This window comes from Hypanus sabinus, chromosome 17 (genome assembly GCF_030144855.1).
Source record: "Hypanus sabinus isolate sHypSab1 chromosome 17, sHypSab1.hap1, whole genome shotgun sequence".
Lineage (NCBI taxonomy): Eukaryota > Metazoa > Chordata > Chondrichthyes > Myliobatiformes > Dasyatidae > Hypanus > Hypanus sabinus.
In genome coordinates, this window is record NC_082722.1 from 63,628,352 (window position 1) to 63,916,709 (window position 288,358).

The following is a 288,358-nucleotide window of genomic DNA, read 5'->3' on the forward strand; positions in this document are numbered from 1 at the left end:
CATGGAAATTGGATAAATGCCGATTGGTCCTCTTTTGTTAATGGGTGGGCAATTGAATTGTAAACCTGACAGTAAATTACATGCGGAAATCATTTTATTGAGTTTAATCATTTTAAAATGACCACTCCAATGATAGTTAATATGTTTGCACTTAGTTAAACAAATTAAATGATATATTGGCCAAAAACTACTTATTCAAAGTTCAAACAAATGCCAGTACTTTAAAGCATTCTCCTTCCCTTGTATGAATAACCTCTAACTCTGAATGGGAGGTCAGGGCTGTGTTTTTTTTATGCTTATCTCCCAAGTTCTTCAGAATGGGTCTTTAAATATATATGCACATTTCCTGTCAAGTAATGTACATTCTTGCATTAACTTCCTAACATTCACTTGGAGAAAATAGCAGCAATAATAGATACACTGTTCCCTACTTGTCTTAATCACCTGCTCAGTCATAATCCATTTTTTCATTAACTCTCATTGGGTTTAGTAATGGTATAACTAAATGGTTCTGCTGCATTTAAGACTGTTCATCGATTTTTTTTATCTATCCTGGTACATTCTGTTAAACAAGGTTACTTTGTGATTTAACATAAACCAACTTCTGTGAAGCATTTTTTCTTTTATTGGTTCTGTAATATGATAACTAGATGGATATTATTAATGCAGTAAGTCAATCAAGGCAAGTTGGACCATCCAATTTTTAAGAGTGACATGGAATTTTCAAAAAAATTAGGAGATTTCCTGCAGTCGAAACAGAGATTCATTCTTCACACTGAATCCTAAAGCAGCAGCAGTGCCAGCTCTCCCTTACTGAGGAATGAAGAGACTGCATTCAATAACCTCATGGCTTCCTGCTCTGATTTAATGCTGCAACTTAAGTTATTGCTCAACCAGACATTGCACTTCCTACTGTCGTCAATAAACAGTTTAACTCTGTCGCTGAGCATCTTCAGCATTAAAGGGGTCCTCTTTATACACGCTGAGCTAGCTACAATCTCAACCATGTCTTAATTATCTTTAATGTGTAGTGCATTTGGCGAAAAAATAAGCTTTAATAGAGATTTCTGCACTAATAGAGTTAGCAGTAAATGAATTTCGTTTTCAGTTATCCATGCAGGAAGATATGATTTAGGTGGCATTTTATGGAGATAATAGATTTTTTAAGGCTGCTCTTTTACATTTTCTGAGGCTGCTTCTCTTTAACATTAACCTAAAACTGTTCATTATACTTGACTATATACCCCTTGCTTTAGGTCAATCACAAATTTGGTTGAATTTATGGTAGCTTCATTTGATTTGTTAAATATGTAATTCATTTTTAAGTATTAACACAGAATTATGAAAAACACAAATTTAAACACCAGAGTTAAGCAACTTTGACTCATTAAAATGCCTGCTGTTGGAACCTTAACTTGCTTTTAGAGCTGAAAATGAAAAAAAAACTAGAGCAGATAGTAGAAATTGGAAATAAAAACCAAACAGAAATGTTGGAAAGCTCAGAAGGTCAGACAGCTGAGTTTTCCCAGCATTTTCTGTGCTATATTTTATTTTGCTTTAGAGATATCTGCTTTGTAACTCTGACATTCAAAATTAGGGGATCAATTTTCTTTTTTATTTATTAAAGAGAGTACACGGTCTTGTTAGGGACTGAATAAAATTCAACTTTAAATCCATCTCATGGTCCATGAAAAGGAGTGATTTCTTGTGCAAATAGTCAATCTTCCCGCATCCGGTGGACTGATATCCCTGCAGATGATATTACGAGTGTCAGATGAGCTGTGGTGAACAACGTAAGCTTTGTAAAAATAGTTCTGGAGCAGTATTAAAATACATTCCTACATCTGCCTTTGTAGATGAGGTGGAGAAGTGGGTGGGGGGGGGGGGGGGTCTGGTGTTATAAAATCATAAATAGGCTTCTGAGTAAAAGCAGTAGGATTTCCTAATAGAAACTGATTCATTTGGTTTTTTAACACTGTGGATAAATGTCTTAGCTGTAGTGCTGGAAATAAAACAAGAGAAAACAAAGGTCATTTATTGCATGCTTAAACAGGGTAGGAAAAAATGAATAGACCTAGCTCACCTTTAATTTAATATGTTACTACACATGTACTTAAAATATATATGTAAAAGAGGGAAGTTAGATTTGTCTGGTGCCTTTCATGACCTTGGGGCTTCCCGTAATGCATTAGAATTCTTTACCCTGCAGCTAAGATATTTATTCACAGTTTGATTCAAGGAATTGTTTAGATGTCAGCTTTGAATATACTTTACGGTTAATGAAAGCTTTCTATTTCAGTAGTGGAAATAATCAAACTTTGAACTATGATATTTCTGCATATAATAAAGATATAGATAATTAATTATTAGTTAAAGCTATTTAACAACACAATGAAAATTTGATGAATAAGATCCCACAATGAGAAATGTTGTTTCAAATAAAATTCCATAAAGTCTAATTGTCATTCAACCATATATGAATATCCATGAATACAGCCAAAAGAAACAGCATCACTCTGGGGCCAAGGTGCAAAACACAGTACAGCTTGAGGTCTAGTCCTTGTATATACAAGATAACAAGCACCTATAGAATACCAGTAAAATATTCTATTCTAGTTATGTTGGCTCACGTATACTGTGCATAAACTGTGCTTCTTCATGTATCATCACAAAATGTTTAACATTTTCCTGAGATAGAAGAGTAGAAAAGTAGTTTAAACTTTGCCTGAAGGGCAGCATATTAATAAAAATGTGTCAGCCAACATTATATGAAATATGTCTGGAGCTTAGCTTGAAATCAGAGACAAGGCCAGCTGATCCATAGCTAACAACTATTCAATGGGTGCAGAATCAAAGCAGAATAATGTTCAGTTGTCAGAACTTTATTCTTAATAATACAAATAATACATGAGTTATAAAGCTCTTGTTACATGCACGTGCAGTTCAACTGTTCGGGTGATTATGCAGAAAGTGTTAAGTTAATAATTCAACTTCTTCTACTTTAGGCCACAAATTTATCAATCACCCCTGCTGTGGACCACTTCTGGAGATCCAAGATGCTGACTTCTACAAAGAAGGGATCTGTAAGCTCCACAACCGCTGGACTGTGTGCAAATGTAGGAGGGGACTATGTTGAAAAATAAATGTGCTAGGTTTTCTAAAATTGACGCCTTCTACCTTAGGCCACAAACTTATCAATCACCCTTGTATTTTGTCTTATATCTGGACTCGCTCCTGAAAGTCTCCGCATATGATTGGATGCTGTGAGACTTGTGGCTTCTCTGCTTCGATATGGATTCAAAATACTTGTATGTGATATCCCAATTATACAGAAATCTCATTGATGGAACAGGGCAATTTTAATAACTTTTCATTTACACAGCATTTTCAACATAAAAACTGCCAAAAGTGATTCAAAGTCCAACATATGGAGAAAAGTGTCTGTCCAGGACAAGCTTTCTGAGATCACCCTTGACCTTCACAGTATGTTGAATTTACCCTGCACATTCCTACAAGCAGACACTTTTAGATAGCACAAGCAGAAATCTCTCCTACAGGGACTTCCAATCTTTTTTATTCAACAGACCCCTACCATTAACCAAGGGATTCGTGGACCCCAGGTTTGGTGGAACTATCTCTAGGGGAGGAGATCTTCTGCACTGTAATGGGATCATGTAGATAAAATATGTAAAACTTTTCATTTGTGAAACCATGGCACCTGATTTAACCAGAATTATCAAGGCATTAATACACCCTCCACATTCCTCAGACAGTAATTTCAAATATATTTAAAACCAATTAAATAAATCAAAACAAAAGAAACAGATTAAGACAAAACTGTTAAAATACCAAAGGGTTAATATTTAAACTTCTAAACATATTGAAATATATTCAAGCATTTTCAAATAATTTTTAAAAATCTAATCTAACATTCCAATGGAGAGATTGAAATAAGGTTTACAAAAATTAAGAGTGGTTTAACACTAAGAATCCATTGTCTTTTAAAGTTTATATTACATTGTTTTATAGTACATTAATGTCTTCTGACACTAAAAAATAGTTATCTGAACATCTTAGTCATGCTTTTCCATTTAAATCAAAGGCTAATCACCAGGAATTTAGCCCAAATTCCAACTGCTTTCCTTAACTCTGTTAGGAGTCGAGCATTGGAACTCAGCCTACTGCCCAGCAGTGAGACACTGTCAGCAACTTCCAACCTCTGCATTCACACATAAAAAAAGGCAGGAGTTCCTGTCACTTACATGGGGGTAAAAGCAGCAAACTCTGTCAAATTCCTGGCATTTCCCTGTTAAATCATAGCCAATAATAATGGATTCTGAGTCAGGAAGGAAGTAATTAGGAGGAGCAACCAAAGGTTATGTCAGTGCGGGAGAATTTGATGGACAGTGTTAATGGGGACCAGGGAGATTTGGTAGAAATTCCAAGGCATCAGGAAAAGTCAGTTAATAAAATTCCCAGTCTGACGCAAAAGAGTTCAGAAGAAAGGATGGGAGGTAGAACTCAAGAAACCCTACAGAATGATTTTTTTAAATATAAATATTTTAAAGTTATGGAGTGGGGAATAGAGAAGTCACCATTGAGGAGATGGGGAAAGAGCAGATAGAATTTAGTACTACTTAATATATATGAGATGAGGGCAAAGTGTTGGATCCATTGGAGCTTACCGAGAGTGGGGCATGAGAAGCCTGCCTTGGGACTATTCAAAAAATCACATTTAGAAATAATGACAATCAAACTTTTATTGGATAAGGAGAAATTTGTGTTGCAAAGGTAAATGTAATATAAGGTGTAAAGCACAACATATGGCCACGCAGGGCACCAAGTCTGTGAGTGATCTGCTACACCAAAGGGATGGACAGGAATGGGAGTGGAGTTTACAATATATCTAGCATTTCAATAATTCATGGTTCCATTTAATATCAGAGAATGTATATAGTATATAACCTGAAATTCATGCTCTTCACAGACATCCGCAAAAACAGAAGAACACCAAATAAACCCCCAGTAAAAAGATTAGAATCCCAAAGTCCCCTCTTCCCCCTCCCGTGCACAAGCAGCGGCAAAACATCAACCCTCCCCTCTCCCCACAACGTACCTTCTAATTTGTAACGACCACTATGCGCTAAAATCTTGTGCTGTGCAATTTTTTTACCCAGTGACAACAACCTGTGCGCACTGAATTTTTAAAGTAGATGTAAACCTTAAGCTACTCTAAAGATAATAAACTATGAAGTCCAGTTCATTGTTTAAGATAAAGTAATACATGAAATACATGAATAATATAATTGTGTACGATTATGAAATATACTTAACTTGCCAATGAGGTAGAGAGTGACTGGCGTGCAGTTTAAATTCTTTGCGCATGCACACACACACACACACCAGAGAGGGAACATTGCTCTTCCTCCCTCATTTATTTCAGCGGGAAGCATCTTCTCTTTACAGAGCTAGAGGAAATTGTGATTTATCCAGGTCCTTGTGAAGGGCAAGCAGGTCATCAATGTAAAAGCTGCATTCATATAAAAAAACCATAAATTGAACTTAAATCATATACAAGTGTTACAAGAAATGTCCACCAGTAAACAAAAATATCTTGACATAATATCTCAGGCAGCAGCTATAGATAAAAAAGACAGCAGCAACATTTCAGGTTGGTGACTCATTTGCCTTGATCAAAGGTTGTCTTACTTCTTTGCTGATGCTTCCTGGCTTATTGAAGATTTCCAGCATTGTCTGTTTTACTGAACTTATGTGATCAGAGCCTTAGCACTTTTCCAATGCAAGTGGAAGATTGATTTATCTAACTTCTGGTAATTCCCACTCCCCCCCACCTTCACCATTCCTATTTCTGTCTTCCTCTCTCACCTCATCTCCATACCTGCCCACCAACTCCCTCTAGTGCTCCTCCCCATTCCCTTTCTTCCATGGTCTTCTACCCTCTCCTATTAGATTACTCCTTCTCCAGTCCACTCTGTCAGCTTCCAACTCTTTACTTCCCCCCTCCCCCCTCCAGGTTTCACCTATCACCTACCACCTTGTACTCCTTCCTCCTCTCCCCTCACCTTCTTACTCTAACTTCTCATCTTTATTTCCAGTCTTGATGAAGGGTCTCGGCCCAAAACTTTGACTGCTTAATCATTTCCATAGATGCTGCCTGGCCTGCAGAGCTCCCCCAGCATTTTGTGTGTGTTGCTTGGAAGATTCATTGTTTTATACAAATGAGATGGGGAAGGGTACCACACCATTCACTGGCCTGTACATATGCTAGGAAACAAAACTGTGGAATTGCATTCCTCTTTCTGTATGAATCATGATTTGCACTTTCTGGCAAATTAGACTGTGATAGTGTATGTGACTAGCAAGCTTTGGTATAGTAGCTCCCTATATCTACACCAATCTGACTTTGACATTGCCAATTGGGGCTCCATGACCCAACTGTTACCATGTTACTCATGCAGGTAACCTGCTTATTCATCCAACCAAGCCATCCAAACCACAGTTACTGCTACATAAAGGAATCATCAGTCAGGTGTCTGCCTGTCTGTTGGAAATGGAGCAGGACTTCATGTCATTGGAACCAAGCTGGATGAAGAAACTTTGCCTAAGTTGTAACCTGAGACTTTTACCTCTTCCATTGTGGGCCTCAGTCCTTAAGACCATAAGACATAGGAGCAGAATTAGGTCATTCAGCCTATTGACCCCGCTCTGCCATTCCATTATGGCTGATCCTGGATCCCACTCAACCCCATATATCTGTTTTCTCACCATATTCTTTGATGCCCTGACCAATCAGGAAATAATCAATTTCCACCTTAAATACACCCATGGACCTGGCCTCCTCTGCAGTTTTGGCAGAGTATTCCACAAATTCACTCCTCTCTGGCTGAAATAATTCCTCTTAGATCTGTTCTGGAAGGCCACCCCCTCAATTTTGAGGCTGTGCCCTCTAGTTCTGGATACCCCTATCATAGGAAACATCCTCTCCACATCCAGCCTATCGAGTCCTTTCAACATTCAGTAGGTTTCAATGAGAAAACCATGCATTCTTCTAAATTCCAGTGAGTAAAGGCCCAAAGCTGCCAAAACCCTCTTCATTTTGCTAATCCTTTCATTTGGGGAATCATCCTCATGAACCTCCTCTGTACCCTCTTCAATGAAACACATCCTTTCTGAGACATGGGACCCAAAACAGTTGACAACGCCCCAAGTGCGGACTGAGTAGTGTTTCATAAAGGCTCAGTGTTATCTCCTTGCTTTTATATTCTGTTCTCCTTGAAATAAATGCCAACATTATATTTGCCTTCTTTACCACAGACTCAACCTGTAAATTAACCTTCTGGGAGTCTTGCACAAGGACTCCTAAGTCCCTCTGCATCTCTGATGTTTGAGCCTTCTTCCCATTTAGATAATATTTGTTCCTTTTACAAAATTCATTATACATTTCCCAACACTGTATTCCATCTGCCACTTTTTTGCCCATTCTTCTAATATGTCTAACTCCTGCTCCAATCACATTACTTTCTCAGCTCTACCTACCTCTCCACCTATCTTCATATCATCCGCAAACTTTGCCACAAAGCCAACAATTCCATTATCCAAATCATTGACAAGCAATATGAGAAGTAGCGGTCCCAATACTGACCCCTGAGGAGCACCATTAATCACAGGTTGCCAACCAGAAAAGGCCCCTTTTATTCCCACTCACTACCTCTCGCCCGTCAGCCATGCTAACGTCCTTCCTGTAATGCCATAGGATTATATCTTGTTAAGCAGCCTCACGTTTGGCACTTATCAAATGCCTTCTGAAGATCCAAGTATATGACATCTACTACCTCTCCTTTTTCCAACCTGCTTGTTACTTCCTCAAAGAACTCTAAACAAATTTGTTGGGCAAGATGTCCCTTTACAGAAACCATGCTGACTTTGGCTTATTTTATCATTAGTTTCCAAGCGCTCTGAAACAGTGGAGGCTGTGGTGACCACAAAGGTGATGCTGACAACAGCTCCTACGATCAGGGGATGTAACAGCATTTACAAAACTGGCTCCAACCTACCAAGGTCAAGCAAGTTGGGCAATAATTTCCATCTTCCAAAGGTTTCCTGGATGTTGCTATTTATACACGTAGCATTTCCTAGTATAATATGTGTGGCCGTATCAAGCAGGATTCCAAGTTTCTCCCACACAGGAGAGCCAATCTCTCTTCAAAGGAAAAAGTAGACTGGCACATGTGAGAAACTTTATCATGATTGTGAACTTCTCCTTGGTGCAAAAGACACTAAGTATCAAACAGCAGGGGTTTCAACATTCAAAGTTCTATGTGAATGTATTATCAGAGTACATATATATCACTATATACAACCTCAAGATTTATTTTCTTGCAGCCATTCACAGTAGAGACAAAGACACCCTATATAATCAATGAAAAACTCTACACGAATAGACAAAGACAGACAGACAACCAATGTGCACTAGAAGACAAACTGTAATTGCAAACAAAGTAATAATTATCACAATTAATTCTGAGAACATGAGCTGTAGAATCCCTGAAGGTGAGTCCATAGATTGTGGAGTAGTTCACTGTTGAGGTGAGTGAAGTTATCCATATTGGTTCAGGAGCCTGATGGTTGAGGGGGAATAACTGTTCCTAAACCTGGTGGTGTGAAACCTAAGACTCCTTTACTTCTTTTCCAAGGGCAACAAAACAGCATGGCCTGGATGATGGATCCTGTTTTCTTGCAGCAGCACTCCCTGTAGATGTGCTCAACGATGCGGTGTTTTCTCACCCCCTGTGACGGGCTGGGCATTCTGTTAGCTCACTTAACTAACACGAATCAAGTCACATCAGCCCAGCCAGAAAGTCCTGCAGGTGAGTTCCAGACATGTGGATTGCTCACCTTACCTCAGTGCAACCGTCTATGGTATTGGTTTCTGATCTCCCACGCTGGATAAACAGTAACCAGGTCTATCCTTTAACAATACAGCTAATGACATCCTCCAGGATACTGTTGACCGGAGTTGAGCACCAGCAGAGTAAAATGCATGCAATAGTGCAGAACATTATTGTGTTTACCCGCACTGCCCAGAACCTAATGCTTAGCCTGACAATGCCATTTGGAATACTGATGTCAATAGTGTGACAGACCAATAAGAATATTAAAGACTACTTTTATTTGTCACAAGTACATTGAAACATAAAGTGAAATACATCGTTTGTGTCAATGACCAACACAGTCCGAGCTATTCTAGGGGCAGCCACAAGTGTCACCAACAGAGCAGACCCACAACTTACTATCTTAACTCACACATCTGTGGAATGTGGGTCAAAACCAAACACCCAGAGGAAACCCACAAGGTCATGGGAAGAATGTTCAAGCTCCTTACAGACAACCGCAGGAACTGAACCGCAATCTTACTCCAGGCGCTGTGAAACTTACACTATGCACTATACTACTGTGCTGATTACAAAGCATTGTGAAATTCAGAGAAAGTTCAATAATTAAGGTGGTGGGGGGGTAATAAGCACAGGATTTAACAATGTATTCCAGTGCTACTGCACAAAGTGCTGACTTGCTACTCTCACATCCTGTAGTCCAGGGAGAGAAGGGAGAGATTACTCCATAGTAACAAGCTTACAGTTTCACTGGCTTTTGAGCTTCAGATGATGAAGGAATGTTCGAACTGAGGAGAGTTTTGTAGCCAAGAAATGAGAGGGGGAGACGGCACTTTCCATTTTAACTAACAGGAGAAGATTAGGGAGACTACAGAAACTAGGTGGTCTGTCAGCTCTTGGGACAAATGCTATCATGTCCCTGGCAATGACCCATACTCACTGTGCTGGCCAGAGTGCAGTTCTGGGACGTCACAGTATTGAGAAGTTCCACACTCGCCAGAGTCTGCCCACCACCAAACCTCATAGGCAACCTCTCCACGTGGGGCCAGGGGTGAATCATCGATGCATCTTTCCAGCTCTTACCATTATGTTGAATGAAAGAGCCATTATACTGTTTTCTTCTTGTGCGCCAAAACAAAGAATGCCATATCGTTCAGTCATTGAGTGCTCAGGAAAAACCCATTGGCATAAATCCCTGCCCTCTGCTGACACCCACTCAACAGAAAAAGAGAGGGCGAGCTGGAGGCACTGTGGCACAGCTTGTAGAGTGATTTACAGTAGGTTCAATCCTGTGCTGACTGTGTGGAGTTTGCATGTTCTCCTAACAACTTTGTTTGTTTCTCTGGGTGCTTCACTTTCACAAAACAAAATGTGCAGGTTGGTAGGTTAACTGACCACTGTAAATTAAAGATGAGTCTTGGAATCCTGAGGGGTGGGGGAGATGATGGGAATGTGGGGACAGTAAAATGGTCTTCTTAACCAGAAGACCACAATCTGAGAGGATGGGTGATAACATCTCCTCCTCGCTGACGATCAACACTGATGCACCTCAGGGGTGTGTGCTTAGCCCATTGCTCTACTCCCTCCATACCCATGACCGTGTGGCTAGGCATAGCTCAAATACCATCTATAAATTTGCTGACGATACAACCATTGTTGGTAGAATCTCAGGTAGTGATGAGAGGGCATACAGGAGCGAGATATGTCAACTAGTGATGTGGTGTGGCAGCAACAACCTGGCGCTCAATGTCAGAGATGATTGTAGACTTCAGGGAGGGTAAAATGAAGGAACACATACCATTCCTCATAGAGGGATCAGAAGTGGAGAGAGTGAGCAGTTTCAAGTTCCTGGGTGTCAAGATCTCTGGTCCCAACATATCAATGTAGTTATAAAGAAGGCAAGACAGTGACTATAATTCATTAGGAGTTTGAAGAGATTCAATATGTCAACAAAACCACTCAAAAATGTCTACAGTTGTACCGTGGAGAGCATTCTGGCAGACTTCATCACTATCTGGTGGGGTGTGGGGTGGGGGGGGGGGAGCTACTGCACAGAACCAAAAGAAGCTGCAGAGGGCTGTAAATCTAGTCAGCTCCATCTTGGGTACTAGCCTACAAAGTACCCAGGACATCTTCATTTATACAAGGCAGCATCCATTATTAAGTCAAGTCACTTTTTATTGTCATTTCGACATAACTGCTGGTACAGTACACAGTAAAAATGAGACAATGTTTTTCAGGACCATGGTGCTACATGAAACTGTGCAAAAACTAGACTGAACTACGTAAAAACAACACAGAAAAAAACTACACTAGACTCCAGACCTACCCAAGTCTGCATAAAGTGCACAAAACAGTGCAGGCATCAATAATAAACAAGACAATAGGCACAGTAGAGGGCAGTAAGTTGGTGTCAGTCTGGACTCTGGATATTGAGGAGTCTGATAGCTTGGGGTAAGAAACTGTTACATAGTCTGGTCGTGAGAGCCCGAATGCTTCGGTGCCTTTTCCCAGATGGCAGGAGGGAGAAGAGCTTGTATGAGAGGTATGTGGGGTCCTTCATAACGCTGTTTGCTCTGCAGATGCAGCATGTGGTGTAAATGTCTGTAACAATGGGAAGAGAGATCCCAATGATCTTCTCACTATCCGCTGCAGGGTCTTGCGATCCAAGATGGTGCAATTTCCAAACTAGGCAGTGATGCAGCTGCTCAGGATGCTCTCAATACAACGTCTGTAGCATGTGATGAGGATGGGGGTTGGGGGATGGACTTTTCGCAGCCTTCACAGAAAGTAGAGACGTTGCTGGGCTTTCTTTGCTATGGAGCTGGTGTTGAGGGACCAGGTGAAATTCTCCATCATGTGAACACCAAGAAATTTGGTGCTCTTTACGATCTCTACCGAGGAGCGGTCGATGTTCAGCGGGGAGTGGTCTCTCCGTACCCTCCTGAAGTCAACAACCATCCCTTTTGTTTTGTTCACATTCAGAAGCAGGTTGTTGGCTCTGCACCAGTCCGTTAGCTGCTGCATCTCCTCTCTGTAAGCTGACTCATCGTTCTTGCTGATGAGACCCACCACGGTCATGTCATCAGCGAACTTGATGGTATGGTTCGAGCTGTGTGTTGCAGCACACTCATGGGTCAGCAGAGTGAACAGCAGTGGACTGAGCACGCAACCCTGGGGAGCCCTCGTGCTGAGTGGGATGGTATTGGAGATGCTGCTCCCGATCCGGACTGACTGAGGTCTCCCAGTCAGGAAGTCTAGGATCCAGTTGCAGAGGGAGGTGTTTAGGCCCAATAGGGTCAGCTTTCCAATCAGTTTCTGAGGGGTGATTGTGTTGAATGCTGAACTAAAGTCTATGAACAGCATCCGAATGTATGTGTCTTTTTTGTCCAGGTGGGTTAGGACCAGGTGGAGGGTGGTGGCAATGGCGTCATCTGTTGAGTGGTTGGGATGGTATTCCTGAATACACTCAGTGGCCACTTTATTAAGTACACCTGTACACCTGCTTGTTAATGCAAATATCTAATCAGCCAATCATGTGGCAGCAACTCAAGACATGCAAACATGCAGGCATAATCATGAGGTTCACAGCAAACATCAGAATGGTGAAGAAATGTGATCTTAGTGACTTCGACCATGGACTGATTACTGGTGCCAGATGGGGTGGTATCTCAGAAACTGCTGGTCTGCTGGATTTTCATGCACAGCAGTCTCCAGACTTGACAGAAAATTGTTCATAAACAAAAAAAAAAATCCAGTGAACAGCAGGTCTATGGGCAAAAATGCCTTGTTAATGAGGGGGGGCGGTCAGAGGAGAATGGCTAGACTGGTTCAAGCTGACGGGAAAGCAACAGTAACTCAAATAACCGCACGTTACAACAGTGGTGTGCACACAGGATGAGCTACAGCAGCAGAAGACCATGAACATACACTCAGTGGCCACTTTATTAGGTAGAGGAGATATGTAACAAAGTAGCCACTGAGTGTATAAAATGTTAGAGGATCTTAAAATACTCCCCACAGACAACCACTTAAGACCATTGTCACAGTAAGGATGTCTGATCTCTGCCGATGAAAGAAGTGTTCACTTGACCAGCTGCTCGCCTATTTGGCTGATTGCTGCTTACAATTTGACAACAAAAATACATTGTGTTGACAGACAAATGAATCGGCATGTGACAGAATGGAGTAAAAACAAAACATTCGATGTCGGTCTCCAAGTGGTAGGCCAAGCATTGCAAAGCTAGAAGCTGAGGGCATTGTGCTCACGCTCAAAAATAAGATTGGGAATGAGATAACATACCTAAATAGTGATAAAACATTCAACAGCAGATATTTTAAATGTCCAATTGATCATTCTAAGCATTAGTGAGTTGATAAGAACAGCTCAAAACAATTAGCCTGCATTTTGCAAAGACTTACAGGGGCTATCAGAATTTATAAAGTCCATAAGTGAGTCCCTGAATCCTCGAATATTGTGTTTAAAATTACCAAGTCAAGCAAACTGAACAATAAAAAGATGCAGAGAATTGGTGTAAAAGATATTATGTCATTTAGCCTGGAGAAGGATTCAGTTCTCCCGCTCCATTCTGTACTAAATGGCCTGTAAAGCAAGCTTAAAGGAGGAATGGAATCTGCGAGTCTCTGTGAATTTTTAGCACCACAGGTAGATTCCACAGGAGTTTCACTTGGTGATAGAGAGACAGCAAGAAGTTACACAGGACTTGATGTTTGTCACAACCTCACTTCCTGTTAAAAAACATAATAGTAACCCCATAAACATTGTTGTTCACCACAGTTAATCAAATGTGCATTAGTAAATTAACTGCAATAGTTATTATTAAGCTTAGACAAATCAGCATATTCAAGTTTTATGAAAATTCCAGTAACTTAAAAATATTTGTGATTTGTTATGACTTTTTGATCAGAGAAATGAATTTATGAATGTGCTTAATAGTTTCTCTTTCAAGTTTGAATGGGTAATGTTTTTACCTTCTCTCAGGCGAGGTTGAAATTCTGGACCAGACTACAATCAACAAGGGATGCTTGACAGCTGTGGCAGGGTTTGATTGTAGACTTCAGGCAAGGGAAACCAGAGGTCTATGAGCCAGTAATCATAGAAGGGTCAGAGGTGGAGAGGGTCAAGAACTTTAAATTCCTGGGTGTCACTATTTCAGAGGGCCTATCATATAAATGTCATTGCAAAGAAAGCACAACAGCACCTCTGCTTCCTCGGGAGTCTGCAGAGGTTCAGCATGTCACCAAGCACCTTGGCAAGCTTCTATAGATGTGTGGTGGAAAGTGTGCTGACTGGCTGCGTTATGGCCTGGTATGGGAACACCAATACCTTTGAGTGGAAAATCCTACAAGGGTAGTGGATTTGACCTAGTTCATCAAGAGTAAAGCCCTCCCGACCACTGAGCGCATCTACATGAAATGTCACCATAGAAAATCAGCATCCATTATCAAAAATCCTCGCAGTGGTGTATCTAAGGTATGGCACATGCCCTGGGTGCCACTTGAAATGGGTGCCACTGAGCAGTTTCTATTAAAGTCAGACAAGTCATCCTCGGATAGTGAAAAAAAAATTCTTCAGATGTATGATCTGTCTTTGATCATCATGGGTGAGAAGCACTGTGATGGCTTTATTTCAGAGCATGGTGTAAGAAGACCATGAAACATTTCTTCATGAAGGAGAAGGAAAGTGGAGCTGAAGGACGGAAGAGATGAAAGTTGGAAACTGAGGAAGCCAAAAAGTCGAGTAAGTTCTTCAAAGCCCTTTTTTGAAAAGCCCGGAACAAGTAGTTTGACGCTTTCCATGGAGTCGCCTGCACCTGCTAAGAGTTTGTTAGAATCTGAAGGTGGATAAAGTACAAATGCATCACAAGCTGAGGAGGAAGTCAAGTCAGACAAATCTGAGTATGACGAGATTAAGAGGGAGGCTGCCACACAGAACGTGGACGTGACAGGAGGGGAAGACGATGGTGGTGATGGTGATGATATTGAGTTTATTGATGAGATTGAACCTGACGACACTGAACCTGGTGAACTGGATGGTGTCAAAGAGCCTCGAACTGTCATACCAGAGGTGATTGAACAGCGTGACATTGGACTCCTGAAGTTCGACATGGATACTGGAAAAACGATTCTGCCTGATGTATTGAGAACAGAAATAATAAAGCTGGGTTCGAAGTATTTCCAGAACAGTGAGGGGCCTTTCCTACCAACAAGTAACCACTCAATGAACAAAACAAAAAATTTAGCTGGAAACAGAGGAGTTATTGACGTGGTATTTCAGTCACAGATTGAGAAGGAAAAGCAGAAGTGGCATGATATCTTTATGAGAATGCTTCACTGCATAAAATTCTTTGCAACTCAGAACCTGGCTTTGCAAGGACACAGCGAGTCACTTCAGCTAGACGATGACTCCAATGTGGGAAATTTCCTTGGCTTACTGAAACTACTGGCCATTTTCGACCCTGTCATAAGAGAACACCTCACTCATTTGAAAAGTCTTCCTGGATCTACGTCTTATTTTTCAGCGGGTGTCCAGAATGAATTCATCCACATGATGGCATCCACTGTTCGCCAGAGTTTGCTGAGAAGCATTCGTAAAGCCAACTACTATGATCTCATGTTCCACTCGACTCCTGATCAGGTACAACGTGAGCAGATGTCAGAAGTAGTGAGGTATGTGAAAGTTGATTTTGAGAGGAAAACAGTCCGTGTTAGAGAGTCCTTCCTGGGTTTTATCCAGATAAGCCAGAAGGATATAGAACATAGAATAGTACAGCACAGTACAGGCCCTTCGGCCCACAATGTTCTGCCGACCCTTAAACCCTGCCTCCCGTATAACCCCCCACCTTAATTTCCTCCATATACCTGCCTAGTAGTCTCTTAAATTTCACTAGTGTATCTGCCTCCACCACTGACCCAGACTGTGTATTCCATGCACCAACCACTCTCTGAGTGAAAAACCTTCCTCTAATATCCCCCTTGAACATCCCACCCCTCACCTTAAAGCCATGTCCTCTTGTATTGAGTAGTGATGCCCTGGGGAAGAGGTGCCGGCTGTCCACCCTATCTATTCCTTTTAATATCTTGTATACCTCTATCATGTCTCCTCCCATCCTCCTTCTCTCCAGAGAGTAAAGCCCTAGCTCCCTTAATCTCTGATCATAATGCATATTCTCTAAACCAGGTAGCAACCTGGTTAATCTCCTCTGTACCCTTTCCAATGCTTCCACATCCTTCCTATAGTGAGGTGACCAGAACTGGACACAGTACTCCGTGTGGCCTAACTGGAGTTTTATAGAGCTGCTTCATTACCTCGCAACTCTTAAGCTCTATCCCTCGATTTATGAAAACAAACACCCCATAAGCTTTCTTAACTAACCTATCTACCTGTGAGGCAACTTTCAGGGATCTGTGGACATGTAGTCCCATATCCCTCTGCTTCTCCACACTACCAAGTATCCTACCATTGATTGGATTTAGCCATTCCAAAGTGTACCACCTCAAACTTCTCCAGGTTGAACTCTATCTGCCACTTCTCAGCCCACTTCTGCACCCTATCAATGTCTCTCTGCAATCTTCGACAATCCTCTACACTATCCACAACACCACCAACTTTTGTGTCATCTGCAAACTTGCCAACCCACCCTTCTACCTCCACATCCAGGTCATTAATAAAAATCACAATAAGTAGAGGTCCCAGAACCGATCCTTGTGGGACACCACTAGTCACAACCCTCCAAACTGAATGCACTCCCTCCACCATGACCCTCTGCCTTCTGCAGGCAAGCCAGTTCTGAATTCACCTGGCCAAACTTCCCTGGATCCCATGCCTTCTGACTTACTAAGCCTAGCATGTGGAAACTTGTCAAATGCCTTACTAAAATCCATGTAGATCACATCCACTGCACTACTCTCATCTATATGCCTGGTCACCTCCTCAAAGAACTCTAACAGGCTTGTTAGACATGATCTGCCCTTTACAAAGCCATGCTGACTGTTCCTGATCAGACCATGATTCTCTAAATGCCCTTAGTTCCTATCTCTAAGGATCTTCTCCAACAGCTTTCCCACCACAGACGTAAGGCTCACTGTTTATAATTACCTGGTCTATCCCTACTAGCTTTTTTGAACAAGGCGACAACATTTGCCTCCCTCCAATCCTCCGGTACCATTCCCATGGACAATGAGGACATAAGGATCCTAGCCAGAGGCTCAGCTATCTCTTCCCTTGCCTCGTGGAGCAGCCTGGGGAATATTCCGTCAGGCCCTGGGGACTTATCCATCCTAATGTATTTTAACAACTCCAACACCTCTTCTCCCTTAATATCAACATGCTCCAGAACATCAACCTCACTCATATTGTCCTCACCGTCATCAAGTTCCCTCTCATTGGTGAATACCAAAGAGAAGAATTCATTGAGGACCTCACTCACTTCCACAGCCTCCAGGCACATCTTCCCACCTTTATCTCTAATCGGGCCTATCTTCACTCCTGTTATCCTTTTGTTCTTTACATAATTGAAGAATGCCTTGGGGTTTTCCTTTACCCTACTTGTCAAGGCCTTCTCAAGCCCTCTTCTTGCTCTACTCAACCCCTTCTTAAGCTTCTTTCTTGCTACCCTATATTCCTCAATAGACCATCTGATCCTTGTTTCCTAAACCTCATGTATGCTACCTTCTTCCACCTGACTAGATTTTCCACCTCACTTGTCACTCATGGTTCCTTCACCCTACTATTCTTTATCTTCTTCACCGGGACAAATTTATCCCTAACATACTGCAAGAGATCCCTGAACATCGACCACATGTCCATAGTACATTTCCCTGCAAAAACATCATCCCAATTCACAGCCACAAGTTCTAGCCTTATAGCCTCATAATTTGCCCTTCCTCAATTAAAAATTTTCCTGTCCTCTCTGATTCTATCCTTTTCCATGATAATGCTAAAGGCCAGGGAGCAGTGGTCACTGTCCTCCAGATGCTCACCCACTGAGAGATCTGTGACCTGAGCCAGTTTGTTATCTAATACTAGATCTAGTATGGCATTCCCCCCAGGAATCCATCCTGGACACACTCTGAGATTGAAGACATCTTGAAACAGCTAGAGAAAGATGAAATGGAGCTATAAGATTGTCGGTCACAGTGCTATGACAACGCTGCTGTGATGGCTGGACACAGAAGTGGTGTTCATCAAAGAATAAGTGAGAAAAACAACCTGGCAGAGTTTGGGGATTGTGAAACTCACTCACTCACTCACTCACTCAACTTGGTGGGTGTACATGCAGCCAAGCAGGATACAATGACGGTCACATTTTTTGGAACCATTGAATCTCTCTACTTGTTTTTCTCTTGTTCAACACAGCGCTGGAAAAATCTCAAAAATGCCATGCCTGTGGTTACTAAGTCAGAGTCCGAAACCAGGTGGAGTTCAAGGACAGAAGCAGTGAAGCCTGTCAACAAGTACCTTGAGGAGATACTTCAAGTTCTCCAGGACATGAAAACAAGTTCAATGAAACAAGAAGTGATGCAGGGCAGCTTTACAACCGCATGTTGAGTTACAATTTTCTGATTTTGTTAGGATTTTGGAACAAAGTACTCATTCACATTGACTACCGGTATATTCAAAAGATGCTGCAGGATCCTAGCATGAACTTCCATGATTCTGCCCTGGATTTGAAAACCCTCCGAGATCATTTTCATGATGTAAGAGAAGTGTTGGTCAGTGAGTCACTTGAAGAAGAAGTTGGTCTCTGTCAAGAATGAAATACTGAAGTTGAAAGATGTCAGAGATGAAAGAAACGAATGGCTGATGAGAATTTGAGAGACGCTGGGTTAACAGCTAAGGAGGAAATGGAGAAAGTCATGTCAGGAGCACTCAACCATTTTCACAGATAAATGAACAAAAGGTTTGCTCGTTTGCTTGACACTGACACCAAGTTTGGGTTCCTTCTCGATGTCGAGGGACTATGGTATGGCACCAACAGTAACAACCTAAAGAAGAAGTGCAAAAATTTGGGTGAATTGTACAGCTCTGATGTTGACAGACAGCAGCTATAAGAAGAAATTTTGGATTGCAGAACGTTGCGATCAAGGCGGGTCAACATGAAAATATCAAGACCTGAAGAGCTTCTTGAATTTATTTTTAAGTATGGAGATGAGAGCGTCTTCCCCAATCTTCGCATTGCTATTCAGATAATGCTAACCATCGCAGTTTCCATCGCCAGCTGTGAGAGATCATTCAGCAAGTTAAAACTAATACTTTCGTATTTGAGAGCCTCCATGGGTCAAGGCAGACTCTGTGATCTTGCTCTGCTGAGCGTAGAAAGAGAAGAAACTGAAAAAACTGACCTTGATCACATCAGGGACCAATTTGTATCAGTGAAAGCAAGGAAGGTGCAGTTATATTTTCATGTAGTACCATAATTTGTTAATTAAAAGATTAATGAGCTTGACTTGTATTTTTGAGCTGATATTATGGTGAAGTTATCTAAAAGATGGGTGTCAGATGTTTGGACAGTGGCGAAATTTCAGTGCTTGCCATAGGCACTGCTTTCCATAGATATGCCCCTGCCACCCAGGCCATGGTCTTCTCTCACTACTGCCATCAGGTAGAAGATACAGGTACCTCAGACTTTGCACTTCCAATAACAGTTACTACCCCTCAACCATCATGCTCTTGAAAAAAAGGGGATAGCTACACTCAGTAAAGAATTCATTTAAGGAGTCTATTTAATTGTTATATTGATGAATGTTATATTGCTATTTCATGCTCGATATTTATTGCTATTTATTTATATCTTCATTTGTACAGTCTGTTTACAGTCTACAGTTCCTGATGTTTATGGTTTACAGTTACAGTTCTGTGGAATTGCCAAGTATGCCTGCAGAAAAAGAGTCACTGGGTTGTATGTGGTGGCGTGTATGTATTCTGGTAATATATTTTAATTTGATCTTTGAACTTTATATGTCTTCTGAACTTTTACTGTGAAATTTGAATGCATTGTTTTTCACCCTCAACTTCATCCCTGTGTGTACATGCAAAGCAAAAACAAACAAAAGAGAAAAGAGGAAAGGTGCTGACATCAGACACTTGCTTTGATGAGATCTGTTAACTCAGAAAATGTGTAGCTGGATTCTCTTATCTATTCTCCACAAAAAAAGATTAGGTATTGCCTGAGGGATTTAGTATCTAAACTAAAACAAATTTTCACCGATGCAGGTTCTACAACAGTATATTGAATTAAAGAATGCCAGGAAGAATCTCTGTATAATCTGTTTGATCAAAAATATTTTAATATTTATATGGCAGAGGATTTACTTTTAAATTCTTTCACTTGTGGCTTTTAATTTGTGCTTTAGAAGACTGTGGTCTCTAAATTTGTTGAGATATAACTGTGGTCCAAAAATCTAGTTCCAGCAGGGGTCACTAAACAGTGATCAAGAACAGTAGGCACAGAACGCTTTCTCTTCCCAGCACCGGAGCCTAAGGTCTCAGGGAAAAAATTAAAATCTGGGGAGAATTAAAGTGAATATGGGAAGCTTAAAATGGGATTAACATAATGGGTGCTTGATGACCAACAAGAATTCTTGGGTCTGAAGGTCCTGTTCCCATGTTCTATGACTCCATGTCCTCTAAATTGGCTGCAATTAATTCCAAGAAAGCAATATCAAACAGGTCAAATTTAGAACTTTCCTGGTTTGGAAGGGAAAGATTTAGAACCTTCTTGCTGGCAATATAGAATATTTCTTGCATTTGGTCTCCCATAAAAAATAAAATTTGTATTTTTTACTTCATGGAGTCCTGAGTAGTATCTTTAAACTTTACATCCTTAAACTGCAGTACTCTGCAGAAGTCTTAGACACATTCATATAGCTAGAGTGCCAAAGACTTTTGCATAGTACTGTCATAATTTTATGTATCGCACTGTACTGCCTTCAGCCTGTGATATTGTTTGGGATACTCGGATGCTGCAAGTGGCAACAAATCTTCCACAACTTTGTGCAATATTTCAAATGGTTGAAATTGATATCTCTGATTCAATGCAAGGTGCCCCAGTGTAACATAAAGTGTGTACCCCTTCCTCAGTTGTGACCAACTAGTCACTGTATGTTATTACATTTCTTCAGTGGAGATCTAGACAGAACTGACCTATCCGTGTGGAAGTAAGCTGCAGCAAAATATTTCCCAGTAACCAGCTATTTTAATTCCTTTCTCCATTCCATTCTGACATGTCATCCACGGTCTCCTTCTCTGCCAGCTCTCAGGTTGGAGGAGCAACACCTTATATTCCAGTTAGGTAGCCTCCAGTCTGATGGCATGATCATTGATTTTTGCTACCAGTAAATTTTTTCTCTATTTTTCTTTTCTCCTCTTCCTTCAGTCTTTGTCTATTCTCCACTCTGGTATCTTGCTTCTTCTCCTCCTCTGCCTACCACCTCCCACTGGTGCCCCTCTTTTGTTCCCTTCTCACATGGTCCACTCTCCTCTCCTATTAGATTCCTTCTTATCTAGCCCTTCACCTTTCCCATTTACCTGAATCCACCTATCACCTTCTAACTTGTCCTCCTTCCCCTCCCCTCTCATTTTTATTCCAACATTTTCTCCCTTCATTTCCAGTCCTGATAAAGGGTTTTCAGCATGAAATATCAACGTTTATTCATTTTCATAGAAGCGTCCTGACCTGCTGAGTTTCTCCAGCATTTTCTGTGTTTTTGCTCTGGATTTCCAATGTCCGCAGAAACTCTTGTGCTTAAGATTAGCAAGTTACCTGTCCCTCACTGTGAAGTTTCTTTTGTTCATTGAAATATCCTGGTGACTAATTTCAGTCACTAATGCTTTTCCCACAGAGAGAAACCGGGGCTCATTGCTGGAATTGCCTCGTCTGATGTTGAATGCCAAGATTGTTTGCATGGTTCCTCCCATAAATGATAGCACATAGATGTGTGCCTGGAGGCTGGGAGTTGCATGATTTAATTGAGAAAGTACATACTGTAACAAATTAAAATGCCTAGCATGCTGCATTTCCAAGTTAAGAATCTGTGTAAAGAATAGAAGCAATAGATGGGAACACTTCCACTCTGTGTTGGGCTGGCTTTGGTAGAGAAACAGGAGCAGTGGAAGCATCAGATTTTACTTTATCGCATTGGTCACAAAGGGGGAAACCTGTGCCCTAAGATGAGTCCCCGAAGAATGCATTAGGTGTATTACAAGCACATTGCAACCCGCCTAGTAATGAAGCAGCTGATCATTACCGGTTCTTTACACGCAAGCAAGGAGACTCCTTTGATACTTTCTGAAGAGAATTAAGACTCCTAGCAGATAATTGCAAATTCTGCAGATTTGAAGGAGTGACTCCTTGGAGATGGGATTGTTTGCGGAATTCAGGAGACCAGCCTGAGGGAACAGCCATCACAGGGGACTCTGTTAACTCCAGAAAAGGGCCTGCAGACATACAAAGCTGCTGAGCTATCCAAAGGCAGGCTCAAAGTGTTGAATAGGCCAACGCAAGAAGTACTTGCAGTGAAGCTTGAGGCAAAAGGCAGAAGAGAGAAAAGAAGAGAGTGTAGCAAAGGTTGCTTAAAACTTGCAAACATTGTGAATGACAATGGGAGAAGCTGAACAGTTATGCCCTGTTTACCGGTAAAAGGGTATATGATAGGCATTGAAAAATTATTTGAGCAGGTAATACAATATAGAGACAATACACAGAGTGGATGAGATGAGCCATGCAGGAGCAGAGTCACACCCAGAGTACCAGATAATCACAAGGTACTTATACTAAATGTGGAGGCGTATCTAGTTGGTATCTTTGCATCACGACTTTCGTGCAAGGGCGGCTGACAGCATCAGAACCGAATTCAATTCCTGCCAGTGTCTGTGAGGAGTTAGTGCATTCTCCACGTGACCACCTGGGTTTCTGCCCACAGTCCAAAGACGTACGGGTAAGTAAGTTAATTGGTCACGTGCGTAATTGAGTGGCGCGGTTTGTTGGGCTGGAAGGGCCTGCTTCCATGCCATATCACTATATAAAATATAAAATAAAATAAATAAAATGTCTCACAGCAAGAAGTAAGGGCCTCTCGAAACAATCATGAATCTTGAGGTGGTGCATTTGATAATAATAATTCAAATACAAAACAATTATTACAAAGTAATTAAAATACTCTATTGAGGATAAGTATTTTGAATATACCACTAAGTACTGAACTAGAGGTAGTTCAGTACGTAAGTTTAAGTTTATGGACATAAGTCTAACCTGAGAGAGGAAATATTTAATAGGAATCTGAGGGGCAACATTTTCACTCAGAGTGGTTAGGATAGAGAATGGGCTCTCAGAGGAAGTAGTTGAAACAGCTACATTTACATTTAAAAGCTACTTGGGCAGGTACATTGAATAAGAAAGGTTTAGAACTGAGATTCCCAACCTTTTTTATGCCATGGAGCCTTACTGTTAACCAAGGGGTCTGTGGACCCCAGGGTGGGAACGCCTGGTTTAGAGGGATATATGGCAAACACAGATAAATGGGACGAATTTAGATGGGAACCTTAACTGGCAAGATGCATTCTCTCCCCCATAACTAACATTTGTACAAAGGACTAAGTAAATTTATTATCAAAGTACATAGTAGGTCTCTATATACAACCTTGAGATTTGTTTTCTTGCGAGCATACATAGTGATGCACCATCAATAACTCACTCTGAGACGTAAAGGCAAGATATCGGCTTTTATTGACTGGAAGAAGGAACAAGCAGTGGTTGACCACCATACTACATCCTGGAGACTGAGAGGCCGGGCTCAGGCCTCAATCACCTTTATACAGGGGTCTGTGGGAGGAGCCAGAGGAGCAGTCAGCAGGGGGCATGTCCAGACAGGTATATGTAGTTCACCACACATAGTAAATCCAAGAAACACAATAGAATCAATAAAAGATCACACCCAGGAAGAAAGACAAACAACCAGCAACAAACTGTGCAAAGACACAAGAAAATAAATAATTAAAAATATCGAGAACATGAAATGAAAAGTCCTTGAATGTGAGTACATAGATTGTGGAATAGTACAGTGATGGGATAAGTGTAGAGATCCTCTCTGGTCCAAGATCCTGATGGTTGAGGGGTATTAACTGTTGCTGAACCTGGTGGTGCAAGTCCTCAGGTTCTTCGTACCTTCCACTTGATGGCAGCACTGAGAAGAGAGCATGGTCTGGGTGGTGGGGGTCCTTGATGATGGATGCTGCTTTCCTATGAGTCAGCTTACAGAGAGGAGGTGCAGCAGCTAACGGACTGGTGCAGAACCAACAACCTGTCTCTGAATGTGAACAAAACAAAAGAGATGGTTGTTGACTTCAGGAGGGCACGGAGTAACCACTCCCCGCTGAACATTGACAGCTGCTTGGTAGAGATCATTAAGAGCACCAAATTTCTTGGTGTTCACCTGCCGGAGAATCTCACCTGGTCCCTCAACACCAGCTCCATAGCAAAGAAAGCCCAGCAGCGTCTCTATTTTCTGCGAAGGCTGAGGAAAGTCCAACTCCCACCTCCCCCCCCCCCCCCCACATCCTCATCACATGCCACAGACGTTGTATCGTGAGCATCCTAAGCAGCTGCATCACTGCCTGGTTTGGAAATTGCACCATCTTGGATCGCAAGACCCTGCAGCCGATAGTGAGGTCAGCTGAGAAGATCATCGGGATCTCTTTTCCCACCATTACAGACATTTACACCGCATGCTGCATCCGCAAAGCAAACAGCATAATGAAGGACCCCATACACCCCTCATAGAAACTCTTCTCCCTCCTGCCATCTGGGAAAAGGCACGAAGCACTCGGGCTCTCACGACCAGACTATGTAACAGTTTCTTCCCCAAAGCCATCGGACTCCTCAATACCCAGAGCCTGGACTGACACCAACTTACTGCCCTCTACTGTGCCGGTTGTCTTGTTTATTATTTATTGTAATGCCTGCACTGTTTTCTGCACTTTATGCAGTCCTGCGTAGGTCTGTAGTTTAGTGTAGTTTTTGTGTTGTGTCACATAATTCAATGTAGTTTTTGTATTGATTCACGTAGCACCAATGTTCTGAAAAACGTTGTCTCATTTTTACTGTGCACTGTACCAGCAGTTATGGTCGAAATGACAATAAAAAGTGACTTGACTTGATTTGACTTGACTGTGACAGCACTTCATGTAGATGTGCTCACTGGTTACATTTAAAAATACCCTCTACCTGATGGCATGAAAATTTAAAGGACAAAGCTGGGTAAAACCTGCAAACAACTTTCCAATAGATTTTGGCATATGTAGTAGAATTAACTTGATTGTTTGTAATGGAATGTGTGAAAATGTTACATACTCAATTGCAAAACTTATCTTCTGGATGTACATTCATCAGTCCTTTCAATCAAGCTAACAACAGCAGATTACAGAATAAAATTTGATTCTATATTTAATGATCATTTTGTATTCTTAAACTCCTGCATTTCAAACTAATTTATAAATGCAATTAACCCTCCAGAGACTTAACATGTTTTCAATCTCCCTATCATTTTCCCTGGCACATACCTCAGGGATTAAACATTGACCTGTGCTGGAGCCAAAAGGTTAAATGATCAGCAAAGTGCTTCCATGCTGATGAAAACAGTTGTTCTGTGCATCTTTGTAGCATATACGAATCATGATTGTGCATGATTCAAATTGCATTTTGTAGAAAATATAAGTGAATGTTTGAGGTTGTGTGGTGTTAGGAGGTAAAATTATCGTGACGTGTTTTTACACTAAGACAATGTTTTGGAGAACAAAGGAAGTTTTAAGAGAAAAATATCAACAATGTCTGATGATAATTTGCTAAGAATATGAATATATTATCACTGCAATTATGTTAGAGTACTTTATCTGGAGAAGTATACCATTGAATGAGAGACACGGATTTATACTTTACTGCTATAGCTATGAGAGGTAAATTCAAATAGATGAATAAATATAGAATCTAAAGCTAGTATTAGGAGCAATGAAACTTTGTTCAAAACTATCAATGTCCTTCAAAGAAAGAAATCTGCAATTCCTAGCTTACTTGGTCTACATGTGAGTCCAGATCTACCAAGTAATTGACTAATAACTGTTTCCTCAGCTCAGTTACAATTAGGGATGGATGATAAATACTGCCTTTGCCTGTAACATCCACCTTGGGTGGGCTGTCTTTTACTGCATGGTGTCCAGCTCCTTGTACGTTAGCTGGAGCTGTACTCATCCTGATCAGGGAAGTCATACAGTGACATATCTCACTTATACTTATAGATGATAGAAAAGCTTTGCTAGTTCGGTCATTGAATCAGAACACATTGCCTTCTTGAGGATATTTCATCTATTTGGCAGGTTCAGTTAATTTAGCTAATCCCATGATATTGATAGTTGAAGATTTGATGATATAATTGAGACTCTCTTCTCTTTTGCAAATAATTTCTTAGAACACAGAGGAGATCGCTTGGGCCATCAAATTGATTGTGGCTCTCGGAATCATTCTCCCACTTATTTCCCTGTAATCTATTCACTCCGAGATGCCCATCAGACTCCCCCCCCCAACCCCCTCCTGATTCTCTTGCCACCTACCAGCACTAGTGACCATAAAACCAACAGACCATAAGATATAGGAGCAGAGGTGGGCCATTCGGCCTATCGAGTCTGCTCCACCATTCAATTATGGGCTGATTCAATTCTCCAGTCATCCCCACTCTCCTGCCTTCTCCCCATAACTCTTGATGCCCTGGCTAACCAAGAACCTAGCTATCTCTGTCTTAAAAGTACTCAATGACTTGGCCTCCACAGCCACTCATGGCAGCAAATTCCACAGATTCACCACCCTCTGACTAAAGTTATTTCTCCGCATCTCTGTTCTATATGGACGTCCTCCAGTCCTGAAGTCGTGTCCTCTAGTCCTGGACTCCCCTACCATGGGAAATAACTTTGCCATATCCAATCTGTTTGGGCCTTTTAACTTTTGGAATGTTTTTATGAGATCCCCACTCACTCTCCTGAACTCCAGGGAATACAGTCCAAGAGCTGCCAGACGTTCCACATATGGTAGCCCTTTCATTCCTGGAGACATTCTCATGAATCTTCTCTGAACCCTCTCCAACGTCAGTTTATCCTTTCTAAAATAAGGAGTCGAAAACGGCACACAATACTCTAAATGTGGTCTTACGAGTGCCTTATAGAGCCTCAACATCATATCCCTGCTCATATTCTATACCTCTAGAAATGAATGCCAACATTGCATTTGCCTTCTTCAACCTGTTGACCATCTCTCCATTTTGAATTCTCTCCCCATCTAAATAATAGGCTGTCTGTTTATTTCTTCCACCAAAGTGCACGACCATACACTTCCAAACACTGTATTTCATTTGCCACTTCTTTTCCCATTCCCCTGAACTATCTAAGTCTCTCTGCAGGCTGTCTGTTTTCTCAACACTACCCGCTCCTCCACCAATCTTTGTACCATCAGCAAATTTGGCCACAAACCCATTAATCCTATAGTCGAAATCATTGACATACATCATAAAAAGCAGTGGTCCCAACACCGACCCCTGTGGTACTGCACTGGTAACCAGCAGCCAGCCAGAATTGGATCCCTTTATTCCCATTCTCTGTTTTCTGCCAATCAGCCAATGCTTCACCCATGTTAGTAACACCCCTGTAATTCCATGGGATCCTATCTTGCTAAGCAGCCTCATGTGTGGCAACTTGTCAAAGGCCTTCTGAAAATCGAAGTTGACCACACCTACTGGATCTCCTTTGCCTACCCTGTTTGTAATTTCCTTGAAAAACTGCAGTAAATTAGTCAGGCATGATTTTTCTTTCAGGAAACCATGCTGGCTTTGGCCTATCTTGTCACTTGTGTCCAGATACTCCGTAATCTCATTCCTAACAATCGATTCCAACAACTTCCCAACCACTGATGTCAGGATAACAGGTCTATAATTTCCTTTCTGCTGCCTCCCACCCTTCTTAAATAGGGGAGTCACATTTGCAGTTTCCCAGTCATCTGGTCCAGTCATCTATCGATTCTTAAAAGATCATTGTTATTGCCTCTGCAATCTCTCCAGCTGCTTCCTTCAGAACCTGAGGGTGCATTCCATCAGGACCAGGAGATTTATCCATCCTCAGACCATTAAGTTTCCTGAGCAGCTTGTCAGTCGTAATTTTCACTGCACAAACTTCACAACTCTGACACTCTTGAATGTCCAGCATAGCAGATGTCTTCCACTCTGAAGACTGATGCAAAATATGCATTCAGTTCCTTTGCCATCTTTGTGTCTCTCATTACAATATCTCCAGCGTCATTTTCTATTGGTCCTCTAGCTACTCTCAACTCTCTTTTATCCTTTATATACTTAAAAAACCTTTTAGTATCTTCTTTGATATTAGTCACCAGCTTCCTTTCATAATTCACCTTTTCCTTCCTAATGACCTTCTTAGATTCCTTCTGCAAGTTCTTATGAGCTTCCCAATCTCTATCTTCCCACTGGCTTTGTCTTCCTTGTATGACCTCTCTTTTGCTTTTACTTTGGCTCTGACTTCACTTGTCAGCCATGGTGGTGTCCTTCTTGAATTCAAAAATTTCTTCTTATCTGTCTTGCACTTCCCTCATTTTTCACTGAAACTCCAGCCATTTCTGCTGTGCTGTCCTATCTGCTAGTGTTTCTTTCCAGTCAACCTTGGCCAGTTCCCCTCTCATGCCATTGTAATTTCCTTTATTCCACTAAAATACTGACACATTGCAATTTAGTGTCTCCTTCTCATACTTCAAAGCGAACTCGATCATATTGTGATCTCTGTTCCCTCAGGGTTCCTTAACCTTAAGCTCTCTTATCACCTCTGGATCATTTCACAATGGTCCCCTAGTGGGCTCAACAACAAACTGTTCCAAAAAGCCATCCCTTAGACATTCTACAAATTCTCTCTCTTGAGGTCCAGTACTGGCCTGGTTTTCCCAATCCACTTTCATTTTAAAATCCCCAACGATCATCATGACATTGCCCTTCTGACACGCCTTTTCTATCTCCTGCTGTAATTTGTAATCCACATCCCGGCTGTTGTTTGTGGGCCTGTATATTTAGTGGTAATTAACCTACAAACACAACTTTGTGATGTTCATGTAACTTAAATGATCAATTACCATGATTCAATATCGAGTTCACCGAAGTATCCTGAACAACAGTTTTTCCTTCAAGTTGATCTGATCATTTATGGTAATTAGTATGGTAAATTAGGTGTCATAACTTTAGATTCAAAGTACATTTATTATCAATGTGTGTCTGTAGTATACAACCCTGTGATTCATTTTCCCACAGGCAGCCACAAAACAAAGAAACACCATAGAACCCATTCAAAGAAAACATCAAACATCTTACTTGCAAAAAAAAACTCGTGCAAAAGGCAAGAAATGAGTGAAAAGCACAGAATATAAAACATAAAACCACAGAGTGTTGAAACAGTCTTGGAACGTTTGGTTTAGTTCAGTTCAGTTCAATTTTGCGCTGTGTTGTCTGTTGACACATCAATAACATGAACTACCGATTCCAATCGACAAACCGCACCTATTACACCTTGCACAAAATCCAACACTCCAGCACTATCTTCCAGCAGCTAAACATTACAATTTTAGAAATAATTCTTCAATTCTGAAGTGTTTGAGGAGAATCTGAGATTGAGAAAGGTGATATATTGATGTAAGTTTGTCCTTGTTATTTCTAGAGTTGGATGTGAGACAACAGGAGATTGAGAATCTCTACTCCAGGCACTACACATTGCTTTGGTTCCCTGTTATTTCAGGGCTTGATTCCTGCATCTGCAGATCAATATAAAATTGCAATGTAACCTTAAGTTTTAATTGGATAATGCTTGTTGTTTGAAAGGACTTGGGAGTTTCCATGCTAGGAAGCATGGAAAATATTTGCATGCAAAATCTTGCACTGTTATCCAAATATTTTAGAATTAAACCTTCTAAGTCTCAGACAATCATTTAACATTCTATTTATATGGTACACATGCATTTAGAAAAATTCTTGATCATTTCATTACCAAGAAGTAGAAAATTCCTTTGTCATCTTGTGAGGTCAGATATTGTAAGCTGGTGGCTATTCAATACAGTGACAGAGCCTATAAAGTCTACATCAAGTAAGTTTTTTTCTGAACAATTATACTTTGTTTTTACAGCATATCTAACTGCATGTGGAGCCCTCACCGTCAGTTTTGATCAAGGTCAAGTACTGTTTTTACAAGTATAGATGCTATCTCAGTGAATCTCTAATTCAACAGCAGTCGAAAGTTATAGTTGCTTGGATCAGACAGAGTTCTACGGGGGACCTGCATCAAGTTCACATTACTAGGTCTGGCTTTCCCTTTAGACATCATTTCATCTCTTCACATTAATTTATCCAACTTCCGATGCAGTTCTGCTGATAAGGCCAGAGATGGTAGTAAATAAAGGCATTTTATGTTTCCAAAAAACTTCTTTCAGAATCCTGAACATGGACTTAATAAAGATGGAAAGTAGAATGTTAACTGCTCATGTTTATTCTTTCTCTCTTAATCCCTGTCATTGACTTCTTATGTTTGACTAATTGATGATAAACAGTTTACTTCACTTTTCTAAAAAAAATCCTTTCAGACTGTTCTCATGCCTTGTCTAATGGTAGTGTTGTTGCTGATTAACTGGACTCTGAAAAATCACACTCATTTGTCACTTGCACTTTATTTACCTGTGTGCAAGGAGAATAGTTCAGTTCCCGTCACTAAGCTGTTCTCTGAGTGCACAAGTAAATAAAGTGGGATTGAAGAACAGTGCAAGCTGTCAGAGTCCAGATAATTGGTGATGACAGTAGCATAACCCTCTGTTTTTCTTGGATAGTCAATAAAATTTCATTCCAAGAATCCTGAACATCCCAGATAACTATTATAAGGAAATTTGGATATTTCAGGGCACATTTGTAAACAAGGTACTGATTAGTGAATTGAACTACTTTTTGTATCACATTTCTTTACTGTTTCATTATTGGCTGCATGGTTTTCATCTCCCCAGGATCTAAGCTCAGCAGTTTTCTTCTTCAGTTTCCTCACCTTTCTGCTTATTCCATCTTTAAAACACTCTCAAGAATCAGCTCTCTATCAAAATCTCCTGTGAACTTTGAATTCTCTAGCAGCAGGTAACCTGCTCCCCTTCTGTCCCTTTCTCTCTGCTCTCAGACTTGCTAGTTCCTCACTCTTCACTCCCTGTCTCCCGGACACTTCTCCCCCATCACCCAGTTTCTTTCCTTTCCACCATCTTCTCTTCCTGTTAGCCATCCACTTTTCCCACTGGATTTCTACCCTCTGTTCTTATTGGCACATCCCAGTTTCTTTATTGGGTCCACGTTCTATCTCCTTTTCCTTTCAGATTCCATCATCTGCATCCCTTTGTTGCCTCCACCATGGAGTCTCCATTGCTATTTCTTCAGGGTGACCATGCAGCCAAGGAGTATGTTGTACTGTAACACTATGTTAAAGAGTTAAAGTTACTTTATAAGTGTATGCCATTGCTTTTAATTAGGGCTACTTACAACTAATAGGTTGGACTTAGATAGCACTGCGTTATTTCTCTAGCCAGAGAAACCAGAGCACTACATATGGGGTGAGCATTTTGCTCATATTAAAGAGCTATAAGATCATGTTTAATAGTTTATTTTGTACAACTTGCAGAATCATTACATTATGATTACCCAAAATAATGTTGAATGTCTTGTCTTGCTTGCTTAATTTTAATTCAGGTCATTTCAATACTTTGTTAGATCTTGTCAACCCCAAACCATATTGAATAGATAGATAGGAAAGTAAACAGATTTTCATTGTCATAAATTCTGTATTTCATAAAGTTGCTTCACCTCATGAAGATCTGCAGAATATTCAATATTGCAATAAAGGAAACTTGGCAGCTTACACTCCAAGCTCCCAGAAGTAGTGGTAACATAAACGGCACTATCACCTATTGGTGAGCAAAAGCATTCATGTCAAAATGTTGTTGCTCTTCTTCAAGATAGTGCCAGAAGATCCTGTATGTCAACTTCAGAGGACACTTAGATCATTGCTTTAACATTTTATCTAAAGAAAGCCAGCGAGGTGTTGAAACTTGCCTCCAAAGGTGCTTTAAACAGTTTGTAGGCTGATGAGCAGTTTGCTTGAAGGCCTATCACTGGGATAGTCAGTACAACACACACCCATGGTGCAATGGGCTCTGGATTATATTTTGCACAGCGATAGCTCTTTTCAGCAGCACAGTTCACATTTCCAGAACAGCCTTTTCCACTCTGCCAACAGATTTCTGAATGGACAATGAACACTACTTCACAACTCTTCCTCTTTATTTGCACTAATTATTTCTTATTGTTAATTTATAGCATTTTCTATGTATTGCACTGTGTTGCTGCTGTAAAACAATACATTTTATGATGTATGTCAGTGATAAGATAGTGTAGTGGTTAGCACAATGCTTTATAGTACCAGTGATCTGAGTACAATTCCTACCGCTGCCTTTATGGAGTTTATACATTCTCACTGTGACTACCTGTGTTTTCTCTGGTGCTCCAGTTTCCTCCCACAGTCCAAAGACGTACCAGTTGATAGGTTAATTGGGCATTGTAAATTGTCCAATGATTAGGCTAGGGTTAAATCAGGGGACTGCTGGGTGAGATGGCTCGAAGGGCCAGAAGGGCTTATTCCACACTGTATCTCAATAAATAAGTAATAAACCTGATTCTGATTCTGATTCTTTCCTTTGCAGGCTCTGCTATTGAGGAGTGAACAAGTAAACTATTAAACCCAATGCAGGACATGACTCCATAAGAAGCCTCAATGAAAGAAAGCCCAAGATTAGCAGGGCTAGGCCAGAGATCAGAAGGATAGTTTGGCCATGCAGTAGACTGGTGAATGATCATGAGAAAGATTGGTTGAAGCTCATTTCATGGTCTGCTGCAAGATACCATGAAGGGATTGGGCATTACCATTAGTGGACTTCAAACTCAAAATGAAGTCCCTTTAATGTCATGGTAAAGCAGGTCTCATAAACACTTCAAACTACCACTTCCACGTGAAATTTTAATTTCTCCATTACCTGACTTTTCATTGAAAAGACCTTGAGTAATCTGATTTAAAGGTAAGTATATTAACAGTAGCTCTGCCTGACACCAAACATTTTAAGTAACAAAGGTCATAAACCTACAATGAAGTTTTAGAGAAAATTGAATGTTATATTATGCATCGACATGGATTAAATTTAAGATTAAGTAGTGTCTGAATATATTTATTTCAGCTTGACGTAATAAAGAAGAGATTGGTATCTACTCTCAACCAATCTACTCATGTTGAGCATAATGTACTCTGGAAATTGTGGGCATACTCAGAACAGATGGAAGAATTATCAAAAAAGTTGCGCTTGTCCCTTACTTAAAATCACACGGGATCCTTTTTCTCTTTTCCCCCTTTATCCACAGTCCAATGTACTACATTTTGACAGGAGTTATGTTGCGTGAGATCTGACTTCAACCTCTGACCCTCTTGTTCACTCCTCTATGACACAAAAACCTCACACTCATATTACCTCAAGCAACACACACAAATTTCTGGTGGAACGCAGCAGGCCAGGCAGCATCTATAGGGAGAAGCACTGTCGATGTTTCGGGCCAAGAGGGTCTCTGTTGCGTTGCTCCTGGCCTGCTGCATTCCACCAGCATTTTGTGCGTGTTGCTTGAATTTCCAGCATCTGCAGATTTTCTCGTGATTACTCATATTACCTGTTCAGCAATCTATTCAATGGTCTGAGGTAGAAGGTAGAACATTGAAGTGCCTTAATGAGGTATGTTAATGATCTCAATGGGCAGATTGACATGATTTAAAGTGCTTTCTTGACACTTGTAAATAGGAATGTTGGCGTCACCCACAATTTCAAAGTTCAAAGTAAATTTTATTTTCGAATTGCGTATATGTATATTAATCCTGAGATTAATGTTCTTGTGGGCATATTCTGCAAATCTATAGAATAGTAGCTATAGTAGGATCAATGAAAGATCAACCAGCGTGTAAAAGACAATGAACCATAAAAAGGCAAATATTAGAAAATATTAATAAATAATGAGAATAAGAGATAATGAGATAAAGAGTCCTAGAAAGTGAGATTATTGATTGTGGGAACATTTCAATGATGAGATAAGTGAAGTTGTGTGTAGTTACCCCTGTTTATTCAAAACCCTGACAGTTGAGAGGTAGAAACTGTTCTTGAACCTGGTTGTGCGAATCCTGAGGCTCTTGTACCTTCTACCTGATGGCAGCAGCAAGAAGAGAGCATGGCAAGGGTGGTGAGGATCTCTGATGATGGACGCTGCTTACCTAAGACAACATTTCATATAGCTATGCTCAGTGGTTGGCGGGGAGCTTTACTCATGATGTACAGGGTCAAATCCACTACTTTTTATAGGATTTTCTACAATTTTAGACTCATAGGGTCATACAGCACAGAATTAAGTCCTTCAGCGCACTCTGTGCAGAAATCATCAATCCTACCCATACAAATCTCATTGACTAGTAATTGGCCTGCAGTCTACAATGCCTTAGCAATTCATCTGATTACTTCTTAAATGTTGCGAGAGTATCCACTTTTGTCACATTTACAGGCAGTGTGCTCTAAATTTATGGTGGATTTTGGTACCACAGAAAACAGCAATGTAGTTCTTCAACTAAAGTAGACTTAAGGGACAACCTCAGTGTATCTACATCTGGCATGGTCTATCTGGATGATAAAGGCAAAGCTTTCCACTATATCTCTGTATATGTGACAATAGTTAACCAATATGCAATCAATATCCAGTCCAAGTGCACATAAAGACACTTTAGCTGCATGTTTGTGGTTTGGTGGCTACAGGAGAGTAGTGACCATAAGGCTAAAAAAAAATTGCCACACAATATCAAGGTGGGAAAAATTGTTCATTGCACTTCGACACAACAGTGTGGCATGCTGATTAATGAAAGTGATTAACTGCAAAGGAATACAGAAATCATCTGGCTGTCTTCCAGGAACTTCAGACATCATGAGTAAATTCCTGAAGTGAGATGAACTTGCAAAGATTAGGATCTACTGTGAGGGAAGGTAAAATGGAATATGGTTACCCAGATTGTTACCAAATGTTCCTCAGAAGTGTCTCAGGCCATGAAGCTCTTATAAATGCAAAAGGACACAAATAAAAATTTCTTGACAGAAGCAGGCTGTCTTTTTAGACAGATGGTTATTTTTAACATCAATACAAAACAGAGTTGATATATTCTATTGTTATTATAGTAACTGGTGCTATTTTGGCTGCATTTAAAGTTGGCTTGAATTAGATTTTAAATAGACTGATTCTAACACAGAGTCTGATGAGGGGGAGACTAAGAGACACAACTAGGCACTGTCACTCAGGATAAGGGATTAGGCATTAGGGTAAAGATGAGGATAATTATATTTATATAAGAGGATTGGAAATCTTTGGAATTTTCTGTCACACAGCAATACCACTGCTTAGTTCAGTGCATGACAGCAGAGACAGCGAGATCTTTGTATTCTAAGGGAATCAGGAGGCATGTCCACCATAAGGAAAGGTGAATGAAGCTTTGGATCACTGTGATCCATCTAGATGATGCAGGAGGCTTATGTGCTTGTATAGATTACAGTAGCTCCTACTTTTTAAGGTTTCTTTTAGGTTTTTAGGACTTGAAAAGGACTGAATGCACTCAAAGTATGCATGAGGTTTTTCAAACATGCAAGTTGGAATCCAATGCCAATTGTAGGCTGCAAAATTACACAGTTAAAGAACACTTTACAAGGATCAAATGCAGCTTGTTTGCAGGACTAGAGCTGGAACTGAAAAACCTGAATCACTGTGTGATTAATATCTGACTTGAAATTAACCAGCAGACTGCACGGAGCTAATTGGCTCCCACCATGGCTGTTCATCCTTCTTGGTTCTTCCTGGCTGTTGCTTATAGCCAGATGTGGTTGATGGAAGGGGAAAATTCCTAAACAGGAGATTCTGAAGATGTTGAACATCTTGAGCAATGCTCACCATATGATGGAGAAACGCAACAAGACAGGCAACAATTATGGAGGGGAGGAAACTGTCGTTGTTTTGGGCCAAAACTCTTCATCAGCTCAGGGAAGTTTCTGGCAGGTCTCTGGGACAACAGTTAGGCCACTGAAGTCTAGCAGAACTTGCAAATGTGCACCAATTTCTTTGAGTGTCAAAGAATCCCACACTCCTTTCTTCTTCTTCTTCTTCTTTTAGTAAAGTTTACTGAAGATGACAGACCAACATAAACTACATTACCACCAACTACTGAATATGGAGCAAAGAAGCAGGAAGTATGCACTTTCAATTCTGCCTGTGAGATATGCCAACTAGTGGAGTGGTGCCACAGCAACAACCTGGCATTCAACGTCAGTAAGATGAAAGAGCTGATTGTGGACTTCAGGAAGGGTAAGACAAAGGAGAACATACCAATCCTCATAGAGGGATCAGAAGTTTTGAGAAGAGATGGGGCTCATTTGCTTGTTATTATCATTTCAGTTAATTGATAGATTTCCGCCACCATCTAAATGTAATTTTTTTTTGATATATCTTTTTTACTTGTTGGTGGTTTGATGTTTATTTTTAGAAGCTTTTTTTATGATGCATGGCTCCGGGGTTGTACCTCCAATGAGTTTCTTTTTTTTCCTCACTTTTTTTGCTTAGTAGGGGTTTTTTTATTCACAAAATTTTTCAATCCTTATGATAATTTCTTCTTTTTTGAGGCAATCTAAGAGTTGTTACTTCAATGTACTTGTACTATTTTTGAATAATAATAATAATAATAATAATAATAATAATAATAATAATAAAGATTTGAAAAGAAAAAAGAAAGGGATCAGAAGTGGAGAGAATGAGCAGCTTCAAGTTCCTGGGTGTCAGGATCTCTGAGGACCTAATCTAGTCCCAATATATCGATGCAGTTATAAAGAAAGCAAGACAGTGGCTATACTTCACTAGAAGTTTGAAGAGATTTGGCATGTCAACAAATACACTCGAAAACTCTATAGTTGTTCTGTGGAGAGTATTCTGACAGGCTGCATCACTGTCTGGTATGGAGGGCTACTGCACAGGACTGAAAGAAGCTGCAGTAGGTTGGAAATTTAGTCAGTTCCATCTTGAGTACTAGCTTACAAAGTACCCAGGAGCGGTGTCTCAGAAAGGCAGCGTCATTATTAAGGAACTCCCGCACCCACGGTATGCCTTATTCTCACTGTTAGCATCAGGTAGGAGGTATAGAAGCCTGAAGGTGCATACAGAGTGATTCAGGAACAGCATCTTCCCCTCCGCCATCCGATTCCTAAATAGACATTGAATCTTTGGACAATATCTCACTTTTTTTTAATATACAGTATTTCTGTTTTTGCACATTAAAAAAAATCTATTCAATATACATAATTGATTCACTTGTTTACTTATTATTATTATTTTTATTTTATTTATTATTTTTTTTTCTCTGTGAGGTTATTTATTGCATTGAACTGCTGCTGCTAAGTTAACAAATTTCACGTCACATGCCAGTGATAATAAACCCGATTCTGGTTCTGATTCAAGGAAAACTCAAATAATATCAAGAAGTCTGTTTTTCAGAAAGCCAAATACAATGGTAGTGATATCAGAATAAACCATTCGTGTTAATCTGAGCCTTTCTAAAGATCTCAATTCTGCAACTAGATATTTCCTTTGCATGTCATAGGATCTACATTTAAACAATATATGGTGCTCCTTTTTCTTAGGAAGTGTACTCTCAGCAATACTCTGAATTTTATATAAATGCCATCCTTTCTTTTCCTTATCCTAACTTTATCGCTACAGTGATTGAATAGATGTTTTAATTACAACTTTCATCTCCCCTTTATGTCAAGACACACCAGATGTACATCCTTCATCTTTAGTAATAGCTAGGCTAAAAGATCTGCCTGTTTCCTTCAACCCCAACATGGGCAGGGACCCAAAAGAATGGATACGTTAACCTGGAATGTCTGGAAGAAAGCCTGGCCTCCAATTTGAAGTTGCTGTTTTAATAGATATCACAGCTGAGAACGAAGCAGAACACAAGTACTGTACATAATACTGTATATAAGAGCATAACTCTTCAACTACTTCCAACACTAAACGGATAGCAGCCATCTCAGATGTGAATACTGGTACTTTGTCTGATACATTTTCTTACTAGTCACCTGAACATCTGGACCATAAACAGACACATCAGAATGACCTGCCACTGGATCTTTTGAACCATCTGTATAAATATGTAAGAAACCATACTATCTCCCTTTGTCCCCAAACTCCATCCTTAATGGAATTCCACCCATTCCCAAACCAATCATTCCATCCATCAGCTCAACAGGTTCTTTCCCAGACATTTTTGATCTTTTGATCAACATCATCATTATGTGCCATGTAGTGTGATGCAAGCAGACATGGTCGTTCACCATGATTGTTCCTGGCAATTTTCTCTACAGAAGTGGTTTGCTATTGTCTTCTCCTGGGCAGCGTCTTTACAAGATGGTTGATCCCAGTCATCATCAATGCTCTTCAGAGGAGGGGTGGGGGGAAGGGTGTCTAAGCAAGTACTACTCTTTGCCCAAGAGTTACCTGCAGGTTAACAAAGGAAGGCAGCACCTTACACCTCCTTTGGTAGAGATGTATCTCCACACTGCCACCCTTTTAATAGGCTATTCAAAATGCAATTCCAAATTTTGCAACATCTAGGAACAGCTGTTTTGCATAGTTAATTAACCAGTCTGTTTGGGTGTTGCTAAAAATTGAAAGATCTTTTCAAAACCTGGTTCTGGTGGCCCTTGGGCATTGCTGTAACCACAACATTTGCAAAAATAATAACAGCAGCCCATTATTGTTGTAATTTAGTTTCTGTGGAGAACTATATGTCCCACTGGACTTTGTGGCAGTGAGGCAAAACACTTGGAATCCTACTCTTTTTAAGGTCAAAGTAAAAGTTAAAAGGGAATATTTTCTTATCTGAGTTCTCCATGCGAAGAATGAGGTTTATGTTTAAATTCAAACTGAATGTCAGCAGAAGAATAAGAAGAAAAACATACTGAGTTGATTCTCCTGCATGAAGTGATGGGTTAGTGACGAGTCCTTAACAAATAATACACTGGTCTTAAACTGGCAGTCTGGGTCCCAGAGTGTTATGGAGATAGTGGTGGTATGGAGGGTCACTATCAGGTTAGAGGGAGGTGAGGAAACCAAGGCAGAGGTGCGGCAGTCAGCAAGGAGTTTGTACGTTCTCCGTGTCCATGTGGGTTTCCTTCGGGTGATCTGGTTTCCCCTGCAGTCCAAGATGTACCAGTTGGTAGGTTAATTTGCCATTATAAATTGTTCTGTGATTAGGCTAGGGTTAAGCTGGGTGATTGCAGGGTGGTGTGACTCAAAGAACTAGAAGGGTCAATTCTGCATTGTACTCCAATAATTAAATAAAGATACCTTTATATATATCATATATCAGTTTACAATAAAGATCAGTATATATTGCCCAACAAAATTATCCCTGAGAACATAATGATGACCTACCTTCTTGAAAAGTTGCAGTTTTTCTGGAATACAATGCATTACTCTTGCAGTGCTAATGGGGTATTCCACGATTTAAATCTAGTGACGATGAAGGAATGGTAATATATTTCAGTACCACACTGATGTGTGACTTTGAAGGGCCTCACCATACACCTGCTGTTCCTGTCTCCCTTTGTGATCAAGGTCTTGTATTTAAGAGCTCTTTTCACAGTAGCCATAGAATCCAATCAGAGTTTTTTATAGACGGTATCCAGTGCAGACACAGTGTATCAGAGTGCAGAGGCCGTGAATATGTAGGGGTACGTGGGCACCAATGAAAAGGATTGTTTTACTGAGCATCAAACATTATTGGATCTGCATTCATTGAGCCAACTGGTGCAGCTTCCATCACACTGCCGCCTTTAGCCTTTTAGATGCTGAAAATGCTTTTTGGGAGTTACTGTATTTTCTCTAATCAGACCCATTGTAGCCATAGATCAGGGGTCCCCGACTTTTTTAGTGCCATGGACCCCTACCATTAACTGAGGGTCCATCGATCCCAGGTTAGGAACCCCTGTGATAGATAGTTTAGCTAAATATCTGGTCAATGGTAACTCGCAGGGTGTTGATGATGAAGAAATGGTAATAAGTAAGTGCATTGATTCTCTTTGGCTTGAGATGATCACCGTCTGCCATTTATTTCAAATTTCAAAACAAGCATTATTCATAAAAATTTCGGAAGCATATAACTGCAAAATTTTCACATCTAAATTTCCAAACAAGTAATATTCCATTCTTTAACCTTAGCACATTATCAATTATCACCATTAATAAACTTAAAGTAAATGGCTTCTGGTTTGCAACACAATTTTAATTATTTTGTGTGTAATGGCAAGAGAAACTATGACCCTTCTCCTCAGAGTCTTTGCTGCTTTCTTTGAAGTAATAGCAATAATTATAATGGGCTGCACAGTAGCATGGCATAACCTTCACAGCACCAGCAACCTGGGTTCAATTCCGGCCACTGCCTCTAAGGAATTTGTACTTTTTCCCTGTGACTGGGTGGGTTTCCTTTGGGTGCTCTGGTTTTGTCCCATATTGCAAGGATGTACTGGCTAGGGTTAGTAAGTTGTGACTAATGTATGCTGCCACTGAAAGCAGGGTGACACTTCTGGGCTGCCCCCAACACATATTTTGACTGTGTTGGTCGTTGATGCAAATGACGCTTTCAATGCATGTTTCAATGTTTCATTGTACATGTGACAAATAAAGTCAATATTTATCTTTATTAATTTTATCGCAGATTTTTATCTTACTTATTTACAATGCTGATAATTTTAGATTGAAATGCTGTGCTCACTGTCCAAGATGTAAACCATCTCCTGTGGTGCTCATTGAACATGGAAGGCCCTCAATAAGCCAGTGGAGATAGAAGAGAGCAAGCAGTTAGCTCCAATGGATCCCTCAATGGCCCACTGCATGCAAATGTTCCAATTTCTAATCATTTGTGAATGGGGGTGAACGTTCCCATTTCTGATTGGAAGAAAGCTATTGAGGAAACAGCTGAAGAATATTTAATATCTGTTAATGTCCTGATGAAAGCTTTCAATGTCATTTTGAGCTGAGATCATTGACTTCCAGCAGGCACAGTCGTCTTCTTTTGTTCAGGGTACACAATTAAATCTGTTCCTATTGATTTCTATTGTCTTTGGTTTTATCAGGGGCTGTTTGATATCATTCAGTGAAATGCTGGCTTGTCATTACTCTTACATTGTCTCAGAAACTTAGCTCTGTTCTTCATACTTGTACAGAGATATAATGATATTTGAATCTGTATTAGCAAACCTGTGTTGGCATGTGGCCAAGTGGTTAAGCCGTTGGTCTAGTGATCTGAAGGTCTCTAGTTCGAGCCTCAGCTAAGGCAGCGTGTTGTGTCCTTGAGCAAGGCACTTAACCACACATTGCTCTGTGACGACACACGTGCCAAGTTGTATTGGCCCTTGGCCTTTCCCTTGGACAACATCAGTGGCATGGAGAGGGGATACTTGCAGCATGGGCAACTGCCGGTCTCCCATACAGCCCTGCCCAGGTCTGCACCCTGGAAACTTTCCAAGGCACAAATCCATAGTCCCTGAAGACTATAAATTAACAAACCTGAAAATGAGAACTGAAGTTATCATGTAAACCAGTCATCAAAAAATTCATAGCTGTGTTTTTTAAATGGTGCCTTTTAAATGGTGATAATATACTTGCTTCAACCACTTCCTCTAGCAACTCACAAATATCTACAGAGGTACTGTTGAGAGCATTCTAACTAACTGTATTTCCACCTGGTAGGTGGTGGGGGGGGGGCACTCAGGACTGAAATAAGCTGTAGAAAGGCATGAACTCAGCTCCACAATGTGCACTCGCCTCCTCAGCATCCAGGACAACTTCAATGAGCAGTACCTCAAAAAGGTTGCAAAGAGGTACAGGTGGCCGAAGGAACACACTCAGTGATTCAGGAATAGCTTCTTCCCTCTGCCATCTGATTGGACAAGGAACCCATGAAAACAACCTCACCATTATCTTTTTCTGTTTTTGCACTACTTATTTAATCTATTTTTTTAAATATATACAGTATATACTTCTTGCTGTAATCTTATGTATTGCAATTACTCCTGCCACATACAAGAAATTTCACTATCGTGCCAGTTGTATTAAACTTAATTCCGATTCTGACTCAGTCCATACACGAACTACCTTCCCAATGAGAAAGTTACTCCTCAGTCTCCTATTAAATCTCTCTTCTCCCACTGTCAGTCTTTGTCTTCTAGTTTTTGATTCCCATTCTTGGAGAAAAGACAGTACACATTCACCCTACCTATTTTATACAGTCTCAGTGAAGAGCCTTAACCTGGAATGTCAACTGTTCATTTTCCTCCACAGGTGCAGCCTGACCTGGCATTTTGTGTGGGTTACTCTATAATATTAACTCTCATTTTCCTCTGCTCCAGGAAATAAAGTCCCAGCCCGCTCAGCCCTCCCTCCACAACTCTGTCCCTTGAGTCATTTTGTTGGTGATTGGTAATCTGATATGTAATTAGCCAGATTAGATTGGTGCTTCTTTTTGAGAAACTCAGCATAGGGTCACGAGGTTCAGATCAAGCTCATATCTATTGTCTTACAGAGCAAGAAGACTGTTCTACATCACACTAGATGAAGAGAAAATGGTGCAGCTGGGGTTGAAGGCAACAGGATTATGGATTAGACAAGGAAATCAGTTTGATGCTAGTGAAGAATCAGATTCAATGATCACACTTACATCAAAACATGATATGCCTTGTTTGCATTAACATCCAACACAACCCAAGGATGTGCTGAGGGCAGCACATATTAGTTATTAGAATAGTGGATAGGTAGATCAGATTGGATCTGAAGTAACAGGATCACAATTGGGGTGCCACGGATGGTAGCGTAGCAGTTAGGCTGATGCTATACAGCTCAGGCCTTGGAGTTCAGAGTTGAATCCTGATCCCCTCTCTCGGGAGTTTGTACATCCTCGTGGTGGAATGCATGTGTTTCCGCCAAGTGCTCCTGCTTCCTCCCACATTCCAAAGACGTACAGGTTAGCAGGTTAATTGGTCATTGTAAGTTTTCCCTTGATTAGGCGGGAGTTAAATCTGGGTTTGCTGGCTCAAAGGGCCACAAGAGGCTGTTCCACGCTTTAGTTCTAAGTAAATAAAATGGGCTGCAGAGAGGGAAGGGCTTGTTATCCCAGTGATGATCAGCAATAACATAGGCAGCATGTCAGATTCAGAATCAGGTTTATTATCATTGAATATGTTGTGAAATTTGTTTCGCAGCAGCAGTAGAGTGCAAAACAAAATATGCTGTAAATTATAATAAGAAATATATATAAAAATTAAATAAGTAATGCAAAAAGAGAGCCAAATTAGTGAAGTATTGTTCATTGTCCATTCAGAAATCTGACAGCAGAGGAGAAAAAACTGATCCTAAAACATTGAGTATGTGTCTTCAGGTTCCTGTACTTCCTCCCCAATGGTAGTACTGAGAAGAGGGCATGTGCTGGGTGTTAGGGGTCCTTAATGATGGCATCCACCTTTTTGAAGTATTGCCTTTTAAAGAGGTCCTTGATGCTATGGATCCACCAAAATCAAACTGCAAAGAGGGGAGTTTTATGCCGATATGAACATGGAATCTGCACATTTGCATATCAAATTTGATTGTAATCTGCATTTCTGCTGGCCCTGTTTCAAGGCTACTGTAGCAAATGATTCCGATCTCAGTTCAGTGGCTAGACAACTTTATCTGTAACAAAATTCCCTCCTTTTTTGTCTCAAAGTCAAAGAATATTGACGTCCGTACCCATTATCGTAAAAGAAATTCTTTAACATGGACAGGAAAGAGTGAATTTGGAGGAAATTTAACAGTGAGCCTTTATGTGAGCATCATGAATATCTAGGTTGCAACTTTTAACCCTGTTTCACATCAGTCATTATACATCTTTAAATGTCAAATTGCTTTTTCTGACGTGGCAGTATATTTTTTATGGCAAAACAGCTAGAAGGCACAATTATGAATGCCTCACAAGGAGAAGTAGGATATTTACTTAAGAGAAACCTCTTAGTTCACTAATAAGGTTAACATTGTCATATTTGATGAATGGGGGGAGAAAAGTTAACTTCAAAGTTCAGCAGATTTGGTTACTCTGTAAGCAAGGTAGTGCTCTCCCTCTACAGCTCCCAACTCCCTTTTTATAATCCTCCACTTTTGTTCAGTCAAAATAAAAGTGCTTTGGATAGTGGCCAAATCACTGCTTTTCCTTGGGCATCCTATCCAATTTATGTGTTTACCAAGGAGACTGGAATCCCTTTCCCAAGAGGAGGTGGTGCTTTCATGTGGAAAGTCTGGTACTAGCAAACAAGGTCCAGTTCCCTCCTCCTCTTATCTGAAAGTGCTGAGTTGCGTGCAAACTTTGTACTCATTCATTGATCTGACTTGATCAAACCGCCTTCCAGTATCCAAGGTAAAACCCAAAAGTCTATTAAAAAGGCCACAAAACTCATTAGACTATTGTTTTTGCAATTCTCAAAGCTGAGCCACAATGGGAAATCTTCAAAGCAATGCTTTGATGTTCACATTAGTTTTTATCTCATAAGACTGGCTCCAAAAAGAAGGGGATAAAAAAGTTTTTATCTGCGAACATAATTTCACAATTAATGTCTTGCATGTGAATTACTTGAGATGAGATTTTGTTACTAATAATTAAATGTGATTAAAGGCATTTACCCTCCATGACTGCTGAGAAGGAATAGTCAGTAAAGTATTTCAGAAATTTTACATCCTTACTCATCCGGAATGTATGAAAGTCAAGAAGTTATTTTAAATCTGGTGGCCCAAAATGATTCAGATTTGATACTTGGAAGGAATTAAACTGAACATAGCCAAGGGCAGTGACAGATCATGAAAAATATCTTTCTCCTCACTTCAGGGGAGAGGAAAACTAACAGGGTATGGAAGATCATCCAATTTCTAATGGCTATCATAGTAAGTTAATAATATCTGACGTGCTTCTAAAAACATGAAAGAAACCAAAGTGTGAAGCTTTAATCTGAAGGAGATAGCTCAAAGTGAGAAATGTTATAAAGCAAAATGAAACATATGCTTATAATTGACGCTTTGCTTCCTTGTAACTGGAAATGGGCCAATAAAGGCATGGCTGGGGAAATTTTTCTTCACGTGACTTTCAAAGATTTGCATGAAAGATTAGGTGCTGAATATCACTTTTGTTAAATACCCTTATTTTGAGGGTCCAGTTAAAGTCATGGAGAGAGAACAGAGATCCACAATCTAAAATATATGTTTTTCATATCGTTAATACTGACCAATAAAATTCTATTTTTTCTGCACGGGATGACTTGTTATCATTGATTAAAGTTGCATTCTATGTTTAGTAGTAGCTCCAAAATACTGGAATAAGAATCTTGAAACTATTGCGTAACCTCACAGTTACAGTGAACAAATCATATTTTTATTCTGGTCCTGTTGTCTCTGTTGTTGAACACACTTGAGAATTATATCTTGCAAACGATTTCCTGAGCATGAGACTCTTTTTGTTTCTCCAGACTAATTTTGAAGCTATGATGCTAGTCCAGCAAAATAAAATTTTGGCAAAGAATATTCCAGGTTACATCGTACAACAGGTCAAAGATTTTAGCTGCAAACTTAGCAACATCTCAAACAGAGCAAAGAAAATTGAGAGGAATTGGTAGAAGATTTTATTGTAAAACGAATGCAGGAAAGAAAAGGTGACTCCTGTCAAAACTGTACACGTTTGTTGAGATCACATATGAGGTATTTGGAGTAGTTTTGGTCTCCTTGTTTAAACTAGTGTATGCTTGCCTTGAATGTAAGATATTGAAAGGCCTAGCTAGAGTGGATAAGGAGAGAATGTTTCCTAAAGTAGGGAAGTTTAGGACCGGAGGGCATAGCCTCAGGATAGAAGGACATCCCTTTAGAACAGAGATGAGGAGGAATTCTTTGGCCAGAGAAGGGTGGAATTCCTTGGTACAGATGGTTGTGGAGGCCAATCATTGGGTTTATTTAAAGCAAAAGTTGATAGGTTCTTTATTAGTAAAGGTTATGTGAAGTAGGCGGGAGAATGAGGTTGAGTGTGATAATAAATCAGCCATGATGGAATGGCAAAGCTAATTCAATGCGCTGAATGGCCTGAATAAGCTCCTCCGTCTTATGCTCTTATGGTCTAAGATAGCACAGAGAAGGTTCCCTAGGTTGGTCCTGTGACGGAGGAGTTGAGCAATTGAAAAAACTAGAGTGGCACAGTGGCTAAATTACTTGCCGTAATCCAAAGGCCAGGATTACCATTCCAATGACCTCCATTTAAATCCTATCATGGAGATGTGCCAATTGCCAATTTAAATTCAGTTTAACAATCCTAAAACATATTAGTGGTGGAACAGCCTTACAGCTCCAATTACCCAGATTCGACCAGTGCTTCCTATGTGGAGTTTGAGAGAGAATAATTTACAGGAAAATACAAAGAAGAATGGGAATGATGGAATTATTCTTTTGGGAACAGCCTTTGGTATAATGGGCCAAATAACCTTCCTCCTGATAAGTAAGTTAATTATGACAAAAGATTGAATAGACTTGGCTGGTAACTTCTGGAGTTTAGCGGAACATGAAACAAACATAATGGATTCTGAGAACGTTTGTCAGAATGACTCTGTGAAATTCCTGAGGGGAATGTCTCAAGATAAAGCATTGATGATTTTAGATTGGGAAGAGGAGGGGTTTCTTCACTTTGAAGGATGTAAATCTAATGTTCTTACTTAAAAGGCCAAGGTGGATTTCAAAAGGTTTAGTTGTGTGTTGCAATACTCAAAGCCCCTGCAAAAAAATGAAGAATCAAAGACCTTCCTCTTGTACCTTCTTTCCAAAATTCTAACTCTCTGCCTCCTATTCAGGGACTACTGTATACAAACTCAAACTGATGAGCATAAAGGTATAGGATGGTTGTAAGGAAAAGGGCTTTGCACAGAGAGATCATGGTCTGGAACTCATTTATTGAGAGGGTAGCAGAAACAGAGACAGTGAAAGATTTTGAAATGGAAATTGGAAAGGCGCAAAGCAAAGATTGTTTGCAGGGAAAGGGTCAGGAAATGAAGCTGAAGGTAATTCCCTACAAGGGCTTCACAAGGTATATTTACACAATAGTGCCACGATAGCCTAGCATTTAATGTGACGGTGTTACAGCTTGGTGCATCAGAGCTCAGAGTTCAATTCTGACATATTCTGTAGGGAGTCTGTATGTCCTTCATGTGGAATTTGTGGATTTTCTGTGGGTGCTCCAATTTCCTTCCACAGTCCAAAGACGTACCGATTCGTAGGTTAATTGCTTGATGTAACTTGTCCTATGATTAGGCTAGGGTTAAATCGGGGGTTGCTGGGCAGTGTGGCTTGAAAGGCCAGAAGGCCATAATACGTGCTGTATCTCTAAATAAACTTACCTTGGGAGGATCATCATCTTCAGCTATTCCAACTCAAATATTGCCTCCTCATAAGGCAGCTGAGACAAAACATTCTCAGAAGCATTCCTCCAATATTCTGAATTCAATGAATGCAGGGTAATTACATCATAGTCCATCATGCAGTCATATAGGTACTATTGGAATAGACAGTATCTATAAAGATGGTGGGGGTCAAAGCTTTGTTTTCCTATTTATACATAATTTTTCTTTCTCTGTGAGAGGGTATGAGAAGCATTAATGAGATTCCTATGGGAATCTCAACAGTTTATGACTCAATTTTAGATCTGATGACTATGCCCACCACAGAGCTGTAGCAATCATAGGACAGCTGTAGTGGTTTCTGTAAATAATAATTGCGTAGGAATGATTCACTGTTCATCTTTACTCCATTACTGAAGTTATATACTCACCATGCACACCTCATAGTCAGCACTCACCTTTGCATAAAGAACATGGAAGTTAGAACAGAACAGGAAAAAGCACTTTGCACCATCAAGCCTTTACCAACCTAAATTAAACAAATCCCATCTGTCTTCACATGGCCTGTATTGCTTTGCTCCTTGTCTGTTCATATGTCTTGCCTAAATACCTCTTAAACATTATATTCATATTTGCTTGCACCATTTCCTGTGGCATCATATTTCAGACACTTACCATTGTCTATATAATAAGCATGTCTTCCTCATCTCCTAAACTTTCCATGTCTTGCCTCAAACCTAGTAATATCTTTCTACTCAGAGAAAAAGATGAACTACTTCATTTTATTCTGAGATTTGGTTAGGTAACAGGCCCTTCCAGCTGAATGAGTTCGTGCTACCCAATTGGGACCCATTAACCTACTAACCCATATGACTTCAGCATGTAGGAGGAAACTGGAACATCTAGAGGAAGCCCACATGGACATGGGAAGAACATACAAACTCCTTAGTGATAGTGGTGAAATTTAATCCAAGTGGCTGACCCTGTAATAGCATTACTTTAAAAGATCACCACAGTGTGCCCATAGACTACCTACCCTATCTAGGCAGCTTGCAATTTTATATACTACAAGTTTACCACTCAGCCTCAGTTGCTCCCGTGAAATCAATGCAAATTTGTTCAACCTCCCCTTTGCTAATACACCTCAATCCAAGCTGCATCCCAGCGAACCTCTTCTGTGCCCTCTCCAAAGCCTCCATATCCTTACTATAGGGTAGTGACTGGGACGCCACACATTATTCCAAATATGGCCTAATTATAGATTTATATACCTGAAGCATGACATCCTGTGTTTTGTATACCCAATCCCCACGGTAAAATGTCCCTTGGTTGTGGTTGCGTGGTGCCATCTGGAAAGAGGAGTATGTGGGGAGACTGAAAAAACTGTGGAACTTGTGTAGGTTTGGTGTAGTGCGTGTTTGATAGTTCATGTGGACTTGGTGGCCGAAGGTCTGTTTCTACATTGCATACTTCTATGGCTTCTTTGAAATAAAAGTTAATTCGATCTACTATGGCCTTCAAATTTCCCTACAGAGGCTTCCATTATTTTTTTCAGTTCAGAAGCCCAAATGAAAAACAATGGCCATCTTAAATACAACAGTGTTGTGAAATTTCTTAACTTAGCAGCAGCAGTACAATGCAATACATGATAGTATAGAAATAAATAAATAAATCGATTACAGTAAGTATATTAAATGGATTAAAAATATTGAAAAACAGAAATGTTATTTTTAAAAAAGTGAGGTAGTGTTCATGGATTCACCGTCCATTTAGGAATTGTATGAAAGAAGGGAAGAAGCTGCTCCTGAATTGCTGAGTATGTGATTCACTCAGTTGTACATTGTGGCTCTGTAACCATAAGACCATAATATATAGGAGCAGAATCAGGCTGTTTGGCTCATTGAGTCTGCTCTGCCATTCAATCATGACTGATTTACTTTCCCTCTCAGCCCATTCTCCTGCCTTCTTCCCGTAACTTTTGACCCCAAAGGATGTCTGGTTCATTGCCGTAACCACTCGGCCACAACTACTGCCTTAGTAACTTGAAGAATATTTGCCTTAACAACAAGTGGTCCTGTTTAGTCCCTGTGGCACTGACAATGTCTACCTGGTTCATGTAAGCCCTGAGATTCTTTGCTGAACTTTGTCCATCGTGGACTAAACAATCTAACTCTATGTGGTAACCCCTTTTGCTATTAATGCTTGACCGGCTCTAACTTCCTATCTCCATTTTATGTGGCTAAGAAATATGTAGGTCAAACTCACTGAAACATCATGAAGCTACTAATTCAGTTAATAAACTTTACAAGTTGGTCGATGGAAACTGCTCATTGTCAATGGTTTAGTTCAGAATAACTTTGAAATGCCCATATAAATGTTTAGCACTTTCTGCCTTAGGGACCTCTACCAATGATGATGCCCAATCACACTGGTGAACCATCATCAACATTCCACTGATTTCCAATAGGCAGCTCCTTCTCCACTTGTAGCTTAAGTGCATGGAAAGCTGATCTCAGTGAACAATAACAGGCATACTGATTCTTTGTGCTTTTTGGGATCTACAGGGGTTGTATTGAGAGCATCCTGAGCAGCTGCATCACTGCCTGGTTTGGAATTTGCACCATCTCGGATCGCAAGACCCTGCAGCGGATAGTGAGGTCAGCTGAAAAGATCATCAGGGTCCCTCTTCCCGCTATCATGGACATTTACACTACACGCTGCATCCGCAAAGGAAACAGCATTATGAAGGACCCCATGCACTCCTCATACAATCTCTTCTCCCTCCTGCCGTCTGGGAAAAGGCTCAAAAGCATTCGGGCTCTCACGACCAGACTATATAACAGTTTCTTCCCCCAAGCTATCAGACTCCTCAATACCCGAAGCCTGGACTGACACCTTGCCCTACTGTCCTGTTTATTATTTATTGTAATGCCTGCACTGTTTTTGTGCACTTTATGCAGTCCAGTGTAGGTCTGTAGTCTAGTGTAGCTTTCTCTGTGTTTTTTTTATTACGTAGTTCAATCTAGTTTTTTGTACTGTGTCATGTAAACCATGGTCCTGAAAAACGTTGTCTCATTTTTACTATGCACGGTACCAGCAGTTATGGCCAAAATGGCAATAAAAGTTGACTTGACTTGACTTAGGACTTAATAGTTTCCTTCTGACATCACAAAACACATGTCACTATGATCAATAAGGGTGTCTACTACATAGGAGTAATCCTGGGCCTGACACACACATTTCTGAATGACACCTCAAGTGAATCTGACTTGCACACTTAACCACCATTCCCATAGAGGAAGCCACTCTTCATATTCCCCTCAAGTTCACATCCTTCATATCAAGCAACTTCACCTGAGTTGTTTCATCAACCATTCTAAAAAACAAACTCAAACCTTGGTGCCCAAGCGAAGGAAATGATGAAGTTAAACCTCTTTGACCATGTCTTTAACCTGGATATAAGCTGACCAGCCTTTTGCTCTGGCCTCTGGTTGGAAATGCCAAACTTGCAGCTCTAGAAAATTTTTGAAAGCGTTGTGTTAGCATCCGGTTGAATATCTCTATCATGTCCTCATCAGCACCCTTCTCACACTAACATCTCATCTACCTCTGGCTCTCCCATCACCAACAATATTGCCTTCTTCTTTTCATTCTTTGCACTTTTCACTGTTCTGTCCCCTCTCTTCGGATTCCGATGATGAGAATATTATCACTTTGAGAATATTCCCACTCATGCCACACACAGATCAAATAGCTGAGACCTTTTGTATATATCATCAATATATTTGCCACAGCCACTGTCTATTGTCACTACAAACTTACTTGCCAAATCTTGTTCTTTATTACCTCACAATAATTATTGCCTCCTTTTCTATCAGGCACTAACATCCCAACTATCACTTTAATGTCCATTACTGTCCTCTGGCAAAGATAGAGCCAATGAAAAGCATCCTTTATAGAAAGTATTCATCACTTATCTAACAGCAGTCATATTAGATGGTAAGCATAATTTTTAAAAGTATACTCAAACCTATATGGATCTATATAATATATCCTTAACAAAACTGTTTCCAGTAACAAAGATTTAAGGAGCAAAGGCACACAGATGTAAAATAATAGGCAGAAGATCAAAAAATCTATGGGTTAGGTGAGGATAAACTATTATATATATATAGATACATACATGAAAATCTGCAGATGCTAGAAATTCAAAATACCATGCACCAGATGCTGGAGGAACTCAGCAGGTTAGGCAGCGTCTATGGAAATGAATAAGCAGTTAACTTTTCAGGCCAAGACCCCTCTTCAGGACTGAGAAGGAGGTGGGAAGAAGCCTGACTAAAGAGATGGGGGTAGGGGAAGGAGGCTAGCTGGAAGGTGATAGGTGATGCCAATACATTCAAGGATATGACAACATATTATTTTATATGTGCCCAGAAATGCAGATTTAGCTGTGTTTTTCTAAAAGATTTTATTCAAATATTTGAGGGCAATGAATATAGAGGACCACAGGGAAAGAACAGGGGAATAGAACTGAATCTGACTTCTTCACAAAGAGCCAGCACAGATACAATGGTGCAAATAGCCTTCTACTGCACAGCAACTGTTTGTATATTTTTTGATCTGGGTCCATTGTTCTTTTGGTGCTATTGTGCAGTAGGTGGAAAACAGCTGCTATCATGCTGGTAAAATATTAAATATCTGCAGTATTTCCATTTTGCCTCCACCCTCCATCCAAAACTACCCCCTAAGCACATGCAGCAACTGACTAAGTCTGACGCTAAAGCAGAAGCTGATTGGATACCATCAATGTGTGGATATAAATGTTGATCTATAACAGCTACACCCTTGCTGTGAGAATTACATCTAAATGACATGGATGAACTATCATCCACACAAACATTTCATCATAGCCAAATTCATGCAGATGGTAAAGTGAAACCTTGAAGATATACAGTACAATTCAAGAAATGTGCATGATGAACTTGGGTAATTAAGGGTTATTCAAGTCTTGGAAATACAGAAGGTATCCCATGAGGAACTGCAGTATATTGGTTTACTTATAAAGAAGAAACTTGCATTCATAACTTCAGGATGTTGCAAAATAGATCTGAGGCATTGTAAAAGCTATAATGTAAGGCTGCCAAGTCACAGGAGTTGGAGTTAACCCCTTTACTCCCAGCGTCAAAAACAAGTGAGCTGAGCCACAGTTAATACAATCCCTTCTAAGGTTTGTGCAGAGGGAAGGCACCATAATGTTGAGGACAGTTAGGGGCATGTTTTACAAGTGGTTTCATATTTGTGTGTGTGTGTGTGTGTGTGTGTGTGTGTGTGTGTGTGTGTGTGTGTGTGTGTGTGTGCGTGCGTGTGTGTGTGTGTGTGTGTGTCCCCTAATGTTCTGGCAGTGCTGTGAAGACCTTTTACCGTCGCACAAAACAAAATGGCTATGGAGCACTTATGCTGTGCGCATAAATATTCCATAAGCAATCAATCATTTCTGTTTCACAGAAAAGCAATGCACACAGGGAAGGGGAGAAGACTGCATGAGTGTCGCTGCGTGCAGAACATAGTGGTCAGTGTCAAGATGATTGATAAAGCATGCACAAGCATGCTCATCAGGACTGTGCAAAGTGCTTTAATACACGGTAATTTGAAGGTTGAACAAGTCCACGGTGAGGCTTTGAGTTAAAAATATCTCTTGGCAGTAAAAGCTTTTACTCAGTATTAGTCATCCACTGTCAAAGCCTTACCTACTGAAGATGGTAACTGGAGAATGTGAGAGACTGAGAAGGGGAGGGTTGGGGATGTGCTCACAGTCGATACAGTAAGTAAAAATTCTGTGCCCTGATTCAATAAAATGTAAGTCTTTGGATTTACCCTTAAATAATCACTGAGTGAAAAGTTCACCGAGTGTGTTTTGCTTGCTTAACCAGCAACGGACACTCATTTGCCTTCCAGGATGAAGAGGCATGCAGAAATCGGTCCCATAAACGTTGGTGTGCAACTTCTCATTGCGTTCATCTGGAATTCATCTCTCTGGCATTTCAGCTGAGGTGTTAACACTTAAAGTAAACACCTCCATTAAAGTAATAGCGAGGCAAACTTCAGATGAGACTGTGAAGCACAGGCATGTGAATATCCCACACATAGGAGGCTCCATGAAGTTACTGCACAGTGCAGAAGGAAAAATACAAAAGCAAGAGAAAGGTCTGGAATTGTGCAGTAGCTCAGCTTCAGGAACAGGGAAAAGGAGGTCAATGTTTTAAGTGGAATCCCATCTTCAGATCAGCACTGTGGGGTCTGTGGGATGCCATCTTTTTTGTACTAGGCAAAATAAAAAGGAGGAATGGAAGAATGGAGAAAAGGTCAGGAGTTCAAACAGGCTGGCCGTTTTTCCACAGAAAGGCAGCTGTTTTGCTCATGTCCATTGAGCAGCAGCTCAGGAACGGTGATGCCAGTTCTGATAAGGGGTCTCAGCTGAAATGCTGATCTATCTTCCGCCTTACAATTATTGACTGGTCTGTTGTATTATGACAGTTCCTTCTGTTTCTTTAATAATCCAAACTCATCTTTGTCTCTCCATTACAAATGTTCCACCAAAAATTATGTTTACAGTATAATGTTAAATTAGAGTTGAGTCGAGTCTGCTTAACCATGAAGTAGTGCATGTGGTCTGAGATCTTTAAAATGATGTATATTACTTCAGAGTTAAGCTGAGCTCAGAGCTAACCACTTCAGAGACCTCAATGAACTTGTTTCTTTAACATGAGAAAATCTGCAGATGCTGGAAATCCAAAGCAGCACACACAAAATGCTTGAGGAGCTCAGCAGGTCAGGCAGCATCGATGGAAAGGAGTAAACAGCTGATGTTTCATGCCAAGACCTTTAAAGGGTGGCGGCCTGAAATGCAGACTGTTTACTCTTTTCCGTAGATGCTGCCTGACCAGCTGAGTTATTCCAGCATTTTGTGTGTGCTGCTATGAACATGTTTCTTTCATCATGCAGGACCATATAAATGCATTTAAGCACCAATCGACACAGGAAAGCAAAACAAAACAACATAAATTTAAATGGATTGATAGCAGGTGATGGAATCATTCTAGACAAACTCTGTGTTGTTGGCATACAGATAAGGAACATACAATAATTGTCCTGAAAGGCAATTTTGAATAGATTCAGGAACAATTTTTTTTTAATTCTAGCGTAACATTTTAGTGCAGAGGACCAAGGCAGCGCTACTATGTTGGATAAAGTTGAAAATCAAGATACAATTTATCCTCTCAGCAGAAGGAAAAGATTCTTTGAAAGTATTTTGAAGAAGAGAAATACAATATTCATCCCACAATCCATAATTTACACTGTTAATATGATCATTACCTTCCAATTGATACTTAAGTTATGGAGAATTTTCTCCATAGATGCTGCCTGACCTGCTGAGTTCCTTAACATTTCATGTGCTGCTTTGCAGAATCTCTTGTATAAGTGATATTCTCTCAGATGACATACACATCTGATGACATTATTCCAACAAATAGCCAAATAATCTTACCCCATATCCTGCAACATATTAATTTGTCAGGTCACATTTTTTAAAATCTATTATCCAATTGTTACCATTTTGATGCTTTAGAAAGTTTACTGTATGCAAATTTGCTGTTTTACTTTCTCCATTATAGCCAAAATTACACATCTTTTCAGTAGATTTAAGGTCAAGAAAATATATTTTAAATGTGAATACCTGAGGTCTTTCTGATATGATTTCAGTAAAAACCGAGAGAAGGCTCCAGAGGAGTCCACCATCAATTGATTGCTCCCACTGTCTTTCTTAAACAAATTTACATCAAGAAATCTAGGTGGAGTGACCAGCTCTTGAAGCACAGAATGATGACCAAGGTTGAAATGGAGATTCAGAGAGATGCCAGTTTGATAGTAAAAGCTGAATGATTGCACGGGGCAAGTGAACTTGGGTGTTGGAGACTCCACAGTTTTGAAGTCTAAGCAATGGAAGAGTAAGAAGAGGAGGCTGATTAACATATGTTTCAAACCACCCAGAAACACACTCTGTTTATACAGTATATGATAGAAACAATCTTTAAAATTACTGCTGACAGATTTTTGGTACCGTCACATGTTATTAGATGAAATTAATGTTTCTCCTAACAGTTCCCCTACCTTGCTCCTCTGACTTCAGTGGCCAAACATGTAGTCTCCCAAGAGCACCAGGTGTTCGACGTCAGTGATTTGTGCTCACTTAGTAATTCTGTCTCTCCTGGGTCACCCTTTGATTTAGCTTGGAGGATTCGTGGGTTGAGAGGTCACTGAAACAGAATAACTGGTGTTTTTTGTCATGATGTAGCTTTTAATGCCAGCTCTGTAGAAGTGGATTTTAAGTGTTAAGAACTTTATTGGTTTAGGTTTTAGAAATCTTTCTTATTTCTCAGAAAGTACCTGAATTTTTCTTTAAGGTTTCTCTTTCCATCATAGCAACATAGCAGACAGCTTCCTTGTCATCTGTAAAACTTCAGTGAATTCTGGCAAAAACAGATTACACCTAGAAATATAAATGTAGTTTATACTTCTGAATTCACCACTTATTTGGGTGGTTTATTCAAATTTGAGGCTTAATCCACTGAAGTACCATTTCTTGACACATGCCTTGAGTAAAACATCTCACTGACACCTAACACCCTAAGATCAAACAGTAAGTTGAAACATTGTCTTGCATTTCAGAAGTTGTTCAACACCATTGTAACCAATTCTCCTAACAATGCACTGAATTAAATAATCCACAGCCAATTGGTCTTTAGCTGCTTTTTTTGTGAATTAATCTTCACTGAGGGTATCATTTCTTTGGATTCAAAAACATGTACAAAAGTTGCAAAGTTTTCATTGTGGTTAAAGTACAAGAATTTAGAAGCCTGGCTTACAAGTTTTACTGTGTAATATAAAGTTGAACTTTGGAACTTATATTCATGCCTTAACTGATTCATCCGAGTTCTACCTCATCCTAATTGTCAGCGATAATTTATTTTCTACTAGAACCCTCATTATTGCCTTTGTTACCTCTGGTCTCAACTTTGCCTAAATGCAAATTACTGTGCAAGTAATTTGAAATAAAACCGAAAATAAAGGATCACTTTCAGTTGAGTCATGCAAACCTGATAATAAATTGTTTTCAATCTCCACAGACCAATTTGACTTGCTGAATATTTCTGACATTTCCTCTTTTTATTTTGATTCACCGAGGCTGCTTCACTCAAAGCTCATAAAATAATACAGCAGGGAAACAGGACCTTCGGCTCAACTCATGTGTGCTGATCAGGTTGCCCATCTAAGATAGTCCCATTTGCCTTTGTTTGGCTCTTATAATCCTTTCCTATCCATCTACAGTACTGTAGATGGCTTAGGTGCATTCATAGAGCTAGGGTTCCTAAGACTTTTGTACAGTACTGTATATATTGCATTTCCATTCACCAAATAACATATAATACCACTGAGCTAATATAAAGCAAAGTACTCTTATGTGTGTTTCCCAACCACCTTCCTATTTTAATCAATATACGTATTGTACAAAAGTCAGGCACCCTAGTTATATAAATGAAAAAAACTGCAGATCGTGGAAATCCAAGCAACACAAAATGCTGGAGGAACTCAGCTGGCCAGGCAGCATCTATGGAAAGGAGTAAACAGTCAAACTTTCGGGCTGAGACCCTTCATCGGCACTGGGTAAAAAGGTGAGAAGTTAGATTAAGGTGGATGGGAGGGGAGGAAGTGGCAGGTGACAGGTGAAGTGAGGAGAGGGGGAGGACTGAAGTAAAGAGCTTGGTATTTAATAGGTGAAAGAGACAAAGGGCTGGAGAAGGGAGATACTGATAGGAGAGAGTAGAAGATCATGGAAGAAAGGAAAGGGGAGGGGCATCAAAGGGAGGATATGGGCAGGTGAGGAGATTAGGTGAGAGAGGGAAATGCAAATGCAGGAATGGTGAAGGGAGAGGCGCAATTACCAGAAGTTCGAGAAATCGATGTTCCTTCCATTAGATTGGAGGCTACCCAGACCTAATAAAATGTGTTGCTCCTCCAACCTGAGTGTGGCCTAGCTATGTATATATGCCTAAGAACTTTGCCCAGTGCTGTACATGTCCAGCTGTCCTTTAAATGTGGTAATTGTATCTGTGATACAATACATTCATTCCACTCTCTGTAATCAAGAGTTCATTAAATATTTTGCTACTCTAGTCCTAAACTTGATACACGTTCCATTACTTGTCAACCCTGTGCTTGTTGCCTTTCACTGGCTTCCAGATAAGCAAGCCCAATGCTAAAATATTCATCTTCTATTTTCAAAACCCTCATGGTTTTGTCTCTATCTATAACGGTATCTCCTTTCAACATTGTGATTAGAAGTCTATTTTCTGTTTAATAATACACGTGAAATATCTTGAGTTGTTTTTGCTTCATTAATGGAATTACAGTATGTAAAGTTTTTTTTTGCTATTGTTGTGATGCACCTTCTGATCCAAAATGGATTCATTAAAAGTTCCAAAGGAAGTGTGCTCTATCCATCCTTAAATTCACTTTTTTTCTATTGGGCGACACAAGCATTCAATAACAACCATTTGAGAAATAACTTCCCTGGATGATGCAAAGAAATCACTTCTCTATAGAATTAAAATATCACCAACACCACTACTGGAACTCAGCAGGATGATGGAAAGAAAGAAACATGACATAAGGCATTATGGTAAAGCTTTGACAATTAAATCTGCTAGTGGTGTTGTGGAGGCAGAGTCTGCATAGGTCTTGGAAAATAGCACTGTGTCCACTGCTATTGAATGGCTTGGGTTTGTTAAATATTGGGGGAAGGGAAAGTAATGCAAAATAAAAGGTGTGCACATGCCTTAAGGAACATTGAGTACTCAGTGTTATGCCTTGTATTGCATTGTTGTATCAATCACTACTGTTAGTTATTATTTTTCATGATTTTTATAAGTGACTTGGATGAGGAAGTGGAGGGATGGGTTAGTAAATTTGCTGATGACACAAAGGTTAGAGGTGTTGTGAATAGTGTGGAGGGCTGTCAGAGGTTACAGCGGGACATTAAAAGGATGCAAAACTGGGCTGAGAAGTGGCAGATGGAGTTTAACCCAGGTAACTGTGAGATGGTTCATTTTGGTAGGTCAAATATGTTGGAAGAATATAGTATTAATGGTAAGACTCTTGGCAGTGTGGAGGATCAGAGGGATCTTGAGGTCCGAGTCCATAGGACACTTAAAGCTGCTGCACAGGTTGACTCTGTGGTTAAGAAAGCATACGGAGCATTAGCCTTAATCAATTGTGGGATTGAGTTTAGGAGCTGAGAGTTAATATTGCAGCTAAATAGGATCCTGGTCAGACCCCACTTGGAGTACGGTGCTCAGTTCTGGTCGCCACACTATAGGAAGGATGTGGAAACCCTAGAAAGGGTGCAGAGGAGATTTACAAGGATGTTGCCTGGATTGGGGAGGATGCCTTGTGAGAATTGATTGAGTGAACTTGGCCTTTTCTCCTTGGAACGACAGAGGATGAGTGGTGACCTGATAGATGTGTATAAGATGATAAGAGGCATTGATCATGTGGATAGTCAGAAGCTTTTTCCCAGGGCTGAAATGGATAGCATGAGAGGGCACAGGTTTAAGCTGCTTGGAAGTAGGTATAGAGGAGATGTCAGGGGTACGTTTTTTTACGCAGAGAGTGGTGAGTGAATGGAATAGGCTGTCGGTGACGGTGGTGGAGGCAGATACAATAGGGTCTTTTAAGAGACTGCTGGACAGTTACATGGAGCTCAGAAAATAGAGGGCTATGGGTAACCCTAGTTAATTTCTGAGGTAAGGATATGTTCGGCACAGCTTTGTGGGTCAAAGGGCCTGTATTGTGCTATAGGTTTTCTATTTTTCTATATTAGTCATTAATAAAGATTTGGCTATTTATTATACCCCTTAGTAAACAGGAATAACAGGAGCATTTGCCATATACACATTAATAAACTTTAGCCTGATATCAGTCCATTGAGCACATAAAAATCCATGAAAATGAAATTTCATTAGCCAATAATATTGCAAACACATTTACCTACTTGGGCTGGTGGTTAAAGGAATGTAGTTTCACTGTAATGGTAAAATATATCATAATCTAATTTTGAGCCATTCATTTACAACAAACAGAAACTTCTCCAGCATGATCACTCGAGTCAAGTGTGATGTTTTCCTAAGGTGTCATCCATTGATAAATCCTCAGGTGGCTGCAGGGGCCAATCTGGAATCCACATATTCTGGTGCAAAGTAAGTGGCGGCTGTGGTTAATGGGCGGGTCTTTTGGTTCCTCAGTTTCTCCTTTCACAGCTACTGCCTGTTCTCTGTGGCACCACAGAGGTGGCTCACATTCAGCACAGCTTCATCTTGAACAGATTTCCTCCAGGTGCATCTATTGAGTACAATGTCTTCCCAGTTTTCAGATGTAATGCTGAATTTCCTCAGGCTGATTTTCATGCTATCTTTGAAGTGTTTCCTCTGGCCAGCAGGGGCTCACTGATGTTCCTTCAACTGGAAACAAAGGATCTGATTGGGGAGATGTGAAAAACATGACCTATCCATTGGAGTTGGTGTTGCTTTATCATGATGGATACGCTGTTCATGTTGGCCTCCTCCAGAACACTGGCGTTAGAGCATCTGCCCTTCCTGCTGATCCTCAAAATCATTTGTGAGGATCTTTGGTGATATTATTCTAGGGCTTTCAGGTACCTTCTGTAGGTTACTTTACTATATGATTAACACCATATAGTAATGTACGAAGGATGATTATTCTATAAACCAAAAATTTTGCTTGGACCTTCAGATCACGGTTTTCAAAGATACTTTTCCTCATGCTTGCATAAGCTCCATAGCACTACTCAGGCAGCGATTGATCTGTCAGCTTCACAAGTATCTGTGAACAGAAATATCTTAATACGCTGGGTATACGCTGGGTGCAACACTTCATCAGTATTGGGCAATCACAACCTTACATGTGTGAAAGAAGATGAATTTCAAGGTTGTACATGTATATACTGTACATACTTTGATATTAAGTCTACTCTGAACATTGAAATTTTATATACAGTATGCAATATATTATCCTACCCCCTCCCTTCATTGGTTACTAGGGCACCATTCCTGTGATTCAGGCATCATTCGAACTCCCCTATATGTTTGAGTTAGGTGTTGTCAGTAGCTTCAAAGTTCAATGGGCAATATAAATTTATCATCAAGCCTTGAGATTTATATACAACCTTGAGATCCATTTTCTTGCAGTCACTTTCAGGACAATGAAAAGTCCATGAAAAACCATCCATAAAAAAGGCCAGCAAACACCCAACGTGCTCAAAGACAAATCATGCAAATAATTAAAAAAAGTTTAAAAAATTACTGAGAACATTAACTGTAGGGTTCCTGAAAGTGAGTCTATGGGCTGTGGAGCCAGCTCAGCACTGAGGTGAGTGAAACCACCCACCCTGGTCCAGGAGTCCACTGGCTATAGGGCAACAGCTGTTGCTGAGCCCGGAGGCGTGAACCCAAAACTCCTGAACCACCCGCCCAATGGTAATACTGAGAAGGGAGTGAGGTGTGTCAAACACAACCTGGAGGTGTTATGTTTTGTAACTCCAAGACAAAAAATTAATTGAAAGCAGAAAGGCGGGAGTTCAGGAGAATGTGTCGTAGTTTCATTTTTACCTTAAGCAAGCCCTTCATGTACGATGTATGTCATTCTCATACTTTTAACATACTTTTAATGCTTAATTAAACAATATATTTACAATATTACTCAAATACTATTGAAATATTAAATACACAACTTTCCTCCCTGGGGGCTTTAGTACTCCTGTGGGATTATGTCTTCCTGACAAGGAAGATCACTCTGCTTGAAACTTGTGGCTTTCTAGGGACTCCTCCATGGTGATTGTAGAAGTTGACTCTGGGATTGCAGGAAGTGGTTCTGACAGCCTCTAGCAACCTTTCTTCTCTAACAATTGGCTCTTCTCTCCTCAACTGATCAAAGTGTTGTCTCCAGAAAATATCAGACTCCCTGAGATACACTCGCATGTCAGGAGTTGTGCATAGCCTACTACTCTACTCCCTCTATACCCATGATTGTGTGGCTAGATTAGCTCAAATGCCATCTATAAATTTGCTGATGATACAACCATTCTTGATAGAAACTCAGATAGAGATGAGAGGGCGTACAGGAGCGAGATATAACAGCTGCTTGAGCGGTTTCACAGTAACAAACTTGCACTCAACATCAGTAAGACGAAAAACCTGATTGTGGACTTCAGGAAGGATAAGACGAGGGAACATGAACCAATCATTATAGATGCAAAATGCATCACCTCACACTTATCCGGATTGAACTCCATCTGCCATTTTTCTGCCCAACTCTGCAGCCTGTCTATATCCTCTCGTAACCTTCGACAACCTACAGCTCCATCCACAACTCCTCCAATCTTCGTGTCATCCACAAACTTGCTCACCCATCCTTCTGCCTCTACATCCAGGTCATTTATAAAAATCACAAATAGCAGGGGCCCAGGACGGATCCCTGTGGCACTCCACCAGTCACTGACCTCCAGGCAGAATACTTTCCTTCCACAACTACCCTCTGCTTTCTTCCTTTAAGCCAATTTTTTATCCAAACAGCCAAGTTTCCAGCACACAGGCCTGTTCTATTTCTACCTCACCCTGATCAAGATCCTCTTCACTTGTGAATACTGAAGCAAAGTATTCATTTAGGACCTCCCCAACCTCCTCCGCCTCCAGACACATGTTGCCCTCTTTATCCTTTAGTGGTTCCACCTTCATTCTCGTCATCCTCCTGTTCTTCACATATGCATAGAACACCTTGGGGTTCTCCTTAATCCTACATGCCAAGGCCTTCTCTTGCCCCCTTTGAGCTCTCTTAAGTCCTTCCTTTAGCTCCTTGCGGCTACCCTATATTTCTCATGTGCCCCTCCTACTTCCTGCTTCTTATATCTAACATATGCTTCCTTTTTCCTCTTGACGAGTTGCCTCACGTGTTTCATCAGCCACGGTTCCCTTTTCCTACCATTTTTTCCTTGCCTCAGTGGGACAAACCTATCCTGAACCCAGCTCAAGTGGTCCCTAAATGTCTCCCACATTACTTCTGTGCTTTCCCCTTTGAACATCTGTTTCCAATTTACTCTTGCTAGTTCCTGCCTCATCCCTTCCCCAGTTAAGCACTTTACCTTTTCGTCTGATTTTATCCCTTTCCATAGCTATGCTGAAGCTAAGGGAGTTGTGGTCACTCTCACCAAAATGCTCCCCCACCAAGAGGTCTGTCACCTGACCAGGTTCATTACCCAGAACTAGATCCAGTATGGCCTCTCTTCTCATCGGCTGGTCCACATACTGTGTCAGGAATCCTTCTTGAACACACCTGACAAATTCAGCCCTATCAATCCCCCTTAAACTCAGGAGGTGCCAGTCAATATGAGGGAAGTTGAAATCACCCATAACTACTGCCCTGTATTTTGTGCACCATTCTAAAATCTGCCTACTTATCTGCTCCTCGGTGTCTCGAGGGCTATTTGTGGGCCTATAGACTACTCTCAGCACAGTGATTGATCCCTTCCTATTTCATTTTGACCATGCCTAAATGAGCAGTATGCAGCTGTTCCAACACTTCAGCTTTCAGCTTGGATGCCACAACAAATCTCAATCCCTATATAAGGCAACACCCGTCAAGGGCAACTTTATCCCCGCATTGGTAAAATGCACAATCCAGACATTTTGGGTGGCCGTTTAGAGCTGAGACAGTGAGGGGTCTTTTTTGATTTCCCTTTAGATCATTTCTGCCATAATAGGGAGACTTTTGATTTGCATTAGGAAGTGAACTCTTTTGTAAATATTTCAGGTACTTCCTTTCAAAGGGTAAATGGGACAATCCATTCAGCATTTCAATGATACTTTGTCCTCTTGAATTCAATCCTGTAATTGTGCCCTCCAAAAAACAGAGCCCATCTCCAAAAATCAGAAAAAACTGAAGTAATGTTCATACAGTCAATGTCCATTTAGGAACTGGATGACAGAGAGGAAGAAGCTATTCCTGAATCACTGAGTGCGTGCCTTCTGTCTTCCGAACCTCCACGATCCTGTGCTGTAGAAACCCCCGCATCCCCTCCCCCATACCAGAATGCTCTCCACAGTACATCTGCAGAAGTTTTCAAGTGTTTTAGGTGACAAACCAAAATCTCCTCAAACTCCTAATGAAATCGAACTGCTGTCTTGCCTTCTTTATAGCTGGATCGACATGTTGAGACCAGGTCAGATCCTCAGAGATCTTGACACCCAGGAACTTTAAGTTGCTCACACTCTCTTCTTCTGATCCCTCTATGAGGATTGGGTTGTGTTCCCTTGACTTACCCCTTCCTGATGTCCACAATTAGTTCTTGCATCTTACTGACATTGAGTGCAAGGTTGTTGCTGTAACACCACTCAACTAGCAGGTATATCATGCTCCTGTACATCCTCTCATCTGAGATTCTTCCAACAACAGTTCTATCATCAACAAATGTATAGGTGGCATTTGAGCTATACCTAACCACACTTTCATGGGTATAAAAGGAGTAGAGCAATGGGCTAAGCACACACCCTTGAGGTGCACCAGTGTTGATCATTAGCAAGGAGGAGATATTATCACCAATCTGCACAGATTGTGATCTTCCAATTGATGATTAGTACCGAGGGAAAACTCTCTCCCATATAAGTACTGATTGAAACATTTTACACCCAATCTAGACTCAAGGTCTCTCTGTCAATCTGTGCATAATTTTTGTCTTCAGCAGTAAAGGATCATGATATAAAGGTGATGAAGCATTCACTTCCATCACTCATGTGACATGACTGCACCTATATCATAAGGTGACACGTCACAGGCAAGCTTCACTGTGTGAGTGCAGTGTCTGATATCAGCATTTGCTTAACCTTTTTGAAAGCCACCTCACATTGCTTTGTTCATTGCCATTTTTTTCCCAATCTGCAGTAATGAATTCAAGGGGTGGAACACAGTAGTCAGGTTGGTAGGAACCTGTTATAGTAATTGACAAATCCCAAGAAGGACCACAATTGCGACAAATCCTTTGGCCTTGGGGCATCCACCACTGTTAGAATTTTCTTAGCACAGGAGAATATGTCTTAGTTTCAATTTTACTGTTACACGGGTGTGGCATGGAGTCAGAGTCAGGAGGCGTTACTAATGTAGCAAGCGTGGAGTCGATATCCAGGAGTGATGCTTGACCTAGAACTGGTAGTCCTAAGAATCTTGGAACAATTTTACTCACAACAGAGTCAACCAACGAGCTGGCAGCTCCTTGTTGTGATCACAAGGTCTTTATCCTGCATTTGCTGATGGAAAGCAGGTGTTTGTAGTTAGTGGAACCTGGGAATGATTGGAACTAAACAAGATGATTGAGGCCCAATTCCTGAGGTAAATAGCCAGCTGGGTGATTGGCAGAAAAGACCATGACATTTACTTTAAGCAAGGCATGCATGTATGACATATTGGCATGATGATGTTTGCCATTCATGTACTTTTACATAAAATCCATAATAGATTATTTAATAAACAAGAGTGCTTAATCAAACAGTATATTTACAATATTACTGGAACATTAAATACTAAAAGAAGGGATTGGTTCATGAGGGAGGCCTTGGCTGGCACAGAGGAGTGGGGCTAAATACAGGTTCATTTTCCACTCTCGAATCTCGATGCCTTAATCTGGTTTTCAACCTGTCAGGGTGATGACCGAACTTCATCTGTTTTAAGGTGCATTCCTGAGAGTCAGATTCAGAATCAGAATCAGTATCAGGTTATATAGTAGTGCAAAAAGAGAAAAAAAAGGAGTAAGGTATGTCCTTTCAGATATCAGAGGAGCAGAGGGTAAGAGGATATTCCTGAGTGTGTGCCTTCAGTCTCCTGTACCTCCTCCCTGATGGTAACAATGAGACGAGATTTCCTTATTGATGGACGCTGACTTTCTGAGTCATCAATCCTTGAAGATGTCCTGGATGCTGGGGAGGCTAGTGCCCATGATGGAGCTGATTGAGTTTACAACCTGCTGCAGCTTCTTTCACTCCTGCGCAGTGCCCCCACCCCCATACCAGACAGTGATGCAGCCAGTTAAAATGATCTCCACGGTACATCTGTAGAAATTTGCGAGTGACTTCACTGAATCCTTCGGGAGATCGTGAAATCATTAGTCTGTTTAGACAGTTCTTAGGTACATATCTTAAAGGGAAATTACAGACTGCGGATACAGCGATCGTAGTTCAAAAGTATACCTAGTAGTTTTGTAAGCTGCCTGCATAACGTTACCAGCACCATCCTGGAATTGTCTTTCTGTCATCACTTTGTCATTCTGTTTACCATAGGAAAAAAGTTATTTGACTAAAGTGCTCTGGAAATGATTTTTAATTTTAAAAAATATGAATTTTAATTAAAAATGTATTGATTTATTAACTATTTTCTCTTAAATTCTGTAAGGGGAAAATATTGTTCTGTGGCTCACATTTGAGAATTCTGTAAGAGTGAATATCTATTACTTAACCAGCCTTAGCACAGGGGTCAACTCTATTAATAATGTTCTAATTCTTTGAAACATTTCCATGATGTTGTTGCTTTTTGTGGTTTAAGACTATTTCTGTAGAACATCAAACAGCAGTCTTTGGATTGAAACTATGTTTCATTCCCAAAACACCACAGTTATCTCAAGTGGTAGAACGTCAGCTTAAAATATCATCAGGAATGACATTGTCAGCATCTTTTTATATAGAAGGAATTTCATAGTATTCTTTCCAGTAATAGTTTCACTAATGAAGCGCTCCTAACTCATTTTTACACTCATTTAGAATTAAAATATGCTGTGTGTGTAGTCTTTTGTTCAAAGATATTTTGAATTAGACTAATTCAAATTATCACATCTTTTCAGATGCTGTCTGACCAATGGAATATTTTAACTTTTAACATCATTTTCCTTTTATACTTGTTGGAGCTTCAAACTGTCATGTTTGTTGTCCTTAAGCGTCATTCTTCTTCAAATGAATGGATTGACATTTGGGGAAGAAGTGCTCCAATTACTGCCTGGTCGGTGAAGTTGTAAAATTTCTCCCAATATTCTTCAAACTCCTCAGAGACACATCATATGAAATCTTTACCTGAAATTTGGCACTCTTTTCAGCTGCGCACAGCTCTGCTCCCTGGGTCCATGTCCATCGATCCCCAAAAGTTGCTGTGTGAATTAATAGGATGGTTAAAAAGGCATATGTTGTGTTAATGCTCATTAGTCAGGTGACAGGGCTCATGAGGTGTGAAGCAATGTTGCAGCTATATAAAACTCTTGGGGTATTGTGTTCATTTCTGGTCGCCTCATTATGAGCAGATTTAGAGAAGGTGCAGAGGAGATTTACCAGCATGTTGCTTGGGTTAGAGATCATGTCTTACCAGGATAGGTTGAGGGTGTGGGACTTCTCCCTTTTGAGATATTTAACGTAATAGAGGTGTCTAAGATTATAAGATGTATAGATAGAGTGAACAGCCCAAAACAATTTTGCCCAGGGCAGCAATGGCTAATGCAAGGCGGCATCATTTAAGGTGATTTGTGGGAGGTATAGGAGGGATATCAGAGGTGTTTTTTTTTGCATGGAGAGTGGCAAATGTGTGGAACACCCTGCCAGGGGAAATAATGGAGCCAAATGCATTACCATTTAGAGACTCTTAGATACGCACATGGATGAAAAAAAAATGGAGGCCTACATGGGAGGGAAGGGTTAGGTTGATCTTAAAGAAGGCTAAAAGATCAGCTCAATATTATGGGCCAAAGGGCCAGTACGGCATTGTTCGAAGTTTTAATTGCCAAGGACAAAGTGCTGGTAAATGTAAATGGGTAATTGATGATCAGCAGGGCTAAAAGATCTGTGTTTGTGCTCCATGACTTTATGCTTGTTCTGTAGGACTAATAGCTAATGAGCCACCCACAGGCATTTGAATGTTTAAAGGAGTGTAGACTGAACGGGAGAGTGAGTTAATTATCCAGAAATGACATTACATAACTCTAGAAATATGCCATTCCAAGCTTTCTTCAGCCACTAACACTGGTGGTGCAAGAGTGGAAGTTTCCAGAACAGACGATCTAATAACCCCAATGTCCTTTCAAGGCTTGCTGCCACGCTAAAGGCATGTTTATACACAGGGAGTCAGTATCATTTGTATGGAATACAGATCAGCATCAAACACCATCTTATGAATAATGGCTGCTAGATGAGAGCCAAACTAATCTTCTCACGACTGCCACTGTGAAAGACTGTCATTTCATGCAGACTAGAAGTATTTGTTTATTACCTGTCTATAAACATTCCATAAATCATCCCAATATTTTAGCATCAGTTTAAGTTGGGATAGAATTCTGTCTTCCTTCCGTCGCAGTTCATCTCACCCTACCTCCCTCCCCCTCCCCCCCACCTGCAGCCATCCTTTTATCAGAAGGAGATCAGCGCACCATAAAAGCATATGAAACTGCTGGAAATTTACTGTAAGTATCATAGTGAAAGATAGACTACTTCTACAGTGTATAGGGAGTCCGATTCCTTTTTGAAACATTAAAGGGTATAGATAGGGTCATCAGCATTATGTGCCATGTTGTTTATGACGTGGGTGATCATGGTCTTTGACATGACTGTCATCAGCAAATTCTACAGAAGTGCTTTATCATTGCCTTCTTCTAGGCAGTGTCTTTACAAGATGACCCCAGGTATTATCATTACTTTACAGACAAGTGAAGTGATGGACATCTTACACCTCCTTTGGTAGAGATGTATCTCCTCCCCACCACTGAAATTCCTTGATTTCACTGTCTGTTCCTTGAGGAGGGGGCATGAGAGCCAGTGATCCCTGGATATGTGAGTCAGGGAGTCCAGAGTTTGAGGCCTGGAGGTCGAGGTCCTGTCATTGGCTTGAACTGGGGCCAATCCAAATATTGAAGCCCGAAAGTTGATCGGAAGTCTGGAAGGCGAAGCCCAGTGGCTGAAGCCCTGGGTCTTTGAATCTGAAGTGCACTAGGGAAGTTACAGGTTTGTTGTCTGTGTGTCCACCGGAGGCCTAGAGATCTCTCTTGGGGTTGGAGGCATGGCTGTGTGGGTGTGTGGGCATGTAGAAGGAAGGGAGGAAAAGGACATGTTTTGCTCTTGTTGTTTTGTTGTGTTCCGTGTTTTTGGTAGGCATGCTATGTTGGCACCGGAATGTGTGGAGACACCTGCGGGCCGCCCCCAAAACATTCTCAGGTTCTGCCGGTTGGTAATGGAAATGATACATTTCACTACATGCTTTGATGTGCATGTGATAAATGAATCTGAATCTTAAAATTTCCCCTATTATAGAAATGTCTAAAATTAGAGAGCTGTGGGTTATGGTAAAGTGTAAGAGGCTTGGAGGGGGTCAGAGGAAGAACTTTTTCACCCATAGGGTGGTTTGAATCGGGATACTGTTCCTTCTTAGCTGTGCGGATGCACGGAGGCGCAGTAACTGAAATGCTCCCACATGTATAACCTGTATTGCAGCCTGGTTGAAATATTCATTTATGTAATGGTTTCTTTAAGTGCTGCACAGTTTTCAGGCCATGTCAAAATTTTCTGCTCAGAACAATGGCTGGTTTGTGCAGCTGCAAAAAAAATTAGAGGGAGCGTTGAATCTGGAGCACATTGCCTGTGGGACAGGCGATGCAAAAACAGTCCGATCATTTAAGATGTATCTAGATAATTGTAAGCTAAGTGCTAATAAATGAATTTAGTGTTGGTGGGTACTTGCTTAATCGTTTACATAAACAAGGTAAGCCAAAAGACCTGGTTCATTGCTCTAAGACTTTGTGACTTTATTTATCTGGACTTTCTTCTTTCTTATAAGCTTAATGACCTGGCATAAATTTGCAGTATTTATGCTGCATGCCCAACATGCCCAGAAAACACTGATATGGGTGTTTGTCATGAGCCCCATGAGACTCTGTGGCTTGCTGGTTCACAGTAGTATTGGCCAAAATAAGTAACAACACTTGCAGCAATATTATATAAACACATTGAATTTGCTGTGGATATGTTAAGTGAAATAGCAAGAGTTCAGGGTCAGCATGTCCTGTATGGGAGTAAGAAACCAAGATGGTAAAGACAGAAACCTTGATTTCATGTAGGTAATTAAGAGTTTGACCAGGAGAAAGAAAGAAGTGTATACCTGGTATAGAAATTGTTATCATGTGAATCCTTTTCTTAGGAGAGATCCTAAGAAAGTGGTTATGAGAATACAAGGGAAACATGAAATGACCCTGACAAACAGAATTAAAAAGAATCCGAAGCCTTTTATAAATATACCAGAAGCAAGAGGGTAGATAGGGAAAGAGTAGGTCACATCAGGAAGAACTTGTGTGGAGCCAGGGGATACATGCAACGCCTTGACTGGATACTTGGCAAAAGTATTCACCAGAGAGGAAGATCAGAAGAATGGAGAGTTAGGGGAGGTGTATGCAGATAGTCTGAAACATGGTGCTTTAGGAAAGAGTTAGAGATATCGGCACATATTAATATGAACAAATTCCCTGGGCCTGATACAGTAATATGAGAAGCAAGGGAAGAGGCAATTAGAGCTCTGACATTTTTCCATTCTTTTTAGCCATGGGTGAAACACCAAAAAAATTGGAGGGTAGCTGTTGTCGCTCTCCAGTTCAAGAATGGACAAGCAAGGAACTGCAGGCTGATGAGCCTTACATCAGTAGCAGGGAAGCTATTAGAAAAAAACTCATAGGGATGAGATTTGTGATCAGTTGAAAAGGCAAGGGGTATTTTAAGCATGGAAATACCGAATTACAAATCTGATTTATTTTTTGAATAGGTTACTAAGAGAATTGAGTAAGGCAAAGCCATATACATGGTACATATGGACTATAGCAAGGCTTCTGACTTGGTCCTGCATGGCAAGCTGGTCCAGAAAGTTAGGGGGAGCAACCTGGAACCAAAATTGATTTGACAATAGAAAGTATAGTGCAGTGATGGCAGGTTGTTTATCTGATCGTAAGTTTTTAACCAATGGTATACCACAGTGTTCAGTGCTGAGACCTTAGTTGTTTGCCACATGTGTAAACGATTCACACAAGAAGGTCTGTAGACTGATAGGAAAGCTTGCTAACAACATGAGGCTTGGTGGAGTTGTAGGTCGCAAGGATCATTGCCTGAGGATACAAAGGAACATAGATCAGCTGGAAAGTTGGCCAGAGTGACATCCAATGAAATTTAATCCAGTCAGTGTGAAATAATGCATTTTGGGTCATCTAATACTGGAAGGATATATAGAGTAAGTGGCAGGAACGTTAAAAATGTTGAAGTACAGAAGCATCTTGGGGTGAGGATCATAGCTTTCTGAAAATTCGGATATGGTGGATAAGGGAGAGAAAGGCAGCATTTAGCTCGGGGAAATGGGCATAAGGAGTGGGACATCAGGTTGCAGCTGTAAAAGGTTTCAGTAAGGACACATTTGAAACATCATTGGTTGAGGATAAGGATAATGGACAATAGACACTTGAGTTGGGGACTGTTCATCTGAACTGGGTGTGTATTCCCCACGGGATATGGCAGAAAGAGTGCTGAAGAGATTCACTGGGGTATTGTCTGTGACAGAGGGATTTAGTTAAAAGAAGAGATTGGATAGACCAGAGCACAAGAGACCAAAGGTTTATAAGATTATGAAGGAATAGACAGGATACTCAGTCAATGCTTTTTCCAAGGTAGGGAAGTCTAAACAGAGGACACAACTTTACAGTTGGTGGATAAGTAGTTGAAGGAGATCCAAAGGACAAGTTTTTCTACACAGAGGGTGTATGGGGCAAGAGAGCAGTGGAAGAGGTTGAAGCAGGTACAATCACAGCATCTGAAAGGCATTTGGACAAGTACACAGACAGGAAAGGAATTGAGGGGTATGAGTGAAGAGCAGGCAATGGAATTAGCATGGACAAATTTTTATGCTGGCAAGGATGAGTTGGGCCAGAAGGGCTGCATCCATGCTACGTGATTCTATAATTCTATCAGGGCAATCTAACTATGTGACGTTTTTGTTCCATAATATACGTGGGCTGTGTTACTGAAACAACTTTATCACATGACAGCTTTACTGTTGCTTCAGATCTTTAGTCAAGCTGCTTTAATTTATAAAAAATAATGTTACAAAAGCAATCCATCTTAATTTTTTATAATAGTTTTAAAATAAATTGCATGTTTTATGTTATGTGGTTTTTCTTTGTGTCTCTGTTCTCCACTGAGTGAACAGTTTAACACTTCTGTATTCCAAGTTTAAATCTAGCTCATCTTAATGGAATGATAGTTTCTTATCTGTTAAATATAGCAATCACTGCTCGAAAGTAATTATTGGTTTGAAAATCTCTGCAATTTGATGATGACAGTTAACAAAATATAAACCTTTTTATATAGTGTTTATTTTTTTAATATGCTGGCTGAGTGTCTTAAGTCAGGTGTTAAATCAGGACCCAACTGCAGGACAGACAGTGGAGTCCCAGAAGCAGGACGAGACAGAACCCAAGGATGGGACAGGATGCAGTCTAGACAAGGGAAGCAGTACCAGGACAAGGGACCGGGAACAAGGAGCCTGGGGTGGACTCCGAGCCCGAGACTGGAAAAGGACCCAGGACCTGGGTCTTGCCTCGGGATCAGACCCTCAAACCCAGGCAAGGACATGACAAGGCTTGGCTAGGGACTTCGGGTTTTGAGGCTCAAGGCTGCAGGCTTGGAGCCTGGGGAACTCAGAGGCTGGAGTTAGGGGCAGACTAGGAACAGTACATCAACATGGAGCCAGGACTTATCCTCCAACAAGCCAGGACTCATCTTTACCAGGACACTGCTATGAGACAGGACAGTACACAGACAGTACACAGTCAGTACATATATCCACTGACAAGCCAGGACTCATCAATAACTCCACACCAAGGTGGGGCAGGACTATCCATCAGGTAACAGCAGAACAGCCTGACCTACCCAACAGAGGCAAAGACAAGACATACCTCCCACAGGGCAACAGCAGAACAGCCTGACTTACCCCACAGAGGCAAGGACAAGGCAAGACAGATTCCCCCCCCCCACCCCCCACCCCACAGGGCAAAAGCAGAACAGCCTGACAGTCAGGAAGAGACAAACACCAAGGAACAACAGACAGTTCTATCTCTGCATCAGGGTAGCTCCAAGTAGCCATTACAGCCAGCAGCCTTGTCTGACTACAGTAGCAACCAGATCTCTACCTAGCTCAGAGAGGCTGACAGCCATCCAGCTGGCCCAGGAAACAGCTGAATCCGTGCAATGACCACTCCAACTACTACCAGCAAGACTCCCAGAAGCCATGGTTCTCCAACACAGCCCCAAAGATGGTAAGAGTCCATTCTAACCTTCCACCAGCCATGAATTACCACAAGACAACCCCCCAACTACACTCAATACCAGGGCCACTTAAATTCTCAGTTCCAATATGACCCTCAGGTGTTTCCAGTTAAGTCCAACTGCAGCAAGGGACCGCCGGAAAACCCAGAGTCTGGAGTCCGCAGACCGGACCACAGACTTCGGACTTCACCACCACACTGAGAGGTTTTGTATAACTCAGTTCCCAATGGATATAAGACCATAAAACAAAGGAGGAGAACTAGGCCATTTGGCCCATTGTGTCTTATCCACCATTGCATCATGGCTGATTTATCATCCCTCTCAACTCCACTCTCCTGCTTACCCCCTGTAACCTTTAACACCCTTACTAATCAAGAATCTATTAACTTCTGCTTTAAATATACCCAGTGTCTTGGCCTCCACAATCATATGAGGCAATGAATTCTACAGTTTGTCCCCCTCTGACTAAAGATAGTCCTCCTCATCTCTGTTCTAAAGGGACATCCCTTTATTCTGAGGCTGTGCTTTCTGGTCCATGACTCCCTCATTATAGGAAGCATTCTTTCCACATCCACCTTCCTGTGAGTAAATTAACTGCAGAAGGTGACTTCTATGATATTACAGGAGAGATTTAACTTCAAAAATAATTCAATAATTTTGAGGTGTCCTTAAGTTATCAGGCACTACACTAATGCAAAATGCTGGAGGGACTCAACAGGTCAGGCAGCTTCTATGGAAAAAAAGCACAGTCAATGTTTCGGGCCAAGACCCAAGGTCTCTCTTTCTCCATAGATGCTGCCTGGCCTGCTGAGTTCCTCCAGAATTTTGTGTGTGTTGCTCAGATTTCCAACATCTGCAGATCTCTCTTGTTTGTGATTTGATCTCTATACTAATGCAAGTTCCTTATCCTTTAACCAGTGAGGCTACAAGAAAACTATTCTGGAAATTGAAAAAAAATCTACTGCACAGATAAATCACCTCTGATTTTCTCCTGGAACACATTGGTGGGTCAAGTAAAGGAAGATTTTACTGTATCCAGCTGTTTTATTTCTGACTTAGATATATTTGATGCTAACACTATGTGCCTGAAATGGAAAAGAGTTTCTTTTCTTAACACTAACATCTCTTATGAATACATATTTTTAACCTGTCATATTTCTTCATGTTCCATATATTTTTATTACATAAACAATAGCATATTATTTTCTTTAAAATCAATATTTCATTAGAGTGTATTATAAAGTTCTCTGTTCTTTCAAAACAATGTGAAAATGACTATTGTTTTATATTTTTTTTTATTTTAGGGTTTCATAACTATCCGTGTATGCTCTAAGCTATAATTGGCACACTGCTTTCCCGCTCCTTAATGTCAAAACAGCAAAGTTTTCATACATGTTATAAAATTGTGTTTAAGCTAAAATCAGCCAACCTGAAGTAAGTTATACCCTGATCTGGTAAATATACAGCCTCTTTTGTCAGAGTGGGAATTTGAGTTAACCTAGTTATTGTATAAACAGAAATCTGCCCCATTAGGTCCACTTTTATGAGGAACGGATTTCAAATTGCAAGCGTAGAAGTCTTATATCACAATATTTGTCTTTGTCATTTTAATTGATTTGTTAGTCTGTAAATGCACTTGCAACTACTTCCTCTTTCAGTTAAGGCGGTCAAGCACAATGATGGGTAGCAGACGTATGAAATCCTCAGGGGACACTCTCATGTTACGCTTTTTATTGCCTGAACAAATGTCCTTATTAGCCTATGGTCCCCAGAAAGTATCTAAAAGTGTAACATGACATTGTTACGTTGTTAAATACCATCTCCTGCTGATTTCACATTGAAGTGAAATGGTTTCAGCTTCGCACCCATGTAACAGAGGTCCTGTAACTTTGATGCCGGGTTTACGGAGCTGATTGCTTTTTCAATTGTTAAGTACTGCGATAAGAGAATCCTTAATCACAATGGCTGCTCAATAACAGTGAAATGCAGCATTTGATACAATATCTAATTGATCACAATGAAAGTATTTAAATTAAATCTTAGTAGAACCATTTACCTTATTACTTTTTAGTTTGGTAGATAGTTAAGAACATCACTCCTTCTGGGACAGAGGCAGCCAAAAGCAGCTTGCCAGAGTTCTCTGGAATCAGAATCAGGTTTAATATCACTGGCATGTATCATGAAATTTGTTGTTATATGACAGCAGTACATTGCAATATTATACATAATAATATAAACCGCGAATGACAGTAAGTATATAAATATATCAATTCAATTCAATAAGTAGTGCGAAAAAAAGTAGTGAGGTTCAATGTCCATTCAGAAATCTGGTGGCAGAGGGAAAGAAGCTGTTCCTGAATCATTGAGTGTGTGCCTTCAGGCTCCTGTACCTCCTCCCTGATGGTAGCAACGAGAAGATGACATGTCCTGGGTTGGGGGTGAGATGCTTAATAATGGATGCCAACTTTTTGAGGCATCGCTCCTTGAAGATGTCCTGGATTCTGGGGAGGCTGTTGCCCATGATGGAGCTGACTGAGTTTACAATTTCCTGCAGCTTCGTGGTAAACCATGTATACCTGTCTGGACATGCCCCTCTGCTGACTGCTCCTGTGGCTCCTCTCGCAGACCCCTGGATAAAGGCGATTGTGTCTCTGCTCCTTCCACAGTTGTCCCACATTCATCCAGCATGGATGTGCTCCATTTTACTGCTAATAAAAGCCTTTCAGTATTTACTCTACTTCCAGTCTTTTGGAGTTATTGATAGTGCATCAAGCTTACTTCGATCCTGCGCAGTGGCCCCTCTGTACCAGACAGATGATAGAGGATTGACCAACCCTGTGGCTTTCATAGTCTTTCAGCTTTCACTGCACAACTTAATATGTCTTCAAGGCAAATATCCTTCCTCTCCCAGGGATGAGGTCTTTGGAGCTTCGGTGGTGTTTCTGTAGCTCTGGGTGTTACAGGATGGAGTTGCTAGCCCCTCCTTCTTATGCGCCCAGGCTTGGAACTGTCCATGGCATAGTATTGTTATTTTTTAATCGATGCCAAAGTGTAGGTGGTACTTGAATGGCAAGGTACAGAGGAGCATTTGTATAAATGTTTAATGCCTAGGACAGCAGAGCAGCATTTTCACTGATGAGAGAGAAACAAAAGTGACACTGTTATTCCAGGTTTATGTCATTCAGTCAATTATAACCGGCCACCTTTATTTTACACCCTTTGGATAATTTTGTTACTCTTCTATGCTTCCAGCACCGAATAGATCCCAATTCACTTAAACAACAATTACTACAGCAAAGGCGTGAAACAATGGAAGTACTGTGTAAATTTAAAATTGCAGTGTAATTGGACTTATGTCACGCTAAATGCAGAAGCTATCTGATCACTCATTCAGAGATACTTAACAGTTTGAAGTAATTTGGTAAAATCCCCATAACATAAATAATTAAGAACATTAAAGGAAAATAATGTTAAACTAATATCTTACTCTTCCCCTTGCCCTACAACCAAATTGCACAGCCCTGAAATCCCCATTGAAATCAAAATGGTCTCAAATTCTGCAGTTTCAAATTTCCCAGATTAATGCATTACTGAGCTCTGCCTGTGCAGACCAGTGGCAATGTGAGCTGACAGATTCAGCTTTCTAAATCTCTCAGTGAGTCTGGGATGTCTGTGTTCAATAGTGCATTCACGTAAGTCCTGGACATAATGTTGCTTAGATGGTTAAATACTATTGATTCCATTTCAAACCACTAGTCACAGCCAAAATCCAGCCTATAATCAATTAAGTGTTTGAATAACAAGAGCTCACAGTGCAGCCTCCAGACCTGAAACATATTCTATCTAAATTAAGTGTATTTTTGCTTTTCTCTGAAAGCTAAAAAATGGGATGCAAACCAATGAAGAATGTTGTCAATATATTCTTTTCATTTTCATTCAACACTTTAATGGGGATTTTTTAATGAGAATCCTGTTATGAAGTCAGTAGACTTTCCCTCATTGACCTCTCTGAAATCATTTGCTGCCCAGATGACAGACAACTGCATCAATTAAGGGCTATTTAGCAAAGGAAAGTTAAAGGTCAAGCTGCTGGGCAAACTGTCTCCTAGCTTTGACCTGGTCAATTATTTAGTGCAGAATTGCAATGACATATTTAAAGGATCTCACTAGAGATTTCAAAATATCTTACCATCAGAGTTGTTACTTAACAAAGATAATAATGGATAGGTCACACTTCAGAAACCATGGAAAGTTTGACAGACATAAAATATACCTAATTTATCCACAATAAAAGAATTAATATACAATATGTGGATGAAACTTTATGAAAGAAACAATTCTTAACTAATACTAAGGCTGGTGCAGTTGTATGATTGATAGTTTATACCTTTATACTTTATTAAGGCGAAAGTTAACTTTGACAGGACCACAGAGCTGGTTGGTCAGGAGTAGAACAGGAAGTTGATATACTGTTTTTCATTTTCCCTACCTGTCAATGTTGAACATCCTCCCAAAGCCAATGCTTGAACCTAAATCAAGGAATTCTGATGTAAAGTATGTGTAAACTTATATTGTGAGTTACCTGATCAAAACTCAAGAAACCATCTCTGTGACACACTCAAAATGTTGCAGGAACTCAGCAGGCCAGGCAGCACCTATGGAAATGAAGGAATGGCTGCCGTTTTGGGCTGGAAAGGAAGGGGGAAGACGCTTGAATAAAAAGGTCAGGGGTGGGGAAGGAGGAGAACTCGAAGGTGACAGGTGAAGCCAGGTGGGTGGGAAAGGTAAAGGGCTAGAGAAGAAGGAACCTGATAGAAAAGGAGCACGGACCATGGAAGAAAAGGAAGGAGGAGGGGATCCAGTGGGGGGGTGATAGGCAGGTGAGAAGAGGTGAGTGGGGAATAGAAGAAGAGGAAGGAGGAAGGTTTCTTTTTCTGAGAGGAGAATTTGATATTCATGCCATCTAGTTGGAGGGTACACAGATGGAAAATAAAGTGTTGCTATTTCTTTCCAACAGTGGCCTCATCTGGGCAGAAGAAAAGGTCATGGACTGACAGGTTGAAACGAGAATTGGAATCGTAATTAAGAAGTTTGGCCACCGGGAAATTCCACTTTTGACAGATGGAGTGGAAGGTGTCAGCCAGCTCAGAGCTCTGATATATTATACCCATTTTGGTCCACCAGTGTGAACACTCACAGGTATTACTCTACTCTGCTTTATATGTACTTGGGCTGTGAGATGCTGTGCCAAGAAGTTGGTGTGAATCCCTGCCCTCCCCAACATTCCCTCAGCAATGAGTTGTCCAAACCTTGTTGCAGAGAGTTGGTCTACGGTGGCTGGTACGGGGCAGGCTGGAGTGATCGGTGTGGCTCCTCAGCACAGTGATGTGGGGCTAGTGTGGCATCGAGGCCAGCTCATTAAGGACAGGTCATACTGGGCACTTGCAGCAATGCTCTTTTGCATCACAGAGCGCTCAGAAACTCTAATCTCTCCCACCACCTTCCATTCTGGGTGGCAGAATATATTGGCCATCCCTCGCTTTGTATGGTTACACTGATCTCCTCAGAACGGGGATTTCTTTGTGATAATAAATATACCTAAGTTATAGGAAAAGATTGAATAGGTTAGCATTTTATTCCCTGAAGCATAGGACAACAAAGAGAAATCCTACAGAGGTACACAAAATTCTGAGGGGTATAGATATTGTGAATGCCTGCAGGACTTTCCCCACAGTTTAGGTGAAAATACAACTGGAGGGTGAAAGGTGAAACACTTAAGGGCAACCTGAGGGGGAGCTTCTTTACTCAGACGGTGGTGTGAATGCAGAACAAGCTGCCAATGCAAGTGGTACATGCAGATTCAATTGTAAAATTTAAGTGAAGTTTGGATAAGTACATGGATGACAGGGGTATAGGGGGCCAGGGTCCACGTGCAGGTAGATGGGATTAGGCAGAAACACGGATCAGCTAAAGGGTCTGTTTCTGTACTGTACCTATAAATCTAAGTTCAATTGTAGTTGCTGGCCATTAAGCTTATTACCACAAAGAAATCTTGGAGAGTTGTACCAGGTTCAGTCAGTACTGCACTTCTCTATATATTAATCTGCCTTGCATCTTTTTGCATACTCATTCCTGGAAACACATCCTAAACTCCAAGCAAGGTAGCAGGGCAGTGTGCCACAATGTTGCAGTAATTCTTGATTAGAAGTCTGTGGCACTCATTAATGCGAGTACAAAAGACTTTCTGGAGAACAGAAACAGAAGTTGGCTTCTAGCATTATTACTTTGTTGTCAAATGCTGCAAGTTCAGGTGGGAATTATTTATATTAGCTCACTAGTATCTTCTTCAACTTTTATTTATGTAATATGATATGTTTTTTTTAATGGTGAGATATGGAAATCCATACAAGAATAAAATGAGCTAAACTCATTTCAAGAAAGATCTTGAAATACTCATCAAATCCACTCCGCCATGGATGGTCCCAAATCCAGATGCGAAAGGAGGAGGGTCTGGCATGGGGCTAGCAACCTCATCACATAAAAACTCACAGCTACAGAAATGCCAACAGTAGCTCCAAAGTCCTCATCCTGAGGAGAGAAAATATCTTGGCCAAAAAGACCCATGAAGTCATGTGGTGAAAGCGAAAGCCACGGGGCTGAACAACATTTGGCCCAGGACAGAAAACTGCTGAAGATGGCTCATGCCACAGTAGGGGCAATGGGCTTAAAAGGAAGAAAAAGAAGAACTCATCAAATCAGGCCACACCAATGGGAAGAGAACACTTCAAGTCAGAGACCCTTTGGATTTAGACTCCAGCATCCATATTGTCTTTTAAAAATGGGTTCTTATTTGACCCTGAATCTGTACAATTAATTATAAACCAGTTAGCACAATGCCTGGTGCTACAAAATAGTTTTCAACTGAAATACCAAAGAAGAGAGACTATTATATATAAACTGAAGCCAACATTGTTAGAACAACAGGAAGCAAGATTGATTAAATGGCAGAAACAGGGTCTTTTCAGACTGGCAGGCAATGGATTGTTAGGGGACCAGTCCTCAGCTGTTCCAAACTTATAAAAATTACAAAAAGACAGAATATAAGACATCTTAGTTAGCCGATGATAAAAGTTAGAGGGAAAATGAGTTCAAGGGATGACAGAAAGGAGAAAGTAAAAAGACCTAGGTTATTTTAGAAGATGGCAGATGGAGTATAATAGGGGAAAATGTGGTGCACATTGGTAAGAAGAATGAAAACAAAATAATTTTTAATATTGAGAAGCTAGTAAATGTTGATGTACAGAGGTCTGAAATAACTTAGTTCAAGAGATGCATAAGGTAAATATATAGGTACATGAAGCAATTAGGAAGATAAATATTATGCTGGCCTTTATTGGTTAGAACGTAAAAGTAAGGTAGCCTTACTGAGGTTGTACAGATCTCTTGAAAGAACTCATTGTGCGCACTTCTTGTCTCCATGCCCAAGGGGAGAGAAATATGACTCTAACCAGTGCTGAACAGATTTACTGGATTGATTCCTGGAATGAGATAGTTTTTTTAAAAGAATGATTGAGGAAGTTTCTTCTCTAGTAAAAGTTTGACAGTCCAGCATACTTGGGACGACTGTGGAGCCAGATTGACAGATTTTCCAATTCGTTGGATGCTGTTCTTATTAATGGCCCAGTACATTTTTAATCCACTTCTTTCAGATGTTAGAGTTTTATCAAAGGATTTTCAGTTAAAATGGAAAGTGGAAAACGAGGCCCAGGTGAAACACTGCAGATAGCCAAACTATTGGGATTTCCAAAATAGTTCAATAGTGAATTATTGAAATTTTACTATAGAGTCTGCTCTCCATATTCGCAGGGGATTGGTTCCAGGACCCCCTACAGATACCAAAGGAACGCAGATGCTCAAGTCTCTTACATAAAATGGCATAGTATTTGCATATAACCTACGCACATCCTCCTGTGTACTTTGAATCATTTCGAAATTGCTTATAATACCTCATACAATGTAAATGCTATGTAAATAGTTGTTATACTGTATTGTTTAGGGAATAATGACAAAATAAAAAGGTCTGTATATGTTCAGTACAGATGCAACCATTGTAGCTCTTCTGGAAACACTGATGCCGCCTCGGCATCAGCCGATCCCGATTCTCCCGTGATCTTTAAGTTCTTGAGGCTGTAGCGCATTAGATAGCTGGCCAGCCATCCCTTACTAGCCTTAAACTCCTTCCTCTTGCTCACAACATAAGTAGCAAATGAACGAGTTGCCAGGCAAACAATGCTCAAACAATGAGTGCTGGAGAGAGAATTTCTGGGTTTTCCCGATCTGCGGTTGGTTAAATCTGCGCATGCAGAACCCGCAGATAACGAGGACCGACTATATTTTATGAAGTTTAGAAGGATGAGAATTATGTCATTGAAATAGTGTCAAAATTCTGAAAAAGATTTAAAGAACTTATGCTGAAATTATTCCTGATGAAGTGTCTCGGCCTGAATTGTCGACTGTTTATTTGACTCCTTGAATGCTGCCTGACCTGCTGTGTTCCTCCAGCATTTTATGCATGTTACTCTGGATTTCCAGAATCTCTTGTGTTTTTTTTCATAATTGTTTCCTTTCAATGGAGAGCATGAACAAATGGGGATTAGTTCTGGGGAAGGAGAAGTCGTTTTGGAATGAAGTTTCTCATGCCAAGTATCATGACTCTGCATTTCTCACTTTCAGAGGGCTGTTGATGATAAACTCACTGCATATATTTAAGGGTATGAATGATACTTTGAACACAACAGGATTGGAAAATGTGGGCATATGGCAGGACAATGGATAGACACAAAGGAAACAGGCAGATGGCTATAGAAAGAAATAAAATCTATTATAAATTTGTAGATAAGTTAATTCCATCTCGGTAAACTTTTGTTAGAGCAGAAATATGGTGTTGGTGTTGGCCTATTTCCATTTTATTCATATTTTGTTGATTTTGCTCACACTTATTCTCTGTTATGTCACACATATCAGAAAGCTACTGTGGAAGGCCAATCTGCCCCCTTACCACCTAGACAAAAAGCTGCTGCCTGAGTCACTGAGCAGGAAACACAGTGCAGGTAATAATCACACCGGACCAACTCCAAGAGAAGTGCAGGGAACAGCACGAGCCACTACATATACTTTTATTCGATCTCACAAAAAACCGACTGCAAGAGCATTCACCTCAAACTTAGCTGTCCAGAGGAACGTGCAGTATCTGTTGACTTTTTATGTATATTTTAATATTACTTATTTAATAAAACACGGGGGATTGTCCAAATCGCTAGGTAGCCAATGTGAAACTTTTGTCCCCAGTAAGAGAATTAATATACAGTATGTGGGTGAAACTATGCAGACAAGATACAATTCTTAACTAATTCTTAGTCTGGTGCAATTCAATGACTGATGGTACATCTATACTTTATTAGGGTGAATTTCAACTTCGACAGGATCACAGAGCTGATTGTCCAGAAGTAGAACAGGAAGTTGATATACTATCATGGTTTTCATCACTACCATGATTACTGCCCTGCATTACATAACGGTCTACTTACATGAACCATGTATCCTCCCTAGGGAAGACAGTCCCACCTTGCAGACCCAAAAGAGCACAGAGAGAGCTTCCTCCAATTAAATCTCGAAAACCAAAGGTAAGATTTGGACGACATCATTTAGACCAATTTTTCCACCACGATAATCATCAGCCAGTGCTAACCCAAATCAAAACAATTTGCTGTTTAAACTCACCTCTTTGTTATCCAATGCTTGATCATTCCAACTGGTTCATGGGTGACCTCCCACATATTATTCCTCATCACCAGTCCTCTTCCAGCGGTCAGCAGTGGAAAGGGTGAGGGGTTTCAAGTCCTTAGGTGTCAATATCAATGAGTATCTGGGCCCACATATTGATGTAATTATGAAGAAGACACACCAATGCTATATTTCATTAGGAGCTTGAGGAGATTTTGTATGTCACCAAAGATTTGGGCAAATCTCTATAGATGTACTGTGAAGAGCATTCTAACTGGTTGCATTAGTGTCTCATATGAAAGGGCCACTGCACAGGATCAGGTAAAGCTGTAGGTGTTTGTTATCTCAACCACCTTACCACTGAGGACATCTTCAAAAGTTGATGTCTCAAAAAGGTGGCATCCAACATTAAGGACCCTATCGCCTAGGACATGCTCTCTTCCTATTGCTACTGTCAGGGAGGAGATACAGGAGCCTGAATACACACACTCAACATTTTATGAACATAGGAATAGCTTTTCCCCTCTACCACAGTAGTATATATGTCAACATGGAGTGCAGAGCAAGTTTGTAAATCTGGTGGGAGAAAAGAATGTTGGGAATGGCAAGGGTAGAGTGCCACAGGAGGGGTGTGGGACAGGTGGCAGAGAAGGTGTGCCGGGGTGGAGAGGTGGCATGGGTGCAGACACACCCAAGCTTGTGACACCAGACAAGGTAATTTGATTCCAAACTATTGATCAATTACTAAATATCTCTCTGGTGCTTCTCACTCCATCCCCTCGCTCTTCCCCTTTTCCCAACCATAATTTCCCTCTCCCTGCACCCTTTCACTCTCAGTCCACAATAGAGATCCATATCAGAATCAGGTTTATCATCACTCACATATATCATGAAATTTGTTTTTCTTTTGCAGTAGCAGCAGTATAGTGCAATACATAAAATTACTGCACAACTGTGCAAAATTCTTAGGCACCCTAGCTATATTTGTGCCTGACCTTTGCACAGTACTATATATAAATAAAAACAATTCATAATGTATGTCAGTGATAATAAACCTGATTCTGATTATGATTCTGATGAAATCACCCAAATCTTGCATCGATCCTTTCATCTCACTGATAGTCATACCAATCTCCAAATTTTTGCAGACTAGTGAAACAACTGTGTTCTTCCAATTCTATCCTCTTGAACTTTCTTCATTGTAATCTCTCCGCCGCTGCTTCTATTTCCAAAATGCTTTTTAGCACTTTACCAAATATTCTGTCATTTGCTCTAATATGTCCTTCTGCGGCTTTTTGTTATATTTTACTTTACAAATGCTTAAAACATTCACCACACTAAAAACATAGCACACATAGTTCTCAGCGCTCTGAGTGATGAATTCCTATCATCCCTGATTGTTCTTTGGCACTTTTGTAAGTGGTGGAAAGGCTTTGGAGAGTTAGAAGGTGAGTTAACTTTCACGAGATACTCAATCTCTGATCTGATCTTGTTACTAGTATTTTGTGACTAGTCTTTTAGATTCCTAATTAATAATAATGCCCACCTTATCTCTACAAGAGACATACAGATCGAGAAAGTTTTTTTTTAGTCTATGGCCATTGTATACCAAGGGAAGACCATTATTAGCTGACTCTTGAGCGGAGGTGAATTTGGAGCATGCCTCGTATCAGCTCAATCCCATATATTGTGTAGATCCTCCTGCGTTGAGTCATGGAGTTCTCTCCTTTCGTAAGGGAAAGTGAATGGAGCCAAACGCTATGTCAACATCAGCAACATAAGCATTGGCACATAAGTGGAAAGGTCTTTCATGAAGCAGCAAAAACTAGTTGAGCCTAGAGCACTTCTCTGAAGAACTCTTTGCCCTTGTGTTGAGATGTATCAAATAGCTGTTTGTGGAAAGGCCTGGTTGTCAATGACAACCTGTAGAAATGCTAGGGTTCAAGGAGAATAATATATGCTACCCATTTTAAAGCCATATTCAACAATCTGATTGTTTTGAATGATTTTAAACAAACTTCTAAAGGCTGCATTTTCTTACTCCAGTTTAAAGTGAATCTTGACAGTGTTTACGTGAGCATGGAAAGTGGAACGCTTGGTCCCTTTTAGCTGCAATATATCCTAGGTTAGATTGAACCAGGCCTTACTTCATGTCCATGAAGCTACAGAAAGTTATAAAATTAGTCAGCTCCATCTTTGGTACTAGCCTCTGTAGTACCCAAGGAAATCTTCAGAAAGGCGGTGTCCATTATTAAGGATCCCCTCCCTCCATCACCCAGAACATGCCCTCTTCTCATTGTTACCATCTGGAAAGAGCTACAGAAGGCTAAAGGCACATACCCAGTGATTCAAGAACAGCTTCTTCCCCTCTGCCATACAATTCCTAAATGGACATTAAAGCCATGAAACCTACCTCACTTTTTAAATATATATTACTTCAGTTTTTGCGCTATTTTAATCTATTTAATATATATATTTATTTATTTATTTATTGTAATCGATTTATTTGTTTGTTTGTTTATTTATTTCTATATTATCGTGTGTTGTACTGTACTGCTAAGTTAACAAATTTTGTGCCACATGCTGATGATAATAAACCAGATTCTGATCTCAAAACTCCTGGCTTTTTCAAGATTCAAGAATCAAGAATATCATTTCCAGTACACAAGTGTAAAGGAGAACAAAATAATTGTTATTCTGCATGCAACACAACACAAACTAAACACAATATTATATAGAATATGATAATAATAGTAATAATAAAACACTAATTATAAATACATAAAATAGCTTATATACACAGATTGAATGTCCATAAGGTGATGATAAACACAGGAGTGACTGTACATAAGGTGAATCTGGCAGGAAATTATAAAGTTATGCCGGTGGGTGTCTGTGGATGGAGGTGCTGATTTGCCTTATGCTTGGGAAAAGTATCTGATTTAGAGTCCGGTTGTCCTGCTGTGGATGCTATGTGGGTGGGATCCTTCATGATATTGCTGGCTGTTTCTGGCACTTTTCTCTATATATGTCCTCGGTTGCTAGTAGGCTGAGACCAGTAATGTATTGGGCAGTTTTAACTGCTCTTTGTAGAGCCTTCCTATCCACTGCAGTGCCGTTTCTATACCACACAGTGATGCAGGTTGTTCAGGTGCACTCTCTACTGTGTATCTGTAAAAGGACAGGAGTATTGATATAGCTCTCTTCAACTTCTCAGAAAGTAGAAGTGCTGGTGATCTTTTTTTATTGTGTAGGATATGTTCTAGGGCCATGAGGGGATGAGCAAGATGGATACCTCCAGGAGCTTGAAAGTGCTCGTAGTTTCTACTGCTGTGCCATCGATATAGAAATGGGTGAGAGTGCTACAATTTCTACCAAAGTCAATAACCATCTCCTTTGTCTTGTTGGTATTGAGGAAGAGGTTATTCCTGCTGCTAGGCATGCAACTAATGAGACCATAGTGCATTTAGCCCTGTTATCTGCATCTGCTAACATAAGTTTTAGCTGAAAGTTGTAGCCTTGGCCTTTTTAGAACATCTTGATGTAACTTATATCTCAACAGGCGTAGGCCCACTTTGGGAGCTAGCCACACCCACTGATCATCATGTTCAGCTCTTGACAGTCTTTAATGCAGCATGTTTGTGGCTATGTTGATTAAAGCCACCCTTTACACACAGTTTGACAACAACACAGCCATTACAACAGATTTCCCTCACTCGCCATCAGGAAAAGGGCAGATCCTGATTTAGTGCATCTTCTAGATGGGAAACCACCATGTGCTGGCTCAAACAAGAGAAAATCTGCAGATGCACGAAATCCAAGCAATACAGATAAACTGCTGGAGGAACTCAGCAGGTCAGGCAGCATCTATGAAAAAAAAGTACAGTTGACATCACTGGCTGAGACCCTTTGGCATAAAAGAAGAGATGAAGAGTAGATTTAAAAGGTGGGGGAGGGGAGAGAGAAACACACGGTGATAGGTGAAACTGGGAGGGGAAGGGATGAAGTAAAGAGCTGGGAAGTTGATTGGTGAAAGAGATACCAGGCTGGAGAAGGGGCTGTCTGATAGGAGAGGGCAGAAGGCTATGGAAGAAAGGAAGGGGTGAAGGAGCACCAGAGGGAGGCAATGGGCAGGCAAGGAAATAAGTTGAGAGAGGGGAAAGGGGATGGGGAATGGTGAAGGGGGGTAGGGGGGCATTACCAAAAGTTTGAGAAACTGATCTTCATGCCATCAGGTTGGAGGCTACCTAGATGGAATATAAGGTGTTCTTCTTCCAGCTTGTTTCAGCTTGTCCCTACTGAACTCATATCTGTATATCTCCACTCTGTATTACTCCTCCCCCCCCCCAATCAGTCTCTTCCTACATACATCCGTAAACACTTCACACACTCTGAATCTTTCCAATAATTTCAAGTTCCCTGGTTCCCATCATCTTATTTTCAATATGGATGTCCAGTCCCTATACACCTCCATCCCCCAACAGAAAGGCTTCAAAGCTCTCTGTTTCTTTCTGGACATCAAACCCAACAAGTTCCCCTCCAGCACCACTCTCCTTCATATAGCAGAACTTGTCCTCACTCTTAATAATTTCTCCTTTGGCTCCTCCCACTTCCTTTAAACAAAAGGGGTAGTCAGGGCGATTGCATGGGTCCCAGCTAAGCCTGCTATGTGGAACTGTCAATGTACCAAACCTACACTAGTGTTCGTCCCCCACTTTTCCTATGCTACATCGACGACTGCATTGGTGCTGCTTCCTAAGCCCATGCGGAGGTCATCAACCCCATCAACTTTGTCTCCAATTTCCACCCTGATCTCAAATTGACCTAGTCCATTTCCAACACCTCCTTCCCTTTTCCCAATCTCTCTGACTCAGTCACTGAAAACAGCTTATCTGCTGATATCAATTACAAACCCATGGACTCTCACAGCTAGCTGGACTATACCTCTTTCCACCCTGTTACTTGTAAAAATGCCATCCCCTTCTCTCAATTCCTCTATCTCTGCTACATCTGCTCTCAGAATGAGGCTTTTCATTCTAGAATGAAGGAGATGTCCTCCTTTTTCAAAGTAAGGGGCTTCCCTTCCTCCACCATCAATGTTGCCTTCAACTGCATCTCTTCCATTTCACGCATATCTGCTCTTACCCCATCCTCCTGCTACTCCACCGGGAGTAGGGTTCCTCTTGTCCTCACCTACCACTCCATCAGCCTTTGTATCCAGCACATAATTCTTCAGAACTTCCACCATTTCCATCAGGATCCCACCACCAAGCACATCTTTCCCTCCATGCACCCTCCTTCCCCACTTTCTGCTTTCCACAGCAATTGGTCCCTACACAACTCTCTTGTCCATTCGTCCCTCCCCACTGATCTCCTTCCTGGCATTTATCCTTGCAAGTGGAACAAGTGCTACACCTGTCCCTACACCTCCTTCCTCACCACCATTCAGAGCCATAGACAGTCCTTCCAGGTGAGGCGACACTTCACCTGTGAGTCTGTAGGGAACATCTACTGTGTCCGGTGCTCCCAGTGTGGCGTCCTGTTTATTGGTGAGACCTAATGTGGATTGGGAGACCGTTTCATCAAGCACCTATGCTCTGTCCGTCAGAAAAAGCAGGATCTCCCAGTGGCCATCCATTTTAATTCCACTCCCCATTCACATTCCTGTATGTCATCCATGGCCTCCTCTACTGTTGTGCTGAGGCCACAGTCAGGTTGGAGGAGCAACACCTTATATTCCGTTTGGGTAGCCTCCTCCAACTTGATGTCATGAACATCAACTTCTTGAACTTCTTGTAATGCCCCTCTCCCCTTCACCATTCCCCATCCCCTTTCCCCCTCTCACCTTATCTCCTAGCCTGCCTATCGCCTTCCTCCTCCCCTCCCCCCTTTTCTTTCTTTCATGGCCTCTGTCCTCTCCTATCAGATTCCCCCTTCTCCAGCCCCGTATTTCTTTTACCAGTCAACTTCCCTGCTCTTTACTTCATCCCTCCCCCTCCTTGTTTCACCTATCACCTTGTGTTTTTCTCTCCACACCACACCCCCATCCCCCACCTTTTAAATCTACTCCTCAGCTTTTTTTCTGCAAAAGGGTCTCAGCCTGAAATGTTAACTGTATTTTTTCCCCACAGATGCTGCTCGGCCTGATGTGCTATCTCAAACCTTATTTTTGCCATTTTCTTAAATTTTTGCAGGATCTAACATTTGGTGTTCATACAGGGTGAGTACCCTTTATCTGAAATGCTTCAGGCTGGAAATATTTCAGATTTTGGAATTTGCTGGATTTTGGAATATATAATGAGATAGCTCAGGATCACCATAATTTCTGACTCTGAATTTAGGTGCTATTGTAAGCAATCTTTGTCTTACGTTTATTTAACTCACGTATGTACTTAATGGTAAAAATTGTTACATGACATCAATGTAATGAAACCATAATGTGTGTAGGGTAACAGAAGCAGCATCAGGAGAACACCTGAATCAGCTGCTGAACAACAACAGGCTTTTGGTCTCCACCTATGGTGCCATGTTTGATTAAAACTTTACAGTACGCTGTATTTGTATTTTACTTTTTTAGGTTTTATATAAGGTATAAAACCCAATCATCATTGTACACTTGATCTCATGTTAGATTTGCATTGGCGATGATCTTCACAAACTCATCAATTAGTTTCTCTGCTGCTTCCCAATCAACAGACACTTCATCTTTAATTTTTTTCAAATCTTTAAAAATTTAATGATGTGCCTTTTCTTAAATTTCTGCAGCCAGCTTGCTGAATATTCACAATTACCTTCAATTTTTAGTTTGTTGCGATAGATCTATGCTTATTTCATCATCAACACATCATTAAGTGGCATGTGTTCACTCCAACACTGATAAATCCATTCTTTCAACATAAGATTGAGATTTTCATTTTTTGCTTTATGCACTGTTTGTCTATTTTACATTAACTTCTGCTCATTACATATATGAGGTCACATCTCAGAACTGTCTGTGATGTGCAGAGACCTGGACATTTCCTGGGAACCTTCCCAGCATCTTGTGGAATTTTCCACTTGTGATGTCATGTCGGCGCTCAAAAAACTATTTGGATTTTGGATGTTTTCGGATTTTGGAATTTTGGGTAAGGGGTACTGAACCTATACTAACAAAATTGCTGGTGAAGTGTCTCAGCCCAAAACATCATCCATGTATTCCTTTCTATAAAATGATTCTGCCTGACTTGCTGGTTCCTGCGGCAGTTTGTGTCTGTTACTCTGGATTTCCAGCATTTGCAGAATCAATGTGTCAGTAATAAGCTCAGTGATAGCTTAGTACACCTAAAATTAGGAAATCCAACATCCAGATAGTGTTTTTTTCCACTCAGCCATAAATTCACAGCAAAGGACCCAATAGTATAAAATTTGTCATCTAATCCAATGTGATGGAAGTGTCTATTTTTTGTGACCTTCAATTAATTGGATGGTGAAAATGTGTTTATCTGATAATCTTGATTTGGAAGTGAAAACTGAAAGTTAAAACATGCCTGGGAATTTGTTGTAAAACTGTTGCATTATCAAATGACTGAAAGCAGTGTTTAAGAAGATAATCATAACTGGAATTGTATTGCTGCGGTCCATAATGCAATCAGAGCCAAATTTCACTGTGAATGATATATACAGTCTTCTGTCTTTTTCCATTATTGAATTTCTTTTCATTCCGCTTCATTACTAATGTCATTTTTCCATTACTCCAGCCAGCTGCCATTAAGGCTGCTGAATTTTCTCTTCATTTTTACATCATTTGACAAGGAGCCTGTTTCTTAAATAGAGGATAACATTGTAAGAAGACAAGAAGAAACTTTTTCTCAATAAGGTTGCATGGTATGATAGGAAACATACACTTCGTGTTAGAAGGTAGAGTGTGATATGTGAAATGACTTTATCAATAAATGTGTCATGTTTTACAAGAGTAGGCTGAAACATAACTTCACAACAACATTGTCTGCCATATTCATCTTACTGCTACAATTTCATTTTGTAATTAAGAGTACAATGTATTTGTTCCATTCCCTAATCTTTTTACTGTAGTAATTTAGATTGTTTTGTACAAAACCAAGCCCATATTAATTCAAACAAACCTGAAAATGAAAACTGGAAAGAAAAGTCTCCTGCATTGTGAAAGGTCACGTGAAGAAGATGGGCAGGGAAGACTTGAGCGTATACAAATTAAGGATTTCTCTACTAAATCTATTGGTAAATTCAGGAGAAACTTCTTTCCCAAGAGGGTAGTCAAAACATGGAATTCACCACTGCAAGGGGTAGAGGTAATATTATTACTGTGTTTATGGAGATCCTCCAACGGGACCACAACTTTGTCATGATTTGGAGGCTTGTGTGCCTCGATGACCCAGAGAGCTATGCTGGCTGGAGTCAGGGCTTTACGCTTTGGCTCTTGGTAGGGTCACCCATGCCAAACACGTCAATGGGTAGAGGCCACTGGTCTTCCAGGTTTGGAGGTTCAGCTCAGGGCAAACAACCCTGACTGGTCAATCAAACTGTTATGAAAACAGCAATGAGGAATCCTTCTGCATCTGAGTGTGATGGTATTCCTGAATCTCTACCCGGGACTTGCATGGCTGACAGTAGTGAAAACCAAGAGGGAGCCTGAGCACCACCAGAGTTCAAGGACTTTAATTGCTGCCTTAAACACCAACAGTGCAATGGGCAGTGGGTAAGTCGGTATTTATGGAGATCAGAATATACACACAAGAGAGTAAAGGACAGTAATGACTGCAAATTAGGCATGCTAAGAGGAGGTTTATCTGGGGCATTAAACAATAAGCCTTATTCCACACTGTACATTCCAAGGAATATATTTTATTTAACATTTCTTCTTACATGATATGAACTCCTATGCATATAAAATATATATACCATTGAAATATAAATGAATAATAAAGAACTTTGGTAACGCTATAGGTCTTGGCTTGAAACCTTAGACCAGGAAGTTGCTTTCTCAACAAAGCAGCAATCCAGCAGTTTTTCACTATAATATTACCTTGAAATGAAAGATAAAAAGGTGAATGCAGATGCTGGAAATTTAAAACAGAGGCAGAAATATACTGGAAATGTTCATCAGATCAGACCATATCTGTAGAAAGCGAAATGGAGTTAACGTTTCAGATTGGATGAAGGTTCTCTGAACGGAAACATTGATTCCTTTTCTCTTCCACAGATGCAACCTGATCTGTTGAGTATTTCCAGCATGTTTACTTCTGTTTTGTTATCTTTTATTTGTGTTCCTGTCTTTGTAACCCTCTGATTCAAAGGGCAAGATTGCAACCACCCAGGTCTAGCAACAAACATCAGGTAAATTCAGAAACAAATGTTTTATGATCTTGCCAGGAATTCTTTCTTCTGATAGAAAAATATTGAAATTCTTGTGTGGATAACATTTTTATCACACTTTTTCAGAGATCCCAAAATTTCAAAAACGCAATGCTTTGGCAGGATAGCTACGGCAGAAATCTGGCAGCAAACTTAAATACATCAATTCCCCTTCAAATGCAATGTGCAAATGGTCAAATGAATTCATGTTCATTGAGAAATGCACTCAGTGGCCACTTTATTAGGTACACCTGTACAGCTGCTCATTAATGCAAATGTCAAATATCTGATACCAGCCAATCATGTGGCAGCAACTCAATGTATAAAAGCATGCAGACATGGTCAAGAGTTTCAGATATGTTCATTCTAAGCATCACAATGGAGAAGAAACACCACTTCGACCTTGAAATGATGTTGATGCCAAGAAGGGTGGTTTCAGTATCTCAGAAACTGCTGATATCCTGGGATTTTCATGCACAACTGTGTCTAGAGTTTACAGACAATGGTGGGAGAACTAACAATCATCCAGTGAGCAACAGTTCTTTTGGCGAAATCGCCTAGTTAATGAGAGAGATCAGAGGAGAATGGCCACACTGGTCCAAGCTGACAGAAAAAGAGCAGTAACTCAAAGAACCATGCACTACAATAATGATGTGCAGAAGAGCAGCTCTGAACAGACATTTCGGAACTTGAAGTGGATTGGCTACAACAGCAGAAGACTATGAATATTTACTCAGTGGCCACTTTATCAGATAGGACGAACCAAATAAAATCGCCTCTGAATGAACATGTTGGGCATGGTTTCAGAAATAACTTCCTTTTTGAAACATAATCTATTAGTAAAAGAGTAGGGAATAGGAAAAATGCATTAACTTCCTGAAACAATGTAATAGGATCATATATATCCATCTCACAGAGATCAGTGGATTTCTTGGACTAATTGCCTCATTTCAGAAATAAAACCTTTGACAGTGCAACATTCCTTCAGTGTCAGATTAGATTTTAGCAGTCAAGTCTCTGGAATGAAATTTGAACCCATAAGCTAGTGATCAGGGGAAATATGCGTGCCAATGGACAGGGAGATGACAACAGGGAGTGGAAGACCTAATGGCATTATGAAGCGAGGTCCTACAGAATTCCATCCAACATTTATCCCTCTGTTGGCACTATTCAACAAATAAAGGTTTGAACCCTAGATGTTAATCATTTCTTGCCCCTCACAGAAGCTACGGTACCCTCTGAGTTCCTCCAGCAGATTGACCATAAGAGCACTGAGTCTGCTCAGACATTCCATCATGACTGATTTATTATGCCATTCAAACCCATTCTTCTTCCCATAACCTTTATCACCTTTACTAATCAAGAACCTGCCAACCTTCACTTTAAATATTCACAATAACTTCTCATCTGCATCTGTCTTTGGCAATGAATTCCACTGATTCGCCACCCTCTGGCCAAAGAAATTCCTCCTCATCCCTAATCTAAAGGAGCATCTTTGTACTCTGAGGCTGTGCCCTATGGTCCTAGTTTCCTCCACTGTAGGAAACATCCTCTCCACATCCATGCCATTTAGCCCTTTCAATATTTAACAGAGTTCAATGAGAACTGTTATTCAGATTTCAGCATCTGGTCTCTTCTGTCTCCTTGATTAAAGCATGCCCTTTTTTTCTCTGCTTTCTTCAATTGGGAAATATGGTCATATAACATGTTATCTGCTGTCATGGTGGATATTGTAGGAATTCAAATTTCCAATTTTTTCTGCACCACATTGCTGCAAGATTGGACAGTCCTCACCCAATCTCATCCAATCTTTTCATTCCAGTGAAAGGCTGATTCCGAGTCATTCAATGTTATTCTTGGCGACTTGGTGAGTGTAGAAAATATCACTTTGCACTGCATTGACTTTGCGTATTAGATTACTTCAGTATGGTCCATCTTGGTTTAACAACCAAACCTGATTTCTTTAGGGCATGCAAGGACAAGCACATACTTACTCTGAAACCAACAATAACAAATTATTCCAAAAGGGCAACGCTGGTGAAATTTACAAGCTCCCAAACATTGCAACAAATTTCATTTCATTGGTTTTAATTGATGCTGATTGAATGTCACCACAAGATAGTACTGTAGTAACTGTGAGTGACAGTTACTGCAAGCGTCCAAGTCTTCGTCGGCAGATATTCTACAGTTTACATTGCGTCAAAATGTACTCATTTTGCTTTTTCTCGCATTAGTATTGATGTCAGAATTGATTTAATATGAATATACTTTAATATGAGACATAGTAGAAACGAATACAGATTTTCTACAAAGTTGGTAAATGCATGGAGCACGTCAATTATCTGACCGGTCAAAACTACATGCTGTCCAATCTGCTGAATTTTCGTTAAAACGCCATCTCGCGGATTACTGACGAATCTCTTAGCGGAGTTAAAATGACATAACATTATTAATGTATTTCTTCCTTTTCTCAGTCTTGACAGTCCCATGGCCTCTTTTTAAAACTCATGCCGCGTACTAAATTCAAGTTCTATCTCCTCAGTTTCAAAGTTGGTCGCTCAGAATGAAGGAAATATCACGTCGTTCGCTGTACAAAATTTCAGGGCGCGCGGGAGCTCGCGGGAATAATTTATATGAAGAGAAAAACACGTTTGTTTTAAATAGAGGTTGAAATGTAAGTTATTCACACAAACGTAGATCCCACTTCCTTTGCAGCGTATGACTCGGCCAAACTTATTTTAAATCTCCGGGATGTTTCAGAGTAACAACGGGGGCAAGATGTAGACTGAATTTGGCAGAGATGGGGTAGTCGCAGTCATGTAATTGTATAAGTGGTAGTTCCGTCCCATAGAAAGGAAAGACAAATATTTACTCTCTAAAAATTTGCAATGAACGCGGAAATATTCCTCAAAATTAAATTCTACATCAATTTTCCAAATGAGATCATTTAAGACAACTGGCATCTTTGTTTTATTTGTCACAATTTAAAATCTATTAGATAGAAATGTTAATATTTTACTTTTGCTCTGGTGTAATAATTAAACTATGAAGTAAACAGTGTAGGGTAATGATAACTGTCGGGAACTTTAGCCCGTTATATACCACAGTAACCTGACTTTGTAGTTTATAGTCCTGAAGTTATTTAAAGTGGATTTAGGATCTGAATATTTTGTCCAGAACGAAAGCTGGTGTTCAATGTCCTGTGTGCCACTGGAAAATGACGATGCAGAAGTATTAACGGGGAACAAAGAAATGGCGGACGAACTGAATTAGTACTGTATTTTGCATGTCATCACTGTGGAATACATTTGCAAGGTCCCAGAAGTGCGAGAGACACAGAGGGCAGAAGTAAATATAGTCGCTATACTATAATATACTGAAATGAAGGTGATTGAGAAGCCGAAAGTTCTGAAGGAAGATACGTCACCCGGACCAGATGTGCTACACTTCAGGGCTCTGAAGAGATTATGGAAGCATTAGCAGTGATCTTGCAAGAATCACTAGAATCTGGAATGGTTCTGTGAGAATGGAAAATCGCAAATGTCACTCAACTCTAAGAAGGGAGGGAGTAAAAAAAACAAGAAATTTTAGCCAGTTAACCTGACTTCAATAAGATGTTAGAGTCCATCATTCAGAATACTTTGACACACATGATAAAATAAGACATGGTTTCCTTAAGGGGAAATCTTGTCTGACAAATCCATTGGAGTTCCTTGAGGGAATAATGGACGGCAGACAAAGGAGAGTCTTATTTACTTGGAGTTTCAGAAGACTTTTGAATGGTGCTGCACATGGGGCTGCTAAACAAGATAGGAGCTCGTGGTATACTGGAAAAGATACTAGCCTAGCCAGGAGATTGGCTGACTAGCAGAGAGCAACAAGTGAGAATAAAGGGGGACTTTCTGCTGTACTGTCTAGTGGTGTTCCATGGGGCTCAGTTTTAGGTCCTCCGGTTTTGACATTGTACTGCATGTTAATGATCAGGATGATGGAATTGATGGCTTTGTGGCCAACTTTGTGGATGTTACAAAGATAGGTGGAGGGGTTGGTAGACGGAAGTAGGGAATCACCAGAAGGACTTGGACAGATAAGGAGAATGGGCAAAGAAATGGCAGATGACAGATGGAATACAGTACAAGGAAGTGGTCATGCACTTTGGTAGAAGGAATAAAGAGCAAGGAAAATTTCTGAAATTGGAGGTGCAAAGGGTATTTGAGAGTCTGGCTGTAGGACTCCCTGAAGGTAACTTGCAGATTGAGTTGGTAGTAAGGAAGGCAAATGCAATGTTACATTCATTTCAAGAGGTTTAGAATGTGAAAGCAAAGATGTAATGTTGATGCTTTATAAGGTGCTGGTCACACCACATTTAGAGAATTGTAGGTAGATTTGGGCCCTTTATACAAGGAAGGATGTGCTGGAATTGGAGAGGGTCCAGAGGAGGCTTACCAAAATGGTCCCAGGAATGAAAGGTTTATAGTATGAGGAACATTTGGTAGCTCTGGGCCTGTACTTGCTTGAGTTTAGGAGAATGACAGGGGATCTCATTGAAACCTACCAAACATTGAAAGGCCTGGATAGTGTGGACATGGAGAGGATGCCTTCTGTACTGGGGAAGCTGGGACCAGAGTGTGTAGCATCAGAATACAAGGATGTATCAGAATTTCTTTCGCCAGAGAGGCCGGTGATTTTGTGGAATGCATTGCCACAGATGGCTGTGGAGGCCAAGTCAGGGGTTAATAGTTTCTTAATTAGTAGGGGTGTGAATAGTTATGGGGAGAAGGCAGGGGTGTGGGATTGTGAGGGAGGATAAATCTGCCACGACAGAATGGTGCAGCAGACTCAATGTGCCAACGGTCTTATTCTGCTCTTCTCTGATTCGCTGCTCTCTCGCTAAAGAGATTATACTCATCTCTTGTACATATGCACACATTCAATATGTCTATATGTATAATAATACGTATATACAAGTGCTCAAAAATCTGCTGGTATTGAATGAGAGGTGGGGAGAGGGAAGTATTCTGGTCACGTGACATTTCGTGACTTGGTCAAGCACAATGGGAGGTCCTTTCATTTTCACACAGTCCCCAGCGGGCGCCTTCCTTGAAATAGATTAAAATGTATGTAATTTTAAGGAAGATTTAAGGAACCTCATTCACACTATGCTCTGATGAAATGGCGAAAGGGTCAAGTGTCAAGGCAGTGTAAAATGTTAGGCGTTCCGGTATTCATGTCTCATTGAAATTCAAACATAACAATCAAAACATAATTTTCGATGCAATGTGGCGGCGTTGCTTCTAACTGTCCCCCGCTTCTGACTTCTTTAACATACTTTGAAAATTCATTCACCTTTACACGCCAGACATAACTATTCAAGGCAGGAAAAATGACTGCTTAAACGATTGTTTCTGTTTGACTTCTGATATACTTAAAAGCTAGTGACACAACAACTGTTTTTAAACAAGACATCAACGTCAAGTTAAGCTGATTCAGAAAGTCATAGTCTCGTTCGTAATTACTTATCCTCAGTGCGCAATGTGAGCTGTCTGATATGAGTAACATTATTTAATCGAAGATGGACACGAAGGGGTTGTGGTGGAAGAGTCTTTATCTCATCACGGTGGGCGCTTGAGAAATGCCCTCCACAGACTCCTGGAACAATGAAAACCCAAAGTGGTGTCAAGTTACTGCGGAATTAATTATCTATTGTTTCGAGAATATTGTTTTTCACATTATTCCGACTGCTGTACTGAAAGTAATCCCTTTCGGAATAAGGTCGATTATTCGCATTTCTATCTGCGCCAAGATATTAACTGTCTATTCTCACACCTTTCTCAAAGCCGAACAACCGAAGTGTGTGGGAGTAGTAAATCTCCAATCGCCAGGCCTCATCAATATGTTGTTTAAATGTCACCGGCAACTTTAAGAGCCCGGCAGTTTGTAACAGCAGTAGTTGTAATTGAAAGAGCTCCGTTCTGTTGGAGGAAAGCCTGGATTCAATCCATTCCTGTTAAGTTATATATGTTACCCAATATCTAATACACAGTACCTGGAGATTGTTAAAGTTCCGAGTAAAGAGTGAAATGTTTAGCTATATTTCTGTACATTAGGGAGAATTATTCTATCATTGTGCAGGGAGCACTGTTTAGTCATTCCATGATATTCAATCTCTGAGTCAAAGAGTTACCTAAACGTTTTGTGCATATACATTTTAGAGCGAACTGCTAATCTACTTAAAGCAGCACCATACCATGCACACTAGCTCACACATGACAAGTACATTTCGCAAAACTATTAAACACACAAAATGCAGGAGGATCTCGGCAGGCCAGTCAGCATCTATGGAAGGGAGTACAGTCCACGCTTCGGGCTGATTTTCTTCCTCAGTTCTTCCAGCATTTTGTGTGTGTTGCTTGGATTTCCAGCATTTGCAGATTTTCTCTTGTTAGCAAAACCATTATTTAATGTATTGTCGCTCCTAATAATCGTAAAAGTAGAATCCTATTATTGACAGTCGGGGTAGTTAACTATTGGACGATGCCGTTGAATGTTAAAAGGGCGTACGTTTCCTTTTAACACTAAAGCATTCTGCCAGAGTTTGGTTCAGATCTTCTTCCCTGGTCCTTTACCGAATAAAGAATCCAAGCAGTTGAATTAGAGATAAGGCACTTCATAATTTAGTTACTTTTTTAAGTCAATATTTAAATAAAATGCGCTTGATAATTTTTGACTGCGTTTTTTTAAAAGAAACAAGCCACATTCGCGATTTTGAGTTTTGTTTATTATTTCTAGATGGTAGTTATGGGGTTTTCGTGGAAGGAAGTTGTCTTCGCCCTTTGAAGAAAACACCACACGGAGAGAGGTCTAAACACAAAAGATTCTGCAGATGCTGGAAATCCAGAGGAAATCATCAGGACTGGCAGCATCTATGGAGAGAGAAAAAAAACAGCCGACGTTTCGGGCAGAGACTCTTCATCAAGACTCAGAGAGACGTGTAACTTTGTAGATTTGCTTGCTCTGCATCAAGTTACATTTTGCCTTAGCCTCCATTTGTAGCTTATAATTTAACACGTTAACCTACAGTTTCAATTTGCTTTAGTTGTAGCAACATTCTTTTATTTTAAAGGAATTAATTGCTGATCATGTCGTTTCTTTCAGTGCATTTCTTTCAGAACATTTGACTCTGGTCCTGAAAGGGTTAATATGCTCAAAGAGTACGATTGAATTAAAAAAAATCTACCGACTGCCTGCGGTATTTTGCTGAGCTGGTAGGTAGTCCTGTCATTGAACCAATTGTTCAGTCGCTTGACGCCCCGCAGGCTTTGAGAGGATCTACATGGAGCTTGTAAATTTGTAGTATTCCAGTTTTTTTCTTCTTCTGGGGATTGAGGCATTACCAAAGCAATAAAGCATTTAACAGAATCGTTCTCAGTCACCCTTGTATTGTACACCACCTGTTAATTAGTTGGTCATCAATCCTTTGCTCGATTGTCAAAACAGTCAATTAACTCCAAAGACCAAATAAAACACACGCGATACAGTGAGTTTTAAGAAGTTGATTGTGACCTATTCTGAATAAAATACCGAGATCTAAACTGGAAACATGATAGTACAACTTCATCCCAATGCAATCATAAACAAATCAATTAACAGGGCAATGAGGTTCGTTGTACACGGATTTCTCTGTCATTGTGTTTTTTAAACATTTTAAAAATAAATCAGTTAAAACATTCCGACATTTTCAGAGGTAGTGGCAAGTAACTGATTCTTTAATATTACTGTATTTCTTATTTTACCACAGTGACTATTCCTCAAAAATAATGCGACACGCCATACAAATCCACAATCTATTCAGCAAGAGTCATTGTCCACTTTTAGTAAATTAGGGGCATTAGGGGTTTTCAGGAAGAGTGCGTATCTTGGAAGGTGATGCATGTTTGTTGATTTTCTAAATGTTAAGTTATTTTAATTCATTGTGATAGAATGCATAATACAGGAGTGAAAAATCAGCATTAAGCTTTACAATTAGAAATAGAGTAAAATGTTGCATAGTAACATGTTACAGGTCCTTTGACTTACACGTTGGTAAGCAATGCGGGGATAATACCCTCAAATGGTTTGCTCGCTTGCTGAGATAATCAGTTTCTCTCCCTGGTTTATGGGAAGGAGCCTTAAGTCTGGCGGTTTCTACGCATCAGATTTATTTTGCTTGTCAAGGGACCTATCTATTGATAATCACTTTATTTTTTTACCATTAAAAGTGATACCACTACCATTAATAATAAGCGGTTACCATTCCAAATAGTATAGCTTACAGGGTCTGTACTTGTTGATAAAATGGATACAATAACTGGCCAATAATGGTAGCATGCTGGATGTAGAAAAGGACATTGTCACGACATTGCTACCGAAGTTTTCCTCAAAATTTAAGAGTTCTTTTGTTGAGGAGGTTCAGATGGGTTCAGTTTGGTGCAATTGTCTTTACCCACCATCCAGTTCAATTTTTGACAAAGCAACTAAGACACCGGAATCAAGAATCAGTTTACAGAACTCCCTATAAATTCTAAAACAAGATTTATGTAATTACTGATTGATCTGGTGTCAGCAAAAGCCAAGTGACAAGTACATTTTCCACAAAATGTACTCCTTTCTTTAATTAATTAAAAGAAAGTTGCATCCCATATTTTACTAGTCTACCTTTAGCAAGAAGTGCTCCCACTCTACCGCCACTTCCATCATAATTTCGGAATCTGTGCTTTACATTTCATGAATATGAATAAAGCGCGATTTTTCATTCATCTTGATGGTAGGAAAGCTGGTCGTAATATACGTGAACATTAGGTTATTTATTTGCAAAGAAACTTTACATTTTCAGTTTCATTTTCTTCCGCGGAAGTTTTTTTTAAAAAAGCTCAAAAAGTAAATAAGTAGATGAAAACATAAATGATGAGAATGACATTTTATATTTATAAATGTATGGTGAAACATATGTTGCAAATAGCCTTTTAATGATCTAGAGTTTTTAGGATACCCTGCATCTGTAAGAGGTTCTAATCACTGGTAAGCTTGCTCGCTCCATCCCCGCCCCCATCTTAAATAAGCATTCTATAAATCTTTGCTCTTTCTTACATGCATGGTATAAATCTTTCGGAGATATTTATTCTCGTGTCACTGGGGTGGACTCTTTAGACTTAAAGGCTCCTCCTGGTCTTGGATCTGCTCTTTCTAGGCTGCCCAGATCTCCAGCCTCTATGAACTACCCACGTTGTTAAATGAGGCATCAAATGGTGAGCAGAGAAATTTGGACAGCGCTTTCCTCAGTAGCCTCCAGCTATTATGCATTCCAGCAGAAACCTAAACTTCTGATAGAAGATTAATGCACAGAGTAGGAAATAGACATTTTCATTCACATGTCGCTTCATGTTTATTCAATGTTCTATAGACTTTAACTCATTGTTCAATTTAAGACATTTTCTTATCATTATTATCATCATCTACATTTTCATGAATAAAGGCAATCTTTTCTGTGTACCCATACCAAGGATGTGGTCGCTTGATTGAACCGTTTAAATGAATCCTCCTGTCTACGAACTAGATATTCAATGGAACAGTTTTCCAAAGTATGTTTGTCACTTAACGGAGAGCTATTAATCTAATTCGTGTTGCTCAGGACTGAATATATAACATTACTAATACGATGTAATTTTAAAAATGTCATTATTTATATGGCAGATAGAGCAACATATCCGATTTTACTCCGCGTCCTTTATAAACTTTGGAAATATCCTCCCCCCCCCCAGCTAAAATAAACCGTTCCGTACCAAGGATGAAGGATATTATCAAAGACTATGCATGTGAAAGTCAGGTGGAGGAAACGCAGGGTGATGTATACGCTGTGTGGAAATAGCTAGAAGGTTCGTGTAGGTTTCTTTAGCTGGGTTGGAATAGTGGAACAAACAGCGTACACTCGTTAATAACCAAGAAATAACGAGGTTTCAAACAACGACTGTCTTATATTTTCCTTTAGCTGAAACATTTTGTTGAAATATTCTGATTTGACACCACATCCGTCAAATCTAAAAACACTGGTTAGATGGTTCCTGTTAACTGAAGCATGCATTCGTCGCATTCCACACGTGGAACTAACCACACGCGGAATGGTTCTCTCCTTTTGCAGAAAATGGAGCATCTGGTTTAATTAGGTGGCCGATTATTTCACTCTTTCCCCGGAATTAAATTACTTGTTTAAAAATTGATATAGGTAGATTAAAATGCGAATTAAATCATCGTTGTCATGAACGCCCTCACTTTTTCCACGTTTTTTATGTAACACATCTTGGCCTTAACACTACTTCCCATTACTTTGGATGTCTTCTGTACTGGGGGGAAAATAGTAAATTGCTGTTGCTTAATTGGGATGACGCAGAGGTCAAAACAAGACAAAGTCTATGATCTGCAAATATCACGCAAACTACATTCACAAATATCTGTGAAGAATAAACAGGGGCTCCTGGAAAGTTGCCCGGGTCACTTTTTATGGCTACAAGTTTAACTGGAAGAGGAAACTGCGATCATTCTTCATTGAGTAAGAAATATATGCCTGGACCAGATTGCGTTGCCCACTTTTCCTGGTGTATTGTGTTTGATTCGGAGTGACTTCCGTGTCGCAGATGGAAGGGGCGGTGTTCCGCTTGGATCTGCTCTCCATGCAATATTGTCAGGTCCCAACCAGCCATTGTGTAGTGCAAATTAACTCACGGGGAAATAACGCTACAACCTGGGAGCTTGCAAAACTAATATTAATATCACAAAAAAGATGCAAATTTCGACTCTGTTGTGTTCGAATAATTCAAACCCCGGGTAAAATAATATTTAACATGAGGCACATTTATTAAATTGCTGGCTTCTTTTGTGTAATGTTTACCAGTAATGACTCTCAATAGTTAAACACTAATTCTTTTTGTACTTGAGCAAGAGTATTTAACTTCTGATGCTATAAAAGTTTTAACAGCACAATATTAAAAAAAATATTTCTAATAAAAATTAAAACATACAATATATCAACAACTTTGATCTGTCGGCTAATGTACTGACACAAATTTAATATTTTGTATATTAGATATCGGTCGTCCTTAATCACTATTTGGAAATTAAACCAATCCATTCAGAACAAACTCTACATAAAATTTGTGCTATATAAACTCTGGTACACTGCATTATGAACCCTCACCCATCCGGAAAATACCCTTTTCTCACTATTATCACCAGGGAGGAGGTACGAGAGACTGAAAACACCCACTCAGCGTTTTAGGAACAGCTTCTTCCCCTCCACCATCAGATTTCTGAACGGTCCATGAATCCACGAACTCCACCTCAGTACTTCGCTCTCTTTTTTTTTTGCACTATTTATTTCATGAAAATATTTCTTATTGTAACTTGGGGGAATTTTATGCATCGCGCTGTTCTGCTGCCGCAAAACCACACACTGCACGACCCCATACACCTGATCCTGTTCCAAATTGAAAATAATAATTTGCCATTTAATCTTTATAGTAAGAACGAAAAAAAAAGGTGGAAATAAAATGAATGTAAAGCCGGGGTGTTCCATGTTTTGTTTCAGTTGCTCCAGATCTTTATTCATTCTGAAAAGACACTTGTAACTTTTGATAATGTAAACCTCTTCAAAGGAAATCTCACAATTATGCTGCATATTTTGGTTTACCCTAATTCAAGTACCCAGGCAGCAAAGCATGTACCAGTGACTTGTAAATTATATGATTTGACTGTCTGCCTGGTTGCCTGCTCACTTGAATAATTAGCTTCTTCTTGTTTCTTAGGCAGTATCCCGGCCAGGATACGGGTAACGTCAGGGCAGCCAGAACGCTCTGGGAGCTGTTCTGTGGTCTGCTGAGCGGTTCAATGCCCTCAAAGGGCATGACCTTCATGTATCTCAGCAGGGATCCAGACAACCGACTGGTCGGTGGGAAAGAAACACCTATGTTATATATTGCTTTATTTTTTTGTGTGTGTCAAAAATAACCAAGGTTCGAAATTATGTTATCTAAGGTCCTACAATTAGCAAACGCTTGGTACCTAAATGACAAGGTGAAAAGTTGGCTCTGTCACTTTATATATAGCACAGTGATAAGGATTTTTGTTATTGCTCTTTGATCTTGTTAGGCATAAAGCGACGTTCATCAATGTACCAAGGAAAAAGATACATGAACGGGTTTGGTAGTGGATATAAGGCATCATCTAACGTTAAACATTCATTTATTAGACTCGTCAAACTCTTCATTTCATATATTTAGAAGTCTGAATATATGATATCGGGAGATTCATGCATTAAAAATAAAAAAAGTTTTTACATGTTCAAAACTCCTAGGTATTGACATGAACTCGGGTAAGTAATTCTAAATGACATATATGACTATAAGTTAATCATAAGCTTCATTCTTTTTCCATATTGTATGTCACAGTTTGAACATTAAGATGAAGGAACTCCGACAGTGGAACGTTTATAGAATTATTACGTTAATTACTTTGAAAATAAAACCACAAAACTCTGTGTCTATTCGCGCGGGATCTGTCGGGCTCAGCCGCGATTATAGGTGTTAACACAACATTTGTCACGTTTTGTAAAACGTTATCTTTGCTTTTTTTTGGTTGGCCTCTAATTGCAAACGGCCACTTTGAATTGGTGAATTTAAAGCCTTCAGAGAGTGGCGTGACGTTAATTTACCGGTGTGAGACTGAACAGCTGGGAGAAGCACATCATTAATTTCACTGCAAGGCCCGTTTGCTTGAGTGATATCTACCGATAGCTGGTAGATTTCAGTCGTAAAAGACTGGTATTACACAACTCAACTAAATTGCGTGAAGACGGCATTTTAATGCATTTCAACAAATGTTTGATTAATTTCATTTACTAAGGCCGGATTCATCTGAGGTGACACATTCAATTTGATAACTTAAAGCGCAGACATGAATTTGATCATTAATGGTGCTTTATATCACGACTAACACTTTGTAGGATAGTGCCAGTCTGTGAAATGTTGCAATATGCAATGCGGTCAAATAGCAGGTTTGGGAAACGTGACTACAAACAAAAATTGCGCATGTTCGAATTAGGCAGGAAAATCCCACTGGCTTTCCCTTCTGTGCCAAGACGGCTAAAGTATTGCTCAAACTAACCGTGCGGTTAAACAAAGGCACTCTACTTTGACGGCATATCATGCAATGAGCCATAACTTAATATATGTATTACATAATCGGAAGTGTATGTTTTCCACATTGAAGTCAATGTATTGCAAGTTAAACCCAATGTCATGAAAAGCACAAAGTGAGATCCATCCTATAAATATAACCCTCAATCTCATTTTGAAAATATAAAACACACTGGTATGTTGTTACTTAAAGTTTCTTTACACGTTAATTGTTAAAACACAAGGTGCTTCCTTGACCTAGTAATTAGATAAATGCTTCTTTGATCCCATCCCACATTCCAGCCAGCTCCCCAGATCTTCTTCCCAAATAATGTAATTATTCGAAAGACCGCCCCCAGAGGCATCGTCCGCACAGGGAAAATGGTCCAAATTACACGCATAAATAATATAAATCTCCACAAAATTGTTGCTGTTTGTTTCGTATATATACACATATACAAATCTAAATAGACAAAAAAACTAGTTAAAAAGGAGATTGCTGGTGATAAGTTATTATATAAGTAAAATGTAATCTTCCTAATCTTATTGGAAATGCAAAATTATTTCGAATGACAAGATAAAAGTTTGTTGAGTTTTTTTCGCGTGGCTGCAGCACGAACATGCGGGCATTAGGACCGCACGGAACAATTTGCCAGAGTGGGAGGAGTATTTCGCGTATGATTGCGTGCAAATGGGGCAGTCTGGTCCTTGTGTGGTCCGGGTGTGTGGTCTCCGGTCCCGATCATCTGTCCAAAGGCTGCTAACTTGGATGTGAATGACCACCTCTGTTTACATTAGCTCTGTCTGCAGTTAGTGAACTCTGCTCAGCGTTTTCCTGGCATGGCAGGTTCCAGCTGGTGCAGATCAGGATTTAGCAAGGGTTCCTCGGGATGGTCTGCAAATGGACTCCCGTGTAAATCAACGTCAGAATTTATGGACCATTTTCCACCTCATCTCGCTTTGCCTAAAATATACGAGTCCCATAAAAAATGACTGCTGAGTGGTGCAGAAACCTTGTAGATGTTCAGAAATTAAGACATTACAGTAATATATACCTGTAAAATTCATTGTAAAGTTACTGCGTCTGTAATCGACAACACAATGGTACATTGTCCCTTGCGTGAACTCTCGTAATTAATTATCTCCTATCATTTTGCTTTTGAAATGTCACTTTCAATTTGGCTTATAGTCTGTGGTATTACATGCTGTTCCACAAAGAAAGGCACCACAGGACCACAAATGCATTAAATAATGAATTACTATTTGTGACATTGAATACCCCGTGTATCTTTATTCGTTTAAGGTAAAAAGGACGGAGCAAAATAGAAGTGACAACCACTAACATCCAAAGTGCAGTCCATGGTTATAATTATTGAACCGCGTGAAAGCAAAAATATGCTAAGATCTTCGGCCAGCAATTTGTTGCAATGTCTCGCATGCCAAATAGGAACAAAGTATTTTCTTAGCAACTTTAGCACAATTAAGAGAAAGGCAAACCATTTAACCAAACTAAAGGAAATTAGCTGGGGGACGATGTCTGCAGTTTAGAGCTCCGGACTGCTGTTCTGGGCGCCAGCATACTTCTCCAGTGCCTGACCTTTCCCCTTTAACCTCATCTGACTTGACTGGAAGCTCGCCCCTAAAATGAGCCGAGTCTACTAGCCTATGATTCCGTTCCCATAAGATTTTGTTTAATAGGCACGATTGACTAATCAGCGAGGTTTAATAGCAGTCATCCCCCCCCCCCATTCAATTTGATCTTCAGAATTGAATTCTGTAGTACCAATATTATTTCACAGATTTGAATTAATTCAAAGTACTTAACCTGTAATGGGTAGATTTTGCGTTTGCAGTTTGATACTCAGTCCAGTAAAGAAAATCAGTATGGTTTTTCAAAACGAAAGCTTCGGCGGTGAATCGGACCGCTTTCACTATCAGCTGGAAGAACCTTTAACATTCCCACGAAATACGCAGGGCTTATTTGTACGTTCAAGTCAATCTACATTTTAAAATATTGCTTCTAATTGCAGAACATATCAGTGAAGGCAAGAGTGGTGCTGACGCTCAGATGCTCGTACACAACAACAAAACAATCTTGCTGCACAAAATGTTGTTTCTTTGTGAAAACAAAGCTGTTCGGACCCTTTAAAAGTTTAAATTAAAAATCAGCTGCAGAAAAGTCTGGAACTTGTAAAATCTGGCTTGGTTTACACGCTTTACTCAATAAAAACAATATAATCTATTTGACATGCGGACAAGCCGTCCTCGATTACTTAATAATTCTTTAGATGTCCACTTACTAAAACTGATATTGAGCCTCAGTGGGTAGTTTTTGTCATTGTTAACGTTTAGTAGAAATAGAAAACAGTAAAAATGCTGCTTTGAACAGGAATGAAAAAACGAGTTTATGTAAAAATCACGAGGCCAGCAATTCTCTAATTAAATAACAAGCACACTGTGTCCCCTGTAAAAAGGTTCAATCTCCTTTTATATTTCTTAAAAATAAAACTGATTACCAATGGAGTTGGATGAACTGGTTTTTCATCAATCAAGACAATTATTTTCCTATCATTGAAGCAGTAGAAACTGAGTTGAACTAAGTACCTGCAACAATTTTTTTATTTTAGTATATTTGAAAATGATTTAGTTTATTATGTTAAATACAATCAGAAAATTGGCATTTGATTCCTATCACTTTTTCTTACCATACTTGGTAAACAAAATTATTTTGAGTCAAATTTCAGCCATAGAACTGATACAACATTAATGTCTTTTATTCCTGATATCCTCAAAATAAAAGCAAACTTTAAGGAGCAATTAACAAAAATGTGCATTATCTAGTTAACTCTTTTCCCCACACAGAATAGACTTAAAACTCCTGAATTGAAATATTTATCCTCATATTCCAATGTTTTATGATTTTTAAATTGGATTAAAATAGTCATTTTCAGTTACATTTTCCATGTTAGATTATATTCAGTCCAGAAAGCAGTTTGGGAGGAAAATTAGCAAATCTACCCTGTAATTAAGGGAAGGCGGCTGTCTCAGTTTCATTTTAATCATACTCCACTTTAATGCTGGCCAGAGCTCCTTCAATCAGCTGAACATTTACTAGTTGCAAAGTTTAAAGCTCCAGATTTTTTTTTAACTTGACGTTTTCAGTCCCAGATTGCCTAAACTGATGAATTATGGAGAATGCCAGATCTGTATACAGATAATTGTGGTTTGTCTACAACTACAAGTGGTATGCTTGTCGTCATTTTGTTATCCTTTGCCACCAGTCTCCAAATCAAATTAAAAATCATGAATGTCTAATAAAATAGCCGTTTCAGAAAAAATTGTAAATAATCTAGCCTTTGGGAAAATACCATTAGACTAAGTCACATTGTTCCACTGCAATATCTGGTAAAATAACTGATCATTTTCACAGTCTGAGGGTGGTTTGACACCTTATATCATTATCCAAACATGGAACGTGCTGGGCTGTGGTCATTTTTGATTTCATAATTACTTTTGGAAGACCTTAGGACACTGATAATAATTTTCTTTATTTCTAAAAATTTATGGGAAGTTTTTGTGTGAAAGCTCTAACTTCCAAGTTTGAAGACTTCTTTCAGTACTTGATTTGAACACTGATCTCAAAGTATAAATTGCTTCACTTTCATTGTTATCATTTATTTAGGCTCCTCCACCTAGCTCCCCTTAAAGAACAATCAATAAACTGAGGTTGTCAGAGACCAGTATTTGAAATGCCAAATTGTTAAATCTGAGTTACAGTTAATATTATATTTTTACATGAAACAATTAACTTTGGATTATGTTCTTATTTTGCTATCTTTTTTTCCAGTTGAGCTTGCTTGATTTGCAAACACACGTACTGTATACGGAGAATGAGAATGCATTGAAACCTATGCTGAACTGCTCTATAAGATGAGTCTATTTTTACTTAACATGCCACATGTAAATGGAACCCTTTAATTAAAGCCATCTGCGAAAATGAGGCAACCTTAACTGTTTTGATCCCAAACATTTTTTTCAATATTAGAATCAATAGAGATCTTTGCATGCTTTGTATGTAATCTTAAACAGATCTTAAAGTGGTGTGTCAACATCTGAATTAACGATTATTTAAACACATTAATAAAACTAATTAGGGCTCTTTCGAAGGACAATTCCATAAACAATCATTTTTCAATGGAAACCAATTAAATATTTTGTTGTAAAATGTAATTCTGATGCCTATTTGGAAAAAAAAAATCCCCTTCTATTTATGTATAAAATACATGCTGATAAAATCTGTGCAGATCAATCACACTTTTACACTGTTCAAATATCTGTTGACAAGACTTTGAGGCAAATGTTTTCATTGGACAATTGTCATATTGAGATCAGATGTCAAAGTTAATCTCAATGAGGTGGTCTATGTTATACATTTTAATGAATCAATATATTTATTATAGGAATATTAAGTAGGGTTATATGAAGAATATAACTAGTAGGGTACAAGTAGGAATGTATATATACAAAATAAAGTAGGAAATATTTAAAGGAATATAAAGATACCAACCCTAATGTTTTTCTCAATTTTGCTGGAAAGTTCCACTAATTTCATGGAAATAATGTTAGTAAAATATTTGAACAGTGTGGGTCAGAGATCAATTACTTTTTTGTCTGGTGTCTCGACTGTTAGTTGTGAAGATCAATATTGGTTGGATGTAATTGGCTTTGATACACTAAATTTGTTAACTGGACCAAGCCTTGAAATGCCTGAAGCATCCAAATTTAATTGTGTATACATTAAGCATTTCATCAAATATAGCATTGTGCTTAGTTTCATGTCTAAGATCAATAAGATTTTGAATAGGGTGGTGGGGAAATGATAAAAATCATTGCCCTCTGTGGCGTAATTTAAGGAAACTGGTATAAAGATAATTAAAATATTGTTCATATGCATTGTAAAATAAATCTTCCAATGAATCACTAAAGGTGTTGTCTGCACACATCTTTTTTTTATTATTGATCACACCAATATAAGAGTAAGAGTGATGGAATAACTTACTCTATTACTTTAGTTTGCTCAGAAGTTCAAGTGACCATCTTTATTATGCAGATTTTCAATCTGACCGAATGCACTCATATTTCGCCAGCACATGATATCATTGAGCAGTGAATAGTCTGGCACAAGATCACACAAAATGCTGGTGGAACGCAGCAGGCCAGGCAGCATCTACAGGGAGAAGCACTGTTGATGTTTCGGGCTGAGACCTTTTGTCAGGACGAAGGATCTTGGCCCAAAACATCGATAGTGAGTCCTGACAAAGGGTCTCGGCCCGAAACGTCGACAGTGCTTCTCCCTGTAGATGCTGCCTGGCCTGCTGCGTTCCACCAGCATTTTGTGTGTGTTGCTTGAATTTCCAGCATCTGCAGATTTCCTCGTATTGGCACAAGATCAGGTCCTTTGGCTCATCATCTATGTGCCGACTGTGAATTGAAATTGGAACTTGGAAGTGGTTTATTATTTTCACATATACCAAGATGCAAGTGAAAACCTTGTCTTGCATACTGAGGTAGAACAAGTTAAAAATAAACAATGCAGAATAAAGTGTAACAACTGTAGAGAAACTGCAATGTAGGTAGACAATAAAGTGTAAGTTCCTAACAGGGTAGAATTTAAGGAGGTGTCCATCAAATTATACTAGGGAACAATTTAGTAGTCTCATAACAGTGTGGTGATAGAAATGTGGTATGAGCATTCAGACTTCTTGTATCTTCTGCCCAATGGAAGAATGGAAAAGAGAGAACATCCGGGTTTGTTGGGGTCTTTGATTATGCTGGCTGCTTTACCAAACCAGCATATAGCATAGACAGATCTCATTCTAAACTAATCCTCAATGCTTACAATGAAATAAGGCCAATTGCAAATTAAATTTGACAATGTTTTAATGGGATACATTGGGAAAGAGATACTGATTTTACAAGCCTAAATAAATGTTTTATCAGGATTACTTTATTGGTGCTAGTTTAATAAGTTTAATAAGTGCACCGGCAATACATGAAGCTGATTGTCGGTGCCCAAGTACTGAATCCTTGTTAGCACTGAGCTGCCTGTCCTATTGTTTTGTTGCAATCAGTTTAAAATTGAAATGAAATGATATAAGCTCAGTGGGCACTTTATTAAGTACACCCGTACACCTGATCATTAATATATAATCAGCCAATCATGTAGCAGTATATAAATGCCGAAAAGCATTCACACATGGTCAAGAGTTTGAGTTGTTGCTCAGGTCAAACATCAGGATTGGGAGGAAATGTAGGTGATTTTGTCTATGGAATGAAAGCTGATGCCATCTTTATACAGCAAAAATGCACACAGCAGAATCGACTACATCTTGGCATTCAATCATATTATCTCCTCAAAACTAATCAATAAGCTTCAAGACCTTGTCCTTCATACCTCCTTGTGCAATTGGATCTTTGATGTCTTCACTAAGGGTGCACCACAAGGTTGTGTGCTTATTGCTCTGCTCTGCTTGCTTTCCACTGTGTGGCTAAGCACAACTCCAAAGCCATATTTAAGTTTGCTGATGACATCATTGACAAAGGCCAAATCAAATGTATTTATAGGAGGGAGACTGTAAATCTGGCTGAGTGGTGCCACAACAACAACCTCTCACTTAATGTCAGCAAGACTGAGGAGCTGATTATTGACTTCAGAGGGAAGAAACCAGAGGTCCATGAACCAGCCCTTATTAGGATCAAAGGTGGAGAGGGCCACCCACTTTAAATTTCTTGGTGTTTTCATTTCAGAGGACCTGGCCTTGGCTCTGCATGCAAGTGCAATTATGAAGAAAACACAACAGCATCTCTACCTCCTTAGAAGTTTGTGAAGATTTAGTATGACATCTAAAACTTTGACAAGTGTCTATAGATGTGTGGTCGACAGGATATTGACTGCTTGCATCACAGCTTTTTATGGAAACCCCCATGCTCTTGAATGGGAAATTTTACAAAAAATAGTGGAGATAGCTAGTCCATTATGCATAAAGTCCTTCGAATCATTGGTCTACATGAGGGTTGTCACAGGAAAGCAGCATCGGTCATTAGTGATCCCCACCACCCAGATCATGCTCTCTTTTTGCTACTGCTATCAGGAAGAAGGTACCAGAGCCTCAGAGCCCACACCACCAGGTTCAGGAACAGTTACTACCTCTCAACCATCAGGCTCTTGAACCAGAGGGGAAAACTTCATTCAACTTCATTTGTCCCATCACTGAATTGTTCCCATGAACTATGAACACACTTTCTACAACACCTCATCTTCTCAATATTTATTGCTTATTTATTTACTTCTAAAATAAATTGTACTTCTGCCGTTCATTGTATTTTGCATATTGGTCATCTGTCTGCCTTACTGGGAGCAGTCTTTCATTGATTCTATAATGGTTCTTGGATTTATTGAGTACTCCCACCAGAAACCCCAGGGTTGTATATGGTGGCATATATGTACTTTGATAATAAATTTACTTTGAATTGCTGATCTTCTGCAATTTTCACACACAACAGTCTCTAGAATTTACAGAGGATAATGTGAATATTCAAAAAAAAACATGCAGTGAGGTGTAGTTCTGTGAGCATAAATACCTTGTTGATGAAAGAGGTCAGATGAGATTCAGCAGGCTGGCTCAAGTTGACTGGAAGGTGACAGTAACTCAAACAACCATGTGTTACAACAGCAGTGTCCAGAGGAGCATCTCTGAATGCACAAGACATCAAATCTGGAAGCGGATGAGCTACATGAGCATAAGACCACAAATATAAACTCAGTGGCCACTTTATTAGGTACAGGAAGTACTTAATAAAATGGCCACTGAGTTTAATTCCCTGGTGTTTAGAAAGTTAGTTCCAGATAATCACATTTTTTACAATAGGGATATGGGCAAGGGGAGAACATGTGTGACTATCTCCTGCAAATGCACTATGGCTCAACCCAACATCAATGGCAATGGGCTGCTATAACATGAACCTTTCAGATATTCTAATCAAGTGCTAATCAAAAATAATGTTGGCTTATTGTAAAATATCCTTTAGTCAAAAGTGGTATTTGCTGGTGGCCAACCATCTTGGTTCTTATCCCAATTCTGATCCTGATATGTTAGTCCATGGTCATGATGAAGCCTCACTTGGGATCTAGGAGCAACACCTCTTAATCCATCTAGGTAGCCTTCAACCTGATGACATGAACGTCAGTTTCTCCTTCCAGTAGTTTTCCCCCTTCCCCTTCTCTCTTCTTCTATTCCCTACTCTGGCCTTTTACCTCTTCTCCTCGTCTGCCTATCACATCTCCTGGTTCCCTTCTTTCTTCACTTTTTCCCCCTATAGTCCAGTCTCCTCTCCTATCAGTTTCTTTCCACTCCAGCACTTGGCTTCACCTTCTAGCTTGTCCTTCTTCCCCTCACCCAACCTTTTTATCTGGCTTCTGTCCCATTCCTTTCCAGTCCTGAAGAAAGATATCGGCCTGAACCGCCGACTATTTATTCATTGCCACAGATGTTGCCTGATATACTGAAATCCTCCAGCATTTTGTGAGTGTTGCTCTGAAATTCCAGTACCTCTAGAAATCTCTTGTGCTTCTTAGTTTTAAGCAATAAAGAGAATGCAGATGTAAATTACAAGTGATTTCATTCTTGCCATTTCATTACCTGTCTCATGAAAGTAGCTCATGTTCTCAATAGTTGGCCGTGGGATGCAGGTGGCGTGGCCCATTCTGAGCTCCATCCACCCAGGTTTGATCATGGTCTTCATTGTGTACCGTTTGTACTTTCTTCCTTTAACAGTGTCGTTTTGTCTCGTACACCAAAGACGGCAAGATAGATTTAGTGCCTTTTGTCAGTTTACCTTGGTATAGGAGAACGGCAATAATATCGGGTGCGGGAAATAGGGAGTCGATGCGCCTGCGAATGAGAATAGGTTACGGAGGAATAAGTGTGGGGGTGGGATTGAAGAGAATCTTCTGAGGGATGGCATGGGCTCGATCGGCCGAATGGACTTTCTCAGCTTGGGGAAATTAGATTGTGTAAGTAAAACGCACGTAGCCACCCAAAGGTCAATTGCCTCGGCAGGCTATCATGCGCCATTAAGCGAGTACACTTCAGTGGCTCTATGTTCGAAGTTGATTGACTCCAATATGTCCCCAGCGGCTGAGAGAAACCAATCTCAATAATAGCGAGCAACCATTGCAAAATAGTATTGAACTATGGTCGGATTCGTCTGCAACAACTGCGATCTTGAAGCATTTGGGTAGCGATCTCCTCTTTCAGTTGAATGTCATTCATTTCCGACACTGGCATGACCCTCCCGTTATTCTGAAAGATTTAGTACAGTGAGGCAAAAAGACCCGGTGAGCGACGTCCACACGCACAAGTACACTGAATATAAACATTCTCTGGTGGGGCTGTATATTAGTGTCAACTCAATTTGTTTGACGCGAGCGTTAACGGTAGGAGAAATTGTCACTTGGACCTGCAGACGTCCAGAAATATATCAGACTTACTATTAATGTCTCTCAGCAGACAATTATTTCAATGGTTAGCTTGACATTAGGGTCTGGTTTTGAGCTACAGCCGGACATGGCAAACGCCAATAGTTTGATATGTCAAGCGAGGATCAAGCAGGTCTAATAAACACAATCTTAATTGTTGCTGACGAAGAATAGTTGGCCTGCGGTTTCCGATGTATGGCAAGGTAAACAGATTCTTTAAACATTCAGAAACACAAGACTCTGCAGATGCTAGAATCTGTGAAGGTAAATGGGCGGCACAGATTTTGGATTGAGATCCTTCATCTGGACCAGATAACGGGTCCATGCTCTCTCCGCCCCCCCCCCCCCCACCCCAGAGATGCTGCACCACCCAGTGAGTTCCTCCAGCATCTTGTTATTGCTCTTTGAACATGATCAGAAACAGGTTTAGTACCACTGACACATCTATGTTGTGAAATTGGTTGATTTTCGGCAGAAGTACAGTGCAATACATAAAAAGCTATTAAAACATTATGATATTTTTGATGATCAATGCTTTCCTGCACAATATATAATAAATACATTATTGGGAGAAATCTTTCAGAAAAGGCAGGTGGTTCAGGAATAAATTTAAAAGCCAGAAAGGAATTGCTGATGATTGCTGTATCGGACAATTCTTTAAATGACTATTTTGGTTTTCTATTTTAGATGTGAAAATTATCATGTAAAATAAGTAGATTTTGTCTACATATTATAAAATTCTTTTGTTCTGACCATGTAATTCAGCATTTGTTTCCACTGATATAGTTCACTGCAGGATTGAGGCAAAAAAAATGTCCATACAGAGGCTGGTGGATGTAACACCATGAAAGAATATACAGTAGTTCCTCAGTAAGAGAGTTTATATTAGATTCTCAGTTATTGCAGTGTTTGTGGATTGATTTTACTCCTAATACACATTCAGTAGATAAATACAAATATGTTAACCACTTTCTTGAAAATCTAGTTTTGAAGATAAACTGTTATAGAGTTACCATGCCAAAATTGTCACATAATATTCTGAAGTTTGCCAACTGTTCTGATTAACTTTGTCCTTCAGGATTAATCAATCTGTCCTGTACTTACAAGAGCAAACTTTCCAAAATACTTGCTGTTTGTCACAAACACTAGAAAATCTGCAGGTGCTGGTTGCTGCCTGGCCTGCTGAGTTCGTCTCGTATTTTGTGTGTGTTGCTGTTTTTCATTCAATTTTTGCTGTTGAACTCTATTCTACAATTAATTCATAAGTTCATTCAATGTAAGCATCCCTGTCGGATCATTTTGAACTTTATTTTTCTCTCTGCCTGAAAAAATTCACATTAACTTGGTCTTTTCCTCTTAAGTCACAGGCAAAAGTTATTGATGTGTGAGGTAGAGAACACCAGCATGTAAGAGGATCCTGACATTAACCAGTACAGATAAGGTGGAATTCATATGAGGTGAAGACCTCGGGGTATAATTTACTTGCTACCTATGTAGATAAGGACAAAGACTGCCAAACGGACAAAGGCGTTATTAGAACACTCCAAAGTGGAAAGTATAAAGAGAGGCAAGATGAAGTAATTTTATGAAATTCAGTAATTAAGACAGAAGACATTCTTTGTAAAGTAAACTGAGAGTTCCATATTCCATATTTCTTTATGACAATAAAGAAATCTATTTTGGCCTGTTAAGTTCATGCCAACTTACATGGCAATCCCAAATTCCAAATATCTTTTTCCATGTTATATATTCTTTCCACATTCCCGTCAACTCTCCCACCATCTCCTGATTCTCTTTTGGAGGAATTCAATGGATCAAGCACCATCTGTAGCAAAAAAGAACTTTTGATGTTTTGGGATGAAGCCCTGTTTCAGGATGGAGAATGGAGATCTGAATAATTTGCCAGCGTAAAAGAGGAGTGGCAAGTGAAGATTCTGAGGTGACTGGTGGACTGAGGAGTGGTGTAGGATGACTGACAGATTGTGCCAGATAGGGAAGGAGAGCACGGGTAAAGCTGGGGAACTGGAAAGTGAACAATAGATGGAGCAGACAAAAATAAAAATATGGAGGGATAGATTAAGCAAAGTGAGTGAGGGAGTGTATATTTAAAGGGAAAAAAGGCTGCACTATCAGAGTCAACTGGAAGTTTCAGAATGGAATTGGAGGTAATAGAAATTTGCAGAGCTAGAGGGGAACTGGAGAGAAGCAGGACTATTTTGGTTGTTATAAAGTGGGTCAACGAGAGGCAGATGGACTGAGTTCCTTGTTTTCCATAATTATTCTATGAATCTGTTTAAACATTAAAAAACTAACATGGAGTTAAAAGAGCAACAAGGATTAACAATACAGACAGTGTGAGTTACAAAAAGGGGGCATACAAAGAGATTAACTTCAAGTTAAAATGTTTTTGCAAGGATATTAAGAAAGCAAGAGTGATGAAAGCAGTGCAGAGACCTTGTGAAAAGTAATGATGATTTTGCAAAAAGAAATAGGAGATGGAACTCATGATAAATAATAAATTTGTAGAGGATAAGGAAGGTGTGTTGGGCAGCCCGAAGAAATTAATTTTGAATCTTGAGTAGAAATTCCCCAAAATAAGACTTTTTAAGAAATTAAAATCACAAGAGGTCTGAAGATGCTGGAAATCTTGAGCAGCGCACACAAAGTGCTGGAAGAACTCAGCAAATCGGGCTGCGTTTATGGAGAGGAATAAACAGTCGATGTTGTGGGCCAAGTTTCTTCATGAGGACTGGAAAGGAAAGGGGAAGAAGCCAGAATAAAGGTGGGGGAGGGAAGGAATTACAAGCTGGCAGGTGAGGAAACTTCTGTGACTTCTGAAACGGCCAGTCCAATATCCTTGGAACTAGATGGTTCTATTCAAGGTCTTGAATGTAAAAGATGACGCCATTGCAAATATGCTAACTATAATCTTGTAAAGTTCTCCTAATTCCTAAATGACCCCCTTGGTTTGCAATATTGAGCAGCACTCTGTTCTTCAAGGTATTAAATAGCAGTAAACCGGAAGAGTTTATCATGCTGTATTAGAAGTCCCAATACAGGGTTTGGATTCAAAATGTTGACTTGTTACCTTGCCTCCACAGATGCTACCTGAGCTACTGAGTTCCTTCAGCAATGTGCTGCTGGTTCCATATTCCAATATCTGCTGTCCTTTGTGTCTCCAGAAAATTGTATATGTAACAGTAACATTTAAATAGCTCTAGTTACTTGAATCAATAATTAAAGATAGAGTAAGAGAATACCTTGAAGATTTTAGGTGACCCAAGAGAGCCAGGAAAGATATATAAAGAGCAAATCATGTCTGATGGACTTCCAGGTGGTATTTGATAGCCTCTCTTAAACCAATGGGAGCTACAAAAGCCAATATTGCCCAATTATTGCCTAATCAGTTGCTATCTCTCAACCATCAGGCTCTTGAACCAAATGGGATAATTTCACTCAACTTCACTTGCCCCATCTTTGAAATATTCTCACAACCAATGGATTCACTTTCAAGGACTCTTTATCTCATGTTCCCGATCTTTATTGCTTACTTATTTATATTGTTATTGTGTCTTTTTGCATTTGCAGTTTGTTGTCTTCTGCACTCTGGCTGAACATTGCAGTTGGTCGGTCTTTCATTGATTCTGCCATAGTTGTCATTCTGTAGATTTGTTGAGTGTTTCCAAGAGAAATTGAATCTCAGGGTTGTATAAGTGACATATACGTACTTGATCAAATTTACTTTAGACTTAGAACTTTGAATCTTGAAATCAGGAAATTACTTGAGCAGCAACAGATGAAGAGTAGGGATAATGACCAGGTACTCAGATTGGCAGGAGATGATTAGAGATGTGTACAAGGACCTGTGTCATAACCTCAACTATTCAGTATATTTCTAGAATACTTGGTAATGGGATGAGTGTCATGATGTCCAGCAAAGATTTGGCTGGGGCCACAACTATTCATTGTATTTATGAAGATCCTAAATAATGAAAAAAAAAGAGCTGTTCAAAAAAGTAGCCAATGTTTGTAAGCTTAGTGATATTTTCAATCATATGGATAGTGGAATAAAATTACAAAGAACTATAAGAGATTTGGCAAAAATAGAGCAAAAAAAAGGAAGCAAATGGGATGTTTTAAACTAGTCTGGCAGGAAGTTGAGAACCAGAGCACCAGGTCACAATAGGAGGGATGGAGAGGAAGGTAGATGTCAAGGCCAGTGAAAATAGGCAGGAGCAATGAAATAGATATGATGGGATAGGTAGTTTGAAGTGTCTGTATTTTAATACTATGTGTATTATGGGTAAAAGTGATGAACTTTACCTAATCACAAGGCAATTTACAATGACCAGTTAACCTACTTGTTAATCATGGGACTGTGGCAGGAAATCAGAGCACCCAGGGAAAACCCACACATAGATCAGTACAGGGAACTATGATGCTATGGCCATTACAGATGAATGGTGCTTAATGTCCCTGGGTTTTGATGTTTTAGAAAAGATAGAGCTGGAGGTAAAAGGGTGAGGGGCAATTGCACTACTAATCTGGGACAACATGGCAGCTGCACTCAGTGGAGACATGATGAAGGTCTTGTCCACTGAGTGTCTATGGGTAGAACCGAAAAACAGGAAGTGTAGGATTGTATTACAGATCACCCCAATAGCCAGCCCAACATTGAAAAAGAGCTATGCAGGCAGATTAAGGAAGGGTGTTGTCATGGTGGACTTCAATTTCCCTAGTATAAATTGGGACCCTCTTGGTGCAAGAGTTTAAGAGAGGTTGGACAATGTTGGGTTGTTTTTTTTTTCCTGGAGTGGCAGAGGTTAAGTGGAGATCAAATAGAGGCTTATAAGGTTATGAGATGCATAGAAAGAGTAAACAACCAGTATCTTTTCCCCCCAGGGTTGAAATTTCTAATACCAGAGGGCATGCACTTCAGGTTAGAGGGGAAATTCAAAGGAAATGTGAGGAGCAGGTTTTTGCACAAAGAGTTATGGGTGCCTGGAACATGTTACTTGGGGTGGGGGTAGAGGCAAATACATTAGGGACTTTTAAGAGATGGTTGGATAGGCATATGGATGTGAGGAAATTGTGCAGGCAGAAGAGATTAATTTAGTTGGCCATTTGATGACTAATTTAATTTGTTTGGCACAACATTGCAGTCTGAAGGGTCTGTTCCTATGCTGAACTGTTCTATGCTCTATGATAATGCTGAGTACAGTTCCAAACATGGTAGAGAGCAATCAGTGTAACTGATTTTGCCCATAGCCTGTATTTATAATCCAGAGATGGGGGTTCAAACCTCTTTTCTGTATCGGGAGATTATAAATTTGCTTATTAAAATAATCTGAAATTCAAAGCTGGTGTCAGAAACATTGGTCATTAAACTACTTTAATGAACTCATTCTTTATGAATCTGTGAATTGTTCTGTTTACTGACTTTTTAAAAGAACTCAATCATGCCTTCTCTTCCAAAGGACACGTGCTATGCTTTTTTTAAAACTTTACTGTCTCTGCAAACGTTGGGCTGCTTTTTTTACTCTGCACTTAAATTATAAATAGTCCTTTATGAAAGGAAAATTGCTATTCCCCAGACTGAGCAAAAACTCTAAACTTTCAGAGAGAACATGGATTTAATTAATTCATGCTATACAGTGCAGGATAGGCCCTTCTGGCCTTTTGAACCATGCCATCCCCAGCAACCCTGACAACCCTGATTTAACCCTAACCGAATCATGGGACAATTTACAATGACCAATTAATCAACCTGGTATATCTTTGCCCATGGGAGGAAACCGGATCACCACGGGAAAACCCATGCATTCCACGAGGAAGATGTACAGAGACTCCTTACAGAGGATGTTGGAATTGAACTCTGAACTCTGATGCCCCAAGCTGGAAAGCATTGTGCTAACTGCTGCACTACAGTAGCTATTGGTACCATTAATGCAGATATGCTTGTGTATTTAATATTTTAGTAACGTTTGAGTAATATTGTAAATATATTGGTTGATTAAGCATTCTTATTCATTTAAATAATTCATTATGCATAAATATGCGAATTGTGTATGTCATTAACCATGATATGCATGCACAGTGCTTAAAGTAAAATGAAGTTAGACACATATTCTCTGACTCCTGTGTCTTACTCTGAATTAGTTTCATGTCTTGAAGTTACAAAACATATCATTGGAAACAAAATATTTTTAAAATGAACCCAAGATGGCTATCAACTTGTTGAAGTGAAGCAAGACATTTGAACAAAACACAGCAAGGAACAGGGAGTAAAAAAACCAGTCCAGCACACACTGAGATGGTCAAGTTACAAACAACTAGCAGCACAGCACATGTTCTTTAGAAGAGAAGACAAGATTAAGTTTTTTAAAAAGTTGGAAAACAGAAGAATTCACAGGTTCATAAAAACTGCGTACTGGGTGATAATAATCATAAAAAAATGCAGAAATGACCGGCTACATCAGGAAGATTGACATGTTTGATTCCACAAAAGATAACTGGCTCATGTATTCTGAGCTTTTGTACAGTATTTTGAAGCAAGTGAAATAGACAATGAGAAATGAGTACCAATTTTTTTGAGTGCATTGGGTTTCAAGGCATGCAGTTTGCTTAAAGTTTGACTGCTCTAACCAATCTAGCAGAAATGAGCTTTGTGATACTGTGAGACTAATGCAGGAACATTTAAAACCAAAGCCATTATTGATGGCAGAATGCTTTCTGTTTTGTATGTGGAATCAGAAGGAAGGGGAATCCATTTCAGTGCATGTGGCTGAATTGAAGAGGTATTCTGAGCATTGTTATTTCAGTAATGGACTTAGTGATACACTGAGAGATCATTTCGTTTGTGGAATCTTACAAGAAAGCATTCAAAAATGTCTCCTAGCTGAAAAGCACAGCTCACATTTAAAAGGAAAATTGAAATTACTGTTTCAATAGAAACTGCAGACAGAGACACAATTGAGTTGCGATCAGGAATGAAAATGAGCATGAACAAAATTGCAATGTCTAAACAGAAACCTGCTTGGCTGAAAAAATTCTGTTTCTGTTGTGGCAGGGGCTCACATACACCAGACCAATGCAGATTTTAAAGGCAAAATTTGCAGAAAATGCAACAAAGTAGGACACATACAACAAGCAATTTGGGCAGACAAAAATAAATAGACTGCACAGGGAAGAGAAAAAGTCAAGTTGCAGTTTCAAAAAGAGCACTAAACTGCATGCTTTTAATGAAACATCTGATAATGATGAGAGTGAAATAGGACTGGGTAGCCTTGAAATTTACAATGTGAAAGCTGACAATAGACAAGCAATATTGCTTACACCATATTAATTAAAAAGAAATGAATGGCACATTAATTAACATCGAATTGGACAGTGGTTTGATTGTTCCAATCATTCCACAACATGAGTTTGAACGTCATTTCAAAGTTACCAAACTGAAGCTAGTAAAGATCCAAAAAACTCCTGTGTGAATGACATCTGTAACAATGAATTACAACAACCAACAAGCCACATTGGCTTGTATATTGTAAAAACAGGAGGGCCAGCATTGTGGGGGTATGATTGACTGAGATCACTACAATTTGATTGGAGATCCATCCACTATTTGCATGCCACATCTCCTGCAATGAAGCCAACTGAAAGTGAATTAAGAAAGTAAATTACTGGATGATGCTACAACTGTCTCTATGCCAACCACGCAGAGGATAAATAAGTGATGGTGCCAACCTCTGCCAACTCTGGTTGGATAGTATATTGGACCAAGGAAGGAGAATAATGCACAGGGGACTTGTGAAAGTGATGAATGCAGTGGTTCGACTACAACTATTTTTGTAGGCAACATATCTGAGAAAGCTTCTGATGTGTCAATCTTGCAGTTATTTGTGAAATGTGGCTTGGTTTTTAAGCTGGAAGAAAGTTCAAGAAGCTTCAGGAAAGTTAGAAGAATTTGGCTTTTGTGAGTATAAAGAACCAAAATCTACTCTGCGTGCATTAAGGTTAGTGCATGAACTTCAAGCAGGAGACAAAAAGCAGAGCCCAAAGCCCAGTTGGATGAATGGAAAACAAAAAAGAAAGGAGTCAATGGAGATACAGAAAAAGAGAATTCATCAGATGACGCTGTGGATGAGGACACCGAGAGGACAGATCAGATCATAAAGGGAGCAATAGAAGGGTTATTAAGAAAATGCCCCAGTGAACTAAATGCACCTTCCCACGGTCAGGATGCACAAAATAGAAGAAAGAAAAGGAAGGAGAAGAAAGGTGTCCAGAGCTGTCAGAACCACTACTTGCAGTGTCAGAGTCAATTCCTACAACCATCATGGAGGAGCCCCTAGAACCTGAGACTGTTTTCACAGCCACAAGTCTCAGCTGCCAAGCAGAGTGATCCCCCTTGTCAGGAAAGATATTATTCCACAAGTGTAAGAAAGCTTCTACAGCCATTAAATCCTTAGGCTGAATTGGACTGTTTTAAAATTTACTCTGCCGTGGATGTCTGTATATAGTAGTTGTATTATATATTATACTGTGTATATAGTTGAGATACATTCTCCATTGAGTTGGAGTTTATGGCTAAGCAGGGAGGAGTGTTGTGTATTCAATATTTCAGTAATATTTGAATAATATCATAAATATATTGTTTGATTAAACATTCTTTTTCATTTAAATAATTCATTACAGATTATATGTTTAAATACATGTCATTAAGTACCACATGATATGCATGCACCTTGCTTAAAGTAAACACAAAGTTAGACTCACATTCCCGGACTCCTGTGTCTTCCTTTGAATTACAAGTCAAGTCAAGTCAAGTCAAGTCACTTTTTATTGTCATTTCGACCATAACTGCTGGAACAGTACACAGTAAAAATGAGACAATGTTTTTCAGGACCATGGTGCTACATGAATCAGTACAAAAACTACACTGAACTACGTAAAAACACAGAAAAAAAAAACTACACTAGACTACAGACTTACCCATAAAGTGCACAAAACAGTGCAGGCATTACAGTAAATAATAAACAAGACAATAGGCACAGTAAAGGGCAGTAAATTGGTGTCAGTCCAGGCTTCGGGTATTGAGGAGTCTGATGGCTTGGGGGAAGAAACTGTTACATAGTCATATTCGTGAGAGCCCGAATGCTTCGGTGCATTAGTTGAATGTTTTGAAGTTACAATAGAAGGCAGCAGATCCATACTGCAGTTAGTGCCACTACCTCTCATTTCCAGTGACTTGTATTCAATTCTGGCTTCCTGCAGAGTCTGGATGTTCTCTCCATAACCATACGATTTTCTTCCTGTATCAACAAAAATGACTCAGAGATTAATTATTTACTGTAAACTGACCATTACTTGTTGGTTAGTGTTAAAAAGAATCAAAGGAAAGATGATGGCATGTGTGGGAGAGGAAAAGGTACAGGCCATGCCTGGATAACAATTAGTTGTTTTTACAGATGTCTATAAGTTCATTTTGTCTGTAAGTCACAAAAAATTAAATAATAATAACCACACCTCTGCAGTATTGTAATAAATGGTCTCAAAAGCTCATAAGATTGTTCATAAAGAATTACTAAAGTTGGAGAGTAGGAACAAATGTATGTATGTTGGACTTACAAATCTAAAAATATTTTGGGAACTCATTTGTATATCAGGGTGTCGGCAAGTTAGACATTTATAACCAGGGGATAACATGAACAGGGAAATAGGACTGATGAGATTCCAAATGGCTACTTTCATGTCTTTATGAGAGGGAATGATGAAAGGAGTGATTGCTACAGAAATTTGAATTTTTTATAGCAATTTAACTTTGGGTAGATACATGCTGGTTTGGGGTGAATTCTGAAAGTAAACATTTTAACCTGCAATTGACTAGAATCTCAGAAAAGGTGGTGATTGTTCATCAGTGGAGAGTCTAATTGTATGGTATGGGTAGGAAGAACAGGAGGATAGTGAGATTTGCCCCTCAAACCCCCTACTAGCAAGGAAGGTTTGTTAGAAACGAGGATCAGAGCGTTTGTCTCCAGCCTAAAGAAGTAACAAGTTACAATGGGTGTAGCACTGTGGGTGAAAACTGTAGGTACAGCAGAAAATGTGGAGCCAGATGTTCCAGATGTTGATAAATACCTTCCGAAGGAAATTATCAGCCCCACTTTAATAATGTATTCTATATTATGAATCTAAAGTCATAAAAGCCAGCCTCCCGATTAAACTTTTGGATTATTTTCCACATTTGTCCATGTCATTTTAATAAAATGTGTGCATAGTTCCTCATTTCTCTTAGAATATCACTGGTTCTAGCATTAAAAAATATTCTGTTTATGCTTTTGTCGGGACTGAATTAGATAAATATAGAACATAGACATAGAGCAGTACAGCAAAGGGACATGCCAAGTTTGTCCAAACTATCAAAATAGCATTTGCCCTCTAATCCAGGCAGCATCCTGATGACCAGAATTGTATGCCACATCTCAGATGTGGCCTAACTAGAGTTTTATAAAGCTGGAGCATAAATTCCTGACTGTTGAAGTCAATGCCTCAACTAATAAAGGGAAGCATGTCATATGCTTCTTAACTACCCTATCAGTATATCAGGGGGCTCTGATCTTGGACACAAAGATCTGTCTGCTCAACACTGTTGAGAATCTTGCCCTTAATGATGTCCTGTCTCTTTCTACATGACCTACCGAAATGCAACACCTCACATTTGGCCAAGCTAAACTTTACCTAATGCAGGCATAGTGGGAGCAGTAATTGTGAGAGTGGGCCAGTGTTGGAGTGAAGAGTTGAAGCTTTGGCTCATTGAGGCTTTTTGCAAGAAGAGGCGTAGGCCACAGGTAGTTTTTTTTTTATTATTTATTCTTTTGTTCCTTCTCCTTGCACACTTAGAGCAGTGGGGATGCCAGGCAGGACAGTGGAATGCTCCTCTTGTGGGGTGTGGGAAGGCAGGGAGACCTCCAGGGTCCCTGATGACTACACCTGCAAGATGTACATCTAGCTTCAATTTCTAACAGACCATATTAAGGAGCAGGAGCTGGATCTGGATGAACTCTGGAACATTTGTGAGGTTGAGGGCATGATGGACAGGGCAAACAGGGAGAAAGTTACACCCAATGCGCAGGACACAGGTAATTGGGTAACTGTCAGGAGGGGGAAAGGGGATAGGCAGCCAGTGCAGAGTACCACTGTGGCTGTTCCCCTCAACAATAGGTATACCACCTTGGATACCATTGGTGGGGGATGACCAAGCAAAGGAAAGTGGGAGGGACTCGAGGAGGAGTGGTGGCATTACTAGTCTGGGAAAAGGTCACAGCATGCTCAGTCAGGACAGACTTGAGTGCTTGTCTAATGAGGCTTTGTGGGTGGAACTGAGGAATAGGAAAGTTCTGACCACATTAATGGGGTTATGTTATAGACCAGCCAACAGTCCACAGGATTTAGAGGAGCAAGTTTATAGAGAGATCACAGACATAATGTAAGTTTGTGATACTGGTGATAGTAAATTTCCACATATTGACTGGGACTCCCATACTTTAAAATGGCTAGATGGGCAATACTTGTCAAACGTAAAATTTCCTTAATCTATAGGTACAGTAGAAGTCCCCACTAGAGAGACCATGATACTGGATCTCCTATTAGAGAATGAGACAGGGCAGATGACAGAACTTTGTGTAGGGGAATACTTTGCAACTAGTAATCATAATGACAATAGTCTCAAAGTAATTATGGAAAAGGATAGGTCTGGTCCTCAAGTTGAGATCTGAAACTGCAGAAAGAACAATTTTGATAGTATCAGAAAGGATTTGGCAACTATGGATTGGTATAGGTTATTTTCTGGCAAAGATGTACGTTGGTAGGCGAAAGGCCTTCAAAAGTGAAATTTTGCGAGTACAGAGCTTGTTCATTCCTGTCAGAATAAAAGACAAGGATAACAGGTTTATGGAACCTAGGTTTTTGAGAGATGTTGAGGCCCTGGTTAAGAAAAAGAAGGAGGTGGAGGTACATAGCAAGTATAAGCAGGCAGGACCAAATGAGATACTTGAGGAGTAGAAGAAATACGAGAGAGCACTAGGAAGGAAATCAGGAGGGCTAAAAGAAGGCATGACGTTGCTCTAGCAGACAAGATGAATGAGAATTCTAAGGGTTTCTATAGATATACTAACAGGAAAATGATTTCAAGGGACAAAATTGGTCATCTGGAAGATCAAAGTGACAATCCATGAGTAGACCTGAAAGAGATGGAGGAGCTCTTAAGTGAATCTTTTCCATCAGGAACATTTACTCTACAGACAGGCACCGTGTTTACAGATGTGAGGCAATGCAGCAGCGAGGTCATGAACCCTATACAGATTACAGAGGAGGAGGAAGTGTTTGCTGTTGAGGCAAATTAGGGTATATAAATCCCCAGGGCCTGACAAAGTGTTCCATTTGAACCTGTGGGAGGCAAGTACAGAAATTGTGAAGGCCCCAGTAGAGATATTTAAAAGATCGATAGCCACAGGTGAGTTACTGGAGGATTGACAGATAGCTAATGTTGTTCCATTATTTAAGAGAGACTCCAAGAATAAGCCAGATAAGTGTAGAATGATAAGCCTGACATCAGTAGTGGAAACATTATGGAAAGTATTCTAAGGGACCAGATATATAACTACTTGAATAGACAGGGACTGATTAGTGATAGGCAACATGGCTTTGTGCATGTTACATCGTATAGATACAATCTTATAGAGTTTTTTGAGGAAGTTACCGGGAAAGTTGATGAAGGCAGGGCAATGGATGTTGTGTACATGGACTTTAGCAAAGTTTTTGACAAGGTCCCACAGTCAAGAAGGTTCAGTCGCTTTGCATTCAAGATGAGGTAATAAATTGGATTAGACATTGTCTTCACAGAAGAAGGCAAAGAGTGGTTGTAGATGGTTGCCTTTTTGACTGGAGGAGTGCCGCAGGGATTGGTGCTGAGTCCATTATTGATTGTCATCCATATTGACGATCTAGATGAAAAAATGGTAAACTGGGTCAGCAAATGATGACACCAAGACTGGGAAAGGCTATCAAAGCTTTCAGTGGGATCTGCACCAACTTGTTGCAGATGGAATTTAATGCAGACGAATGTGATGTGCTGCACTTTGGGAAGACCATCCAGGGTATGTCTTATACGGTGAGTGGTAGTGCATTGAGGAGTTCAGTAGAGCAGAGGGATTGGAGAATACAGATTCATAATTGTTTGAAAGTTACATCACAGGTAGAAAGGATCATAAAGAAAGCTTTTGGCACATTTGCGTTCATAAAACAATTTAATGAATACAGGAATTGGGATGTTATGTTGAAATTGTATAAGATGTTGGTGAGACCTATTTTGGAGTATTGGTCACCTACATACAGGAAAGATGTAAATAAGATTGAAAGAATGCAGAGAACATTTACAAGGACATTACCAGGACTTGAGGACCTGAATTATAGAGAAAGGTTGAATAGGTTAAGATTTTATTCCCAAGAATGTAGAAGATTGAGGGGCGATTTAATAGAGGTATACAATATTATGAGGGGTATAGATAAGGTAAATGCAAGCAAGCTTTTTCCACTGAGGTTGGGGGGGGGGAACTAAACCAGAGGTCATGGGATAAGGCTGAAAGGTGAAATGTTTATGGGGAACATGAGGCGCAACTTCTTCATTCAGAGGCTCTGAGAGTGTGGGTTGAGCTGCCAGCACAAGTGGTGGATATGGGATGTGGATAGGTTCATGGATGAGAGTGACATGAAGGGCTATGGTCTGGGTGCAGGTCAATGGGCCGAGGTAGTTTAATATTTCACGCAGACCAGATGGGTCAAAGAGCCTGCTTCTGTGCTGTAGTGTTCTATGACTCTATGAAATGCATCACTGTCTCTAGAATATCAGTTGTAGTTGATTATCTGAGGGGATGTGTTCAAAGATCAAGATATCTAACCCAACAGTGATCCACTTCAGAGAAATTCACTGATGTCTTTCAGGGAAGAAATTCTGCCCTTCAAAGCAGTCTGGTATGTTGACTACAGTTTCACCAATTACATGTTATGCCCTAGCTGCCCTTTGAAATGGTCTTGCAAGGGATAATTAGGAATAAATGTTTATTACTATCTTTATCACTCACTGTATGTCAGATAATTTAAACAAATAAAATAAATCACAAGCTACATTTGTTGCTTTGAATGAAATTGTTTTTTCAGTCTTTATCATGCTTGATAAGTTGAATTGCTAGACTCTCATCCCCTATCTGACAAACATTTTGTCTTTAGTCCTTCTGTACTAGATCAGGGTCACTTATTGTCCTCGTCCATGCTAATCTACATTGAATAAAAATACCATGATACTTCCCTTAAAATTCATATCCCAAAACTTAAATCCTTCAGAACCTCAGAACTCAGCATTCTGTAATTTTTGGTCTCAAGCCTTTAGTGTCCATATCGTCAGTTATCCCTACCTCATATTTCAGAAGGTTTTATCAGGGTCTTTGCATTATTTCTCTGACCAAGTGTTTAACCACCTTTCTCCTAGCATCCATTCATCTGTTCCTTTACTCATTTTATTTCCTCTCCGTTCTTGTTGCCGTAAGAAGTTGTTGGTGATGTTTTAAAGAAGTTGTGTGACCAACTTTAGAATCAGATTTATTATGACTGACTTGGATGACGGGAACTGTATTGTCTTTGCAGCAGCAGTTGCTTACGGAATAACTTATTTTTCCATACCCCATGGTAAATCAGGAGCAAATGGTTGGTGTTGCTCTATTACGGCTTGGGGCATTGGACTCTGGATTTCAATGCTGGCGTCCTCTGGAAGGAGTTTGTGGATCCTCTTCATGGAACTTCATGGGTTTCTTCTTGGTGCTCCGGTTTCCACCAACAGACCAAAGTTCGAAGTAAATTATTTTATCAAAGTACAGAACATATATGTCACCATATACAACCCTGAGATTTATTTTCTTGTGGGCATATTTAATAAATCCATTAAATAATAGCCATATCAATGAAAGACTGCACCTACTTGGGCATTCAACCAGGGTGTAAAAGACAAAAAACTATGCAAATACAAAAATAAAGAAATAGTGATCATATATAAATAAGCAATAATTAGTGAGAATATGAGATGAAGAGTCCTCGAAAGTGAGTCCATAGGTTGTGGGAACAGTTCGGTGATGAGGCAGGTGAAGTTGAGTGAAGTTATCTCCTTTGATTCAAGAGCCTGATGATTGAGCAGTTATAGCTGTTCCTGAACCTGGTGGTGTGAGTACTGAGACTCCTGTACCTTCTTGATGGTAGCAGTGAGAAGAGAGCATGTACTGGGTGGTGAAGGTCCCTGATGTTGGTTGCTGCTTTCCTGTGACAGCATTTCGTGCAGATGTGCTCAACGGTGGAGAGAGCTTTACCCGTGAAGGACTGGGCCATATCCACTGCATTCTGTAGGATTATCCATTCAAGGTCATTGATGTTTCCATACTAGGCTGTGATGCAGTCAGTCAATACACATCTAGTAGGTTAATTGGTCATTGTAAATTGTCCCATGAATAGGCTAGGATTAAATCAGTGGGTTGCTAGCGGCATGACACGAAGGGCTGGTAGGGTCTATTCCACTCTGTATCTCTAAATAAAATAAAATAAATATTAAATAAATCTGAAGTGTATGGTAATAGCAGCTAATTTCATTGCATTTGCAACACCTGGTAACTCAAAGCTATCGTTGACTAGGAATCATTCCTTCCTATCTTTTAATGAAATTACCTTGCTGCATGATGAAGATTATGTGCGATTTGTAAAGAAAGTGTCCCCTTTAAAACAGTAACTCAGTTTTGCATAGGCAGTGATTGATTCCACACGAGACACCTCCAAGAAGAATTTGCACTTTTTACAGCAGGAGCTAGATTATCATTTTTTAGATTAGAAGTTAGATATGGCCCTTGTGGCTAAAGGGATCAGGGGGTATGGAGAGAAAGCAGGTACAGGGTTCTGAGTTGGATGATCAGCCATGATCATACTGAATAGCAGTGCAGGCTCGAAGGGCTGAATGGCCTACTCCTGCAACTATTTTCTATATTTCTATCATTATTGTATACATATACAAACTTTCTCTCATTTTGCAATTTTACACATTGGCATCATATTTCCTAAAATATCCTGCGCAGGGAATCAATAGAACAATAGCTTCAACATGGACTTTTGGAGTTATTATAATTCTTGGTTTGAGAGGATTACAAAGTTCCTTGGCAACATATGAAGGAGACAGGAAAGCAAGCTGTGCTTTTGATTTTGCTGCTTCACACCACATTAGATCAGCCTAATTTTCATGGTTTAAAATGAAAATTAATTTTAGTAAAGATTGCTAATGTAAATTATTATTGTGAAAATAATTTGGTGAATATGATATTTTTAGAACTTTAATAGTTAACAGAATAATATGAGACTTTAAATAGATTTAAACACTTAAATGTGTAATCATATTTTCCATTGTAACCTGTTGATGTCATTCTGGAGGAATCTTGGCTAACCTGATTCGATTTCTTGTGTAACACACTTTATCAGTTGCCAAGCTTCTAGGCTAAGCAGTAAACAAAAAAAAGAACACTTCAATATAACTCATTCATATGTGTGTAACAAAAGGTGCAACTCTTCTGTGGACCTCTTCCAGATCAGGTCCAATTTATTAAGCAGGACTCTGACTGAATTCTTACCATAGCTACAGCCTGCATACTTAGAAAGAAAATGCTTATGTTAATGTCATCATGCAATCAGAAAGCGTAGTCCATGTAGGATGAGAGTTGATGCCAGTCCAAGGAAAAACTACAAGAATTATATGAAATAAATAAATGAATAAATCTAGAATTGCCTTGTTCATGTTTCTCTCTGTTAAAAAATACGCCTTTGGAATGGTGTGGGTGAGGAACGAATACCGCTGCTGCTTCTCAAAGTAACTTAAAAACCTTTGGGTTCTGTTATGATTGAATATAACTTGTGGCTTCTATCAATACAGTGGGGTCTATGATGGAGGCGACATATAGTTTCGGTGTAACTTCCTATGTTTATGAAGTTTTCTGTAAATTGCTACCTCCATTCATGGAGAATAATTAATATAGATAGCAATTAAAACATTTTTGACATAAATATTTTGTCAAAAATATGCTTGTACAATTTTAAAAGCTAAATTACAACCGCAATGTCATATATACTTTTTATTGCAATTATTGGACACATCAACTTGTCGTAGCACTTTGACTTATCAAGGCTCAGTTCCATGGACTTTTTTTGGGTTTTCACCATTTTACCATGAAAGCTAATAGTTCAATTGGTAAAAGAGCAAATACCTGCAAAGTGTGGGTTAATCTTAACTAGATCTCATGCTTTCAGTGTGAAATCTTTTCTTCCAGGGCTTGCATTCTGCCCATGGTTCTTTTCTGCATGTTTGTTTGTCAGCTTGAGACAAACCACAAGCAGCTTCACAAAGAGATCCTGGCATTTCTCATCAAACTCAAAGACACTGGCCTTTGGAAAGAAAGGAATGTGTCAGCTGACATAATTTCCTGAAGTAAGATTCTGGATTTTAAATATACCTCAGGAAACTACCCCAAGTGTGGGATCAATTAATCCATCAGTGAGGACCAGAACCTCCATCAATAGTGTGTCTAGCATTCATCTTTATTTATTCGCTCACAGGATGTGGACATAGCTGGCTGGGCTGGTGTTAATTGTCCATCCCAGAGGAGGCAGTTAAAGATAAACCGTGTTGGTGGATCTGGAGTCACATTTAGGCCAGACTAGGTTTGGATGGCAGATTTCCTTCCCTGAAGGACATTAATGAATCTGATGCGATTTTATTACAAACTAGTGATCTGCAGTTGTTGTGAAATTAAAACTTTTTTAACTAAATTTCAGATTTGTTTAGTTACTTGAATTTAAATTCTCCAGTTGTCTTAGTGAGATTCGAACTTGTGTCCTTGAAGCAATTACTGTTAGTATCCTAACTACTTCTGTTACGCCATTAATTGAGCCATAATATACCATAACCCCATAACTTAATCTGTAAAGGTTTCAATATTATCTACAAAACTATAAAACATCTGAATGAATAAGATATATTCAATTACATTATTAACAACAGCATGAACATTTAGATCTTATATCATATAATTTTTTTAAAAATGCTGGCATTTTGCATTACAGAAATAACATATTTTGAAAGAAGTGCACCTTTTGTTTGGAAGTAATAATTACTTTATTCAGGAATTAAAAGGATAACCTAGTCTCCTGACAGTAAAACTGTCTTGGCTATAAAATTGCTGTAAAATAGTTGGCAAAGCAAAATGCTTTGACATGTGTTTTTTCAAGCGGATGCATCTGGCCCCACCAAGCAACTACATTCAGTCAATGCACAGCCACTCTCTTGTCTAATCTAAGAAATTTGCAGCAAGCTAAGCCGCACTCAGAAACCTCAACACCAATTAATCAATCACTTTAAACACTGCGTGGAACACCGAAAGCTGTTTGCTTTGAAATTTGACTGCATTTCATGAGTGTAGACTACATTGCATTCTGGGAGTTTACACCAAAGTCCTATATTATAGTAATTTTAAGACTGCATTCAGCTGGACTATTTTCTCCTCTCTGTACCAGAATGTAATGCATTTTAAAGAAACTGTAAGATTCACAATGCAATTAAGTAAGCAAACCATTTCAAATTTTCAAATGATTAAAGATAGTTGTGCTTTCATCTTGCAATGTGCATGCTGGGAGAACACACACCAGTTCTCAATGAGATGTCAGTATTGGAACGAGTGAGCAGTTGCAAGTTCCTGGATGTCAACATGTCAGAATGTCTATTCCGTGGTCAGTACATTGTTGAAGTTATGAAGAAGCCCCACCACTGGCTCCAATTTGTGATGAGTGTGTCATGAAAAACTCTTACAGCTTTCTACAGATAGATAATGGAGAGCATTCTGACGGGTTGCACCACAGCCTGGTATGAAGGCTCCAAAGCACAGGACCGCAAGAGGCTGGAGGGCAGTAGGCACAGCCAGATTTTTCATGGGCACAACTCTCCCCACCATTGAGTACATCTTCAAGAGGCAGTGCCTTAAGAAGGGAACGTCCATCACTAAGGATCCTCACCATTGGGACATGCCCTCTTCTTGTTACTACCATTAGGGATGAGGTACTAGAGCCTGAAGACCCACAATCAGAGGTTTAGAAACTGCTTCTTCACCCTGCCTTTAGATTTCAGAACAATCAATAAACCGGTGATCACTCACTATTCCTTTTTTTGTATCATTTATTTAGATTTGTCACTGATTGTAACTTTACATCCTTGCATTGTACTACTGCCACAAAACAGCAAATTTCAAGTGATGAAAATCACGCTGATACATTTCTTGCACAATATTTGTAGTTGGAGTTCCGGTGCCTGTACATATAGCGGGCCCGGGAGCGAGCTTGGATCCCAATGGGCGCCGAAGGAAGAAGGGAAAGCACGACGTTCTCTACAGAATACGGAAAATAGTGCAAGAAACAAAACACATTCAGCGAACGGCAGTTCTGTGGGTGAAAGTTCCCTGTTAATGAGAGAGGTCAGAGGCGAATGCCCAGACTGGTTCAAGCTGACAGGAAGGCAATGGTAACTGAAATAACCACCACTGCAACTTGTGGTGTACGCAACACACTGAAGCTTGAGGTGATGGGTAATAGCAGCAGAAGAGCATGGACATGCATTCAGTGGCTTGTTTATTCATTTATTCAATCATTCACTCATTCATTCAGTTATCCATCTATTGATTGATTGATTGAGATACAGTGTGGGTTAGGCCTTTCCAGCCCTTCAAGCCATGCTGCCCAGCAACTCCTGATTGAACCCAAGCCTAATCACAGGACAATTTACAATGGCCAACTAACCTACCAACCAGTATGCTTTTGGACTTTGGCAGGAAACCAGAGCACTTGGAGCAAACCCACGAGGTCACAGGAAGAATGTACAAACCCCGTACAGGCAGCAGTGGGAAATACACTCCTGTGCCTAATAAAGTAGCCACTGAGTATACATTCCATTACTGAATGGAGATTGTTAATGATAATATCTCCCTTAATTCTGCCAATATTATGCTAATCTGCTGCATCACATGAGAGGATGCACACATGAATAAGTAACCTTCAGTAAAGAATAAATCATGTAACTGTTAGAGAACACTGGTACTTACAAGGAGAAATTTGTAAGTTAAAATTTTCAAACTAAAGTGCCCTTAATTGCTTGAAAGTACAATCTCTTAAGGCCTTAGCTGACAATGAAGGCAGTGATCTGGAGCTGGAGATACAAAAGTCTGCAAGTGCTGGACTCCGGAGGAACTCAAAGGTTACGCAGCATCTGTGGAGGGAGATAAACTTTGCTGTTTCAGATAGAGGCCCTTCACTTGGAATGCTGGATTTTCTACTTTTTTTTACATAATATTACATGTGCAAAACTTAACATTCTGCTAAATTAGTGACACAGTGTGGCATCATTGTTTTGACAGAAGGTCACCAACCTGAAATGCTGAACTTCCTTTCTCTTTTCAGAGATGAACCTGTTGAGTACTTCTAGCATTTTCTGTTTTCACAACAAGTGGCAATAACCTTCCTGTGAGGAAAAATTTATTTAACTGAGTAGGTTGAGCTATATAAGCGGAGTGAAGTTTCAGAATGGAAGCCTTACCCTTTGCTGAAAGAAACTAATATTGCAGCAAAATACCTGAATTGGATGTGATTCCACTTCAGAATGATGCAAAGACAACACAACAGTGCTGCAGAAACCGGACATGAAAGGAAACTATTTTCCAGATATAGTTTGAGAAGGGAACTAGTGTTCTTGCATACAAGATTGAGCCACATGCTAGAGAGGAAAGTAAACTCTTGAATTGACTAATAATTTCAGTTTATTATGGTAAATTGGAGCAAGAACTCCAGAGAGGATATGGATATTAGTACATGCCATCTTTTTGAAGGCAATGTATGCCACTACAATAATAATTTTCAGCTGCACCTTCAAAGAGCTGTGTTGATTTGAACTCCAGTACAAGCATCTGGGCAATGGCCCCAACAAAAAGACGACACCACATAGCAACCCATTCACTAATGGGCAGGTGACATTTTGTTGTTAGTTATCAGCAACCTATAGAGTTTAACAGCACTAAAATGGACTCAAATAACAAACTGGCCTGCTGCAGAATCTGTAACACAATCCTAACAAGGCTGGTTGAACTACAATGGGACTGGGATTCTTCACAGGAAAAGTGGCTCAGGGAAACAGTTCTGCAATATAAATGACCCATGCGTCTCAGATGGGCCCAGTAGTCTGGCTGAAGTACACACTTAAATATAACGCATATGTTCCAATTCAGTGTCTTTCGGTTAAGGTTCTGAGATACTACTGGCCCATTTATTTTCACGGTCCATTTTAATTCGCTTTCAATCATTGATTTCCATTGAATGTAATATCCTCTCCCACCTATTTAATTAACAATAATTTTCAAGAACACTTCCATAAAATTATTATTTAAAAATTAAATTAAATTAATTTTTATTTTTAAATTAGCTTTAATTTTAAAATAAAATTAAATTCACTTCTGTGAAATCACACATTTTCATTTAGAGCTTCCTGAGTACAATAATAAATTCAGACTATTTGCAGATTTGCATTGTATTCAAATATCTCCTCAAGGATTACTGAGGCAATCTGTAGTATGTTACAGTACACAAACAGAATGAAAATTATAGCATGTTAGCGGTCAGCTCAGAATGGAAATTCCCTTTTGTGTCTAATTATCACTTACTGTAGTTGGTGACATGGCTTTCCCATGAGAGGCTGAATTAGCCATATCTGGAAAACAGTTCTTCCTGTTACTGTATCGTCACTGTATTTTTCTTTGAATTCAATGCCAGAAACCTTGCCTGTGACAAACTCAAATGAAATTTAAATGAAGCTCTTTAGTATCTGATGTGAGAAAATGGTCTGCATTCATTTTTTTAATCTCTGAGACATCCACCTCACCGTAGCTCCAGTTTACTTGGGTTCTATGTTTGACGTGTAACTTCTCTTAGCTAACTTTTCTGCTTGCTTTAAAAACAAATATCAAATAATTTACAAATCCCATGTCCTCAGGCATTCAAACATCCATGATTCCAATATGATGATCATCTACAAAGCCTGGATGTGTTCCCACATTTTCCCATCCAGTAAGCTTATTGGATGAGTAAACTTGAGAAGAATGTTCTGCAACTCAAAATATCAGCATAAGAGATTCTTTACTAATGCGCATATTCTTGCACACATCCTCGTTAGTCTTTCCCTTATATCTGCTTGCTTTGCTTTGGATCTTATGATATTGATTAAAAATGTAAAATAGTGTAAATACAAAATGAATTACTGTAATTGAGATATACCCTCAGTGGCCACTTTATCCTGCATCTAATGAAGTGGCCACTAAGCGTACATTCGCTGTCTTCTGCTGCTATAGGCCATCCACTTCAAGGATTGATGTGTTGTATATTCTGAGATACTCTTCTTCACACCACTGTTGTAATCCATGGTTATTTGGGTTATTGCCACTTTCCTGTCAGCTTGAACTTGTCTCACCATACTCCTCTGGCATCTCTCACTAACAAGGAATTTTTGCCGTCGGAATTGTCACTTGCCACTCACGGTATTTTTTTTTTTGATTTTTGCACCATTCTCTGTAAACTCTAGAGACTGCTGTGCACTAAAATCCCAGGAGATCAACAGTTTCTGAGACACCACCCTGCGTGGCACCAACAATCATTCCATAGTCAAAGTCACTTCTTCCACATTCTGATGTTTGGTCTGAACAACAAATGAACCTCTTGATCATGTCTGCATGCTTTTATGAATTGAGTTGCTGGCACATGATTGGCTGATCAGGTGAAGCTAGTAAAGTGGGCATTGAGTGAGTCTGACTCTTGCTCCTTCCTTCTATGGATGCAAGAGAATCTCTTTAAAAAGATTAAAAGGTTTAAAGTACTTAAAATCAATGAGGGACTCTGCATAGTTTATCCTGGTATTGAAAAGTGATATAAAAGGCCAGGAAATGGTTTATGTGCCTGGACAGAGAAGTTTGAAGGATGAATGAGTTTAAGGTACACATGTTTTGTATGATCCTCAGAGAGAAAGTTAGTTTCACAAGTATATGATTATTGTGTTGATTGAGGTGACTGGGTATGTTTCTAGTTCTGTTTCATGAGGCAAAATACAGGTCCTACCAATCTTATAAACACCCAAATTTCAAGTTCAAGTTTAATTGTCATTCAACTATGTAGGAATATAGCCAAATGAAACAGTGTTCATCTGGGGCCACGGTGCAAAAGACAATGCCAGCAGCACACAGCAATTTACACATAGTACATAGCACATATGATTACGATTTCAGTAAAGCATACAGTCACAAAGAACAACAAATATAATATAGCCCAAGTCCCTGAGCGGTGCGACAGTAGAGTTGATGATAATTTGTCCTGGCCCAGTTTGTTCTTCTACCGTGTGAATATTGGAGAGCAGCACTAATGGGTGGAACCAGCCCCCATCCCAACTATGGATTCCAGCCCTCTCCCACTTCCTTGGCATCGCTTCTCCTGGACGGTTGCAACAGGTGACCCCATGGCCTCGGCCTAGACCTCACCACAACCGAAGCAACACAGCTCCCCTATTGTCGGTGTAGCCAATGAACCAGGCTTATGGTATTCCACATTACCAATTGTGATCACAATAAAAACATCCAAGACAATCACTCACACTGCACATCACAAAATGGTCACAACAAGTCCAGCTGCCAACACAATAACAGTACTTGATAAGCCCAACTCCATTGCTATCAAGGGCTAGTACTGCAGTACCTGATGTCTCCAGCAGTGAATTGTGATTTTAAAAAGAGATACAAGATGAAGAAAATCACCTTTGACTGGACCCAGAGTAGCTGCTGCCGGGAGTGCTGCCATCTTACCGGAAGTATACAGTACTACGTAAAAGTCTTAGAGACATATACATATAGCTAAGGTGCCTAAGACTTTTGCACAGTACTGTGTTTTGGTTAAAATACGAAGGCGGTCGGGAAACAGAGATAGGAGTTTGTATTAGCTCAGTAGTGTTAAGTGATACAGTGCCTGGAAAAAGTATTCAACTCCCACAACCATTTCCACATTTTACTGTCTCATTTACTAAATTTAAAATATATTTGAGTTTATCTACAATACCTTGTGCATCATGTCAAATCAAAGAAAAAATCCAAAATCTGGCAACAATTTACTGAAAATTCAAGACCAAAATTGTAAGGCTAAGAAAGTATTCATCCCCTTATGTTAATAGACAATGTTAAATGGCAGGAGTAGGCCATTCAGCCCTTCGAGACAGCACCGCCATTCACTGTGATCATGGCTGATCTGTTACAAGGACGTGGTGTTGGAAGGAACCCATTGCTGAATACGGGCGTGGAGAACGAATAGGGAGGCATTATGGTCATAGTGAGTGTGGAAATGGTGCCAAGGGAGTCTTTACCCGGAGTCTTGGTTTTAGTAGAGAATTCAGGAACGACGCTAGACTAGAGCTGATAGTCCTAAGAACCACGGAACGAGGTTACTCGTACAGGAGTCGAGCAATGAACTGGCAGCTCCTTGGTGTGCTCGCAGGATTTTTATACTGCATTTGCTGATGGAAAGCAGATATTTGTAGTTAGTGGAACCTGGGAATAATTGGAACTAAACGAGGGGATTGAAGCCCAATTCCTGAGGAAAATAGCCAGGTGTGTGATTGCCAGAAGGGACTGTGACATGATCATCCACAATCAGTACCCCGTTCCGGCCTTCTCCCCAAATCCCTTGACTCTGCTATCTTTAAGAGCTCTGTCTAGCTCTTTCTTGAAAGCATCCAGAGAATTGGCCTCCGCTGCCTTCTGAGACAGAGCATTCCACAGATCCACAACTCTCTGGGTGAAAATGTTTTTCCTCAACTCCGTTCTAAATGGCCTACCTCTTATTCTTAAACTGTGGCCTCTGGTTCTGGACTCCCCCAACATAGGGAACATGTTTCCTGCCTCTAGTATGTCCAAACCCTTAATAATCATATGGTTCAATCAGATCCCCTCTCATCCTTCTAAATTCCAGTGTATACAAGCCCAGTCACTCCAATCTTTCAACATATGACAGTCCTGCATTCCAGGAATTAACCCTGTGAACCTATGCTGCACTCCCTCAATAGCAAATATGTCATTCCTCAAGTTTGGAGACCGAAACTGCACACAATACTCCACGTGTGGTCTCACCAGGGCCCTGTACAACTGCAGAAGGACCTCTTTGCTCCTATACTCAACTCCCCTTATTATCAAGGCCAACATGCCATTAGCTTTCTTCACTGCCTGCTGTACCTGCATGCTTCCTTTCAGTGACTGATGAACAAGGACACTTTAACTTTCCTACCTTACTAACTCACCCAATTTGTTGATGTAGAAAATTGAAGGATCATCTGCATAAATACCCCTTCTTTCTGTAAGGTCTAACAGTAGGGTAGATTTTCAACAGACCAAATCAAAATAAAGACAAAAGAGCATTCAGGACAAGTCAGGGAAATAATAGTAGAGAAGCATAAATCAGGGGAAGGGTACAAGACCACCTCAAGGGACTAAACATATTTTGGAGCTCAATGCAGTCCGCTGTGAAAAAGTGGAAAAAATATGAAACCGCAGCCATTCCACCTAGGTCAGACTGCCCCTCCAAACTTAGTTGCTGGAGAAGAATGGCACTTGTAAGAGAGGCTATTATCAAGTCAAGTCAAGTCACTTTTTATTGTTATTTCGACCATAACTGCTGGTACAGTACACAGTAAAAACGAGACAACATTTTTCAGGACCATGGTGTTTCATGAAACAATACAAAAACTGGACTGAACTATGTAAAAAATGACACAGAAAAAAAAAACTACACTAGACTACAGACCTACCTAGGACTGCATAAAGTGCACAAAACAGTGCAGGCATTACAATAAATAATAAACAATAGTCACTCTGAGTGAGCTGTAGAAATCAGAGGATACAACTGGAGGTAATATTCATGACTCCACAATCTCTAAGGCCTTGCACTGAAATGGTATTTATGGAAGAGTAGCAAGGAAGAAGTCCTGGCTAAAAAAAAAAACTTATCCTTGCCCATAAAGACTTTGCAAAGTGTCACTTAGAAGATACTGTAAAGATGTGGAAGAAGGTCTTATGATCAGATGAGACTCAATTGGAACTTTCTGTCCTCAACACTAAATGGTACATGGTGTAAACCTAATATTATGTCTCAGCCATGTAATACCAACCCTACTGTGAGATATGGTGGAGGTTGCATCATGCTGTGGGGAAGCTTTTCAGCAGCAGAGACTAGAAATCTGGTCAGGATTGATGGGAAGATGAATGCTGCTAAATACAGAGAGATCCTGGATAAAATCATGCTAGCCTCTGCCAGCAAGTTTAAACTGGGAAGGACGTTCATCTTTCAGCAGGATAATGACCCAAAGCACACTACCAGAGTAACCAAGAGATGGCTTCAAATGAATAAAATTGATGTACTTGAGTGGCCCAGTCAGAGTCCTGACCTTAAGCGATCAAACGTCTCTGGCAAGACCTCAAAATTGCTGTCCACCACCGCTCCCCAACTACTTGGCACAGCTTGAGCAATTCTGTAAGGAGGAATGGGCAAATCTTTCTCCATCATGTTGTGCAAAGCTAATAGAGACTTATCCAAAAAGACCACTGGCTGTGATAGCTGTGGCAAGTGGTTCATCTAAGTACTGAACGAAGGGGCATAAATACTTTTTGAACTGCTGACATTTCAGTTTTTGAATTTTTACAAACATGAGTAAGTTTACAGATGCTGGAAATCCAAAACAACGCACAAAAAATACTGGAGAAATTCCGATGAAGGGTCTTGGCCTGAGGCATTGACTGTTTACTCTTTTCCACAGATGCTGCCTGGCCAACTGAGTTCCTCCAGCATTTTGTGCGTGTTGCTTTGGATTTTTAGTTTTTCCTTATTTACAATTTTCCTTCTTTTTTTGGGCTCTACTGTGAAAAAAAAGATTATGTGATTCACAAATAAAGATTCTCAGTTAAATTGATCAAAGTCCTTGGTTGTAATACTCATTGATGTGAATAAAGGGTTGGGAGCCCAATACTTTTTCAAGGCACTTTAATTGGTAACTGGAAAAACATAATATACAGTCTGTGCAAAAGTCTTAGGGACCCTAGCTATATATATGTGCCTAAAGACATTTGCACAGTACTGTATGTCCAACTTACTGTATGAGCAGCCTGTATTTATAAATGAGGGTTTGGGAGAAGGGTTGAATGGATTTGTTGGATCCTTGCTGCAATGAGGTTGCAGGCATCTTCTACTGTGTGGGAACGTGTTTTGTGGCTACTGTTCCAAATTGTGAACAGTCTGGGTTATGAACAGTTCACAGGAAAAGCACATTGAAGTGTCCAGTTAGTATGTTTTCAAAGCCTTTAAAGCAACGTAGATAAATTTTAAGTTCCATGAATTATAAACCCTACTGATTGATAGCGATGATTCCTTTGGCATGTATAAATAGCACATTTATATTTATTGCTTCATCTGAAACATTTAACTATTGGCAACACCTGAACATTCCAGCCGAATTGTCAGCAATGTGTCAATGACTGGGGCCAACCATGGATATTGTGTTTTAGCAGTCTACATGATATGCCAGCCAGTATGCAAGCCAGGGTATTACAATATGGAGGACAAGCCCATACAGCAGGCTTCCTCTCTCCATGCAGCTGATGAATCCGAAGGAATGGCAGAGATCTATACAGTTTGGCACCAGTGGCGTCACAGAAGTTGCCAGTCAGAGTTGAACTCAACATAGAACTAGCATAGGGACTCCAGCTCCAGATTTCTCCTCAGGGTATACTCCCGAACACTTCCCCATGGGCGGGTATGGCTACAAGGCAGCGGAGGTTTCAGCTCAGAGACTTCCTTCTCCTAGACAAGCTGCCAACCAAGGCTGATGAGCCCTATTTACCCAAAGCGACTAATTTTAAGGCGTCAGTAATCCACCATTGCCCCTTCTGTCAGTAGAAATGGTTCGGCCAGGCTCAGCAGCTAAGCCACCCGTGAAGGCCAGGAGCTGGACGGTTGTCAGAGATCATTTGAGTCACATGCCATTGGGAGCATTCAGTAGGTAGTGGGAGCATACTCCCACTACCTCCCCTAGCTATGCCAACCTTAAGAAACTGGTTTCAAATCCAGCCATTAAATATAGATACAGAGCATCTTAATCTTGAAATCTGGATATCTGTTGTGAGGGACTGTACTAACAATTACTAAGGTCTCAGCAGTAATTGTGCATTCCTTATGACAGACCATTAGTTAACTTGACAATGGAGGCTAGTTGATTCCTTCATTGACAAAGTATTTTGGAAATACTTTGGTAAATACTTTGGAAATAACTATTGGTAAAATATTCCTAAGTTGCCAGCTGCAGCACATTAGGAGTTCATCAGAGTATTAATCTTAAATTAAGCTGTGTCCTGTGTGAATGAGATGTCCTCCTGTTATGACAAAAAGCTGAGGGAGTGACTTACTTATATGTAGTGGCAGGTTTGTGCTCTGCATGTTAGCATTCTGAGTAGATTCTGTTGCTGTACACCCTGTAAGCAATAAAAATGTCAATAGGACTGGAAAGTTAAAGCAGTTGGAGAAAGGCTCACCACAAATACTTCCATTGATCAATTTCCTTATTTTCTTTTATCTTATTTAAATGCCTATATTGGCATCTTTAAGGAATAACATAAGATGTTCATGCAGTGCCCTCATATGGACCTAGAGGAACTATCTTGAAAAAGACATCAATATTTGAAAGTTTTTTATGTGTTATATTACACAACAGACAGGCATCACATTGTTTGTGCATCGCAGTAATGCCGTGAAATGCAATACCAACTCCGAAAGAAAAACAGCCATGAGTTACTGTATTTTTATCATGAATTTATGATTCCAGATGATAATCCTTGTGTTTTAAAAGGCACAGTAGTCAATTATGTTTATGTAAAAGGTTTCTAAATGACTTTGGAACCTGTGACAATATTGAAGGGTGATTGGGAAGTATGAAAATTTTGAAACTGTACTAATGCAGCAAACATGGTTAGTCATATAAATTTGGCAAGTTTAAAACCAAATTTCATTTGCCAAAAAAATCTGAAATATTATAAGTATTAAATTACTTCAGTTAAGTACTATAGTCCTCTTAGTCTAGAATGCATACCTAAGTGTCTAGCAGACTACAGTCTTATATGAAAAGCAATTATATATAATACTATTTCAGATTAAATGAATGAAACTTTGTGTGGGTGTTTTTATATAAATGGTTTGGTTTATGTGCAGGTTAATAACCATGCATTCATTTAAATTCACTTTTCTGCAAAGTAAGAAAACCCCTGTATTTTTAACACAGCAAATTTGGCTTATAGTCAGTTATCCACATGAGTATTTATTTTAGCATATCAACTTATTCATTCACATATTTTTGTATACACTTCAGTATCATAAATACATGCAAGATGATGGAATGCCTTTGCACTAATGTGATACGTTTTCTTATATAAATTCATAGATCTGAACAAAACAATTCCTGGAAAAACAATGGAATCTCACATCGTGGATTTGGGTCTGAGTTTTATGGGTGAATCTCTTTGATGGTTACCAATGGTCCCAAGTGAAGTGCCAACTGAAAAAAAATGCTGAAAATACTTGCTTGTGTCTGGATATTGGATTTTTCACTTTATTCGGTACCCAAAATATGCACAGCATGCTGTGCAGACGCCCAGTCCTACAGTCAGACCTCCTTGCACAACTTCTCAAGTTTTACAATAACACATTAAGAGTGCAGGATATTTCCATGAAGAATCATGTCTAAAATAGGACTTGTCCAGTTGCATCAGGAGCTCCACAAACAGCTCACGGCTACTTGATCTTTGTGGGCAAAAGTGACCTTAAGTGGCTTTCTCTTGAGGGCTGCCGATTAGCTGCATAAGAAATACAAAGAAGATGAGAAAATATTACATATCAAGTGGCAAGAGAGGGTTCCAGATGTGGAGGTGCTCAAACGTGCTGGGACAGTCAGCGCAGAATCGCTCATCACAGCTTCTCAGCTGTGTTGGACCGGTCATGTCACAAGAATTAACGATGATCATTTACCCTTAGCTGTCTTCTTTGGCGAGCTACATGAAGGAAAGAGGAAGCATGGTGGTCAGAAGCTGCGCTACAAAGATGTGCTCAAGCTCCATATGAAGAACACTGACATGAATGTCAACACCTGGGAGAAAGATGCTTTGGACAGAAGAAGTTGGCGCTGCATTGTCAAGAAGTCAATCCCAGCTATCAAGGAGAAAAGGCAGAAGAAATATAAAGCAGGTCATGAACGCAGACATTTGGTGCTAGACCAGTCAAATCACAAATGCAACAGTACTGGGAGTACTGGGAGACAGTACCGATTCATTGCTGGTCTTCTGGCCCATAAACGTGCCTGCAGAGACTAAACTCTCAGCACAGCCAGCATCAAAATCGATGGACAGCTGAAGAAGAAGATATAGGTAAGGTTTACAATGGTTTTGGCTCAAACCTTGGACTGTTTATTTCTGTCCATAGATGCTGCCTGACCTGCTGAGTTCTTTCAGCATTTTGTGTGACTTTCTCTGGATTTCCAGCATCTGCAGAATCTCCTGTGTTCATGCATGGTGGTCTCTTGTATTTTCTCCATACAGTGCTCTGCCCTATCAAATCAATCCTACAATAACCTTTGCCCCACGTAGGATAAGGCAACAATTACAGCAAACAACTCTCACTGATATTATGCAAAATGACAGTTAACAATGAGGGGACAACCACTGATGCATTTTCAATCATCCTGACCATTGAAAACTGAGGCTGGCAGATGCTGTGTGCAAGATATCAAGGAGACAGTGTCATCTGGTGTGCCTGCATCATGTGCTCTTAATTTGATGATAAACATTCAGTGAGGGTCGGGTTTATTATGATGAATAGTGTATAAAGTCCCTGATCCAATTTTCCATTCAGAGTGATTATTAGAGAAATGATTGCAAGCATTATCTAGTCCAGCTAAAATTAATATAATGCATAGCTTGCACTTGAAATCACACACTAATTCATGTGAATTATAGGCCTCCGGCTGAAAGTAATTGTGCAGTGAGAAACAGAGTTAACATTCCCTATTGCTGACCTTGCAATGGAATTTTGGATAGTTGCAACATATTCCATGTTAATTTCAGATTTCCAACTTCCACAGCTGTTGCAAGTGAAGTGAGTTTTTTCCAGTTGCTCTCTAGATCTTAGTCTAGATCTTGGACTGCATTGCAAAACAGGCCGCCAATTTTGTACAAATGATTGTGCCCCCAGAACACAATTTATTGCATCCAGAAGTCAATGCATTGTTCTGTGAACAGGGTTTCAGCACACTTGTGGACAATTCAGGAGTTCTACCCTTTGTCAGACTGTTGTTTTAATTCATGCGGTTGTTGAAAATAAATAGATAGCTCCAATATAAAAGCATTCAAATGAGAATGAATGAATGATCTGAAACAATCCTTCCATTTGTCTGTGTGTTTTTCTTGTAATTTTATGTCCATCAAGGTGAAAAACGTGATTGGTAAAACTTCCTGCAGCAATATTAACATTCTATAAATGACAGTTTTCACAAAAAAGGTGATTATTCTAAATCCTTGGGTTAAAGGGCATAAATGCTAAATGGTGCTTCACCTAGCTCTTGTTTATAAGTGGACTGGGAATTGATATGCTTCACAAGTGCCATTTATTTGATAGATTTGTTTAACTACTATTCATCCGATAAAAGTACCAGCAAATTTTGAAAATCTTTATTTCATTTACCGTATTTTACCTTATTCATAAATATTTGTATACCGTGTTAGATTTATTTTCCTGCTTTTATAACCAAATAGTACCTGCTAGTACCGTTTGTTTATGGAAACATATCCTGCAGTTAAATCAAAGCATTTACAAGGAATATCTTTCCATATTATTATTATTTTTACACATTTCTCCTCTTCCAATTTTTCTAAAAAAATTATTTGATTTTTACCATGTACAATGGCCCAGTCTTTGATAAAGAAGTATGTGCAGGCAGCTATTCATCACCCTCCACTCTATAAATGATCAGGCTAGTGAAAGGCAAGGGCATGATTTAACTCATCCAAAATTCCAGGGAACAGTGACCAAAACTGCATCTGTTGCCTGAGTGGCTTTGATCGCATTATATTTTGTTTTGGTTCAAAGATAAATGCACAACTATGACACACCTAGGACAAAATGCACAAAAATTCATCTTTCAAAATCTCTTATCCTTTTGAAAAGCGCTGGTACGTTTCCTCCATCCAGGGCATTTTGGAGGGCTTTTAAGGTGAGCCAGATGAGGTGAGTCTGGAGTCACTTTCTAACAAGATCAGATAAAGATGGTAGATTTTCTTCCCTTAGGATATTAGCAAACCAGATTTACCACAATCCAACAGTTTGTGGTCATCATTATCAAAACTAGTTTTTGTTTATTTGTGTAAATCCCAGATATTTCTATTGAATTTAAATTCCACAGCTGCCTTATTGGGATTTGAACTGAGATCTTTGGATTATTAGTCCAGACCTCAGTAACCTCTAGTTATTTGAGTGATGCAAGCTGGATATTTGCAGAATAAATTGCTCTGCTGATCTATCATGAGGGAAAAAGGAACTCTGCAATCTTTAACTTTGGATAGAGGTGACTATTGCAATGTCATTCTGGTAACTGAGGGTGAACTTAATTTAAAACCCTCACATTCCACATTTTTCAATTTATATTGTATTAGTATTAAGTTGAAGTGTAATGTGAAATTTTATTTTAAGGTCTTGCTCCTTTTAATCTTAATGAACTTCAGTTGACTTATAATATACAGTCACAGTTGTGCTGAAAATAGATACTTCACATATGAAAGAAAGGAAGACTTGCATTTATGGAAGAACTTTCATATCGATAAAGGATCTAGTGCTCTCCCAGCGTATATGATGAATAAACTCTTCTTAGTCTTCCAGTCAGATAGAGGTATCAATTTTAACCACCATTTTTATGTCAAACTCTGCCATCAGCATCAGGGATGATGCCTGAGCATGTTTAGTCTGGTGGTATTTATACCCCCATCGTCCATCCCTGACTGGTTAGTCCAATCAGGTTTCCACAATCCCATCTTGTTTACAATCAAATTCTAGTTCTTACTTAGAGTGAGACCAACAGATGAAGCATGTCATTGAAATAAAACTAGAGGAAAAGAATTTTAACAAAGATGAAGGTCTTGCTCTGAGTAAGAACTGGAATTCGATTGTAAACAAGGTGGGACAATGGAAATCTGATTGGATGAGGACTAACCAATCAGAAGTGACAGAAAACAGGGATGTAAATGCCACCAGATGAGACATGCCCAGGCATAATCCCTGATAAAGGTGGCAGATGTTGTCATCGAGATGCCAGTTAAAATTGATGCCCGTACCCGGCTGGAAGCCTGAGTAGAGATTATTCACCCTTCATATGCCTTTCTGATCATCCAAAGTGCTTTAAGGACAACTAGGTGTTCTAGAAATGCAATTGTTATGTCAAATAGAGAATGATATTGGCGCAATTATTCCTCAGAGTAGTATATGATGTTATATATGTACTTTGATAATAACTTTACTTTGAAATTTGAAATTCTATATTTTTTGATTCCAGGTTCCTCCATGCACAGGAAGGAGACCACGTAACGGCATGATAGCATAGTAGTCAGCACAATGCTTTACAGTACCAGCGACCCAGGTTCAATTCCCGCAGCTATCTGTAAGGTGTTTGTACGTTCTCCCCATGACTGAATGGGTTTCCTTTAGGTACTCTGGTTTCCAAAGACGTAAAGATCCTTGGGTTGATTAGTCATTGTAAAATAGGCTGGGGTTAAATCGAGGGGCAGCTCGAAGGGCTGAAAGGGTCCATTCCACGCTACCTCTCAATAAATAAATAAATACAAGTGTGCAATAACATTCTACATGCATCTGTATGCCAATTTCATGGATGTATCAATAGGTTTTGTGGTTTGCAGTTCAAGCCCATTCAGGATTCTAGACTTAACTGGTTTCCCTCACACACCTTGCATGGGGCAGAAGATGAAAGAATGAGCCATTTGCCCCTAACTGCTTGGACTTTGAGTGACAGTGAGTTCCAAGCACTGGGCTCACAACTTAAAAGTTCACTGGTCATCCATCTAACTTTAGGCACCAAGGAAATTCTAGGGCATAAAATACAATTGACAAAATCCAATGACCTGGAATTAGCTGTTAAATAAACTTGATGTTATCAGCACCTCCATTACTAAAACATAAATCAGACTACAAATCAGCAAGCGCAGTTAAATTAGGAAGTTGATGTCAAGGTGTCTGCTCCACCAGAAGCTTGCCATCTCTCCAAAAATTTGCTATTCAAATAGACGGAAGGGTGTGAAGTTGAAATGTTTAATTGAGAGATAGCCAACTAAACACACCAGAAAGTGTTAAAGGCTTTCCAGTCAATTATGAATGATGAGTCTAATTACTGCCCCTCTGGTGCTGAAAAATAAATTCATGAATGTGGAGTTTCATTCCTTCCAAATAAGGTTCATTCTTTTCCAGAAAATGTTGAAGCTCGTCCAATAAAATATAAGTAAACTTTTAAAGATATAACTATGCTGTTACTGCCAAGCCAACTCTAACACAGAAAATTAACTTCTAAAAGTGCACACTTTCATTCCTTCTGACTTCAGACAGTATTACGGATTTTAAATATTTCTGTGGATATGAAGACATCTTCAGCACATGAAATAAACCCTGAAGGTGGAATCCAGACTTGTATTGCAGACATATGTTGCACCATGTGCTTTGATGGACAAAGAAGTTCTTAACAAATATTAACAGAAGAGATTCTGCAGATGCTGGAAATCCAGACAACACATGCAAAATGCTGGAGGAACTTGGCAGATCAGGCAGCGTCTATGGAGTCCTGGATCCTGATGAAGGCTCTTAGCTTGAAATGTAGACTGTTTATTCCCTCATAGATGCCTCCTGACCTGTTTAACAAATATTTACTCCTTAACTAACCTCAGTAAAACATATTATCTGCTATTACCACACTGATTACTGCAGTCAAATTGGTTACTTCATTTTCCACAATATATGTCAAGTGAGCACTTCTTTGACTGTCAAGCATCTGTATAGAATGCCCTGGATTTGGAAAATATACTGCACAAATGTACAACCTTTCTTCCTCTGTTTACATAAATATACCATAATCTTGCTGTACAACCCCACCAAAAACAGAGAATGGAAAATTCCATTGTGCCCTGATCCAGACAGCAGAAGTTTCGCACATCATTTCATTTTGTTGTTGGCTAAAAGAATTGGTAACCATTGCTATATATGTAGAGCTGAACAAATTATAAGCACGAGAGCTTCTGCAGGCACTGGAAGTTCAAAGCAACACACACAAAAGGTCAGAGGAACTCACCACATATGGCAACATCTGAGGATAGGAATAAACAGTTGTTGTTTTGGGCCTTGTTGAAAGGTCTTAGCCCAAAACATCGAGTGTTTATTCCACTCCACAGATGCTGTCTGGCCTGCTGAGTTCCTCCAGCATTTAGTACTTTTTCCATTTGAACAAATTATTGGGAGGTATTGAGCTGCCAACGTTCAACTAATCTCAAATGTCTATGTGCTTCACTCAACAATGAAGTTCAAACCTACTTGGAGAAAAGGTGACAGTGCATCTGATCACACAAAATGCTGGAGGAACCCAACAGGCCAGGCAGAATCTATGGAAAAGAGTAAACTGTTGACGTTTCAGGCTGAGACCCTCCATCAAGATAGGTCTCGGCCCTAAATGTTGACTTTTTACTCTTTTCCTTACATGCTGACTGGCCTGCTGAGTTTCTTCAGCATTTTGTGTGTGCTGCTTGGATTTCCAGCATCTGCAGATTTTCTCTTGATAGAGCATCTGATCTCCTTTTGCACAGCTGAACTCACCCTCTTGGCCAGTGGTGGAATAATTCAGACGTGCTGGGGAGAGTGGTCACATGCACTTCAGACCTAACCCTTCAGCTTTACACCAAGGGCCAGTGTGCTGACGTTCATCCCATGAAGCTTCACTTGCGTCAGCACGAAACTGATTCTGCAGCTGCAGCCTGCAGGCATTGGCCTTCATCCCAGTGCTGAACCTGCTCTGTGCCTTTCAGGGACTCTGCAGTTCATGATCTACATATTATTGCTTTATCTTTTTTTACTGTCTACACAACTTGCTCTTTTCTCGCACGTTGGATGTTTGATGGTCTTTGTGATGTAGCATTTCTCATGAATTAGAACATAGAAATCTACAGCATATTACAGGTTCCTCGGGCCACAATGTTGTGCTGACCCTGTAACCTACTCTAGAAACTGCCTAGAATTACCCTATTGCATAACCAACTACAAACCCCATTTCCAGAAAAGTTGGGATATTTTCCAAAGTATTTTAAAATATTTGGGATATTTTACTAAGCTCCATGTACCTGTCTAAGAGTCTCTTAAAAGACGCTATTGTATATGCTTCCACTGCTGTCACTGGCAGTATATTCCATGTACACACCACTCTCTGTACCTACTTCCAAGCACCTTAAAACAATGACCCCTCGTGTTAGCCATTTCAGCCCCGGGAGAAAGCTTCTGGCTATCCACACAATCAATATTCAATGATTCTATTGTGATTCTTTGTCTTATGGCTGCCTGCGAGAAGATGAATCTCAAGGTTGTATATAGCTTCATACTTTGATAATAAATGTACTTTGAACTTTGAACGTACTTTTAAAATTTAGAGATATGGCACAGTAATAAGCCCTTCTGGGCCAGTGAGTCCACAATTCCAAATTATACGCATGTGACCAATTAATCTGCTCATCTGTAAATCTTTGAAATGTGGGAGAAAACTGATATGGTCATGGGGAGAATGTACAAACTCCTTATAGGTAGTGATGGAATTGAACCTGTGTTATTGGTGCTTTAATAGTGTTATATTTAAACTTATCTGGGCTATGGATAAAGTAAGTTAGAGTAGAAAGTTTATATATTTTACTTTATATCAATATTATTAATTATTTGTGATTATTTTCTGGTGCTTTAAATTATTATTTTTTTAAAACATTATTATATTGTTGATAATTGGGTGTAGTGTAGTGTTTAGTATAAGGTCATTATAGCACAGCACCCAGGTTCAATTCTTCCTCTGTCAGTAAGGAGTTTGTATGATCTCTCCATGATCACATGGGTTTCCTCCTGGTGCTTCAGTTTCCTCCCACATCTGAAAGATGTACTGTTAATTAGGTTGGTAGGTTAATTGTTCGCATGAGTGGAATTGGGTGTTGCAGGCTCATTGAGCCTGAAAGGCCTGTTACCATGCTGTATCTCTAAATAAAACAGAACCTGTTCGCACTGTTTGTAAATTTTAAGCATTGAGAGAAGTGAGCTGTGAGAATCTGTCAGGGATAAGGCCATTAGGTTCATAGCCTGATGCCTACACACCACTAGGAGCACAGTTCTGCTTATGGGACACCCATTGTGCATGGGGAGTGGGGGGGGGGGCACTGCCTGTTCAGCCCTGGACAAGCTACGTGTGTATGCATGGGCTGGATCCAGCCTGCCACCATCAATTGCCTCAAAAACATACCACAAAACCTTTAAATCAATTCAATAATTAACAGAACATTTGAGGTGGAGATTGAAAATGGAGGTTGATAGGTTGGTGATTAGTAAGGGTATCAAAGGTTACGGGTAGGAGGCAGGAGAATGGGGTTGAGAGGTATAGTAAATCAGCCAAGTTGGAATGGCGGAGCAGGCTCGATGGGCTGCACAGCCTAATTCTGCTTCTGTGTCTCATGGTCTTATAAAGTAATAATTACGATGTAGCTCTTCGACACTCTAACTTTGCAGTAGCCCTTCATTTTCAAACCCAAATTGAAACAGTCTATTAATCTCTCTGCAAATATAAGTTACTGAAACACTGACTTAAAGCACTAAAATAACTTGGAAATTCCAAATTGTTAGATATAATACTAGTAGCTTTAAATGATAGTAGGGAGGTTAGTAACACAAACATATGTTGATCAATGGAGCCCTTACAATAAAAAGGTGCACAGGGAGTCCTTGAATTTATGTTCCCAATCTCCATCTGTGAGCACTAATATTTGGTCTGGTGATTCTGAGAGTTCTGTGTCGTATTACTTGATAAATAACATTTTCTGGCATTTACAGTCATGTTGGAATTCTAACTTCCTAAATCAACTATAACTTTACTTCCTCCTCCTGCTCAACCCCTTCCAAATCAGCCTCTTAAAAACTTAACATTATGTCCTTCATATGCCTCTCGCTGAAATCACAGAAAATAAACTACTGATATTACATCCTGAGTTCACTGGTGCTTTGTGTTCTATTTTCTAAAGAGCGCTGAGATTATTTTAATTTCTCTTAAAATGTTGTATAAATGTTGTTAAACTTGCATTAATGGAACAAGTGGAGCCTGTCCCCATTATAAAGCTATCTCGCTGTGATGGAATAGAGAGCTCCACGCTAGTGCAGCACTATTATTGCAGCTTGAGGCATTCTGGGGCTTGGAGTTCAGTTCTGGCACCATCAGTAAGGACTCCGTCTGTCCTCCCCGTACAGTGCGTGGATTTCCCCCAGGTTCTTCAGTTACTTCTCAAAGTCCAAAAACCTACTGGGTAGGTTAACTGGTAATTGAAAATTGTCCCGAGATGAGGTCAGGGTTAATTGGATTTGTCAGGGTGGCATGGCTTAACGGGTCAGAAGGGCCTACTCTAAATAAAATAAATACATAGATTATACTTGCAGTTCACCAGGAAATCAAAACCTGACTCCGTGATCGGATAAAGAGAGCATTTAGCATTCAGAAACGAGAATCAAAACACTCATCACAGCAAGTGCATCTCTCACACCCATCCTTAGAATGCTAGCAGCTTGCCTGGCCATTAACTCGACCAGAAAGGGCGTCTGCAATCGTAGAAGGGAATTAGGATAATAAAACATAAGCCACCAATCGACTGGGATGTCAAAGGTTTTTCAATAATTCTTTTAGTGGTGATCATCACTAATCAGTTCCATTATACAGAAATGTTGAAAGAAACTTTGTCTTTCAAAAATTAAGATTTCAATTGCCAACTAAACGCACTAGAATTCTTCTTTAAACCAGCGGTCTTATTGGTTCTATATTCAGAACTCACGATATTTTTACTCAAATTATGATGTGCAAAAGTCAGACTATTGATTGTTTTGAGAAGCAGCTTGAAGATAAAATGAAAAAAAAGCGCAGTATCGTTTTGTCATCCCCTGAATTCAAGTTCATGGGCGAATTATCGGTATCAATGCTCCAACAATAAGTTTGGTATAAAAGACTAGTATTACAGCAAGATTAAGTTACATTGGCACAAAATTAAATTACATATTAATTTGGAGATGCTAATAGGCTATGTTATGCTAATACATAATTAACCCAGAGGACAAAAGAATGTTACCGGTGCAAGTATTAAGTAAGTTCTAACAGAAGCAACAGGTCTGGCAGACTGGAATTTGTAATCAGCAATGAGCTGGAAGCATTTGCTCCTGAATATAAAGGAAAATGTGGAATTCTTTTTGGTCTCTTTGTCTCTGTGAACACCTGGGCAAAAGCTGGGAGATTTTTTTCAGTAGCATATTCTTACCTGCCTTTCTGTTTCTGAGGCATTTCAAACCACCCACAAAATGAGGAAGTATTTGATAGTAGGTTAAATTCAGCCAGAGACTTATTTCCCTACACTTCCAAAATTCCTTCTGACACAGAAGGAGGTCATTTTGCTGCATCAGATCTGTTCTGGGTCACAGGACAATCACCACGCTGCTGTTCAATTTGCCTCGTAACCAACAGCTGAAACTGGACTTTTAACTCAACCAGAACTGTTGTCAAAACATACACAGAACTTTTCTGAGACACCTCATAGCACTCAAATAACACAGAAGCAAAAATCTTGGAAAACATTAGAGAGCCTTAAAACACTTACTAAAAATTACGTCAATTGATTAAAAGAAGTTTCTTGGATAAGTTTAAAATGGTATCTTTAAATTAATGAACCATGGGTAAGTCTTTGCTAATTTAAAATAAAAAAGGAGCTTTAGCTGGCCCTCTTATACTGACTATTTTCCATTACAATTATTGAAGAAAAATTATGGCTGCTTCCTCAGACCCAGCACAGAATAATGGGGTGTTTTCCATCCATAAACTGGGTAATTTGCTCTCTCTCATTGAATTCTGTTAACATCAACATTGGAGAGCGGTCTGCAGACTGGTGTGAAATAATAGTAGCAGCTTTCAACTTTATTTTCCATTTTCAGGCATGCATATGCAGAAATCTTGAAGTTGCTATCAATTTCACGGACTATTAATTGCAGACATCAGTAATGTTCCCTGTTGTTAGTTTCACAAAATCTAGGCCACGAACTCCAGTGCTGAATGTTAACTTGAACCTGTAAAACACGATGCTCAGTGATATGTGATCACATTAGTTCTGCTGCCTGACAGCACACGGTCTTGTCATCAGGTGAACCATAAGTCCAATGTGATACGTGTGATGCTTGCATTATTGTTAACTAGATGCCTGGATATGCCTGTTATTTGTGTACATATGATGGCTAATTTACACCATCTTTTAGAAAATATCTATTTATTTATTTACTGGCCCTTTTTCACTTCGAGCCACGCTACCCAGCAACCCTTGACTTAACTGTATCCTAATCATGGGACAATTTACAATGACCAATTAACCTCCCAACCAGTACATCTTTGGACTGTAGGAGGAAACCAGAGCACCCAGAGGAAACATACACATTCATGGGAGAACATATAAACTCCTTATAGATAGTGGAAGCAATTTTGTGTTTCTAATTTGTTAGCAAAAGGGATTGAAATAGACTATTTATTTATTACCATATCTAACTGGTAAATGCAAAATTAGTCCAGAAAATGACAGTCTAGAAATTTACTCCAAGCACTGATCTTTTACAAGAAAAAGAAGATTTTCTCTTCTTTCTCTGGTGAGGTGGTTAACAAGATTCAAAACTAGTCAGTGGTAGAAAGAATGATTCATGACAGATATCCTTAATCCATTGTGGTTGCACTAGTTCTTTGGTTAAACTATTTAATCAATCACTTCTCACTACACTATCTTAAAAATGTATTTTTCCCCTTTGTTTACCCACCTCTCCTTAGATCTTTCATGTTGAATCTGTTTCTATTGCCTTTCAGGCAGTACATTCTGGATCACAATATCTAACTCCATTAAGAATATATCTCTTTAATGTACTTGCTCATCATAAGAAATCACTGCCCTCTGTAACCAAGCTTTTGCACAGTATATGTTTTCTTGCTTCTAACCAAATCAATTCATGCCCACATCTGAAGTCCTTTATCCCTCACTCCAATCAATTAACTATCTGTGGCAACCTTTTTTAAGGCCTCAACATCTTTGCTAAAGCGCCTTGTCCAAAATTGGCCAGAAGTGAAGGTCCATCCAGTTTTAAGAACGTAGAACATTATAGTACAGTACAGACCCTTTGGCTCATGATGTTGGGCTTTGTGAAGATATTTTCCTTCATAATTATTTAGAATACCTCCTTTTTATACCACTCTGTTCAGAATCAGAATTAGGTTCATTATTAATGACATATATAATGAAATTAGTCACTTTTTGGCAGCAGTACAGTGCAAAACATGGAAATAATCCCATAAGCAGCAATAAAAATCCATAATTAAACAGTGCAAAAGAGGAAAAGTAATGCAGTGTTCATGGGCTCATGGGCCATTCAGAAATCTGATGGCAGAAGGGAAGAAGCTATTCATAACATGTTGAGTGTGTCCCTTCACCCCTCTGTGCCTCCTCCCTGCGGAGGGAGCATATCCTGGGCAGTGAGGGTCCTGCATGATGAATGCTGCCTTCTTGAGACAATTTTCCTTTGCGGTTTGTCTCAGTGGTGGGAAGGCTTGTGCAGTGATAGAGCTGGCTGAATTGAGACCTTCGGCAGCCTTTTTTGATCCTGTGCATTGGAGTCTTCATACGAGGCAGTTTCTCTATCACTAAAGCGAAGAATCCTATTTGCGTTTACTGTATTTGAACAAGAAATACCTTGCAGACCACTGGTGATTTTGAAAGCATAATGTCCGAATGAACAGGAAGTTGCACCAGACATATTATTGTTGGATGATATAGCCATCTCGGTATCATATATTTTACACATACCAGCAACAAGCAATTTTCTTTTCTGGTTATGCTTCACTCACTGAAGAGGTGATATTCTCTTTCTCTATTACCTTCCCCTTCCCCTCACCCCATCTGACTCTATCTGCCTATTTTTTATTCATTATGTTTCCACCTGACATCCACCTGCTGCCTCTAAATTCTCCCCTCCTGCTCCCCTCCATCTGCCCACCATCCCTCACTTTATGTGCTCCACCTATCATCTATCAGTTCCCACCCCACTCCTCCCTCCCACTTCTATATGCTGGCAGTCAGTCCTGACGCAGGCTCATGATCTGAAATGCTCACCATCTCTTTGCCACCTCAGTGCTGTTTAATCTGTCTTTTGTTGTTTGACTTTGCTTTATTTTTCTGAAGTGTTTCTGGGCAACCAAAGCTTGTGTAAAGCTGCTGCATATATTTCTTTCTTTATTACCAAATTTCTCAGGGAATGTGCCCGAGATTCATTCAGTCTAATAACAGTTTGCTTATTTTAACACAATCATTAGGAAGAATAAGACAAATTATTCTGGTGTAATAATACATTTAATCTTAGTTAGGTTCCATGAGAATTTTAAAGGCTCAGCTTGAATTTTGATCGTGATGTTTGCATCTGTTGTATTTATAACTTAGTCACAGTGTCACTGAGTTATAAAGCATGGAAGGTAGCCCTTTAGCCCCACTCATTCATGCTAATAGAGATGTCTGCTTCACCTAGTCCATTTGCCTGTGCTTGGCTCATATCCCTCCAGGCCTTTCCTATCCATGTACCTGTCTAAGCATATTTTAAATGATGTAGTTGTACCCTACTCTACAGCTACTCTGGTGCCTTATTTCATTTACAGTCTATTCTGGATGGAAAAAGTTCACCTTAGGTCCCCTTAAAGCCTTTCCCCACTCACGTTAAACTAAACCCTCTAGTTTGGAGTGTCTTATTCTGGGAAAATAGACTGTGACAATTCACCTTCTCTATGATCCTCACAAATTTATATACATTACCTCCATAAAGTCACTCATCAGCATCCTACGCTCCAGGGAAACTTAAAGCTGCTTTATGAGGTGGTCTTCCAACACAATGATTATTCAAAGATATAAGAGATTTATTTGCAGAAATAGACAAGATCACTGCCTTTTTTGCGGAATGAGAAGTATTTCTTCATTAATTCATAGGATTATAGTATTTTTGCTATTTTGTATGTTGGCTTAGGCTCCTTGTCTGAGGACACAGTTTCAATTTATAGACAAATACAACTGTAATTACTTAAATTAACTATCATGAATATTTGTTTAATGAGTGTTTAAGATTTAAGGAATTACTTTTGTATATTTATTCCTTAGTAATCTTAAAAATGTAGAATGTTTTGAAATTTGGGATGAACTTTAATCTTAAACTAGATATATGATACTGGAACACACATTAAGTGGGATATTCAATGTTTCCACTTTGTTTCATAATGTGCAGTAATGCTATGTTTCTCATCAAATGTATTACCAATTTGCTCAATCATTAAAAAAAAACGGTTGTATGTCAAACAAAGAACAGTATAGCGCAGTATGGGCCCTTCAGCCTATGATGTTATGCCAACCAACATAAACTTACTCCACAATCAATCTAACTAATCTTCCCTCCTAAGTAGCCCATAACCCTCAATTTTTCTTTCATCCATGTGCCTATCCAAGAATCTTATAAATATCCTTGTTGTAATAGCTTCTACTACCACCGTTGGGTATTCTAGGCACCCATCGCCCTCTGTGCACAAAAATTACCCCTGACATCTCCTTTAAACTTTCCTCCAGTCACTTCCAAAGGATGTCCTCTGATAGTGGCCTTTGCCACCCTGGCATTCTCATTATGCCTTTTTGTTTCATAATTTTGTATTGAAAGAGTGATTATCAAAGCACAATTATTTCATGTTTTCTGATTAGAAAACTAACACATTTATTTTATTATTTATTTACAATTACAGCAAGGAACAGGGTCTTCTAGCCCAATGAACCACTCCACCCAGCAGACACTGCTCTACCAACACAGACTGAAGCAAGACTTTCCAGATGCAGATCCATGGTCTCACGAGACTAACAGATGCCATCAGAGTGTGTGTGTGTGTGTGTGTGTGTGTGTGTGTGTGTGTGTGTGCATGTGCATGTGTGTATACAGTGGCATGCAAAGTTTAGGCACTCCAAGAGTCTTGAGCTGTCAGATAACTTTTACCAAGGTCTCAGACCTTAATTAGCTTGTTAGGGCTATGGCTTGTTCACAGTCATCATTAGGAAAGGCCAGGTGATGCAAATTTCAAAGCTTTACAAATACCCTGACTCCTCAAACCTTGTCCCAACAATCAGCAGTTATAGGCTCATCTAAGCAGCTGCCTAGTACTCTGAAAATTAAAATAGATGATGCCCACAAAGCAGGAGAAGGCTATAAGAAGATAGCAAAGTGTTTTCAGGTAGTCATTTCCTTAGTTTGTAATGTAATTAAGAATCAGTCGTTAACAGAAATGGTGGAGGTTAAGTTGAGGTCTGGAAGACCAAGAAAACTTTCCAAGAAAACTGCTCGTAGGATTGCTAGAAAGGCAAATCAAAACCCCTGTTTGACTGCAAAAGACCTTCAGGAAGATTTAGCAGACTCTGGAGTGGTGATGCAGGGTTCTACTGTGCAGCAACACCAGCACAAATATGACCTTCATGGAAGAGTCATCAGAAGAAAACCTTCCCTTCATCCTCACCACAAAATTCAGCGTCAGAAGTTTGCAAAGGAACATCTAAACAACCCTGATACATTTTGCAAACAAGTCTTGTGGAATGATGAAGTTAAAATAGAACTTTTTGGTCACAATGAGCTAAGGTATGTTTGGAGAAAAAACGGTGCAGAATTTCATGAAAAGAACACCTGTCCAACTGTTCAGCAGGGGGCTGGATCAATGTGGCTTGAATTGCAGCCAGTGGCACGAGGAACATTTCAGTAGTAGAGGGAAGAATGAATTTAATTAAATACCAGCAAATTCTGGAAGCAAACATCACACCATCTGTAAAAAAATGAAATGAGGATGATGATGATGAAAGCTGAAGATGAAAAGAGGATGGCTTCTACAACAGGATAATAATCCTAAACACACCTCAAAATCCACAATAGACTACCTCAAGAGGCACAAGCTGAAGGTTTTGTCATGGCCTTCACAGTCCCCCGACCTAAACGTAATTGAAAATCTGTGGATAGAACTCAAAAGAGCAGTGCATGCAAGACAGCCCAAGAATCTCACAGAACTAGAAGCCTTTTGCAAGGAAGAATGGGTGAAAACTCCCCAAGCAAGAACTGAAAGATTCTTAGCTGGCTAAGGAAGCATTTACAAGCTGTGATACTTGGGGTGTTACTAAGTACTGACCATGCAGGGTGCCCAAACTTTTGCTTCTGGCCCTTTTCCTTTTTTGTTATTTTGAAACTGTAAAATATGGAAATAAAAAAGTAATGTGTCATCTTTAACTTTATGCCTTTTGGAAATCTGGACAGCATTGTGTGTTACATTTATATTGCATTGACAATTGATTTATGTGGTTCTAGAAGTGAGTTGCATTATGTATAATATAATTGCATTGCTTGTCATCTGTTGGCCATTTACGCTCAATGCCTTTGCTATGTATAGCTTTCTCACGTTCTTTTCTCATTTAAAAATATATACTAGAACAGCACTGAAGGTGACTAATTTAAATAAGAATCTAAGGCCACATATACAGGAGCAGAATTAGACCACGTGGCCCATTTCATCATTTGACCCATTTCCTTCTCAGCCCCAACCTCCTGCCTTCTCACAATATCCCTTCCTGCCTAACTATCAACCTCTGCCTTAAATATACTCAATGACTTGGCCTCCACAGCCAACTGTGGCAATGAATTCCACAGATTCACCACTCTCTGGCTACAAGAATTCCTTCCAATCTCTGTTCTAAATGGACGTCCTTCTATTCTGAAGCTGTGTCCTTTGTTCTTAGACTCTCCCACCATAGGAAACATCCTCTACATGTACACTCCATCAATGTCTTTCAACAGTCAATAGGTTTCAATGAGCTTACCCCTCATTCTTCTGAATTCCAGTAAGTACAGTCCCAGAGCCATCAAACGCTGTTCATATGATAAGCCTTTCAATCCCAGAATCATTTCATAAACCTCTTTTGAACCCCCTCTGGTGTCAGCACATCCTTTCTGAAATAAGGGCCCAAACTGTTCACAATATTTGAAGTGAGGCCTCAACAGTGCCTTATAAAGCCTTGCACTCATATTGTAGTCCTCTCGAAATGAATGCTAACATTGCATTTGCCTTTCTGTCCACAGACTCAACCTAACCTTTAGGGAATCCTGGACAAGGACTCCCAAGTCCCTTTGCACCTAGGATTTTAAAATTTTCTGTGCATTTAGAAACCAAAATGCATTCAATGTAATGTGGATTTATATGACAGAGTTTATGTGGTTCCACAATATTTAGCATTTTTACTATGAGTCTCATTTTCATAATAATAAGAAAATGAAATTCATAGCAGAAATGCTAAATATTCCTGAGTGTATTATATATATAAATTTCTTTGCTATTTTAAATGCTTAAATTGAAAACCGCCATGGGCTAAAAAATTGAGAAGATTTTATATATTTGTCGTCATTCATAAACTTTAAAATTCATGCCAATACCCCAGTTTAATTATTTGCCTTAAATTATTTTGAAGTGTGTAAAGTGTCATATTAATAAAGAATATAAAAGTTCTTTGAACTATAGATTAACTTTATCATCATGGTAATAAATAAACTTCACATCTTTCAAGCCCTATTGCATTATTGTTTTATCTTTAACATGACCGTCTTCATATCTGTGAAATAGATTCATGTATAAATTTAATAACATTCTTAAGAGGAATGAATGTTCTTGGGTTTAGCTGTCCTTTTCAACACTTACATGCAAGCAGTGTTATCTTTGCACCCTGTCATTTTGTGTATACATTTTTGGATTAGCATATAATATATTAAAACTCTGAGAATGATGTTTCAATCCAAGAGGAAAAGTGCTTTTGTTCAAAGTCGTAAATGGATGTTATTAATAGAGCTCTTTCACATTGTCTTTAGAAAATACATCCAGAAACCATTTCAGAAGTTATTTATAGAACTGAAAACAATTCTAAGCAAAAATACACTGTAATATAATATTTTGCTGATTTCAAAATAATAGTTTTCAATTAATTCTGCACCTCAGTTAATTATGATAATCTATCCTACTTTCAATATAATTAAGTGTCTCTCTCCATTATCATATCAGTTTATTCATTCATTTCAGAATATGTTTTCCCAAGATTCTCTCCTTTTTAAATAATGCACACGCATTCTATTTTCTGAATTCTACAAAAAGATCACATTGAGCGCAGCAATTTGTCATAAAAAGGTGAAAAGGCAGGATGATGATGCTGACTTTACTGCTCCCAGCTTGGAAAATACCTGAGCTACATTGAGGTATGGCTGTAATCTAGAATTGTTTTCAACATTGCAAATTATTTACTGAACATTTATGAGGGAAGCTCCCCGCTCAGTTTATATTGAACCCCAGGTATTTACCTTAGATTATGAGAGAGAACAAATATGTTTATACTGGAAGAAAACAGATTAAATAGTTATTTCAAACATTCAAAACTTGAATTTCATAGAAGTTCAAACCAATCAGCAGCAATATCCACTATAGCTCATCAGCATTTTCTACTTACGTCTGAATTTTTTTTCTACTTGATGGGATAGCATGCGTATCAATCATTGATGAGTTGCCATACATTTAATTCAAGTTAATCTAGAGATTCAGCAGACTAACAGACCCTTCCTGCCTAACGAGCCCGCACTGCCCAATTAACCTACTAACCCTTAAATCTTTGGAATGTGGGAGAAACCAGAACACCCAGAGGAAACCCATGTGATTACATGAAGAATGGACAATCTCCTTTCCAACAGCAGCAGGAACTGAACCTGGTCACCAGTAATGTAATACCATTACAATAACCACTATGCTACTCTGTTGCCTATTCTACATTACTGTGCACATGTTGGAGATTGTGTATGAAAAGCAAGCCAGGATAATTTAATAAGTTGATGGAAGGAGAAAGTTTTTTAAATTGTGATGATAATCTGCTTGAATTTGAAATTAAGTCTGAGAAGGAGGAGGGAGAAACAGAAACCATTACTATAAATTTCAGAAAGACAAATTATTGAACGGATAAGAAATTAATCAGCAAATCCAAATAAAGAAGCAGTAGTGATCCAATGAATGCATTTCCACATCAGGCAAAGTGATTTGTATTACTTAATGAGGGTAGAAGGTAGCTCTCTGAGACAAAATGGATAAAGAACAGAAGTCCTTTATGAAGATGATGATGAGAAAACAGTGAGAGATAATGGGGTTTCTGACTTTGGAAGGATTTCTTGCAACTCTTTGCAGAAGTTCAGGTAAGTGTCCAGCTCATGTAAGGATTAACTATACTGTGGCATCTCCACAGTTTCCCCTTCCAAGCTACCCAGGACTCTAGTTGGACTTCCTGAGGGTAAATTAAAGCAAAGTATCTCCTTGACTAATTTAGCTTAATTGTACTTAATTGTTTCTAAATTGATTTGAATAAGATTTATAAGTAGAAAATTAATAATTTATTTTTAAAACTATTATTTTTAGATTAAAGTGATTGCCAGATATTTTCAAATTGGTATTAGTAATATTTTTATTATCATCATAAGACAATAAGACCATAAGATAGAGGAGCAGAATTAGGCCATTTGGCCCATTGAGTCTGCTCTGCCATTTCACCATGGCTGATGCAATTTTCCTCTCAGCCCCATCCTGCCTTCTTCCCATATCCCTACATATCCTGAACAATCAAGCATCTATCAACCTCTGCCTTAAATATACACACAGACTTGGCCTCCACAGTTGCTTGTGGCAAATAATTCCACAGATTCACCACTCTCTGTCTAATGAAATTCCTCCTCATCTCCATTCTAAAAGGATGCCCCTCTGTTCTAAGGTTTTGTCTCTGGTCTAGACTATCCCACCATAGGAGATATCCTCTGTGCATCTATTCTATTAATGTCTTTCACCATTCAATAGCTTTCAATTATGTCACCCATCATTCTTCTGAATTCCAATGAATACAGGCTGTCAAGCACTCTTCATGTGACAATCCATTCAATTCTGGAATAATTTTCATGAACTTCCTTTGAACCATCTCCAGGTTCAGCACATCCTTTCGAAGATTAGGGGCCCAAAATTTCTCATAATACTACAAATATCAGCACCAGTGATTTCTAAAGTCTCAACATTACATCCTTCCTTTTATATTCTAGTCCTCTTGAAATGAATGCTAATGTTCCTCATCACAGACTCAACCTGCAAATTAACCTTCAGGGATTCCTGCACAAGGTCTCCCAAGTCCACTTGCACCTCAGCTTTTTGGATTTTCTCTCCATTTAGAAAATTGTCAACCCTTTCATTTCTTCTTCCAAAGTGCATGGCCATATACTTCCCGACTCTGTATTCTATCTGCTTTTTCTTTGTCCATTCTCCTAATCTGTCAAAATCCTTCTGTAGCCTCTCTACTTCCTCAAATCTACCAGCCCCCCACCTATCTTCATATTGTCTGCAAATTTTACAACAAAGCCATCAATTCCATCATCCAAATCATTGACGTAAAACATAAAAATGATCTGTCCCAACACAGACCCCTGTGGAAAACCATTAGTCACTGGCAGCCAATCAGAAAAGGCTCCTTTTATTCCCACTTTTTGTCTCCTGTTAATCAGCCACTGCTTTATCCATGCTAGAATCTTTCCTGTAATGGGCTTGTAGCTTGTTAAGCAGCCTTATGTGTGGCACCTTGTCAGAGGCCTTCTGAAAATCCAAATACACCACTTCAACTGATTCTCCTTTGTCTATCCTGCTTGTTATTTCTTCAAAGAATTCCAACAGATTTGTCAGGCAAGATTTTCCCTTGATGAAACCATATGGAATATGACCTACAATATTTATCATATGTCTCCAAGTACCTGGAGAACTCATCCTTAATAATTGACTCCAACATCTTCCGAACTACTGAGGTTAGTTTTCTTTCTTCTGCCTCTCTTCCTTCTTGAAGAGTGGAGTGACATTTGCAATTTTCCAGTCTTCTGGAACCATTCCAGAATGTAGTGATTCTTGGAAGATCATTACAAATGCCTCCACAATCTCTTCAGCCACTTCTTTCAGAACTTTGGGGTGTACACCATCTGACCCAGGTGACTTATCTACCTCCAGACCTTTCAGTTTCCCAACAGCCTTCTTTCTAGTTATGACAATTTCACACCCTTCATGCTTCCTGACATCTGGAAAATCCACCATGTTGCTACTGTCTTCCACAGTGAAGACTGATGCAAAATATTTATTCAGTTCATCTACCATTTCCTTGTCAGTGGTCTGACTGCCACTCCTGCCTATCTGAAGAAGCTTTTGGTATCCTCTTTAATATCATTGGCTAGCTTACTTTCGTATTCTATCTTTACCTTCTTATTGACTTTTTGAGTTGCCTTCTGTTGGCTTTTAAAAGCTTCTGAATTCTCCAGGTTCATACTAATATTTGTTCTATTTCATGTCCTCCCTTTGGCTTTAATATAGCTTTGACTTCTCTTGTTAGCTACAGTTGTGTCATCTTGCCTTTAGAATACTTCTTCCTCTTTGGGATGTATATTTCCTGTGTCCTCCAAATTGATTACAGAAATTCCAACCTTTGTTGTTTTGCCATCGTCCTTGCCAGTGTTCTTTTCCAATCAATTGGATCAACTCTTCTCTCATGTCTTTGTAATTCCTCTTACTCTACTGTAATACTGATACACCTGACTTCAGCCTCTCAATTATGATTGTTATCACATGTAACAACATACAGTAAAAAGCCTGTCTTGCAAATTGTTAAAACAGATCAAATAATTAGGTACAAGAATAACAGAATAAAGTCTAAGAGCTACTGAAAGAGTGCAGCACAGGTAAGTAACGAAGTGTACAATTATAATGTGTAGATAGTGAGGCCAAGAGTCTACCTTGTTGTAAAAGAGGTTTGTTCAAGTGTCTGACAACAGTGGGATAGAAGCTGTCCTTGAGCCTCATGGCACATTTTCTGTTCAATGGGAGATGGGAGAAGAAAGAATGCTGGCTGCTTTACTGATGCAGCGAGAAGTATAGACAGAGTCCATAGACAGATGGAGTCCATATATTTTGTGATTGTTAAAGAATATCACAACATCCATTTTTAATTCCTGTGGCAGGCTATGGGCCTGGACAGTGACCTACTAGCTGTCAAAGCCATTCTGAATGCAGCCAAGCCCTGTGTGTTGGTAAAGGTTGTTCTGCACCATGGCTAACCAATGAGCGGAGGTGGTCTTGCAGCAGAAGACTGCATCTGGGACCACACAGTAAGAACATTGTTTGGCAAATTAAGAGGTATTACAAATACCTCTATTCCAACTTAGGGGGAAGCAGTTGCAAAGAATTTCATTGCTATAATCCTTTTTGCATCCATTACCAATGCAGTCTATGACTGACCCCTATGGTAGAGTTGTGCCCTTCAATGAGATCTGACAGAGTTTAGTCCAGTGATAGTTATTGAAGTGCAGATGCCTTACACACAGTTTCTTCCTGAGATTTAGGTCTGAAAATTCTCCTTCTATCCTGGTGGATGAGTGCTCTTTCTCAGTTTCTCCTATATTTTTGAGGCATTCTGCAGTCAAAGTGAACTATCTACATACGTAACCATGACTAGAATCAATTGACTGGCATTAGAAGCCTGAGAGACAAAAGAAGTTCCATAGCACCTATTGCTTCATTTCTTGAGCCTTTAGAAACAGCCAAAGGAATCAATCAACAACTACATTTCCAAATAATACCTTTGAGGGGAATTTAATGCTAATGAAAATGAGGTTATATCTCACACTTAGTCAAGAGATGGGTGTTAGCTGGACTATTGAGTGAAGCTTTACAACAATCACCATTGCATACTCGATGACACCACTTCCCACTCCACATCCTCTTCAACCTCATGGGCACTCTCTGTACGTATCATCATAAATGCCCTCTCAGATTTTACATGCCTTTTCTTAGAACTCCGAGAACTAGAAGTCTGCAAAATATTGGATAGTGCCACGCCCAAATTCAAAGCTCAATGTTCAAAGTAAACTTTATTATCATAATACATATATGTCACTATATACAACACTGAGGATCATTTTCTTATGAGAATACTCAACAAAACTACAGAATAGTAACCATATTAAAATGAATGAATGACTGCCAACCAGAGCGCTCAACCAGAGTGGAGAGGCCAACAGACTCTGCAAATGCAAAAAAAAGAAGAAACAGTAATATACATAAATAAATAAATATTGAGAATTTAAGATGAAGAGCCCTTGAAAGAGAAGTCATTAGTTGTGGGAACATTTCAGTAATGGGGTAAATGAAGTTGAGTGAAGTTATCCCCTTTGTTCAGGAGCCGGATGGTTGAGGGGTAGTAGCTGTTTTTAAACCTGGTGGTGTGAATTCTTAGGGTCTTGTCCCTTCTGCCTGATGGCAGCAGTGAGATGGGAGAGTGTTCTGGGTGGTGGGGGCCCCTGATGATGGATGCTGCTTTCCTATGACAGTGTTCATGTAGATGTGCTCAATGGTGGTTAGTTTTACCCGTGATGGCCATTAATTTTTGTAAAATTTTCTGTTCAAGGGCATTGGTATTTCCATACCAGGCTGTGATGCAGCCAGTCAATATACTCTCCACTACACATCTATAGAACATAAGAACACAAGAACATAAGAAAAAGGAGCAGGAGTAGGCCATCCGGCCCATTGAGCCTGCCCCACCATTCAATAAGATTGTTGCTGATCTGTCCGTAAACTTAGCTCCATCTACGTGCCTTTTCTCCATAACCCTTAGTTCCCCTACTATGTAAAAATCTATCTAACTGTATCTTAAATACATTTAAATTCTCTATGCAGAGAATTCCACAGATTCACCGCATCTGGGATAAACAGTTTCTCATCATCTCCGTCCTAAATCTTCTCCCCTGAATCTGGAGGCAATATCCCCTAGTTCTATTCTCACCTACCAATGGAAACAACTTTCCTACTTCCATCTTAACTATCCCTTTCAAAATCATGTATTCTTCTATAAGATCCCCTCTCATTCATCTGAATTCCAGAGAGTATCATCCCAGGTGACTCAATTGCTCCTCATAGGTTAACCCCTTCATCTCTGGAATCAACCTGGTGAACCTCCTCTGCACTGCCTCCAAAGCTAGTATATCCTTCCTCAAGAATGGAGACCAGAACTGCACACAGTACTCCAGGTGCGGCCTCACCAGTACCCTGTATAGATGCAGCATGACCTCCCTGGTATTGAATTCAATCCCTCTGGCAACAAAGGCCAACATTCCATTTGCTTTCTTAATAGCCTGTTGTACCAGCAAGCCAACTTTTTGTGATCCATGAACAAGCACCCCCAAGTCCCTCCACACAACAGCATGATGCAATCTTTCACCATTTACAAACGTTTGTAAATAATAATCTGTTCTTCTATTATTCCTTCCAAAGTAGATGATCTCGCATTAACCAAAGTTATATTCCATCTGCCAGACCTTAGCCCACTCACTTAACCTATCTATATCCCTCTGCAGACTCTCCACCTCCTCTGTACAATTTGCTTTTTCACTCACTTTAGTGTCATCAGCAAATTTTGCTACGCTACACTCAGTCCCCTCTTCCAAATCATCAATGTAAATGGTAAACAGCTGCGGGCCCAGCACCGACCCCTGCGCCACCCCACTCACCACTGACTGCCAACCGGAGAAACACTCATTTGTACCAACTCTCTGCCGTCTATTGGTTAACCAATCCAGTATCCATGCCAATACACTTCCTCCGACTCCATGCATCGAGGAAGTTTGATAACATTTTAGATGTCATGCCAAATCTCTGCAAACTCCTAAAGAAGTGGAGGCACTGCTGTGTCTTCTTCATAATTGCGCTTATGTCTGGGCCCAGGATGCGTCCACTTCTGATCCTATGTGAGGACTGGCTCATTGACTTCTGGTTCCCTTCTCCTAAAGTCCATAGTCCGTTCCTTGGTCTTGCTCACATTCTTGAGAAGGAAACCAGAAGTCCATGATCCAGTCATCATGACAGCTCTCAGCTAGATTATTTTCAATCTATACACTGATTCATCACCACCTTTAATTCAGTCTACAACAATGGTGTCATCAGCAAACTTGAATATGGCATTGGAGCTGTGCTTTGCCACACAGTCATAAGTGCAAAATGAGTAGAGCAGGGAGCTAAGCATACATCGTTGTGGTGCACCTCTGCAACTGGATATCGTGAAGGAGTTGTTGTTGCTAATCCGAACTGACAGGGTTCTGTAAGTGAGGATATCCAGAATCTAATAGCACAAGCAGCTATTGAGGCCAAGGTTTTGGAGCTTATTGATTAAGTTTGAAGGGTTGATGATATTGAATGCTGAGCTGTAATCAATAAAAAGCATGCTGATGTATGCTCCTTAGCTGTCCAGGTGTACCAGGGTTGAGTGAAGAGCCAATGAGATGGCATCTGGTGTGGATCTGTTGCTCTAGTAGGCAAATTGAAGTGGATCAAATTCACTTCCCAGGCAGGAGCTGATATGATTCTTCATCAGCTTCTCAAAACACTTCATCATGGGCAAATGTATGGCAGATGCAGTTTAATGTGGATAAATGTGAGGTAATCCACTTTGGTGGCAAGAACAGGAAGGCAGATTACTATGTAAATGGAGTCAAGTTAGGAAGAGGGGAAGTACAACGAGATCTAGGTGTTCTTGTACATCAGTCAATGAAAGCAAGCATGCAGATACAGCAGGCAGTGAAGAAAGCTAATGGCATGCTTGCTTTTATAACACGAGGAATTGAGTATAGGAGTAAAGAGGTCCTTCTGCAGCTGTACAGGGCCCTGGTGAGACCCCACCTGGAGAATTGTGTGCAGTTTTGGTCTCCAGATTTGAGGAAGGACATTCTTGCTATTGAGGGAGTGCAGCATAGTTTCACAAGGTTAATTCCCGGAATGGCGGGACTGTCATATGTTGAAAGATTGGAGCAACTGGGCTTGTATACACTGGAATTTAGAAGAATGAGAGGGGATCTGATTGAAACATATAAGATTATTAAGGGATTGGACACACTGGAGGCAGGAAGCATGTTCCCGCTGATGGGTGAATGCAGAACTAGAGGCCACAGTTTAAGAATAAGAGGTAGGCCATTTAGAACAGAGATGCAGAAAAACCTTTTCACCTAGAGAGTGGTGGATATGTGGAATGCTCTGCCCCAGAACGCAGTGGAGGCCAAGTCTCTGGATGCATTCAAGAGAGAGTTAGATAGAGCTCTTATAGATAATGGGGTCAAGGGATATGGGGAGAGGGCAGGAACGGGGTACTGATTGTGTATGATCAGCCATGATCACAGTGAATGGTGGTGCTGGCTAGAAGGGCCGGATGGCCTACTCCTGCACCTACTGTCTGTTGTCTATCATTGTTGACGCAAGTGCTACTGGGCGATAGTCATTGAGGCAGGGCACCATGCTTGATACATCCTTTGTGCCTGAGTTAAGAGTGATAAGAATTTGAAAGAAGCACTGCACTAGCAGCAATATTTTGAAAAATTAATACAGCTTGAACCAGATTTGGTTAAATTCTGGTCTTAAGTGCAATTATCAGACCATGAAACTACTAGATTTCTGCAAAAACCCAGCAAGTGCAGCAATGTCTCACAAAGAAGGAAATTTTCCAATCTTTCCACATCTGGCACCAATGAAGCTCCTGATCATAGCAATACAGTTGATTCCTAATGAAAGTGATCGGGTCACTCAGTCCATGTGGCTCTTAGGGATGGATATTAATTGGTTGGCTTTGCTAATGTTGCTAATTACCTAGGTCCCGTGAATTAAATAGATTACAGATTCTTAAAGATTAGCTTTATTTGTCACATGTACATTGAAACATCAAAACATACATTGAAGTATGTTGTTTTGTCAAAACCCAACACAGTCTGAGGATGTACTGGAGGCAAGTGTCAACACAGCAAGCCTACAGAATACTAACCCTTATTAACTCAGACATCTCTAGAGTGTGGGGGGACATCGGAAGAAACACATGCTCTCATAGGGAGAACATACAAACTCCTTACAGATAGCCTGATCCCTGATGCTGTAAAGCATTATGCTAGCCATTCTGTTACCATGCCCTTTTTTTTGAACTTTGAAAAAAATGTCAGACTGTTCAATAAACACCCTAAGGAACAGCAGGAAGAAAGCACATTTGTATATTGGACTGATCACACTGTAGACAGTAATTACTATTTGCTTGCATTCAGGTACTAAGCTTTTCCTTTTACCCAATATGGATTAGTTGGTCAGGCAGCATCTATGGAAATGAATAAATGGTCAACGTTTTGGGCCGAGACCCTTCGCCAGTCCTGTTGAGGGGTCTCAGTCCAAAACACTGACTTTTTATTAATTCTCTTAAATGCTGCCTGACCTGCTAGGTTCCTCCAGCATTTTGTGTGTGTTCTCTGGATTTCCCGCACCTGCAAAATCTCTTCAGTTTATGGAACATTTGTCATTTGTTTGAATTCATATTATCACTATGCTTCCACACATAAGTTATAAAACACAAAACCACAGTAGTTTTTATAACTGTTAACATCAAGAAAAATGTACAGGAAGACAATTAAACATGAAACCACACCTTTTTACCCAATATTTTTCAAACTTTCCTGAATCCGTTTGGATTGTATTGTTTTCTGCTCATTGTAATTTACTTGCAAATGTATGCTATATAAAGGCCAAGCATTCATAGGACACATCACAATCAACAGCACACTGATGATATCCCCTTGCATAGTCAGAATCAAAATCACCGGCATATGTCATGAAATTTGTTAACTTTGTGGCAGCTGTACAATGAAATACCTAAATATGTACTGTAGATTAAACAGTTAAATTAAAATAAGTAGCGCAAAAACATAGATTTAAAAAATAAGTAGTGAGGTAGTGTTCATGCATTCGATGTCCATTTAGGTATCAGATGGCAGAGGTGATGAACGTTTGCAAGTAAATTACCAAAATCAGAGAACCACTCAACTCAGCTAACAACCCCTCCCCCCCAGCTACACATCTTCCAAATCTTTTCAGAGGAGTGTAGTTAGGCCCGTCATTTTTATCATATCAGTCACAAACAACGTGTTTTCCTTTTATGTGTGAAAAAACAATAATGACTTGTTAGTTTTAGAAGAGAATACATTAACTTGTAGCAGTGACAATATAAATGTGCGCCATATCCATATGATAACTTAGAAAAAAAATCAGGTTTTCCTGTCACTGTTGTGATAAGGATAGTGGTGTTTGTTTAACACTGCCCTCCTACACACAGGGTCAAATTGTTGAAAGCTCTACATCGTGAAAAGTGACAGTAATTATAATCTATTAACTTCTCTCCTGTTGATCTGCTTAGTGCTTGAACAGATAAGTCTAGTATGGCATTGAGCCATATAAGTGTGTGTCCAAAATATATTTTTACCTCCTTTTTCTCACAAATTTTATGTCAAACTGTTGCATATTTTCTTGTGGAGAAAAACTTGGAAAAGTATAAAACAAGCATGCTGAAACAATTGTAATGGGACTTGTGCTCCCAGCCCACAATACAAGCTGCACTGTGGATTTCTGATGTGGCCTTTGTTTGCACCTTCTCTGCAAGGAAGCAAAACTCTTGCGCTGTGAATGTTTAAATAATGATTTTCAGCTCCTTGGGGCATGCTGAAGTCATTGAACTTATTAGCAGGGCTTCACAGGCAAGAAATTATGATCCCATGTGATTTATTCTTTGTGAAGTTGAAGTCAGTAATTCTGCTCTTGTTTTTAAAGATGTTCCAAGAATGCTAACTATCCTGTTTCTACACAGCGCTGCATGGTTTATAAGTACAGTCAGATCATTTGCAGCAGGTTGCAGCTTTCCTTCCACTTATGGTACAGAGAGAAACTATTAACATTAGAGTAAGAAGAAGTTTCCATTATGTGCACTATTCCCCAATAAGGAATTTAAAGCAAAACTGTTTTTAAAGGAAGTTATCCATAAGCTGCTCGCTATTAAGCAAAGCAACCTTCATTCTGCACTTTAAACTGATTCCTCTCTTTGAAAGATGCACATCTGTCTGCAAACATCTGTGCCTTTGGGTTTACAATTTGATTTATTCATTCCAGGGGTCATCCAGTTAGATGTGTGGATCCTGTTGTAAAATGATATCTGTCAATTGTTCCGTCTTGAAATGTTTATGTGGACAATGATTAATAACTCACAGGTGCCTACACAGAAACAAAATACATTTTAGTAGATTTATATTTTCAGCGATTTTTAATCTGATTTTTTTTTTGGAATTTACACCAAGAATCTGTGGAGCTCATTCCACTTTTTTGTAAAAGGAATGGAATTGTTTGTTTCATTTCTCATCTTTCTCTGTGTCCTCAAGCAGAATAGGAATAAGTGTCATTAGTTTTTACACAAGATTAACCCACTCTCTGGGAATTATCATTGTTTAATCTATTTTAACAGCTGTAAAAGGCCTTTGCTAGCTGTAAATGCCTAACAGCACAAATAGTAAGGAAATTCTTAATGAACTCTGTCCATCTAGGTAATTTCTATTTTTAAATATTCAAATTAATGTATTTAATCGGCCATTCAGGATTATTTGCCTTTGTTTCTTACTTGCATTGCCTCTGTACTATCCAAGACATCTTCAAGGAGTGACGCCTCAAAAAGGGAGCATCTATCATTAAGCACTCCAGTTATGTATGTTATGCCCTCTTCTCACTGTTACCATCAGGAAGGAGGTACAGAAGCCTGAAGGCACACACTCAACGATTCAGTAACAGGTTCTTCCCCTCTGCCATCCACTTTCTGAATGGACATTGAACCCATGAACACTACCTCACTAATTTTTATTCCCATTTTTCCTACTTACTTAATTTAACTATTTTATATGTATATATATTTACTGTAATTCATAGTTTTTTCTATTATTATGTATTGCATTGTATTATGTATCTGCTGCCACAAAATCATCAAATTTTGTGATATATGCTGGTAATAGTAAACCTGATTCTGATTTCAAAAGCTCTCATAATATATGGACCTCTGTGGAAACGTTGATTCCAGAGGTGCCTGGGTGTTGTTGGTCTGCCATCTATGATCTCATTCAGGGCCTAAGCAATGTAAATTGCTGAATGATTGAAGAACGTAATTTAAAATCGTGTGGAATTCACTGCAAGTATTCTCTAGAAAGACTACCTGACTGGATAAGGAGCAGCTGGATAGTGATCAGGGAATTTCTTTATTGTACCCACCCTGCCATCGATTCGAATGCCTTTTAAAATCATGGCGAGTTGTTTCTCCCACTGCACTGCAGCCATGCCCAGGAGACGTGAAAAACAGTTAAAGAAAATAGTCATGTAACAGAAGACAGCTATTTGTAGAACAAAAAAATTGAAGGCAAGATAATAGTCCTCTCAGCCTATTTTATTCCTTCCCCCTTGTTCTTCTGCTTTGTGCCATTTATTTACTAGCAATGGTAGTCACCTATAGCGATGCATGAAGAATGAGTACCTGAATGAAATGGCAAAGGAGTGGCAGGGTTGAACAACTCCTTTGTTCAGAGAATGGGTTAAAGAATGTTTATTCTTTAATCACTTTTATAGCAAGACCACAAAAACCATAAGATAGAGGAGCAGAATTAGGCCATCTGGTCAACTGAGTCTTCTCCGCCATTTCATCATGTACTATCCAAAGTACAGGGAATCCTACCAGAATGTGAGTTAAAGCATCTCTGAGGAGACCTTTGCAAAAAGACTAGTTTTTATCATCTTGAGATAACTTCTTACAGCTTACTACTGAGCAGGTAGTGTCAGATTTTTTTTAAAGGCACAATTACTAGTTTTGTACGTCAATCTTTACCTTGTTTTTTTCTAAACTTGATTTCTTATTTCAGCCACTGTAGGAGATATTGTTCAAAGTATTAAACACTATCAGTAACAAAATGGAACTATTTCCACAGATTACTATGCTGGTGAAGAATAATTTTGTAACTTATCCTGATGAATTTTATATAAAAATATTGCAAGCTAGTCTTGTTTGTGATCTATTCTTTACCATTGCAATTTCAGTATATTATTAAAGCAATTAGTTCATCCAGCATTTTGTGCGTGTTGTTATACTATAACCTAATGTTAACTACTTCTAAAGATGTATACAATATGAAAAGTGCTTAATTCTAAATTGATTCGACTAGTTTTAACAATCCAGCACAAAATAGCAATGCCATTAACTAACTTTAGAGAGGTCCAATCTTCTATAGTGAAATAGTAACATGTTACAAGTGATTAGAATGGAAAGAAGTTATTGCACTCCTGTAGTAGTTAATATTGTGGGATACACAAGTATTCTTTTGCATCTTTCAACCTATAAATATTCAGTGGCGACTTTCCTTCACAGACCTTAATTGCATACAGTTAACAGAGACTCGTAATGTTACAATGATGTCTGAGAGCCTGTGTGAATGCCTTGATACACTGCAGGCTCTACATATACTGTCCATATACGAATATGTTTACCGAAATGGAAGGCCGGTTTCCATCAGTGAGGGCTGCCCAAAGTAGATCATTCTGACTTATTTGTTGAGCAGTTATTGGGTTCAAAGGAAATCAGATCCTTCTCGTATATAAGATTGCGAGGCACATATCTCAAGCTGAAATTGTATTGAAGGTTCTAACCAACAATAAGCAAGTGCAATATAACAAAATGTTAGCCTGCATTAGCTGAACTGATAACCAGTAGCTATGAAGTCCATATTTAATTAATGGCCAGTCTTGGCTCTTGTGTCATTTTATTCATCTAAAAGCAAGAGCCCTCAATAGCTCTGATACAACTTAAGAAAACTAGTGTGATTCCTAGATATGATGGTACATACTGTATTACTACGACATTTATTTTTCTACTATGTAATTAGTAATGTGTTTATTGTCAGTTATACTGAGATACAGTGAAAGGCTTTTGTTGGCATGCCATTCAGGCAGGTCATATTTGAACTATTTGTTTATTGCTTTATATTTTTTATTATAGCTTATAGTACTTTTAGGTTCCTTAAGGTTGTTATAGCCAAGGTTGGTAATGGGGAAAAGCTCCCACTGCCTATTAAATGCTCCCAAGGGCATGTGCCTCAAATAGCCTCTGACAACCACATCCAACTCCTGGCCTTCAGGTGTGACTGCGAAGCCTGGCAGAACTGTTTCTGCAGATAGGAGAAGGGGCAAAGGCAGGTTACTAGTGCCTTGAAACCAGTCGCTTCAGGCAGATGGGGCTGGTCAGCCGTGGTTGGCAGTCCTTCTAGGAGGAAAACTCTGCTCAAACCTCCATGCCTTGAAGCTATACCCACTCATGGGGGAGGTTTCGGGAGTAAACCCCAAGGGAAAATCCAAAGCTGGTGTCCCTATGGCAGGCCTACATTGAGTTCAATGCTGACTGGCAACTCCTGCAACACTGTTGGTATCGGTCTCTGTCATTGCTCTGGGTTCAGCAGATGCGTTCAGAGGGGGAGTCTGCTGCATGGGTAACATCTTGCTCGCCATATCATCCTGCTCAGACTTGCATACCTAGACAGCTAGGATGCAATATCTATGGTCAACTCTGACCTTGGACAGATAGTATTTTTTTATACATACTTTACATTACACATTTCCCGGCATGCGTCAGTTTATGCATCATAAACCTGATTCTGATTCTGATTAATTCCATTCACAAGTGCAAGACAAGTCAAGTACTGTACCATTGCCATTTCCTTCCTTAGATGCTGCCTGAACCACGGAATTCCTCCAGTGTTTTGTGGTGCTGTAGATTCCAGCACCTACAGTCTGTTGTGTGTCCAAATACTGTACAACGCTGGGCATAACAACATAATGACAAGGTCACTGGAGTAGTGTGCTAGGACTTGGCCTACTGATCTTGAATTTGACTGCTCCAGCTGAGCAAGTTTTAATTCAAGTACTTGCATGAATCTGGAATACGAACCTAGAATAGCCGACCATTTAAAACTGGATCGTTGTGAAAACACATCTGATCCACTTATGGGCTTCAGTGAATGACACTTGCTGTCTTTAATTAGCTTGGTTTTTTATTTTAATTTTAGAGATATGGCATTGTAACAGGCCCTTCTGGCCCAATGAGCCTGCAGTGCCCATTTACATCCTTGTGACTGATTATCCAGCTAAACCGTACGTCTTTTAAATGTGAGAGGAAAGCCGGGCACCTGGAGCAACCCCACACAGCCATGGGAAGAACATACAAACCCTTTACAAACAGCGAGGAGAATTGAACCCAGATCATTGGTGCTGTAGTAGCATTATGCTATTGTGCCACCCCAAAAGAGTCCCTTTTTTGTGACTCTTAATTGCCCTCTGCAATGGATGGGCAATAGAGGATAGAAAGTGATCACCTTTTTGCCAATATCTTTTTTTCTTTCTTTTTAAATTTTTTTATTAGTTTTAAACAAACATAAATGAAACATGAATACAAAATGTTTGAGAGTACATAATTAATAGTTTAAATAGACATTCAGATATGTAATAATAAAAATATATAACCTCTCAAACTCAGAACATTAATGAACAAAGAAGTAAAAAAAGAAAAAAAAGAAAAAAAACCCAAAAAAAAGAGAAAAAAAAGCAAAAAAAAAAACACTAACCAACATGGGCCATTGAATAATGTTAAGTACATATACAGTAGTGCCAATAACTCCGAACCTCCATCCAATTAATTAAGGATAATATAAGTAAGGTTTAGGAAAAGACAATTCAACTCATGTGAAAATGTTGAATAAAAGGACTCCAAGTTTCACCAATGTCTATCTATTTCTCTCTCTCTCCCTATTTATCTATTTATCTATCTATCAATCTATCTATCTAATTTCTAACTAGTGCTAATGTATAACTGCTCCAAAGAGGAATCTGCAGTGATGGAAAACAAATTGCCAAGAGTTCAAAGATGTAATCACAGCTGTTTGATAGTCACCACATCAATGTTGAAATAAATGTAAACTTAAAAAGCACTTATTAAAAAGTTGAGGTAATTTAAATATTTAAATGTCAATTGTAAAATATATGTAGATGTTAATTGTAAAATAGTTTCCACATTTTAGTTGGTTATTGCTTGAAACACTATATATCTCTGATGGTGGTGTCTGAAAAGAGGATGCTGTCCAAGTTGCATGCCATCTTGGACAATATCTCCCATCCACTCCATAAAGTACTGGTTAGACGCAGGAGTACGTTCACCCAGAGACTCATTCCACCGAGATGAAACACTGAGCGTCATAGGAAGTCATTCCTGCCTGTGGCCATCAAACTTTACAACTCCTCCCCCAGAGTGTCAGACACCCTGAGGCAATAGGCTGGTCCTGGACTGGTTTCCACTTGGCAAAATTTATTTATTATTATTTTAATTACTTATGGTCTTATATTGCTATATTTCTGCACTATTCTTGGTTGGTGCGACTGTAACGAAACCCAATTTCCCTCAGGATCAATAAAGTATATCTGTCTGTCTGTCTGGCTGCAAAGTATTAATTGGATTCTTAATTTTAAGTATTATTATTTGCAATAATTTTAAAGGCACCTGCAACATTTACTGGCAGACATCAGGTGAGCGAAGGTGTTTAGAAGTTGAAGTTCCATCCAGGTGAAAGGAACATCTGTAAAATGCTCATCTTTGTTCCTCAGATTGATGGTAACTGACCTTCCCTGTGGGCAACAGATTTTAGTGTGCCTTTAGACATGAGCATGCTGTCTTTTCTGTTGATGTTCAGCTTGTAGTCCTACTAGACGGGCGATTCATGTGGTAGGGATATCAAAGAAGATGAGTGCTTAGGTTAAGGTCAGGAGGGAATTTTCAAAGGGGTCTAAAGAATATTTTTTTAAATTAATGGATTGGTTAGTATATGGAATGCACTACCAGAGGAAGTTGTGGAATCAGATTCAATTGCTTCATTTCAGAGGTATTTAGACCAATAATTACAAAGTATAGAAGGACTCAGCCCTAATGCAGGCAAATTAGCTTAGAGTTGATGGGGGAGAAAAACAGACAGCTACAAGACTAATTTCTGTGTGTATGACTTACTTGGGCAACTTCAGCTAGATACTTCTGTCACATTGAAAACTTAATCTGGTAAGGTTTTACAAATATGTATTTGTAAAATGCATATTTTACAAATGCCCAGCCTAATGTATGAGGTATACAGCTACTCATCATTGAGTATAATTTTAATGAGGCAAGAATTGACTGGGGCAGCTCTGCCTACTTTGGAACAATGCTTTAAGTAATGATGCCTCAAAATCAAATAACTTCTAGCTCAAAGCAGTTCCCAAAATGCGAAAGAATCAAGCTAAGAAAGAATTAGGTAATATTGAACAGGATGGTATGTGTGTGAAATCAACCAGAGTGACTAAGCCGTACCAGAAGTGGTTGTGGCTAAGACAATCAAGCTATGAGGTCACAACAAACCATACTGTAGACTGCAGGCAATATAAATGACCTATTTTGGAATAATTACACATGGAGTTAGCAGTATCAAGGATGCCTCCAAAATTGAGCCTTTCTCACCCATAGTACAAGTAAATGTTGAAAATGGAAGAGGACAGTGTGTGATCAGCAAAACTTACAAAGGGCTCTGCTCATTCACAATGAATTCTAATCTTTGCCCGTGATTTTACAGACCACGAAGGATAAAAGCTTATAAAGAATGGTTCATTGCTTATGAAAGAAAAGTATCTGTTGATTGCCACTGGGCAGAGCAGAATCATCTGATTTTAGTGCAAGTGAAGAATCAAACCAACATGTCTAACAAAGAAACAAAACCTTTGCATTCAAGTGTAGAACAGTTCAAAGTTGATTTGCCACCAGAACTTGGAAGACTTCAAGAAACAGAAATCCAATTACTGGATCAAAACTTTTCACATATTTATTGAATGTGTACATTGATATCTTGTTAGTATCCCTGTTGCTTTTATAATGGAAGCAGGGAACTACCTTTTAGCATAAATTGTTATTCTGTCAATATCAATGTGCCTGAACATGTTACGATTCTATTCAACAGTAGAGTCTTGTTCCTACTTCTCAATAATTTAACAGTTTCAGAATATTTAGTCTATCAGCAAAAATCTGAACATTTTAATAGAAAGCATGCTGTCTTGTAAATAAATCTATTTATTTAACTACATATACCATACTATGTCTTTATGTATTTGTAAATGTATCACACAACATACAAAAAAAAGGTTATATCCATTTTCACTACATCTTACTTAATTTCGTGCATTTAGCAATGAGGCACTTTTTGTGTATAGATTCCATCTTGGAATAATGTGCAGAACCTTTGACTATGAATCTCTTAACTGCTTGAGATCAATTGTATTTGAATTGTTTGCGAATGAAAGTACAATCTTTTTAATATGGTGTGGCTCATGAAATAATTGAAATTGATTAACCAATGGTTGGTTTTCCAATACACATGACCTTCAAAGAAATTTTTTTTAACAGTAGATTCCAAGATAATCATCATCTATGTATTGTAATTAAATGCAGCTGATGCGGCCAGTTACATTCCTCTCATTATAATTAATTCAAATGAATAGTTTAAACAGAAGGTCACTGAACTGAGTTAAAACTCGAAAACAGTATGCATGATGTACGAACATTACAAGAATATGTAGATTTTTTAAAAAATGGTTCACCCTAATAGCTCAGCAGGAAAAGATCATGTTTATATTGAAGGAGTGCTTTGGAAGGAAAGAGAGAAAGACAAGTGTAGGAGAAATCAATGGCTTTTCTTGTTCTTAATTAGTTAGTGAACTCTACTGGAAAATGCAATTAAGGATAAGAGTGTGTCAGAAGTGTCTTTTCCCCGCAAATTAAATAGTGATTGACACCTTTTCAGTTCACTCAAGATTACAAAACTACATTAAAGGCTGCACTACCCTAAAACATGATCTGAAATATCTTGAAGACTCCACAGAAATATTATTTTTAGTGTTAATGCACAGTTCTATTTTATCATAAGCTACATACAGCTCTTAGCTTTAAAACTTATTTTATTCCTCAAAATGTCTCTTCTGAAAATCTTGACTGACTGCTTCCATCACTCTTAGAGTCAACAATTTCTACAGCATAGTTGGTCTGCATGAAGGAAGATTTCTTCCTGAATCCCTGAATCTCTAACAAAATTTGTTTGAGTCTTCTTCATTCAAAGGAGAAACAAAAATCTACTTTCACCAAGAAAAACTTGCATACATGATTCTTGTCATTTTATGAATTGTCTCTATGATCTTCTCAACCTTCCTAAACCATGATGGTCAGAAATCGATGCAGCACCCTCATGAGCAGCTATCATTTTACACAAGTTCAACATAGCTTCCCAGTTATAATATTGTAAATCTTTCTTCTTCTTGATACCCTTTAGTATACATCAATTGGCCTATATTGTATTCCATTGTGCATAATTATTTACCCTGTTGTTCTTGAAAATTAAAAGACAGAAGACCAAAAAGATCATATGAGTGAACACCAAACCCAAGTGACATCATGCTAAAAAAGTGTCTCAATAGCGGAAGAAAGGTCCTATTCATGATATTTTTGTGATGTTTTATAACTATATATTAATTCAAGCAAATTAGTAAAAACATCTCTAATTAAGCAATATATTGAATATGTTTGCCATCCGCTTGCAAAACTATTTGGCCAAATTTCAAGCCAGCTGTGCACATATAGCAAATCTCTGAGGTAAAAACGGTTGCTGCAAACTTTTCAATGTGGCCTTCAAATGAGAAAAAGAACAGCCGAGTATTCTTTGCATATTTTCTTTCACATTAAAGTGCGACAACAGACATTAAGTAATCATCTTAATATAGTTACTAAGTTCTTTGGCATTGTGCAGTGGAAGATCATGGAAAAATAAAAATGATCCCCTTTCTAATCTCTCACTTTTCCCACTTCTCTCAATTAAGCAAAAGACACACAGTTTATATGTTATCCTTTATGTATCACACAGACAGGTAGCTCATGTTACATTTTGTTTGCGAAAGCAGATCACACAATTCAAAAATTAAATGTTTGAGTGAATGGAAATAAAGAACTACTATTTCATTTGATCTCCTGTTGCTATTCATTTCATCAGATGATTCTGAAACAAAGATTGGTTCCAGAAGATCATCTGGAGGGTAGAACAGGAAGACAGGAAAGACAAGTGGCACATATTCTTAGTCCTCTTGGGGAAAAAAGTAGTAAACTTGGAATAACACTTACTAGAACCACAGGAGTTGTTACATTGCTACGCATTGCTGCTATCAGAGAGGAGGTAGAGGAGCATGAAGGCATGAAGGAACACACACTCAATAATTCAGGAACAGCTTCTTCCCCTCTGCCATCAGATTTCTGAATGGACATTGAACCACGAACACTACCTCACTACTTTTTTGCATTACTTACTTAACTGTTTTGTTTACACACACACATATATACATACATATATATTTACTGTGATTCACTGTTCTTATAATTACATATTGCAATGTACTGCTGCCATAAAAAGATTTTGCAACATATGCCAGTGATATTAAACCTGATTTTGATTCTGAATTCTTATAATCTGATGCTTAACTATGGGATATTAGATTTCAGGCTTTATGACAAAGAAGGAAGAAAATTCCCAGTTCAGCATTACTTAGGAGCTGAGGGGAAGGGGTGGAATTGAAGGGAGTTGTAATCCTGGCCACTTGCGGTCCCCTTTGTTAGACTCCAGTTTGAGAGTGAAAAGGGACATCAGGGCAGTTTCCTCACACAAAGGATGGTGCAAATTTGGAATGTGCTGCCAGAAATAGCGGGACAGGGAACATCAGTAATATTTAAAGGCCAACTAGATCAGTAGCATAGCTGAGGTTTAGCAGGTTACGGCCAAGCTGACAGGACTAGCTCACTGGGCAATCAGCATGGATGAGTTGGGCCAAAGGGCTTGTTTCCATGCTGTATGACTGTGACTCTTTAATTCATAACAATCAGTAATTATTAAGTGTAAATAACTAAATATATAAACACAGATTCACTTTTAGTTATTTTGTGAACTGCAAGCTAGTAAGATCTCTAATTCAAGGCAAGGTTAACTGTTTGCCTGTATTTTCTAATGTTACCACAGGATACGTGGTGATGAGAGCAAGCTGTTTCAATTTGAAAATTATTTTTTCAGCTGTTGAGCATCTTAATGATCTATGGTAAATTTGCAGCCTTTTATTCTACAGTTTTGACCCTTAATCACCATTTGTGACTCATGCAGCCATGTCAACAAAAGCATCACCAGCTTTAATATTTTATGAAGTCTTGGTAAGATGCTGGGGTTGCATGTATTAAGTAAGAGCTGAGTTGGAGTTTTGGAATGAATCAATCTACAGAAGCATTTGGTCCGACAATGCAAAGAGGGAATCAAGGCACATAACTTGCTCACATTCACTTGATATGTTCAGAGAGGTGAGAAGTATAATAATGGAAAACCTGTGCTGTGTTTGGAGATGCTTTCATTGCCTGAGATATTTAGTAGTCAAAGTATATTTTAAATAAAAGAAAGGAGAGAATGAAATGATAGGTCATTTACCTTCAACTGGCTGTGTTGTGCTTTGAAGCAAACGTGTTTTCACCCATAACATAATATTAAAATAACCTCCCAATCTCTACTTTGTTTCTCAAATGATCAACAGTAACAATTTGGGAAATATTTTGAAAGCTCCTATCAGCAGCTTGCGTAAGTTCGCATGTTCACATCATCGAGTGAAAGCTTCTGCCGCTATATGCAATAGAACAAAAGATCCCACCCACCCACCCTACTCATGGACTGTTTGTCCCATTCCCATCAGGGAGGAGGCTATATAACATCCACAACAAGACTGCCAGACTCAAAAACTGTTATTTCCCCCAAGCAGGAAGGCTCATCAATATCTTCACCCAATAACCCACCTCTCCACACCAGCATCACCTATACTTTATCATTTCCTGTCAGTCATCTAACATACAGACACCCCTGTGTCTTGCATCACTTTATGGACATTCAATCAATCTATTATATTAGCTATCTTATGCATTTATATTTATTGTATTCTTTATTTTCTTGTGTTTTTTTGTGTGTGTGCTGATTCGTATCCAGGGTATTTAATTCTCCTTTACAAATAAGTACTGAAAATGACATTAAACAATCTTGAATTGAATCCTCACGGCAGGGGTCCCCACAAGAACAGCCTGCATTTAAATAGTGGCTTTAGCACAAAAGAAGATGAAGAAGTCTCAGAGTAAATGGACACAGGACCAAAAAAAGGGAGGAAGGTCAAAAGAGATTTGCTTAATAGGTGGTTTTGTGGATTTCTAAATCTGGAAGCAAAGGAGTTGGACAAAAATCGTTGAAAACTGTCAGAACAAGATTACCAATGTAGGGATTTAATTTGTCATAGAGAACCAAAAGCAATAATTATTTCTCCTTCGATAAGATTAGCTATAAATAATGTTAGTTTTAATTGGCTTTATCAGCTATGTCCTGGTGTCAATGGGCTTTGAATCACAATTCATTTTCAACTTCTTGTGCTGTAGCTTTTGATCTGCATTGACAGGAACACCAGTAATAGAGATTAGTAATGCAGGGGAATCATTGTGATAACATTGCTTACATTTGTCTTATTAAAAAAAAGTCTGAACCAAAGCATTTTTAATGATTTTTAACTCATTGTTTATATAAGAAATAATGATTGAATAAAACTTTAGTTATTTTTAATAGAGCAGCAAGAATATAATAATTGATTAAAACTAGCTATAGGTATATTGAAAACTCAATTCTTTACTTCATTTTCAGTTTTATTCCCTCTCTCAACTTTCTTTTGATCAACTGGAAAAACTGGACTGATCTGTCTGAGTAAAAGTGTATGTTCCCCCCCTCCCTATTTGTATATTGACTTCTTTTAACACCATCGTCCGCATAGGCATAGCACTCTGAATGCAGTGACATACAGATTTTAACTTTGTATTTCATTCTTCCAGTTTCATTCAAAAGTTGTCAAACATCCCGTGAAGCAGAAGAGACAGAATTTTTTTCTTTGATTGATCGAACGCCATTTTATTATTGGAGACACAAGAGACTACAGACGCTGAAATCCGAAGAACATAGAAGATGATGAATAAACAATGGTTCGAGCAGCATCTATGGAGGGAAATGGACAGTTGTTGTTTTGGGTCGAGATACTTCATCTGGACTGAAGAAGTAATAGCCATTTATAATAGTGATTAATAACATTCCCTTGAGAAAATTACTAACCCTGCCTCTAAATACACCCCAGTAGTTACAGCACATATGTCTTTGTTCATTTTATTCCATCCATACTTTAAACTCTAAATTTATTTTTTATATATTTATTTACAATTGTTGGATATTTTTGTTGTATATCACACCAACACACCACAGAAAATTCCAATACATGCAAATGTATATGGCGAATAAAGTTGATGCTTGGCTAAAGTCATGCTTTTCTTCACTGTATGCTACAGCTTAAGCTAGCAATGAGCCTCAATCTTCATATTCTAGTAAGAAGCAAGCGGCACTACTCTTGCACTGACTACAACATTGTTTGCCTCTTCCAGTATAGCAATTGCTAGTAGTCCAATGTAGCCCATGTAAAATCCTACCTAGCCAAAGAGACACAATTCATATTCAGTATTGTTCCTCTATTGCTCCAATTGACATTGGCCTATACTGTGTATCTTAGGACCCAGGAGTCTATCAGGAAATTTATCCATGTCTCTCAACGCATGCACAAATTTAATTGGTAATTTTTCTCCTTCAACATACTGTACCTCAAGCCTTTTCTTAATCCATCTCAAGCCTCAAGCAGTATCCTTCTCCTTCGTCTCTGCTAATCATGGGGGAATGTGACCCTTACCTTTGGAATTCAGTTCCTAATCCCCTGGAACTTTATTTTGAATTTTTGCCTGCCTCCATTGGTATTTCACAATGTTCCAATTTGACCACACTTTTGGGTAGCTCTCCCAATTTCAACATTTTCTCAGCTGTTGACGTTCAGGATTTCAAAAGCAATCAATATAGCAGAGAAAGAGATCACAGAAAATAGAGGTATTTATTTAATAGTGAAGAATCTGCAAACAAAAATACAAGCTTAAAATCATACTGTGTTTGTTGAGATTGTAGATACAAGTTATTTCATATAAATGGTTATAAGAGTATTGGCCCTTAACATAAAATAAAACAGCAGGGGTGTAGATCTTCGAATAAATGTTATTCATTAGTGGATCTATTGTTATTTTTCTAAGGACATAAAATAATATGGATCTAAGGGAAATGAATGGAAAAGAAATGGTTCGATTGTAATCTCACAGTGCCCAACCTCAAAGGCAGAATGACCACCCTGTTCCTATGTTTTCATACTTATTGTTACTATTGTTCTTCAAGGTGAGCTAAGTGGCCTTTCACCAGCACTCCAATCATACTAGACCACACATGATCTGGAATAAATGAAATTACACATATGCAGCATGTTTTAAGATATTTTTAAAGATTAACCTTTCTTTGTCATATGTACCTCGAAACACAATGAAATAACTCTTAGATTATGTTTCAGCAAATCCAGTATTTGTTGCTCATCCCTAATTTCCATTGAGGAGGTGGTGGGAAGATGATTTCTTGAACTACTGTAGTCCTCCTAATGAAAGTGCTCCCAATATATTGTTATGGAGTAGTGGGTTCCAGGATTTAGCACTTGGTATGAAATGGGTTTGGGCTTTTCCTTACTTACTGTCCATTATGCCGCAGGTGTTTAGGGCAGTCATGAATGAAGGTCCTCCATCTCTGTTTAGAAGAATTCTTCACTGCTGTTTCAATAACAATTGTTCTTTGTCTAGCCGGGGTTTTTAGCGTGAGCTGAACCCTTGAGCCCAGAGAACCTGTGGACCACTCTTAGTCTGGCACCTACCCTTTGACCTTTTTAGCACGGGTGACCCTACTAAGAGCCAAAGCACAAGTCCTTGACACCAGCTAACAGAGCTCTCTGGATCATTAAGGCACACAAGCCTCCAAACCCTACTACAAGGTTGTGGTCCTCTTGGAGGGGAGTTCTCATTGGAGTTCTGTTAAATGATGGAACATATACTGCTTTTCAGATAAATTACTGTTTTCCAAAATAGGAACAACTTTAAATCTTCAATTTTCAACATTGATTGGTGTCAATTGTGTTTTTGAGGTTTAAGATTTTTATATTTGCAGATTTGCATAACTTAATATTTTTAATTTACAGTAAAGAAAAACAGTTCTTAAAACAATGGGTGATGGTGTGGCTATATAAATATTACACATTGTATGATGTTATGTGTTTTCCTGGAAGAAATTTCATTCTTGGTTGGAAGCTAAACTGACCACAGCAGTTGTCCTGAATATTTGGTAGTAAGTTCAAAATACCATAAGCGCACATTAAAATTAATAAATCCTAATGGCTGTTTGATGGGGAAATGCTATTAACACAATCCCTTTTCAATACAAACATTTGCAGTCTCTTTCCTGTTAAATGGATGACTTCAGGCGTATTTGATTAACAAATGTGAATTGCACATTATAGTAGGAAAGGAAAAAAAATATGAAGCTATACATGGTGGTCTCTGAAGTTAGAGCACGGGAGGGTAGAATTATAAAAATAAACTATACCTTCTTGCTCTCAGGGTGGGCGATGCCATTCTTGCTTTGGAACTTCAGCTCTGGTGAGTGTTAGCAGACGCAATCCCGGCAGAACTTGCTTTCGCAGGTCAGAATGAAGCATTCTCGGCATTCCTGTACCCACCTCTATCTTGTAAAGAGTCAGACATCTCTGCTCGTGTTGCTCCAGGACCTTGAGATCACAATCCGAACTTTCATGGGAGTGGACGATTGACCAAACAGCATTGATACGTTTAGTTCAGAGATCTTAAAACTGCACTGTGAATATTGCACAGCTGTAACCTGTTCCATTAGCCTACTGTCAGTGAAATTTGGCAGCTTCAAGTAAAGCTGCCTGTCTATCACAGTTTTTTTAAGAGAAAAAAAATATTAGCACATATATTTTACTGCTTTGTTACGAAGCCATATCTGTGCTTAACTAATGGTTGAAATTTAAACTCAGCAGCAAGCATAAGACTACTTATAAAATGATAAAAAGTCACTTTGTCAGAAATTCTGATACATTATGTTGCAAACATCATATGAAAAGACAATTGTTTCAATACCATTTTGGATACTTATAAGGATGGAAATTCTCGGAATGTTGAAGCATATTTTATAAACTAGCAAACAGACATGGGGAAAATTAAGTAAACAAACCATTACCCCAAATAGAGGTAACTTCAATCAGTTTTGCTTGCTAAATTAAACTTTCACCCCTGCCTATAAGTGCAAATTTAATAGTTCCAGTTCCTCTACCTGCCTCCTTTAGGTAGCAACATTATTAAGTGTGAATTATGCAGAGGAATATGGGCTGTATCCCATATTTCTTGAAGCTTCAGAAATTGAGTAGCACTTTGCAGTGCTACTTGAAAAGGAAAATAGCAAATCAGGAACATGAGTTGCTAAACAACAATCTTTCTTTACTCTACAACTATAAGGTGACCTCTGAAACAGAGGAAAGAGTCTCAGAAAGCACAACAACCTGAGGTAAAGAAAATTCAAGATTCAAGACTCAGATTTATCTATCAGGCGTACATTGAAATATAAAGTGAAATGCGGTAACAGCCAGCACACCCGAGTATGTGCTGGGGGCAGGCTACAAGTGTTGCAGATATTCTGGTACCAGCATAGCGTGGCCACAATTGCTCATCAGAACAACACAGAACCACAGCCACAGCAAAACCAGGCCCTGTTCCTCCCTGCTCCCCACGCAGACACGCAGTCATCTAACCCCGAGACAGGCCATCTTCTGCAGCCTCCAGCAGACTCACTCAGACATACAGACATTGGGCCTTTGACTGCCCCAGCAGACATGCAGCGATTCAATGACTCGGCTCCGCCCAACAGATCTCAAATTCCTGACTTCCAACTCTACCCTTGGGCTACCCTGTGTTACATGTTAGCTCAGTCTGTCATATCCACATTAGATCTCCCCATTCCACTGATGACGTCTAGTAGCTTCTGTATACAGACATATTACATGCAGGGAAGCTTACAATTGAATTTCCTTCACAGATTGATATTACATTTTCCACTTAATGATGCAGCACTTGGAAAATAGGCATCACACATTTAAGTTTTCCAGACTGCCGTGCTAGTTGAAGTATTAGTCTGAAACAAAACACGAGAAGTGCAATGCATGGGGAGTTAAACCTCTGAATGAATTAAAGTGATGGCTAACATTTGGCAATAATACAATATGTAAGTAGGCCTGAAGCAACAGAACCAGTTTTGTGCAAGAAGGAGGATCAATACCATTTGAAGAAAATATTTAGATTTTTGCTGTATCATTTTATTGATTTTCCATTGCCGTTCTCAGCCAGGCATTATCCGTAAGATGGTATTCTATATTCCTTCATAGTAACTGATTGTGGAACATTGTAGAAGTCAACTGATATGTTGTAGAAACCCTGCTGAAATCAGAAACCAGGCAATAAACATGCAGGAATAGCGGACACTGTGAACTTACAAAGTTGTCATTCCAAACGTCGATTGGTAAATCAGTTTATAACTGTCACATGTGCAGAGCTACTGTGAAATTCTGTTCTTGTGTATCATTGCTGATTTATGTTATAGATGCAGTTTGCAATTTGATTGCTTCAGGCTGTGACTAAAACTTTACAAGTGCACTATGCTTTTGGCAGTTGTTTCAAAAACGCAGAAGTCCGCAGGAACAGTATGACGGGAGTTGCAAGTCTATTTGTTGAATGGGCTTTTCTGCAAATAGGTGGTTCCAAGTCATGGATGTATTAGCATACAATCCCATGACTAGATGAATGAACACAAGTCAAGCTGATGGGTCGAGTGAAAGAAACTCAGCAGGATACCATATCTTTCCCGAGTGCTCAGGAAGAAATTTCTCAACAAGGAACAATGTATAAATAGTTGTATTTCCTTAGGGCACCTCAACTGAAGTTGCATCATGAAGCAATCATCAACCAACTTGTATATTGCTGATTATTTAAATAGCAATGGTTTTAGTGGGGTCTGGATGGTGAGTGCTGTAGGCAGGAGTTTCTTTCTTGCAGACAAACATTACCTCGTTCAAGAAGTGGGCTGTAGTTGGAGAATTGAGCTCCAGGATGGTAGCTCATTCAAAATCAGCATTACTGTCTGAATTACATTGTGATCTGCTGGATCTATGCTGTCTGTAACATCTCCCCGACCACATGAATTTCATCCTTACCTCACCAGTTTCCTTCCTTGTTCCAAGAAATGTCTGGTTAGAGTTAGTAGTTGTGGGCATGCATAAAAGCTGCCCTGCACATCCATGCTGCTTTGCTTTGACACATACAACACATTTCACTGTATGTTTCAATATACATGTAACAAATAAAACTAATCTGTAATCTTTACATAGTTTTGACAGGTATTTGGTGTGTCTGCACTAACAACCTGATCAAGATTCATGGACTTCTGGTCAAGATGGCGTCAGCATTCAACGCTCCTTTGGTCAACATCTTCTGGGTAGATCATGAAACCATCTTTTTTACTCCTTTTATGTGTTTTACATTTAATTCTCATCTTGAATGTGATTCTGGACATGGTGGAGCCTGGGTTTTGCTGTTTGGAGCTCATTCGCATGCTTCAGTGCTCTGCATTCTCTGAGAAGATTCTGGGAGCAGAGGCATTGTGAGCGAACCTCATGGTCAGATTGCTGCAGGATGGCACACAAAATGTTTGACCCCATTTCACTGATTAAAGCTTCCACTGTTCGCTGATTAAAGCGACAAGGGCAACTGAAACATCAAGGCCAATGTGAAAGTTTGGAGATCGTTTAGGTGTTCCAGCATTCTACAGAATCAGAGAAGATTCCGGTGGCAGAGGCAGGGTGAGTGAACCACATGGCGGGCAGGCTACATGTCAGGGCGCAAGATGATGTTTGGCTCCATTTTGCAGATTAAGCCTCCCATGGTTCACTGATTAAAGCAATGAAAGAGTTGAAACATCGATGCGAGTACAGAGGGTGATCGTTTGTCTTTTGACTGGTTGCTCTGTATCGGAGATGGGGAGAGCCTGTAAGAGAGTATTGCCCAGACTTTTTGTGCATTTTGGATGTGGACTTTGGAGTATACATTCTTTTTTTAAGTCTTATTGTTTTCATATTCTGATGTTTATTCACCTGATCTTCTCATTTTTTTGTGTGGGAGGAGGGATTTAAGGGTTGATGTGCTTGTTCTATTTTTGTTTTTTTTTCGCAAGGAGGTGGGATTTGGGGGTTGGTGATCATGCTGACTTTCTTATCTTTCTTGGTTTCATGGCCACGCAGAGAATTGAAGAATTTCAGAGTTTTATACTTTGCTAATAAATGATCCTTTGAAACTTTGAATAGTTCATCAAGTGCAACTCAGTCACAATGATTCAGGAATGAAAGACTTATCAAATGAGGAATGATTAATAACTCTTGGTCTTTACTTGTTGCAATTTAGAAGAATGAAGGGGGAACTCATTGAAACCCATCGAATGTTGAAAGGCCTAGGTCGGGTGGATGTGGAGAGAATGTTTCCTATGATGGGGAAGTCTGCAACCAGAGGGTACACGCTCAGCATAGAGGGACATACATTTAGAACAGAGATGAGAGGAATTTTTTTAGCCGAAGGATGGTCAATCTGTGGAATTCATTGCTACGGGCAGCTGTGGAGGCCAAGTCATTGGGTGTATTTAAGGTGGACGTTGACGGGTTCTTAATTAGTCACAGCATGAAAGGTTACGGGGAGGAAGGCAGGAGAATGGGGTTGAGAGGGAAATGGATCAGTCAAGATGAAATGGCAGAGCAGACATGATGGGCCAAATGGCCTAATTCTGCACCAATGTCTTATGCTCTTATGGTCACTCCAACATCATACCTATTGTCTTGTAAGTTTCAAGTGAATATCGTAAATAATCAGAAGATACTTTTCTTCAAACAATGTTTCTACCTACATCATTCATGTATTCTAATTTTAATTCTATTTTTTGATATAAAGGTCATATTTACATTTATATGATCACTTTCACATGTCTTTCAGAACATATTTAAATATTTTATAGCCAAAGAAATGCTTTGGAAGTAAAGATCAGTAGCTATTTTATACAAAGAAAGCACAAAGCAGAATATAACATTGGGATAATTTGTTTGCAGTGATATTGGCTCAGGGGTTTACACTGCTCATAATACCAAAGTTATATGCTGTTCTGCAAAATTGTTCTCTGGTATCAGATTTGTGTGTCTTTCGCAGAATGAAGCCTTCAATATACAGGACTCCCTCAGTACTGTACCAGAACACCAGTCTATTTTCTTCTGGCTTCCAATTTCTGGAGTGGGATTTATGTCAACAGTGACTCATTTAGAGGTAAGAATGATGCCAGTATTTGTTCCTTTTCTTGAAACTCATTCATTTCCTCCTTTCCTCCTGTTTGGGCTGTAGACCTGAGTTTTAGTGAGGCTATGATTGAAATGCTGAATGTAGTTGAGAATTAATATTGAGAAAAGATCCAGAAACATTATCAATCTGGCTACACGCCGATGCCTTCTGGGCTTCAGGGAGATGGGTGAAGGTTTAGGTCATTAATTTACAGTACACTCAAGAAGTGAGCTGCTCTTAGCCAATGAACTGAGAAGCACATGAGCTAGGTTTAATCCCAGCAATCAGATCTCCCAGGCTTTAGGAAGCTCAGCAGCTGACGTGAAGCAAGGACAGCTTGGTGTGAAAAGTACCTTCTCAATTTATGGGCCTGGAAAAACATGAACTGTTCTCTCCAGCTTCGCAACACGGACAATAGACATCCTCTGGAGTCAGAGTGCAGTCCTGCCACTTGATCAATAATCAGCCGTCTCTTCAGGGTTCAGTATCAACCTTCCTGAGATCTGATCAATCCCACTTACCAGGTTTACGACTGAAACTAGAGTATTCTCAGACAGATTTGAAGCAAAAGCTGTCAATCCATTTGCTCCTGGATGTAAAACCTATCAGCGCCAAAAGACATGCAGCAGGGAGTTGAAGCTACACAAGGTGCTGGGTAATAAGACATTTAGATATCCTATCCAAAACTCTCAGCCAATCATACCTTTGCAGTGTAAATGGATTTTCCCCAGATGCTTGTATTTCCTGCCCCAACCCAAAGTTTGCTGGTAGATATGTAAAAAAGTTACTCTTAAAAATATCTCAGACAATATCCCAACTGATAGCTTTGGAGACAGGATCTAGTAACTGTTTAATTCTCTGCCACCAACTTCAATCGATCTGTGTTTTATCCCAGCTGAAGACATGTCTTCACACCAATTAGAAAGGTAATCTTTTCTCATCTGGTTCCACAGATCACTTGATAATTCTTGCCACATACCTCCCCCTCACCTGGCCATCTCCTCTCTGTTCATTTGGTATCAGCTGAAGGGTCTCAACATGAAAGGTTCTCTATTCATTACCCTCCATAGATATTGCCTGGCCGTTGAGTTCCTCAGTGGCGAATCTGTGGAATTTGTTGCCACAGGCAGCTGTGGTGGCCAAGTCAAATTCTTGATGAGTCAGGGCATGAAGGCAGAAGACGGTGAGGGAAAATGGATCAGCCATGATGAAATGGTGGAGCAGACTCAATGGGGTAAGTGGCCCAATTCTGCTCCTTTATCTTATGGTCTTATGATCTTTCTCCAGCTATTTGACCTCTGAATTATTTTGATGAATTTTAATATCAAAGTAATTAGAATACCCATAAGTTTATCAAAAATTCTCCATCAAATGCATTTATGATAGTATACAAGCTGAGAAAACATACTATCCTACATCTAAACTGCTCATTATACCCAGTTGTTCTTTTTTTCTCTCTAATAGTTACTATCTTAACATTAAAAATATTCATGTTGCTTTTTGCAACCTTTTCCAACAATCTCACATTTTATCACTAAGTAATAAGGCTTCTCTTGAATTTCTTATTCAAATCATGAGTGACAACCTTATATTTATAAAGCAAACCTAGTGTTTTACCACATCACAAATGAAACATCTCAGCCTATAAAATCCTTTCATCATCTTGTAGACAGAACATAGAATAAAGTACAGCACAGGAACAGGCTTCAGTCCATGATCTCTGCGCCTGACCTGATACTAAATTAAACTAAATCTATTTGGCCTGCACATGATTCACATCTCTGCATATTCTGAATATACATATGTCTGTCTAAAAGCCTCTTAAATGGCACTCTCATCGTGACCTCATAATCTAGGCACAGAATAGATACATCCGATAGAAGATGAAGTGTTCTAAAGGGAGGATGAAGCAACCGCTGCTGACAAGGGAAGACGAAGACTGCATTAAAGCAAAAGAGAGAGCATATAATATAGCAAAAATTAGTGGGAAGTTAAAGGATAGGGAACCACCAGAAGGCAACTGAAAAGCCACAAGGAGAGAAAAGATGAAATATGAAGGTAAGCTAGCCAATAATATAAAACAGGATACCAACAGTGCCTGGCATCCCTATCACAATCCCTTCCACGCCTCCGGGATACCTTTTGACTTCTCTAACTTCTGTTAGTGCCCCTCCTCCCCTTCTTACCCTATCCCTGATATATTTAGCTTTTTTCCTCCCTCCTTTTTCTCTCTCTCTTTCTGCCCATCACTCTGCCTGTTCTCCATCTCTCTCTGGTGCTCCCCTCCCCCTTTCTTTCTCCCTAGACCTCCTGTCCCATGATCCTTTCCCTTCTCCAGCTCTGTATCCCTTTTGCCAATCACCTTTCTGGCTCTCAGCTTCACCCCATCCCCTCCGGTCTTCTCCTATCATTTTGTGATTTCCCTTCCCCCCTCCTACATTCAAATCTCTTACTATCTTTCCTTTCAGTTAGCCCTGACGAAGGGTCGCAGCCCGAACCATCAACAGTGCTTCTCCCTACAGATGCTGCCTGACTCGCTGCATTCCACCAGCATTTTGTGTGTGTTACCAACAGTGATTTTAGATATACAGTATAATGAATAAAAGAGAGGTGACAGTGGATGCCAGATCTCTGAAAAATGACTTTGGTGAGGTAGTGATGGGGAACAAAGAAATGGCAGATGAACTTAATAAGTATTTTTCATCAGTCTTCACTGTGGGCGAGACTAGCATTATGCTAGAAATTCAAGAGTGTCAGGAGGCAGAAGTGAGTATAGTTGTGTTTACTAACCAGAAAGTGCTTAAGAAGCTGAAAGGTCTGAAGGTAGAAAAGTCACCAGGACCAGATGGACTACACCCCAGGGTTCTAAAAGAGGTTGCTGAAATTTGCAAATGCCATTCCACTCTTCAAGAAGGGAGGGAGACAGAAGAAAGGAAATTATAGGTTTGTTTAACTTCAGTGATTGGGAAGGTGCTGGAGGCCACAATAAGGATGTGGTTTTGGAGAACCTGGCATCACAGGCCAAAGTCAGCATAGTTTCCTTAAGGAGAAATTATGCCTGACAAAATCTGTCGCAATTCTTTGAGGAAATAACAAGCAGAAAGGAGAGTCAGTGGATGTTATTTACTCGGATTTTCAGAAAGCTTTTAACAAGGTGCCCCATATGAGGGAGCTAAACAAGACAAGAAAGATGCTAGCATGGACCGAAGATTGACAGACTGGTAGGAGGCAATAATTGGGAATAAAGAAGGACTTTTTTGGTTGACTGCCATTAACATGTGGTTTTCCTCAGGGGTCTATTTGGGAACCACACCTTTTTGTGTTATATGTCAATGATCTGAATGACAACGTTGATGGCTTTTTTTATCCAAGTTTGCAGATGATACAAAGGAGGAGCAGGTAGTGTTGAGGAAGTCTGCAGAAGGATTTAGACAGGTTAGGAGAATGAACAAAGAAGTGGCACATTGAACATGGTGTTGGGAAGCGTATAGTATGTACTCCGGTAGAAGGAATAAAAGGGTAGAATATTTTTAACGGGGAGAAAATTAGAGGTGTAAATAGAGGAATCTGTTGGAATTCTTTGAGGATATAGCAGGCAGGAGAGACAAAGGACAGTCAGTAGATGGCCTTTATTTGGATTTTCCAAACGCCTTTAACAATCTGCACACATGAGGCTGCTTAACATAAGGGCCTATGATATTACAGGAAAGAGTAACTTGGATAGAGGGTTGGCTGACTGGCAGGAGACAGAGAGTTGGAATACAGGGGGCCTTTACTAGTTGACTAGTGGTGTTCCACCGGGATCAATGTTGGGACTCTTCTTTTCATGTTATATATCAATAATTTCAATGAAGGAATTGATGACTTTGTGGCCAAATTTATGAATATGAATATAAGTGGAGAGGCAGGAAGTGTTGAGGAAACAGGGTGTCTGTTGCTGGTCTTAGACAGACTAGGAGAATGGGCAAAGAAGGGTCAGATGGAATATGGTCTTGCACTTTCGTAGAAAGAGTAAGCACATGGTCTATTTTCTAAATGGACAGAAACTTTAAAAATCAGGGGTACAAACTGACTTGGGAGTCCTCATGCAGGATTCTCTAAAGGTTAACTTTCAGGTTGAGTCGTTGGTAAAGAAGGCAATTCTAATGTTAGTATTCATTTAGAGGACTAGAATATAAAAGCTAGGATGTAATGCTGAGGCTGTATAAGGTATTGGTCAGACCTCCCTCGGAGTATTGTGAGCAGGCTTGGACCCCTTATCAAAGAAAGGATGTGCTGGCATTGAAAAGGGTCCAGAGGAGGTTCATGAGAATGATTCCAGGAATGAAAAGGTTATTGTGAGAGGAGTGTTTCATTGCTCTGGGCCTGTCCTCATTGGAATTTAGAAGAAGAAAGGGGTATCTCGTTGAAACCTATCTGATGCACCATCAATAACTCTCTGAGACATGAGGCGAGATATCGGCTTTTATTGACTGGAAGAAAAAACAAGCAGTAGTTGACCACCACACTACATCCTGGAGAATGAGTGCCAGGCTCAGGCCTCAATCGCCTTCATACTGCGGTCTGTGGGAGGAGCCACAGTCAGTGGAAGGGGCCACAGGAGCAGTCAGTGGGGGGGGGGGGGCGTGTCCAGATAGGTATATGTAGTTCACCACACTATCAATGTTGAAAGGCCTAGATAGAGTGGATATGGAGAGGATGTTTCCTATAATAGGGAAGTCTAGGGCCAGAGGGCACAGCTTCAGAATAAAAGATGCTCAAAAGTTCAAAGTTCAAAGTAAATTTATAATCTAAGTATTTATATGTCAATATATACAACACCGATGTTTATTTTCTTGTTGGCATACTCAATAAATCCATGGGGTGGCATGGTAGCATAGTGGTTAGCACAATGCTTTACAGTACCAGCAACCTGGGTACAATTCTTGCTGCTGCCTGTAAGGAGTCTGTATGTGCTTCTTGTGACCATGTGGGTTTTGTCCAGAGGCTCCGGTATCCTCTCACAGTCCCAAAAGCATTTCAGTTGGTAGGTTAATTGGTCATTGTAAATTATCCTGTGATTAGGCTAGGATTAAGACCAGTGTGCAAAAGATACAAACTGTGCAAAAACAAAAATAAAGAAACAACAATCATAATAATAAATAGTAAGCAATAATTATTGAGAACATGAGATGAAGGTTTCTTGAAAGTAAGTCCATAGGTTGTTCAATGATGGAGTAGTGGATACAGCCCCAATTCATCATGTGTAAAGCCCTCCCAACCACTGAGCAGATTTACATGAAATGCTGTCGCAGGAAAGCAGCATCCATCATCAGAGACCCCACCGCCAGCTCTCTTCACACAGGAAGATGGTATAAGAGCTTCAGGTCTCACACCATCAGGCTCTTGAACCAAAGGGAATAACTTCACTTGCCCCATCTTTGACTCTTTGTCTCATGTTCTCAATATTTATTGCATATTTATTTTTGGATTTGCACAGTTTGTTGTCTTCTGCACTCTGGTTAAACGCTGCAGTTTAGCAGTCTTTCATTGATTCTGTTATAGTTATTTTCCTGCAGATTTATTGAGTATGCCTGGAAGAAAATGAATATGGTGACATATATGTACTTTGGAAACAGAAACATAGAAAACCTACAGCACAATAGAGGCCCTTCGGCCCACAATGCTGTGCCAAACACAGCACTGTTCAGGACAGCATTATTACTTTGATAATAATTTTATCTTTAAACTTTGACTTTTGAAGTGAAATTTCTCTTCAATGTCCCTTTAGGACAGAGATGAGGATGATTTTCTTTAGCAAGAGGGTGGTGAATCTGTGGCATTCATTACCACAAATGGCTGTGGAGGTCAAGTCATTGAGTATTTTTCAATTTTTGATGAATAAGGGCAACAAAGTTTACGGGGAGAAGGCAGGAGAATGGGATTGACAGGGATAATAAATCAGCTATGATGGAATGGCAGAGCAGACTCAATAGGCCGAATAGCCTAATTCTACTCCTATGTCTTATGGTCTATCACATTATGACCTAACACAATACTGTCTACTTGCAGAACATTTTCCCTGTAGCTGTAACTGGTTATTCTCTGTTGTTATTCTTTTACCTTGTATTACTTCAGTGCATTGTTGTAATAAATTATCTGCATGAATAGTATGTATGGCAAGTTTTTTGGTACCTTTGACAGGTATAACACAACTTACAAATTTAACAACTTACTCTACACCTGGTAATCTGTTTCAGGCTCCCACTTACCCCACATCTTCATAAAGTTTTCTCCATTTCACCTTAAAAGCTTGTTCTTTATTATGTGATGTTTTTGCACAATGAGAGGATGCCCATTTCTTTCATCTCTTTTCTGGTTGAAAAAAAACATAATATAAAAAAGAGCAAAATAAATTACATTGTGATCTTAGAATTGCCCATAGATATCCACTCTATATAATGTGTTCTTTGGGAATGAAAAGGTTAAAGTATGAAGGAGCACTTAATGGCTCTGGGCCTGCACTCGGTGACATTTAGAAGAATGAGGGTGGGATCTCATTGAGATCTATCGCTTCTTGAATGGACTCAATAGAGTGGATGTGGAGAGGATGTTTCCTGTGGTAGGGGAGTCTCAGAGGAGAAGGCACAGCCTCAGAATATAAGGACGTCCCTGATCAGGAAGAATTCCTTTATCCAGAGGGTGGCAAGTCTGTGAATTCATTGCCACGGATAACCCTGGAAGCCAAGTTACTGTGCACATTTAAAACTGAGATTGATATATCTTTGATTAATAACAGCAACAATGATAAAGTCAGGAGAATTGGGATGAGAGGGATAATAAATCTGGCAAACATGGAAGACTGAAGCAGACTTGATGAGCTAATTGGCCTAATTCTGCTCATATGTCTTATGGTATTATTATTTTATGGATTTGTACTGTTGGTCTGTCATTATAGCGAATCATAAATCTTAATGGACATTGGTCACAATTCAATCATTGACACCAATTGCATATAAATCAAATAATGATGCACAGTCTTAATGAATAAATCTCCTCCAGGGGGACAAAGCTACTAGCTGGAAGAAAAATCTTGTGAAATTACTTGCTGTGCACTTGAAACAACCAAAATATCTTTTTGATAAGTTTTTCAAAAAAAAAATGAAATGCCTGTGGAGCTTAGGAGTTAAGTTCTCTTTCAGTTTGTTTCTCTACTGGGAGGTTCCAGAGAGTTTAACTAGTCCTACAAACAACTGCAGGTCTTCAAACCACTTCATGTATACAACCTCTCAGAATATGATTTTCAGAGAGGGAAAAAGTCTCCTGCTCAGGATATATTTCCTCCTGTGTTTGTCCTCAGCATTTCACACAGCTGTCATGTCTTTACAGAGAGGATGTTATGTTCATGTACAAAGAACAAGAAGTGATATTAAATTAAAGGAGGAGAATAAAACATGGAATGCATGCCAAACTGCAGTTATGTACTGTATTTTACATCCGCCACCAGCAAACTGACTTTAACGTGCACTGTTTCAGCCACTCAAAATGCTGTCAGGTTGAAGTTTCCTTTTGTGGTGAGATCAATAGTCATTCCAAGGGGATTGTAACATCGAAATTTCATCAGCGAGTATGCAAACGTCACAAAGGACAGCACTTGGAGATAAGTTACATTAAAACACGCTGCTTATCAATTTTGGATTTGGCAGTGTTTAATCAATGAAAGCATCCACGTATCAGAAGCTTAATTCCTTATTTGCACCTACAGCGGTGGTCCACAGCAGACAGCGGGGACGAGAAAACTTTGCAATCTGAAACTCTGGACTTGCAGATCTTTATTCAGTTTTAAAGAACACCTTGCATAAGTAGAAACAATTAACTGAAATGTAGCCACTTTAATGCATTTTTGGCTAATGGATTATTTTAACTCTTAGCAAGTCAGTAATTTAGAAGCTCTTAGCAATTTTATATTAAACAGAATATTTTACTGGTTTGAGCTTTCTGCTATATTTCTGGGGTTGCTGTCTTTCAGATTATACTTTGAACCATGACTCCATTTACAAATTTATTATGGAATTATTTAATTTTGTGGTAGGAATGGTGATTAGAACTAGAATCAGAATTAGGTTTAATATCATTGGCACAGGTAAAATGTTGTTGTCTTTGTGGCAGCAGTACAACGCAATACAAGGTAGTGATGTAGTCTTCATGAGTTCAATATCCATTCAGAAATTGGATGGCAGAGGGGGGAGAAGCTGCTCCTGAATCGTTGAGTGTGTGCCTTCAGGCTTCTGTACCTCCTTCCTGATGGTAGCGATGAGAACAAAGGGATGACCTGGGTAATGGGGGTCCTTATTGATGGATGCAGCCTTTCGAGGCTCGAGTCCTTGAGGATGTCCTGGATACCACGGAGTCTGGTGCCCATGATGAAGCTGACTAAATATACAAATCTCTGCAACTCATTTCAATCCTGTGCTGTAGCCATCCATATCAGACAGTGATGCAGCCAGTCAGAAAGCTCTCCACAGTACATCTGCAGAATTTTGTAAGCCTTTAGGAATGTAATATGTTTTGTCCTTGTTGCACTTGGAAGAAGTATTGGGGGGAAAATGGAGAAATTGTTCGGTTAAATGGAGCAAATCCTCTTCTTGACCTATAACATAAAAGAAAAGCCCACAGCTGTTGGTTATTAATTTTATGTCATTTTTTGTACTTTGCTGTATTCAAGTTGGTTGCTGTTTTTGGCTGCTTAAGGTGAATACACAACATCACTCACTGGGTATAGATTGCTTTTAGACATCCAGTGGACATGAAAACTATTGCAATCTCCATGATACACAATATTTAGCACAATACAGCACTTGGTGTCACTTTATTAGGTAGACCTGTACACCAGCTCATCAATACACATATAGTACTGTGCAAAAGTCTTAGGCACATATTGGAATGGCGAGGGTGGAGCACCGTGGGAGGGGTGAGGGACAGGTAGTAGAGAAGGAGTCCAGGTGCAGGCACACCAACCCTGAAACACCAGGAAAAGTCATTTGATTCCAAACAATTGGTTTACCGATCATTAGAGAATGTCTCTCTGCTGCTTCCTGCTCCCTCCCCTCATGCTTCCCCTTTTCACAACCATGATTGCCATCTCCTTCCACCTTCCCACTCTCAGAATATAATAGAGACCCATATCAGAATCTGGTTTATCGTCACTCACATCTGTCATGATTTTATTTTGCAGCAACAGACCAGTGCAATACATAAAATAACAACCATACTGTGCAAAAGTCTTAGGCCCTGTTGCTATATATGTTTGCCTAAGACTTTTGCACAGTACTGTATCTAATCAGCCAATAAAGCAACAATGTATATAAGAGGTTCTGTTATTGTTCAGATCAAATATCAGAATGGGGAAGCAATGCGAATTAAGTGACTTTGATCACAAAATGATTGTTGGTGCCAGACGGGGTGGTTTGAGTATCTCAGAAATTGCTGATCTCCTGGAATTTTCATGCACAACGGTCACTAGGGTCTACAGAGAATGGTACAAAAAAATCCAGTGGGCAGCAGTTCTGTGGGCCAAAATGTCTTGTTAATGAGAGAGGTCAGAGAAGAATGGCCAAACTGGTTCAAGCTGATAGGAATGTGACAATAACCCAAATAAACATGCATCACAACAGAGGTGTGCATAACATCTCTGAAAGTACAACACATTGAATCTTGAAGTGGATAGGGTACAGCGGCAGAGGACCATGAACATGTAATCAGTGGCCCTTTTATTCGTTATAGGAGGTATCTAATAAATTGGGAACTAAGTGCATATCACAGTTATTATCATCATTTTACTTTTAAAATTTTGAAAGTTTGTCTACATTTTTTATAATTTAGAGTTGGATAATGGCAGTTCAGACTATCTTCCATGTTTTGTCCTTTATACATGAGGACGTGTTCTATCTCTGTGCACGGATTGTCCTGGATGACCTGACTGAGGTAAGGAACTCTACAAGGACAGTAACCTAGCATATAAATCATTAGTCTCCCACATGGTAGTTCTGAATGTTGATAAGACAATCCCATGTGCCGGCAGGCCATTCATATTATTTTGCTTGTCATGTGTAATCTGATTACATACGTTACAATCCGAATCCTTTTGGCCAGAAGCACTCATGAATTCTAAATCCGAACGTTGAAAGAAACAATGGCTGGCCTTAGAATCCTGATGTGCGGCTATGGAATTGCAATAGAGTAGTGTCACAAATTTGGAAGATTTGAATGTCCTTATCCTTTGAGTGGGAAAGCTGCTTTTGGTGTCAAGGACTGAAAATAATACCATCTAATACTTCCAATTTATTCAAAAATAAAAGGTCACTATAAAATAAAAACTCCAAAACTTTTGAACACAAGCTTCAGTTATGTTTTTCTAGTGAATAAATTTTAGTTTTTATGGTTAAGTGACCATATTTTCATTATGACATGCTTCTGTAGTCATTCTTTTAGTGGTAAACAGATATTTCCTCAAATATAAGTCAAGTGTTTAAGCAAAATTATAGGAACCTTTAAATTCAATTCTGTGACTAGGTGATTGCTGCTGTAACAGTACATGTTGTAGAAATTGTGTGACCCTCAATTAGAAATGAAAGCCTTCGAATGAAGATGAAAACCTGCTTAATTAAGTTAAAGGACCAGCCCTGACTTGAACCTCTGTTGGAGTCTCTGCTGCTGAAGTCAGCTATGAGGTCCACATCAGGGAAAAAGGTAAGACCTTCCTCTACCTTTGGTGGTGGCTCAACTGATCATTTCTTCTCCTGGGTCTCTTGTATCATCACATTGTGTGCTCATCACTTGGAAGAATTGAGTGCCCTTTCCCATCTCTAACTCACCACTTCATATCCGGACATTCTAATTGAAGTGAACACATACAACAAGCCGGAGGAACTCAGCAGGTCGGGAATCGTTGATTCCTCGTTTCCACGGATGCTGCCCGACCTGCTGAGCTCCTCCGGCTTGTTGTACATGTTGATTTGACCCCAGCATCTGCAGTGTACTTTGTGTTTACTAAATGAAGTGAACTGGTTTCCAAGAAAGATCCAAAATATATGAGCTATTTTGAAAATAGGAAGTATTATCACCAAGGGCACTCAACATTGGGGACATACCCTCTTCTCAATACTCCCATCAGGGAGGAGGAATAGGAAACTGAATAACCACACTCAGCAATTTAAAAACAGAATCTTCCCCTCCACCATCGGATTTCTGAATGGTCCATGAAACCATGAATCCTTGACAACTACTTTATTATTCCTTTTACTTTGACCTATTGACTTATTTTGTCGTTCATAGTAATTTTATGTCTTTGCATTGAACTGCTCCCACTACACAACAAATTACAAGGCTTACAAGTCAATGATAATAAACCTGACTCTGATTCTGATTCTGCACATGGTTGTTCTTTATTGGGTGCATGGCTGATCAGTGAATGATGAAGAATTAAAATATTTAGGAAAGAGGAAAGAAAGATCTATGGTCTGACATAAGAGTGCTAGAGTCCTTCACACACAATTCTTCTTTTTATAACATTACAAGAAGAATCTGCTTCCTAATTATCCATTTGCAAATAACTCCTTATATACCGTTTACTTAAGGTTTCTTTAGTTAACGATCTGAAATTGAAAGGTTAGTGATGCATATTTTTACATCTTTTCTGTCATAATGCAACTAGAATATGAAATTAATTTGTCACTTGCACCAAGTTTCCAGGTTTATGGGTTTGGCCAGTAAATATGCTTCCACATCTTACATATTATCCTCTGCAAACTTCACTATCGCCAAAGGAATCCTACCATTAAACATACCTTTATCTCCCCCCTTCTTCACTTTCTGCAGGGATAACTCCCTTTGCAATTCCCTTGTCCATTCGTCCCTCCACGCTGATCTCCCTCCAGATATTTATCCCTTCAAGTGGCGTCAGTGTTACACCTGCCCAAACACCAACTCCCTCACCTCCATTCAGGGTCCCAAATAGTCTCTCCTGGTGAGGCAGCACTTCACCTGCTGGGGCTGTCTACTGTGTCCAGTGCCCTCGATGTGGCCTGCTCTACACTGGTGAGACCCTTTGTTAACTGGGGGAACCACTTCACTGGGCACCTCTGCACCATCTGCCACAAGCGTGTCTTCCCAGTATTAATTCCCATTCTCATTCCTGTTCCAACATGTCAGTTCATGGCCTCCTCTTACGCCAAGAAGAGACCACCCTCAGGATGGAGGAGTAACACCTTGTGTTCAGTTTGGGTAGCCTCCAACATGATGACACAGAGATTGATTTCTCCTTCCAGTAAGCAAATTCCCCTAACTCCTCCCCACCCCCATTGCCCACTATGGCCTTTCTTGTCTTCTCATCTGCCAATTGCTTCCTCCTGGGTCCCCTCCCCCTTCCCTTTCTCCCACGATCCACTCTCCTCTCCTATCAGATTCTTTTTTCTCCAGCCTGTGACCCTTCCAACCCACCTGGCTTCACCTATCACCTTCCAGCTAGCCTCGTTTCCTTCCCCACAGCTTTTTGTCCTGGCATCTTCCCCCTTCCGTCTCAGTCCTGAAGAAGGGTCTCAGCCTGAAACATTAACTGTTTGTTTATTTGCATAGATGCTGCCTGACCTGCTGAGTTCCTCCAGCATTTTGTGTGTGTTAATAAGACTGTTACTGTCCCAAGCAGAATCTGTTGTTTATATCATATAGTCAGCATGTTCTAGATGACCTTAGTATGGCCAGTACTCAATTACATTTGGAATGGAATTCTATTCCTGTGTATTTCCCAGATGGAAATTACGTTAAAAGGTCCTGATATTACATGACATGGGTAACTAACTTTTTGCCAGATTCTAAGTGGAAATAAGGATGAAAGGAGGTTCAGAAATTTCAAGGCCTTTACAGTCTTGTTTCAAGCTTTCCCTTTTTCACAGGAAATGGCAGTAGGCCAACATTTCTTGCTGGAAGCTTCTATAACCAAGATAACTATCATTTCCACTCCATTTCTATCGTTACCCTTCGAGTTACAGATAAATGCTTTGAATGTAAATTAAATTTAACTCCATGAACTCCACCTGAGAAAGCAGTTTTCCCCTTGCTGGTGAGCCTTGAGTTTCCATTTTAAACCTTCAAAGGCTGGGTCACCAAGGTTATGATACTTGTCAGGGTTCACAAGGAAACGGATTATTGTTTTAGTAATGATACATAGAGGCATAAAAGTATTGAGAGTGCCTCTGGGACACATTTACTGCGCTAAACTATTGTATTCATCTGGCAGCTACTGTACATATGGGATGTCACCTCTAGCAAGGTTAATGTTCATCAGTGCACACATTTTGCACAATGAGAGAAATGAAAAATACCACATGACCTATTTTAGGAAAGTCACCTTGTGCCATTGTTGAAGTTACTGCTGAATTGAACTGTAAAGTCAGTGTATTTTTGATATCATTGTGTGGATCAGAGTAGAATGCACTGAAATGATCTGTACTGTCAGCATTATGTTTTGCAATAGGTTACATGCTGTTTTCAGAATGCTAAATTAATGCTAATTTATTTAATCTCCAGAGACAGGTGAATAACCTGTAGGTAAAATTTTGAAGAAACATCTGGTAAATTTCTGCTTTCAATCCTCCCCTTCCATTTTTCCCCAATTATGTAAAACCTTCATTGATAATAGCTTGTTGTGACAATCCAACTGATTGAACACTGGCGATTGGTGTTCCACTGATGACATTCCCATGATTCCACAGGTCTGGTGTTAGGAGGAAACAGTTCAGCTCTAGATTATAGCAGAACAGCCCAAATCAGATAATCTCAACATGCATCTCCCTGATTTTAACTTTGATAATGATAGGTGCTTAAAGCAAAACTTACCTAATAATATACTCATCAAAAGTTGCAGTTCCACTCATTTAATCTGTTAAATGATCTGTACTTGATTTTATTTAATCATTTGGAGTCCTCTTGGTGTAGAAATAAAGGGATAATTACTGGAAAAGAACCGCTGTTCAGTTTTGCTGGTTGCTTTTCAGGTAAATGCCAGAAGTCAAAATTTTTGTAAAATCGTAAATTTTGTAAAATTCTTACAAAAGAATTGTAAAATGTTAAGCATTGATTATATCCATGGCTGAGCCTTCAGATGCAATTCATCACTAATTAAATCTGAAAATTTTAAACCTCATGTCTGCAGATGGTCAGGAAATTCCTTAAAGTGATAAAAGCAAAATACGTTGGATGCTAGAAGTCCAAAACAAATGGTAAAATTCATTCAAAATACTGAGCAATCAGTTGCAATTTTTTAGAGAGAGAAACGGAGTTAATATTTCAGGTGAATTGTCTTTCTCTAGTTCTGTACTTTGGATCAAAATTATTTCACTATCTGTGGATATAAACACATTAATAGATTGATGAATTACTTGAGTATTTTATTAATCATTAATTAGTAAATTCACATTTATAATCTACTTCATTAAACATATTAATAACTTCAATTAATAAATTAGTTCAGTATTTTTGGACACAAACACATTAAAGGGCATGGTTTAATTCTTAAGTTTTCTTGAATGAACTAATCACTGAACCGAAAATGATTCTGCATATTTTTAGAAAGTGATTTCAATTGTTTAAAATTGGATTAGTCACAAATAGTGAGTTAAAGCCTTACTAAAAGTGCTTATTCTTTGTGACAAACCTATTTAATGCTGTATTGATAAAATTGCACCAAATTAATAATTTTAACTGTTGGTATTTTGGAAAATATTAGTTCTTTTCAAAGACGATTAGAGTTGAAAATCCTCCCAGCTGTGAGCCTCAACCAGGTTTTTCATTTTAACAATGCACAAATAGGTGTGAGAGAAATTTGATTAAGAAAGCATTCATCAAAGCAGAATCAACTCTGGTTGCATTTTTCACCTGTATTGCCAATGTGCCCAGGATAGAAAGTGTAGCCTTCTGTTTTTAAGACACTCCAATCAAAATTCTAAGAAACCTCCAGCCAATATAGGGTGTACATTTTGAGCACTCATGGGCTTACACTGTTTGCATTACCATTTCTGGGAACGTTCCTTATTAATATGTTAATACGAGGAAATCCCAGGTTTAAAGACTAAGCCTTTGCAGTGCCATTAGCAAGCCAGCTGGTACAGAGGTGCTAACTCACAGCTCCCAGTGACTCATATTTAGTTCTAATCTCTGTTGCTGTCTGTGTAGAGTTTGGCATAGTTTCTCTGTGACTGCTTGGGATTCCCCCAATGTAACCCGTTCCTCTCACATCCCAATGTCAGACAGGTTGATGGATCAGTTGGCCACTGCTTATGGTTTTAAATATGTAGATGAGTGATGTAATTTGGAAGGATTTGATGGAAATGTGAGGAGGATTTGCTGTAGAGTTAGTGTAAATGATTTCTTGAGGTGATTAATGTGGATGGTGGATGAAACACTATGATTAGATTAGCAACTTGATAGGTGAACTGATAGGTCAGGTTTTGCTTTACTAATTCTGTCACAAATTTGATTTCAATCTTACCATTTATTCTCACATCCACCATTTAGAGAACCCTCATCCTTAGCCTTGCACACTTCCTCCTTCTCAATTTCATACTGCCATCTTAGTCTATCATCTCTGTCCTTCCATTTGCAGCTTCACTCAGCTCCTTTCCAAATTGCCAAGCAAACTTTCATTCCTATCAAAGAAGACAGAGGTACCAGAGGTGCTTGAAGTTCATAATGATAAACAACCCAATTCACTATAAAATTGCTAGCTGCAACCTCACCATCACCATGACCACAGTGTGGACACACAACACACAGTAAGCCTGTGAAGTGGACAGCTTCATTAACATTGCTTTATTTGTGATTCTATTCTGAAAGGATCCAATTCTTCTTTTCTTATGCTCTCTGTTTCAGGATGTAGACATTAGCTTTTGCTGGCTTAAACATTTATCGGGCAGTTAAGATACCCTAACTCTTAGGTCCAGAGTCATCTAAGAGAAAATTGGGGAAAAATAGAGTAACTGCTTTGCTGAAGGATGTGCTTAAGTTTTATAGTCATCAAAATTACACGAATATTCTTCTCCCTTTCAATCCAAATTTATCCAATTACGTGAATTAAATTTCCTTTACTTCTTCAGTGGAACTTAGAATCGTATACAGCACTAAATTTAGCCTTTTGTCCTAACTTGTCCCAGCTTGAAATAATAAGACCATAAGATATAGGAGCAGAAATACACCATTTGGCCCACCAACGCTGCTCTGCCACTTCATTGTGGCTGATCCATTTTCCCTCTCAGCCCCAATCTCCTGCCTTCTCCCCATATCCCTTCATGCCCAGACCAACCAAGAATCTATCAACCTCTGCCTTAAATATACCCAATTACTTAGCCTCCACAGCTGCCTGTGGCAATGAATTTCACAGATTCACCACTCTCTGACTAAAGAAATTCCTCCTCATTTATTCTGAGGCTGTGTGTCAAATAATGTGCATCAAATAGTAGTTTGGGACTTTAGACTTTGGTCTAATAACCTAACCAGTGTATTGCTGTATAGATATAGAATTAATGTTTTCATTTACAAATTCCAGAAGCTAGAAACATAGAAATCCTACAGCACAATACAGGCCCTTCAGCCCACAATGCTGTACCGAACATGTACTTACTTAGAAATTACCTAAGGTTACGCATAGCTTTCTATTTTTCTAAACTCCATGTACCTATCCAGGAGTCTCTTAAAAGACTCTATCGCATCCACCTCCACTACCGTCGCCGGCAGCCCATTCCACGCACTCACCACTCTCTGCATAAAAAGACTTACCCCTGAATATCTCCTCCGTACCTATTTCCAATCACCTTAAAACTATGCCCTCTCATGTTAACCATTTCATCCCTGGGAAAAAAGCCTCTGACTATCCACACAATCAATGCCTCTCATCATCTTATACACCTCTATCAGGTCACCTCTCATCCTCTGGTTCTCCAAGGAGAAAAGGCCAATTTCACTCAACCTATTCTCATAAGGCATGCTCCCCAAACCAGACAGCATCCTTATAAGTCTCCTCTGCACCATTTCTATAGTTTCCACATCCTTCCTATAGTGAGGTGAGCAGAACCTAGAACCTCCAAGTGGGGTATAACCAGGGTCCTATATAGCTGTAACATTACCTCTTGGCTCTTAAACTGAAACCCATGGTTGATGAAGGCCAGTGCACCGTATGGCTTGCACAGCTTGCACAAACCTGCACAGCTGCTTTGAGTGTCCTCTGTACATCCAAAAGAAAGGGTGTTTTTTCAGAAGTTACAGTAGGACATTGATAGGATGCAAAACTGGGCTGAGAAGTGGCAGCTGGAGTTCAACCCAGAGAAGTGTGAGGGTGCAAAGGAGATTTACAAGGATATTGCCTGGATTGGGGATCTTGCCTTATGAGAATAGGTTGAGTGAATTTGGCCTTTTCTCCTTGGAGTGACGGAGGATGAGAGGTGACCTGATAGAGGTGTATAAGATGATGAGAGGCATTGATCGTGTGGATAGTCAAAGGCTTTTTCCCAGGGCTGAAATGGCCAACATGAGAGGGCACAGTTTTAAGGTACTTGGAAGTAGGTACAGAGGGGATGTCAGGGTTAAGCTTTCTCATGCAAAGAGTGATAAGTTTGTGGAATGGGCTGTTGGTGACGGTGGTGGAGGCGGATACAGTAGGGTCTTCTAAGAGGCTCCTGGATATGTACATGGAGCTTAGAAAAATAGAGGGCTATGGGTAATTTCTAAAGTACGTACATGTGCAGCACAGCATTGTGGGTTGTTTTAAGTTTCTTCATCCTGCAACACAGTCAGCAGTGTGGAAGATAATTTCATCGTCACCTTCATGTTAATGTTAGTAGTGCAAAAAATCAAACTTTCTGCCTCTTTGATTTCTTTCCCCTACAATTGAAGTACTGTTATCACTTAACAAATTTGTTCCAAATGCAAGAGTTCTAAGCACTGATCCCTCTAAGCTGCATAGGTGGGTGGCTGTAAAGTAACTGAAACATTACAGCAAGCAGCATTACTGTAGACCCATCACACCCTGGACATCACCTGTTCCAATTCCTTCCTTCTGGTAGGCGCTTTAGATCACTGTATGCCAGGACAAATAGGTACAAGAACAGTTTCTTTCCGTATGCCATCAGCCTTATGAACACTTGAATTTTAGTCTATTATAAATCAAGTCCACCTGTACATTCAATGAGGTGGACCTCATTGTATATAGTTTATGATTATTTGCACTATTGTTTTTGTTTGCTTTTAATTCTGTACAGAGAGAGCTCAGGGAAATCGGCATCAAATTCCCTGGATGTGTCCTCATACTTGGCGATAATAAAGGATTCTGATTCTGATTCTGATTCTGAAATACTCCTGTGCACTTAACCTTGTTCCTCTCCTCTAAAAGACATCTCAAAACTCCATACAAAATGCTAGTTTGGAATGAAGTACCTAACAGTAGACTTTGCAATGAGAACAAGAACAAGCAGGAATTTTCATTTATATAATATTAATTTAAATTGCCATGCAGTTTTCAAGCTATGTAAAAATCTTCTGCTTTGTGCAGTGATTGGTCCGCGCACAGTAAAAAAAAATGAGAGGGAACATTGTTTCCATGCCAATGTAGGATGGTATTTGGCTCAATAGTCATGAGGTTCTAAAATGTTTGGCAGAACCATTTTTTAATTCTGACACAGAGTGTGCTGGACAACAATATGATGAAAGAATTAGAGAATGCAACTGATGCATGCAGGATGTACCAGCAAATGAGAAGAGTGATCATCATGGAGCATGGACCTGTAGCTGTGCTGTCTTTTGAAGCCCATTCCCCAAAGTACTTCAGAATCAGAATCACGTTTCATATCACCAACATATGTTGTGAATTTTATTGAATTTTCAGTAGTGCAATGCAATCCATGATAATACAGAAACAAAACTGTGTATTCCATGACATATATGTGTATATATATATAAAATGTTCAATATTTTATGTTTTCACGATTTGGTTTGGAAAGGCCTGTAACGGGCTTTATCTCTAAATAAATAAATAAAACTACTAAATCTAATGAGTGAAGTAGCTTGAAACACTACCTTTCATTTGCTTATTTATTAATTATTGAAGGCAGGGTACATCAAATGCATATCATCACAAGTTGTTTATCAATGTAGAAATCTATTTGGCCCATCTTGAGTCACCTATTCAGTAAATGTGCAATCCAACCCTGTGACTTGGAGTCTTTGTTTATGTACATAAGTAAGGCATGGAAGAATATGGTCCTACTGCGGGCAAACAAGACAGTTGGCTTGAACACAATGAGCTGAAGGGTTCTCTTGCATTCTGTGCAAGTTAATGCCTCTATGATTAAAGGTTCCTCTCCTCTAAAAGACATCTCAAAACTCCATACAAAATGCTAGTTTGGAATGAAGTACCTAACAGTAGACTTTGCAATGAGAACAAGAAGAAGAACTCTTTCTTTTGGATTTTACATTAGTACTCAGATGAAATGATTGGTCTTCCTCGAGTTTTTGCAATTCATCATAACTACTCATTATTTAATAGGCTAACCTTTATTAGTCCCTATTTTTACATAAATTCACTAAAGACCTTTTGAAAGTTGCAACTTTCTTAGGTTTTTCACAAACACTAGAAATTCAGCAGACGCCAACCTCCCTTGGTTATTTTAAGGAAGTGGTAACGACAGTTGCCTGTGAAAAACTAAAAAACAAAGTATTGGAGGAATTTGGCAGGTCAGACAACATCTATGTAAGTGAATGAACAGTTGACGTTTCGGGCTGAGATCTTGAAGAACACACTCAGCCCAAAGCATTGACTGTTTATTCATTTCATAGATTGTGTCTGACCTGTTGAGTCCCTCCAGCATTTTGTGTAGGATTTTCCACATCCTCAAAATAACCAAGAGAGGTTGGGCCAGGAATTTTCATCACATGTTAATCCTGAATTAGCTCCCTTTTACTGCTTTGCTGTACAATAATCTTCACATTTCTATTTAGAGCTGAGCTTTTTCTCCCTCTCACTTTTATTTTGTTTGCTGATCCCAGATAATCTGTTAAATCCAGCTAAAACAGCTTTGTGTTTGTTGTAACAATATCAGACACATGTTTGAACAATTTGATCACATTTTGAACTATTTCCTGTTTAATGAATGTGGCAGTTCATAGTCTTCACTGCAGTTTGAGATTAGTTTACTGCCACCTGAAATCAAAGATTGGTTGATGCATTCAGTGAAACAAAATACTCAGATGTTAAGTAAGCAAACATCAGACTGCAGAGAATTGGTTATTGTTAATTTGGTGAAGCTAGTTTTGGCTCCTAGTAATTTATGTATAATTAAAAAGTTCACTGTTAACTTTGAAAAAATCACTTGTGCAGGATGGAAAGAAGTAAACTAATAATTGATAATCATAGATATTATATTTTTACAAATTGTGAGTTTACACATGATGTCGAGTATACATGGATCTTCAGGAGTATTGATGAACTGAGAGACGTTGGGGTACGTCCATTGGACCATAAGACATAAAAGCAGAATTAGGCCATTCAGCCCATCAAGTCTGTTCTGCCACTTCATCATGGCTGATTCATTTCTCTCTCAACCCCATTCTCTTACCTTCTCCCCATAACCTTTCACACCCTAATTGATCAAGAACTTAACAACCTCTGCCTTAAGTGCAGCCAGTGGCTTAGCCTCCACAGCTGCCTGTGGCAATGAATTCCACAGATTCACCACCTTCTAGCTAAAGAGATTCCTATTTGCCTCTATTTTAAATGGACACCCTTTTTTCTTCAGGCTGTGGCCTTGTGTTCTAGACTCCCCCACCAACAGAAACATCCTCTTCGCAACCGCTCTATCTAGGCCTTCATTCTTCTAAATTCTAGCATGTAGAGATTTCAATCACTGGTCATATGTTAATCTTTCATTCAAACATTCTTTTATTAACAAAGTATACGACTCTGAAATTCTTCTTCTCCAGATAGCCATGAAATCAAGAAAGAAAATAATGGCAGCATGATCATCAACTCCCAAATCCTTCCTCCCCACACAAGTAAAACAAAAACAGACCAGGCACTTCGATCCCCCCAAATCCCCCTTCCCCACCACAAAAAAAAATGAGAAAGATTGGGTGAAAAACATAGAAAACAAAAAGAACATAAGACAGAAAAAGTCCACGGTCCAAATCCAGCTCCAAAATGCAGAAAACCTGGGCAACATTCTCCCTCTCCATACCAGAACAATCTCTCCAGTGATAAAAGGCTGTCTCTGCCATCTCTGTATTAGAGCCATCTTACCAGCGATAAAAAGGCAGTTTCCCCTCTCTGGCAGCAGAGCGATACTCCAGAGGTAAAAAAGCAAGCAACTGGCATTTCTATCTCCCTTGTCACTTTAATCGATGAGTAATGGAAGCTTTAATCAGCAAAGTTGAATCGAATATTGGTTTGAAGCTTTCTTGCCATGAGCAGGTCAGGCAGCATCAGAACAAAACTAATCTAGTATATGAAGTATACATAATAAAATTGACTCTCACCTGACTGCAGAGTGCTGAAACACTACAAGTAGTGTGTGCAGTTCAGATCACCAGACTGAAGTACTGGCTTTGGAAAAAGTACAGAAAAGGTTTTAATTCAGGTAATAGGATATTGCCTAAGTTATGGAGTATTAGCTATAAGGAAAGACTGAACAAATATGAATTGTTTTCTCCTGAATCTTAGAGGGTGAGGAGTGACCCAATGGAAGTTAATAATATTTTAAGAGATAAAAATAGCGTAGGCAATCAGAGAAACATGAGACAGTCTGCAGATGCTGGAAATCCAAAGCAACATACAGAAAATACTGGAGGAACTCAGCAGATCAGGCAGCATCAGAACAAAACTTATCTAGTATATGAAGTATACGTAATAAAATTGACTCTCACCACACAACATGGTGAAGTTAGATTTTCCATTATACTTTTGCAGTATGCATAAAATCAACCTGCCTTAAGTTTTATTCTGTACCCTGGCTAATGCTCTGAAGAAAGGATTTACTTAGTGAAGAGTGCACTCTGCTTGAAACTCCTAATCAAGGCTACAAGATGCAATGCATTTGGTTGAATGGTTGTGGACACGAGGAGTTTGGCTTTTGCTGTCACTTACTGGAGCCAGCACTAACAGTTTGTTCCAAAAGATTGTTCTAGCTCCTGGAGAAAGCCCAATGACTGTTTTAAGAATGTTTGAATTTTCAGTTCACTTGTTCAGTTAGTCTTAGTACTTTATAAATAACAAGTTTGTTAAATGAAAACCATTCATTGCAGTTTGACCTGTCTGCTTGCTATTAATGCATAATATTTTTGATCTCTGGAAAGTGGATTAAGTTGAGTACAACGGAAACTTCCATTTATATTAGGTCTCTGACTTAGTAAGAAGTTCCAAGGCATTTCCCAAAAGTGAACTGATGCCAAGCCAAATAAGGAGATATTAGGGCAGTTGACCCTAGGACAGATTAGCTCGATCAATGTAGTGGTTTTAAGCATTCCTCGCAGGAGGTAAAACAGTGTTGTAGATCGACCTTTAATGCAATGGAAGTACCAAATTTAGGGTAATTTCAGGTCCCTTGATTCACAAAATAGTTTAGAAATGAAATTGCTTCAATCTTGAACTGGAAGGGAGGTAAGTAGTAAAGAGGAACAGTTGCTCAGATATTAAATTGAAAATAAATGCAAATGAACGTGAAACCATCAAGGCTCTTAAGATTGACCAACAGTCATATTAATTTTTTGGTGATTCTATTTTGGTTTTCCACTTGAGTTAGTTTTTCCACCTCTTGAAAGGAAGAGATTGCCTCTGGTAGCATGAGAGATAAAAATCAAAATGTGCACGTTCGGCATGCACTTCCCTATCTACTTTTCCATCTGGAGCACTGTTAATCACAACCACTTCATAGTTAGTGAAACCAGCAAAAAATGTATTGGCACATGTTTTGCCAGGGCAAAAATACTGTCCTTACACATTCCACTGTGTCCACAATACACAATTCCATGAAAGCAATGTGCAGGTTAGTCAATTATTTTATTTGGCTCTATTACTCTCTAATGTCTATTACAGGAATGGTCTAATAGAAAATAGCTTATTCTTTTATAAGGGATTATACTATTAATAGTTGAATCATCTATAATAAAAATTCTTAACAACAGTCTAGCTATTTGTAGATAATTGTTGATAGGACTTAAAGCGTAGCTTTTCAGATGTGATTTCCTAGGAAGAACATATTTAATGCTTAAATTTGAACTTAGTTGAAACTACCCTGCTGGTAGGGAAGGCACTGGTATCATAGAGCTTGGAGAAAAAGAAAGTCTGGTTTCCTCTCCTGTCACTATCCAAGGTGAACAGAAGGACGATGTGTTATATGTATGACCATTCACACATACTCAAACTCACCTATTCCAGGTATTAGTCCAGTAAATCAGTGCTTCTCTATGTTGAAGATATCTTAGAAGAACTGAAAGTAGCAAAGGCACTATGTATAGTCTGGGTGCAGGACTTCAATGTCCACACCTAAAGTGGCATTGGAGAAGGATTGCTTATGGAGCTGGTTAAGGAAAAATTGCATTCTTAAGCACATAGCTACTATCTACAAAAGATAGCAAATGAAGAAAAGTAATACACTCAGTGGCCTCTTTATTAGATAATCATGTGTACCTGCTTCTTAGTACTTAATCTCATCAGCCACTATCATCCAGCTCATTGATATAGATGACAAACAACAAAGAACCTAGCACTGATCCCTGCGGCACACCACGAGTCACAGTCCAGTAGTCAGAGTCAACCATCCACAACCTCTCTCTGGCTTCTCCCACAAAGTCAATGTCCAATCCAATTTACTTCGTCATCCTGAATACCGAATGACTGGACCTTGCTGACCAGCTTCCCATGTGGGACCTTGTCAAATTTGTCATTACAGTCCATGTGGACAACATCCATTGCTTTGCCTTCATCCACTTTCCTGGTAGCATCTTCATAAAACTCTATAAGATTGGTTAGATGTGACTTACCATGCACAAAGCCATGTTGGCTATCCTTAATCAGTCCATGTCTATTGAATGACTTATATACCTGGTCCCTAAGTATACCTTCCAATTCCTTTCCCACAATTGATGTTAGACTCACCAGCCTATGATTTCCTGGTTTATGTTTAGAGCCTTTTCTAAACAGAGCTATCCTCCATTCCTCTGGTACCTCTCCTGTCACTAAGGATGATTTTAATATCTCTGCTAGGGCCCTGGCAATTTCTGCACTTGCCTCCCTTAGGGTCCAAGGGAACACTTTGTCAGGCTCTGGGGATTTATCCACTGTGATTTGCCTCAGGATAGCAAACACCTCCTCCTCTGTAATCTGCTCAGGATCCATAAAGTTGATGCCACTTTGCTTCACTTCTATAGTCTCTGAAGCCATCTTCTGAGTAAACACAGATGCAAAGAATTAGTTTAAGTTCTCCCCATCTGTTTTGGCTCCACACAGGGATTACCATTCTGGTCTTCCACAAGGACATATTTTGTTACTTGCAATTGTTTTGCTCTGAATATATCTATAGACTTCCTTAGGATTATCCTTCACCTTTCTTTTAGCCTTTCTAATTTCTTTAAGTGTTTTCTTGCATTCCATATACTCCACAAGTGCCTCATTTGTTCCTGCTTTCTTCCCACTTACCGAGTACACCATTACTAGAAAACCACCTGACTCAATCCACACTTGCCAGATCATTTCTGATACCACCAAAATTGGCATTTCACCTACTTAGAATCTCAATCTGTGAACCAGACCTACCTTTTTTCATATTTACTTTGAAACTAATGGCATTGTGGACACTGGATGCAAAGTGATCCCCTACACAAACTTCTGACAACTGCCCTGTCTCATTCCTTAATAGCAGATCCAGTATCACAAGCTCTCTCATTGGGACTTCCATGTACTGATGAAGGAAACTTTCCTAAACACATTTGACAAACTTTATCCCAACTATTCCTCTTACAGTACAGGCAATATGTAGAAAATTACTACACCAACCTTACGTTCTTGCAACAGTCTGTGATCTCATTACAAATTAGTTCCTCTAAATCCCTGGGACTTTTGGGTGGTCTGTAATATAGCCCATTAACATTGCCAAATCTTTCTTATTTGCAGGCGAATGGGGTTGAAAGGCATAATAAATGGCAGAGTGGCTTGATGGGCTGAATGGTCTAATTCAGCTCCAATATCCTCTGGTCTTCCGGTCTATTTCTGATTTTCTAGTAAAAAAAATGATGATTGACACTGATATGAATCATGTTTGAGCACTTGCTCCCTGTATTCAGCCAACAACCAGACAGCCCCTCACCCTTATCCCACCCTCAGTAACACAGACATTTGCAGCTTCAAGAGTCTGATTGGCATGGAAACCTGGTTGCCAAGAGCAACGACAATTATGGAGCAACAGATTCCCCTCAGAAAGCAGATCCTGAGCCACACCCTCAGAACACCCTGATAGCTCATTACTAAAATAAAACTAAAGACAACTTAAATAAATAATTTGTTATAAATCCTTCTCTTATTATAGAACAATTAAAACCTAAAGATGAAAAAAACAAAAACTAAAACAAATTACTTCCCTGGACTTATCTTTTTAATTGAATGAATATGACTATAGAATAGGTGAGTGTAAAATTAAAAATCCAAAAGCCCAGGACCCTTGTGTTTCAGTGCAGGACTCAGCAGTGAGTGCAACTAGACCTGCAACAGAGCAAGAGGCCAGACATCTGTGTTTCAGTGCATTGAATGGAAGTCAGAGATGGACATGACTCAAAAGGAGGACAAATCTGGAGGTTCCTAACAGAATCCATCAAGAGATAAGCATGATGCAGCCCACTGTCTGTACTTATGACCATGATGCATTATCCCTTCTTGACCTTTGTAGAGTACTTTACTTTAAGCTGAACTTTTGACCGTGTATTCTCTCATCACAAAGACCACCTGGCTGAACATTGGAATCTTCAGTCACGTCTTCCCTTGTTCCATTCCAAGTTCCTTTAGTTCTTTTCACCTTTAGAGGATATTTTAGAAAACATATTTATCCATTGAGTGAAAAAAGATTCAATATTCAAAATTGTTATTTATAAACCTAAATGTATGTATTTAATCAATTGTTATTTTACATTAAAAAGAATCACTTAAGCAGACATCCAAAGTAATTAAAATTAAAGTATAAAAGAGGTATATGATTTTCTATTTCTTCATTATAATTTGGTTATAAGTTATTTTGTCTTCCATGCAGTATTGAACTGAATTGACTTTATTTCCTACATCCTTTACATACATAAGGAGTAAAAATCTTTAAATTACATCTCCAACTATATGTAAGAATGTAAGAGTAAGAATGCAATATATAACAATTTGAATGCATTATATTACTATTTTAACCCACCGAATGTTGAAAGGACTAGATAAGGTGGATGTGGAGAAGACGTTTCCTGTGGTGGGTTTATCCAGAACTTAGAGGGCACAGCCTCAAAATTGAGGAGTGACCTTTTAGAACAGAGGTAAGGAGGAATTTTTTAGCCAAACAGTAGTGAATCTGTGGAATGCTCTGCCACAGACTGCGGTGGAGGTCAAGTCCGTGCTTATATTTAAAGCGGGAGTTGATAGTTTGCTGATTGGTCAAGGTATCAAAGGATAGGTAGGTGTATGGTGTTGAGTGGGATCCAGGATCAGCCAGAATGAAATAGTAGAGCAGACTCAATAGGCAGAATGGCCTAATTCTGTTCCTATGTCTTTTGGTCTTATGAACAAAAACATGTTTTGCCTACATGAAACATTTAAGCTCAGAAATATGGTGATCCTTTGCTGAGATTGTGTAAGATTTGGAAGGTCATAATATTATTGTCTGAATGCACACTGAGGTAACAATTCAGTCATGACCTTATTGAAAGTTGGAGAAGGACTAAGGGATTAAATGTTCATTCCTGCTTCCGATTTCTATGTTCATATGCATGTAATTGAGTTTCTTTTTGTTAAACAGCCAATTTATTAAGATACTGTGGCACATGGCTAAAGGAAATTCTTCATAAAACTGGTATTCAGCTGAATTATTAACAGTCAGTAACACATATTTCTTTGAAGTAGTCTGGATTGATTTCAGTAACATAAGAACTGATGATTACAGAATTATACAGGGTATTGACTCATTTAAACAATAGTCATTCCACAAACTACAACCTTTTAAATTTTTCAAATATTCCCAGTATAGTAGTAACATGCAATATGGTGTGTCTCAATCTTATACACTATCCATTTCTGTTGGAAAATCATTAATTTATTATAATACATATGTTTTTTGATCCAGCCAGTACAGCCAATGGTGAACAGTTTTGAAAAATAGTTACTGTTGTGAAGTTTAAAAGTGGATATTTTTGTCTTTTGTTTTTGGTTTTCTAGCCAGTTAGTGGGTACCACCGGCTAAAATCAGAAACAGGTTTATTACATATCACTGACATATGTTATGAAATTCATTGCTCATCCCCAATTGCCCTGCAGAAGGTGGCAGTGAGCCACCTTCTTGAATGAATTTGGTCCTTATAGCTCAGGTGCTCACATGGTACTATTGAGTAGAGAGATCTAGGATTTAGATTCAACAACCATGAAGGAATAATGGTATATTTTCTTGATTGGATGATGTTCAACTTAAATAAGATACTGCCGCGGAATTCTCATGTGTGTACTACCTGTGCCATAATCTTTTTGCCATGATCGAACCCCATTAGTCTCATAAATTACTCACAAAGTTGGATAGTGGGATCTTTCACCTTTGTGTAATGAGTACCAACAGATGAAAGCAGACTGCACATACTAAAAATGTTCTTAAAAATTTTATCACTTAAGCATCAGGAGGCACAGAGTTTTGAGGTTGATTCAAGACCAAACCTAACCATATATTTATATTATGTGCATGCAGAACAAATATGAGTGTTTGTTACCTATTGGGACTGCAGATAATGCAATCTAGTCCAGATGAAGTGTTTCCAAACCAAACTGCCAAATGTCCATTTCTCTCTATGGGTGCTTCCAGACCCTCTGAATTCCTCCAGCTTTCTGTATGACAGTGGTGCATTTCAGCACGGTTTGTTTTTAAACTGTGAAATCAAATTGCCTCTCTTGATAACATATAGATAAACATACACATGAGGAATGGAAGGTATGAGGATGCCTTCAATGGCAGTGAAATGGTTGTATAAGGCATTGGTGAGGCCAAATTTGGAGTATTGTGTGCAGTTTTGGTCACCAAATTACAGGAAGGATATTAATAAGGTTGAAAGAGTGCAGAGAAGGCTTACAAGGATGTTGCCTGGGCTTGAGAAACTGAGTTACAGAGAAAGGTTGAATAGGTTAGGACTTTATTCCCTGGAGCGTAGAAGAATGAGGGGAGATTTGACAGAGGTATATAAAATTATGATGGGTATGGATAGAGTGAATGCAAGCAGGCTTTTTCCACTGAGGCTAGGGGAGAAAAAAACCAGAGGACATGGGTTAGGGGTGAAGGGGGAAAAGTTTAAAGGAAACATTGTGGGGGGGCTTTGTCACACAGAGAGTGATGGGAGTGTGGAATAAGCAGCCAGATGAACTGGTAAATGTTGGCTCACTTTTAACACTTAAGAAAAACTTGGACAGATATATGGATGAGAGGTGTATGGAGGGATATGGGCCAGGTGCAGTCAGTGGGACTAGGCAGAAAAATGGTTCAGCACTGCCAAGAAGGGCCAAAAGGCCTGTTTCTGTGCTGTAATGTTCTATGGTTCTATGGAAACTCCAAAAATCTGGCCCGCATTTGTTTGGAAATCCTAATGTCCAGGACCTGGGTTCACACATTATGCCTGAATGTGAGCTAGAGGTCCAGAGTACAGGTAGGTTGTGTGACCAGTGTCAGGGTTCAGACTGTAAGCCGGACGAAAGGCTGAAACCAGGGTTGTGGTCCAGACTGCCAGGGTCATCCATGTGCGCAAGTTTGGAGCCACAGCTGGGGAAGAGAATTCCTGTATGCAATTGTCATTCTTCAGTACAGATTGTTACTCCAATCTGATGCAGGATAGAAAAACACAATAAACACAATGTACACAATTGAAACAAAACAATAAATATAAATACATAAGATAAGCTTACATAAGCTACATAAGAGACTGATTGTATGGACATGAAGTGTCTCTAGGTACAGTGGTATCTGATAGAAAATGATGAAGTAGAGGTGGTAGGGGTGGTGGGTGGGTTAATGGGTGGAGGTGTTGATCAACCTGATGGCTTACCTGTTTTTGAGTCTGGTGATGCTGAGCAAACTCTTCACTGTATATCTCCTTATTAGGTTCCTTATAGCATGTAAACAAAATGCTAGTGTACTGAGATATTAATAAGAATAGCGTTCATAACATCTGCCTGTCCAACAGTATTGAACCAGAGAGAATAACTTCAGTCAGCTTCACTTGCCCCACAACTGAACTGTACCCACAACCTACAGGATTCACTTTCAAAAATTCTTCATCTCATGTTCTTGATGTTTATTATTTCTGCATTTTCCCTTTTGTATTTGCGCAGTTTGTTATGCTTTGCATATTGATTGCCGTCCTGTTGGGGGTGGTCTCTCACTGATTCTGCTTTGTTTCTTGCGTTTTACTGTGAATGCCTGCAAGAAAAAGAATCACAGGTTAGCATATGGTGCCATATATGTACGTTAATGATAAATTTACTTTGAACTTTGAAAATAAAAGCTATTCTGTGATATACTTTCGACTCAGACCATTGAGAGCTTTGAACAAAAGTGAACTGAAAATCATTTCTTAAAGATATAGGAAGCCAATACAGAGTAGTAAGGATGGAGTGATTCTTCCAGATGCTGGTTTTAGTTAAATAGTGGATGAATTTTTCTTAGGGGATGTTTGTAAATATTATATAAATCCCTGGGCTAAGCTCTAAAGAATGAAAATGAAGGCATATAAAACAAAATAACTGTGGATCTTGAAAATCTGAGTAGCATCCCTTGAGAGAGAGTCAGAGCTCATATTTCAGATTGTTGTTCCTTTATTTATTCATTTGTTCTGTGCTGTGGTGTATGACATGGGCAATCATGGTTTTTTCATGACCATGATTGTTTTTGGCAAATTTTTCTACGGAAGTGGTTTGATATTACTTTCTTCTGGGCAGCATCTTTGCAAGATTATCAATGCCCTTCAGAGATGATCTTCCTCATGTCGGTGGACTTGTGATGTGCACCAGCTACTCAGACAGCCATCCAGCACCTACTGTTACAGCTTCATGTGACCCTTATCGGTGGGGGAGGGCTAAGCAGGTGCTACACCTTTCCCAAGGGTGACCTGCAAGCTAGTGGAGGGAAGGAGCACCTTACACCTCATTGGGTGGAAATATATCTCCAACCTGTCACCAAGTTTCTTTATGAGTACATACAGGAGTGATTGATAAGTTTGTGGCTTAAGATACAGCTCTTGTTACATGCACATGCAGTTCAACTCTGAGTGATTATGCAGAAAGTTTGAAGTTAATAACTCATCAGGAGTAATTGATCAGTTCATGGCCTAAGGTAGAAGGAGATGAGTTATTAACTTCATGTTGACCATCGATTGCCCTGCACGGATGCTGCCTGACCCTTCATGTTCTTCCAGCAGTTTGTATGTTGCTCCAGATTCCCGCATCTTCAGTCTCTTGTATCTCTATTGGAATAGCAGAAAAATAAGGTATTGTTCTTACAAAGCCATGCCACATCCTCATCTTGGCCTATCTGACCACCTCCATAATGTTAATCCCAGCATACCGACTGCTGCTGAAAATGGAGAAACCAGTCAAAAGGACCATCACTAGAGGGCCTAATGAGGCAAACTCTATGTTTCAGAACTATTTTGAATGGATCAACTGGTACAAAGAGGCCACCACAAATGGAGTAGACAGAGACCTTCAGGAACATGCCTCATCTGTCATTGGCTACATCAGTAAGTGTGTAAATGACGTAGGTTTCTCAAGAACATTTATCTCATGGCCCAACCCGAAGCCCTGGGTGAAATTGAGCTACTTTCCCTACTAAAAACCGGGGGCACTGCCTTCAAATCTGGTGACGGAACAGCTCTCAGAGCAGTTAGGAGACATCTCATCTTGGGCATCAAGAGGGCCAAGACTGCCTACACGCAAAAAATTCACGAACACCTGTTCGATGACAATTTCCGACATATGTGGCTAGGCAACAAACAGTGCAAGGAAAAACAGTAAACACCATACCAATGATACCTCCCTCCCTAATGCTCTAAACATTTATGCATGCATACAACAATGCTAACCCCAGAGGTTACCCCTGTCCCAGGTGAGCAGCCACAGTCCGTTGCATACCTGGCCCTGACAAACCTAGAAAACAAGGACATCCATGTCAAAATGTTGTTTCTGAATTTCAGTTTGGCATTCAATACTATTTTACCACAGAGCTTGGTGAATGAACTAGTACTCCTCGGTCTAAATACACCACTGTGCAACTGGGTGTTGGGCTTAACCAATGGACCTCAGGTACACAGGATGCACAACTGCTCCTCCCTCTCCGTCACCCTCAACACAGGAGTCTCCCAAGGCTGCGTGCTGAGCCCGTTGCTGTACACTCTGTTCACACATGACCAAACCCCTGAGCACTCACATTCTCAAGTCCATCAATGGCTCATCACCAACAATGATGAGATGGCCTACAGAGGAGAAGTGGAAGAGCTTGATACCTGGTACCAGGAAGATGTCAACAAGACAAAGGAGATGGTAATCGATGTCAGGAGATCTCGCCCCACTCACACCACCCTTTATATCGGCAGCACAGCAGTGGAAGCTGCAAACAGTTTCAAACTCCTGGGAGTGGACATCACACACAAACTCTCATGGCACCAGAACACATTCTACACAGTCAAGAATGCTTACTAAGGAGTCTGAAGAGGGCTAGACTTTGCACGTCGATTCTCATATCATTTTACAGGTACGCAGTGGAGAGCATTCTAACAAGTTGCATCTCTGCTTGGTACAGAAACGGCTCTACTTTGGAGAAGACTCTACAGTGGATAGTCAAAGCTGTCCAATGCATCACTGGCATGAACCTACCCGGCATTAAGGACATATATACAGAAACATAAGGAAAAGGACCAGTAACATCATGAAGAATTACACACACATTGCTCATGGACTGCTTCTGCCCCTACTGTCCGGGAAGAGGCTATGTAGCATCCCTGCCAGGGACCACCAGACTAAAAGCAGCTGCTTTCCCCAAGCATTAAGGCTGATCAGTACCTTCACCCACTAACTTAGCCTATCTCAACCTTTTTGCCCTGGAAAAACCCTTGAAATAATTTTCAGGTCTCAGGGAGCCCCTGCATAAAAGTTATTATATCTACAGCTCACAGTACGTAAGTGTGATCAGCAAGTTGTAGATATAATAATCCAAAAATAATTGTCAATGGTCTTTTGAGTAGAGAATGAATTTTTAGCCAACTTTTCTTGGAAAAAAACAGGTAGTTAAGCTTAGCTTGCCTTTCTTGAAATTAATCTCTTTCTTTTCCTTTCATAAATTTAAAAAACTCATAAGGCATACATGATAAATTTCTGTTAAATAACTAGCTTAAGCCAAAATTGGATTTAATTTTTCTAAAGGTAGGCACGGTAGATTTAATTTAAATAAAGGTTGTAAATTGATTTTAATTAATGCTATTTACAACATAAAAATTTATTGACAGTGTTGAATAGTGAAGTTACTAAAAACCACATGCCAAGCAGTACAAATAAAAATATAGCCTAAGGCACAATTTGTACAAGACTTTGAAAAAACATTTTCTTACCAAGTGACATCATCAAGCACACATATAGGTCTAGCTTGCTTTTTGCTGAACAAATGCTCAATTCTGGGTCGAACTTGAGACAAGCACATATAGATTCCACCTTCAGATGAAATGAGATGATTTCTATCCTTGCTCTTGATGCTTGTTGAACAAGAAAAAGCTTGCTCACACCTGTAAGAAGTTGAAAACTGCAGCAAAATATTCATTGCTTTCTTATAAATGGCAGGATTCTCTTCTTTCACAGAAATCCAGAACTTGTCCGGGGCAGGTCATCAAATCTCATCTTAAGTGTATGATCAGAATGCAGCTCACAAAGTTCTTCCTCTTCTCTCAGGCTGAGCAATAGATTCAGAGAAAGGGTCCCTCACCCAGTCATACATGAGTTGAAAGGGAGGAGAAATACTGTTGAATTTTGTTCTGCAGTTCTTCCAGATGGTTTCCAATAAGACAAGACTTTCTGATGTCCTTCTTCACTCTCAAGCCAATCAGCAGTGAAAACTAAGATTTCCTTTTGAAACAAGATTTTCCCAAAGACTCAATTTCATTTAAATCTAAGAATTTTGTCACTTGGTCAAAGTACTTTCTCCAGGGCCTTGCGGAGACTTGTTCAAATGGTTCATATGATGAAAAATGTCTGCTAAGTGGGCTAGTTTCTGCAGCCATTCTTCATCTTCAAAGCATTTAGCAAAATTTGGCCTACTATTTTTTTGAAATTGCTCTTGCAGTTCACCTTTCAGCTCAAACACCCCGTTAAGAACTCTTTCTCTGCTAAGCCACTGGATTTCTGTATGTAGCAGGAGAATAGTATGCTCTTTGTCTAGGCTTTTACACAGCTTTTAAACATTCTTGAGTGAACTGGTCTTCATTTAATAAAGTTAACGATTTTTGTAGCAACTTTTTTCATTTCATCTCCAAGAGTTTTTAACATCAGCACCTCTCTGTGAAGAAAGCGATGTATTGTGACAATGTCAGGATTTTCTTTTTTACAAGAGAAACAGCTCTCATGACCAAACATTGATGGGGCATGATCAGTACAGATGCCAACACAGTTCCTCCAAGACAGACCTTTTCTTTCCAGATATGAAGCCAAAACTGTCATACGTTGGCCATTGAAGGCGGACCCAAATGCAAGACACCAACACTGAAGTACTGGGAACTAGACTGGACTAGAGTTAGGAACGGGACTGGACACAGACTAGAAGCTGGGACAGAAACATAGTCTTGAGCTAGGACTTTGTCTAGGAAAGCAGGACCAGGACAAGCAACAGGGAGCTAGGACCCTGGGCTTAGACTCCGAGCCAAGACTGGACAAGGACCCAGAACCTGTGTCTTGACTCAGGCTTAGACTCTGGAACTAGGTGAAAATATGACGTGGCTACAGGCTTCTTCGTTGCTAGAGTTCTTCACTGCTTCCTTGGGCAGGACGAGGTACTCCTTCTTAGAGCACAGGGCCAGGACCCTTCCCAGGATGGAGGGCCAGAATGCTTTCGCAGGGCCAGGCCTTCTTTGGATACTGGGCCAGGATGACTGCCAAGGTAAACCACCGAGGAAACTATCAAGGACTCGATGGGGAGGGGAAGAGAACAGTCCTGCCTCAGGGTAATGGCAAAGACAGACTGACTTACCCAATGGAGGCAAGGACAGGAAGGGACAGATCCAACCAGTGGGTAACAACAAGGACAGCCTGACTTACCCCACAGAGGCAAGGACAGGAAGGGAGCTCAATCCAGGGTAGCTCCAGGTCTCAGGGCGGCCAGCAACCTTGGCTGGCTACTGAAACAGCTGAATCCATACCCCAATGACTACTCCAACTAATGACAACAAAGCTCCATGAAGCTGTGGTCCTCCAACCAGGCCTAGAGATCACAAATGGCTGCTCTAGTCTTCCACCAGCAGGTTGCTCTAAGGGGATACTGACAAAACAAACCAGCAACCACATGCAACCCAAGGGCCTTTTATATTCCCAAGACAAGAATCAGGTGCCTATGATTAAGCCCAACTGAGGCAAGAACAGCCGGAAGACCTGGAGTCCGGAGTCCACAGACCAGACCATGAACTGGAATGCGGATCTCACAGACTGGACCATGACAAAAACAACAAATATATCTTGGTCTTCGCTTGTTTTGGGCAGTTCTTTGTAACAGAAAAAGTTTTCTTGATTTTCATCATCATTTATGCTACAACATGACATTTATTGGTGAAATCTGTTGACTAATCAACCTGGATAGAGAAGCTGTTGCTTTTCAGTTCATCACACAAAACATCTTCAGCATCATATGACATGTCATTAATATGTTGACTTACTGTACTGTTTGAGAGTGAAATTTTTTCAATTTCTTGTACTGCACCTTGTATTAGCATTTCATGCACTATAATTTTACAAGCTAGCATTATTAAGTTCTCACCAACTGAGTGATTTTCCTTTTCTGGGTAGTAAGTTCTGCTACAAAATAACTTGCTTCCTGATCCTTTTACTGACTATGACTTTATTGGCAAAAGCATTAATCTGTTCGAGATTCCAATAGCCATTTAAACTAATCAGCATTTTGACGAGTCATATGGCTGTGCTTCATATCTAAGTGTCTTTCCAATCTTGCTGGAGCCATTGCTGCATGTGTAAGATGTTTGCTACAGACTAGGCACAATGGGATAGGACAACTTGGATCACCATTGGTAAGTAGCTTTCATTGTAAAGACGGACTTTTTTGTGTGTCTGTTGTTGCACTTGTACAGTAAAATGACTCAGAAGATTGCAATTCATTATGATTAACCTTATCAGAATTGTCTGCAGGCCGAGGCCTAGAATCTTTCTCTTCCATCTCACATCTCCTCTTCAAAATTGATACATTGGACCACTAGACATGTCTGTAAAACACAGGGGTTTATAAAATATTAAAAATGTATAACATAAATTAAACTGTCCTGTGTGTAACAATTACTAAGAATTGTAAATACCTATTCAAAGGAAATTTTCTTACTTTATTAAATTATATAAAAAAGAACATTATCAAATTGGTTGCCTCTTTCATTAACATTGATTGGCCAAATTAATTCTATTAAAATGAATATCTTACCCAAATTTATATACCTCTTCTATGCCTTACCTGTCTTTATTCCTAAATCCTTTTTGATTCTCTTGACTCTATTTTATCCTCTTGTATATGGAAAAATAAAATGTCTTCAATTGAATAAAGTTCATCTCCAGAAAGTTAAAAAGAATGGAGGTTTCGCTTTACCAAATTTTAGGTTTTATTATTGAGCAGTTAATATACTGAATCTTATATTTTGGTTATATTATACTAATCATGAAGACTGTCCACGGTGGGTTTCTTTAGAAGCTAACTCTGTCAATAAATTCTCTCTCATTTCTTTTGGGATCTTCACTTCCTTTATCTTTAAATAAAATAACTGAAAATGTAGTAGTTAAACATACCTTGAGGATCTGGATACAATTTACAATACTTTGATTTATTGAGATTTTCCCTTTCTAGCCCCATTTTGTTTAGTTATCTTTTTAAACCCTCTATGACTGATGTAGTTTTTGAAGAATGGGATAGATTGGGTATTAAATGTTTCCAGGATCTGCTTGTGGAGGAAGTATTTCTTCATTCGAACAACTGTCAACTAAATATAGTTTACCAAAAACCCAATTTTCTCTGGATATTTACAAATTAGAAATATTTTGCAATCTCAATTATATACATTTCCTTAAAGTCCTGATAAGAATTTATTAGATTAAATTCTTAATTTGAAACCTTTTCATAATAGTCAATAGCCAATATTTATGACATGTTGATGGGAACAAGAAATTATTCTTTAGACAAAATCAAAACTCTTTGGGAACAAGATTCACAGACTTTAATTTCTGAAAAAACTTGGAATGAAATTTTTTAACTGATTAACACTTCATCGTTATGTGCCTGTCATTCCTTCCTACAATTTATAGTGGTCCATAGGGCTTATATGACCAAGGAGAAGCTATCTCATTTTTATATGGATATATCTCCCTACTGTGATACATGTAACAATGGAGAAGCTTCATTCATTCATATGTTTTGGACATGTCCAAGTCTTGAAAAATATTGGCTGGAAGTATTCCAAACTTTTTCTGTACTTTTTAAAGTAAATTTTAAGCCTAATCCTTTGACCGGCTTATTTGGTATTGTTGGAGGGAAAGGTATCATTTTGAAGACATCTGACGTGTACATTCTGGCTATTATCTCTCTTATGGCTGGGGGGGGGGGGGCGCGCTCTTGCTTAAATGGAAGGATGCTGCTCTGCCTAATCACGCTCAGTGGTTACGGGATGTTATGGCATGCTTAACTTTAGAAAAGTTTCATTGTTCAATTTCTGAATCTAACCAAGATTTTCAAAATTTGTAGGAACCATTTTTGAATTATTTTCAAAACCTTTGATTTCCTGTTAAAGTACAGAAGCTGGTTAATTGCATATTTCACTATCTGATAAGGTTTTTAAAATCCTTTTTTCTTTACCAAACAGCTTCGGCTTTGGTAGTGGGTATAGATTTTTTTCTATATATATAAAAATTATTCATATCTCAACATGCAAATTAATCTAATCTACATGAATATAGGGTAAGGAGTTCATCAATATGATTCAAATATAATGTATTTGATATTATTATCTCTTTCTTTTGTATTTTTGTAATGTATTTTCTTGAACTCTGTATTCTTCTATGTAGAAATTAATAAAACTATTGATAAAGAAGAAGAACACCTCCTACTGCACACTACTATGCTGGGCTGAGAGACTTCTAATGAAATTGCTAGCAGAGCTGCCCGGTCACTGTCTACCACCATGAGTGTTAGCATCACAGATTGCGTGAAATTTTAAAAAAAAACATTGTTTATTTTATTAAATCACAATCTTTCACAGAACTGTGGTTAAGAAACCCTGCACTGACTCCACCACACCTTTATTATTTCCTGTCTGTCACCTTATGCACAACCTAGCGTCACTCTATGGACATACAATCAATCTATGTATGTAAGCTTTCTTATGTATTTATATTTATTGTCTGTGTTTTTATTGTTACATAGAAACATAGAAAAACCTACAGCACAATACAGGCCCTCTGGCCCACAAAGCTGTGCCGAACATGGCCCTACCTTAAAACTACCTAGGCTTTACCTATAGCCCTCTGTTTTTCTAAGTTCCATGTTGCTAACTAGGAGTCTCTTAAAAGACCCTATCGTCTCCGCCTCCATCAATGCTGCCGGCAGATCATTCCACGCATTCACAATTCTCTGTGTAAAAAACATACTCCTGATATCTCCTCTGTACCTACTTCCAAGCACCTTAAAACTATGCCCTCTCATGCTAGCCATTTCATCCCTGGGGAATAACCTCTGACTATCCACATGATCAATGCCTCTCATTATCTTGTACACCTCTATCAGTTCACCTCTAATCCTCTGTTGCTCCAAGGAGAACAGGCCGAGTTCACTCAACCTATTCACATAAGGCATGCTCCCCAATCCAGACAACATCCTTGTAAATCTTCTCTGCACCCTTTCTATGGTTTCCACATCTTTCCTGTAGTGAGGTGACCAGAACTGAGCACAGTACTCAAAGTGGGGTCTGACTAGGGTCCTATAAAGCGGCAACATTACCTCTTGGCTCTTAAACTCAATCACATGATTGATGAAGGTCAATACACCGTACACCTTCTTAACCACAGGGTCAACCTGGTAGCAGTTTTGAGTGTCCTATGGACTTGGGCCCCAGGATCCCTCTGATCCTTATTATTATTATTAAGTTCTTTATATTTTGTGGGTTTTCTTTGTGCTACATCAGATCCAGAGTAACAACTGTTTAGTTCTCCTTACACTTGGGTACAGGAAATGACATTAAACAATCTTGAATCTTACAGCTTTTTAGTAAGCTTCATTGGGATAGTCTATGAACAGAGAGGACAGAATGGGAAAGGATTAAGTCTTCAGGCAGATAGAATCCTTATTGAATTAAAGTATTTTTTCAGTGGTTACTTCTCATCTGCTTCAAGATTGGTGAATCTATAACAAAAGTTGAAAATGCTGAAAACAAAGAGATGGTCAGGCAGTGTCCGTGAAAAGAGAAACTGCGAACACATTTCATGTTATAAAACCATAAAATATAAGAGCAGAAAAAGGCTATTTGGCCCATCGTGTCTGATCTGCCACTTCATCATGCTTGATCCAATTTTCATCTCATCCCCAGTCTGGTGTTTCTGTCCCCATATCCCTTCATACCCTGACCAATCAAGAATCTATCAAGCTCTGCCTTAAATATACTTAAAAACTTGGCCTCCACAGCTGCCTGTGGCAAGGAATTCCACAGATTCACCACTCTCTGTCTGTGACCAGCTGAATATTTCTAGCTCTTTCTGTCTTCTGATTTCAGCATCTGTAATTCATCAAAGCTAGTGTTTTATATTCTCATTTCCCTCATCCTAGACATATTTAACTTGCACCACACTGGTGTGTTATAAGTTAATGGTTTTATACTTTGATAACAATCTGTTTTGTAAATTTTAAGTGAGAAAAACCATAACCTTAAATCAGCTAGTGTGTCATAAATGCTTACAAGGATAGAAGGATGAAGGACTGAGAAGTATTTGGATTTGATTAAAAAAACTCTTTGAGCAGCAGACATCCTTGTCATTTCTTCAGTGGAGAGAATGATAACACTGTCAAAATAAAGAGCAGGATATAAAAGACACCATGGCACAACTTTGAAGAAGAAGAGAAATATCCCTGATGTCAAGCCAATATTTATGCCTAATTGACATCACAAAAAAGATTCAGCTGATCATTATCACATCACCGTTTATACGAATTTCCATGTACTAAATCTGCAGAAGTGCTCATATAAATATTTCTAAAATGTTGTAAGAGTACTTGCCTTCACCAAACCCCCAGACAGTGTGTCCCAGATTTCAATGACCCTCCAAATGATCGAAATCTTCCTCAAATCTCCTGAACACCATACTGAACTCTATGGTCATAGTCACTGATAAGAGTAAGTTCCCAGCTATGGATCTAATCATTATCTCTCTTTTCATACATCTAATCAGGACATTCCTAAGCCTTCTCTGCTCTAATGAAAACAAGCCCAGTGTGCCCAATCTCTCCTCATAACTGAAATGTTCCACCTCAGAAAACATCCTCATCAATTTCTTCTGCACTTTTGTCAGTTCTGTGACATTCTTTCAGTAATGTGTCGACCTGAACTGCACACATTTGTGGCTTACTTAAGGGCTAATATAGTTGAACCCTATCCTCCCATTCCATCATAGGCAAAACCATCCCCACCTTTGAGCAAACCTACAAGGAGCACTGCTTCAAGAAATCAACATCCATCATCAAGGACCCCCACCACCCAGACCATGCTCCCTTCTTACTGCTGCCAATTGTCTTCTTTTGCACATTCTTCCTAACAGCCTTTGTTTGTGTGTAGCACTTCAATGATTATTTTGTATTTCTTTGTTCTACTGTGTATGCCTACAAGAAATTGAATCTCAAAGTAGTATATAATAGGATTTACAAACCTGCAGGTGCTCAAATCCAGATAACACGCACAAAATGCTGGAGGAGCTCAGCAGTCCGGGCAGCATCCATGGAACAGACTACAGTCAATGTTTCAGGCCGAGACCCTTCAACTATAATGGCATGTATGTACTTCAATGAGCTGGCTGGTGGTGTAGTGGCTTCTGCACCAGACTTTGTATCGAGTGGTCCCTGGTTCAAATCTGGTCAGCTCCTTGCACGCTTTCCATCCTTGCTGGGTTGAGTGTCGAGCTAGCAACTCAGCCTCATAAAAAGAAATCAAATAATAAAGAAATGGGAAGGTTAGTGCCTGATGCACCGAAAAATGCTGAAGTAAACAATAACAAAAACAATGTACTTTGATAATAAATTTGACTTCTGTTCCATTGTATGTCATTCGATTCTATATAGTCCTCGCCAAATTTTTCACATTTCAGATTTTTTAGGCTTAGATTTCATCTGCCTCTTCTCTGTTTCACCTTGCTAATAGATCAATGTCATTCTGTTGCTGAAGACTATCCTCATCAACCCCAGTATCACTGTAATTAGACAATCATTAAAATCTGTGATACAGAATGAAACCATTTAGCTCATTGTATCCATACTCGAAATAAACACCCCTTAATGAGACTTCATGGTCAAATTCTGTAGCTATTAAGACACCCTCCTTTAAAAAAGACATTTATATGCAGAAGTAGATGCTCTTTCACATATCTATTTTGATAGACTCACACACCCTGCCTAATTGCTGTTTCTTTACATAATGAAAGTAACCATTTGACATGATTTGTAGATTTATTCCATTTGTGCAGCAGATGGAAGAGCTTATTTGGCATTCATGCACAATGCCTTTAGCTATGCTTTGTGTTCACATGTTCTGGTCATAAATATGGATAGTGCAGACATTGACATTTTAATAATCAGAGATAGCAACCACATTATTACATTAATGAGTATATAGTTTACTTCCTAAAAACACATTCCCTTTTGGGTTAACCTATCATAACCATTGAAATATCATGTATAACTACAAACGCGATGACATTTACCCATAATGTGGTTTCAATAAAATAAATTATGATTATGGATAGAATTCAAAATCTGTTTGCATTAAGTTTCCTCTGATATTAAAATATTGCTGATGTGTTCAAATCCACCACAAAGCACACCTTCCTGTCGCTAATTGCAAAATTATAACTTTGCCAAGATAATGCACTTAAGCAAATAACGGAGTCGGAACAGTGGGGGGATAAAAGCTGTTTAGTTATAAACTGAATCACTGAGAAAAACATAGTAGAAATACGCCAACGTTTTATTTTTCATATACATGGGATTGGTCAAATGACACAGAGAGTTCCAAACCAGAATGTAAACAAAAGAGGTTCTACAGATGCTGGAAATCTTGAGCAGCACACACAAAATACTGGGGGAACTCAGCAAGTCAGGCAATAGATGAAAATGTTTTGGCGCAGGGTTCTTCATTAGGACTGGAAAGGAAGCTGGGATGCGTGGGTGGGGGGGGGGGGGCAGACACCAGAATAAGAAGGTAGAGGAGTGGAAGGAGTACAACCTGGCAAGTGATAGGTAAAACCAGGTGAGGGGAAGGTAGATGGACAGAGAGGGGGAGAGGGGTTGAAATAAAAAGCTGGGAAGAAACAGGTAGAAAAGCCAAATCAAAATGTATTGTTTGACTGAATTTTGCGTCCTATAAAGAGAAGTATGAAGCTGCAAATAGCAAAAGAAAATATCTTGTTGGGATTCAAATAAAGCATCTAACACCTAAGTTGGAAAAATAATGTCAAAAACTGGCAGCCAACTGTTCTTTCAGCCTCCGGCAGAATTTTCCTTCCAATGTGAGCTTGCAATTTGGCACTTTTTTTTTATCATCCACACTAAAAGCATGAAAAGCTTTGGAAAACTGCCACTTTTCAAATGTCTTCGAAATTTCTTTTATCACAATTACACAGTGCAATTAGGCACCAGATGTAGTGCCAAAAGTCAAAAGCCAAAGGTTGTTTTTCCAAGTAATTGACAGCATAGCAAAACATCCTAAGGCACTTCAGAGCAGTGTTAACAAACACAATTTAATCCTAGGCCACATAAAGAGATGTAGGGGTAGATGACCAAAGGCTTGGTAAAATGGATAGGTTTTAATGGTTATAGTAAAGAAAAAATGCAAATTTATAGAGGGTGCTCCAGGCCTTTGAGCAGAGGTAGTTGAAACCATGCCAATCCAATGCAGAACAATTAAATTCAGGAGTAAGCAAGGGGCCATAATTGAAGGGTTGCAGATATCTCCGTGGGTTACGAGGCCTAAGGAAATTAAAGAGCGATTACGGAGAAATTTGAAATAAAGTGGATTCTTGTTAATTGAGACATACTGGGACCAGTATATTTTGGCCCAATTAAGCGGCTGCCCCAGTAAGTCAGTTTCCTGAAAATCATTAAAAAGGTTTAAAAAAGACAAACTGAGTAACAAATTATGTATTTAATTGAAATACTTAACAAATTAGAACACTAGCAATAGCACTACAATACTATGAAAATGTGTATTAGTTTCAAATAGATATTGATGGAGGAATTCATTCAATGTACACAATGAGCAAAATCAGTGCAGACACTTAGTGCAGAAAACGGAATGTCTTCATACAATGCTTTTAATGATTGCATCCTCCAAATCTTCATTTTCTTTCTTTTTGCAATGTATTATTTTTATTGAAGTTCATCATCAAACAAACATTTCCATAAGATGTATTTCAGACATTGTACATATATATTGTATAATCATATATGTCACAAATCTTCACATAGTATTAATCTGAGGTATACACTTATAGAAAAGAGCGGAAAGAAAGAACAAGCAAAACGAAAAAACTATGTACCAGTAGGGAGTGATTTTTTTTTTTACAACATATTCATTGATGCCAAATCTTCATTTTCATTGTAACATTCAAGATGGTTGTCCATACCTTCAAAATCTTCAGTTCCTAACTTGCTGAAGTTGTGAAATTGCTTCATTTTCACTACCGGCCATTTCTGGCATCTCCAAGCCAGAACTGGCTTGAAATCACAGTAAGAAAACTTCTTGTATGTCTTCCCAGCTCTTTACTTCACCCCTCCCTTTCTCCCAGTTTCACTTATCGCCAACTACCTTGTACTTCTTCCTCCCATCTCCCTACCTTCTTACTCTGTCATCTCATCCTTTTCCTCCAGTCCTGATGAAATCTCTTTGCCTGAAACGTCGGCAGTTTACTCTTTTCCATAGCTGCTGCCTGATCTTCTAAGTTCCTCCAGCATTTTGTGCATGTTGCTTGGATTTCCAGTTTCTGCAGATTTTCTCTTGTTTGTGACCAAAACTGTTCTGAATTGTCTTACTGCTTATATCTCATGAAGGATCAGTGACACTGCTTTTTTAAACACAAACATATGCAACTGACACTATTTAAAAACTGTTTGTTCTAAGCAAAGTATATTATCTAACGGCTGAACAAGTGCACATGACTGATGTTAGTTAGAACCCACTTGGCAACACTCTACTGCCCCTATTAAGCGACATGATATCCCAAAGAAACAAAGGGAATCCTAGGGATAATACAAGTTGTAGATACTACTATTGAGGCAATGTATACCCTGTTCATGTTCCATAGTCATTCATTTTCCTCTTTTAATTATACATATTTCTTGTGTTTTTTGCTTATTGATTTCTAAATGTTATGTGTGTTTGGAATAGTTATATCTATTAAGTAAGTTGTTTTTGTTTTATCCGATAGCATTATTTCTGGACAGTTGTTTTGGATCGTCCTATCCGTGGTAATGGAGCAGACATAATGCAATTCGTAGGACTCTAAATCTAAAAGTGGATCAGGCTTGTATTTATAGTAAGGTTTGGTGTCTTTTGTATTTTAAAGTAAGATTTTGGTGAATGATGTTTGCCACTCGATTGTGCCTTTGTAAATAATCATATTGAGTTAAACTGCCACAGGATCCCATAATGGGTTGGATATTTTCTGGTTTCTCTTGACAGTTTCTGCATTTATTGCCTTGTATTTGTTGGTCTTTTATTATGAATTTTTGATAATGTTTTTTTGTTAACCACCTGATCCTGTATTGCCACGAGGAACCATTCTGCTTCTGGGAAGAGATCTCCAATTCTGAGCCAGGCTTTCTACACTTTCTTTTTGACATCTAGTCTGCCTAGACCATGGGGATGTCTTCCATGGAGAGTCATGCTCTTCCATTGGTTAACTTTTTCTTCCGTAGTAATAATTTCTTCATCTATATGGTTTGTGCTTTCAGTTAAATTAAGTGCCACATACTTCTTAACAGTATTACATGTGCTCGCATGGCGTGCTGAATCCCGATTTTGTTGACAAAAACATATCCTTAGAATTTTTATCTGACTGTTGTGTAAATTTTTAATGTTTGATAATTCTCTTCCTCCTTCTGTTCTAGGTAGTGTTAATCTAAGTGTGTTCCATTGTATAGAGAGCTTTCTAAAATTTATCATTTCAGTTCTTATTTTTCTTTTAATTTGCCAGATCGGTTTTGGGTCAAGATGTTATGCCAAAAGAATACATTAGTATGGCATAGCAAAAGTGTTTATTGCCTTTGTTGTAAGCCTTGACGTAAATTCTGTCAGAAGTTATTCATTTATTGCATTATGATCTATTTTCATTGTTTGATGATCTCCCAAATATTTATATTTCATATTCATCTATCAGTTGTATTGTATCCTACTGCTTTGTTTTATACTCTACTAGATCTATTGCAGCTTTCTTTATGTTTAATGGTCTTCACTTGCCTATCTGAAGTTCAAGTTTATATCCTTTGAAGATAGTTCTACTATTTGAATTCATTGCTTTAGCTTTACTGACGAAGGAGCGTATAATTTCAAACCATCCATGTATAGAATCACCAATGTGTAATTCATTTAGTTGGTTCTGATTTGACGCCCTTTTTTCCATCTGATTCAATAAATTAGAGATTGAGATCAAAGCTAGACAGAACTATAGTGGGCTTAGAGAGTCACCCTGAAAAATGTTTCGGTTTATATTGTTAATGATTGTTATTAATAGATAAGTGTGTTGTAGTATGCCAATGCTTCATCAGATGTTGTAAGAATATCACAAGCATTGGGTGTAGTTTATATATATACACATTAAGAATTTCCATTAACCATGTGTATGGGACAGAATCAAATGTTTTTTGGTAGTCATCTTCTGTACATGGATGATTTGAAATTATATGCTCATTCATCAGTAAAGCTAAAACAGTTAATCAAATAGTAGAATTGTTTTTGAATGATGTAAGCATGATCTTTGGACTAGATAACAACATGATGATGATTATTATTATTAATTTTTTCTCAGCCGGAGCTGCTAAAACCTGAAGAAGTGCATAGCCAAGCATGCTCATTTGTCACAAAAATACAACTGCAGATGCTGTGGATCAAAGAATACGTACACAATGCTGGAAGAACTCAGCAGGTCAGGCAGCAACTGTGAGAAAAGAGTAGCCAATGTTTCGGGCTGAGACCCAAATGAAAGGTCTCCTGATGAAGGGTCTTGGCCTGAAACATTGGCTACTCTTTTCTCACGGTTGCTGCCTGACCTGCTGAGTACTTCCAGTGTACATATGCTCGTTTGTCAATTGCTGGGAACTTTCTGACTATTCCGGTGTTGTTTAGCATTGTGGCTTGCTAAAGGTTGACATAGATATTGCTGTGTAGCCCTAATTGTTTAATGACATTGAGTAGTACCTTTGGGATGGCACCAGTTGTAGATGCTGCTATCGGGACGATGCATACCTTGTTCATGATCCAAAGTCTTTCCATTTGTTCTTTTAATTAAGCATAATTCTGCTGCTTCTCACATTTTTTTGTAAGTTATGTGTGTTTGGAATGACTATAAGTATCTATTAATTAAGTTGTTCTTGCTTGTTTAACCTGTATTATTATTATTATATCCAGACATTGATTGTGGATCATTTTATCTGTAATAACAGACCAGTCATAGTATATTTTGTGATGTCCTAACTCTAAAACAGGATTAGGCTTGTATTTATAGCAAGGTGTGAATTATTTTATGAGATTGTATTTAAAAGCAATACAAACAAGATTTTGATGAATGATGTTTGCCACTTGACTGTGTCTGTGTAAGTAGTCAGATTGAGTTAAACTGCTACAGGATCCTGTAACGTGTTGGATTGTTTCTGGTTTCTCTTGGCATTTTCTACATTTATCATCTTGAATTTGTTGGTATTTTATTATGTACTTTTGATAATTTTTGCATTAATCACCTGGTCCTGAAATGCCACAAGGTACCCTTCTGTATCTAGAAAGAGGTCGCCAGCTCTGAACAAGGCGTTTGACTCTTCCTTGTTGATATCTGGTCTGCTCAGATCATAGAGGTGACTTCCATGGAGGATCATGCTCTTGCATGGGTTAACTTTTTCTTTAATAGAGATAATGTCTTCATTTTTCTGAGTTCGGGTCTCATTTAAGTTTAGTGGTAAATGCTTCTTATCAGAATTGCATATGATCATGTGTCAAGTCAAGTCAACTTTTATTGTCATTTCGACCATAACTGTTGGTACAGTGCATAGTAAAAATGAGACAATATTTTTCAGGACCATGGTTTACATGACACAGTACAAAAAACTAGACTGAACTACGTAATAAAAAAAAACACAGAGAAAGCTACACTAGACTACAGACCTACACTGGACTGCATAAAGTGCACAAAAACAGTGCAGACATTACAATCAATAATAAGTAGGACAGCAGGGCAAGGTGTCAGTCCAGGCTTCGGGTATTGAGAGGTCTGATAGCTTGGGGGAAGAAACTGTTATATAGTCTGGTCGTAAGAGCCCGAATGCTTTGGAGCCTTTTCCCAGATGGCAAGGGGGAGAAGAGATTGTTTGAGGGGTGCAAGGAGTCCTTCATAATGCTGTTTCCCTTGCGAAAGCAGCGTGTAGTGTAAATGTCCATGATGGTGGGAAGAGAGACCCCGATGATCTTCTCAGCTGACCTCACTATCCGCTGCAGGGTCTTGCGATCTGAGATGGTGCAATTTCCGAACCAGGCAGTGATGCAGATGCTCAGGACACTCTCAATACTACCCCTGTAGAATCTGATGAGGATGGGGGGTGGGAGATGGACTTTCCTCAGCCTTCGCAAAAAGTAGAGACGCTGCTGGGCTTCCTTTGCTATGGAGCTGATGTTGAGTGACCAGTTGAGATTCTCCAGCAGATGAACACCAAGAAATTTGGTGCTCTTTACAATCTCTACCAGGGAGCCGTTGATGTTCAGCGGGGAGTGGTCGCTCCGTGCCCTCCTGAAGTCAACAACCATCTCTTTTGTTTTGTTCACATTAAGAGACAGGTTGTTGGCTCTGCACTAGTCAGTTAGATGCTGCACCTCCTCTCTGTAAGCTGACTCATCGTTCTTGCTGATGAGACCCACCACGGTCGTGTCATCAGCGAACTTGATGAAATGGTTTGAGCTGTGTGTTGCAGCACAAACGTGGGTCAGCAGAGTGAACAGCAGTGGACTGAGCACACAGGCCTGGGGAGCCCCCATGCTCAGTGTGATGGTGTTGGAGATGCTGCTCCCGATCGGGACTGACTGAGGTCTCCCAGTCAGGAAGTCTAGGATCCAGTTGCAGAGGGAGGTGTTCAGGCCCAATAGTCTCAGCTTTCCAATCAGTTTCTGAGGGATGATTGTGTTGAATGCTGAACTAAAGTCTATGAACAGCATCCGAATATATGTGTCCTTTTTGTCCAGGTGGGTTAGGGCCAGGTGGAGGCTGGTGGCAATGGCGTCATCTGTAGAGCGGTTGGGACGGTAAACAAACTGCATGGGGTCCAGTGAGGGGGGAAGCAGGGTCTTGATATGCCTCACGACGAGCCTCTTGAAACACTTCATGATGATGGATGTAAGTGCAACGGGACGGTAGTCATTTAGGCAGGACACTGAAGACTTCTTCGGCACGGGGACGATGGTGGCAGCTTTGAAGCATATTGGAATGGTGGCGCTGTTCAGGGAGATGTTGAAGATGTCAGTGAGAACATCTGCTAGCTGGTCTGCACATCCTCTGAGCACTCTACCAGGGATGTTGTCTGGTCCAGCAGCCTTCCTTGGGTTGACCCTGCACAGGGTTCTTCTCAAGTCGGCCACGGAGAGACACAGCACCTGGTCATTTGCAGGAGGCATGGACTTCCACGCCACCACATCATTTTCCGCCTCAAACTGGGCGTAGAAGTTATTCAGCGCATTTGGGAGGGAGGCATCACCTGCAGTCAGGTGATGTTGTCTTGTAAATGCTGAAACCTGTTTTCATTGATGTAAGTATATCCTCAGAAGTTTTTTTCTGACTGTTTTGTAAATTCTATCAGAAATTTTTCCTTTATTGCGGTATGATCTGTTTTCATTGCTTGTTGATATACCAGACACTTATATGCTTTACATTCGGCCATTGGTTGTGTTGTATCCTGCTGTTCTGCTTTGTATTCTATTAGCTCTATTGCACATTTCTTTATGTTTAATGTTCTGCATTTACCCAGATCAAAGTTCATGTTTATATCTCCCAAAACTATTCTATTATTTGAATTAATTGCTTTAGCTTTCAAGATGAAAGAGCATATAATTTCAAGTCATCCATGTTTAGAAGGTGTGTTAAGGTATAGCTCGTTTCATCGTTTCTGAATTGATACCCAGTATTTGTCCAATTCAGTAATTTAGAGTGCAGTTTAAAGCTGGACAGAACCATAGTGGACTCAGAGAGTCACCTTGGAAAGTACCTCAGTTTATTTTGATAACAGTAGTTGTTCGATTATGATTGTTAATCAATAGGGTCATTATAGTATGCCAATACTTCATCAGATGTTGAAAGAATTTCATAATAGTAATAATTATTATTAATAAAGCACATTTTTTCTCAACTCAAGCTGGGAAAATCTGAGGTACTGGCATAGCCAAAGAACTCATTTCTCAATTACTAGGAACTTTCAGACTATTTAAGTAATGCTTAGTATAGTGGTTTTCTGAAGATACATATCCGTATTGCTGTGTATGTCTAATTGTATAATGGTATTGTGTAGTGCCTTTGGGATGATACCGGTGGTTGATACTGCTATCAGGACAATGTACTGTATACCATTCTCCCAGTGAAGCAGCAGAGGATACTTCAGTAAATATATTTAAGACAGGTTGGATAGATTTTTGCATAGTAGCGGAATTAAAGGTTGTGGGGAAAAGGCACGAAGGTGGAGATGTGGCCATGTTCAGATCAGCCATGATCTTATTGAATGGTGGAGCAGGCTTGATGGGCCAAGTGGCCTACTCAAGTCAAGTCAAGTCAAGTCAAGTCACTTTTATTGTCATTTTGACCATAACTGCTGGTACAGCACATAGTAAAAATGGACAACGTTTTTCAGGAGCAGACTCCTGCTCCTATTTCTTATTTTTTTATGTTCCAAAGTCTTTTATTTCAGCATATTTCTGGTGTTTTCCACTTCTTCATTTCAGAAAGTTATGTGTGTTTGGAATAGCAATATATATTAAGTAAGTAGTTTTTGCTTGTTTATCCTGTATTATTACATCCGGACGGTTATTATGGATTGTCCTATCAGTAATATGGATCAGTTGTAATATAATTTGTGATACTCTGAATCTTAAAGTTGATCACTCTTGCATTTCTGGTAAAGTCTGATTTCTTTTATGAGATTGTATTTTTAATGCAAACTTTTAATGAATGATTTTTGCCATTTGATTGTGTAAGTAATCAGATAGTGTTAAACTGATACAGGATAGTGTGAAGTGTTGGGTTGTGTCCAGCTTTCCTTCACATTTTCTATGTTTATCATCTTTAATTCATAGATCATTTATTATATATTTTGTGTTAACCGCCTTCTCCTGTATTACAATAAGGAACCCTTCTCTTTCTGGGAAGAGGTCTCCAACTTTGACGCTTCCTTGTTGACTTCCAGTCTGCTAAGATCATGGGGATGTCTTCCATGGAGGGTCATGCTCTTCCATGGGTTAATTTTTTCTTCAATAGTGATAATGTCTTCATTTTGCTAGCTTGTGTATTCATTTAAGTTTAGTGGTGTAATCTTCTTACTGGAATTGCATATTCTTACATGGAGTGCTGAAACTGATTTTCATTGATGAAAATACCTCCTCAGAAGTTTTATCTGACTGTTGTGTAGATTTCTAATGTCTGTTATTCCTCTTCTCTTCTCCCCCTTCTGCCCTGGGTAGTGTTAATCTAAGTGCATTTCAGAAAGTTTTCTCATTTCAGTCTTATTTTTCTTTGTAAATTTTCCAGATTGGTTTCAAACCAAGATATTATGCCTAATGAATGCATTAACATAAGTATAGCAAAAGTGTTTATTGCCCTTGTTGAACCCTGTTCAGCAGATTTTCTCAAGCTTTGAAGTAAATCTTGTTAGAAGTTTTTCCTTTATAATCTACTTTCTTTGGTTATTGATATCCCAGACACTTATGTATATGTCTTATAGTCATCCATCTGTTGCATTGTATCCTGCTGCTCTGTTTTGAATTCTATTAGCTCTATTGCACCTCTCTTTATGTTTAATGTTCTGCATTTATCCAGTCCAAAGTTCATGTTTATATCTTTTGAAAATCGTTCCACTATTTGAATTGGTTTAGCTTAACTGATAAAGGAGCATATAATTTCAAATCATCCATGCATAGATGGTCTGTCTAGGTATACCTCAATTCATTGTTTCTGATGATGATGATGATGATTATCATCATCATCATCATCATATCCATAGTTATTTGTCCAAGCCTCTAAAGGGAGAATAATTTTGAACATAGAAAAATGGATTTAAATCCCATGTTACTCTTAATCATATACTGAATCACACAGATGCTTATTCTTTACAAAACAGTGATCACTTAATAATAATGCTTTTCAAATTCACTGAGCTGCAAACAGTACCAAACTCTCCCTTAGTGATTCATTGGCAAACTGCACAACATGATTCAGTAAAGAACACAACAACCATTATGTTAGATGTACTTCCCTCCTGGGCAGCATTATTTATGAAGTGTTACTAGCCACAGTATTTAGATTATTTTAGTTGTGTTCTCACCGTTGCTTTCAGCGTCTGCTGTTGCTGGGTGGAAGGAAGCAAATACTTGATCAGTGAGTTGGAGACGGCGAATGTTATTGATTTTCCTTTTCCAGTGAATTTCTTTGATCTATTACTAGAACCTTCCTTGCTATAAATGTCAAGTAGTTTCTTGGCATTGTAGACATAAATATTTAATAAATTGCATCTTCCCGTTAAAAGCTGCCATGTGCTGTCAGAACTATTGGCTTTTACCTACTTGACTGGGTGATAGTTTGGAAGTCCTAAGTACAGATGGAAGTGTAGCAATCTATTTGGCTTAGCCACCTATGCTGCATCATTTGAGGTGTGGGGGCAGAGTGGTGGATATGCAAACTTATTTTAAAACTTACTCTTAATGTGTCCAATCTGCCTGCTGAGTCACTCCAGCAGACCCAGACCCAGTAATTGCAATGGGGATAACTGGCTGTCACGGGAATGATAAATATACTGTATGTTCATTTCCTGTGCATTTAATTTGTTTGAATCAATCTGATTTTTTAAATGCTTTGTTTTGATTTTCTTCAGGTCTGGGTTTTTGATGAGGGTAAGAATTTAGATATTCTCTCAAAGTACCGAAGAAATTCAGCTAAGCTCTGAGAGGACTAGGTTACACTGGGCTTTGACAAACATTAGGGAGCCCTAATATTTTTCATGGGTCTTGATCACTTGCCTGAGAATGGACAAAGTACATGGGGTGGCAATTGTGCAGTGAGATATACGGTTCCTATTTAATTTGATGCTGTAAAAAAAATAGTTGGTACTGAGGTATTGCCTTCACCAAACAGATCATTAATAAGTGCACTGGAGAAATTAAATCCCCATTTTAAGTGCCTCCACCCACTTCTATAACAGGAATTCTCTCTGCACATTATCAAGACAAATGGATAATTATAATAATCATTCTCTTATTACCATCAAAAGCTATTTTTTGCTACTTTTGAGAAATTTTTGTTCCTAATCTATTCTACTACCAGAAAAATCTGAGGCATTTCAACCAACTGTTAAATGAATAAGAATAAACTTAAGGTGACAATCCTGCATATTACCAATAAATCATGTAAGTTGCAGATGATTACTGTCATATTTCCAGGTATTATTCTCTGCTAAACACAGCCATTAATTTTCCATGCTCTGTCTGCAATGGCAATATTAAATATATTCTCTGCTGAGAAGAAGCAGAATCCACATATCTTATAAGTTTGCTTATGATGGTCATCTGTGAAAATGCAACCATTTGGTTGTGTTATCAATAGATAATCATTTCACTGCAAAGTATGCTCTTTAACTTTATCTGAGAAATAAATCTGTTGTTGACACGTTTTCCCTTTGGATGTGCTTGTTCATGTCTGATCATGTTAGATTGCATGTTTCTTGGAATGGCTGCAACAATATGCCAAGAACTGTGACATTTTTCCGAAAGGCTGCATCTAGTGACATTACTAAGGCCAGCCGGAATGGCGTTGATTAGGTAATTTCCTTTGTCTTTCGGTTTTAGTACGTGCACCTCTGCTACTTGGCTAGAGAGGGTACCCTGCTTTTAATGAGAGAAGTTGCGTTCTTCTGTGCCTTATATAAATGATGTGAGTAAATTGACATTATTGCAGTACAACAGACTAGTTACTGTTATTCACACACCCTGCCCCACCTTCATCTCATCAGCTGGTGTAGTGTCATCAATTAATACTCCAATCCAAAATCTATTAGTAATTTTCAATAAAATTTAACTCCTCAGGGCTCTGTGTGTCTGCAGGAGAATATTCATCAGATTGATTTAAAAATTGTCACAACAATACGTTTTATTGAAACTTTTCACTCTTCTAGTATCATTTTTAACAATATACTTGGCCGACTCTAGACCAAATCACAGAGCTTTACATAATAAGATCACATTGCTTATTGTCTTTATTTACTAGACATATAACTTGTAATTTTTTACATTGTACATTTTTTCCTCATAAAATAGTCATGTTAGTTCATTTCTTTCTATCTTTAGTTATTGAGATGTAGTGTGGCATCAGCCCTTCTGACCCTTGGAGCAGCGCCACCCAGCAATCGCTTGAGTTAATCCTAGCCTGATCTTGGGACAATTTACAATAACCAATTCACCTACCAACTGGTGCATCTTTGGACTGTGGGAAGAAACCAGAGCACCTGGATAAAAACCACGTCATCACAGAAGGAGCCTACAGGCAGCGGTGGGAGACAGCATCTAAATTAATGACACAGTCCTAGGTGTTTTCAGAATACAAAGGGAAAGTTATTGATGAGATTTATTTTTCCAGCATCACCAACCTGCAAACAAGAACATGGCAATAAAAACTAATATTGTATTACCTTGCTCATTTACCCTGACTTTTCAGAGTCAGAATTGGAATCAGGTTTAATATCACTAGCATATGTCATGAAATTAGTTGTTTTTGCAGCAGCAGTACAGTGCAGTACATCATAATAGGAAAAAACTGTGAATTACAGTAAGTATATATCTAACAGTTAAATTACAGTAAGTATATATGTTTATATATATATATATATATATATATATATATAGTTAAATTAACTGCATAACCTGGCTCCCTTGTTATTAACGGCATCAGTTATGATTTGCTCTCCTCTCCTTTTTAGTCTGCTTTTGTATTTTGGTTTCATTACATTCCACAAACTATTTTACTTCTTGTACAGTTCTTCATATCTTTCACTGCTCTGAGGCATTTTTGAACAGAACTTTGGGTGTCTTGGTGTTGGAATCCTGACATTGGGAGTTGCTTGTGTAAAATTTGCACTTTCTCCCTGTGGCAGTGTGAGTTTCTTCTGAGCACTCTAGTTTTCTCCCACATTCCAAATACAGGGGGATCACTATGTTAATTGGACACTTGAAATTGTCCCTAATGGTCACATGATAGAGTCCAGGGAGGTTGAAGAGAACACATGAGGAATTAAAAAATAAGATTTGTGGAGTGTTCCTGATGACATGAATCTGGAGGGATAAACGGACTGTTTCCTGAACTGCAAACACGAGGAAATCTGCAGATGCTGGAAATTCAAGCAACACACACAAAATGCTGGTAGAACACAGCAGGCCAGGCAGCATCTACAGGGAGAAACACTGTCGACATTTTGGTCTGAGACCTTCGTCAGGACTAACTGAAAGGAAAGGTAGTAAGAGATTTGAAAGTAGGAGGGGGAGGGGGAAATGCGAGATGATTGGAGAAGACCAGAGGGGGTGGGGTGAAGCTGAGAGCTGGAAAGGTGATTGGCAAAAGGGGTGCAAAGCTGCAGAAGGGAAAGGATCATGGGACGGGAGGCCTAGAGAGAAAGAAAGGAGGAGGGGAACACCAGACGGAGATGGAGAGCAGGTAAGGAGTGATTGTGAGAGGGGTAGAGAGAGAGAAAAAAAGGAGGGGGGGATAAATAAATAAATAAATACACATAAACTTAAATAAATAAATAAATAAATAAATAAATAAATAAATAAATAAATGGCCAGATAAATAAATAAATGGCTAGATAAATAAATAAATAAATAGACAATAAGTAAAAAGATAGATAGATAGATAAGGGATGGAGTAAGAAGGGGAGGAGGGGCATTAACAGAATGTTCATGCCATCAGGTTGGAGGCTACCCAGCTGGTATATAAGGTGCTGTTCCTCCAACCTGAGTGTGGCTTCATCTTGACAGTAGAGGAGGACATGGATAGACATATCAGAATGGGAATGGAAAATGAAATTAATATGTGTGGCCACTGGGAGATCCTGCTTTCTCTGGCAGACGGAGCGTAGGTGTTCAACGAAATGGTCTCCCAGTCTGCGTTGGGTCTCACCAATATATAAAAGGCCGCACTGGGAGCACTGGATGCAGCATACCACACCAGCTGACTCACGGGTGAAGTGTCGCCTCACCTGGAAGGACTGTCTGGGGCCCTGAATGGTGGTGAGGGAGGAAGTGTAAGGGCAGGAGTAGCACTTGTTCCGTTTACAAGAATAAGTGCCAGAAGGGAGATCAGTGGGAAGGGATGGGGGGGGACAAATGGACAGGGGAGTCGCGTAGGGAGCGATCTCTGTGGAAAGCAGAAAGAGGGGGGAAGGGAAAGATGTGCTTGGTAGTGAGATCCTGTTGGAGGTGGCGGAAGTTACGGAAGTTATGTTGTCTAAACTGTATGACTCTGAGCTATTTCTTTCAAAGGTAACATGTAGGAGCTTAGATAGAATAAAAAATTGCACAGTAGTCCTTAATTTCCGGCAGATGACTACCAGTTGTTTGGTTTTCAAGTGCTTCATCTGTTACACAGGGGGAAAAAAAACACAATAGAGGCCAGGTATTGAAGTTATTGTTTCAGCTCTGAATTCGCTGTTACTCAGAGTTCACCCAAACAAGATTTTTGCCAAAATGCTCCTAGTGAAATGTAGTACGTGGAACAGTGCAGCATAATATAGACCCCTCAGCCCACAGTGTTGTTAACCTACTCTGTCAAACTAACCCTTCGATCCCACATATTTTTCTGTCATTCATGTGCCTATCTAAGAATCTCTTGAATGTGCTGAATATATCTGCCTCTGCCCCTACCTCTACCTCTACCGACTACTCTTGGTGTAAAAAAGATTACCATGGCCATCCCCCTATACATTCCTCCAATGACATCCCCCATGCTTCCTCCTGTCACCTTAAAATTATGTGCCCTTATGAAGTAAGTCATTTAACAAAATTTGCTCATTGAAAGTGGTGCCACAGGTAGATAGGGTCGTAATGAGAACTTCTGGCACATTGGCTTTCATAGATCAACGTATTAAATACAGGTGATGAGTTATATATGACATGGTTGTATAAGACACTGGTGAGGCCTCATTTAGAGTATTGCGTGATCTCTGGTCACCTACCTATAGGAAAAATGTCAATAAGATTGAAAGTGTGCAGAGAAAATTTACAAAGATGTCGCAGGACTTGAGGAACTAAGTTATAGGGAAAGGCTGAACAGATTAGAACTTTATTCCTTAGGACATAAGAGAATGAGGGCAGAGTTGCTAGAGTTATCTAACATTATGAAGGGTATAGATAGGGTAAATGCAAACAGGCTTTTTTCCACTGAGGATGGGAGAAACTAGAACTAGAGCTCATGGGTTAAGGTGAAATATTAAGGGGAACATGAGGGGGATCTTCACTCCGAGGACGGTGAGAGTGTGGTACAAGCTTCTAGCAGAAGTGACAGATGCGGCTCTGACATCAACAGTTAAGAGTAATTTGGGTAGATACGTGGATGAAGGATGCACCGAGGGCTATGGTTTGTGTGCAAGTTGATGCAGCTAGGCAGATTAATAGCTCAGCATCGACTGGATGGGTCAAATGGCCTGTTCCATGATTTCTATTATCTGTCAACATTAGAGCTTAGATCTGGTTTCCCCTGTGTGCTGGGTTTGATAAGCTCTAGGCATGTTGCCATTCTGGCTCCAGGCTGGCCAGTAGCTTCTATATATTGGAAGGTTAGTTACGAACAAGAAAGGTTAACGCACAGCCACTACTGAATCAACAGTCTGATTGTGTCCAAAGTCAGGCAGTCGATAAGGTCATGTTCTTAATCCTCTAACCTTCAGCCTTACCAGGAACTTAATGAAGCAGTGTTATGAGACAAAAGATATAGACACATACTGGACATGGCTTTTGTCACTTCGTGACCAGCTCAAACCTGAATACCCCAGGACAAACCCATCAGTATCACTGGCAGACAGTATGGATAAAAGAGATTATTAACTACACCTGGCCAAAGAGATTTCTGAACAGTCCATGAACCCAAGAACACTACCTCCCTACTCCTCTTCCATGCCATTTATCTTTTATATAGAATAATTTGTCCTGCCTGCTCTGAATTGCTGCAGCAAAACACCAAATTTCATGACTAACATCGGTGACAATAACCCTGATTCTGGTTCCCAATCAAAACACCTGAGAATGGTAGATGAGTTTAGTTTCCCGTTGAGAATGAAGCCATTTGTCTAACCATTTGTTACAGTAAACATACTAAAATTTAATTTGGAAGATTTTCCCTACTGCTTCTATTCACACAACACATAAGATCTTCTACATATTAGAAGGGCAGTTACTTCCCAGCAGATACTTTATAAACTCTTGTCTAATGCACTACACTGAAAAAAAATGCAGGTCCCAATCTCTAGATCATATAAAATAACATTGGACAAACCCAAATTAAATCTTAAAAGGTATCCCAGGCATTCTTTCCTTAATGATATGACAGTAAGTTTACAGTTTATAATCTGGATTTTGTAAAAGCACTTGTCAGCATACATATTTCATTTCCATCACTGACCACCCATGAAGACGGGTATGCAGGCAAGTTTCATTCACTTAGAGCAGCAGGTTTCTCGGTAAGTTGCCAAACAACTGCATTAGGTCACAGAATAGAACTTCTTGGCAGCAGTTTGTCACTATCTTATTTTAAGTTACAGCTCATGTTTATGTTAAAGATTGCTGAACTCTAAATTTGGTAGTTTTGCACTAACATTTATTTCTTTATCTCCAGCAGATATATTACGAGGGTTTTGAGTTGGAATCAGAGTCAGGTTTAATATCACCGGCGTATGTCGTGAAATTTGTTAACTTTATGGCAGCAGGACGATGAAATGCTTGATGAATAAATATAAAGAAAAGAAACTGAATCGCATGAAGTATATATATGTATATCTATTAAATAGTAATTTCAAATAAATAGTACAGAAAACAGAAATAAAAAAGTAGTGAGGTAGTGTTCAATGTCCATTTTGAAATGAGATGGCGGAGGGGAGGAAGCTGTTCCTGAATCGTTGAGTGTGTGCTTCTGGTTTTTATACCTCTTTCTCCTTGTTAACGATGAGAAGAGGGCATGTTCTGGGTGGTGGGGGTCCTTAATGATGGATGCCGCCTTCCTAAGGCATCACTCCTTGAAGATGTCTTCAAGGAAGCACAGGTCTTGATGGGCAGAGCTTTTTGACCTATATCTAGCCTTTGAATAACTTGTAACACAAAAGAAGACCTTTTGATATGCTTATTTTTTATTATGGCGCAACCTTATTTTTAAAATATTTTAATGCAATTTTATATTGGTGCAGTTATACATTTTAATCAGCATAGACTTGCAAAGAGCACAGTGAGATATGGGTCATTTGTGGCTATGGGTGGAGAAATGGCAGTCTGACTTTTCTCCAAACTTAAACTGTTGTACTTTTGGAGATCAAATGTAAAGGGAGCGTGCACTGTTAAAGGCAAGAGCCTTTGTAGTGTTGATGTGCAGAGGGATGTTGGAGTTTAAGTCCGTAGACCCTGGAAGTGGTTGATAGGATGGTAAAGTGGGCATATGGCATGCTTGTCTTTATTCATTAAGAAACCGAGTTCAAGAGATGGGAAGCTGTTTCGCAGCTTTATAAAACTCTAGTTAGGCTCCATCAGCAGCATTGCATTCATTTATGATCACACCATTATAGGAAGGATGTGGAGTGGGTGTGGAAGAGATTTACCAGTATGTTCTCTGGACAGGGTGCAAGTTCTATATGGAGAGATTGTCAAACCCAGGTTGTTTACTCTGAGTGGCAGAGGCTGATGGGAGATCAAGGTTTACAAGATTACAAGAGGCAGCGGTAAAATTCAAAGTAAGTTTGTTTTCGAAGTACTTATACGTCACCATAAACACCCTCTGAGATGCATTTTTTTGTGGGCATACTCAATAAATCTATAGAATAATAAGCATAACAGAATCAATGAAAGACTGCCCAACTTGAGCATTCAGCCACTGTGCAGAAGACAACAAACTGTAAATATAAAAATAAATAATAATTATTATTATAATAAAAAGCAATAAATATCAAGAACATGAGATGAATAGTCCTTGAAAGTGAGTCCATTGGTTGTGGGAACATCTCAGTTATTGGGCAAATGAAGTTGAGTGAAGTTATTCCCTTTGTTTCAAGAATCTGATGGCTGAGGGGTAATAACTGTTCCTGTACCTGGTGGCGAGAGTCCTGAGGCTCCTGTACCTTCTTTCTGATGGCAGCAACTAGAAGAGAGCTTGGGTGGTGGGCATCCCTGATGATGAATGCTGTTTTCCCACGACAGCGTTTCATGTAAATGTGCTCAATGGTTGGTGCAGCGATCTTATATGAACAGATTTTTAATCAATATACTTCCTGGTGGTTCCTGAGGGGGGAGTTTAAGAGCAGAAGGTGCAGCCTCAGACACCCCTTTAGAACAGAGATGAGGGTCAAGTCGTCAAGTCACTTTTATTGTCATTTTGACCATAACTGCTATGCACAGTACGTAGTAAAAATGAGACAATGTTTTTCAGGACCATGGTACAAAAACTGAACTATGTAAAAAACAACACAGAGAAAAAAAACACACACAACAATGACACTAGACTACAGACCTACCCAGGACTGCATAAAGTGCACAAAACAGTGCAGGCATTACAATAAATAATAAACAAGACAAGAGGGCAGTAAGGTGTCAGTCCAGGCTCTGGGTATTGAGGAGTCTGATAGCTTGGGGGAAGAAACTGTTACATAGTCTGGTTGTGAGAGCCCGAATGCTTTGGTGCCTTTTCGCAGATGGCAGGAGGGAGAAGAGATTGTATGAGGGGTGCGTGGGGTCCTTCATAATGCTGTTTGCTTTGCAGATGCAGCGTGTAGTGTAAATGTCCGTGATGGCGGGAAGAGAGACCCCACTAATTTTCTCAACTGACCTCACTATCCATTGCAAGGTCTTGCGATCCAAGATGGTGCAATTTCTGAACCAGGCAGTGATGCAACTGCTCATGATGCTCTCAATACAACCCCTGTAGAATGTGATGAGAATGGGGGGTGGGAGATCGACTTTCCTCAGCCTTCGCAAAAAGTAGAGATGCTGCCGGGCTTTCTTTGCTATGGAGCTGGTGTTGAGGGACCAGCTGAGATTCTCCTCCAGGTGAACACCAAGAAATTTGGTGCTCTTTACGATCTCTACTGAGGAGCCATCGATGTTCAGTGGGGAGTGCCCTCCTGAAGTCAGCAACCATCACTTTTGTTTTGTTCACATTCAGAGACAGGTTGTTGGCTCTGCACCAGTCCATTAGCTGCTGCACCTCCTCTCTGTAAGCTGACTCCTCATTCTTGCTGATGAGACCCACCACAGTCATGTCATCGGCGAACTTGATGATGTGGTTCGAGCTGTGTGTTGCAGCACAGTCGTGGGTCAGCAGAGTGAACAGCAGTGGGCTGAGCACAGTACAAAGGATGGTGAATCTGTGGACGGCTTCTTTTTTTATTTTATTATTTATTTAATTTATTCATTTAGAAATACAGCACAGTAAAAGGCTCTTCCAGCCCAATGAGCCCATGCCACCCACCTACACCCATGTGATTAATAAACCTACTATCCAGTATGCCTTTAGAATGTGTGAAGAAACTGGAACACCCAAAAGAAACACACATGATCACAGGGAGAACACACAAACTCCCTACAGTCAGCCGCAGGAATTAAACTCGGATTGTTGGCGCTGTTATAGCTTCATGCTAACCACTGTGCTACCACCTCATCCCAATTCATTGCCTTAGACGATCTTGGAGGCCAAGTTGTTGGGTATATTTAAAGCAGAGGCTGATATGTTCTTGAATAGTTAGGATGTCAATGGTTACAGAGAGAAGGCAGGCAAATGGGTTTGAGAAGGATTATAAATCAGCCATGAAGAAATGGGGCAGAGTAGAGTCGATGGACCGGATGGCCTAGTTCTGCCCCTATGTCTTATGGTCTAGTGGTTCAGCTGGACCAGGTAATGATGTGAACCCATGAGAAGATTTCTCAACTCCTGTACTTAAAGTGATAGTTCAAAGATGTATTTTAGAGTTGTTTGGAGCTGGCGGGAGAAAGGAAGCAAGTACAGTGGTAGGTTGAAGTTCCAATAGACTGAGCTTCCAGCATACTTCATTGATGTCTCTCTTGATAGTTTACAGAGGAGGCAGAAGGATCCAGTAAAGGGAGGAAGTAGCTGAACCTGAAGATGTGGTTGGAGATGGGGCAGCACTGTAGCACAGTAGTACAGTGGATAGCAAATGCTATTGCTGTAAAGAGTTGAACCCGGGTTCAACTCCATTGCTGTCTGTAAAGAGGAACTTCCAGCCCTGAAAAGTAAATGGGAAAAGGGAAACAAGGCAAGTTCAATTATTGATTTCTTTTTTTCATTTACTTTAATTCATTTTATTCTTGCAAAATTTTCTCAGAACAGGTTGTAGAGAACCCCCATCATTCAGGGCATGCTCTCTTGTTGCTACAACCATCAGGTAGGTGGTGTAGGAGCCTTAGGCCCCATACCATCATTCAAAAGATTCAAAGTACATTTATCATCAAGATATATATGCAGTATACAACACTGAGATTCATCTTTCTGCAGGCAACCACAAAACAAAGAAACACCATGGAACCTGTTCACAGAAAACATCAAATAGCCAAAGTGCAAAAAAAAAGAACGAATCATGCAAACAGCAAAAAAAAAAACAAGTAAATAACATACAGGATATGAAACATCAAACTGCAGAGTCATTGAGACAACCCAGTAATGTTCAGTTTCACTTCAGTTCAGTAGTGCTGACTAAATTTGGTTGACTACTGGCCGCAGAGCCAGTTTGCCCCAAACAAAATCATGCAAAATAGCAATGAAAAGGAGTAACTAGAAACCAGAAACACATATACACTCAGACCCCATTCAACACTGAGGATGTGTTTCTCAGTGGTGGAACGCTATGTAAATCAGCTCTATGCATTATAACATTTCGAAAATGGACATGTGTGCCTGATTAAAAAAAAAGAAACCTGAGATATATGATATATTACTTCATGTATACACAGTAATTTATGGGGTAACAAACACATGAATAGGCCTAACCTGTACATCAGTGGAGCAGTAATGCATCACTGCAACAGTGGAGGTGGTGGTTACATCTTACAGGAGGGACCAGGCTGCAGGAGCTTCTCTCACTTTGGCTTCTTGTTCAAGTAGGTGCCAAGATTTGACTGCTTTTGCTTAAGTTTCCTCTCATGAAGCGGTTCTCAGTAGCAGGAAATCATGTCGAAAACACCTATCTTCGCCTTATTGTTTTGCTCTCAATCAGGGTCACTATCGACGAACTGGTCCATGACTTGTGTGACTGTGGAGATGCTAGTGTGAGGAATTTTGTGGTGAGGTTTCTTGCTGCTGGTTCCTCTTCTCCATCCATGTCCTCAGCTTCACCCAGGATCCATTGCTCTGCCAGTTCTCAAAGCTCTTCATTATTAAGGCTCTCACCATGAGAATGCAGTAACTCTTCAACATTGTCATCATTAACATCCTCTAATCCCACTTCAATGGCCAGTTCAATGGTGTTTCGGATGACTGGTTCTGCCTACAATCATAGAAGCTGCACAACCATCCTAATGCTTTTCCTAAACATCTTCGATGCACTACCCTCACTGCAAGTTGCAGACCATTTTACAGACACTATGAGTGAAAAAATAGAATAAATTGATGAGGGAGCAAGAACACATACCCACATGATGGAGGCAGAGCATGAACTAATATATGATTGGTTGTGATTGGCTCAGTGCGTATGTAAAGACCTCTCATTGGCTAATTGAAAGCTTACTATAATGGTAGCTGCTCTTGAGAAGTTTTGAATGGTGTTTAGAATGAATTTTTGTCATTTAAAAAAAAATTTCAATGAAGAATTGAATAACCGTGTTGTAATGAATCAGTGCTATGTTGGGTAGTGTTATGCAGGGTTTGAGTGTAACATGAATTGCAGAGTTCTCTAAAAGTGAGTCCAATGCTCAAATTGCACTGATCAAACCTTGCTCAATACCACATCTTCCTCCAACATCGATGAGGGATAACTACACTCATCTCAACACTGAACTGATTGCACAACCTGTGGACTCACTTTCAAGAACTCTGCAACTGAGATGTTGTTCAGAACAAACATCCAAATGGGGAGGAAATGAGATCTAAATACTTTGAACATGGAATAATTGTTGGTGCCAGCTAGAGTGGTTTGAGTATGTCAGAAACTGCTGATCTCTTGAGATTTTCATGCACAACAGTTTACTAGAGTTTACAGAGAAAGATGAAAAAAAAATCCAGTGAGCAGAAGTTCTGGGGGAGAAAATGTCAGAAGAGAATGGCCAGATTGCTTCAAGCTGACAGGAGGCAACAGTAACTCAGATAACTACAGAACCGTGAAGTGGATTGACTACAGGAGCAGAAGACCACAAACATATACACAGTGCCTCTTTATTAGGTATCAGAGGTGCATACTGAGTGTACATAGTTTGAACTTTGAGACTGCATTTTCAACATGTAGATAGAATTTTCTGCTTTATTTTTGATTTCACTTACCTGTAGGTTTTTGCTTTAGGATGTTGCTGATTGTGACTTCACAAACACATTGCATCTTGGTTAGCATTTGGACTTTACAAGTAGACATTGGAAAGCCCAACTCATCTAAATTGGAAATGTAGTGAGTAACAAATGTTTTCACTCTCCTGTGTGTGGAACACAGTGTATTCTCTGAAGTTCCAGGGGACGTTTGTTTGGATTAGTAGCATTGGAGGGCAGTGCAGTTCAGTAGCCTTTGCACTTCAAAGATACTTGCTGGAGATTTCTATGTAACACTATAGAAACTGTAAAGAAATAAAAGCAGTCATTTGGAGGCGCAAAGACCCAGAGTGGCTGAAATTAACTTAACTGGTACAGGAGCCAAAACGTCTGAAAGTATAGACTAATTTTTCCGATCACATTTTAAAGTGAAAGCCCTAATGCCACACATTTATAAAAGGCTTAATATGACATGCATAGTGCTCAAAATACCACATTTACTTCTCTTCATCTTGCATAGCTTTAGTCAGAATTATCCAAATATTTTTGATGGAAAATGAATTGGCTCAACAAGGAAAAATTAATACTAAATTAAGAAAGTTGATAGCAACTTAATTACGGTAGGTCCACATGATATCCTTGTATATTCACAGTGGAAACAATAAGACAATTCATTCAAAAATGAAGGTGTAAATTGCGTTGACTAATAGCTGGCAATTCCAAAGGAAACCGCTGACTCAGAAATCCGCGTGGCCACAGTAGAAGCTGGAAATCCAAGATGAGCTGGCCCTCAGTTACTGGCGTATTCAACTGTGTGTTCCACGCTTGCTCACCACTCAACCTGACATCATGTCCTGAGAAGCATCAATGTCCTGAGAAGAGGGTCCAGATGCACTTTGTACCTGGCCCAAAGCAAATCACAGAAAATGCTGGAGGAACTCACTGCACTTTATCCTAGAGATTGATGGTGTAGGATTGGAGACTTTCCTACCGAAAGACGTAAATGAGAAAATTGTCTGAGTTATTTTATGCTTTCTTATTATTAATATTAACTGTAGTTTTTGATTGCATATATTTCTTCTATTCGCTTTCTTATCATCTCTTCAGGTGGATTTTAAACTTTTCTGATTATAAAGCCTCTTAAAAGGCCCACAGAACATTTTGTAAGACAAGACTTCAACAGCAACACACACAAAATGCTGGAGGAACTCAGCAGGTCAGGCAGCATCTATGGAAATCAATAAACAGTTGACAATTCAGACCGAGTCTCTTCTTCAGGACTGGCGAGGAAGGGGGGAAGACACCAGTATAAAAAGGTTGGGGTGGTAAGGAGGATAGCTATTAGGTGATAAGGAAACCAGGCAGGCAGGAAAGGTAAATGGCTGGAGAGGAAGGAATCTGATAGGAGAGGAATGTAATCATAGGGGAAAGGAAGGGAGGAGGGAACCCAGTGGGAGGTGATAGGTAGGTGAGAAGAGTTAAGAGGCCAGAGTGTGGAAGAAAAGAAGAGGAGGGCCAGGAATTTTTTTTAACCAGAAGGAGAAATCGATATTCATGCCATCAGGGTGGAGGCTACCCAGCCACAATATGAGGTGTTTCTCCTCCACCCTGAGGTTGTTCGCATCTTGGCACAAATGGAGTCCGTGGTCTGACATGTAGGAATGGGAATGGGAATCAGAATTAAAGTGCCTGGGCACGACGAAGTTCTACTTTTGGCAGATGGAGCAGCAGTGGTCGACAAAACGGTCCCCCAATTTATAAATGGTCTCACCAATGTAGAGGAGGCTGCATCGGGAGCACAAGATACGAGTCCAGCAGATTCACAGAGGAAGTGTTGCCTCACCTGAAAGGACTGTTTAGGGCCTGAATAGAGGTGAGGGAGAAGGTGACTGGCCAGTTGTAGCACTTCGGCCACTTGCAGGGATAAGTGCCAGGAGGGAGATCAATGAGGAGGGATGAATTGACAAGGGAATCACAGAAGGAGCAATCCCTCTGGGTAAAGGAAGCCGGGAGGGGGGAGGCGCGGGGAGGTAAAGAAATGTTTAGTAGTAGAATCCCTTTGGAGGTGGTGGAAGTTGCGGAAAATGATGTGCTGGATGCAGAGGCTCATGGAGTAGAAGTAAGGACAAGAGGAACTCTATCAGTGTTAAGGTAGCAGGAAGATGTGGCTTCAATATGCAGTAAAATGCTTGGGGTCCACGTGTCTCAGAGATGACTCTCATTCATAAATGTTGGGGAATTAGCTCATTTAGTACTTTGTATTCAGGAATCTTGAGTGTTTCAGAGTGGGAATCATTCTGATTCCATGGACAATTCCCAGGTCAATTTGACCCATGCTTTCTGGTGTTGGGGATGTTTCACTGCCTTTTATCTGATGGGCATAAGCCATGGGAAAGTACTTGGAGTAGGCTCAGCAGTTCATCAAGCTTCTGGCTATTTCCAGGCAATTGTGCATAGAATCCATTGAGTTTGATTTGACATCTTTCGCTGTAGTTGTGACCTTTGAGCTCTGAACAGAAGGACCATCTACTTAGCCACACATTCAATGTACCTCTGTCAGTGAGCGAAGGTCTAAAGCACTCCCAGTGACTTTCTCAAAGAGAATCCTTAGAATTATTTTTGATTGTTCCTGCTCTACTGCCAATCCCTGACCAGTCCCTATTCAACATGACTTGTGGGAGAGGTCAGAAAGCTCTGCTCAGTAATACTGAATCTGGCTAATACCAAGCAAGGCTAGTTAGCTAATGGTTCAAAGGTTTATCGATTATCAGAGTATCGAACTCTGAATTTCTTCTTCTCCAGATAGCCATGACACCAAGAAAGAAAAAGAATGACAGCAAGATGTTCATCATCAACCCCCAATTTCCTCCTCCCCGCACAAAAAAATGAGCAAAAATGGAAGAGGTGCATCGAACCCCCTCCCTCCAATGAGAGAGAACGATCAGGCAAAAAATACAGAATATAAAAAACTATATAAAATTCCGGAAAAAAGTCTATTGTCCGAGCCCATTTACAAAATGCAAAAAACCTGGGTAGCTGTCTCCAGACACAGCAGCAAGCCTTTCCCTCTGTGGCAGCAGAGAGACCTCAACAGCAAAAGCAGAGCGATCCCACTAGTGATCAAAAGGTAGCCTCCCCTCTCCGGTGGCAGAGCGATCCTACCAGCGATCAAAGGGAAGTCTCCTCTCTTCGGCAGCAGAGCGATCCCACCAGTAATGAAAAGGCAGGCAGTCAGTGCTCATTTTCCGCATTCACCTCTATGCTTCAGTCTCCTTCATTGCTTTAATCGGTGAACAATGAAGCTTTAATCAGCAAAATGGAGTCGAACATCAGCTCATGCCCTGTCTTGCAGCCTTCTGCCACAAGGTTCACACATGTTGGTTCTGCCTCTCAGAAAACTCTTGGAAACTGCTGGAACACCGAAACAATCTCAAAGCTGCAAATTGCAGGCCCCAACAGTTCCAGAGTTACATTCAAATGTAAAAGGCATAAAAGAGGTGAAATATATGGTTTCATGACCTATCCAGAAGATGTCAACTGAAGGAGCATTCTATGCAGGAGCTATATTGACCAGAAGTTAAATGCAGTAATGCTGATAAGCAATAGTTTTTCATAAAGACAAAAAAAAACCCTGCCGAAGCTGGAAGTTCAAAGCAACACACTTAAAATGCAGTGGGAACAGAGCAGGTCAAGTGACATCCATGGAAGTGAACAAACAGTCAATATCTCAGGCTGAGACCCTTCATCACTAGCGAAGTTTAAGAGACCACTAGACAGGTACATGGAGGAATTTAAGGTGGGGGGTTATATGGGAGGCAGGGTTTGAGGGTCAGCACAACATTGTGGGCCAAAGGGCCTGTAATGTGCTGTACTCTTCTATGTTCTATGTTCTCAGGACTAGAAAGGAAGGGGAAAGATGCCAGAATAAATAGGTGGAGGGAGGGTAAGGAGGATAGCTGGAAAGTTATTGGTGAAGCCAGGTGGATATGAAAGGTAAAGGGCTGGAGAGGAAGGAATTTAAAAGGAGAGGAAAGTGGACCATAAGAGAAGGAGAAAGGGGAGGTGATGGACATTTGAGAAGACATAAGAGGCCAGAGTGAGGAATAGAAAAAGAGGGGAGGGGGAGGATTTTTATTTAATTCAACGAAACAGTCCCCCAATTTATAACAAGTCCCACCAATATAGAGGAGGCTGCACTGGGAGCACTGGATACAACACCAGCAGATTTGCATGTAAAGTGTTGCCTCACCAGGAGGAACTGTTTGAGGCCCTGAATGGAGGTGAAAGAGGAGGTGAATGGGCAGGTATGGCCCTTACATTGTTACACCCCAAATAATGAAGTATGGGGGCATTTTGTTCAAACTTCAAAGTTCAAAGTAAAATTTATTATCAGAGTACCTACGTGTCACCACAAACAATCCTGAGGTTCTCTTTCCTGTGGGCATACTTAGCAAATGTATGGAACAGTAACAGTAAGTAGAATCAATGAACAGCAAACTGTGTAAATGTAAATATAAATAAACAGCAATAAATAACGAGAACATGAAATAACAAGGTAAAGAGTCCTTGAGGTGAAACCATTGGTGTGGAAACACTAGAAATGGAATGAATGTAGTTATCCTCTTTTGTTCAAGAGCCTGATGGTTGAGAGGTAGTAACTGCTTTTGAACCTATTGGTGCAAGTCCTGAGGCTCTTGTATCTTCTACCTGATGGCAGCAGCGAGAAAAGAGCATGGCCTGGTTGGTGAGGATATTTGATGATGGATGCTGCTTTTCTATGGCAACGTTTCATGTAGATGTGCTCAATGATAAGGAGGGGTTTACCCATGATGTAGTGGGCCAAATCTATTACTTCTTTAGGATTTTTTACTCAAAGGCATTCCCAAACCAGGCTGCAACCCAGCCAGTCAGCACACATTTCACCACACAAATATAGAAGTTTGTCAAGGTTTTTGATGACATGCTGAATCTCCGCAGACTCCTAAAGAAGTAGAGGAACTGTTATGCTTTATTTGCAATTATATTTACAGTATATGATGTGTCCAAGACAGGTCTTCTGAAATAGTGACATTGAGGAATTTAAAGTTAATGTGACTTCTGAAGGCAGTGCTGCACGGAAGTCTTTAGCATGTGTATATATATATATATATATCTAGGGTGCCTAAGGCTTTTGTACAATAATGTATGTTGGTTAAAATAGGAGGGCGGTTGGGAAACAGAATTAAGAGCTTTCTATTAGCTCAGTGGTATTAAGCATTATTTGTTAACTGAAAAGGCATAATATACAGTACAGTGCAAAAGTCTTAGGCACCCTAGCTATATCTATGTGTCTAAGACTTTTGCATAGTACTGTATTGAACTAATATTAAGAGAGAAAATCACAATTTTTTGGGGGGAGGGTTTAACTGAGGTCATTTTATGAATCGGGGAAGAAGCCACAAAAACCTTTTAATTAAAAAATGCATTTTAGACACAAAGTTATATGTTTTGGCTAGGGTTTAGTGTATGTTGGTAATCCCAAAACTTTAGATGTTTTGTTTATGGGAAATAAACAATTTCAGTTGGACATTCAACATTTAGTTACGGTTGTTTAAACAGCCTTATTTCCCTACTATCCACATAATGGAAAATCCTCATGGAGACAAGCACTTTGAATAGCATTGTCAGAAAACTGTAGAGTGAATGTCTGCATTCTTATGTAGAAACAATACCAGCAAAGTGCTCAAAACATCTGCCTGACCCTTCAAATGAGTGCTTCTGCCAAACGGTCATGACTAGTAACCACAGCATTTAATGAGCTGTGTATGCAATAGATAAATTTGAGATGTCTTCCTTAGTACCCGCAAAGCCTGGAAAAATCCTTCTAAAAATAAATTGCCCAATAGGATTTAAAAGCATTCTGTGAAAGTCCTAAACTATTTATCTTTACATTAAATTTATCACGGAGGAAAGATCTCCACGTTCCTATCCAATATTCCAATCTTTTTAAAACAGGAAATTCCAAAGTCATCCTCTGAGTCAAAAGGCCACAGGCTGAGAACTCATTTCAGAGATATGAGGACCTCATTTAATACTGAGAAAGTACAATTAAAATGAGTCATTAGACAAAGGTCACATCTGCCTTCTCAGGTAGATGCAAGATTCCCATGGTTTTAGCCAAAGAAGAGAGAGGAGTTCTTCCAGCACTTATCTCTCAAGCAAAGCCATGAAAAAGCAACATCCAGTTGATTACTGAGAAACACAAGAGGATCTGAAGATTAACATACACACACAATGCACAAGAAACACAACAGGTCAGGCAGCATCTATGAAAAGGAATAAAGAGTCGATGGTTTGGGCCATCAGGTCTGGAATAAGAAGGTGGGGGGAGGGGAAGGAGTGTAAACTGGATGATGACAGGTGAAGCAAGGTGAGGGGAAAGTGGATGGGTAGGGCAGAGGGGATGAAGTGAGAAGCTGGGAGGTGATAGGTGGAAGAGGGAAAGGAGTGAAGAAGGAATCTGTTAGAAGAGAAGAGTGAGACAGAAGATGCTGGAAATCTAGTGCAACACACATAAAAGACTAGAGGGATTCAACCAGTCAAGCTGTGTCTATGAGGGAAATGAACAGCCAATATTTCAAGATGAGACCCTTCTTCAGGATTGGAATTAATATGGAAAGAGAGGAGAGCTGTGCATTTTGAGTTGGTAAGATCGGAATAGGTGAAGAGAGTAGAGACATTGAGGAAATGAATCAAGAGGGTTAATGTCCCATCAGCAGTTCCTTATGAAGGGTTTCAGCCAAAAACATCAAAATGCTGCCTGACCTGCTGAGTTCATCCAACATTTTGTATGTGTTTCTCTGGTTGACTGTTGCGGGAATGCTGTACAGAATCTTTTTTTTGGAATGTAGTTGCTCTCATGAAGAGGATATTGCCTCATTGTCGCTCATTCCTAATTACTCCTAAGCTAAAGAAGCAGTTAGGAGTGATTCCAGCCCTGGCATCTCGTTCAAGGCATCTCAGATTCCTCATGAATCAAGAAACCATCTGATGACTTTAGAAGGCAAACAGCCATACTTTTCTGGATCTGAATGAAATGATGGAATAGGGATTGGGAAAAGTTGGGGAGTCGGTGGAGCAGAGAGCAGACTATATTTTCGATGATAAAGATTAACAATGTACCAAATAGGTTCATGTAATGATATGGCAGTTTAATAATCCCCATTGTTGTTGACTTCAGATTTGCTTAATGACTTGAATTTAAATTCCCCAGCTGCCATGATTGAACTCAAATGAACTCTGGTTCAATGACCCTCTTCTCAGGGTATCCAGTTGTATGGAACTGGTGCTGTGCAATATGTAAAAAATAGAACATAGAACAGTACAAAACAGTTTGGGCTCCTTAGCCCATAATGATGTGCTAACCTATGACATGATCAATCTAACTCCTCCCTACTACATGGTATTCAATCCATTCACTCTAAGTCTTATAATCTAATTCTAAATCTAACAAAAAGCAAGATCTCCTGGTGGCTACCCATTTCAATTCGATTTCCCATTCCCATTCCAACATATCAGTCTATGGCCTCCCCTACTGCTGCAACGAGGCCACACTCAGGTTGGAGGAGCAGCACCTTATCCTGTCTCAGTAGCCTGCAACCTAATGGCATGAACATCAACTTAATGAACATCTGATTAATGTTCCCCCACCTCTCTTTCACCATTCCCCATTCCTGTCTCCCTCTCTCATCTTATCTCCTTACCTGCCCATCAGCTCCCTCGGGTGCTCCTCCCCCTTCCCTTTCTTTCATGGTCTTCTGTCCTTTCCAATGAGATTCCCCCTTCCCAGCCCTTTAACTCTTTCACCAATCAACTTCCCAGATCTTTACTTCACCTCTCCCCTCTCCTGGTTTCACCTATCACCTAACACCTTGTACTCCCCCCCCCACCTTCTCACTTTGACTTTTCCTCTTCCTATCTAGTCCTGATGAAGGGTCTCAGCCCAAAACGTCGACTGTTTACCATTTTCCATAGATGCTGCCTGGCCTGCAGAGTTCCTCCAGCATTTTGTGTGTGTTGTTTTGGATTTCCACTATCTGCAGACTTTCTTGTGTTTGCAATCCAATGCTTGCTCTTTTTCATTAGCCCTTACATTTTTCTTTCAAAAAGATTACCTTTAAATGTAACAACTGAATACTTCTGCAGCCCTTTCAGATAGTGATTTTTGCGCCAGTGCCACAGCCAATAGATCTACTGGCTTACACCTCCAGAGATTTAGGTTTAGTCTTGACCTCCACTGGTGTCTGTGTGGAGTTAGTGTGTGTTCCGTGTCACAGCACAGATTTCCACTGGGTGCTCCGGTTTTCTCTCACATTTTGTGCATATTACTCTCTGATTGGTTGCTGTAAATTTCCCATGGTGTGTAGATGAGTGGGGAGCCAATGAGAGAATGTAGTGGGGTAAAAATCAGAATCAGAATTGGATTTATTGTCATTGGCATGCATCTGTCATGAAGTTTGTTGTTCTGTGGCTGCAGAACAGTGCAAGACATCAAAATTACTATAAGGTACAAAAATAGTGCAAAAAAATAATGAGGTAATGTTCGTGGGTTCATGGACTGTTTTGAAATCAGATGCTGAAAGAGAAGAAGTTGTTCCTTAAACATTGAGTGTGGGTCTTCAGGATCATGTACCTCCTTCCAAATGGCTGGAATGAAAAAAGGACATGTTTCTGATGGTGAGAGTCCATAAGGATGAATGCTGCTTTCTTGAGGTACCAACCCTTGAAGGTGGCATAGTTGGCAGAGAGTGTCATGCTTATGATGGAGCTAGCTGAGTCTTCAAACCTCTGCAGGATTTCCAATCCTGTGCATTGGATCCTGTCCAGGCAGAGATACAACCAGTCAGAATGCACCCTGCCATATATTATTAGAAATTTATAAGTGTCTACGGTGATATACCAATCTCCTCAAAATCCTAATGAATTAAATTCGATGGTGTGCCTTCTTCTACATAATTGCATCCATATGTTGGGCACAGGAGAGAACCTGCAACATGTTGATGCCCAGGGACTTGAGGCTGCTCACCCTATCCAGCACTGGCCCCTCAGTGAGGACTGTTGTGTGTTTTCTTTCAGTTTCTCCTTCCTGAAGTCAACAATCAATCCCGTGGTTTTGCTGGCATTGAGTGTGAGGTTGTTGTTATGCCAGCACTCAGCATGCCAATCTAACTCTCTCTTCTTTGCCCTCTCATCGCTGTCTGAGTTTGATGCTTGGCATTGATATGGTGGGCTGGAGGTCCATTTTCTAAGCTGTATCTCTCAGTTGCTCTGCGGCCACACCAATTTGCCTGCGAGGTCAGTCTGTCCCTTCAGCATACAGTTTGATAAAGAACCAGTGGCTCATTCTCCGGCCTTCAATTGCCACAGCTGCCCATTGAAAGGTAGAAACCAGTGCCATACTGAAAGTAAGATGTCTATGCATCAACGCAGAGACTAGTGGATGTAGACAGAGTGGAGCATCTGCATGTACTTGCAGTTTGGCAACCCAGCTTCACACAAAGGCAGACCAGCAAAAATGGAGTCATCTGCTTTAAATAAAATGATAAGAAGTCTACTTAGTATGATTCATTTTATTTTATCATATTATTTTAATTAACTTTTTTAATGTGCTAAATCATGATAGTATCTTGGCAAACTGATTGCCCTGGGGAAACAAATCATGAAATAGATCAAAATGATACTATCCTTAATGAGCATTTGACTGGTTTATGCCCAAAAACATGTGCTAACACTGAATCCTCCCAGTTCTCAATGCAATCACATTCAATTTAGTGCACACGTCAACATGTTGAAAGTGGTTTAAACTAATAGGGCAGGGGGATGGGAACCAGTATGACAGAGCCGATGATGAGCCAGCAGGTTCACAAGTAGATGTTATAATATGTAACATGAATGTAAGGAAGGACAGGCCAATGATTGGGTACAAATGCAGCCAGAATGAAGAGCTATTTCGTACAACAGAAGCAAAGTTCATAAGGGTGAAGAATGCAGGACTGAAGGTGTTTCAATAGGTTTCAATAGATACATTTAGTGTCAGAAAAATGTATACAATATACATTGTGAAATTCTTTTTCTTTGCAAACATCCATGAAAACAGGGGAGTGCCCCTAAGAATGAATGACAGTTAAATGTTAGAACCCTAAAGACCCCCAACTCCCCCCATGCATAAACAACAGCAAAGCAATGACTGCCCCCTCTGGCAAAAAAAGTATCAGCACCCCTGTCCCCCCACCAAGCACTCAAACATGCAACGAAGCATCAATAAAGACACAGACTTGCAGTACCCCAAAGACTACTCATTCACCCAGTATTTGACATACCACAGGCTCTCTCTCTCACTCTCTAATAAGGGAAAAAGAGGTGTCCCATTTCACAATGAAAAGGGAGACATAACAAAACAACTTGCTGATTAATTGTATCGCTTTTTCTGAGCTCAGTGCCCAACGAACTGGGGTCCCTGGGCACACAGCCAGCAGCCAGCTCACTGCTTTTGATTTTTCATGTACTCCCACAGCAATCAGGCGGCAGCACCAGCCTCAAATCAGCCCATCCCCAGAGCCATGAAAATCCAGCACCAAGGCGCATTAGTCTTCCGGGATGCGTCTTCGGCATATCGAAAAATGGCAGGTCGTGAGGCCCTGAGTGTGGATCCAATTTCCACAAAAAACCAAAGTCAGCATGTAACTCCAGGTCAGGGCCTTCAAAAGAACCTGGAAAGAGTAAAAAAGAGATATCAAATGTGCCTAGCATTCAGAATAAGATCGACAATCTTGTGGCGCAGTTAGAGACTGGTCAGTGTGATGTTGTGATTGTCACTCATTCGTGGCTGACAGAAGGCCACAGTTAGGAGTTTAACATCAAAAGATATACTTTGTATCGTAAGGACAGGCAGGAAGGCTTAGGCAGTGGTGTGGCTCCATTGGTAAGAGATGGAATTACATCTTTAAAAAGAGAATGTTGAATCTTTGTGGGTGGAGTTAAGACACTGCAAGGGTAAAAAAAATATGGGAATTATTTATAGGCCTCCAAATAGTAGCCAGGATGTGGGGTTGAGATTGCAAAGAGAGCTGGAAATGGCATGTAAGAAGGGTAACATCATAATTGTAACGGGGGGGCTTCGATACGCAAGGGGATTGGGAAATTAAGGTTGGTGTCGGATCACAAGAGAAGGAACTTGTTGAATGTCTACGAGATGGCTTTTTAGAGCAATTTGTGCTCAAGCCTACTCAGGGAAAGGCAATCTTAGATTGAATGTTGTGTAATAACCCAGATCTTATTGGGGAGTTTAACATAAAGGAACACTTAAGAAGCAGTGATCACAATATGATTGAATTCATACTGCAATCTGAGAGAGAGAAGCAGAAGTCAGATGTACCAGTATCACAATGGAATAAAGGGAATTACAGACACATTAGGGAGGAGCTTGCCCAGGTGGATTGGAGGCAGATGCTGGCAGGGATAACAGCAGAACAGAGGTGGCTGAAGTTTCCAGGAATAATTCACAAGGCCAGGATAGATATGTCCAACAGAGGAAGTATTTCTCAAATGGCGGGGCTAATCAACTGTGGCAGAAAGGGAAGTTAAGGATTGCATTTAAGCCAAAGGGCATATAAGGTCGCAAAACTGAGTGGGAAGTTGAATGATTGAGCAGCTTTTAAATTCTAACAAAAGACAACTAAAAAGCTATGCAAAGGGAAAAGATGAAATATGAGGGCAAGCTAGCCAATAATACAAAGCTGGATGCGAAAATATTTTTCAGTTATATGAATAGTAAAAGGGAGGTGAGAGTTGATATTGGACCACTGGAAAATGACACTGGTGAGGTATAAATGGCAAAGGAACTTAATAACTATTTTGTTTCAATCTTTACTGTGGAAGACACCAGCAGTATGCCAAAGGTCTGTGAGGGACAGGGAGCAGGAGTATATACCATTGCTATTGCAAAGGATAAAAGTGCTAGGCCAGCTCAAAGGTCTTAAGGTGGGTAAGTCACCTGGACCAGATGAACTACATCCCAGACTCCAGAAAGGGGTTGCTGAAGCGATAATGGATGCATTGGCCATGATCTTTCAAGAATCACTTGATTCTGGCATGATCCTGGAGGACTGGAACATTGCAAATATTACTCAATTCTTTAAGAAGGGAAGAACTCAAATGAGAGGTAATTGTAGGCCAGTTAGCCTAACTTCAGTGGTTGAGAAAATGTTGGAGTCTATTATTGAGGATGAGGTTTCAGGGTACTTGGAGACTAATGATAAGAAAGTCAAAGTCAGCATGGTTTCTGTAAAGGGAAATCTTGACTGATAAATCTGTTGGAATTCTTCAAAGTAGTAACAAGCATGGTGGACAAAGGTGAATTAGTAGACATCATTTACTGAGATTTTCAGAAGGCATTTGATAAGGTGCCTCACATGAGGCTGGTTAACTAGATAAAATCTTATGTTGTTTCAGTCATTCTCTAGATACTTCAATGAAACAGATTAGGCTCTAGGAGACCTGCAGCACCCTTTGCTCACCACATAATCTGTTGTTTCATCAACTCCTATATGATGATGTATATTTTATCTGTTCACAGACACCATCATGTAATGTCCACCCTCATATCCCATGTTCTGAGGACTAAGTGAAGAGTTACAGTATCAATGTTGGTGGGCCTGGAGTCATTTATATTTCCATTTAGGGCAGGACAAGTAAATATTCATCCCTGAGCTGTTGGTTCATCATGGCTTTGTTTTTATGATTATCACTACAGAAACAAGTTTTTTTTTTATTCAAATTTAATTACTTGAACTTAAATATCTTAGCTGCCATGATGTGATCAATAGTCTATAACTCCCTCTGTTAGTCCAGTATCTTGAACATTACTTTGCGATTGTCACTTAGTACAAACATGTTTATTTATTATATGCATAAACTGGGCAAATTATCTCATGGCAACATTACTTGATATAAAGATTTGGTAAGTGGATTCACCCAAATGCATTTTCACAATACACAAGCAAGACATAACACTTTATAATAGTTAAGGATCTATGAAAGTGTAGCTTTGTCATCTGGGAACTGTCACACTGGACCATTCATTACAGAAATTCATTACAAGGTCTAGATCATGCAGCAACCATCCATGCTTACATGATGCTTCCAGCTTTGATGCTCCTGCAAATTGATGCTGGGGCCAGAAGATGCATTTTGATAATATACTTACATGGAATTCTAAGTTTTTCATTGTACCTGTGCATACATGGACATGTGCATCTGACAATAAACTCAACTTTGTATTTGACATTAATCTCATTTTATTTGCCCAACATTCCCGTCAACACGTTCCAGATTCTGCCTCTCAACTCAAGGGATTTTCAGAATCAGAATCAGGTTTAATATCATCGGCATATGTCGTGAAATCTGTTGCCTCTATGGCAGCAGTACATTGCAGTACATATTAATAGAGAAAACATGAATAACAGTATGTATGTGTCTACTTACTCTAATTCATGTTTTTTCCATATATAGTTAAATAAGTAGTGCAAAAGTAAAAATAAAAAAGTAGTGAGGTAATATTCATGCATTCAATATTCATTCAGAAATCTGATAGCAGAGGGAAAGAAGCTGTTCTTGAATCATTGAGTTTGTGCCTTTACGCTCCTGTAGCTCCTTCCTGATGGTAGTAACGAGAACAAGGCACGTCCTGGATGATGGAGGTTCTTAATGATGGATGCTATCTATTTGAGCCAAAGGATAATTTCCAGAAGCCATTTAATTGACCAACCTGCATGTCTTAGGGGTGTTGGAGAAAATGGGAGTCCTTGAATGAAATCCACATGGTAACAGGAAAAAAAATGCAAGCTCCATGTAGATTGCACTGAAGGGCAGGATTGAATCCGGATTGTTGAAACTCTGAAGCAGCAGTTCACTGCTGTGTGAGGTTGAATGTTGTGTAATTGGAGAGCTATGCACTTTTACAGCTGGCTTTCTACATGCTTGAGGGACTTTACATAAGAAATTTACTAATGCCAACTTTACATTACATAGAGATGAATAAGAACTCACGAGTTCAGATAGTGCCATGACTGAATAAGATCAGAATTTTCTTTTGGTGTGTAGCTCTGAAGCTTTGTTACCTTAATTTTTCTTTTGATCCAGAGATCCAGCACAGTAACTAGCCTTTCCTGTCCAACAAGCCCACACCGCTCAGTTACACCTATGTAACTAATCAACCTACTAGGCCATCCATCTTTGGACTGTGGGAGTAAACCAGAGCTCCTGGAGGAAGTGCACACAGTCATGGGGAGAACATACAAACTTCTTACAGATAGCACTGGGAACTGAAACCAGGTCATCAGTACTGTAGAGCATTATACTAACTGCTGCGTTACCATGCCATCCCACGGTTGGAATTTCAGAGTGGAGAGTGCACAAATGAAAACAATTTCGATTTCCCCTTCCCACCATAACCCTCACAGTAACACCTCATGTGAATAAAATTAATGGAGATACATAGAATAATATTTAGTTATGTCCGCTGGTACTTTAGGTTATTACATATCCCCATTTACTTTCCATTTAACTTCAAATCTCAGTGATTATTTTTCTTGCTGAATGGCAAACACCAAGACAACCCGGAGAAAAGATAGTTTACCAAAATGAAACCCACATTTCCTTGAACAGATTCAGAGAACAGATTTAATAATTGGAGTCACAAACCACAATGCCGTGACCACCAATGATGTCTAACCACGCATTGTGTCAATACTAGATACTCTCTAAAAACAAGTGGCTTACAGAGAATAAAGCAGGAAATAGAGCAGGTCGCTACTGATAATCGCCAAGTGGGCACAAATGGTTGATTCTCCAACAACCACCAGTCTGGCATATATTTCTTATTTATGCAATGTAAACTCGTAATACCAGAAAAGAATGTAAATTTATTTTGTCAACGTCAGCTGAGCTTGGCAGCTTAGGGTTTTGGCGAGAGGCACTGGGTGATAATCATGCAAAGCAGCCCAAAATCAATGTAGAAATGAAAATATATGTCTAATTTTTGTTTTGTTTTCCAATAATAAATATACTTGATGGAAGAGAGCACACCAAAAGTAGATGATATATGTTCGACCACTAATGTTCCAACAGTTTTGTTTTGAAATAAGAAATACTTATGCAGGTGGTTTGGGGTAGTTTTAAACCACTGATCCTAAACCACGTCAAACAAGTGCAATAACTGAATCCTGTGAAACCTCAGTAATAACAATTTTAGTCACACATCACGATTATTACTTGGCCTGAGATGCATTTTTCTCACTTGTAAAAGAATGGTCTCCATTAGCCTCGTTGCTGAAACCACTGAAACGGTGTCAGGTCATTCTGCTACCCTGCAAGCACTGGAATTAATGATACTTGACAAGGAACGTTTCTATTCTTAAGGCCATCTGTCTCAGGTAACAGATGCTAACAACAGAAAGCACAGGCAAGACGGGGTGCCAAGCCTTCTGCAAAGTGCCAGCTTTATAAAGCTGAGCCTTTTGGATCACTGATCATTACGGAGCCTCAAGTGGCTGCAGAAGGTGGTAGCCTCAGCCAATTCCATTATGGGCACAACCCTCCCTGCCATCGTTGGCATCTTCAAGAGGTGATGACTTCAGAAGACCCCCACCATCCAGGCATGCCATCTTCACGTTGCTACTATCAGGGAGAAGGGAAAGGAGCCTGAAGAACCATACTCAATATATTAAGGACAGCTTCGTCACCGCTGTCACCAAATTTCTGAGTGGTCCATGACCCCGTGAGTATCACCTCATTATTCATCCTTTGCACTATTTATTTATTTTGCAAATTACATAATTTTTTAATATCTTGTACTGTATAGCTGCCACCAACACAAGTTTCAAGACATTTGTCAGAGATAATAAGGCTGATTCTGATGACGTTGATTCCAAGATTTAAATATTTTATCTGGACCAAATCAATATCAGTCTGCCACCAAGCTGCCCAAAAAAATATTATGAAGGAAAAGGGTGGACAAAATCACCAACAACTGATTATCACAATGAGCAGGCATGTGAACTTTGCTTCTTCCGTTGAAAGAGCTGCATTAGTCACTTCAGATATGTAAACAATAAATGATAGTAAATAGATCTTTGAGTTAAGAATTTTTTCATTTTTTATCACAGGCTGTAAGGAGTTTGTACAAACGTGTATGTTCTCCCTGTGTCCATGTGCATTTTTTGCCAGGTACTCCAGGTACTCTATCCACTTTTCAAAGATGTATGGGTTAGGGTTAGTAAATTGAGGGCATGTGATGTTGGCACTGAAAGCATGGATCACATCAAGTGGCAAAGGTCTGCTGATTGGAATTTGTTGGCCATGCAAAATATGGTGAGCTTGGCATTCTGCTTCTAAAGTGGTCCACTACTTGTTGAGGATGACCATGGATGTTGCTTTCTAGTTGTATACATGATACGCAAACCAGGGCAGTATGATATGGAGAGAAAGCTATTGTCCATATGGCAGGCTTTCTTCTCTCCACACAGCTGATGAATCCAAAGGAACAGCAAAATCAATATAATTTGGCACCAATGACATCGTAGGAGTTACTATTCAGCATTGAACTCAACTTAAGTTGAGTTCAGCTCCAGAGGTTTCCCCAGGGTTTACTCCAGAAGTCTTCCTTATGAGTAGGTAGGGAAGGCAGGGAAGGTTTGAGATCAGAGCTTTCCTTCTCCTAGGTGAACTGCCAACCATGGACGATGAGCTCCATCTGTCGAAGCAGCTAGTATTAAGATGCCAATGACACACTGTTGCCTCTTCTCCTGTCAGTAGAAACAGTTCCAGCGGGACTGTCAGTGCTACTGGATGATAGTCGTTGAGGCAGACCACCATGCTCTTCTTAGGAATTGGTACAATTGAACCCTGCTTGAAGCATTTGGGCATCACACACTGCCTTAACAAGAGGTTAGAGATCTCAGGGAACACTCCAGCTAGTTGATCAGCACAGGTCTCTAGTATGTGGCCAGGTACCCCGTCTGGGCCGGATGCTTTTTGTATGTTCAGCCTCTTGAAAGCAACTTGAAAGCAACTTCAGAGACTGAACTCATCGGATCAATGGGGAATGTGGGATTTCATGATTGTTCCTTCATGTTTTGGTGGTCAAAGTGGGCATAGGAGGCACTGAGCTCATCTGGAAACCTGCTGTCTCCCATGTCACTTGATTTAACTGATCAGAACTGATTTCTAAAGAAACTCAAACCATCATTACATCAAAGTCAAAGTGGTGTTTTTTGTCATGTACAAATGCTGTACATGTATACCTAGGCGCAATGCTAAATATGCAAGACTACCTACCACAGGCACATAGCATCAGATAAACTTGGTTAACTGAGGAAGGTAATGTGAACATCTCTGTTAGCTGTACCAAGACTCAAATGACAGCCAGTAATATTAACAATGTTAGTAAAACCCAGATATTGTTATGATTCATTTTTCCATTTCTTATTCTACTGGCTTCTCTTTGTTTATTTTTTTTAATTATTGTGATCCAGCACAGAATAGGCCTTTCTGACCCTTCAAGCAACCTCTGATTTAATCCACAGGACAATTTACACTGACCAAATAATCTAATAAATGGTACGTCTTTGCACTGTGGGAGGAAACCCATACGGTCATGGAGAGAACGTATGAACTCCTTACAGACAGCGGACAGAATCAAACTTCAGTCACTGATACTGTAAAGTGTTGTGCTAACCACTATGCTACCATGCCGGCCCAAGATACCATATTTAGGATTTTAGCAACGAACCTGTACAATTTACAGAATCAAGTTATGTAGCAGTGACCAGCCATTTAATTGATAAAGCACGTTTGAGAGTCCAAGTGACCCAATGTTGCTTAAAAGTCATCTAATCTTCTGTAGACTTAGATGGTTGCATAGATCCCCCTTTAAGACCCCATTGCCTTCTATGGGAACAGATCATTAATATAAAGTGTTTAGCAGGTTAAAGCATTGTCCTTAGAACATGGCTGAAATAAACATGATAATATGTTAACTTGTAAGACTGTGAAGAAAGCTGGGAACTTCTTGCTGGTGAGGTGTGCAATGGTAATATGCAACAAAAGAAACAAATCATGTTGTATTAAAATCTAAATATAATCCAACCTCTGCCTCTAATTGAGTATACATTGAATTAGATCAAAGGGAAAAGACATTAGCTTCAATCCGATCTTTTTCTTTGTTGTGAAATGTATATTTTTGAATTTGTAAAAAAATCCTGATGCAGCTGCAGTAAATTGACTTTAAAGTTTAAAGCTGTTTAAGCCTTAAAAGCTATTGAAACAAAATTTGAATGAGTACCTTCGGTTACTTAGGTCTCTGTTCTATAAGTTTGACCTCAGAGGAAATGTAGTTTGAGTAATGTAATGCAAATTTATTGGCAATTTGGTATGACTGTGGGTCAGTAAATCCCAAAATGTACCACCTATTCTTCACTGTAACATTTTTAGTTACAAATACTTGTTAATTTATGGCAAAAAGGGAACTTATGTTTCCCTGTGGCTTTTAAAAACAAACAGTAGCTTGCAGCTAAACTTTAAACTCTTCTGGGTGGAAGTGCCATTCCTGACATTAGTTCATTTCAATTAAAGAAGTCAGTCATCAACCATTGGAACAACTTCAGCTCAGTTCAAAGTTATTTTGCTTCCTTCAACCTGCTGTTTAGCAAAGCAGAACAGAACATCCTCTTATCAGAATCTACACGTCAAACATACTAAAATTAAAAAAAAGATTTAAAATTAAGAGCAGGTGCACTGTGAGATGAACAAGAATTTCCTAGATTGCTTTAAACAACTTCATTCTATAAATTGATATTTTAGCCACAATAAGACTCTGTACCCAGATATTCTGGACTTAGATAATTGTCCAGGAACTCCAACTTTGAGCAATTATGTGCATATATTCAAAGCCTTTCAGGCAAAATGCTCCTCTCTACACTTCCATGGTGGGATTGGGATGTGTTTCAAAGTGCTGCTCTCTACATTTCCATGATGGAATTGGAAATTGTCTCAAAGTATTTCAGACAAAATACTGCTCTCTATATTTCCATGATGGGATTGGGATGGGATCAAAGACTTTCAGGCAAAATGCTGATGACAACTGTAATAAACTAAGCGATGGGTCAACACTTCAAGGAGAGAAGAAAAGTAGAAGGAATTCTTAGAGCGCCAATGAATGAACACAAATTAAACCTGATAACCTATTTCACAGTATCTGTAGATACATTGCATTTACATTGTTTTACAGAACAAAAGCTTCATACCTTCTTAAAAGTTTCTTCCTCTAGTCTGTTAATCCGATCAACCATTTTAGTTACTTCTTGTCCAACCCCCTCTATTACTCACATTGCAGCACTGCACTGTATACACTATAAACCACTTTTTATAATGCTCTTTACATTGAAAATACATGCAACATTCTGGCAACAACAATACATCATTGAGTGAGTGAAAACAACAATACATCATTGTCCCTGTTTTGGGAGCAGGGCTATTTTCTAAAAGGAATGTCAACAAAGTTCCCCGAAAAATATAAAAGGTAGTAATTTGAGAGAGCCTTCTTTTGCTTGAACCAGCACATAAGATTTCTATTTCTTGCCAAATTCACAGGGTGCCCATATATATCATGGGATTTCTAACCCAAATGCATGACCCTTAGATTGATGACTAGGTTTTTGCTTGTGTTACTGGTGTTGGTTCAAGAGTTTACAGACTTTCTTTGTGTCCACAGCCAGGCCCGAATATCTGCTTCATGCACCTAATTTAATACCACCTGCTAGCACTTAATATTGATGGAATAATTCATTAGTTTATAGGAGTCATTAACCTTCAAATGCACTTCTATTGTAATAAAGTTGCTGCACAATGCATATAATTTTTACATGCGTTTTACAGATTTATTGTATTTAGGTATACAGTGCGGATAATTAACCATCAAATTATAATGAGGAAAGGAAAGGTAACAAAACAGTTCACCTAATTTTATTTTTAAATAAAAGGCAGTGACTCCATGACTGGCATAAAACTGAAGAGCTGGATACACAGAATATCCAGCCACGTATGGAATGCCCCTTGGCCCAACAGTCAGGCCAAGAATGCAGTAAGACACTTTCATCTCCAGCACATTTCTAACTTCTTCACAGGGGCAGAAGTCCAGAACATAGAGCCAGAGAGTTATAAAAAATGTTGCTGGTTATCCTGCAGCTGGTCAATGATGAAGTGTCTTGACCCAAAATATCAACAGCCGGTCCAGGTAAAGTATCTTGACCAGAAAAGTCAAGTCAAGTCACTTTTATTGTCATTTTGACCAGAACTGCTATGTACAGTACATAGTAAAAATGAGACAATGTTTTTCAGGACCATGGTGTTACATGACACAGTACAAAAACTAGACTGAACTATGTAAAAACAACACAGAGAAAATAAAACAACTACACTAGACTACAGACCTACCCAGGACTGCATAAAGTGCACAAAACAGTGCAGGCATTACAATAAATAATAAACTGGACAATAGGGCAGTAAAGTGTCAGTCCAGGCTCTGGGTATTGAGGAGTCCGATAGCTTAGGGGAAGAAACTGTTATGTAGTCTGGTCGTGAGAGCCTGAATGCTTTGGTAATTTCACTCCATGGATGGTGCATGACCCATTGAGTTCCTCCACCTCTTTTGTCTGTTACTTCACGTTTCCAGCAGAACACAGTCTCCAACTAGCCAGGAAAGGATGGTAGCTGGCAGAGCAGTCAGATCCCACCAATGCCTGTGCTTTCCCCCTGTGATTGCTTAGCTTAATTGGTCTTTGTAATCAGGGGTATGCTGGGCAGTGTGGCTCGAAAGCCCAGAGAGACCTATTCTGCACTGAATCGCAATAAAATAAATAAATAAACAAACAAATAAAAGTCATCTTTAATTATGTGCTTACTTACTCATTAATATGTCTGTTCATTTGTCTACCTAGTTCTCTCTCCTCTCTGTTTCACTCTCAATCTCATTTTCTTCTCCATTCTTCCTTCCTTTCTTTCTGTCTTTTTCTCCCTTTTCCACTTTTCACTCTGTATTATTTGTGAAATAATCGGTGTGCTTCATTCTCCATCAGATCTCTGCAATTTAATGGTCCAGAATTAGTCCACAATGTGCCTATAGTCAAACAAACTAAAAGGTGCGTGGTGATCTGATCAGAGCTACCTGATTATATCTGGGACTAATGGGATATTACAAATGGTATGGCGAAACACCTGCTCCTGATCTGCTAATTGGTAATGTCTGGTTGTAAATGGGAGAAATCCTGGCTCAAATTCACCACCCTGAATTGTTCAGTAGACAACTGAACCTCAATTGTAGTATCTTTCTACTGTTTCTGCCACAGAAATGGAAATTGCTTTGAGGATTTCATAGATTAGGTTAATGATCATGAATCGTTTAAACCATTCAATCTGTTTTCTTGCACCAAGGTGTATTGAGGGAATATGAAAATGAAAGAATTGATGGTTGGCTTATCATGAAGACAGATGTTTTCAGAGGGAAATTGGATAGTTACTGAATACGAGGGAGAAAGCAATAAAAATGATAAGGTGATGGAGTGTGTAAACCTAACAACCAAAGGAACAGGAGCGGGAGTAAACCACTTGGTCCCTTAAGCCTGATCCACTAGTCCAGAAGATCATGGTTGATTCCATCATAGCCTTCAAAGATGCTGCCTGACCTGCTGAGTAATTCCAACACATTTTAGATTTCCAGCATCTGCAGATTCTTGATTTTTCATTGCACAAAATCCTTGCATTCATACCTTGTGCAGTAATCTTTTATGTTCCACTTGATTTAATGCTTTCTGAAAATTCAAATATACCACATCTAACGACTTCCCCTTTATCAGTCTTATGTATTATACCATCATAACGCTCTACGAAATGTTTCAATCATGATTTCCCATTCATCAATCCATGATGATTCTACTTGATTCTTTTGCTGCCCTGCTGTTACTTCCTTAATAATCTCAATAACTTCCCAATCCCAATCACAGATGTTAGGCTAATTGAGCTATAGATTTCCCCTGCCTGTCTCCCTTCTTTCCTGAATAGTGGCATCACATTTACATGCTCCAAATCCTCTGACACTTCTCCAAAAGTTGTTAGATTAAAACTAATGCATCCCCATCTAAGAAATGCCACCAGCACTGTAGAATTGTTGCTTTATCCGCATTAATTTGGTTGTGATTGTGTTTCTAGTAATAAACATTGCTTTTATTCCTCTTCCCTATTATCTCTCATAATTGGAATGTGTTAGAAGTCTGATCCAAAATAATTATTTAGAATCTGTTGATTCTTTATTTCCTCTTATTAATTTGCCAGCTCACTGTCCAAGGGACTAAAGCATTTCTTGGCTACTCTCTTCTACTTGGAACATCTTTTAGCTTGTGACTCATGATATTTGTTGTTTTACTGCTACTCTAGCTTTTCCCTGTGCAACATTTTGTTTAGTTGTTCATTTCTGGTTTTAAAAAAGCTCCCAAAGTTACAGCCTTCCACTAATTCTTGCAATGTTGTATGCCTTTTCATGCAATTTGGTTCCATTCTTAACTTCCACAGTTTGGTACAGATGGCATCATTCTTCTGAAACCTTTCTTCTTTGGAATATATCTCTATTGCAAATTATGAGCAGTCTACACTGCACTGGTTTACAATCTCAAAGTTCAAAGTGAATTTATTATCAAAGTACATATTGTCACCATATACAACCCTGAGATTCATGTTCCTGCAGGCATACTCAATAAATCTATAGATTAATAACCATAACAGAATCAATGAAAAACCGTCCAACTTGAGCATTCAACCAGAGTGAAAAAACCAACAAAGTGCAAATACAAAAAGGAAAAAAATAATAAAAGAAAATAAATAAACAATAAATATCAAACATGAGATGAAGAGTCCTTGAAAGTGAGTCCATAGGTTATGGGAACAGTTCCTTGGGTTCAAAAGCCTGATGGTTGAAAGGTAATAACTGCTCGTCAGCCTGGTGGTGTGAGTCCTGAGATTCCTGTACCTTCTTCCTGATGGCGGCAGTGAGAAGAGAGCATGTCCTGGGTGATGGGAGTCCTTGATGATGGATGCTGCTTTCCTTCGACAGCGTTTCATGTAGATTTGCTCAATGGTGGGGAGGGCTTTACCTGTGATGTACAGGACCATATCCACAAATTTTTGTGGGATTTGCCATGTCTTATCCTTTATCAGCTCTATATAAACTTCTAGATCATTGCATTTGTCTTAATTTAAGAATACTATTTCAGATCCGAGTTTTAGAAATTCTACCAAGCAATGATCACTTCTTTCTTGTGAGATCTTTAATTCTGCCTCATTACCAAGTACAAGATCTAAAACAGCTAGTTCCTCAACTGTTCTCAGAAACGATCCTGAATCCGCCCCACATCCCATTGTGGAGTAGACTCAGTGGGATGAATGGCCTAATTCTGCTCCTATTTTATGACCTAATTTCTGCTCAAGGTCACGCTTGCTGATTTGATTTTCCACTCTCTTTGACAATGAACATTTTGTATGATAACTGCAGTGTAATTCTCAATATTTCTAGATAAATACTCTGTACAACAGTATACTTAAAATTAGGGGGCAACTCCCACAAAGGACTCCCTGTACTTACTATTTCAGTACTCCCCCCCCCCAAAATTATTCTTGTCTAAAGCTTCTGAGCTAAAAGCATTCCTCACCACAGCAGTGACCTCTCCCTTTATTGATATGGTTAACCAGCCTCCTTTTCTGTCTAGCCTTCAAAAATGTAAACCATCCCTGAATATTCAATTCTCAACCTTCTTCATCCAGTAAGCGCATTCAATAGATCATACTCATTAATCTCTGTTTGTTCCGTTATTTCCTCTCTCTTGAAGTGAATGCTACTAGCATTCATACAGTATAAAGCTCCTTTAATCTTGTCATCTTCCACTTCTCTGGCTCATTTTTCTGGTGCATTCCTATGCTTACACATTCTGCTTCTTCTCAACACATTCCAGTTATCACCAACTTGCCATTGTCCAACGTGGAACCAAGTTTAAACGGAGCATCATTTAATGGGGTTATCTCACTGGTGAAAGTGTAATTACAGCTTGCACTTCATTTCAGAGGGGCCATTAAAACTTCAAGCATGGAATTTTTATGCAAATACCTGCCAAAAGCACCACTTCCTAAAAACAAATGTTATTTTTTGGGTAAAAAAAAATAATTTTAACAGGCTACAAAATTGCAACAGTCGCTCAGAATTTCCTCAGACGATTTCCAAAAATGCTCGGGAATTTGCCAAAAATATTTAAATGACGCAGGGCCTGGAAAATTGACCGCCGTTTTTGTGGTAGGTGAGAGGGCTCCTGTACAGACGGCTTACCTCAGTTCCACTATCCAGGCCTAGCCATTCAGACTTATGCATGGAGAGTCAACAGGGTTCTTGAGTACTGCCAATGTGTTGAGCACGAGGAAGAACCTTCAGGATAGATGGAGGGCAACTTCAGAACATTAAACTATTCAAAGAAAGACACAGAAGTCTGAAATGCAGGTCTAACTTTATGTTTTACTTCAAGCGAGGCACGACATATCATGTGGTGTGTGACAATATGTTTGTATATGCAATTCATGTATTTATACATATAACCCATGAGGAATTATTTTAAGTAGACAAGAATGCTTAATCAACAGCACATTTACAAGATTACTCAAATATTACTTAAATATTAAATACACAGCAGAGGAGGGAAGAAAATACTGCTGTTAATAACGCACCTCTTCCCATCCTTGCACTCTTGCATGCGATAGCAATGTGAAATATATGGCTCAGATAAAAGTTATTTAATAAAATGACACTTTATGTTGGATTTATTAGAAACACAGGGCACTTTAACATATCTTGTGACATCATGTCATGTGTTGTTCCCGCCCCCCCACCCCTGTCCTATAACACTGCATCTTTGTGAAGCTCAATTTGTGTTGGCTGTTAGGCAGTTAAGATGCCAATAAGTGAGAGGAAATCGCAGACCGCACGCAGCAATAAATCTTAACAGGTTACATTTTTTATATAAATGTGGGGATGTGGAGCTAAAAGAAGAGCCTTAATTCTATCTTTGGTAGAGATCATTGAGAATTGCATTAAAAGACAGTGTGTATTATAAATACCTGGGTGTTTTTCTGAAATAGGGTGAGAGCTGGAGCAGTTTTAGCAAAAAAAAATTAAAAGGTAGCACCTTCCAGTCTGTGTGTGTTCAAGGGTGTGAAGAAAGTGGAAACATTCAGACGGCAAGGAATTTACCTCTTCACTGCCAAAGCAATAAACAGACAACACCCGCTAGGTTAACACAGATATAGAATTTATAGGTTATCGTCATGTGAATAGCTGGCCATGTCCGCAGTTGTGAATTTGACCAATTAATGCCTTTTTTCCATAAATCAAGCTCCCAACTACAGCTTTTAACTGAACGGACCTGAATCAAGATCCGTCAGGCCCCCATGGCTATTCACCATCCTGTTTGCTCCTGCTCGCTACCCTCATTCTTAGTCCCAGTTATCTCGCTGACCAGACCACAGATGAATGGCATTGATACAGGTGAAGTGCTGCCTATTACAAGTTTCTTGCCACCAACATAGATGGCTCACTAAACTTGCCAGCTTTATGCCCACCCACCTTCTTCTGAATCCTGAGTGCCATCTCCAAGCCCTGTGGCTCACCAGAAAATAAACCACTCCAGGGGTATGACCAATTCCAATTTATACACATGGTTTTGATTGAAGCCACAAACATACTACACGAAAAGGTTAATATGCATTAGACCTCATTAAAGCAAAATAGGATAGTTTCTAAGGTCTATGGGGATGTCACAAAGAAGATGCAACTGGAAAAGCAGTTAGCTTACACTGTGCACTGGAGCAATGAGACTGATGTGAATCAGTAACACAAAAAGTCCTGCAGATGCTGGAACTCCAAAGCAACTCACATAAAGTGTTGGAGGAACTCAGCATCTATGGAAACAAGTTGACATTTCAGGCTGAGATCCTCATCAGGACTGGAAAGGAAGCAGGAAAGAAGCCAGAATGAGAAGGTGGGCAGTGGGGAAGGAGCACAGGCTGGAAGATGATAGGTGGTCAGAAGGGTGGGGTAAGGGAGAGATGAAGTAAGAAACCAGCAGATGATGGATAGGAAAGGTAAAAGGCTGGAGAAGAATGCATCTGATAGGGCAGCAGAGTGGACAATGGGAGAAAGGGAAGGAAGGAGAGAACGGGGAAAGCTGACAGGCCCATGAGGAGAAGTGAGAAGGTAAGAGTGAGGGCAGGGTGGGGAATTGAAGAAGAAAGGGGAAGGGGGAAAATTTATCAGAATGTGGAGAAATCAATGTTTATGCTATCGGTTTAGAGGCTATCCAGACGGAATATGAGGTTTTGATCCTCCAATTTGAGTGTGGCCTCATTGTGGCAGTAGAGGAGGCCATGTCAGAATGGGAATGGGGGTTGGAATTAAAATGGTTAGCTGCTGGGAAATCCTGCTTTTTGCAGTTAGAGAGAAGATGTTGACAGAGCAATACCTCAATCTACACCACGTCTCTCCAGTATAGAGGAGGCTGTGTCTGAATCACCAGATACAGTAGATGAACCCAACAGATTCGCAGGTTAAATATTGCTTTACTTGGACTTGGACTGTTTGGGGCCCTGAATGGAGGTGAGAGAGGAGGTGAATGGGAAGGTGTAGCACTTCTTCTGCTTTCAGAGGTAAGTGCCAGAAGAGAGATTAGTGAGGAGGCAAGAATGGACAAGTGAATCATGAAAGGAACAATCCCTGCAGAAAATGCAAAGTGGGGGAACACTGCAGATTTTAGGAGCACCACCCTATATTCCATTTGGATAGCCTCCATGACAGCATGATCATCAATTTCTCCAACTTCAGGTAATTTTTCCCCCTCCTTCTCCCTTTTCTTTAATTCCCAATCTGGCCTCCTCTCCTCTCCTATCGGATTCCTTCTTTACCAGCCCTTTATTTTTCCCACCTCTTATCTCAAAGCTTCTTACTTCACCCCTTCCCTCTCACACCCAAATGGCTTCACCTAACACCTTCTAGCTTGCACTCCTTCCCCTCCCCCACTTTCTTATACTGGCTTCCTCCTCCTTCCTTTTCGGTCATGGGAAATGTTCTCAGCCTGAAACATCGACTTTTCGTTCTTTTCCATAGATGCTGCCCAACCTGCAGAGTTCCTCCAGCATTTTCTGTGTGTTGCCCTCAAAAACATTTTGCACTCAGACTGATGAAAGGATTGGGTTTTTTGAGACTGAAGAAGAGCTGATGCTGGAGTAGATCAGTCATGATTATATTGATTGGTGAGGTAGGCTTGAGGGGTCAGAGGCCTACTCCTGTGTCTGTTTTCTTACGACCTTAAGCTGCTGGATTATAATGCCACTTGGAATATGAAGCAATCTTAAATCCTCCTCATCAGGAAGAATAGGTCTTTTCAAAGGAAACAACTATGATCAGCTGGCAGAGACAAGCATAACCACAGAGATACTTTGTACCTAGATAAAGCTGAGGCCAAGAAAATTAACTTGATACCATGCTGCACAGATGGCCCACCAAGAAATGCAAGTGGCTTTTCTCAAGAATAAAATGAACAGCACTTTCAAGGTATTTAATTCTGAACAAGACTGGATGGGGATCAGAAAATGCCACAGCTTGTTTTAGTTGTGGGCATTAAGTGAGTATGTGGTCCCAATTATAATATTGAACATTTATTGAGTACATTTTGTTTTTAATATATATTTTATAATATGTGGAATCGTTTCTAACCATGTACACACATTGATAATTTATGCTGTATACATACAACTCAGACAATTGTTAGCATTTAATAATTGTTAGATTAATTGATACTCTTGTGCTGTTTCCCATGCTTCAATACCTGGCAGTCGTCTTGATACAGAAGATTAATAAAAAATAGTTGACAGCAGGGGTTCCCAAACTTTTTTATACCATGGAGCCTTACCATTAACCAGGCTGGAAACCACTGGTTTATATGATCAGAGCTTAACCAGCAACCTGCAGCTAGCCATGGGTTACGACATTAGATTATTTATCTGAGCTAGACATTAGGATTTCCAGTGTTCTGATTTTTAAAGGAGAATTCGTATATACAGTAATACAAGTGAGTCGAAGATATACTGGAGCCATCTATCAACTGAATGCTCATTAATTTGCATCATCCTAGTTTTGATTTATTTTTCACTAACAAAATATCTTTTAATCATAATTTTTCCAGACTTTTGCAATCAAAAAAGAAGAAAATTCATATGGAAAAAAAGTAGTTTTGTGTGTCAGTCATTTGAACTAAAGCTAGTTTTATGCAAATATTTATCCATTTAGTTGTATTTGTCATTAGCACTTCCTAAGTTATTAATTACATCAATTACCATATATTTAATGTCTCTATCGGATGTAATAAAAAATATTAAATGTGAAAAAAGGTCCATAGATAGCCTGCTTATTTTTTTAATAAGCTTTATAAATAAATACATTTTGGCTGGACGAGTAACGAGTTTCTGTGGTTGGGTGCCTGAGGATACTGTAACAGGATTTGAAGGAAACTAAAATATTTCACTTTAAATAAATGGCACTATTTAAAAGACCGGTAGTGTATTTTTTTAGCAGCTTATTGATTCACAATTCCAGGTCTTTCCTTTTCAAGTCAGGTAACAGAATTTTATGTATCTTTTCTGTGGCAAATAAGAAGCTAATTTAATTCAGGAAACTGCTCCTGTGCATTGAACAAAATGGGAAAAACCTGACACATGCTTAGGTTGTTAATGCAGTGCTACAGAAAGTATAAGCTTTTCGATCTTTAGGATGAACAGGTTATTTCTAAATCTCCTTCCATGAAAGCTGTTATGATGTCAGAGTAAATCTTGTGCTGGACAAATTTTGAGTCTTTCTAATTACTGGTGTATTTTTATGGCTGAAAGTGATTGTTAGAAACTTTGACAGGTGTTGTAAATATAATTTAGTGCAAAAAGACTGTATCACAGCAATCAGTAATATGGGTTCAAGGGCAAGAAAATGATGCAAATAGTTTGCAGGTTGCTGCACAGCTACCTAAAGACACTTTGAACAATTAACCTTCTATAGCAGAGGTTCCTACCCTCTTTTATCCCATGGACCAATACATTTTGATGGAGTAGGTTTGTGACTTGCTGAGCGTGTTGACAACTATTTCAAAACATCACTCAAAATGGATTCAGATCTATGGCTTTCATTATCATTTCAAGTAGGGTACCAACTCAGTGATGAAGAGAGTCATCCCAGCCATTATTTACTTAACTATGTTTTTCATGTCTTGCTGGCAGAGCCATTGTAACACTGAAGTCATGAACAACACACACAGAATGCTGGAGGAACTCAGCCGGCCAGGCAGCATCTAGGGGAAAAGAGTATAGTCAACACCTCGGGCCAAAGCCCTTTGGCAGGACTTTGGTTTCAGCCCAAGGCAGCAACTGTACTCTTTTCCATAGACGCTGCCTGGCCTGCTGAGTTCCTCCAGCATTCTGTGTGTGTTGCTTCGATTTCCAGCATCTGCAGATTTTCTCTTGTTTGTGATAATGAAGTGCTTATCTGTTTATTCATTTGGGCATTTTTGTGTTGAGGGAAAACTGTAGTGTAAAGAAAAACCTGAAAACGAATACTAAATTGAATGAAGACAGCTTTGATATAATAAATATAATGAATATTTACTGAAGTAATCACTAACAAAAGATCAGAATAGCTCCTTTTTCCACAGAAAATCTATCAAGTGTTGCTTTCATTGGATTATGCTATGAAACAATTTTACACTTTGTTGAAAACTATTTAACAATATTTAATATAAATAGGAGTACCTCAGTGTTTCAAAAAATGTGCTAAGATTTAAATCTCACCTGGAGTTTGCAGACAAATGTCACCAAGTTGCCCATGTGCTGACAGCAATTTTCTAGTGCGTCCACTAACGTGGAAATTTCAAAGTTGCTGCCAGCTATACATAATATTTTTCAATAATTCACTCAGACATTGAACTCTTTGTGGAATCATGGTTTTGAGCACAGAGCTATTGCCATTCCATAGGGTCCAAACAAAATTAGCCAGGGTAGTCCAATAGCAAAACTATAAATGCTGAAAATCTAAAACAAAGTAGGGAATCGAATTTCTTAGCAAACTATTCAAAAGAAGCAGACAAAATGCTGATAGAACACAGCAGGCTAGGCAGCATCTATAGGAGAAGCGATGTCGATGTTTCGGGCCGAGACCCTTCGTCCGAAACGTCAACATTGCTTCTCCCTATAAATGCTGCCTGGCCTGCTGTGTGTTCCACCAGCATTTTGTGTGTGTTGTTGTTTGAATTTCCAGCATCTGCAGATTTCCCCGTGTTTCCTCAAAAGAAACAGAGTTCACTTTAATTACAACTATGGAAACTTCAAAAGAAAATGAGGTTTAACTTGCTGAGAATGGGGAGGGAGGAAGATAGAACAAAGGTTCAAAGATTCAAATCTTCATTTTATTGTCAAAGTCCAATACAACTATACGACTCTGATGTTCGTCTTCTCCAGACAGCCATGAAATACAAAAATACCATGAGTGTTGTTGAAAGAAGAGATATCAACTCTTCTCTCTCCCCCGCAGTGACATCAGCTCCAGACTCCGGAACAGAAATTCCCAGTTCGAATCCAGTTGGGCTGTTCCTGAGTACACTTTCTATCCGTGCCGGGCTGAGTGTTGAGCTCGCAACTCGACCTCATAAAATAAAGAAATATATTGCAAAATGTCTGTGTGAGGAGTGGCACGCCACACAGTCTTTCATTCCGTGCCTTGTAAGGCATGAAAATGTCTGATGCTGGCCTCTCAGGCCTGGGTCGACATTCCTTCTCCCCCACCCCAACATGAAAAAGAAAAAGAAACAAAACTTGCAAACTCCAAATACCCCTACCCTTTCCCTCACACAAAAATCTAACAATCGCCCACATGGAACCCACCAGCTAGACATTAAAAACCCCAAACCCACAAATCACCTCCCTTGCAAAAAAACCCATAACACCCACCCGCCAATCAGCAACAATAAAGAAAACGCCAAAAACTGAAGGAGATCAAAATGAAGTGCAGTCCAATAATCAGATAAATCTCAGAATAGTGAAAACATCCTCCCGTCAGCATTCGAGGACAGTGGCTGCACGACCTCAGTCCTTC